This window comes from Pelecanus crispus, chromosome 20 (genome assembly GCF_030463565.1).
Source record: "Pelecanus crispus isolate bPelCri1 chromosome 20, bPelCri1.pri, whole genome shotgun sequence".
NCBI classification, from domain to species: Eukaryota; Metazoa; Chordata; class Aves; order Pelecaniformes; family Pelecanidae; genus Pelecanus; species Pelecanus crispus.
In genome coordinates, this window is record NC_134662.1 from 5,652,131 (window position 1) to 5,870,327 (window position 218,197).

Below are 218,197 nucleotides of genomic sequence, written 5' to 3' on the forward strand. Positions count from 1 at the left end.
CATTCAGGAGCTGCTCTGACTTAATCTCTAAGCAAACAAACCAATCCCTAGGATTTTTTTTTTTTTTTTTTTTTAATTCTTTAAGCAGAATTCAAGGTTTCATCTCACCAAGGGGCAGGCAGCTCATCTCCCGTCCCAGCACTGCAAAGCCTCTGCGGCCGGGATGCCCGGCAGACCCTCAGGTAGAAAAATCTCCCTTGCAGCTGGGGAATTTTTGCTTTTCCTCCCTAAGAAAGGCTTTTGGGGTTCTTCCCCGCCAACCATCGCTGGCACAGGCATCCCAGCTGTGCCCGTGCAGCGGGGAAGGGGCTGCAGGGACCGCAGCTGGACAGATGGCCACTGGCCACAGCTGGGCTCGGCTTGTTTTGAAAGTCACGGGTATTTCAGCGCCGACATTTCGCAACCGTAAGGGTGTCACAACAACAACAACAACTGCAGTTTTACTTTGCAAACAGGGCCCGTGGCCGCCCAGCACCCCCAGCTCTTTCCTGCTCGCGTCAGGCTGAGCTCGCCTGCTGCAACAGCTTCACCGGGGCGAGTGTTATTTCCAAACCCAAGAATGGAAAATGTCTCGAAGCAACATCAAAATTGAATAGTGAATGTTTTTTCCCCACCGAGAGGGGCTCAGAGCTGCCCCATCCCCTGCGGGGCTGCGTTTGGTGCTCAGACCACTGCAAAATCCCACCGGGATGCTGCAAGCCCCAGTGCGCGAGCCGGGAGCAGCAGTTAGAAACCATCTTCTCCTTCTGCCACGCGGGAAACACCCGGGTGATGGCAGGAAATATTTTCTTTCAGTTTTAATGTTTTCGGATGGCTGCTCTCAGGGCCGGCAGCCCCAGGGGCAGCTCAGCCTCTGGCAGGGCAGAAGCTTTCCAGGCTTTGGCAGCAGCCTGGTGCAGCAAAGCCACAGCTATTGAATTCCCACCCCCCCAACCAAAATCTTATTATTATAGTAAAAGAAATCATAAACCAAGGGCATCGGGAGCCAGGCAGCCACCCCCCTGGGCTTCCCCGGCTATCGGGTGATCTGGAAGGCGAGGACGCGGCGCCCTTATCAGCACACGTGTTCCACCGCCCGCTTGGCAGCGGAGCCGTCCAGAGGTTTGCAGCATAAACATATTTTGCTCGAGCAGGCGGCTGGGGTTGAACTAAGGATAGCTAGCTTGGCAGGAACCAGAGAGCCCCATTTCCCAAAATAATCCCATTTTTGCAGCAAACCCCCATCCATGCACACAGGGAAAGGGCCGATCCCGGAGCAAGCAACCAGCCAAGCAATAAATACAGGTCCAAGAGCAATCCCGCCCACCCCGATCCGCTCTCCCGGTGTTTACCAGCTCTTTTCAAGCAGATTGACTCTCCCTTATTTTTTCACACACAAAACTGCCAGGAAAGCGGAGCGAACTGGCTTGGGACCGTCTGGTGGAGCCGTGGCCGCCCTCCCCACCGGCGCTGCCCGCCGCAGCCACCTCCAACCAGCTGGGAACCCCCCAGGCTATCACCGCCTTCATCACCGTGCTGGGATATGGTGGCATTTACACAGCTGCCAGGCAGGAAAATCCCTCTCCCTGCTCCACATAAACCCGTGCATTTAAAAGTAATTGGGTGCAGGCTTGCTAATGAGGTCAGTAAATGGGGAGGGGGTTTCATTGCAAGCACCTGGTGAGGCGTGGGCATCCCTACAAGCTGGCTCAGTCTTCCCCTCCTCCAAACTGGGCTTGGCTCAAGGTTTTTTCGTGAAACCAGCTCAGAATTGCTGCTTCTGGCAGGAGTGGGGGGGGGAAAGGGGAAGAAAAAAAGGAGCACAACCCTATTTCTGGAGACTTTGAGACTGGGGAGCAGATGGGGGGATTGGAGCGGTGGGGTTTGCCAGGGTCGCCCCATCGCAGGAGCCACGCTGGGAGCGGGGCCGAGGTGGCGGGCGACAGGGAGCAGCAGGGATGACGGCTCCTTGCCTCTCAGCCGGGGACGGCTGCGTCCCCACGGGCACCGGAGCAGCCCGCCAGCAAGGGCAGCGGTGACGGCTCCTCGCCTCTCAGCTGGGGACGGCTGCGTCCCCACCGGCACCAGGGCAGCCCGCCAGCAGGGCAGTGGTGCCGCTCGCATCCTCCCTGGTGCCAAATGCCCCGCGCGAGCAAGGTTTTAGCCGCAGGGAGATGCGGTGGTCGGGGCACGGGGTGCCGCTGCGCCGCATCCCCCGAGACGTGGCAGGGGACGGGCACCCCACGGCAGATGGGGGTTTCTGCACAACTCGCGGAGCAGCGCCCGGGAGTGACGGCAAACATGGCCGGGGTGGGGAGCGGCGCCGGGAGCAAAGTCCCATCGTGCCGTGTCAGCCGCAGATCCCATCCCGTCCCCGCGTGCTGGCGTGGGAGCTGTGCCGCGTCCCCAGCCGGGCCAGCGCCATCCCCACGCGCCCTGTTTGTGTGCCAACACATCACATGCTGCCGGCGGATGACTCGGGTGGGGGGATTTTTTTTTTTTTTTTTTTTTATTTTAGTGGTGGTGTTTTTTTGAACAAAGCCAAAATATTTGCATCCCTGCGGGGACGGCTCTGGGACACTGCGCTGGGGTCGCAGTGGGAGGGGGGACACCCGGCTCGGTGGGGTGGGTCCCCGCCAGCACTCGGCGCCGGCGGCGCCAGCCCCCCCGCCATGGTCCCCGCTGTTTATACATAGACATGTTTGTGCCCGGCGCCCGGTCCCTTCCTCTCTCCCAAACAACTGGATAAAAGTCAAAAAGTCATAAAAATTTTCCATTGCCCGAGGGTCAGAGCAGTGACCGCGCGAAGGGGCGGGCAGCCCCACAGTGATGGACCCCAAATGGGGGGGGGTGGCCCCAAAGAAACAAGGGGTTGGGTTCCATGTAGTGAATAAAGGCAGCGGTTTGCTCCCGGCAGCCCACGGCACCAGCCGGCCCTGCGGTAAATGCTGCACCGGTAGCACCTGCCGCCATCGGGGCTTGCGGGGTGCCTCGGTGAGCACCGCGATGCCTGCTGGCACCGGCACGATGCTCCCAGCACACATGGCCCATGCAACGCATCCATCCGGCTGCTCCACACCCTGGTTTTCGGCATAAAACCAGCCCCGGTTTCGCCGCAGCTTTCGCCTGCACCCGGAGGCCCTTGCTGCCCGCGCCAGCTCGGCCACCGCGCTGGGGAAAAGCTGCAATTCCTGTCAAGCCGGCGGGGAAAGCCCCGGCGCAGGGATATGGGGACTTTGCCTGTGGTTTTCGTGGGTGGGAGCGGCTCCGGCAAACAGGCGGCTGAGTCAGCGGGCGGAGTACGGCCGCGATGCTGCCCTGGCATGTCAGGGTGCATGGCTGCTTCCCGGCGCCCCGGCAGAGCTCTGCCACCGCCATGCGACGGGGGACCCCGGAGACGCTGCCGGGGCCAAGCTGTGCCGTTCGCAGCACCGGGGGTTGGAGCAAACCCAAAGCAAGGCCCAGCGCTGCTGGGGACCGTGTGCGTGTCCCCGAGGTGCTCAGGGACCCGCTGGCACAGCATGGGTCCCGTAACCCGGGGACGAGCAGGTCCCCGTGCTCCTGAGCACCCATCAGCGCTGACTCGCTGCTCCCCAGGGTGCGAGCCCAGCGGCCCCCCGGCTGCAACGATGCTGAATTTGGGCAGCGCGTCGTCCCCATGTGCAGTGCGAGGACGGAGCAGGGCATCCCCATTCGGACAGAATCCATATTGATCACCACCGACCACCCCCCCGCAGACAGCCCAGCCCCCCGTGCCCCCATGGCGGGTGTTTTGGGGCGAGCTGCACCCCGCAGGGCTCAGCCCAGCTGGGCTGGGGGAAGGCGGCGCTTGTTTTGGGAGCTGGATGGACGCCCGGGCTGGGAGGCAGGAGCCGCGCAGCTAATCCCCGGCCCTCGCAAGGCTGTGCCGGCACCGGCACATTCTGTCCCTGCCAGCGCTGGGACGGCCGCGAGCTTCGCGTGTCACTGTCCCCGCAGCACGGCTGCACTGGCCCCCTGCCACTGACCCTGCGCCGGAGGACAACAGCCTCGAGCGAAGACCACGGCCACCGTGCCGGGACCGAGCATCCTCCGGGGATGGGGAGAGCTGGGGGGGAAGGAGCAGCCCCCCGACACGCTGCAGAAAGGGGCTGCAGGGCCGGCAGCTGCAGGGGAGGGTGTCCCAGCACCCTGCAGAGCCATGAGCCGCAGCGGAGCGGGGGTTCCTGGCACCCCAGTGCCCGGGGCAGAGGGGTCCCGCAGGTTTTTGGGACTGAAGGGCAAAAAGCAAAAGAAAGAGGAGCAGAGCTGGGGCGGGGGGGAGTTTCCATGCCCCTCATGAGGAGCAGATTTTGCTGGGTGGTCTGGGAAGCATTTTCCAACACGCGGGGCCAAGAGCTATAAATACCCCCGGCACTGTAATCGTGTAACGCACCTCCTGCCCGGCATCGGGTCTCGGTGCCGCGGCCGGCACCGCCGCGCGTGGCCCGGGGCTGTCCTGGCTCAGCAGACCCCCAGGCAGCCCCCGCGTGCCCCGAGCCCCCCCGTGCCAACCAAGAGGGGAGCAGGCTGTGCTGTTCGACGAGGACTTTGGAGCTGGGGAAGGTAAACAACAGCAGGTTGGAGAGAGCACCAGCGGCACAGCCAGCAGTTGTGAAAGTGCTGCCGGGAGGGGGTCCGTGCCTCACCCCGGCTCCGGGGCAGCTCCGAATATCCAGACAGGGTATTTTTAGCCCCTTCAGGATTCAGGAGCGCAGCCCTTTTACTGGCACGAGACCCAGACGGGCTCTGCCCCCGCTGCCTTGCTGCGCTACTGTCCGGCTTTACAAGAAAAACCTGGAGGCATTTGCAAGAATTCCTGCTGGAAAGATCCCTCCCACGTGGGGACCGGGAGCAGTGCCCACCGGCGTTGGGTTCCCCAGCCCGGCACGGCCTGTCCCCGTGACTGTCACCGTCACGGCGTGCCGTGCTTTCCCAGCAAGGCGCAGCGGCACGGACGGGTGCTTGGCGGCTCTCCTCCCCCTCGGGCCCTGGGAATAAGCATCCCCTTGTGTGGCCAGGGCAGATGATCGGGGTCTGACCCGCAGCCCCCTGCCGTCTCTGCCGCTTGGCGTTTGCCGGCAGAGAATGGCTCCCTTGTGCCATGCCCCGGCGTGGCGGAGATTGGCTGCACGCCGGCCCCGGCGGGGCTGATCACAGGGTTTCCTTCAGAGGCATCTTTATCCCGGGGGGTTGCGGCGCTGCGGTTTGTGCCCTTTGATGTCACCGACGTGCCCCTGCGTGGCCTCGTGGCTCGGCCACGCAGCACCGGCCACCGCTACCGTGAGCGGCAGATCCAGGCATGCATCGCCCCAAACGAGGATGCAAACAAATTCACTGCGAGGCCGGTTAATCCTCTTCCGAGGCAGATTGCTTGGTGCGGCCAGGGATGCCAAATAAAAACCAGATTTGAATAAAGGTTGCACACGCACCAGGCTCTCGCAGGCAAACACGGCGTAAGTTATCTCGCTGGGCCGCAGCTGAGCGCCTGGCCCGCTGTGGGAGGACGTGCTCCGACGCAGCCGCGGCGCTGAGCAGCTCGGCAAACAACAACAAAAAAGAAGAAGTGGGGGGGGAATCACATTCCAGCAGCAATATTTATAAACAGCACGGTCTGTGGAAGACATAACTAAACCCGACCCAAGCCCTGTTTTGCACGTGCCAAGATTTGCTGTGCTCAGCAGAGATGCAGAGCACAGACATGCTGTTAAAAACCAAATCTCAACACAAGGAAGCAGGTGGAGGAGCCCCTCTGCTCTTCCAACACAGCAGCGGCCATTCCCAGCCGGCATCCAACCCTCCTCGGAACAGCCGAGCTGCTGCGGGAGCATCCCGGCTCCTCCATGCCAGTGGGAGCTGCTGGGTCCCCGCTGGGCTCTCGGGGTGGAGGAGAGTGCATCTGTCCTCCGGCAGCCCGGATACACAGGAAGCGAGCATGGAAAATTGAACAGGAGCGCTCGCAGCCCCGCTAAGCCAGCGACAGGAAAAAGGGCAAACCTGCATGGAGGCGGAGGGGCTGGAGGCACGGCGCGGAGCATCGCTCAGTGCTCGCTGTGGGAGCCCAGCATCTGGGCAGGGGAGCTGCGAGCGCGGGGGACCAATCCTGCTGGGGAGCAGAGCTGGCTGAGTGACCCAGTTAATCCCAGTGCAGAGTGGGACTGGGCGCAGGGTGGAGCTGGGTGCCCGCAGGGTGATGAAGCGAGGGGAGGGAGCGCTCCCGCTCCGCCATCCCGACAGCCACGTGAGCTGCGTGGCTCCGGGCAACGGGAAGTGTGGGCAGAGCTGGTGAGCAGATCCAGCAGAAAGAGACCAACAGAAAAATATCCAGGCAACATCTGCGTTAAGGAATTTATTTCAAACAAAAAGTCATACAAAAAGAATGATCAGAGGCAAGAGTGGTCGTTACAAAAGTATTCACAGATATAAAAGTCATCTGAACAATCCCCAGCGAGCAGAGCGCGGCCCCCAGCACGGAGGCTAAGGCACGCTTGGCTTTGGTTACGCGCGGGGAAGCGAGCGGCCCCGCAGGCAGGATTGTCTCAGTGAGGGAATGCAAAGGTCCTCAGCACCCAAACTCCGCTCAGGTCATGCCGGAGCGAGTGGGGTCAGCCCCGGCACGCACACTCGAGTGGTCTTTGCTAGGACACCCGGCTCACCGGTTCCCGCGCTGGTGAGCACACGTTGCTGTGTCCTCGCCGTGCCGGGGCCACCGACCCCTCTACGGGCGCAGGATCAAGCCCGTTCTGAGCAGGACTCCTGGCCCTGAAGGACTCATTTCAACTCCACATCTCCCACCAGCATTTGTGGCTGCCACCAGCCTCGGACCAGGCTTCCTCCTCTTTTCCTTGTGCACCAGGGAGATGCCAGAGCCACAGCTCCAACACCCCCGAGGTGGTACCGCAAGTTTGGGGGTTGGTTTTCAGCCCCATCATGGGGGAGCATCAGCACATTGTGCAGGTTTGGTGCCGACACACATTTCCTGTTCTTGGTAAACGGCACCAAAACGCTGCCACAGATCACAAATTTGTCCCCCGCGTCCTCTGCCCTGGTAACAGCCCATGGAAGCCTTTACAGGTTCAGTACACTAGCTCAAACCATTCCCCCTGCAGGCATCACCAGGCTCGTGGCAAAAATTATCAGCAGCAGACGAAGACTCTGCTTCATCTGGCCAGAAAAAGACACGTTACTTTTTTAGGGAACTGCAGTCCTGGTGAGTTACAGCAAAAGGGTTGCACCTGCGTCACCACGGGACTCAAACCCGAGCAAGATTAAAATATTCTCTAGTAATCCTGAGAAATACCTCCAAGCTCCTGTTTTCCATGACAGGAGTTGCCAGAGCACGGCCACTGCAGGCAAGGGGAGAGCAACTATCCCCCCCTTGGAACCCCAAAATCCTGGGGTGGTTATTAACCCTCCGCGTCCGGCCCAACCACACACGGAGCCACTCTGCACCGCGGAGTCTCACGTGTTCTCCTACCATGTGCAAGTCCACGACACCACGCTTGGTGTCGGTCCGCAGGACAGTCACAGCAAGAACAGTTGAGGGCAGCGAGCGGAGCCGGGGTCTCGGCGCTGCGGGAGCTCTGGTCTCACGGCCGCCACGTCCCCATTTCCAGACCGAAGTGCTGCGAGGGTACAAGCTTTCATCCCAAGGGATCACCACGCTGTCAACTGCATCCGATGTGCTTCTCTCAACAGGTCATGCAGCGCGGACGGATGTTGTCTGAAGGGGGGTTTGGATCAATCTGCAAAGCCAAGTTTAGAGTCAAAAACCTCGGCAGCAGGCGCATCCCAGCCATCTGCACCAGCTCTCCCAGCCCAGGGGGATTTGTTACCTCTGAATACAGCGGAGGTGGTCGGAAGCGAAACTCCTGGATGTAGGCGAAGAAGGGACCTTCCAGGATGCCGCCGAGTTCGCTGCGGCATGGCGGAGCCAGGCTCTGCTCGGCCTCCGGGCTGGACACAACCGTCGAGTATTCCGGGGGAGCTGAAGAGAGAAGAGAACCCTCAGGGAACAGGAAACACTCTCCATTAATGGGAGACATGCAGGTAAAAGGCTTGAAATGCACCATTTCCCAAACCCTCCCAGTTCCCTGGGGAAAGAACCCAGGAGATGCAGCACCACAGCCGAAAAGTTAAGTGAAAAAGCAAAAGCTGGTCCTGGAGCAAGAGACAAGGTTGGGAACTTGCTCCGACCGTTGCTATCCACAGCGGGCTGACCAGGGGGGTTTGCAGCACCCAGACAGATCCCGGGGAGAGGGAGACGCTCACCCTCCGGCTGCTCCGGGATGGAGCTCAGCCAGTCCAGGTTGACGCTGTACTGGCTGCTGACGCTGGAGGTGCGGCTCCCGAACGGGTGCAGCGGGATGGTTCCGATGACAAGCGGCAGTTCAAGGAGCAGCTTGGACGTCCCAGGAATATCCACACAAACCTTCAGAGACAGAAGACGGCAGGGAAGCTGTTGGTGTTTTCCCAGTCTGGCGGGGCAGATATCTCCCCAGAGCACTGGCTCGAGCTGGCCGAGAGGGAATTCTTGCAGCGGGATGCAAAGGGAGATGCAAATGCTCCTGCACGAGCCCTCGTGCCGTGCACGGGCGGCAACGGGGAGAGCAGCCACAGCTGCGCAGGGGGAACCCAAGACCTTATACAAATCATCAGCCCCAAAATCTCTGCAGCGGCCCAAAGCGGGCGCAACGAGCACACAGCTCCAGTGAGAAGGGGAAAACGCTCAACACTGAGCTGAGCCGCCCGCAACGCTCCCCGGGAGGCCCCTCACCTTCAGGGAGTATTCCACCTGGATGATGCGGCACTGGAGGATGGACGGACCCACCGGCGGGATCTTCAGCGCCCGCCCGTGCCACACTTCCCGCTTCCCCGCTGCAATGGAGTCGCCGACGATGCTGGTCACCACCAGCTTCTTCTGCTTCTTGGTGCCCCGAGCGATGAAGGTCTGAGTCTGGATGATGGCCGCCTTGGGCACCACCGCTCGGCTGGTGCAGTTGTCAATCTCAGCAAAGATAGGGATGACCTCACCTACCACAACAGACGCACATGTTGGAGGAGGGGAGATGGAGCCCAGTCCTGCCCCAAGAATTCCTGCATAGGCTGACCGAGGGTTGCGCATGCTATCCTGCACCGCAGGCACAAGGTTTAAGCTAGCAGGAGCCCGTCCCGAGGAGGCTGCCCGCATCAGGTGCGCACACTAAAGCTCTCTGGCTGATTTCGTGCCAGAAGTCAAGAGCCCAGCTCACAGTGACCCCAGATCCCCTCCCGCTGGAGTCTACCCCAGGCCCACAGAGGTTCAAGGGCACCAGCATGTCGCCTCACCTGGGGTGTAGCCTTTTCGGTCAATCTTGGCAGTCACAGAAACCTGGCCACGATTGCAGTACCAGGCACGAGCAAGTTTCTCCTTAGCACCTGCCTGGGGAGCCTGGAGAAAAGGAAATATTTAAGCTATTTAGTAAGAAAGGATGAAACTCAAAGCAAGCACCTCCCTGGTACTGGGAACCTGCCGGGGAGCATCAGCAACTTCTTAGGTATCTGATGCAAGGTGCTGTCGCAATGCATTAAAGTTTCCAGAAACTAAGAGACACAGGTAACCTCTGCCCAGTCCAGGTAACACTGGAGGGCACAAGTTACAGGGGGTAAATATTCCCTCTGGAAATCAGGCCCGCACTGTAATGCCGGAGGGGAGGCAGATGCCTTCCCCGTGGGCTTCCCAGGGAAGTTCTGGATGCCGCTGCCCCGAGGCAGAGTGGGGGGAACTCACCAGCAGCGCAGGCGTGTTGATGTCGATGGGTTCAATCACGGTGAACTCCTTCTTCACCTTCTTCACTGTCGACCAGGGTCTGTGCAGTTTGGCTTTCACCCAGTAGCGAACGCTGCCGTGCTTTCCCTCGAAGGAGGTAGCCAGGGTCCTGTGTGTAAGTAATGAGCAATTCAGAAGGGCTTTGCTGAAAGAATCTCATTTTCGAGGTGCCCCAGGACCTGTGTCACAGACCAAGCGGCTCCTCTCCCCCTTTGCATTAAGGCAACAAAAAAAGTCAACTTACTCAGGGAGCTGGAAGGTGAAGGGGAACTCATGCCTTCCTGCCTGCAAGACGGTGACCTCACCATTGTCTGTGGGCAAAACAGATTTAAGACGATTATCTCCCTCCTGCAGAACTTCCTCCCTGGGCAAACTGGTGGCAGAGATACACAGCACACAGCAAAAGAGCAGCACAGTGGCACAGGAATACTTCTGCCAGGATTAAACCGCAGCAGCGGTCACACAGCTGCAACATGAGAGCTGGGCACGTCCCGCGGGTGCCGGGCACTCTCTGCTTTCCACGTGTCTCCAGGCACACATGACCCAGGGGCACCTCCTCCGAGAGCCGGGCAGCTTCCCCGGGTGGGCTCTGCTTCGTCCTGCGGCCACCCTGCACGGCGGCTCGGGAGCCAGAGCCCCGAGATGCCCTCCGGGAGGGTGGCCAGCCCGTTCCCGGGGGCAGCCAAGCCCCCCAGGGCCCCCAGATTTTGCACCCCCATGCTGCCTGCATTGCTCAGAGCGGCTGGCGTTGGAAGGGACCTCTGGGGATCATTTAGTCCAACCGCCCCTGCTCAAAGCAAGCTCTGAAACCTCCACAGGAGTTTTCCAATGCTGCTTCCCTGCCAGGGAGCACCCACAGCAAAGAGGGAGCCTTGGGTGGGGCCAGTCCCTAACCAGGGTGCCCTGGAGAGCAGCAGGGTCTGGCTGTGCCCCCCAGGGTGCACTCAGCATTGGGGGGGCATGAAGGGGACCTTTTCCCCCAGTCCCCAGAGTGCTCAGCCCATATGGCTGTGCCAGGCACCCAGATTTCAGCACGTTGGGGTCTCCGGAGCACCCAGCAGCCCAGGTGTCCCAGGCACCCAGATTTCAGCTGGCCAGGGTGTCTGGAGCACCCAGCAGCCACCCAGATTTCAGCAGGTTGGGGTCTCCGGAGCACCCAGCAGCCGGGGCGTCGCCCCATGCATGCAGATTTCAGTCGGTTGCGGTGTCATGCACCCAGCAGCCAGGGTGTCCCATGCACCCAGATTTCAGTGGGTTGGGGTCTCCGGAGCACCCAGCAGCCAGGGTGTCCCAGGCACCCAGATTTCAGCACGTTGGGGTGTTGCGTACCCAGCAGCCAGGGTGTTCCAGGCACCCAGATTTCAGTGGGTTGGGGTCTCCGGAGCACCCAGCAGCCAGGGTGTCCCAAGCACCCAGATTTCAGCTGGCTGGGGTGTTGTGCACCCAGCAGCTGGGGTGTCCCAAGCACCCAGATTTCAGTGGGTTGGGGTCTCCGGAGCACCCAGCAGCCAGGGTGACCCAGGCACCCAAATTTCAGTGGGTTGGGGTCTCTGGAGCACCCAGCAGCCAGGGTGTCCCAGGCACCCAAATTTCAGCTGGCTGGGGCGTTGTGTGCCCAGCAGCCAGGGTGTCCCAAGCACCCAGATTTCAGTGGGTTGGGGTCTCTGGAGCACCCAGCAGCCAGGGTGTCCCAGGCACCCAGATTTCAGCAGGCTGGGGTGTTGTGCACCCAGCAGCTGGGGTGTCCCAAGCACCCAGATTTCAGCAGGCTGGGGTCTCCAGAGCACCCAGCAGCCAGGGTGTCCCAAGCACCCAGATTTCAGCAGGCTGGGGTCTCCAGAGCACCCAGCAGCTGGGGTGTTCCAAGCACCCAGATTTCAGCAGGCTGGGGTCTCCAGAGCACCCAGCAGCCGGGGTGTCCCAAGCACCCAGATTGCAGCAGGCTGGGGTCTCCGGAGCGTCCCAGGCCGCCCCACGCACCCGTTATTTCAGCCCCTGGGGTCTCCGGTGCACCCACACCCCCGCCCTGCGAGCCCCCCCGGGGGGGTGGGCGCCGTACCTGGGGGTGCCAGCAGCGTGTCGCGGTGGCTGAGGAACTCCACCTGGTCGCTGTAGCTCTGCGTGTAGGCGGTGCTGGAGCCGGCGCTGCGGGACTCGGTCCAGTGGACGCGGGCAGCGCCCATCGCCCGCAGCCTCAGGGCTCCGAGCCGCGCCGCCGCCGCCAGCTCCAGCACCACCCGGCCCGACACCGCCTGCCCGGGGCTGAAGGCGACCGGCGCGTCCCTCTCCGCACCCTCCAGCACGATCAAGAAGCGTTTGAGGCGATCGAAGATCATGGCGAGAGCCCTGCCCGTGCCGCAGCCCGGCCCCGCCGCCGCCCGCACCGCTTTAAGCGCCCGGCGCGGCCGGGGGCGGCCCCGGCGGGGCGGGACGGGACGGGGCGGCCCCGCCGGGCCCTGCAAAACAAGGCAGGGAGCATGTGCGGGCGGCCCGCCCCCTCCTTCCCGGCCCCGTGGGCCTGCCGGGGGGGTTTGGGCCGTGGGGGTGCGTGTCCCACCCCAGCGCCGCTGCCCCGCGCCGCTCCCGTCCCCACGGGTGTCCTGCAGCGCGGCAGCCCACGGGAACGCGCCCGGGAGCCGGAGGGTTCCTCAGTGCCCCCCAAAACCCCCCCGGAGGGTTCCCGGGGCTGAGCGCTGCCCGCCCTGCCGTGGGTAACCCCCCTCGTCCGCTGCGGTGCTGCTCGGTGCCCCCCAAAACCCCCCCGGAGGGTTCCCGGGGCTGAGCGCTGCCCGCCCTGCCGTGGGTAACCCCCCTCGTCCGCTGCGGTGCTGCTCGGTGCCCCCCAAAACCCCCCTGCAGCCCCCATCCTGCCGTCCCGTCCCACCCTCGGCGCCGTCCCAGGGTCACAGCCAGCGGCTGCGACGGGGGGGATTTCCCACTCGGAACGACAGTCCCTTGGTTCCACTTTCCGCACGCGAGGGCCACGCCGCATGCGGATCCACGGATCCACGTCGTTCCTTTCCCAGGAGCCGTTCCCAGGGGTCGGAACAGGCTGCAGCTGGATCTGGGCTCCTCGCGTGGCGTGGCCCGGCCAACTGGCGACGAAGGGAAAACTGGTCTGGGACATGGCTCTGCTTATTTCTAAGAAATCAAGAACTGGCTCCCGTTCAGCTTGTGCAATTACAGAGTGAGCAATACATCTTCCCTGTGCTTTTTAACCAGGCGAGCGCTGGTTTTCTACCAGCTCGTACTGGAGTTTGGGTGGTGCCGCTCCACAACCCAGCGACAAATTACCCCTCGCGTGGGCAGGCACGGCGTGGGGACTCGCTCTGTCCGCAGCATCTGCTGCTGCCGGTGCTCAGCTGGGGTAAAGGCATGAAAACTAAGAACCGGTGAGTCTCAGTGCGGGCATCGCCATTAGCAGCGCCCCGAGATGTTGCCAAAGGGAGGAGAAAGGGGTCTACGCCCACCCCAAAAGGGTTAATACAGCTTTAGAAACTTCCATGTTAATCATGACTGTCACGTTTGCAGAGCACCAGAGCTCTCCACCCCAGGCACGGGCTGGGGATAAGACAAAACAGGCATTAAAAATGTTAGTCAGCATTTGGCCGCCAAAGTTTTGAGGATTTTCGAGTTGCTCCCAGCCATGCTGGGCAGGACCTGCTGTGCTGAATTGGGTTGATCTCAGCCACCGAAAATGAGCTGGGCTGAAGCCTTGCAAAGCTTTAGCTGTCTCCAAAGGCTAACTGGAATTGTCTGTCTCTCTCCCCAAGGGAAGGGGACCGTGGTTTACTTTATGCGCACAACCATTTGCTGCCACAAGCAAACATGAATCATAGCAACTGCTGTAAAGGGAGCCCGGCAGCAACGGGAGAGGGAAAGAAGGAAGGAAGGCACGTCGCAGCATGAATTAACGGGTGATGCCAGCTCTGGGAAGGTGCCTGGTGTCCCTGCCGCGACGCACGGCGACATTAGGGGTGGTGGGGCTCTCGAGAGGGGCCGGAGCCTGGGCCAGGCTGAGGCAGCTCCATCCCGCGCTTGGCATCTTCCTCCTCCCGCCTGTCGGCACGCACCCCTCAGCCCGTGACTCAGCCTTCGCCCACGGGATGAGAATCTCCGCAAACCTCCCTCCCGTGTCAGCCGCACGAGATGCCCATGGCTACCCCTCGCTGCCTCCTCGTGGGGTGGGAAGCCCCTCTCTGCCCTCTTTGGGACCCCGGCGCCGGGAGACGGTCTCTCCTCTCTCCCGGGATCTCCAGGTGCAGGGGCTGTGGGACCACGGCCAAGGGCTTTCCATTCAGGAACGCTCCTGGGTGCCCAAACCCAACTAAAACCCAGGCCAGGCTGGGTGCAGGAAAGATCTCCAACTCTTCAGCCCCACCTAGAGTCTGGCCAGGCTTAAGCCCGTCCCAAGAGGAGCTGACACCCAGCCCAGCTCAGAAGGGGCTTCTCCTTCCCCGACCCGCTGCTGGGACCCGCTGCCTTCTCCCCACTGAGCCTGGAGCCGCACAAGGGTCCCTGGAAAGCCTGAGAGAGGGGGATGCAGCAGGTCAAAAGGCGAGTCAGCAGCTCTGCCCCAACCCAATGTGGGGACAAGACGGGGCAACACGGAGCCTTGCACAAGCGCGCGCTCCCGGCTTGAGGAATAAGCTCCGTCCCTGCCGGATTTGTGAGTGTTGCGCATGCACCAGGATTAAGGTGCTGATGGAGGGGCCGCCCTGCAAACGGAACAGGAGCCCTGACACGCTCTTAGTCCGTGCACCATAACTCTCCTGGATGCCTCCATGAAAATAAAATGGCTTCTAGATGTTTGCCTCTCACCAGGGCAGGACCTACACCTCCGGGAAGTGCTGCGGGATCTTTGGACAGAAAAGATCACTGCACAAAAAGCATTTATGTTTCCTAGGGCTCTCTCACATCACAGGCAGAAGAGTCCAGGGCCTTCCTTGCCTTGCCTTTGCCCATTAAACCCCTGTCTTTTCCTCTCTTCCTGCTCCCTAAGATGATTACACAATATACGTTTAATGGCCCTGCCACGCAGCCTGAACATCCTTCTTTCACCCTTTTTCTTGTCTCACAGCGCAGCACCCCGGTGCCAGCGCTCACCACCCTGCCAGGAAACTGCAGTTAAACTCAGCTCAGGGGAGAGCAGAAGGGAGGGCTCTTGCCTCTGCCTGGCTTCCCTCCTCCGCACTGCCTTGTTACCATGACAAAACCTGCATTTTTTTTAAACACCATGTGGACGCGGCTGATCTCATCGAGAAGCAACAAGAAGGGAGCAGTCACAGGGACTTTTGGATGATGGCACGTTTTCAGCAGCCTCTTGCTAGCTGACATGAGGAAGGTCCTCACACTGCTGTTGGGGACAGCGGGACGGAGCAGGGCGCAGCGGGATCCGAAGGAAGCGATTTTGGCTGCGGAACAGCACTTCTCCGCAGCCCACAGCTTTCACTCCCCTAAAACACTCCTGTGATCACGCGCCCGTGTCCCCCTCACAAAGCAGAAAAGGAATCCGCATATGGACAGAGACAATAAAATCCCAGCCCACAAGTTCTGGCGAGGCTCTCTGCTCCCCAAGGAGCGCAGTTCAACTCTCCCTGTGCGGTGGGCGAGGGCCAGAACCCATCAGCTCCAAGCTACAGGAGTGCAGGGTGCTGGCGAGGCCGAGCAGCTCGTGCAATTCCTCCAGCCCCTGGCCCTTCTCCAGACGGCTCCAAGAGCTTCTATCGTACACAATCCCAGCAGCAAAATCCAAACACGCCTACAGCAGCTTGTGGCTTCCCTACAGACATTCACTGCAGGGATAATGGGGAATAAAACTCACCCTGTAACCTTACAGCTAATGCGGCCGCCATCCAAACACGGCAGTGACCAAGGGCTCAGGACCTTCTCTGCTGGAGTTCAGGGCAAGGGCTTCTCCCACGTCCTTAGCTGTAATCAGGACACTTAGCACAGCTGCAGCTGCAAAGGGGCCAGCCTTAGGCACAGCACGGAAGAGCCACTGCCAAAAGAGGGAAACTCCAGAGCCGTGCAGGTGTTTGGAGCGGATGGCAAGGTACGGTCATCCAGAAACAGCGAATACGACCCTCCAGTGCCGTCCAGAGGCAGGAACACCTCCAGGAAGGCAGCTCATGTCCTCACTCCATCACTCCAGTTTCCTCCTCCAACCTCTACATTTGCCAGCTAGGGCTGGCACGACTTTCTGGGTTGCGCTCGGCCACTGACAGAATTAAATGCCCTCAGCATGAGTGAAGTGCCACGGCCATCTCTGGGGCTGGGCGGCACATAGTGCTGTGTCACAGGGAATAACAAGGCCGTCAAAAGCAGGGAAAGGGGGGGAAAAGGCCACAGAGCCATGACAGTAAACTGTCATTGGGGGGAAAGGATAAAAGAGATGTACTTTCACAAGAAAAGACGGAGTTAACGAGTGGAGGGACAGCTCAGGTGCCCCGTATCCCTCGGCTCTGGATCATTTCATCCCGACCACACAAAGAATTCAAGTGGCTTGTCCTCTCGCAGTAGATCTAAGCAACATACCAGCTGGGCATGAGGTCCCAGCATCAGGAAACCAAAACCAAATATTTACTGAACTACTAAGTGCTCTTTCCACACTCGCGAACAGAGACTTCTATTTGCACTTCCCTGTGCAAACAGAACAAAAGCCACAACCCTGTTGTGCTCACCAGCCCCGAGTTTGCAGGCAGCCTCCTAGAAACCAGCAGCAGAGAAACCCTCGGCAAAGGCGAGAAGAGGGTGTCCAAGAGGGACAACCCTGCTTGGGTTGGTAAGCGCCCACGGGGGCAGAGGTCCTCTTGGAGGGGAGGCCTGCAGCCCGAGGGGGTCCCAACCCAAATTCCCCGGAGCAGAGAAGCACCCCTGTGCACCAGCCTTACCGGGGATGAGCTGGCAGCGGCGGTGCAGGAAGGTCTGGTAGGCTGTGTAGTCATGGTAGATGACACTGAGCCCCGTGCTGTAGCTCTCCACCCAGCGCACGCTGGCGCGTCCGTGAGCGTACACCTCCAGCGCCCGCAGCCGCAGCGCGCCACGGAGCTGCAGCTGCACCCGGCCGTGCAGCAGCTCCCCGCTGCCGTAGGCGCCCCACGCTCGCCCGTTCTCCAGCTCCACCACCAAGCTCTGCACACACCACAGGGGCTGCATCGCTGCTGGCCCCGCTTATCCGGCAGCTGCAGGAAGCTGCTCCCCACCTGGGCTGAGGCGAGCGGGACAGGCAGCTGTGCAGCCCTCCAGGGAAGGGAGGAAAAAGCAAAGGCGACGCCGAGATCCCCTAACTTACCCCTGCCCCTAACTGGCCCAACCCTGCAGGCCTGATCTTCCCCGGGGTTGGACTGAGACCCTGTTTTGCAGGGAAGCTTTAGCATTGACCTCACGTGCGTGAGGCTGATGCCGTGCCAAGGATGGGGTTGCGGAGACGAGTGACGTTGTTTTCAAACTGATCGAGAAATAACATGACTTCATCTTATCTCTGAGTCACAGACACCGTCGACGTGCGACGGGTACGTGCTGATGGCTCTGGCAGCAGGGAGGGGCGTCACGCACCACCAGCTGTGCTGGCAGATTTCACGTAGCTGGGGGAATCAAAGAAACGCTGTTTGGCCTTCCCGCTTCAGGGATTCCTGGGGTGTTGCTGGAAGGGGTGCGATGGGAGTTTAGAAAACAAAGACCCTTACCCCCAAAGCCAGTTTTACTTTCTGTGTCTGAAGTTGCATCAAAATCGACATGGAAAAGACAGTGAATAACCCCAGGGTCTTCCCAGCAACAGCTCCCCAGCCAGCTGGTTCCACCAAAAGGGTAACGTTCACCATTTATGCCCAGTGAACCGTGGCTGTTTCTGTGGTAGCACAGGTAGCAATGTCACCTCAGGGTGACATAAAAGTAATGGGGCAGACCGGTAGCAGATGCAAGTCCCCATTACTACACCAAATGATACAATCTAGGTGTTTGAATCGAGGTGTTTGCAACATACTGACGTCGAGATACAGATGTGAGGTGCCTGCGTGCACTCGCAAGACTTGAGTACGCAGCTTCTTTGAAGTGCGCGTGGAGCAAAGACTGTCCCTTTCCTGAGGGATGTAGAGTCAAATCCCAAGAGGAAAGCACAGAGGGATCGTGGGCCCAGCCACTGCTCGCACACAGACGGAAGCAATTGGAAGTGGTTTTAGTAACCCAGGCTCAAATCCTTTGGTGCTGGCTCACAGCACATGTGAATCAAGCCCATCTGCATCAAAAGGCCGAGGAGAGCTTGTGAAGGGCGGCTGTGGGAAGGCAGCAGCTGACCCCGCTCACTCGGCCTCCCAAGGGAGGGGGCTGGCCGGCCAGCCCACGCTGCTCCCTCTTTAAAATACCTGTAACCCAAACAGAGTTAGTGCAAGCTCAGCATCCAGGAAACCCGTGTGAGTTATCAACACAACAAAAATACATGGCTGACCTCTAGGAAAACAGCCCACTCATCATAAGCTGGGGAGGGCTACCTCGCTGCCCTACTGTTCACTGACCTTTGGTTTCAGGCCTTGACACCAAAATCCAAACACAAAATAAGGGAATATTCCAGCCCACACACAGTCCTGACAGTGCCTCTGATTTTGCTTCTGATCTATTGCCCTTTCTCTGAGCTCCCCCCTACCCCATCTGCTTCCTCCTGCCAAGAGGCTCTCGGTGGGTCTTGCAATCCACAGAGATGTCACCCATGTCTTTGGGATAATCTCCCCGTGTTTTATTCTTGCTGTCACAACACCTTCTTGTGTCCTCGTTCAACTTGTGAAATAAATGTTCCCTGTAATAACGCACAGACAGGCCAAGAGCAGGGCACCAGGATGGCTAACAGGTAACGCGACGTGTGGGCAGTCCACAGCACAGCAAGTTCTGGGCGGTCACCGAAGAAGGGAGAACATCACGGTGCGAAGAGCACCTTCCTCTGGGGACAGTATCCTTTCAGGGTCCCCAGCGGGACGCAGCTCACTTGGGAGTTTGCCTTTCGGATTTCTGCTGGGCTGCGGGACTTGGGCGTGAACTCATCTTTCTGCTCAGTCCTGAAGAGGTCCTGCGCCCTCCAGGGTAGCCCCAGGTGTGAGCATCTGATCTGAGGAGAGAGAAAAGCTTTCAGCACATGGGGACGGGGGTGGGGAGGAGGCTGGTGGTAACGTGGAACCTGGCAGCTCCTACATCCGAGCCCCGTGTTGCTACCTGAAGGGTCACCCCCCTGGGCAGCTGCAGTCTCTGCCCACATCCTCTCTCTCTGGCGATGCACAGCCTTCTTTGCTGGTGGTGCAAAGAGAAGTTAACCCTGGCTGGACGCCTCTAGCCATGCCAATTTTCCTCCTCTCATCCTCTGTGGGGGACCAGAATCACCTTCCTCCTCCCTCCAACGTTCCTTGGCTTAGGGACTTGGTTGCCTATCCCTCTCCCTTCAAAGATTTTTCTCAGCTACGACTCTGCTCCCCACAGAGCGTTTAGTTGAGACCGGAGGCAGACAGGATTTGATGCGTGGCTGTCCCATCTCAAGTGGCTCAAGAGCACACACCAAATCCGATGACGTAAATGGGGAGGCTACAGCTTCACTTGATATAATCCCGCTTCTCCAAGCTGCCCCGTAGTAAATCCAAGCCTATTAAGGCTGTACCTGCTGTAGCACGTCTGTGGAGAGTTGTTGTTTCTGCTGTCTGTGTGGGACCAGCATGGCCTGCGTGGTTGTGACAGAGCTTTCATCTGCTGACAGATGGAATTGAAATAAAAAGTAAATTCAAGCCAGTAAATTAGGAGGCAATATCAGAAAAGCTTTGCAGTTTGACTTGCAGTCACAGATCTGTATGCATCTCCATTAATGAGAGGAAAAGACAGGCTTTGCTGTCAGCACTTTGCTGAAAACCTTTGCCCAGGCAGAAAACAGTTCTCAGGGTGAGGAGGTAAAGGAAGAGATTCACATGAAAGTTACAGGAATATCACTCCATATGCTAGTTATGGAGCTGCTCCAGAGGTCTGGGGCCAAGGAGAAGATCAATTCAACTGTGATCTGTTCCACATTTAATAAAAGAAATGGCTTAAAACCAGATACATGGCATGAAGGGAACTCCCTCTCAGCTGCACAGTACTGGCCATCAGAAACAGGAGGCAACGTCAGAGGAGGATTTTGTTAATGCCTTCCATGACCAGCTCTAACCACATCCCTTCCTGAGGTTGCGTAAGTACAGCTTTTGATCAAAATCTTCTCCTTCCTCCCAAACATAAATGCAAAGCAACTTCTAAAAACAAATGTAGCAAGGGAGAAAGATCAAGCGTCTGGTTCGTGTCCCAGAAATCATTTCTGTCACCTGAACATGCTAAACATTGCTGTACGATGGCAGTGAATGCCTATGGCTGGCACAGGCATCAAGGTGGCTGATGAGTGAGATGTCACCTGGGGAGGTGAAAGTGCCCAAGATTAGCAGTCGCTGTGAGAACCAGCAGCAGCAGGCATGGGGCTGAGCTGTCCTGCCTGGTTTTGGGGTAACAGTCTCATTTTACTCAAAACATGATCCTGCACCAGTGCCTTCCTGCCATCTCCAACCCAAGATGCCTGGGCTGCCTCCTTTCCCAGGGCACCAGGCATCGCTGTCCCTTGCACAGAGCTAGGAGAACCTCGGCAGGCTTCATCTGCCACCACGACAGTCTGAGCGACGGGGCCTTACTGTGGTAGTTGAAGGGGATGTGGCTCTCGCGGTGGCTCTTGCTGTCTGCCATCACCCTCTGGCTCTGGCAGGGCGGCCGATAGTCTGACTGCTGCGTTGTGCCGAAGAAACGGGAGCCTGAACGCTCATCTCCCAAGCAGACGTTGCTTTGATGCTTCTGCAGTAGCAAGTCAGGCTTTGGTGCGAGGTTCCACCTGTCAGCCTGGAGAACACAAGAGCTGCTTTAACAGAAACAGGCTGTAGCTGGGAAAGGCGCCCTAACGCACCTTACACCTGCACAGCCCAGAGCGGGGAGGGGAGAAGGGACAACAGCATCGGCGTTAGGTGCCAGAGTAGAGTACATAAAAGAAGAGAAGGTCTCCACCAGAGAAACACCCATGCAGCAAAGCTGGGAACAGACCTCTGGGTGGAAGAGCTGCGTAGTAGTAGTTCTTGCCAACGCTTGATTTCTCTCAGGGTCCTCATCGCCTCTGGGGATGGATGAGGCATATTTGTTTGGACGGGCAATAGCTACAGGCTCTGGCAAAAGCGAGAGTGAAGGATGTCAGAGAACTCTGGCCTCTGAAGAATTTAGAGCTACAGCAGCTTCTCCTCACGCAATAAAGCATGGGAATGAATACAGCTATTTAACCTGCCAGGAAAGTGGAGTGAGGATGAAAGTGAGCCTCACAGTGACACACTGATGCTGAGTACATAAAAACTATAAAAAATTAAAAATATAAAATTATATACATATTATATGAATGCATTATATCTTTATCTATAATTGTATCATTAAAACCAAGTGATAAAGCCTACTGTTCAGCTTGTGGTCTGTACACGTTGCCCACAGACCTGCCCTACCTAGACTGCGTACTGGGAAGAGCTCTGATGTCGAGGTGGAGAACCTGGTGCGACCATCGCCCAGCTGCAGGTTCGTGCGGTGAATCTGGGAGGCAGCACGCTCCTTGTCATAGGCTCTGCAAGATACCAGATATGAGCTGCTTAACTAGCAATGTTCATCAGAAAGGGCAGCTCCTGGGGATGCCCATCAGGTTCTCCTGCTCATACCTGCGTGTCCTCTTGTCTGGGGCACTGTAGGCATGTTTCTGCTCGCTCGTAGATCCACCGCTTCTGGGATCCCCAAATTTAATAGGAGACACGTGCTGAAGGGAAGCCAAGAGAGCTACAGAACAGCCACTTAAAGCACAATCCCTTTGTTTCCCCTCTCTGTCTTTCCATCCATCTGGTTTTCACTTGCACAGATCCCACCCCTTTCAGGACAGAATTCAACATGGGAACGTGCTGCCCTTTAACTGTGGCTTGGTCCTCCCCAAAATCATGCTGTTACCTTTTCACTTGGCTTTGCAGGTGGACTCCATTCACCCTTAAACTGTGCTTGATAAGAAGTGCTGTAATAGGACTGCCCATCCCCTTTAATCGTGGGAACACATCCTGCCAAGCAGCCAGAGGAGAAAATGAACGGTGTTATTTCTAAAAAATGCTCTATTTACCCTTGTAAGGAAATATTAATGATATCGAAGCTGCAATCTCGAGGCAGCTGCTCTTTTAGCATTTTAGTACTACTGAATCTATTTCGTATCATGAAATGGCAAAGCAACGGACACCAGGTTGAGGGTAAGGCGAGCCACAACGCTGCAGAACACGGATGTGGTGCATCAGAAGCGACGCAGCTCTGCTGTGAAAACTGCAGCATCCGAGGATACAGCGAGCGCGGGCGACAGCTGGAAAGGCTGCGCAGCAAAAGCTTGGCTGGCGAGTGGCTCCAGTTAGTGCTATTAACCCGGTTTATGAGCATTAGATTGATTTACTCGGCTATAAAAAGAGAAGGCAGAATATCCAAATGGTTCTAACAGCTTTAATTGCTCGCGGCGTGACTCTGAGCCAAGCCACGGAACCCCCTGGTGCCCAGGAAGTCTGCGCAGCACCAGGGACGGCAGGGAAGGTCTGCTGGGGCCAGAGCGGTCTGTAAAATGGCTCACCCGGGGGCGAGGGCCGTGGCCTGGCCGCCGGCTGGGTGTCGCGCGCTGGGTACGAGAAGGTGTAGACGGAGGGAGGGAGCCTTATTTTCTCTGCATCTCCCCAAGGAATGCTATCCTTCCATTTCTCGGCCTTGGGCGGGGGGGGTCTCTGAGGAGGGGTGTGGGGATAGGGGAAGCTCTCCCTCGTCGCTGAGGCGAGGACGCAGATGCGAGGATCCGCGTGCATGCAGATGCGTGACTCCGGCGGAACAACCGGGGCCACCGGCTGCAGGGGCCTCTCTGGAAACGCCAGGCGAGTTTCCGAGCACGTTATTTCCCCGCCGCCACCCCCGGCCGGGCTCAGCACCCGCCCGCTGCGGGGCGGCGGGGCCGGCGCCGGCCGGTGAACCCCCCAGAACGGGGGGAACTGGCTGTGAGAAAATGGCTGACGGGCGCCGCCCGGCGCCCGGCGCCCAGCGCCCAGCCGGACATGGGACGCCTTCAGGAAGGGGAGGCCCGTGAGGGGGGCCGGGATCGCCGGCACCGCGCCGGCCGCCATCGCCGGGGAGGCGGGAGGCCGCGGCCGGGCCTCGGCCGCCACCGGGCCGCGTCGCCATGGCGACGGGTTCCACCACCTTCCCGGCGAGCCCCGCGCCAGCTGCGGGCGGGCCCCCGCCCCCGCCGCGTGACGTCACTTCCCGAAAGCGTTGCTATGGCGGCGGGCGCGCTCAGCGGCCTGGTCGCCGCGCTGGAGACCTACCGGGGCCGCGACCGGGCGGTGAGTGGCGGCAGCGGCCCGGCGGGGCCCTGGTGCTCCCGGCCCGGCCGGGCCCTCACCGGGCTGTGCCTCCGCAGGTCCGTGCGCTCAGCTATGGCTGTCAGCTGGCGGGCGGGGCGCTGGCCGGGCCGCAGGCCCCGCCATCCGGGCTGCCCGGGAGCCTCCTGGCCGTGTCGGCCCAGCTGAGCGCCTGCCGCACGGCCCTGCGCCTCTTCGACGACTTCGCCATGCTCAGCTACAGCTGCGGCTACGGGCTGGGCCCCAAGGTGAGCGTGGGGTGCGGGGCGCGGCAGCGGCCTCCCCAGCCACGCCGCGGGTGCCAAGGCGTGTCCCCCCGTGCTCCCCGCAGGACGAGGACGGCCTGGTGCGGGGGCTGTCGGTGCTCTGCAACCTGGCCAACCAGCTCTACTACCCCTGCGAGCACATCGCGTGGGCGGCCGACGCCGGCATCGTCCGCGTCGGCTCTCAGAAGTGGTGGACTCTGAGCACGGCGCTCTGGGCCTTCTCCCTGCTGCTGGGCATCCTGCGGTAAGGCCGGCTAGGGTGCTGCAGTCCGTGGTGTGAAGGAGACGGAGGGGAATGAACTGTGTTCCCTGTGATCAGGCTAAAACGAAGGACCCCCTCAGCTGCAGAAGGGTGCTCTTCCTCACAGATGCAGTTAATGCTGGGGATAAACCCCTCCCCTTTGATGCTATACGAGAAATAACTCTGTTGTCTGGCTCTCAGATCCCTGAGAATCTTGTTCCAGTTAAGAAGAAAGTTGAGGCAGCACAAGTGGTATGATTTCCCTCCTTGGCTACACAGCTGATTTAACCCAAATATATCTGCTCTCATTTGTGAGCTATCACTAATTATTATTACATTGTGGGCTATCACTGATGTTACTTTTGCTTCCAACAGTACATCTTCGCCTCTGAGTCGGAAGAAAACGCAAGCCCAAGTGAAGGCTGAAGTTTTGAGCATCCTCACGGACATGGCCGATCTCTCCAACGCAATCCACTGGCTGCCTCCGGGATTCCTTTGGGCAGGGCGCTTTCCTCCATGGTTAGTAGGTCTCCTGGGGACCATATCCTCCCTGATTGGCATCTACCAAGCATCTAGAGGAGGAAGTTCTGAAGCTGTATAAACCATCGCTAAGCATCAGAAGCCCCATTTTTACATGGTAAAAATGCCTTTAGTGAGGCAGGGTGTATTTTAACTTGCCTGGATGTCAATGACTGTAATTCTGAGCATCCTGTAATCGGGACTGAATTCAAGATGTCTGCTAGAGAGAGGATTGTTTGTGGTTAACAATTTTTATCACTCTTCATCAGAGAAATCTTTCAGATGAATCCTCTGAAAAAATCAAGGTGTCTCCTAGGATTGATAAGATAGAGGGGGAAAAAAAGTCACTTCCTTCCTTCCTTCCTGTGTCCCAAAAGACAAATGCAACCCTCCAGTCTTCGCTGTCGCTTAAAAGAGCACAAAGTCAGCGTTAGGCGGAGAAACGGCCACAGTTCTGTCACACACAGCTTGTAAGGGACGGATCCCGCGAGTTCGAGCTCCAGGCTCAGCGCTTGGTGCCTCATCAGGTGACCCCTCTCGTGGAAGTTTCTCCATCAGATGTTTTGGTGAGCCCAGAGCGATGCTGCAAGCGCCAACGGGAGCAAGTGGTTGTTTTGTTTGTGATGGCTGTGTTTCTTTAGAAAGAAATAGCAACTGTAAGCGGTGCCTTGCCCGGCTTTCTTCTAGTTCCTGTTACTCATTTAAGGAAAAATCGTGGAACTTGAGACTTCCCAGTTAAACCAGGAGCCGCGCTGGGCCTCCAGCTGTGCCTTTACCAAGTGCCGCCGGGTGGAGCTCTTCCACCAGGCTCTGGCAGCAGCCAGCACATTTTTTTTTTTTTTTTTTAAAAAAAAAGGTAGCAAATTTATTAATCACCTTCAAAGGACCAATAAAACCAATGCCAAGCTGAGTCTTACAGTTATATTTCTAGGCGGTGCCAATAATAAACGAGATGAAAGCTTCAAAGGTGGCCTTGAGTGATCAGTCCTTCTGATAACCAGGCAAATGTTCTTTATCTGGTTCTAGAAAGCTCCAAAGAGCGCCTGGGTGACAGAAAATGTTTGTGCTGTGTTGGCTGCAGCTCCCTCTCTGTTACCAGCGTTCCGTCTCCCAAAATAATTCAGAGCACCTGACTGTCATCGAGAGGCATCTTTTGAAAACTGTTCCGCTTAGTCTGCGCAGTGCTTGTGCTCCCTGCAACACGCTACAGCACAGACCGCGTTTCCAGGAGGTTTGACGTCTTTTTTTTGTTGTTGTTTTTGCATGGACATGGGAAGCTATCTCCTGCCGGTGTTCAAAGAGCAGAGCGAGGTCTTGATGCTCTTTATCCTTTGCCCTGTCCTTGCTCTTTATCCAGACCTTCACCCTGCAGAGTGCCAGCTCTGCCACAGAGGACGCCTTCCTGTCTGGGCTCAGAATTTGCTGTCAGATTACAGGTTTTGGTACAGTTGGGAGTGTGGGCAAGCGTTATCTGGAAGAGACTCTTGGTTTTTCTCCAGGCACGTTGCAGGCCTGCTGCCCAAACAGGTGGAGCACCCAGGTCCTGTCACCAGCTGCGATGGCTCCTGCTGCAGCTTTGTGTTTTTCAAATAAGAAATCAGATTCTATCTCTTCATATTCTTATGCTTGTTAAACCATTCCTTCAGAACACGCTCTCCTGCTTAGCATGGGACAAGGGGAGCTATAGCAATTAAAAAAAAAAAAAAAAAGAAAAAAAACCCCAAACCAACAAAAGACCCCCCACCAAATACACACAGCTCTGGTGCCAAATTAGTAAAACTCTAAACCACGCTTTTAATTTTAACTTAGAGAAAGGATGCTGTAACCTGGTCTAAGGGCATTTGCTTCCCCCCACTTCCTCATCGAGCGATATTTAAATTGCAGCTGGTGAAGCGCAGGACAAACCGTGCAAAGATAAAGTGAAATCCGGTCCTTCAGAACTTCTCAAATTCCTATTTTCTGCAGAGCGCTTTTAGCCCTCAGTGACACGCAGTATTTAAGCACCTACAGTGGCTGCTGCTGACCGTCCAGGGCAGCACTCGCTCTTTTTTTTCCTTTTAGCCCAAGACCTTGCGCGGGCAGACCCGACCCTCCCAAAACCTGGTTTTTTTTTTTTGGGGGGGGGGGGTGGGGGGGTGGTATTTCCCTCTTTTCTGCCGCGGCATCAGCCCAACTCAGCCCCTGCTTTGCCGCATGCAGGAGACATTTGCTGAGCAGGGGGGTTTGTTCCGGCCGCGACCCCCCCCGCCCGCCAGCACCCCCGGCAGAGCAGCGCCCGGCCCCGGCGCGGCCCCCACGGCCCCGCAGGGCAGGGGGACGCCGCAGCCGGGCTTCGGGAGCCTCAGGGCTGCCCTCCCGCCCCCTTTTCGGCTGCGCAAGCCTTGCTGCGGCGGGGAGCGGTGCTGCGGCGCCGGGGGTGGGGGGGCACGGCGGCGCCGGGCCGGGCGGGAAGGGGTTAAGGGCGGCGCATGCGCAGGCCCGGCGCCGGCTCCCATTCACAAAGCGCGAGCGGAGGGCGCTGCGGCCGCTGATTGGCCGCGCCGGCCGGGGCGGGGGCGTGGCCGGGGGCGGGGCCGGCGGCAGGGCGGCCACGCGGCGGCGGGGCGCGGCGGCAGAGCGAGCGGCGATCGCGGCGGCCCCGGAGCGAGCCCCGGCGGGGTGCGGGACCCGCGGCGGCACCGGCAGCGCACATCGCCCCCCACCACACCCCGCTACTACGCGGCGCCCGGCGGGGCCGCGCCCTGCACCGGCGGTTCGGTCCGGGAGCGCCCGGTGCCCCGCTTCGCTCCGCCTGGGCGAGCCCCGCCGCCGCGGGACGCCCGCTCCGAGCTCCCCTTCCCCGCGCCGCGCTCCCGCCGGTCCCGGGCACCGCTGACCGGGCTTACCCTGCCGACTCCGGTTCTCCCTTGCAGAGCAGCTTCGCCACCATGTCCGTCAGCAGCCACGAGAACCGGAAATCCCGCTCGAGCTCCGGCTCCATGAACATCCACCTTTTCCACAAACCGGGCCACGCCGACAGCCTCCTCACCCACCTCAACCTGCTCCGCAAGCGGCACCTCTTCACCGACGTGGTGCTGCGGGCGGGGAACCAGGCCTTCCACTGCCACCGGGCCGTGCTGGCCTCCTGCAGCCGCTACTTCGACGCCATGTTCAGCGGGGGGCTGAAGGAGAGCAGGGACGCCGAAGTCAACTTCCACGACTCCCTCCACCCCGAGGTGCTGGAGCTGCTGCTGGACTACGCCTACTCGGCCCGGGTGCTGATTAACGAGGAGAACGCGGAGTCCTTGCTGGAGGCCGGGGACATGTTGCAGTTTCAGGATATCCGGGATGCTTCGGCCGACTTCCTGGAGAAGAATCTCTACCCCGGGAATTGCTTGAACATGCTGCTGCTGTCCGATGCCCACTGCTGCGAGCGGCTGCTGGAGCTGTCCTGGAGGATGGCGTTGGCCAACTTCACCTCGCTCTGCAAGACTGAAGACTTCCTCCGACTGCCCAAGGACAAGCTGCTGGAGCTGGTGGAGAGCGAAGAGCTGGAGGTAGAGGACGAGACGCTGGTCTACGAAGCTGTTATAGGTTGGATCCGGTACGATTTGCCCCAGCGCCATGAAGTTCTGCCGGAGCTGCTGCGCTCCGTCCGCCTGGCCCTTCTGCCCGAGTCCTACCTGCGGAAGCAAGTGGCCTGCGAGAAGCTGGTGACCAGCCACAAGCTGGGGGAGGAGATCGTGGCCGACGCCGTACGATGCAAAATGAAGATCCTGCAAAACGATGGCCTTGTGACAGGGTGCTGTGCCCGACCCCGCAAGGTCAGCCAGGCCCTGCTGCTGCTCGGCGGCCAGACCTTCATGTGCGACAAGATTTACATGCTGGATCACAAAACCAGGGAGATCATTCCTCGTGCCGACATCCCGAGCCCTCGTAAAGAGTGCAGTGCCTGCGCCATCGGGTGCAAAGTGTACATCACTGGCGGCAAAGGCTCCGAGAACGGCGCTTCCAAAGACGTCTGGGTTTACGACACCCTCCACGACGAGTGGGCGAAAGCGGCTCCCATGCTGGTGGCGCGGTTTGGCCACGGCTCCGCCGAGCTGGACCACTGTCTGTACGTGGTGGGGGGCCACACAGCAGTGAGCGGTGCCTTCCCGGCCTCTCCCTCCGTCTCTCTCAAGCAAGTCGAACACTACGACCCGCAGCTGGACAAATGGTCCTTGGTGGCCCCTCTCCGAGAAGGCGTAAGCAACGCCGCCGTGGTGGGAGCCAAGATGAAGCTGTTTGTTTTCGGCGGCACCAGCGCCAACCAGGAGAAGCTGCCCAAGGTGCAGTGCTTCGACCCCTGCCAGAACCGCTGGACGGTGCCCGCCAGCTGCCCCCAGCCCTGGAGGTACACGGCCGCTGCCGTGGTGGGCAGCCACATCATCGTCATCGGGGGGGACACGGAGTTCTCCGCCAGCTCCGCTTACCGCTTCCACAGCGACACCTACCAGTGGTCCAAATTTGGGGACGTCACCGCCAAGCGCATCAGCTGCCGCGCCGTTACGTCGGGTAACAGACTGTACGTGGTGGGGGGCTACTGCGGGGCTCAGCGCTGCAAAACGCTGGACTGTTACGACCCATCATCCGACACCTGGAGCAGCGTCACGACAGTGCCTTACTCCCTCATCCCCACCGCCTTCGTCAGCACCTGGAAGTACCTGTCCGCCTGAGTCACGGTGCGGCGAAGAATCTGGAAGGTAAATAGTTGCGGATCAACCCAGAGCTCCTCTGTATAACTTTGCGCTGCACAAGGGTTAAACCCTGAGGGGCAGACGCATGTGGATCCGGACTGGAGTCGTCCTAGAGAACAGCCTTGTGCGAGCATCAGCTCCAGAAACATGCTTCCTGGCTGGTAGTTTGGGATCTAAAACCCTGCAGGAGAGAGAGAAAAAAACCCATCTCTTTAGGTGCTGAAATGCTGCGGGGAGAAGATTAGTATAAATAACAAGACACTTAACCTGGCATCCTAGCCCTTCCCCTGAGTCTTGGCCTATGCAAAGATTTTGGGGAATGCTCTCTGCGAGGAGGATTGGGTGTCGCCCCCGGTTCGGAAAGCTCGTCGAGGCGATAATTGTGTTACCAGGCAGGCTGTCTGCAGGAGCTGGGGGAGACCGCACGGTGCCATGGGGGACCGGCTGCTGCTTTTAGCACGGCCTCCTCCTCCTGGTGCCACGGTTAATCTGCTCGTGGCACCCAAATGTCTTGTGGGACGTGAGGGCTGTGAGCTGGTGCCAGAACAAGATTATAGCTGGGATTTAGTCCCAGAATGGTTGGTAATTGCATTTGTAAGACAAACCCTGTCTACATATAAACACAGGGTTTCTCCTCTTCTAATTATTCTCTGGTGTCCCTTTCATGCCATTTCTTTCCTGCTACACCGCGATTAAGTTTTTAAAAATTTGCAACTGGAATTAAACCTTTCTAAAGGCTCTTGGCAGAAAAGATGCCAGTAAATCACAGCTCTCTGCAGGTTTTCTATCTTTTCCCCTTGAGAGATGTACTACCCAGATGAACTTGTAATGAAGTACCCTGCGATACCTATAGACAATTCCTGGATGTAGAGGGAAATAAGCCGCCGTCACTCCACGATAGGAGCATTTGAGGTTTTGAGGCCTGGGGAGCATTGGCGGGTTTGCTGCACGCTGCTCTCGCAATACTTCCTTCTGCACTACGAGGCTTCACGCCTGATTTTGCCAGTGTCTTGCTTCACCGAGGATCCGGACAGAAGACCCGGGCAGAAGGAATGCCTCCTCCTACCTAGCAAATCTGTGACCTGCCCCGGACGCCAGCCCTTGCGTGGCTCTGGCAGCATCAGCAGGGCTCACGGCAGCACGGCTCTGCCTTGGAACCGCTGCTGTAAATCCCCTTCCTTCAGGCCGGGGAGGGGACGGGCACCGAGGGACCTCCTTGGGCTGGCAGCTTGCGCCATTCCCAAGTTTTCTCCTAACTCATGTGATCTCAGAGCAGGAACCAGAAGAGTATTTTTTACTTCTTTCATTTACTATCTTGTTTTAAGTGATATTTACTGGAAAGGACAAAGGAAGCTCTTAAGTAACTGGCAGCAGGCTCTGGACTGCCCTGCTGTGACTTGGAATGCGGGCAGCACCAGAGGCAGTTGCCTGAAATGCCTTAACACATGACAATACTTTGCCCATGGGCTGGTTCTGTACATTTTTTTTTTTTTTTTTTTAATATACAGCAGTTGTGTGTGTTTATTACTCAGCCTGGAGCTGCTTCAATAAATCTGAATAAAATCCACTGTGTCCCTTGCCTGGTCTGTACGCTTAAGCTGCAAGTTTTCCCAGCCCACACTTGAGATAATGTTTAGCAAAAGTAGCAAAGAGCATTCCCTGCTTGAGAGTCCAAAGCTTCGTCGGCCGGAGAGGGCTCAGGTCCTCCTGTACCTTTGTAACACAGGACTCGGGAAAGCTCAGGTCCTGTACTGCTTTCCAGCTTTGAAGGACGCACAAATCTGTTTAGAACTGCAACGATTAAGCTATTCTGGTCGTCCTCCGCAGAGCTGGGTTTCCTCACTGCCAAAAAGAATGGAGGAAAGCGCTGCCGCTTCTCTCCCCGCGGGCTGCGTGCTGCGGGCGATGGTGGGGGCCGTGGGTGGAAGGAAAAGCTCTGCTGGGGTGGGAGGTGTGAGACGGGAACCAGCACGGTCAGAGGCAACGGGCACCAAAGGTGCAACTGGCTGTCTCACCACGGAAGCATGGTTTGGGCGTGATCCATTATTCAATTTCAGAGTTAAATAAATCAATGTCACAACCCTTCCTAGCTGCTAGTATAGGCAAGAACTGGCAAGACTGGAAGGAAGCAAGCTGCCCTGCTGCCGGTGGCTGAAGCAGATAAACTGACTTCACTTCCACCCTGTTTTCTGCCATTTTCAGCCCCCAGGCTGGGCCTTGTTTCATTTACCCTCGCTGTGCTGCCTCTCCATCGCTTCCCAAGCCCGAGGGGAGGCTTGTGCACCAGGCTGCAGGGAGACGAGCCCACAGCCTGCCCTGCAAACCCAGCCCAGAGCACCCCAGGGACCTGCAAACCCAGCCCGGAGCATCCCGGGAGCCCCCCAAACCCAGCCCGGAGCACCCCAGGGCCCTGCAAACCTGGCCCGGAGCACCCAAACCCAGCCCGGAGCATCCTGGGAGCCCCCCAAACCCGGCCCGGAGCACCCCAGGGCCCCCCAAACCCAGCCTGGAGCATCCCGGGGCCCCCCAAACCCGGCCCGGAGCATCCTGGGGCCCCCCAAACCCGGCCCGGAGCACCCCGGGCAGCAGCATAGAATCAGAGAATCATTTAGGTTGGAAAAGACCTTTAAGATCATCGCATCCAACCATCCAGCAGTTGGAGCGTGGGGCAACTCCCAGCTTGGCCGTGCCTCGCACACGCAAGCGCGGGCAGGCACGCGAGCTTGCAGCCCAGGAGAAAGTCCCAGCGCAGGACACGGCTGGGACTGGAAGCCAGCAGGAAGCATCTCCATCCCTGTTAGCAGGGACCCGCTTCACCTTTAGCATATCTGCAGCAATTCCTGAGGGTCGGACAAAGTCCGACTTTGCTCAGCAAGTCAGAGGAGTGGAGGTTTCATTCATGGCCATTTGAGCAGCAGCTGTTTTATTTCTGCTGCCAAGCAATAAACGTTGGCTCCCGGCCACATCCGCCGTTTGCACCGGGGATGAAGTTGCTTCTAGCAGCGTGGGTCTCTGTCTGCCTCTGCTCCTGGCGCTGGGATGGCATCTGAGCCACGCTCACGGCATTTTCAGCCAGGGGAGCGAGCGGCCCTGCTGCTGAAGCCTTTGCAAGCGTCTGGGAATTGTTTCCTCATTTCAAACTATACTTACAGCTAACTGCCTCTCAGGGAAAACCGGCACTTCAAGCACACCTGGGCTTGGCCGCTCTGCAGCGGCTCCACGCTGCTGGCAGCAAAGCCGGAGCTGCATTTCGTTGCCTTCATCCTCCTTCATCTGGCAGAAAGCCCCGCGCTGTCCCTCCGCTCCACCTCCTCCTGGCAGGAACCCGCTCCCAGCACAGGGAGCACCCCTGGGGAAAACGAGACACCATTTTCTCCTGCATGCTTGATGTCCTCCCAGCAGACCTGTTTTCCCAGTTTGTCATTTCCATGCATCGATCCAACCACTACTTCAGTTCCCGGGGCCGGCGGATTTAGGCTGCAGGGGAATTTCATTTAGGGGTTAATTTGATTACTGGGCCAGAAATCCTCCTGAATTAATAGAAATCGTTTAGAATCTCACCATAGCTCAAACCTAGGCCTCTCCTCCTAGCCCAGGACCCCGCTTCGTGGCTGCACCCCTCCAGCTGCAGGAGCAAGACCCCAGCCCACAGTCATATCTGGAAGAGGCAACGCACACGGGCATCACCAGGCCCAAAGCCGAAACAACCCAAGCGTGACATCGCTCTCCCGTGGGATGTTCGTCTTCTCACACAAAGCCTGCAAGCCACCATAGCCCGAGAAACGCAGCATCAGACCGACCCGCCTCCCTCCCGGCCACAAGACGGAGGGGCCAGCGCTGATTTTCAGTGAAATGTACGGCTTCTCGCGGTCGTGGCTGCATTCTGCTCGGCAGCCCCTGCTGCCGGAGTGCCAAGGCAGCGCACAGCCTTTCTCCCTTCTCCACTGCAATTAACAGCGCTGGCCATCCGCAAAAAACCAGCACAGCAGGAACTGAGAAATGCCCTTTTTCTGGCTAAGAGCGGGCGGATCATTCGGATGCTCTGCAGTGCCCCCACCACACATCTAGCAAGGAGCTGGAGTACACGCTGCTGTTACGACGACAATCCATGGCAGCCCAGGGAAAACAAAGCGCTCACTACACACAGCATGATTTTGTCCATGACTTCAACGTTCTAGAAGGGACAAAGGACATTACACATCTACCTGGCTGAAATCCCCTGAAAAATGTCCGTATCGCACACAGTCCCCTGGGATAACTTCAGGCCTAGCAACACACCGTGCCCCGTGCAGCGAAAAGGCACCAGCTGCCGCTCCGACACGGGAAAGGCACGTCTACGTCGTGCTGCAAAACGAGGGTTTTTCACGCTCCTGCGTACATGGAGCCCCGTAACAAAGCGATCCCTGCCGTGTTCGAGCCTCCTGTGCGTGCGAGGCTGTGCCAGAGCCAGGGACCGTGCGTCGCACGCTCCAACGCTACCAGCTCCAAGAGGGTTTGGCTTTTATCCTCTGCCAGATCCCACGGGCCCAGAAGCAGCGAACAACGTAGGCACCGCACGAGGCAGACCCCACAGCCCTTGTCTGTTGAGCCTTGGGCTGGCCCCGTCACTGGGATGAGAGATTCAAACCGGATTTGAGTCACAGGAGCGAGGAAAGGGAAAGGCAGAAAACAGCACATTCCCACTGTCGGAGCACCCTACGGAGCCAATATCCTCTGTGCATGTTTGTCCTCAAGCATCTGGCTTGCCGATGAATCTCAGACGCATGTATGGGAACCATCAGCTGTGTCTCACCCACATGAAAGAGGAAGCATTAGCATAAAGCTGGTCATTGCCTATGGCCTCAGAATGATTCATCCGAATAGAAAGAATGTGGTTTGGGTTTCGGGTTAATTAGCTACAGATCTTCAAGAGAGACAAGGCAGGGCGGAGCTGCTGAATACCGGTATGAGCAAGTTAACAGCTCTGAAGGCACCGCCATCCGTCCCGAAATCACAGCCTCTCCTGAAATCACACCCTCCTTGTGAAAAACGGAGAACGCGTCTCATAGATGAGCGACAGCATTATCGATGATACTGTCAGTCAAGGTGTTTGCAATCACCAAAGGAACGTCTGCCCCGCCGCTGCGGCAAGAACTGAAGCGTAACACAGAAACGCCCACACTCGTTTGAGCACCGATGGCTGCAGCAGCACCAAACTTCTAACAGATGCAAATTCTGCCTGAGATTTCAACTTGCCCCTGCGGAGCTCTGGGCTGCTGCGGCCGGGCAGTTCCCAGCGGGAACCGGTGCTGCAGGGATCCCTCCGGGCCACGCTAACCCTGGATCCAGGCTCTTGGCTTTCCAGAAACAGTTCTGGTCTGACACACGATTACGGCTGCAGGAGAGTACAGTGCAATTAGAAAAATAAAAATTAAACCCACTGCTCTGGAAGCAGCTCCTCGTAACTTCTGGCCTAGACTGTCCCTCTCAGCTGCCCCCCATGAAATCGCTTTGATTTCATATCTTGCTGCTGAAAAATATTTAGACATGGACATGAAGTTACACGCCTTGCTCCAGCGACAGCGAGGTGCGAAGGCGCAGAGGCAGTGACCTCCAGCGGCCACTGCGGCTCAGCTCCCTGGAAGCCGAACAAAGCAGAAGCAGATGTAAGAAATTTCCTCGTAAAGGAAGTGCAAGCAAAAGCCTACACACACACACACTTGAAAATTTCATTTGCTAACACATCAGTCTGTTGCTTCCCATAAAGATCAAGTCATATTTTAAACACTGGTGTGCCTAGAAGGTTTTGATCATTTACATACATTGGAAAAGTAGAAAAACTCATGTTTTTCCAATCAAGTTCTGGTTTGTGCCACAACCCAGATGTCAACCGCGCTTCAGAGACTGAAAAACGCAGACTGTATTCCACCAACGCCTGTACCCAAAGAATCCGGTCCTCCAAAGATGCTCTGATACACACAAAGACTTGTCGCTGCGCAAAGGGATTCCCAGGCTGTCCCGCTGGCACCGTCACATCCAAAACCGGCCGAGGGTCTTCCTCAACGCTGGCTACAGCGCAGGATTCCGATAATAAAAATCATCTCTCTTCCTCTGAGAGCACCGCTCTAAGTCCCAGTTCTCCCCCTCTCTCCCCAGTTCTGCCTCTGTTCTAATCTCTAGAAATTATGCGAGGTTACAGCCTTTGGCGAGCGTGCCGGTACGCCACACGTGGGGATTTTACCAGGAAACGCAACTTGCTGACTCTGGAGCTGGGAAGCACTGCACCAGCCAGAGGCTATGGGATGGTGCTGGGAGCGGGGGCTGCCAAATTGGCACAAGCACTAGGCAGAAAGTTTCTATTTTTGTTATACTTGTTCCAAATGGGAACCGATACTGCCTGGGACAGAGCCAGGCATGTCTCAGACTAGCACCATGCAAAGTACCTACATGCTAATATAAGCAATTTTAAGTGCACTCTCTCACTAGTATGCTGGGTTCAGACATTTTGAGACCAGCTGATTTTTTTCCTAGGGTGCTCACCTCGCTGGCAAGGTCTGCAGCTATTAGCATCCTCCACTTAATGCCTCCTACGCTCCGTCCTCTCCTTTGGAAAACCGTCAGTTTTGTTCCTATGGCACGTTATTTCTGTCCAGGGTAGAAAGTGAGAAGCATGTGAGAAGCGGCTGCTGCTTTGATCTTTAGTTCAAATAGAACATAATTTTTTTTTTTTATATATATATATATATATATATAAAGGCAGTCAGTTTTTAAATGCTTTTTTTTTATTGCTAGAAGTTGGTTTCAGTCCTATTGCAGCTCTGAAATCCTTCAGTGGAGAAACATTGCAATCATCGTAAAAATAATCATTTGGTGTGCTAAGATCAAGTTTACAATTAATCAAGAGTGCACAATTCAACAGAATATTAACATTTAACCATCCACTTTACAAATAAAATAAGGACTACAAAGATGTCGCTACTGCAGTATCAACAGTAAAGGAATTATTTACAATGTTTACACCCTAGCAAAAAAAAAAAAAAAAAAAACCAAACAAACGCTTCCCCAACAAAATGGTCAATTTAACCATGGACCATGATTATTTATTAAATCTTTACAGTGCAAGGTGGGCCTAGAAACCAGACCTAAGACTAAAGAGCATCAAGAGAGTTCACAGCTCTGAGCGACATGCACGCAGTTACGCCAACAGGATCTACTGCCATGAGAGATTTCCTTCCAGGTACACACAGAAATGGAATTTGAAATAAAAGTGCTCCAATTTCTTTCAGTACAAAAATATAAAAAATTGATTTATAAACATGGCACAAGTGGTACGGACCAGAGCTCACACAAATGGTATTTGGTGAAGAACATGCTGATGGTGAATGATAAAGAGCCGCCAGTGGTTACAGAGACGTCGGGTCTGGCCTCGAAAGAGAGGGCAGGGGAAGAGGCTTTTCTTTGACCTGTTCAGCAAGAAGGTCAGGCAAGGATAGCACATGCATAACCTGGAGTCAAGATTTTTTTCTTGTAAATGCGAGAAGTGCTGAGGAAGACAACAAAACACTCCCGATTCCCTTGCACAGGGGCACAGCACACAGGGACTCCACTGAGCAGCACTGGGGAGCCTTAGCTCCTGCTCCGCAGAGTTGAAAGTAGAAGCGAAACAAAATACGTATTTTTAACCCCTTCCTAGTTTAAGTTTGAACTTTCATTGTAAATGCAAATGACAAACACCAAGTTCCATGTACGCAGGATCATCGGACTATTTCTGACTCAGAAAGACCTGTCCACAAATTATGTAGAATTACTCCTACCTTTGCAGGAATGCTATTACCTTGATGAGCAAGCACCTCTAGAAATACCAATTCTTCTGCCTCACATTGGGAAATGATTGGCGATCTCAATTTGTGGGACATGCCACAGCTACAATCCACAGATAGCACAGTTAAAAACTAGGAAAGCATCGGCAACACACGCGGGGCAGATGCGCTCGGTACTAGTGAATACGGAGGGATCTTCAGTCTGAAATACAAAATGACCGTAGTCCGAATGGGAACGAGGAAGCATCCTTTACACCAGAGTTAAAAGTGAAAATGAGAACCACAGAAACAGCACCTACGTTGCCACATCACAATCTTAAAGACAAACATGACAATAAATTTAAGGCTGCGACACAAAGCAAAGGAGGCGGCAGTTCAAAGCCCGTGCTGTCATTTCCTCCACACCCCAGCTCAGAAGCCAGAAGGCACCTGGGAGGCACAGAGTTTTGAACTGGCTAACCCTCAGATATCGCTTAAAAGGAAGCTTTTATCTGAAGTAATCAAAAAGTCAAATGGAAAGGGTATTACTCAGAATCAATAGCAGGTTACTTAGCGCAGGACACAGCAGTGTTTTGCAATCTAATTTGCCTAGAAGAGTTATTTTTCTAGGAAGAAGTAAAGAGTCCAAAACTAGTTCACTCAGACTGGAGTGATAACAATTTCACAGATTCAGTTTTGCAGAAGTGAAGAGATGACCCGTTATTCATTTAAAGAAAATCTTTCACTTGCTTCCCTCAGCCTTCTACAAATAATGCTACCATACTCTGGTATGGTAAACTCTGCACTAGCAATGAGGTACCACAGCGTTTGCTAATTCTAAAACCTTCTCCCCGCTGGGTATGGTACTGAACAGGACGCCACACGAATACCTACTATGGCACTTGCATGATTTTGACCCAGGTGACAGGAGATGCAGTCTCTGTTCAAGGTGAAAACAGTTTTCATAAAGCTAGCTGCAGCCAGAGGTGTGCCGAGGACAGGTAACGACTTGCAAGGTGATTTCTCAGTTACAGACTGAAGACCCATATTCCGAGGAGCTTTTGGGGAGCTGAACCAACAGCCTGGCCTGTAACAGTGCTGTGTCCATTTGCTAACAGCCAGAACTTATTCGAAGCACTGCTGACACTGAGCATTAAACCAGTTATGTTTAAGTTAAAACAGAAGAAATAAGACCTCACTGCAGACTTTATTTTCCAGATGTCACTGTTCTATATCTGAGTTCATTCATTGCACAGAAGAAGAAAGCAGACAAATAAACCCTTCAGTCCATAGAACACTCTCTCCCATATTTTAGGACACGCACAAAATTAAACCAAATAAATGTTTCCAAAAATTGTTTTCAAATACCCAGAGACATCCCTCTTTGGTTGAGGTGGTTTATTCCCCTGATGCAACTTAGCTTTAGGCTAAAACTCCTAAAAACCTGGTAATTTAAGGCAATAGGGGCATAGAGTTTTCACTAGGAGTGGCCCAAACCACAGCACGAAGGAGAGAACATGCTGTGCATTCTCGGAGCTTCACTGTGTGTTTACAGGAGAAATTACACGGGTATCGAGATGACTGGAGTCTCCACATCAGCTGACTGAAAAAAATCAGTCCTATAGAGCTGCTGGATCTCACATGCTGGCCTGATCAGAACTTACATTAATTTTAAGAAGAATTCCCCTCCATTCAAACCTAGCTTTTAGGAATGCGAAAAATGAATATAGGGTAGAACTATGTTCTAATCATCATCATCATCCCCCCACAACAATGCAAAAATCACTATGTTCCCCATACTGTTTTCTGCAAATCCAGCCACTGATAATCTGTGTAAATTCTGTGAGGCTGACAATTTACCAAGCAGTCCTTTGGTATTATAGCGAAGTGTGTCCAATTTCATAGTAATAATCTGTTGGGGGGTGGGGGAGTATCACCAGTCTGGTAACAAGCCAGGTGGTTTGGCGTTTCCTCTCACTGAACTCGGTGCCATTGCTTTAGGCTTATACCAGTACCACTTAGCAAAAAAGACCTTAAATCCAAGAAGTGTTACAGCAAGGAGTGCTTCCTCCCTAAGACCAATTCAGTATTTTGTAGCTTATCTTCTCCCTCTCACGCTGACCAGTAGATTTGGGTTTTTACAACTTCTTGTCTGAAGACAATAACCCAAATTACCACCACTTGAAAATAAACTCCGTATTTTCTGCTGGAAATTTATACAGTTTCTTGCACTGTAACTACTCAATTTTAAAACTTTCAAGCAAAGTGAAGTTACAGCTTTGAACAACATTATTAACGTCACACGGGGCCTAACCACTGAGCATCAATGACTTGAAGAGACTGACAAATTGCCATTTGATGCCATTGCCATGCGACTGGATGGAGCACTGACCAGGCACTCCATCCATTGGTGCTAAAAATCACTTTAAACCAGGGTTAAAGGTATGAAAAAAACCTATTATCAATCACGTTCTGAAAGATATTAACCCAAGTTTTTAAGCTCCGAGATACTGATTTCTTTAATTCTGTAATAATACCCTCTAAACAATCTCTCCTGTGCACAATACATCTGACCGGTCACATTCAACACATATTGGAATACACATCCTTAGGTGATGCGTGTAATAAAGAACTGACATACAGAGTGAAGTAATAGAATACGACAAAATGACTGTGCAAATTACTACAAAGGGGAATAATGCCTTCTGAGCAGAACACAATGTCATCACCATTCCATGATTAAGAACTGACCCGTTTAACAAGAGGTATCAAAGCTGGTTTAGCTGTGAGCAGCTAAATCAACACAGGTTTAGCTAAGAGGTGGTTTGGGGTTTTTTGTGTGGGGTTTTTTTGTGGTTTTTTTTTTTTTTTTTTTTAAATTTTAAAACCAAACAGTTCTTATTCCCTTCATTCCTAACACAGTGCTGCAGAGAAGTCTCTGCAGTAACAGCAGCTTTGATATCTTCTGGTACTTGTAGAGCAAAGTCCCAACAAGTTAGCAGACAAACAAGAGATGCAGAAAACTTAGGATTAAACAAGACAATAAATTACTGCATTCAAATGCTTCTTATACATGTCTTCAGCAACGAACAAAATCCAAGTCTCTAACTTCATTCTGAACCAACTCACGAGTTTTGCTTGGGAACCTGTACCGCTCTCACGAACACGGAGAGCTACCCAGCGTCTCCAAGGAGACAGGTATCCCAGTGCAAGCTGACGGCCTATGAAATGTGCATTTAGTCCAACTCTTCGTTACCGTTGTATATTCTCACATGTCCAACCGTTCTCATCCACAAGCAGGTGGAGCTCCTGACCCATGAAGACTCTGTTAAGAAGCTTACCTTCTCTCTTCCGCTGTACCTGGCCACCGAGCATGTGCTCCACTGAATTCACTAAAGAAACAGAGACGCTAGTCTGGCTCCTCTGAGCGGGTATCGATGTCTGTCATGCCTGGCTGTAAGGAGACTGGCTTGCTAGTCAGCTAGTTATCAACACACTGTTAGCATAATCCATTACTGACCACATACCTGTGAAAACGGGTTTAAAAATTCGCAGCCATTTTGGGGCCTACTACTAAAACTTTTCACATAAAAATCTGGGCGGTTCAACATCAACTATAACAATTTACAAGATGGTGCCCACAAAGAGTGTACATTCTCCAAAAAGAGCACATTACAATAAGTGGCAGCATTTTAATATGCTCTGAATTTATATACCCATGCCATGTGTCAATACATTTCCACATTTGGAGAATTTAAAAGCAAATTATTACTACTGTGCCCTCATTCTAAGCTGCTGGCCGAGAAGCCAACAAAGTAGAACAGTAATCCTGGTCTGGTCCTTGCTAGTAGTAACGGGACAGGGACGAAGAGACATCCATGTCAGGTCTCTGTCACGTTGCACGCTGGGGCCCAAGTTCTTGAAACAGTATGTCAGAAGATTAATCTTCAAATGGAAGTAATTAGAAGAAAATTACATCTTCTTTGCTGGTATCATCTTGCACATTTAACAGACTTGGCTGAGAGGCCACCAGGGTCTGAACGTGAACGTTATTGGGCTTGAATAGGCTTGCTGAGGCAGATGAAAGTGCTTCCGGCTGAGCATCTGTAGGGCCATACAATTCTATAGAAAAAAATGGAAGAAGACATATTCATGACACTGCACAGAGAGCCTGATGCATTTCCGTGGACATGCAAGTTGGTCAAGACATACCTGGCTGGAGTGCAGCGGTCTGGCTGCTTGGGAGGACTGGACTTGCTGATCGTCTGCCTCTCAGGACACCCTCCTCTCGTCCAACGAGCCTTGGGGGAAGCAGCTGCTTCTGATCAGCAGATGCTACAGAAAATATTTTACAAATTAGTATTTGAGGCTACCAGTACTTCACAAATTTCATTTTCTCATGCTGGGGCCCGCTGTACTGACACCTTTGCATATCCAAGGAAGCTGCTATACCACAAATTGCTGGTGCAAGTTACTTAAATTTTCTCTTCAGCTGTTTAGACCATGAATACTTTCTCCTCTTCCTTGAGGACATCTAATTCAGTTACTAGCAGCCCCTGACACCAACAGATTTAAAAATCTAGAATTATAAAGCACAGTAGAGGGTAAAAAAAAAAAAAAATCTTCATCCTTAGCATTCAAATAGCAATGGCTATTTGTGCTACTTTTAACAGGCAGAACTATGATGAACTTTTGCTCTGCTCTCCATCTGTCTCACAGCTGCTCAGCAGCAGAGTACATCGATTCTGGTGTCATGGTCTGCCAGTTTCTTAATTTCAACAATAAAAGCAATTCATGAAACGGCTACTCTGCATCCAAAGAACTCCTCTCAGTGCACATTCCTTACACGTCACAAAAACCAAATTCAATACACAGTATTTTGCCTCTGGTACAGAAAGTCTTGTTCCATTTTATTCTAAGATCCACATATGCAGATAACAAGCATGCATCCCACTAATGCTCATGAGAGAATAGAGACCAATATATTTGCGTTTTATACCTTTCATATAAATTCCAGAAAAACGCCATTAAGTACATTTCCACTGCAGAGATCATTATGTAAGAGCTATTAAAAAAAATAAAGTTGAGGAGATGTGGTATTACAGCTTTATTTTCCCATTTACCAGCATTTGGTATTCAGGGTAAGAGGATATTAGGCTTCATTTAAGTGCAAAAACATAAGCCAGTTTGTAATTGTACTAAACTTTGGGTACGACAGAGACAGATGTTTCTACAATGCACAAAAGACTTTCCCCCTCCTCTCCCTAGACAGCTTTGGCCCTCAGTCTGCTACCGTAGTGTAGGCCCAAGTGACGGGTAAGCTTGCCAAGTCTGAATCCTATACAAAGCTAAAAAGATAATTTTGTAACTTAAAATTATAGGCCATTCTCCTAAGCTGGCAGTAAGGCTATTTTAAGCGGTAGAGAAAAAGTGGTTTTTACTGCGCCTGTCATTGGCAAAGATCATGACTTTAGTACCTAGCAGTTAGCAGCAGAAATTACACTGTGACAGGGTGACTGTATTTTTACTTGCTTCTATTTCTGACAAAATTAGCCTCTTTCAACTCTACAACACACACAGCATCTCAATTCTGGCCTGGAAATCTGTATTTAATGACTGACCGGTGCTAAGAAAGGCATTGCATTCAATGTCATTACAACTCTAGACAGATAGTAAGAAAAGGTTAAGCCAGCCTCAAAACATTCCACTCATGCAGAACAAGCAAAACATTTGCTATTTTCCTTTAACACTACAGTTAGGTAAGAAGATTTTACATCCGTGTTTACAAACTCTTACCATCGCTCTGTCCTGCTGGATTACAGAACTCCATTTTCAACATTATCCCTTTGGGCTATATTTCCAATTTAAATAGTATACGCATGTAACTCCTAACTTAAGGATTTTAAGAGCCTACTAACTGCAGTAAGCATGCTAACAATTTGTAGCATATTAATTTCTGGGTTCCACATAGGTAGCCAGAGGTTTCAACTACAGTGTTCTGTCTCCCTGTGATGCTGGCAGAGATCAGAAATGCATTTAAATACTTACCTGAACTGTCTGTCCTATGAGATGCTTTGTTCTTCCCACCTTTCTCTTTGCTTCCTTTTGTGAATGTGGCCAGCTTCGTAGGAATCTGCTGCTGGACTGCAGCTGGTTTCTGTATCTGATTAGTTGCACTCAGGAGATGTATTGGCACTTCGTTCTTCAATGCAAGAACCGGACGATTCTCCAGGGTGGTACTGTCCCTACGAACCAAGTCTGGCCGTTCCAGGTAATCCATCCCAGGGATGCTCACTCTCACAGAGGTTTTCAAGACGGGTAGAGATGGTTCCACCCCTTCTCCGTTGAAGCTAACAGAATGACTTAGCATCTGGTTCTACATGAGGAAAAAGGCATTCTAAGTCAAACAGGTATTTTCACCCTCTTGGATACAACCAGGAGAGACCACCCTCAGCCCTGAGAGCACAAAGCACTTTCTAGTGAAAAATATAACAGGTTAGACGAAGCCTAAAGCATGCTGGCAAACAGAAGGAAGAGCAAGACTGTAAGTTCTTGAACACTGAAAAGAACCTCAGTGGCTCCAGACTGCTTAATATTGCGCCTAGCAAAGGAATGCAAGAGCAGACCGCGCTAGGTGATAGGATGGAGGGAAAGCAGGACTTTCAGACAGTAACAAATGAGCCAATTTAGTCAGACTCCAAAATTCACATTTTGAAACAGAAGAAATGTTTTTAGAAATCAACTGTACAAAATGCTGCCAAAATGTAGCACACCTCCTGCAATCATGTGCCCGCAATAAGGCAGTTCCTGTATTAAAAAAAAATCCTTAGCCACGTTCAAAAATAACTTATTCTCCATTTCTATCTTTTTAAAAAATATTCTCATTACCAAATGTCTAGGTGGAATTTCACAGACACTGGGGAACTAGCAAGCTCTGATCTCTCTTACAGTAGCCATCACCAGCTATTTCAGATGATGGTTCAAGGAGCCTGGTAAAAAGTGAATATGGGTTAGTGCTGCAAAAAGGGCAACCTTCCATCAGAGGCAAGCAAGTTAGCAGAAATGAAACTCCAAGAAAAATTCCTCACCTGTCCCATTTCTGGGGAGAACGTGCCTGACACTGTGTTCTGCTTCTTCAGCTTCCTTAGCTGGTCTACACGCTCCTTCTCTTTCTCAACTGCTCTCTGAGCTTCCCGCAGCCTCTCTAGGTCATGCTGATAGGCCTCTCGCTGCCTCTCAAGTTCTTCCCTGTCCTGATTCAACTTCTCTCTCAGCTGCCGAGTCTCCTCTTCACGCTCCTGCAGCCGGGCTTCTGTGCTTTCAAATTCCCTCTGTTGCCGACTCCTCTCCCGTTCTAGGCGTTGCTGCTCCAGCTTCAGCTGGCTCTGAAGTTTCTGTACATTCATCAGTTCTTCTCTCTGTTTTTCAAAGTTCCGTTGTTTCTCCTGCTCTAGCAGCAGATTGCCTCGTGTAGACTGCAGCCGGTATTGCTTCTCCCGGTCTACCACGGTGGCTCGTTGCATCTCAATGTAGCTGTCTTGCTGAGATATCACTGCCTGGAGGGGAAATAAGAAGTTCAGCATAAGGCACATGGGTTCAAAAAACACATGCGCAGCTAAACAGAAGACAACAGCATCTACCAGATTAGATCACAGAGACTTTTGTCTTCAAGAGCAGATCTAACCTCCAGCTTGTACAGCTCATCGTGACTGACATGATACTAAAGATGGGCTAAGCAAGTAAGTTATGCTTACACATCAAAATTAACATTTCTTGCACCTAGAATTATTACTCTGAATCCAATCAGTCAAAATACTGCTGATTACAAGGTCACAGTAAAAACAAATAATACATACACACGTGTGTATCTACAACAATTTTAAGAAGAAATGAGCACAGAGAGCAGACGGAGCTCAAAGTAGCAAAAGAACTGCATTTAAGTGAGCAGGAAAAAGGAAACAATTCCTTAAGACAACAGATCTAACACTTCCTTCAAAATACCAGATACAGTGTTTGTTTCCTTGAGTCTCAGGTCTTAAATTCTGCACTTCACTCCAGCTTTAGGGGATATTTTCAAGGTAGCTCCTCTCCACACTTGCATAAATTTTATTACATTTAATGCCTTACAAACCTTTTGGATAGTGAATAGTGGTTTACCTGAAGACTGAAGAGCAACTGTAACAGTGTTTGTATCCTTTGGACAAGCTGAAGAAAAGGGGAGGAAAAAAGGCATTAGACACTTGAACAGAGCTCTGTTTTGATGCATTAGACTTTTTTTTAAATGGTATCTGTACAAAACCCCACACAATGGAAGCCCAGCTACAAGAGTACTCTAACACAGTAGCAACCAATAGAGCAATATGCGGGCATGATGAATTTCAGTTTATTAGTCCTTGCACAGATGTAAATCAGCGCTCAGCAAATCTCACAGGGATTCCAGGGAGCAATCTTCATCACCAGTTTTCTTCACATGAGCTATTTAATGACCACTTCCTCCCACGCTCCAGCACCGAATCACTGCCCAGGTATAGCACTCACAGGAGATTTGGAGCCAAGTTTTGTCAGTGAGCTGAGAACATGCAATCCCGCCAAAGGTGCAGGAAAAGTTGTTAGCCAGCTCTTTGAAACGTGTGTCTACATAACCAGAACTCATCTTTGCTTTCTAACGGGACTTTTATCTCTGCATTCATAATACGTTAAAGTCATAAGGTATAGGCTGTTAATGTGCTTGTGGTTCCACAGACATTAAAAATACTGAGTTTTTTGGTGGGGTCTGTTGGTTGGTTTGTTTTGGTTTTGCATGCTATTATTATAATATGGCTATTTGCTACTAGGTTTCCTAATAGCAGAAAACATACCTGAGACTCTATGGTGGGCTGAAAACCACTGCTGTCATCCAGCCTTGTTACATCGCTCTGTAAAAAAGACAAAAACGACATCTGCGCTAGGGACACTTGTTAGGCATCGGTAGTGCTGCCAGCACAAGTTGGGAGGGTTCATCTCATTAGGGAACAGCATTTGCCACTGGAGCAGAGATTGCTCCCATGCACTGAAGGACACATATCAAAAATACTTAAATCAGAGGCCAGGCTGAAACAGACGCATGGTGATTAAAGCTAGCGTTAATGGTACAGCATCAAATGAATAAATATGAAACCAAATTATTGTGCTTCTCAAGTGCTAAGCTATCAACTCGCCCCACAAAACATCCTTAATAGAGTCTAGTAATTTGACAGACAGAACTCTGTCACAGTCTAGCCCTACCAGCTGTATGACTTTTAACTTGATGAGATTTGTTCTGCACCACCATTATGAAGAGGAACACGAGGAAATGCATTTAAATCATGCATAAGCTCAACATACTGTTTGAGATCCTTCTTCTGCATCAGAAGGGAGGTCGTGGAGCTGCACATCTGAGCTTACTGCAGGGCCTCTCGAGTCCCACTGTCTCTGGTCACCACCACTGTTCTTCCTAAAACTACCACCTGAAAGAAGAGTGGAGCGTGAGTAGCTCACACCAGCACAGGGCCTGTGAAAACTTATTGCATAACACAGCAAGCAGAAAAAAAAAGTGAATTTGAAGTTAGAACCAATATGCAACTGCACAGCTCATCCATGCTGATTCAAAATGGAAGAGCAGACAAAAATGACAAGTAGGACTGCTCAAAAAAGTATGAAAACTTGAGGAGAGTGGGTTAAGATAAACAGGGAGAGCAAGTTCAAATTACGTTATACTATTTTAGGTGAAGCAACCACAACGTATGCATGAAAATGATCATCTGTGGCTACCACAATTGCAAGCTCATAACATGGAATACTTATTAGTAGAGAAATTCTATCTGAAGCAGCACCACTGTAAGCATGGAATGACACAGGGGGAGATCGAAACCACACTGTATAAAGCACCTACAGTATGACAGACTTTCATAGTATGATAGCCTTTCATAGACAACAGAAAAAGAATTCTAGAAATTAACAACCAGTGAAATAAAGACCATTTTATTTTTCAATAAATGCATGAAGCAAAAATAGAGATAAATAATATCTAGTATTTCCACTCATTTCATTAACTAACTGATAAAGCATCTGTGCCAAAAGGACAATTTATATTATCTAAGGATTCAGCAATCCTTTAGTGACTGTGCAGATACAAAAGGAAGTGGAAAAAGCTTTAATAATTCAATAATAAAAGCAGGCAGCTGAATTAAAATTTCCTAGGTTTTTAGGTCAAGCTTATTTTTTTCAAGAAAATTAAAATTCTGTGTGGAATTGTGATAATTAGAAAGTATGGGTTAAGGTAATGCCCTTAGCGTAACACCGAGAGCCCTACTCTGCTCTCTAGTGTTGGTATCAGAAGCAAAAGGTACAACATGATAATACCACATGCTAGAAATTTGCTCTTCTCCTCCTCTTAGAGCCTGGTGAAGCTTCCTTATATCAAAGCCTCACTTAATTCATTGTTCTTATCTTATCTCTCTGTACAGAGAAACACAGTAAAGTGCTAAGCAGCTCAGAAGAATGCTGAATGGTCCCTTTCTTACTTTTATTTGAAAGTGAGGGACTACTGTCATATCCTCCAAAGGTCTCTGCTCTCCTGAGGAGTCCTGACCCAGAGCCATCCTCAGGCTGACAGGATCCATTGCCTAAGTGAGTGAAGATAAGGTTCTGGAGATTTTCAGCTAGGAAAGAGGAGAACAGGTCATGTAAACAGCCATGTCTATGCAGCGAGACAAGTGCATCATGCTAACAAATTTAAAAAAAAAATTGCAACCATCAAGTACATTAAAAGATCGGGCAGTTTGAGAGATTTCCAGCAGTACAGAGGAATTTTCCTTCATGACTAGCTCTTTACCAGCTCTTTTATGTATTGCACATATAAAGATGACCTCTTCCTTGATTGCAAGTTAGATTATCAAGCACCGAGTGGGATTTTTTTGTTTGTTTGGTGGGGTGTTTTTACCGAAAATAAAAGTTATGCCTGTGCTTATTTTCTTTCTAAATATACTATCTTTAGATGGGCTATTTTAATCTATATCCCTCATGTAATATTATATTTCAGGATTAGTGTATTATTCGAGCACTCAGTTACCCACTCGAATAGACTCAACCTAAGACTCCACTGGTTGATCCTTAAAAATAAAAAAATCCAAGCTGTGAGAAGGTCCTCTACCTAAAAACACAGGTGCACTTCACCTACGTTGCAGATTGATTCTGAGAATAAGGAAGTCTGAACAGTGTTACATAAAAGTATTATGTTATTACAGGATGATTTTCAGGATCTGTATTTAGATCTTATGTGCTTATCCCCACCCCTGCATTTGAGTGAATGTGTACACATTCCCACACTGCATTTACCTTCTGTCACTGCAGACTTCAAAATAACCTCTCCTTGCAGATTTTCTGAGATATCCCCCCGAAGAAGTAGCCTAGATCGGGATCCTTGGGAATGGTCTTCAAACCCATTCATTTCAGACATTTCCAGATAAATCTGTTGCTTCTCAGTTAGACTTTGCATAATCAGGTCATCTTTCATGTTCAAACGCTCTAAAGGAAGAAACAAACTCAGTTCTGTCTTCCTAATCGCTGTCAGAGTACAATGTTCAAGTTGGAAGATTCATTTTATGGTCAGAGCATCAAATGCAGAGATATAATTAACAATTAAGGGGAAAACTCACGGAGCATACAAAGCTTCTTAGACTTATTTAACTTAACTATTTCTATATAATCTTGCAATATCTTGAAAGACTTATGAAGGAGAAACTTGATCATGTGATAAAAGACTAAGACAGTCAAAAAATCACAAATGATGCCAAGAAGCAGTTCGTGGAATATATAACCAAGTCATTACCTTGAAAATCTTTTAACTTAGCAGCTCTTGCTTCAGCCAGCCTCCTCTCTGCTTCAGGTTCATTAAATGTTCCTCCTTCTTCATCAGGACAGCTGTACAAAGGAGGAGAAAGATCTATGTTTGATTTGTGCATTAGATAACTTAAAACCATCTCAGGATTCAGCCTGAAGCTTTTGCCTAGGATGTGGTTTATCTTGCATGTCAATCTTCCTCCCTTATCCAAAGCCCTGTCGCATTTGACATCAGCGAACCACATTTTTTGTTTATTTTTAGAAAAAGCAGAATAAAGTCTTTGGCTGGTTTTTATTGCATCTTTATGAGTGGCTTCTACCCAACGAACACAATTTGCCCGCTTCAGTGTTACAAAGAAAGTTGACAGATAGTCAAGTGTATTTTTACAATACATTTACACCTATGAGTCCTGCAAAGAGAAGACTGATGAGCAAGAAAACAAGCCCTCCAGCTTTCACTCATAATTTACCTTTCTACAGCTCTGCGGATATGTGCCATCCAGGAATTCCTCTCCTCTTTTGAGCTTGTGTGAATTTCATACATTTCTGGTCCTTTTAAGGAAGCGCTAATTAAGAACATTGCCTTTTCCTCATTAGCTACCTCTCTAACAATCAACTTTTGCAATGAGATAACTGGTGGTTTAGAGTCCTGTAAAACAAAATATAATTTATTGCACTACATTATATACGTTCTTCAGGGTTTGTGCTTCCTAGCTCCCCCGTTTTGCTACTTATATAGGGCCACCATGAGCCATAACATCGCAACACTAACTTTACTCCTATGGCCTCTTCGCATGACATTTCTGACATTGTAATTTTTTACTCATCAACCATAGATCAAAACATGGAATGAAGAATGTACATTTCAAAAACAAGAGGTCTTGGTACCTGATTGACTATTAAAGCATGCATCAATTTAAACACCTGAGGATTCCCACTGGGTCCCAGAAGTCAAGAACAGGCTCAAAAATTTTGCTCAAAAAGAGGCAAAACCAAAATTTGAAAAAGGAAACAAAAACCTTAATGACACACGTGAAGTGAAAGAAGAGAAGGAAGTGTTAGAAGTTCTAAGTTGGCAAGTTAGCTACAGAAGAAATAAAAACAACGCAGAGGTGTTACAGTATGCCATCAGGCCCTGTGAATAATAAAACAAGGTGACAGATAGTATATTGTATAACTAAGGATTAACCGGATTAGCTGTCAGTCTTTGCAATGAAAACAAGTTTACAGGAGGGATATTAGTTACTAAAAACCTATCTATGCTTCACACAGCACAGGTCCAATATATGTAGCCTAGAAAGATCCTTCCCAGAAGAAAACAGCTCTTCGTAACTACTGAACCTTCACAGCATAATCTAGAGCGACAGTAAGAAAACTGAACGCTGAAACAGACATCAGGAACACTAGGTTTTGCCAACTTCTCTGAGCAGCTGTGCTGCAATTCAAGCCATGAACAGAGGTCACTGGAAAAACAGAATCACTGAGCAGATCCATTTGCTCCTCTCACTCGCTTGATTTATCTATGGCAAAGTGGTATCTGAATTTCAAATGAACTGTATATGTACCAAGATGCAAAAAATTGGAAAGTCCATAACTGTAGAGCACATTACTGGAGGGCAAAAACCCCACCATGTAGCAGAGATCAGCTTTTGGGGACTGTCACAAGCAGCCGTGTGATACGTGCTCACAGAAAAGTTACTAGGGGACACAGAAACCAGGGCGTGACCTTGCAGTGGAACAGCTACAGTGACCAAGAACATATATGCATGCTCTTATTTCTTGGGGACAACGCTTTAGCCTTGATGTAAGCTACTCACATGTCTCAAAGCAACAGCAGTCATATGGAAAACTGCTGCAACAGTCGAGACACTGTACATTAACATGTATGTTCTTCCCCTCTATGAACTTGCTCTTCTGCTCATAGCTCAGATGTGTTTTGGAAACCAGGGCAGAATTAGTCTATCAGAGTCAATGTCATAAAATTAACTTCTGTTCAAAGATTCACCAAATGCTGTTCAGGAGGAAACGCTTCCAGCCATCCTGATTTGTGAAAGTATCCCCATTCTGTGCATTAGAAGGTGGTTAATGTGCAAAGCAGTTGCTTTTGCAGCCCTGAGATCATCAAAACAGCATTTGCCATTAGAATTCAGCTCTAATGTTAATGTCTTGAAAAAATACATCCGAGAAAACAATTACATAAAATAGTTTCTCTGCTACTGGTTCTATTACAGCCATAACTGAACTGTCTCAGGACAAAATGTACACAATTAACTGCTCTGAGGATACCTGTGGAAATGCCCTAGAAAAGCAAGCAAATCCACTGAGTGTTCGAGAGTGCCACAGTAATTACATTTGCATTTAGTGCTTACTACGTTTACTTCAGGAAAGTTCTCTGCCCCCAGTGAATCTTAGGGACATGGTAACCATGGTCAGAGTAGCCTAACTGAAATGGAAGAATCTTTCCCTTCGCATTAAGAAACAGAAGCAGACCCTACTTGCAAGTGCCTTTCAAAGCACAGTTCTAGCATGTTTAACATATATGACTTGTATAAAACAGCAGCCTAACGAAGTTCAGTGAAAGGGAAAGTCACAGCACAAGAAGAGCAGCAGTGAGCCTCAGAACACGCTCAGGGCATCAGAAAACCACAGGAGATGTGGCAGCTAGAACTGGCTGATGCAAGGGAACGCTGTTTTGCACTAAGAGACAGCGGGAAGGATTCAACAAGTACCAAAACAGCTTCAGAAAAAGTGATTCTATAATAGCAGGCTGGTTTATTAACTCAATTTTCCTTCCGAACCTACCATAACAAGTATCTAACATCTCTAACTGTATTTCTTCTGTAGTTACCGTCACTTTCATAAATACTCTAAGTTAATATATTAAATAAGGAGAACAATACCTACCACAGATGCAAATGTATATTTTTGGTCCTTTTCTTGCAAGAGCAACAGTACATCGGTTAACAGGACTGCCAGAATATCTACAGTAACAAGAGAGAAGAAGGGAAAGAAAAAAAAAAAAAACCCAATAAAACCAAAACAGATTTTAAAAGCAGAAAGACTGCTCCAGACTCAAAATCACTTAAATTTCCTGTGGGTCAGGGAATAGCACATCAACATTTGCAATATTGGGTCTGCTACTGCCTTCCACTTGGGTTGTCCACAAACAGCTTGCAGTCGTGCAGAACCAGCACAATACAAATACAGCTGATTTAAAGCCTGAACACACCTGCGCAGGCATCCTACACATCGACTCCAACACTCACGAGGGAACGTGTCTCCCTCAACGGCAGATTCTTCTGGAACTGCAGACATTCACAGTACCACCTATTCTTGGCTGCATTTTATGTGCCACTGAAGCTTCTCCTTGAATACTTCAGCAATGAAGCTGTTAAAATATTCACTGATGGACACCGTTTTGATTTTCTGGCAAAACAGACATCGTGCAGAATGAAGGTGTCATGAGGTTGACACGACACAATTTTTCAAAGTGTGAACCAGAGCTCGCACAAGATAATACCTTTCCACAGGAGACTAAGTCAGTATGACTCAAAGCTTTGTCGTCTGTCTAAAGACCTCCCTCTTGAATCGGAAAGCAGATCAGAGCGATAATAAGCAAACAGCGTAAGGAACTTATCATGCACTATTACAGAGATGCTTATTGGACAAGCCAAGAATAGAACAAGTGTTCTTTCCTCCAATATCCTATTAAACAAGCAGGTTATTGTTATCTTATTTTATACTCAATCGATCAGTAATAAAAAGTTACTAAAAAAAATATATATATTTCTTCTTTCCTAGTTGTACTTTCCTCCTTCCTGGTCCTTTACCTTTGAGTCGCCCTGATGCAGCTTTCCAGTACAGCATCCCATCCAGCAGAAGCCGCCTCTGTCCCATGTCATCCTTCCGGAAGAAAAGCCCATTCTTGCATTTCCCAGATGATTTTAGCTCCATTTTATGCATAATCTCTTTAAGGCGCTGCCCCTTCTCGCACTCATTTACCATGGCATCTACGTGAGTGATTGTGTCCTTAATTAAACTAAGGGCCTGGGTCAGCTCTTCGTAATCTCTAGTTCCAGCTAAGAGCAAAGAGTAGCAGTCAGTCACACTTCCAACTCTGGAATGCAAGATACAACCCACCCAAACATATTTTAACATGAAGGTTCCATACTGAACATCTAACCGTATTTCCTAAGAGCTTAAGTTTAAAAATAAAATAAAATATCCTAAAGCTCTAAATCTCTAATGAACTGACAGGCTTAACTACTACGGTTTTGTGGTTGCAGACTTGAAACTGAACACTGCTCTTGACCCTCTGATGAGGTGAGACTGATCTGGATCTGCATCTAGAATGGCATCTTCAGCTAGCAAAGAAGTGAGAAAGCAGGTGTAAGGCAGCACCAGCCTGCCCCTCCTTGTCTGAGGAAAGAACATGCAAAACACGGGAGAAAAAGGATCAGCAGACAACTGTGAGGCTTCTAGGAAAGATTAAACAACCTACCTTCTGTGTTCTGAATAATACGTTCCACCAAGACTGGGTATTTGGTGATGCGCTGCGTAACTAGAAGGATACACTCCTGAACACCAAGTCTCCTCACAATGGAACAGTTGCCGATTTTCTAGAAAACAAGACAGACTCCTCACGTCCATTGTACATATTGCTCTTCTAACTCCCTCGCCTCTCCATTCACACATTTTTTGTCTCAAAACATTTTTGTACAATTAGGCATAGCCCCACTAAATCACCTGCACTCTTTTACTAAAGCAAAACTCCTGATAACATTAAAAAAAAAAAAAGGCTTTTATTACTGGAAAATATTTTAGGTATTATTTTCAACTACTGTCTGAAGCCAAGCAGAGAAAGTTCCAATCTGAACTGTTTGACTGCCTATTTGCTAACTGATTGCCTTTTATAATAGGATCAGTCCTTAAATACATAGAAAAGTACTATGACCCAGCAACCTAACAGCCAAATCAGGTCAATAACGAATAAACTAAGTGTTTATTTTACCACTGTATGTTCACCAGTAGGCTGATCTACAGAAACACATTTCTGTTTAGAAAGGGAAGACTGTAAAGCATCAGAATCCCACTGGTTAGTCTGACTGCAGGTACAGAACAATCCTGACAGCAGAACAGAGTACCAAGATCTTTCTTTACAAGGACTATGTATTTTAAAACTCTGGGCACTTATTTAGTTCCTTGAAAGTAAAGGGATTCTCACTTTTAAAGACACCAAATTAAGAGGAGCTATAAGTATAGAGCTATGTTGGAAAGTTCACACAGTATCACTTACTGATGACTGGAAAATGAGAATATTTAGGACTGTGCAATGCCAGCTGAGATTTAGGTTACAGGCTTCCACTTTGGCCGTGCCTCTTCAGCCCTTCCTATTAATTGCACATTACAGTGTATAGCAGATAAACAAACCACCCTGGAGCCAATCTTCGGGTTTTGGAAAGATGACGTAGTGGGCAAAACTTGACTTAGGGTACCTGCTTTTTCTATAGTAGTTCATCAACAGCGTTCATCATTGATTTAATTTATTATCAAGCCAGTTTACAGAGATGGCCGCATAGCAGGGCAGTCAGTGATAGTATTCCCCAGTCCTATGTGCTCTCAAGAGCCTGCCTCAAATTTAACACCTGCTAATTGTGGCTTCGTGTCCAAACAGCTCAAAAGATCTAAAATACAAGAAGCTAACAACCCATCAAATAACGAGAATATGCCTCTAACCCTGCTCATTCAAATTTAAGAGATCTTCAACAACAAAATAAAACCTAAAGTGGTCAAGTATATTTTGCACAGTCAGAATGGGAGACTTCTGGTTGTTGTTTACCTTTATTAAGTTTTGGAACTTCTTATTGCTTTGGAGCAGGTCTTTATAGTGACTAACAGCTTCATTGTGTCCACAACAGAACACACCGTATTTTTCTTTCATTCTCTCCCCATTTTCACCTGAAAACTAATTGGAAATATAAGAATGAAAGACAAGAATCATTAAGAGTAAACCTACCTCCGCTACAAGACCCAGGTTTAACATGGTTTTATGGTAACTGATTTCTGAGACATTTCTTCAATATTTCAATTTCTTCTGTACCAGAAATGAGAGATTTATGCAGTGTGACATCTGAGAGCTTGGAATACCACAAGATAACCATATATTAAATTATAGTTATCATTATGAGAATTTTAAGAAGGATTTCTGGGCCTCTGCACTTAAAAAGACTGAGGACTGTAAAAGGTGAAGGGCAAAAAATGGTCATGAAATATGAAAGAAATTGTTGGATCCACTCCATACCAGAATGGGTGCTAAAGCAGTAACGAGTTCAAAGGATCTTTACTGCATTTTTAAAAGGTCAGAACCCAGAAGCTCAGCATTAAATGCACAAGAGCCATGTTTGGGATGGACACCAGGAAGATGTTACTTTACTTTTGGAACAGATGAAAAATAGAACCAAACCATCTGCAGTTGCATATCCCACAACATGCATATGCACATGCCCAAAGAACATTTAACGAACATTTCATATTATTTGTGACCAGATATGTTCCTGGGAGCCATGCTCACACATTATACTGGGAAGATAATCTTAAACCCAGTATTAAATCAATCTTTACATTACATAACTTTAACCTTACAGTTAGCTTTTTAGAAATTTAACAGTGTCAACAACACTGGTAGAATTTAATTCACACCTGTTTTACCAAGAGGTCTCCAATGTTCTGGATTATGTAATTTCGGTCACTGCCTTCTTCCAAGGATTCCTTTCGTCGCTCCTTTAACTGGAGCAGAAATTGCCCATGCATCTCCAGCAGCTCATCCACACAGGGGAAGAGCTTATTGATGACTGCATTGGGGAACTGCAGTTCCTCTCTCATGGCTTTGGAGTATACCTTCAGCATTATTTTCAGTGTCCTAACATGGTGCATTTCAGTCTGCATTAGTTCTGGGCAAGGGGAAATAAAAAAAAAAAAAAAAAAAAAAAAAATCAAAAGTCATCTATATGCTGTGCAGTGACTAGTGAGATATAAAAGAACAGGCTCTGAAAGCCATCATCTTCTGCACCACCTTCTTCAAATCACTGATGTGAAGTGCCTAAACTTGCCCTGTTTAATCTTCCAACCAAACAGTGACTGACCCTACTTATTTAATGACACCTCCCAGTTGCAGTTGAGCTGTTCCCTAATTGTACAGCTGGGCTTTGCTGCTTACACAGGCATACTGAGAACTATGGGTTGCTTAAAATCATTAATAGGAAGACTTATGCACACTAAGACACATAACAGACTTGAAAATCTTCACACAATTTTCCTTTTCAAGCACAAGTCAAAATGGGAGCCAATAAAAATTTCTGCTTTGTTTCAAAACAGTGGCACTATGAAATAGAAGAAGTTATAAGAATAACAAATAGTCTTACCATAAATGACATCTTGCCTTTTTATTATGTCTTTCTTTTGCCTTTTTGCATAAGACTGTTCCACTGCAACACTCCAAGACTCTGCCTCAAACTCATGAGTGTCTGTTTCTGTTTCACTTCGGAGGGATACAGAATATGCATCTAGACCAAAAGCACATTAAATTTCAATTATTATTAAATTGTTTTCCACCATATCCCTCATTACCATCACTAACAACAAGAATAAAAACATCTCATTGCTGCTTTAAGACTGTGTAAGAAATTGCACAAAAAGTCCTGAAAAGCACAGAAATTCCATACCTTCCAGAAAAATGGAGTCTGCTGTTGAAGGTGCAAGCGAGACAACATCATCTGAAGTCTGCTTAAATTTTATAAAGCCTGAATCCCCTTCATCCATGTCTCCTGAAATTAGTCTAAATGTCCAAAGAAATTAAATAAGGGACCAAAACAGAACATTAACATTTTTTTAAGTTGCTTGACAAAAAAAAAATCCAACTACTTTAACAAGCATCCTTCCTAAACTATAGTGCAATTAACTTTAAATAAATATATAAAAACTATTGTTGCACTCCAACTTTAAATAGTCAAATCAATTTAGCAACTCTATCACCAAAATATTACAGTTTTAATTAGAGCAGCATGAGCAAGTTTGCAACTCCTGGTATGACATTTTAAAAGGCATCACCTGGTGACAAGCCACAGCCAGTTCAGAGTACAAAGGGCACTTTCACTGAGAAGGGAGCGTAACTGTGGCACATAAAAAGTAAACAACTACTTAGAACAGCAGATAGCTTTGAGTTTTACCATTTTAATCACGGTATCCTGCAATTTAAAACACTGCTGTCTCCTACACTAGTCAGAACTAGCACAACCTAGAATAACTGAACTCAGAAGAGATTACCGAATTTCAGCAAGTCTGAAGACAAATACATCCATGAAAACCATAATCTAGACAGAGATATTCAGATACTGCCCTATTTTACATGACATCTTTTGTGACATAGTACAGAGGGACTAAAGACAAGGTGATTTAAACAAACAAACAAAAAAGGCTTACGGTTCAGGGAAATGAATTTCAGCATGAAAATAAATCTGTTTTGAGCTTGAAAACCAGTGTGAGTTCTTGCTTTAGTTCTGTAATTGTTTTTCTTTTCACCCTGCGGGGGGAAGGGGAGGGCAGCAGCAGCTAGTGAATTACAAGAGAAGCAGTCTACTTACCCAAATTTATTAACAGCTCCAGCAGTATTCAGTGAAGACTGAGAATTTCCTCTTTGGGCGATAGTCATACCGAGATTCCGTGATAGTACTGGGGTGCCATCCGGTCCCAGAAGAAGACTTCGGGGCTGCTCCTTCAAAGAAGCGGCTAGAGAGGCAAAAATTGAATTGGTACTCAGAAAATGAGGTGTGCACTGCAGATCGCCTGCTCTCAAACCTCTCTCTGAGTGCGGACGGAGAACAGACAGGATTTTGGATGTCAAGAGCTCGTTGTCCAAAAAAACATTCTCATTCCATTTTCTTGAAAAGGAACCACAAAAAGACAGCTCAGGATGAGCTGGAATTGTATTGCTTCTGCCGCTGCTTTTTGAATTTGTATTCCCCATGCTCACTACTGGCTGCCCTCAGACTTGGCACAGTAAAGTGGCCCCAGAGATGCACTGTTTTTATACTACCTGTGATCCTTCTAGAAATGTAAAGCTGCCACTTAACTTACTGTATTGGCTAAATCAGCAGGTCTGAAGTGCAGGAAATTGGTCCCTACTGTGCCCATTTAGTGTGGAAATTGCAAAGTATCTTCTCCTTTAGTAAAACACCAGAACCTACACACAATTATTCACACCCTACCATATAAGGGCACAGAACATTTCATGGCAAACAAGAAAAATCTGAGATCACACAAAACCCACAAGTTCTTTGCAATGCTTATTGCTACACAGTGATTTATATCTGCATGCACACACACTGAACGTAATAGATACCAGAGCTATAATTAATTTTAATACTGCAGCTTTTTAATGCTTTTTAAATCTAGCCAGACTGTGAACTGGAAAGATATTTAAAACTTTAATCACTATTACACAATACATGGAAGCCTGTAATAGGCTTATAAAAAATGGATACAATTATTTAGCACTAATGTCTGTAACGAATGATAAGGAACAGGAGACAAAATACATCCTTTTAAAAAAGGAACTTCAGGGAAGTCAAAGATGAAGAATCGGCCAGACAATCTTTAAAACTCATCACTGACAAGGTCTGCAGCTGCCCCTTTTTCAAAGTGCTTTTAAGGACATGGGAGTGGAAGAGATCTCATGGATCCTTGAACCCAGGACTCTGCCACTGCAAGGAAGCTTTGTCTTACACCCAGACCAAAATCCTCTTCCAGTACTGTGTCTGGGAGGCTGCTTCAGGACCGTGCTGTTGTAGCCGTTCAAGAGGGTCTCCAGTTCCCAGCCCAGGTTTATGCATCGCCAATTGACAGCTTTTCTTGTAAAAACACTGGTGTCTACCCATCCCCAAAAGTTCCCCTTTCTCAGTCTGCACTCCTCGGTGTACCTCTGCTAACAATCATCTCTCCCTCCACTTCTGCCTTACTCAACCAAACACAGCTAAATCAAGGTACTCATGTTTCTTCTCATAAAACAGGTTTTTCCACATTTCTTGATATCCCATACTCTGTATCTGCTTGTCTCTCATTTCATCTTCCTTGAAACAGTTGACTAGAATTGTATTAGGGCTGCAGGGGAAGTTTCATCAATGACATTTAATAGGAATTATATCACTGCATCTTTTCCTGCTGTAAATACCTTTCCCAATAGCTGTTTGGGTTTGAAATCTCTCGGCTACACACACAGCACATTCTCAGCCTACAACGAACTGGGTAAACTGAGTCCTCTTCCACCATCTCCCAGTGGTGAGCTCCAAGCCCACTGTCCCGAAAGAGGAGACTAAGCAGGTATCAGCAAGATTTGTAAAGGTGGATTTCTGAAACAAAGGCTTAATAATAAATGCCCTCCCGTTTCCATTTGGGGAAGTACTGAAATCATCAGCCATCAAGTTCTCTTTCTGTGCTCCACAAGCCAAGAACATAAAGTTCTGTCTCACAATGGTAGGCCAAACCTAAAAATCTCCAGAGGCAAAACATGGGGAGAGGGATGGGGGGGACACAACCAACACAGTTTGTACCTTTCTTAAAATGTACTTCTGTTATGTTGATACAATACCTTTGGCTTTTTTTGCCGGGCACTGCAGTCGGCAGTGTTATGCTGTGGGTAAAGACATACAATGCCCATGCTATTAGTGGTTCCTTTAACTTCCAGCTTCTGCTTTTGACTATGGAAAATAAGTACTGGCTGCCTAGCAGAGTCTGCACCAACAAAAAGCCATTTTCTGAGTTCAATTAGCACTGTCTGCACACTGCTGAGAGTCTGTATCGATCGTTGTTAACCTATCACACCAGACCAGACTGTATACCACAGAGCTGTTTCAACGACAAGCCCTACAGCCAACTTTTCCTATTTTCATTATTCCTTATTGTTTCCTATTTTAGCCGCTGCACTTTCCCCTAAATGCACGCAATACGCAAACAGACATTTATCTTCTTATAACAATTATTCCCTTTGCGCTACCTCTTGATAAGAATCATTTCATAAAAAAGTACACCTTGCAATGCAAGTCAAATGATACCCAACAGAAACAGATGAAACACACATAGTAATACTCAGACATTCACGTCAACCGCGTTTCTTACAGCCATCAAAGCAACCGAATGGACCAACTGCAAGGCAGAAGATAATTCTGCTCTAGTCACGGTCAATCATCTCAGAGCCAAAAAGCCTGTTCTGTTAATGCAGACCTCGTAACATCTACAAATTAAAATGCCATTTAAATCATACACCTGTGGCCGCAGTGGTCTTTTCCAGTAGCAAAAAGCTATTTCAAAGCCTACGCTGCAATAAGAGCTGTTCTTTCTTTTTGTTTTTTTTTCTCCCAGATCCCTTTTCCCACTTCGTTTCAAAGATTTATGTTCAGACCATTAGTGCTAGCTTGTCTTAGAGATTTCTAGCAACCACTAGCTGCAGGCAAGTTTTAAATAGACAATTATGAAAATCTGATGTAAAACAAAGTTCACAGTTCTAGTCTTTTCAGAGGCCAGAGAATAGACAATCAATGAAAAACTAGCTTATTGATCCCTTTTCACCATGATATTTTGAGGTTACACAGCAAGAAGGTATAAAGAAAAATAAAAAGATAAAAAGATAAAAACACACAGGAGATTGCTAGGAGCCTCTAAGCCATTCCCAGTAGAAAAAAAAATGAAGCCATCTTATTAAAAGAGACCTTTTCTATACTTCAATAACACACTGTGTATAGCCTTTAAAACATATTAAAGAAAAAAAATACAATCGAACAGATAAGCCTTGAGCACAGAAATCATTCTTTAGTACAAACCTGGGGAAATGCACTGGGGCGAACTTTGTGGAGATCCAGAAGGTCTGTGCTGCAAATCTTTCTGCTATAGGAAAAAATACAATATTCTTACACATACAGACCAAACTTTCAGTCCAAAAAGAATCATATTTTTCCTATCATACAGCACTAAGTGTAAGTGGAGCTGTATACTGAAAGTGTAAAAGATTTGACACAGTAACAGTTTTGATTTTCTCACATTCCAGAAGAATGGCATACAGACATTAAGACCTTGTATAAAAACCCCATCAAGTATAAACCAGACTGAAATAGAGCCAAAACCAAAGTTACAGCTGAATTAAAGCTATGATCATAAATAATCTATTAAATGAAAGCAAACCCTTATGTAGACAGTCTTCACCTACACTTTGTTGCCATTTAGTTTACAGCAATACTAACTAACCTAGCCCAGCCAGTTTCAACCAAAATTTACACTGCCCATTTAAAATTGCACCTTTGGTAACCTGTACACCTTTCTCGATCTTACAACACTAGGATATTACAATTCATTGAGACACAATTTATCTAAGACGCAAAGAAGTTAAGTAATACAGTCAGTAACAGATGGCTTTTCGGGAGTCTCACTTCACTTTGAGGATCTCATTTCTGACTTCATTCCTCATACCATTTTGTGCTACCACTCCCTCTTTGCTCTCTTCAGGAGTGGTTTGTAAGGGCTCATTTGACCCTGAAAGTTTGGGAGACGGTAAAGAGTGGAAATGAAAGCACCAGAGCAAGTGAATTTGTAGGTTTAAAAGGAAAATGCACAATGCCTCGAGAAGTTTAAAAGTATATATATCAAAAACCCCACAAGAACATTTCTGCCCTCAAAAGAGTTACATTCTAAATCACTGTTGGCTGAAAGCACTTCCTCTAACCTCTAATTGCCCAGGTTTGAGCTGTTTTGCTCTCTTTTCCCCCCTCATAGTACTCCCTAATCTGCCATTAGTCTCTGAAATCATCAACACTTGCAGGTTAAAACAAACTAAAACTCCCTCAAGTATAATTAGTTATAAGGAGGAGGAAATGATTTTCAAAACCAATACCAGAATAAAAAACCTGAGAGATAGACAGCTATCTGAAACCAACCTGTGCCCTTACATGCAATCACAGGCACCATGGTGACACAGATAAAAAATGAACAGCTTAGCAAGACATGAAGTTCATCACAGTTCAAAAATGAGATAACTTATTCTGCATTGCTCAGCTTATAAATAATATGCAACTGTTATAACCAAATCCCCCTCCACCCCTCACACTCTTCCATCAGCTTTGAGATGGTACAACCTGTTAAAATACAGCAGCACAAAATTCAGAGGTACCATATAATTCAATTATGTTCCCCCAAAAAGCGATGGGTTTGAGCATTCTTATCGGGGTTAGTCACATTTCTGACAGACACAAGCAATGGTAAGTAATTTTCAGCACAGCAATAAAACATTTCACTTCATTTTCCCTACATAAGTTGTCATAAATTACTATAACGACAAGTTAATAACTATTCGATGTCTTGAAGATGTAGGGCAAGATTCTGTACTGATGTAAATTAAAACACTCGCACTAAATTAAACTTACTATGTCAAGCACTGTCATTATAAAAGAAGAACAAATTTTAAAACCCACCTTGGGTCTGACGCTGCTGCATTCAGCCAGTAAACTCTTGCAGTTCTTATGGACATTCACTGCACAATCTGAAACACACACACAAAAACACCAGTTTTCAAATTATTCTCGTCATTCCCCATCTAGGGAAAGGAAGAGTGACACACAAAAGATCTTAACTTTGGAAGAGTTGCAGAGCAAGCTCAGGTGTTTCAGCGAGCATCCTTGTTGTGCATGTCCTGTTCGCGATTTTACACCAAATACTCAAGCTTTTTCAATAAGACTCAGAATCACTGATAATGCAATTCACACATGCAAGCACAAAGACGCACTACTCAATGCACTAACAGTATTCTGCCTAATCTCCACTCAACCAGAGCACTGCTGCTGTCCTCATATTTGCAAAGGTTATTTCTGTGTCTCACAATTCAAAACTGATGCCATTCAAGGCGGCAGCGATTTATTTGGCTCCATAGGAATAGCTGCCTTTCTGCGCAGTGTTAGCAGGAGCTGGAGTAACTACAGTAAAGTTCAAAACGCACCACGGAATCATCAGAGTATTACCACCATCAGAGCATTACTACTTTTCTAGCTTCACAAAGGAACTGTTTCCAGGTAAAGGAACTAAAGCAGCCCTGCCAAAAGGCATAAACCCATTCATAGTACAGTAAAATCCAATCTCTTTTTTTGCTTATAATAACTACCGCTTGAGAAAACAGGGTGACAACTGGTAGCGTCAAATATTTTCTGCAGTCTTTCTGCACATCTATAAAATATGATCCTTCATCAAAAGCAGGACACCAGCAACTCAGACAGTAAAGGAAACCAGGATTTGTTTCTTCCCATATATTTCAGGCATGCCTGTTAAAAGAGAAATAGAACAAAACTGGGAAGATTAACACCATATCTGCTAGAGAAAATCCTGTTTATGTTTAAAGCACAGAGAAAAAACTATTTAAGGTCTCTTCATCCAAACAGAACCATCACCCGCGCCTGGCGCCAAGACTGGTGATCTGCTTTAAGGCTCCTGGCTAACGTAGATGCTCACTTTTAAATGTTTTCCATAATTACAGTAAAACTCTGAGAACAAGAGCAAAATGCTTACTTGGCCTTAAACACAAATAAATTAAGATAGATATAAAAACAAGACTGAGAGAAAGACGCTTACACATTACGCATCTTCCACAAGCGTGGGAAGGAAGAGCGGAACGCTGCACTTGAGGTGCCTGCCACGCAAATTTCCACAAAAACAATCACCTCCCACAACTTCTCTTATCTGTGATATTTCTACCAATACCGTGCCCCAGCCACAAAACAAAAGGCACTATATCAATTGCAAGTGCAGGTGCCTCTGCAAATGTATGATAAAAATGTACCATTATTCACTTGCTAAAACCAGGCAGAGGACAACAAATGCATCAGCTATTCCAGCACTGTAAGGCCTCCGCCCACCACCAGAAAATGAGGAGCTTGTTAGAAGACACGCCACAACAACAAACAACTAGTTGACAATGGAAATCCCTTTCCTCCCAAGACAAAGGAGCAAACTGTAGGACAAAAATCACCACACAAAAGGAAATAGAAAAAAAATCTCCATGACGTCAGGCGGGGCTGGATTGAGCCTAGCTTACAGGCGGGTTCCCTTCAGGGCAGAAGAGGCACACGGATGGAGGGAAGCGTTCATACGGCTGCTGCCCTGCCCCACGGCATCGCCTCTCCTCTTGAAATCCACTTCATTCATCTAGAATTGTGTAACAGAGTCATCTAGAAACATATTCCCAAACTTTAACTAGACATTTACACATCTTCAGTGATTACATTCGATAATTATCTTCCTCTTAAAGATCAGTCGGACCAATTCTACTTCAAAAACTTGGGTACCTTATTAAGCTCACTGTAAAAGGGATATCAACTTTAAATATATTTCGATTTTAAAACCACATACTTGCTCTGTTAAAGATAACAGCTTATATCGCTCTCGGTAGATATTTTTCACTTAATCAGTTGATGTATCTAGTAGTGCTGTGCATTAGTTTCCTATGCTGCTGAAACACTCTTTACCCAACAGGAGAGAATATACTAGAAAACAGGGAAATGCTACAGAAAAGCCTCAGAAAACTGCAGGTGAATCCAAGGACTTGATCCTCTAAGAGACTGTTTGAAATGCAATTAACTTAATGATTTCCAAACGGCATTATTTTTCCCATGTAACAGAAGAGAATTTTGAAAACTGACAGAAGAATCAGACTATTTTATAAGCGTCCTTAATTTTATAAAATACGCTCCAGCTTTCTCTGTTCAACACACTTTTGCAGACAGTGCTGAACCAAGTACACTCCAATTAAGGATGAGAACAAACATTCGAATACTAGGGAATTTTATTTCCTTTTTCTGCATGTAAGATCTCTTTGCATTCTTTATTCTTCTGGACAGCCTCTCTGAACAGGGTATTAGAGAACTGAAAACAGCAAAGAGAAGAATGAGGGACAGAGGACAGTGAAGAAGTGACTGGAACCTGCACAAACTGAGATGGGTATTTAAGAGCAGAGATAAGTATGAAAGGTCATTATAGGTGTATAGAAATATTAGATATCTAACCTTAGAAAACACAGACAGGAGGATTTTTTTCCTTTTATGATAAGAAGGGAAAAAAACCCCAACCCACCACAGAGACCAGCCAAAGAAAAGGAGCTTTGGTAAATTCAAAACTCACAAAGAAAAATATTTTTGCATGTACCATCACTACAGTACTGGTGCCATTCGGTCTTATTCAGATCAAGAATTTGGGAAGGTACAAAAATGAAGCAGACAGTTCTGTTGGCAAGCTCTGCTCAAACTGGAGGGGCACAGAAGGTATTCCTGAAGGACAGAGCTAAAAACTCAAGAGGACTGCCACCCAGGCTCTTCCCTTCCTCTTCCCCATCTTCTCCCTCCCTCCCTCCCCGGAACTGCAAGAAGATGAATTTGGCAGGGAAAAACAGACCCTCAAAGGATTTCATTTCGACACAGACCATGCAGAAGGGCCGCAGCTCTGGCTAGCGCTGAGAATACCAGTTAAAGTGCCTACAGACCTGGAAGGTGCAAGGATTTGGGTTACCTCCACTGGACGGGGACAGGACCACCACTGCTAGAGCTAAAGGTACAACAGCAATCGATACCACACAGAGCATGGAAACTAAGCAAACCCACCGTGGTTGTTTCTGGGCTTAAATCAACAGTTTTGGTATTAAGACTGAGAATTTTGGGAGCATGACATTATCCCACATCTGCTTACTAGAGGGACTGTCACTGCCTCTGAAGCATTTTGCATGGGCTAGTGCCAGCGATGACCTATTGCTCATTGACAGGCCAGCTGAAACAGGGGCCTCATCCAGCAAAGAAATATTTAAGGCCAAGAGGCTCACAAACATCATAAAAGATCCTGTTCACAATTGAGGATAATGCAATTAATATCCAATATAATAAAAACCCCTTCCCTTATTAATGAGATGCTTTCCCAAAGGCTCACAGAAACCAATTTGCAACTGAAGGGCAGTTTACTGGACAACGCATTACAATGCCCAAAGCATAACCCCGGTTCACAGTATGCAAGAAGGCAATGAACCTCGCTGACAAAGGGCTGGCGAATACATTTTCTCCCCCAGCTGCAATACCTGCCAGTGGATCAGACACTGGCAATGTCCTATAAATGTCTCCCAGAATTGGATTCCAGGACAAATCTATGACTCACCAGATATTATGAGTATTATGACTCTGACCTTTGGTCTGCGATGGTACTGCCCAGTAAAATAACTCTTAAAAGGCCATTTGCAAACAACTACAACTAACAGTCAGACACGCTGTGATTAACCAAAAATTGAACTCTTGACTTCCTTTTCCCCTCAAGCACGTGGCTTTTTGGCATTTTTTTTAAATGGCAGATTAAAAAAAAAAAAAAAACACAAACCAAACACCACAACTTCAAAAAACAGCTAAGTTCAGACAGGGACACCTTTTAACAGTGATTATAATGATACAAGGAGTTCAAGCGCTATTTTAATGCAAAGGATTTATCCACCATTGTTAAATCCAACCAGCAGAAGAGAGCTGTGGACAAAATAGTTTTCTTGTAAAATTAATGATTTTTCTGTTTTCAAATGTCCCATGCTTCACAGATCAAGGAGAATCTCCTCCCTCCTTCCTCAACCTTACACCATGCAAGGTAATTCCTCTCTCTTGAGCCGACAATCAAAACGTCTGGTTCTGAACAACTTGCGTATGAATAACTAATATAGAATATGCCTGAATTTATACATAAGGATACATAACGTAACCACTGAGAAACATTTCAAACAACTACAGCATTCCAGAAAAAGCAGAGTGCCTTTGTGATTAATCTCCTCAGGAAAGAGGAGGAGTTTCACTGGAACATGAAGAAGTTTCTGTATTCGGTAAATCCAGGTCAGGTATCTTCAGGAACTCAGAAGAGATTTAACTTTGCCCTACTGGCTTTGGTGACCAGTGTTTACTTGTTTGCCTCTATGCAATTAGGCGAGTTAGTAAGAAACCAAAAACTGGAAGGGTGCAGGGTGATGAGATACTTCGCATTCTGAAATAGAGACAGTCCACGCGAGAGAGCAACAACACTAAATTATCAAGTTTCAGCTTCCCTGTTAAAGCATTCCTCCTTGTCTCCAAAAACAACCTATAATTACTTTCTCCCTGCATCTGGTTTTATTGTCAAAATATCAGACAGACAGATGGGGGGTGGGGTTGTGTCATTCCCAACACTGCAAGTTCTGGTGGGCTTGGGCTTTTCTTTAAACACAGAAACCCAAAACAGAACAAACGAACAACTGATGTTTCTTTTTTTAAACAATGCAAAGTAAAATTAGCATATTATCCTAAGAGAAATATGAGTAGCATTTCAATTCTCTCATGCTGAACCCTTACCCCGTTCTACACGAACGCTACAGGACTGAAGCAGCAACTATGACAATCATAAAAGGTATTTAAAATATTTCATAGGTAAACATTAGGTGGAACTACAACACACAATGTTTGATGGCTTCTGTTTGAGAGCCATGTTTCACGGGTTTGTTTTTCTTACCATACGAAAGAGAAACTATTACCTTACAGCTTTATAAACTTAAAAAAGAAAGTGCCAAATCAAAAAGCCACCTACAGAACTCCCTCTGAAGAGAGGAGAGAGAAGGAACTGAGAAGCAGCCATTTCTTCTCTTGGTTTTCCATAGAAGACACACAGATACCGCAGTAACAAAACCACAGCACAAAATCTTCAAACAGTATTCAGAAATTTTGTGTATTTATTCGAGCAGCAAAACCAAGCACGGTACCAGAAACATTCAGAAAGCTACTTCTGTTCGAATCACTCCCTGTTTCCCCCGGCCTCCTCCAAAACCTGTCACCACTCCTGCCAGGGTTTCCTTTCCAGCACAGACAAGCTACGCCTACAATCTGATAGCATCTCCCGCTCCTCTCCCTAAGATGCCAGGGCTGGGGAATATTTAAAATGGGTCAGTCATCACAACTGGGGATAACGAGAAGGTTTCACTATTATTTTTTTTTTCCCCCCTGACACATTTAAGGTCTTTGTCTGTCCCTGCCGGACTTTCCTCACGGCTGCAGCCCCGCGCTAGTGCCACGCGTGTCAGCAAGCGGGGCGGCGCAGATTTCCTTCGCGCTGGGCTCCTGGGGCTCCAGCCGGGGCTCGCCCCGAACCAGCCGCGCAGGGGGCTACAGCGGCTCCCCGCCCTCACGGAGCTGCCTCATCTCCCCCTTCACCCCGCTACAAGACAACGGCTGCGTCCCCACGGCAGCGTCCCGGCCCCCACATTGGGCCTCGAGCTGCCAGCGCCGGGGGGGCCGTGAGCCCCGCAGCATCCGCCACGGAGGGGGCACAGACCGGCCAAACCCCGCACCCCCCCGCCTGCCGCAGGAGCCCGGCTTCGCGGAACCGCCGGCGGCGGGGCCTCGCTGGGCGGCAGCGGGCGGGCAGGCTCCCCCCCTCAGCGAGGGCCCGGCGGCAGCGGGGACCGGGGCGGGGCGGGCGCTCACCGGGCCGCGGCCGCCCCTTGCCCCGGGGAGGGGGCTCCCGGTGCCGGCGGGGCTCGCTAAGGCCGGGGGGGCGTGGGGGGGGGTGGCACCGCGGGGAGCCGAGGGTCGGGGCGCCGGCGGGCGCGCTGACACCCCGCTCTCTTACCGGACTCCCCGGGGAGCCGCCGGTTGCGCTCTCGGTCCCGGGAGCCGCCGCCACAGCAACAGGAAACGCCCCCGTGTCCCGGAAGCAAAAGGGCGACGAGGGCGCGCGCCTGCGCGCTGCGGCCCGCCCAGGGGAGGGCCCCGGTCCCTGGGGGGGGGGGGGCCGGTCCCGCGGGGGAGGACCCCGGTCCCTCAGGGGGGGTCCGGTCCCTCAGGGGAGGGCCCCGGTCCCTCGGGGGGGGGGGGGGGCCCGGTCCCTCAGGGGAGGACCCCGGTCCCTCGGGGGGGGGGGGGGCGGTCCCCTCAGGGGGGGGCCGGTCCCTCAGGGGAGGGCCCCGTCCCCTCGGGGGGGGCCGGTCCCTCAGGGGAGGGCCCCGGTCCCTCGGGGGGGGGGGTGGTCCCCTCAGGGGGGGTCCGGTCCCTCAGGGGAGGGCCCCGGTCCCTCGGGGGGGGGGGGGGGCGGTCCCCTCAGGGGGGGGCCGGTCCCTCAGGGGAGGGCCCCGGTCCCTCGGGGGAGGGCCCCCGTCCCCTCGGGGGGGGCACCACCACCCCCGGCCCCCGCTTTCCCCCGCTTGCCGCTCCCGGCGCGGGGCAGGCGGGCGGAGTCGAAGCCCCCAGGCCTCTCCCTGACGGGGGTCCCAGGCCGCCCGCCCCGAGCCCGAGCGCCGCTCCGGCCTCTCCCTGCCCCAGCCGCGGCTGTAAGCGTCCCGCAGGGCGGGGGGGCTCCGGGGAGGCTGCCGTCCATCAGCGCCCGGCTGCGGCGGGAGCACGGAGCCACAGAATCGTTCGGGTTGGAACAGAGCTTCGAGAGCATCCAGTCCAACCATTAACCTACACTACCGTCCACACTAAACCAATCAAGGGCAGAGCAGGGCTTTCATGTTTCCTGGCTTGGTGGCTGGATTATTTTTTAATGAAAGTAAAAACCAGGAATCATTAAGGTTGGAAGGCAAAGACTAAACAGGCCCTTTAACGGGTGGGATGTCGCGTCCCGAGCGACGGCTTTACCGTGGTAGTTCATGCAATCTGCGCAGCGCCCGGGTCTTACTCTGAATACATAATTGGTTACTGAAAGCCTGGTGGGATTCGCCATGCAAAACCTGCCCGAGTGTTTACGGCCGCTCCTGCCAAGGCGAGGTTGGGGCGCCCGGCGCTGGCTTCCTTATCTGCCCCGGGACTGCGAGTGCCTCCCCGGGCCTTCACGAGTGACCCCTGTGCCGACAAACAGCGAAAGCCGAGGGGAATTACCTTCGCTATCAGCATATTCATGTGCCAACCTGGATAACTAAATTGCTTGCTGGAAAAAACACCTTTTCCCTGACAGCAGTAAGGTTTGACCTAGTATAGCACCAGGCCGCTGAAGCGTTCTCTGTGGGGAGGAAAACTTAGAACTCATGACCTAACCTTACCTCCTGACCTGTGATTCACTGCGAGGCTTTACAACACTGATCTCCATCGCAAGTTTGTCATATTTTAAATCGTGCACAGTCAAGTTTCCTGCCGAGCTTGAAAATGCAACGTACACAATTGCAAAACAAACTTCCCTCACAAAATTTGCCCTACAGCTTTCCCACGCTGCTTTGAAAGAACCTGCCGCCCTTTGGGCTGGAAATGTGCTGAAATCCTAGAATATCATGGGACCGATACTGTCTCTCGTTTCCACACTGCGACCTGTTTAATCAATTTTATTCTTTCTCTTCATCTGATAGTTGCGAGCTTTTCAGAAATGTTCTCTTTTGTGCTGCTTCTGTACAGCACTAAGTACAATAAGGTCCCAGTTATTTATCGGGGCCTCTCAGCACTACAGAGAAATAATCATTAAATAAAACGGTTTGGGGGTAAACAGCTGGCTGTCACTTTGTGACAGATTAATCCTTAGACACTTCAAACTTTGTGCTTCGCTATAATATTAAAGTAAAACATTGCCGATTGCCCAACTACAGCTGTCACGGAGAGAACGTGCTGTGCTTTTGTGCGGCTGGCCTCAGGGCATCTCCACAAAATCAGTGCAAAACCTGGCACAGCAGCCAGCTGCACGACTCCGTAGCTTAGAGCTAAGGTTTGGATTACAAAGAAGAGAATAGCACCGATTTTCTAATCCTATCTAATTCTATAACAACAAAAGATTTCTTTCTGAATGAGTTGCAGGTAGATTACCGTCACGCAGCCTTATGCATTTGTCAGGCCGAGTGTACAAGACCCTGCAGTTTTACCAGGGCATGCACGGAGCAGTGCCTTGGAGGTGTTCCAGATGAAGGCAATAGTGCCCAGATATGAAAAGAGAGTGAAAAGCAGAAAAGGAAAAGCACTGACAATAGTATGTTCGTCAGCTTCCTTTTCTAAAACCTCTAGAGCTCGGCAGAGCCAGCTCTGTCAGCAGACTCACAGCTCAGTCATTGTTCCCTCCGAAACCAGCGCTGCAGACCACTTTCACATTTGCTTTAGATCCTGCTTCGTTGGCTTATAACCGCATTAACCCACAGCCTATCGCAGTCGCTCTGGTTTCGCCTGTTTTATTTGGACTCCTGTCAGTAATCATTTATTCCAAGTGGGACTCCCAGTCCATTTATCACTGTCATCATGTTACAGCAGCCAAGCCTCCTTTTTTCCCCCAAAATAGAAGCTTTTTGGCGGCCATGTCTCTCTGCAGAAATGCAGAGTTTCGGGTTGCCTGCTGCTTTTCAGATTTCTCAGGACTCTGTGTGGGCTGTGAGCAGAAATTTCAGGATAGAAAATCATGTAACTCCTCCTTATTACAAGCCAAAACTCTCCTTCCCGTATTAGCTTATTGGTGCTGCACTGGGAATCCTAAAAGCAAAAGCATGCAGGCACAACTGCCAAGCGAGAGGTGAATTTCACACACTGACTTTCAAGTCAAAACCAAGAGCCATTCCGGCCTCATTTCCTTACTGATAAAAAAGCATGGGTGGAGGATGTTTGCCTGACAAACTGCAGAGACGCATGTCCTCCATTTACCCGCAGAACCGTTGCGAGAAAGGAAACAGCTCTCCAAACCTCTTTCACAACATGCCTTAAATAAGTCCCAGAGACTAGTTGTTACAGCAATTTGTTATAAATCAGCCTGTACACCGAAGTGGCCAGCAAGGGTCAGGCTAGGACAGGTGGACAGTCTGGTGTCCAGACAGCCTGTAATTTTGGGGAAGATTCATTAAACTGAGCACCTTCTCTTAAAGAGGAGGAATTTGTCTGAAGCCTACCGAACGCTTTGGCTGCAGCTATAGGTTTTCTTTTGAAGAGGATGATCGATCTGACCTCCCTACGGGCCTAGGGCTCTAGCTTCCCATACAGTAACAGAGGTGTAACTCTCAACTAGAGAAGATGTAGGAGACCCACCGCTACCCCAGTGCTCAAGCTCAAGGTGCTAGGAGGGAAGCAATCCTCCTGCCATCCGTATTCCACGGCATATCCTTGGCTCGCCTCCACGGCACAGCCTGCTTGGAGAGCTCTCCTCCTGTCAGGGCTTTCCTGGGACTCGTCTAACTCCTGTTGCATAAACTCTGGAAGCATGTTTATAAAGAGAGGATTAATTTAGGCGCAGAACCTTCTCCACTGTTGACAGCAAAGGCTCAAAAGGAGCTTTCTCCATTTCCAGGTGAACAGTAAACCTAGAGACTCGCAGCTCAAAGTTTATGTAGCAGCGACGTTTGGGTAGCCACTGTTGTTGAGATCCCAGTGACTGCAAACATTCCCCTTTGTTTTTCATCCCTGCCAGGCTCCTAACGTCACATCTGTGAGACTCTGAAACTGGAGCTGCAGAAACTCTCCTTCATCTCTACTCTCAGCGCACACCACAGCCTCCTTCCCTCCGAGACTCTGTGCTGCACGGTGTCGGGATAGATGGGAGGAATCGGGTGGGAGAGGGAAACAAGTTGCCATGTACAGGGCCACCCGGGCTGCCCACCTTCTTCACAGCTCGCGCGCGCGTTTCTAGCGGAACGCCCATTCCTTGTTCCGAATGAAAAGCAGAATTGCGCCTGCTGTTACTTTCTCTAATAAGAAGAGCTCTCACTTCTCTATTCCATCACAGTCACGGTAGCCACTGGACTTTTTGTGTCCACAGGACAGTGAAAAGGCCTCAGACTCCCTAATCATTTCCCCATCCTTCCTCCCCCTGGCTTCAGCTCATCCCTTTCTTTAACCACCACCTTTTCTTGCCTTGCCCTCCCGCCAGCCTGGTTTGGGTGCTGCCACATGGTGGTGGTGCTGCAGTTAAAAATACCCCGGCGAGAACCCCAACAACCGCACCTGACCGGGGCTGGTCGAGGGCCAAAGCCTGTGGGATGGTGAAGTGCGAGTTCATTAGGAGAAAACAAGAGGAGCAGCCAAATGCCCTCAGATCCTGGCAGCAACCACAGCCCCCGCCTGAGCCCTGCCAGGGCAGTTCGCGCTTCTGAAAAGCAGGCATGCCGCGCTGGCTGCACGGTGGCCCCGAAGCTTGATTTTTCAAGAGCCTTGTCAGCGGACCACGCGCTACTCCTAGCCGCAATAACGGGAGCTAGCGATATCAACTACCGACTCTGCCGCCCAGAAGCGGCTTGCAGAGGTTTCAGCCCAGCATAATCCACATATAGGCATTCCCAGGCTAACAGCTGTCACACAGCAAGTCCCGATCCAGATCTGACCACGCACAGGCCATTAATTTTAATGAACATCTGAGAATCCTGCCCAGTTGTTCCGCCTCAGTTCAAGCCACCACAAAGGGAACACGGAAAAACGAGCTCTGCTGCCCTGCCGCCCATGTTAGCCTGGGCAGCGTATCCCTGAGCAGCCCAGAGAGCCAAAGGAGGTGTCACAGGGTCCCAAACGCATACCAGTTCCTCAGCCACCTTGGAGTTTTTCTCCTGAATGTTAGCAAGACTCAAGAACACAAGATTCCTCAGGGAAGGGCTGAGGAACAGGGTAAAAGTTACTATAACCTGTCACCCCCCGCACATTTATGATGCAAAATGATATGCTGAGCCGCACACCCGTTTCAACAGCTAGCTCCCACCCCTTGCACTCCAGATCACAGATCTGCAAAGCAGTTGTCCAGAAAAGAATCACTCACGCCGGCAACGACCTCAGAGTTCCCGAGCCCGTACAGAGCGTGGCTCCCATCTCTTGGTGCACTGGGCATCAAGGACTGTCTGTATCCTCCTGGGTTCAGATATTTTTTGTAAAGCAGCGTGCAGGACTGCAAACAGAGCCTCTGCCCTCTGCTAGGATGTTCCTCAGACAGGAACGACAAGGCATAACTCTGCCTCCTCTCGTAATATTTGGGTTCTCTCTACACATCCACAAAGCACTTGCTCTTATGCAGCTCGCTGCTTCCTACTTTTTGCTGTGACACCTGAAAAATGTTGACTAACCGCTAGGCCTGTGGTCCTTTTCAATTTCCCTCCAGCTGCCCTGAAGGGAAAATACGCTTCTCACAGCGTATGCCCAAGGGCAGCCGGTTCATTTATGTCCCAGGAAGGTTTTACTGACCTTAAGGGCCTGTGAGAGACCCTTACTGGAGAGCGAGCATTGCTTGAGGTTACAAGGTAGAGAAAGAGAACAATTCTCTCATTTTCAGAAGATTTTCTCTGCCCACAGAACAATCCCTTGGGAATGAAAATGTTCTTCAGTGCCCTGAGTACCTGCCCCAAAGAGGAGGGACAGGTTTTGTCCGTCAGCCAAAGCCATGCAGCAATGCCACAGTGAATGCAGTGGGAGGACAGAGTCCCATGCACGCCAGCAAAGGAGGAGCTGCCATTCCTGTGCACTACTTGCATCTGAAAAGCAACAATCACACCCGTGCAGGCTCTGGAAGGTGCCATTTGGCTGTTGTGTTAGTTAATAAAGTTTTGGATGCTCTAGAAATCCCTGTGCCCGTTCATAGGGCAGATGCTGAGCTGAGACACCACTGCATGTGCGAAAAACAGCCTAAAAGATCCAGTTTCACTCAGGCAGCACGGATGTTTGCTTGGGCAAAGAAGAGTTTTGCAAAAAAAATTATTAAAGGAAAAGTTGACCTAGAACCTTCCTTGGGGGAAAGGGGCAGGAAATGGTCAAGCGGCCAAAGAAAGCGAGGATAACCTATTGCCAGGCAGGATTAGAGACCATTTAGACTATCTGGAGAAACAACCAAGGCAGGCCAAGCAGGGTGGTGGGGTACAGTCAAGCCAGGCAGAAGAGCGAAGCAGTCCAGGAGGCTGATTTAGGCAGAGGAAGGGCCGGAGGGGAGGCTGGGGGAGCGGGTTACGGGCAGGCTGGGTCAGAGCCAGAGCCATACTCACTCAGGCACTGCAGACCACTTTTATTCACAAGAGGTTTGGCACACAGTGAGCAGCTGGTGCAACTGGAGAAAACCCCTGGCACAAGCTGGTGCCTATTGATCTCTTTCCACCTCTCTTTTGGCTCCTTTGTCTCTTTCTCCTTCTCTCTCTCTTTTGGCTGCTCTTTGTTCTTACCCTGGAAGGAGAGAAAAAACACGGCTCCGTTACAGGCCTTGCACTGCCCACACATTCCTTCCCCCCCCCGGTAAAAACGAGCACGCAGAAAGCTGATGTGCAGCAGGTACAGCGGGCACCTTTGTGCCCGAACCTTTGGGATGGCAGTGCTTTTCCCAAACGCCTTCCTGAGGCTCCGGCCAGTCCCTCCAGGCTAGGCTCATGCGTGACGGAGGGCAGGACGCAGCACTGCGGCATGTGTCTGTGCCTCCGCAGGCTCTCCTCCTTGCCACGGTGGGCGATCCAGCAGTCACCCAGCCAAAGCACTCTCTCCTGGTCTGCACAACTCAGGCTAAGACAGCATGAGAGCAGCCAGAACGTGCCCTGGAGCAAGGTGGGCTGAACGTCAGGGATCACTCCGTCCAGTGCGTTACGTTAGGGGTCACAGTGCACCTGCTCACCAACAGAGAGGCCTCAGCCATCCAAAAGCGACCCAGCTAACTGGTCCCTGGGGTCAGATCCCCTTTTCTACTTGAAAAATTCAACAGTCCCTTCCACAAATTCAGCACCTCTCCCTCACCTTATCCTTCTGCCAGGAGCCGGTGACTCGGCTCCGCAGGGAACTCAGACGTCGCATCACCTTCGTGCCTTTCTCTGCTTTATCGCTCTTTCCACTGTCTTCATTTCTGAAACAAGACCAAAACCATCTAAGTTCAGGGAGGTCACTGATGAAGTTCGTCTGAAGCATTACTTTAGGACCCCATCTCTGAGCTTTCCATCTCCTGGAGGATCTGGTTCTGCATCAGTCATGTCTTTTATTAATGGGACACTTGCAGATGAGGAGCTGAACTGTCAAATTATTTGTGCGAGTTCTGGCTGTCTCTGTGCTTTTGTTCAGTGCCACGCACAACGAGGCCCCGATCCTGGCCAAACCACTGCAGATGCCAGTGTCCTGCACACAGCATTAGCAGGGCACTAGACCTTAGATGGAGCGGGGCTCGAAACCAGCCTCACACGAAGTGTGTGGGTTACCGTCTACCTTACTTACTCATTAGACAGGAACTCAAACCAGGTGAGGTTCTGCTGGGAAGAATCGCTGCCTTCTTGCACACAAGCTCTCTGCTTCGCCCTGTACGGGGAGAAGATGTCAGATGCACAGCAAAGAATACCAGAGCAGAACTTTTGGGTCAGTGGAAAGGCTCATCTTTGGAGACGGGGCAGGAACATGTTTAGAGTTATAGAAAAGGCACGTGAAATGCTACTTCTTGCAATTCTACCCTAGTTTCACTGGAATACAGTGATTCTGGTACCCGGGGGATTTGTCCCTCAGGGGACCAAGTGTCATTTGCCAGGGGGGTCCTAGGCAGACCCATGACCTCCCACCCACACCCCTCTCCCAGACACACTTACCCATGATACTGTTTCAGCTCCTGAAGTACCTGCTGGACAATTAGCCTACCAGGGATGGGGCAAAAGAAAAACGAGAGATTAGAAAAGGTCCTTGCAAAGACATTCTGCACCCCACAGAGCATCAGGCGCTGGTTTACGACCAACTGCTCAGCTGTGCCCCAGCATGGAGTGGGATCTCCTTTGCTGCTACATCTCCAGTAGCTCAGACATACTCAAGAATCTCAGCCTTCTCAAAACAGCCAGGACCGACAATACCTACACGTGGTCTGGGGACACGTGGTCCTTCTCCAGCCTCTCCAGAGCAGGGGGTTCAATACCTGGAACACAAAACACTCTCAGCAGAGATCCTGGTTTGCCTTTGCAGAGCACCATGTTGCCAGTTATGCGATTGGACCCCATTAATCTCGCAGGGCTCCCACTCTGCCTTTAATGGGGAGGGAGAAGTGCCGGGAGCAGTTAGGGAGGAAAAGGCTGCACTGCATTTCTGTGAGGGAGAGGAAGGCTACATCACTTTTCTATGTTTCCCCTCCCTTCTCCAGTCTGTATTACATTAACTTCTGAGGATCCTGCTTGCAGCTAGAGGGTAGGAGCTGATACCACCCCAGAGACCCTCCCCATAACAGCCAGCTTCCCCTCCACATCCCAGGCTGTGCTCTTAACAAGTCTCTACATTTTGCCCCGGGGCAGTCCTGACAGGTGGGAGAGGTTAATGGATTCCAGCAGCACAGAGAAGGACAAAATTAAGTTTACAGGAGCTAGGGTGCCTCTGTTTTTCTGAGGCTCTTCGGCTTTCAGTGCAGAAACCAGAACCTGACAGCCTTGTCCCAAAGCCTGCTCCCCTGCCAGCTGTGCATGGTGGGTTAGTTAAGGGCGCTGCTGTCAGAAGGGGCCTGCACACAGGCCATGTTTGCCCCTTTCTTTGGGGTACAGGAGAAAGGGGACATTTAAACCCAGGCAGATGAAGCAGTGCCTTTTGTTCCTAGGATGCCACCTTCACCTTGTGCGAGTAGGGAGTGACCAATGCACCAGCCACAGAGAGGTTGTATGGCAACGTGTCACTGGGGACGGGCATGTCTGCGCCTAGCCTACGCTGTCAGCCAGGATCAGACTCAAAGTCAGCTTGACTTTTTTTTTTAAGGAGCTCCTGGGACCATGTAGAAGGGAAGGGCAGAGGTTGTCTAGGCTTGCAGAGGCTACATCTCCAGTTTTTAATTTTCTTAATCACAAACACCTTGAACTCATTTAATGCCACATATATAGTCTATACCAACCTTCCACGGCTGGAAGAGAGGTGTCAAAACTGCAAGGTATCTGAGGGGCGGCAACCGTCTCGCAGGCTGATGGGACAGACTTTGACCTCAGTCTTTTCCCGTTGCTGCCACATTCCTGGAGAAGTAAAAAGTCATGGACATCTTTGGTCCTTTGTGCACCAAGGGAGCCTCCATTGAGGCACAGTGACAGGGCGAGAGGCAACAGGCCCAGGTTGCAGCAAGGGAAATTCCAGCTAGATGTATGGGAAAAGAGGGCTGTGCGTCAGCCAGCTCCCAGGGCCTTTATCCTGCAAGAAGGGGTTCGTCCCAGAGCAGAGAAAGCCCATCCTTGCTGAGATTTCCGCAGACCTCCTGGCAAACCTGGTTCAACACTGGCATCGAAGGAGTCCAGCCTGCAGCTGACACCTGCGTGTGTCGCCTGCACCCCCAGCTCACCCTGCTGCCAATACGCACACAGCCCTCGCACACTCACCCCCTCCTCCAAGCCAGGGCTGACCGTGAGGTTCGGGCGCAGCGGCTCTATCTCCACTTTGATCACCATGCCACCCCCACCGCTGCTCCAGGTTTCCAGTTCCCCTTTGGGCAGCTGAAGGCACACGCGAGGCTGCGGGCAGGACTGGCTCCCCTTCTCCACATCTTCCTGCTCTGGGTCGCTGCCCATCTCTGTGGCATCCAGGCTGAACCTAATTCGAGGAAGAAGAACAAGGCAGTTTAGCAGGCCCGTCTCATTGTGCCAGGCACGGCACAGTCCCTGCAACATCCTAAGCCTCGGGTGGACAGCCCTAAAGAGCTCATGCAACTGGAACAAGGAAGGTCACCACAGCAAGCACATTGAAAAGGAAATGCCAGGAAGCATCAGCCTGGACACCAAGTCCTGAGCCTGTTAAAAACAGCTTCCCTGGCTGCCATCAGCGAGTCCACGAGCTCCTTGGTCACCCAGGATGTTTAGTGCCGGACGGCTCTCACTGATCTCTTAGCAACCCCTGAGACTGAGCAGCCACCCAGCCAGCAGCCTGCCTCGCCTGCGAGTGAGCTGCTGCCCTGTTAGCTGCGTTTCCAGGAAGGTCCCTCTGGGCATTTGGAAATGGTAGATGTTGTCATTTAGCGAATCATCACTGTGGCATCATGTCACAAATCCTGCTCCCACTGGGGCCCAGCTTCGAGGAAGGAAAAAGAAATCCTCTTCTGGGAAATGAGGGGTGGACCAGCTACCCCAGTGCCCCACGGTTTCCTGAACACCAAGTGCTGTTGCAGTGCCAACAACATAGGAGCAAAATGATGGATAGGGCTCAGCGGAAAATCTTACTGTCTGCATGGGTTCTGTCTGCAGATCACTGTCACTTCATTCCTGCTGCCAGAGACAGGCTTCAGGAAGCATTTGCTTAGGGGACAGCTGGGCATATTCCCCTTCCCTGGCCCCACACTCACACATGCTTAATCACCCAGCGAGGGGACGAACAAGTCCCCGACGCTGACAGCCACCCTGTGCCGCCGTTGCCCGTGTGCCTGTTACGCAGCATAAACTGTGAATGATCCACGGCACATGGAACAACAATAGGGCTGAGAACCAAAGTCTGAGCTTGATAAAGAACTGCCAAGATTTCAGGCTGAGATAATTTTAGGGTACCTTATAAGGAGGAGAGATAAAAATAGTCCCCGCTGGCTTGCACCTAACTCTCAGTCATCCGGGAGATCAATACATTTGCCAGCAGGGAAAGCATGCGTGTAGGAACCTGGAGCCCAAGGCATTCGTGTGGCAGAGCACAGCACGGCAGTAAGCCTGGAAGCTGCTCCCAGCCAGAGCTCAGCGTCACGCCACAAAATACACTCTGCTCTGCAGCCACGTGGAAGACAAAGGGCTGGAGGACACTGCGGCGACTGCAGGCACAGGCCCCACCAAGCTGACTCACAGACAAGAAGAAAAAGGATTTGACAGAGCTCTCTCAATCCCTCCGGGGTGGGCAAAGCTCCCTTTGAGCTAGAGGATGGAGGCCATGAGGGCAGCTGATGCTGTTCAAGGTTCCCTCCAGACAGAAACGAGCTCTCTCCAGATGAGAGATCCTCTTCCCCGCCCTAAGACCAGAAAAAGAGGGTCTTCCTACTGCCAAGGAGATCCTAAAGCCTCTTGCTGCCCTAGCATCTGTTCCTCCACATCCCACCCAACGTGAGCAGTAGGCGTCCAGCTGCTTTGGCAGAAGCTGACAAGGGAGGGAGACCACCCAGCAGCAGCTAGAGCTCAGGGCAGCGCGATCGCTCCAGCCTCACGCAGCATCATCATACCATATATATATCAAATACTATTCACGGTCCTGCTTTACCTGCGCTTGCAGTCCACGGGTGATAAAGGGCTCTCCCAGCTGTGCCTCCGAGAGGTAGACATAGATCTCACCAGCGTGGGGAAGGACTCCTCGGTCTCCGGCAGGTCCAGCTCTTTGTCTGCCTCTGCAGGACACTCAGAAGAGCTGGTACCATCTTCCGGCACTGCTGCACAGGAGCAAACGTGGCCTTTGCTCAGAAAGTGGCAGTCGGCCTCGCCGTAACGTACTGAGCAGGAAATGGGATTGGAAAAAGCAACATCCACAGACATTTTGCTCACAGCCCCTGGTCTCTCTTCCAGTAAGTGAATGGCAGACACAGCCTGGGCTGCTTGTTCCAGCTGCGCTGCCATCTCTGGTGCTGGTTTGGCAACTGGCGGGTTCAGGAGTCCCAGATCTCTGAAATACTCCGTGCCATGGAGAGCAGAGTCTGAGAGGAGATCCTCCATGCTGCTGTGCAAGTCTGCTGCTGGGACATCCAGCTCTGTGGAAGATGAGTCCTCCTGCAAAAGCAGCGACAGCTTAGCCTGAGCGCAGAAATCCCGTCTGAGAGCCTTGCACACACCCTGCGAAGGGGACACCTCCCCTGCAGAGCTGGAGCTGCTTTGCTTTCCTTTCTCACGGCAAACAGCCCACCTGCACGAGCAGGGCCAGGCCTGCAGCTGGGCTTCTCGAAGCAGACCTTCTCACAGTAGCACTCTCCTGCACCTTGCAGCCAGACCTGCCCCAGCCCCAGCAGCTCGGCTTCCTCCATCCCTCTGTGCCTTATTTCCCCTAACGCCAATACGAAGCACAGAGGTATGGTTTTTCCCAGCAGCAGACGCAATATAACCTTGTATTCCTCAATAGTCTGGATCGGTACCCCTCTCCCCCATCCTTATTCCACCACAGCCCCTCTGAATATGGTGCTGACCACCCAGTTTGCTGACCCTGGCTCCTGCCTCGCACGATCGTAGCAGAAGGAAAGAGGACACTTGCCTTTTCTTCAGCCATGCTGGTGCAGAAGGTGTCATCCTCAGCAGTCAGGGATGGGAGGAAGCTTTTGGGGTTGTTATGCTCCAAAGCAGGGGTGCTGTGGTCAGTGAATTCCTGTAAGCATGGCTTGCAGTCGGACCCTGCAAGACAGAGAAGGTCACAGCACGTGAGCAGATGGCCAGGAGGGATGTAAAAATCAGCCACGCAGAGAGAGGTGGCTTTAGGCAGCACTGCAATGCTCCATGCGGCCCTCTGCTCCCTTGCCCCTCGAAGACAGGCACTGCCAGGCGATCTCCGGACCTTGGCAGCCTTGATCCTGTGGGAACCTGGTGTAGGGGTCCCCTAAGAACAGAAACTTCATCACTCGAGCCATGGCACACGCAAGGGCAAAGACCAGGCTTGCACCATCCCAGCCAGACACTCGTAGGACATCCTGTGCTGCAGAGGCTGTTTCCACAGTAAAACAGAAGAGTTAAGCACATTTTGACGGCTGGTATTGAAATTATGGACCTTTAAAGCAGAAATCTATGAATAAAAATACCAACAGTGATTTTATTTTCATCCGTGAGGAATGAAGGATGCCACTGGGAGGCCAAACTGGAGGCACATTAGTGACTCCAGACAACACTGGATACGCAGAGCAATAGCGGGAGCGCGTAATTCTCCCGGTGCCGGCTCACTCGTGGATTTTCCCCACGCAGGAGTGCTAAGCGAGTGTGAACCTGAGCGTGTGTACACCATCTGATAACTCATTGAGAAACAAAAACAAGGTCTGGACCTGTTTCATGGTACAATAGATCGTCCAGCTGACTGAAGCACATTCCTATGTAACGAGACACACTGTAAACGTTAGCCACGATCTCTAAACCATCGCATGACTCACGGAGGCCTTTTATTCCTTCGAGATGCATACAGCTGAGGCGAATGGAAAAAAGCCAGGCTGTTGGCCGAAGCACCGTGGTGGATCTCCGAAGATGCAGAGAACAATAGCAAGAGACTGTAAGCAGCCATATCTATCCGATGGGAAAAAACGGCAAGAAACTGCTAGAAACCCATCATGCTCCAGGAAAGCCAAGTATAAAAAAATCAGTATGAGGAAGATATTGTTAAAACACACACTCTTGGAAACCTTGCATCCTGCTGTGGGTTTTAATGCTACACAGTGCAGCCAGAAATTGTGTGGTGCCCGCTAGAAAAAGGCAGCAAACGTGAGGGAGAGTTTGGAGGTTTGTTCCTTGGATCCTGCTGCACACTGCAGATGCCAGATTTTCTGTTTTAAGGAGCGTTTGGTGTGTTTAAATGTGTGCAGTAATTTCAAGTGAGGGTCTATAAATAATATAGAAAGAAAACACTCTGTGAAGGCACTATTTTAATTAAGGGTTTTCTAACTGTAAGAGCAGGGAAAATTTGAAACAGGCTTTCTAGCCAGGCTGTAGAATTTACTTCACAAGACATTTTTAATTAATAAACAAATTCCTGCCCCAGTTGTCCTTGAGCCACATCTATAATGCTCTTATCTGTAAAACTGGCAGAGGCTCAGTGAGCTACTGAACATCACCTTTCGCTTTCCTCAGGTGCACCTGGGCTGCCTCTAGTCAGCTCGCAATCACAAAATCAGCATTTTGAAGTGAATACAGATTTGACCCAGCGCAGGTCTTGGCGTGAGCTTGTAGGGAACGGAGCAGCCAAAGATGCCAGCGGGCAGTAAAAGCCCCAGAACCCCCAAAACAGGCGGGCATGGAGGCAAGGTAGAACGGACCCGAGGGGAGCAACCACACGGTGGGGAGGGCCCCAGGGGGACGAGGACAAATGGTGCTTCCCCTCATACAAGTCAAAGGAAGGACGAAAAAGGAGATTTCCTTGCCCTCACCATCCCGAGCTCGCCGCAGAGAAAGCAGCAAAGCCCCGAGAGGCGGCAGGGATGCGGCTGCGGAGCTGACGGGCGCCGTGGCCCGACAGAGGCCAGAGCCCTGGCCCGCAGGTTTAGCTCAAACAAAGAGGGTTTCTCCTCCCAAGCAGGGTCCGGCCGTCCTGCCAAGGCTACGCTGGGCCCGCACCAGGCTCCAGGCTGCGGCTCTGAAGTGGATCCCTGGAACAGAGTCAGCTCCTTGGAGGCCTGGAAAATATTCCCTGTGCTCTGCCTGTGCCATGCAGAGCTCGGGAGTTGGCCAAGGCATAGGCTGCAGACAACAGACCCCCTCCAGGCCCACCAAACGACTTATATCCTCCTCGGAGACTTCAGACACTCCCATTCAACACACAATAAATCAGTTTTGCAGCCAGCCTCCGGCGAACTCGGCAGCAGTGGCCGTTAGGCAGCAGCGCGCGGCGCGCACGGGGCTGCAGCGATGGGGAGACCATTTTAGGCAATGTGCGAGCACCAGACGCGACAATTCAGGGCTCCCCGCATCTAACGCCTCAGCCGGTGGATGCTGGGCTGGCACCACGCGCAGAGCCGAGCCGCGCGGACGCGTGGGCAAGGGGGGCTGCTGGAGGGGCTCACGGGGTTAAAACGCTTTCAGGCATCAGGTTCTGGCACGATGAGCAAGGGAAGGCCAGCGTGGAGCACGCGCAGGAGGCAGGCAGGTCTGAGGGGCTGTGGACATCCCTACGTCCACAACTGAGTTGGTCACCCATACATCAGCAAGTCAGGCAAACTCTGGAGCCTCTCGAGTCTCCTGGACTCCGCGCTCGAGCCTGTTTGGAAGGAGCCACGCTCCGACTCGCTGCGGCGTGGTGGTAAGGGGACGGGGCATCCTAAATCCCCAGGCACGGGCAGGCAGCAGCGTTCACCTTCACTCAGCTGAAGCTGGAGGTGGGATGACAAAATGACACTTTCAAGAACATAGGCTGTTTGCTTTAGGGGAACATTAAGCAGATTTGGTATTGCAGTTGCTTAATTCACCTCTGGCTGGGAACCATAAAAGGTTATTGCTGCAGGGAGCAGCTGCATCAGAGGAATTCCCAGGGCAGAGCTGGGGAGGAAGCGTCGCGGCCCGGGCCGGGCAGGTCCCCGCACACGAGCGGGGCTCTGCTGCACTTCGCCAGAGCTTCCCAGCAGGCGACACATGATGGCTGGGCTCCTGCGTGGGGAGGAAGGAAGCAGTGACAGGCATCCACTGCATGTAACACGCTGGGAGAGTCTCGGGGGTTTTGACACCATGGGAACAGTGGGATCAGTCAGCTGAGCTGGTTTGCCTCAAGGAGGAAAACTCCATGCTGCTCTAACTGCGTGCAAGGCCACCGGGAGCCCAACAAATATTTAAATATTTCCTTTTCAGACCTACAGTCGAAACCTCCCTCCTGCGACTGCCTCTGCTGATTTCCCTCGGACGGGCCGGTCGCTGGAGATGCACCCGCCAGCGTCACAGCGGGAGACGGCAGCAGAGCAGCGCGCTGGGACAAGGCCTCCGCTGCGGCCGTGCTCGCCCGCCTGCCCCGCTGCTCGGCGCAGGATGCTGCAGGGCCGCGAGTCGCCCCGGAGCCAGGCTGGCGCTGGCAGGGGAAGCATCAGAGGAAACGTGGACGCGAGGTCTCGCCATGCCGGTCACGTCCTCCGAGCATCAAACGCTCTGCGTTTCCACTGGGGAAAACCACACCAAACGCGGCGGGACAAAGGCACTGGTCAGTTCTGCTACATGAAACAATCCCAGGAGGAAGGAAAGACCAGAGCGTCTGGGCATTTCCCAGAAATCAGGGGTAGAGACTGTTGGGAAACCACAGAGAGCATCACGGACAAGAAACAAAAATTTTTCAGTTTCCTCCTGGCTCCTGCCCTGCTGGCCCCGCACCAGCTGCCCGCTACGTACCGCCCCGCGCCGCATCCGGAGCTATAGGGTAAAACCTCTGTAAAGCAAGTGCTAAACTCGCTGTGCCGAAATCGGATGAAGCGCAGTCCTTCGCCTGGTCTGGGCCCCACATCGTCGGCAGTTGGCAGCGCTGGGGGTTGGCTCCTGCAGCCCAGGCTGGAGGAGGGGAGGAGATAAGCCGTCCAACACTGTAACATACTGTACAGCGAGCTGCGGTCTTATCACTGCCTTTGGGGCCTGGTTTTTGGGCGTGAAGGGCCAGAGGAGCGGGGAGCCAGCGGAGTCCTCAGCTCACTCCCAGCCGAAGGGTCTCGGTGGGGCTGAGAGGATTTGCAGCCCCTCTGATGCTCTCCAAGTCCCAAGAGTCACCGTGCAGCTTCCGCCAGTGACTCTGCCGGGCGCTGAGGGAAGGTCCCGCGCGGAGCGGCGAGTGCCACGGTGCAGAAAGCCAGCGCCAGGAGAGGAGCTGAGCAAGACCCGAATGTTTTGTGCCCGCAGCAGAAGCCCCAGCGGGACAAACTGCTCTGCGAGCCCATGCTGGGGGGAGAGGGCTCTACCGAGACACTCTCCAAAGCAGTCAGTGCTCGCAAGCACCGCGAGGCTGATTTATTTGTTACAGAAATGAGCCCACCTGAGCCTTCCCGGCGAGCCCGTAACGCCGCAGCAGGCACAGTGCGGGTGAGGCTGAGTGGGGTGTCCCAGCCGGGCTCGGGGCTCGCCACGGCTCAGAGCCTGCGTGACCCTGCCTCCTGCTCTGAATTAACCTTCCTTTGACCGTTCAGTTTGGGTCTTGGTCTCCTGCACATCCCCATCGGAAAAGAACTAGGGGTGGGGAATAACGAGGGAGAAAGAGCATCAGGAGCTCTAATGCCGCAGATAAAGGCACCCGAAAGCGTCAGCCTGAGGCAGTGTCTGCAGGCAGGGACAGCAGTGTCCAGCTCCTCCGGGACTGCAAACATCCCGCTTCCCGGGGCTCTCACTTCCCTCTTCCCAAGTCACGGCACTGCGTGCAGGAATGAGGCCAGTTCACACCATTGCTGGCATTTCCCGTCCCTGCTCTCGGACACCGTGAAGCCCAGCTGGTGCCACACAAACCGCCACGGCTCAGACTGTGCTCCGAACACGGGCGCTCTGCTCGTCAGCCCTCTCTGAAAGTCTGGAGGAATCTTCCCCAGCATCTGCTCAAACACCAAACTCTTGACATAAGGCTCAGCCTTCGCCAGGCAGCCGTGCAGAGACAGCTGTCTGCAAACACCAGGACCTCCAGCTCACTGGCAGCAACGAAACAAATTTATTACAAAACCAGAAGGCTGATATTTAACCCATTACCCAGCTCCTAAAAGCATTAATGTGCCTTGAAAAGAAGATGAAACAGGAGGAAAAAGCGTTAACCAGCACTTAAGCAGTGTCCCCTGCAGAGAGGAGCGGGGTGCACCCAACGCCGAGCTCTGCCCCGGGACCCCAACGCTCTCTGCTCCCTGCTCGTCCGGGACAGGCTCTCCCGACCGCCCTGCAGCAGCCCAGCTCCCGACACACGGCTCAGACCGCTCTCCCCGTGCGCAGGCCGTTACCTCGCTTAAAGGACCATCTCTTCCTCCAGCGCTTCGAGAACGACGGCCAGGAGTGATTGAGCAGCGAGTCTGACATTTGGGAGCCCTGCGAGCCCTGCGCAAGGTATAACCCCAAGCAGGAGAGCACAGCACGGAGCACGGCAGAGCTCAGCGCGGTCTAAGGCAGCACTGCAGGCTGCAGCCCAGGGGCTGCCAAGGGGGGAGTGGAGAAGCCAAGTGTTTTGTCAGAAGTATCAGCTGATGGAAGCTGTAGCCAGGGAGTAATTCCTGGTCTCTAGCGTTCCCACCTGTGTGATGGGTCAGTGACTTCCTACAGCGGGGCCCCAGGGATTAGTGGCCCTGGAGCACACGCAGCCCCTGAACGCTGCTCGAGGCTTGCAGATGGAAACAGAAAACAAGCTGTTAACGCACCATAACCCCTTCCCCTCGCTGCCAAAACCTCCCTGCTCCGTTCATGGTGATCAGCTGTCGGCTTGATAAACCATCACCTCTCAGGTGGTTCTGCAGGGGCAGAACCTTTACCTGGGTAACGCAGGGTAAGAATTAAGACCACAGGCTTGATATTTGCACCTTTGGCACCGTTTTCAAGTGCCGTGGCAGAGCCTCTGCAAGGGAAGGTGCGAGACCCTGTCCGTCCACAACATCAGCATCATCTTGCAGCTCGCGGCGAGTCCCCATCCCCACGCACGGACCTTTCTCCAAGCCCTTCTCAGCTCTCCCACACAGGTGGGAGCCATCTCAGCTATCTCCAGACTGCCCCAAGAGACCAAACTCCCCACCCTGAGGTCTCCAAGGCCACTGCTCCCGATTGGCACCAGCCCCACAGCCCAGACTGGCTCCAAACTTTGCTCCCACCCCCTCGATGAGGCTGAAGAACCCGAGTTTTACCCCTGTGCAGCTGCTGGGCTCCTGGGCCAGCCTGAACCTTCTCCCCGCTGTTCAGCTTGCACTTGCGGCCTCGCTGAGCAGAGCCCAGCCAGTTTGGGAATGGCCACAGGCACCTCCACGGCATGGAGCCCACACTGGGCTGGTGTTATGCAAAAGCTGGTGGCGAAAAGCATTTCCCTTGCCTGGCCCCAAACCCCAAAGCGTCATCTGCCCAGCGCAGCCCTCCCCACATGTCCTGTGCTTTGATCTCGACGATAACACAGGTGCCCAGCCCTGGAGCGGGCAGTGTGGAGGGGAATTTGGGGGGCCCAGGCGCGGACCCCTCTTGTGCCCAGCCCAAACCCAGCAGCGGGCAGTGCCAAGGTGTCCTTGCAAACCTTCCGCTGTGGCACAGCAGCAGCAGGAGCCACGAGCAGCACCCGTAGGGTGCTCAGCCAGCCCAGCACTGCCCCAAAGGCAGCCATGGCGACACGCTGCGGGTTGAACCCTGACCTCAGCTTCTCTTCACTCGCAGCAGAGCAAAGCTCCTTGTAGGCTGAGGCTCCCCAGCCCACGTTTTGCCTGCAAGCGTGTGCAAGGGCAAGGCTGAACAAAACCCAGCGCTTGGACTTTTGCCTTCGAGACAAGCTGCTTCCTCTCAAGGCCGTGAGGAAGAAGAGTGACAACGCTGTTGTCGCGGGATGGAGGGTGTACAGAGAGCGACTTACCCTGAGGGCTGGAGGCATCTCTCTGGCGAGTTCCCTGTGCACGCTTTGCACCTGACAACCCCGGCTTCTTCTCCAGCTGCTGGAGCAAAGCGGGAAGCGGAGACTCATCAGGGAAGCGGCAGCCGTGCGGCTGGTTTGCTCACGGGGGCCTCTGGCTCAACCATCTCACCACTTCCCCTTTCCGATGGCACAAACCAACCCGCCTCGCCCATGCTGCAGTTCCTTCGACGGCATCCCCACTGCTGCCCCGGCGCTCGCTCCCACCCTCGCAGGGGTTGGGGCTCTGGGAGGGTCCAGCAGAATCACCTGGGGGGGCACGGACCCCAAAGCACCCGGTGCAGGGGCCCGGAGAGCTGCCGAACCAGCAATGGCTGCGAGGACAGCAATTGCCGCAAACTGCTTCCTGTTCCGTTCAGAGAAAAACCGATCTGTGCGCCGTGAGAGCCCAGCGCACACGGGCTGCGCCCACAGGCTCGTTGCACCATCCCTCGTTAGCCTCCTGCCAGGGGCAGCAAGGCCTCACGCGGGGCTCCTGTTAACGCGTCCTCCGTCTTTGCTGTCATGGGTTGACCTTGGGCCGCAACGGGGACCCCGAAGGCCAGCGGGTCTCAGTCTTACACGGGATGAAGTGATAGCAAAGCACGGAAATGCCTGTGCTGGCCACAGTCCGTGCAGGTGAGAGACGGGCCCCTCAGCTCCCGAAGCGGGTGGGGTGAGGGATGAGGCAGCGGTCCCCCTGCCCTCGCCGTGTGCGGTCCGGCAGGCAGAGCCCCCGGCACAGCCTGGCCTCAGGTTTTTCGGCACGGCCGTTCGCTCCTTCCCAACGAGCCCCGTGGGCTGATGAGCGCACGCTCCTCGTCCCGCTGCCCCGAGCGCACGCCAGCCCCAGCCAAGCCCTAATCAGAACAAGATCCGCTCACACTCCAATTACTCAGAGACCGCAGCTTTGGCAGCGCTTGGAATAGCAATTACCCCGTGCTCCAGGAAACCACAAGAGCAAAGAGGAATTAAGGTTTAATTTCTCTGAAGTCCACAAGAGCTGGATCACTATCAGAGATCGGGGCTGCTCCTAAATACCAGGCAGCCGCCCCAGCTGACGGGATGGTGAGTTGTCCTCAGCTCAAACGAGGACGAGAGCTTCTGCCCCATGCCTGACGTGGTTTGGGGGCTCCCGAAGGGGAGCCGTGGAGGCAGCCTGGAAGAGCGATGAGGGGTGACGGCCCGAGGGCTGGCCGAGCCTCTGCAGCCTCCCCACAGCATCCCAGAGAGCCCAGCAGGCAGCAAACCTCCCGTGACAGCAAGTTCAAGTTCCGTGGCTTTGCTTAATTTTGCATTTTAGGATTCCCCAGAGATCAAGCCTGTGCCAGAAGCAGCAACTCCAAAACATCTTAAAATACCAGTTTGTTTCTCATCACTCTCACGGTAAGAGAGCTCTGACGGGCTTACAGAAGCGCCGAAGCCCAGCTGAGCTCCTTGGCGTGCCCGAAGCGGGGCGGCGGGCAGAGCAGGGCCCGCGCCGCGTGCCTCGTCCAGCCCCACGTGCAGGGGCACGAGGTGGCATCAGCACCGCGCGCTTTCTGCGCAGCCAGCACCGGCACCTCCCGCCAGCCCTGGGCTGAGGAACTTGCTGGAACTTGTCAGGGACAGGGGCGAGGATTCACCTCCACCCCTCCGAAAAAGCAGCGCTTTTTTGCAAAAAGAAAATCACGCTACTCGCTTTTATAACAATTCCTTGTACGAGCGTCAAACCATATCCCGGGGCCCTCCCGGGGGGCGGGTTGGGCACGGTGAGGGGCAGAGCTCCCCGCGGGATCCCAGCAGCCCCAAACCGTTCAGGGCGGGCAGGGAAGGACCGTCGCCGGGGCCGAGGCGTGAGGAGCCAGGGCTACGGCGCAGGCTGTCAGCCAGGGCAAATCATCCGCGGCCGGACAGAGCCGCGGGGAAGGAACTATTGCGCCGAAACTATTCATTCCACCGGCTGCATTGCTGCACCATCGGGCCCGGCCGTCAGCCCCCGCGAGGGGCCCGCATCGGCCGCAGCTCCTGCAGACGCCGGCGGTGGCAATCCCAAGGCTACGAGGAACGACGGCACCACCGAACGGTTTGGCTGAATGCAAGGAAAGCAGGGCGTCTGAAAAATAGCAACAGTAAGTCCCCCACCTTGCTGGCGCAGCTGATCGGGAAGGAAATCTCGCCTCTGGTGAAGCAAAAGAAGATTTAAGAAATTCTTTAGCTTCCAGAGCGGCTGGCTGCAGAGCCGGTGAGACGGTTCCTGGTGCAAAGCCGGTTATGGCTGCTCAGCCGCGGGACCGGGATGAAGCAGATCCCCCGACTTCTATTTTTCAGAACTGCCTGTGCAGGCGCTTGTCCCCTTACGGGGAGGGAAGCCTGGGTCCGTCCATGTGGAAAGAACAGATTTAGATTACAGCGAAGCAGCTCTCGCTGTTTCAGGCAGAAGGAATCCCCTTACCAACGCCCACCCGACGGCATCGGGGAGGACGCAGCCCAGCACGGACGGCCCGGGTCGTCAGGCAGAGGAGCTGAACTGGCTTCAGACCACAACCCTGGAACTGGCAGATCGCTATTTTCTTTTTCTTAACACCATTCATTTTGCAAGCGAAAGTATCGCTTATTCCAAGCTACAGATTTAGTGCTTTCTCTGTGGTAAAGCAGCGTTCAGTGCTGCACAGACAGCAGACACACGAACAGAGTTATTCTTGGATAATTTATTCAGAATTTTAATATAAACAGTTAATTGTTCAATATCCTGACACACAGCAAGATTTGTTTTTTCCTTAATATTCAAAGATATTTTCCGTACATGTCACTGCTTGGCTCATATATGAAAACATTGAAAAAATAAATCAAGGGGGGAAGGTTTTTCTCTTTTTCTTCCTTTTTAAAAAAAAATCATGGCACATTTGATCCTTTATTTCAAACAAGAAGTATCTGCAATACTATTTGTATTCTGCAACCTTAGAGATGCAGATAGTAAAGTGGGAGCAGCAAGATTAAACAGAAAGAAAAAAAAAAAAAGACTTCACAGAACATCACTTAACACGTAACCGAAACCGTCTTCAGTTTATCCAATGGCAAGCAGAAAGCATCTGCTTGTGGCTGTGTTTGATAACGCCGATGTCCAGCACCCCCGCCCATGCAGGTCCTCAAACACAAACCACTGCCTTGACACTCCACGAATAAAATCATTGCCCCAGCTGAAGCAAAGGGCAACGCTTTTCCTTTTTAAATAACATTCCACCATCTCAGCTTTAGAAGGGGCCTTTCTGAAGTTCTCCATCAGCCAGCTGTCATGGGACGCGGCATGGGAGAAGCATTCGGACACTGGGATGGTGGGAGCGTTGCTGGATGCTGCTGGGAGTAACTGGATTCACAGAAGAGCTTTGGTACGGAGCCCAGCTCGGGCATCTCAGGTAACCAGTCCTGAGCTCAAGCCTTACTGGTGACGCTGGGACCTAACAGGGGCTGGGACCCAGCGAAGCGAGAGCCTCCGTGCCCACGTCTGAGCTCCGCCGATGGCTCCTCGTGAGCTGCCAGAACCGTCCCGGGTCCTCCCAGCCGGGAGCCCCGCTCCCACAGGGACTTTCTGGACCGAGAAAAACAAAGTACGTAGCACCATCAGTTAGAACACCGGACTCGGAACAAAACGACTACCAGAACCATAATTTCTTGCCGATTGCAAAGCTGTTGGCAGAAAAAAAAAAAGATAACAACGCTGTAGGAGTTAATACTAACTTTATTATACAATATTTAAAAAGTCATTTCTCTACCTGTCCCCTTAGAGCTTGCATTGTGCTGCAGTTAATTTGCTGAAACCGCAAGAATAAGTGCTTACTTTCGAGAAGGACAAGCAATTTCATTTTAAAAAGAAATACACATTTAATGACAGCAGATTTGCTAAAAACGGTAGCTTTAGAATTGCTTTTGAACAGTCAGGTTCCTCCCAAAGTCAACCGTGCGATTGGCTTCACTCTTGCGATGCTCGACACAAGGCAAGCGGGACCAGAACAGGCTGAACGTGTTAATGCTCCGACACCAAGTCACGCACAGAATCCAAGCAGAGTTAACACAGAGCCAAGCAGAAGGTAATAAAAAGGCCAAATTCAGTTAAGTTCATACAAATACCAAACTAATCTTATTTTGATTTCGTGTATTTCAGAAGTAACTGTTTCTCGATTCCAAGCCATTCAACAGCTCCTTTCCCTGGACCACAGGGAAGTGCGAGGGGCATCGGCGGCTCCGCAGCGGGAGCGGGTCCCGCCGTGGCCGCGCCCGCGTCTCCGCACGGCGCCGGGCAGCGTCGCGGGCGGCTGGGACGCGGCGAGCGTCAGAGGGTTTATCTGCAGTTCCTTGCTCACTCCGGGCTCTGAACCGATCTCACACGGGAGCACCTAGCACAGCCTTGAGTAAGGTTTTTATGGCACAAAGATATTTCACTTTCCGACTTGCAAAACAAGGTTCCAGTCTTGGTATCAGGAATCGCTGCTCGCAGTGAAGGGCCCGCAGTACCTCAGGGTCCGTCTTCGTGTCACAGGGACGTTAAGAGGGAACTCGATGGCCTCCCCCGCTCCCCTAAAACGGAGGCTCAAGAACAACCGACGCAGCACCCTCCCCGCTCCCGTCTCCCTATTTGCCTTCAGCAGTTAGGTCAGTAACGCAGTAAGCGACTTTGAGATTTTTCCAAAGAGATACCAACACTATATGCAACATACTAAAATTAAGCAAAGTGTCCCATCGCTATCATACAAATTTAGGAGGAAAGAGATACACTATCCATAAATTAAGAGCACCCTTTAGCAACCTAGAAGCAGCCTCTTCCATACCGACACAGCTGCTTTACGATCAACAGAAAATATCCTCGTTGCAGCGTGGTCTACTTCCCATCACCTTCCCCAACCCAGCGCTGGCGCGGAGTTTATTAGCTCTTCTACTTTACAACACAATAGAGTATTTACAAGCAGCCAAGAAAGACACGTTTCTAACCCAGCAGCCAAGCTCTGCGATGCTGCGCTGTGCTGCAAGAGAAGTACCAGATTTGCAAGAGGCGTTCCGGAAGTGGCAATTGAATTTAATGTGCAAACGTTTCGGAGAAACCTCTCCAGTCTCGCGCTTCGAACATCTGCTCAGTGAAAACCCAGCGGAGCACAGAAAGCTGTTCCTGCCACCTCCTGCTTCACCAGCGTGAGAGTGAAGTTCTGGCTACTCGGCGGTACCTCCCCGGCCCCGAACCGCGCACAGGAGGCCACGGCTGCCCCCGAACGCGTTGACGAGCCCGTCCTGCTGCCCCGTGCCGCGAGCGGGAATTCCTCTGCCCACCAAGGGCAGGATCCAACCCTCCAATAAATGCTACCGCAAGAAAAGAGCGAGCTTCCCGGCAGCTGGTCACGGCTGCCCTCCTGCAGCCGCTCTTCCTGCCTTCCTGCGCTATCGCTCCGCTCCTCCTTGCCCCTCAGCAGCAGCGACCGCCGCTGCTTCCACCGCAGCTGCGGTATTCTCACCGCGACAGGGGCCGTGCCGGAGCAAACGGCAGCAGCTCCGAGGAAGGCACAGCGCCCGCTTGCACAGCTCAGCTTCCCGGGCAGGAGTCCTCCGCCACGCCACGCCTAGAGCAGGTTTCGTCCAGCACGTGCTACCCCAACTTGTACGCGAGCCCCGGTGTCTCTCAACAGGTACCGGCGAGATCCAAGTCAGGGACTTCGGCACCCCCGGGGCGAGGAGCTTCCAGCAACAGACCAGAGCGTCAGCTGCGGGCTGAGAGTAAGGGCTTTTCCCCAAGTGAGAGCTGGGCTTTACCGCTGAGGTTCATTTGTTCCTCCTAATTCTGCAGCTGGGTGAGCGTAATCTTTAACAGCCCCGAGTGGCACCCGCTAGTGTCATTTTTTTGGTTTTTAAAAAGGGGAAAAACGATCGCCTCACCACTAGTACCATTCCTCACCCTCGGCACAACGCAGAAAGGATGACTGGAATAATCTGCACGCGCAGCGCTGGGTATAAATAACTGCTCGGCGTGGTGCAGAGCGAAGATGACGATACGAGCCATGTGAATGGACTGCCTGTCCGCAAAGCAAACCACGTACTCCCTTGTTCGGTGATCTGAGCGTTGCAAATCACGTGTACTCACAGGGCCAACCAATATCAACTAAATTTCAAAGCCAGACCCAATACAAGGTTCCAATGTCTGTTTATATAAAAGATCTTCTATTCCCACAGTTACGATCACTGCGATTTAAAATGTTAGCAAAACAAGGACGTGCTGGGAAAGGTTTATTTCAGGAGGTCACATCCCACCGGCAGGACTCTGCATTACCTGTGCGCAGCGAGAAGGGCCGTGACCACGGTACCCCGCTCCGACAGGGCCGGTCACGGTCCCGGCTCCATGCTGGCAAATAAATACTGCTCCAGAAGGAAGCGGTCTCCTCCTTTTAGGTCATTAGTTCGCTAAAGTCCAAACATTTAAATGGCTCTTTTTTTTTTTTTTTTTTTTTTTTTTTTTTTTTTTTTTTTTTTAAAAAATCACAACAGAACTAAGAGGATGATATTGGAATATCAGATCCAAATTTGTAAATCGGCTCCTTTGGTCACTACCGCTCGGATTAGCAATAAACAGTGACGAGCCGCTCTCCCACCCATTCCCTTCAGCGAATGGTCCCTAGTATTGGAATCAGCTGATATTGATTTTCCCCGATCCGCAATAGGTCCAGACCAGAATATTTAAACAGGTTTAGAGGTGCGTAGTATTAAAAATATCCTTAAGAAACACTGAGGTAGACTGCACCAGAACAGGACAAAAATAATCCCACCACATCCACTTGCCAAGATTTTACGGACACAAATTTACATGTTCTGTGTGTTTAAGAAAACAAATTGTTTGTTGTGTTTTTTTTTTTTTAAAACAGTGTTTTATATATTAAAATAAATAAAAAAATTCTAATAAGAAAAACTTCTCTTCCTTAGAAAAGTGTGAGAATATGTCTTCTTTCCTGCAGTGTAGCACAGAGCTGCTGAAGTTACTACTTTGTAAAGCAGAAGAAATGTAAACGAGGCCTTTTGAGATCCAAGGCTCTCCCCCACGCCCGACCGCCCGTTCTCCATCCAGCTTTGCGAGCACCCTGCACCCTCCACCTTTGCCCGAACCCACCAGGCCCAGCAGCGCGAAGGGCCGGCAGCTCGCGGCGCTGCGCGGTCCATCGTCCTCCCCGGCCCTCGCACCGGCACCGTCGGCTACAGCGCGGCGGAGCCGAGCGGGCTCGGAGCGGCGCTTCCCTACGCTTCCAGCCCCTTTCCCTCGGTTACAGGGAGAAAGCGGCAGCACCGCCGGGGCTGGAATAAAAACTCACGCGCCAGCTCGGCGTCCCCACTCTCGCCGAGGTGGGAGAAGCTCATTTTCTCCTGGCAGAGAGCACAAACCGGCTCTCGGACTTCTCCAGGAGGAGACGCGGAGGACTGAGCACCTCTCTCCCCTTTCGAACCCGCCTCCCGTATGACAAGGGCCTGCAGCATCGATGATCTCCATTTCTCGCTGCGGCACTTCTCCCTGCCAGCGCACTCCCTCATCACTACGAGACACGTTTAGTTTCACAATTATTTTCTAACGTCTTACGCTGACCAGCTCTGCCTTTCACGCAAACAGCAGCAAAACAAAGCACAGTCCAGAAGGCGAAAGCTGACACGCCGACGAGCTGAAAGCAGGGGCTAACGCACGCGTCCCGGGAAGCGCGTGGGACGCAGCGCGGGTATCTCGGGAAAACATCAAAGGCCCGCAGGCAGCACGAGGCCAGGCGCCCGAGCAGCAGCAGGCAGGCAGCAGGCAGCTAACCACAGTCACGTTCAGCTTCTGCTTCACGTGCAGAGCCAAGAGCCTCGTGCTCTCCTCCCTTCGGATCGGCTTTAGCGTCTCTTTTTCCGGTCAGAGTTCTTGCTCGTCCCCTCTCGCCGGCTGCTTCCGCGGCGCAGCGAGGGACGCGGGGCAAAGGAGTAGCAGGACTCGGGCCCGGGGCGCGCCGGTGTCCTTCAGCCCCCACAGCCAAGCGAAGTCCCAACCACTTTGTCTCAGGGCTTCGACTGGAGCCAGCTGACTGCACAATACATCATGAAACTGTAGGATAAAGCCTTGTCAAGTATAAACTTAACACGTGCTTCATAGCTCCTAAAAGGGTAATTGGCTAAAATTAGTTCGTTCTGAAATCTTTGGACCACTTTAAGACCAAACAATCCCCCAAATTCTCCCCTCCCCGAAAGGATCATAAACAGTCAATAATTTATATGAAGTTAAAATTTAAACTAAAGACATTTTTAAATATGTTACAACAAACAATATATATACTCAATGCTGTAAGGACAGAAAACTCCGTATCTCAGGTCAGGGGACTCCTACTTCGTTTGGTCTTGAAAGTACCCACAAATCTCAGATTTCTGCTCCTTTGGCTCCCAGCACATTTTCCTCATTTGTTAATGAGAGAAAACCTACTCCCAAGAGTCCTTAGTATAAAAATAATCTGTTTAGGATTCAGTCACTCCAGGGAAATGGGGGAAAAAAGATAAGTACACACTTCCAAGAAGAGGAAAGCTTCTGTGAGAACATACAAAACTTATGTACAAAAAAAGAAGTGTATATTTTGCTATACATATACACCCCACATATATATACTGCACACACGCGCACACACACACGCACGCACGCACCCCTGGGATTTAACCCATTTAAAAAGTACGAAAGCAGCAGCTATTGGTCAATCTGAGGATCTGGCGCGTCCGACTGATGTGTTGAATCCTTCAGCTGTAGTGAAGATTATGCCTGAAAGCCTGGAATTCTACTGGAAATGCTTTTGTCCTGCAGAAGTTTTGTTCCGCACCGTTACGCTGTAGCTCAGACACCAGCAAATTTCACGTCTTTTGTTGGCAAACGTGGATGCTCCTCTTTCAGTTTAACTTACACGGTCGCTTCCTGTTTTGAAACCATGGTTACAGAAGGGACAGCAGCCATGGAGACCTCTTCCATTTATGTTCACAGATAAGTCCACTGACAACCAGTCAACTTGGCAGGAAAAAAAAAAAAAAAAGTATTAATCATAAGATGATTAAAAATCTGAAGAGTTTGTAGATGTGTGTCATACACTGTGGCAGCAATAACAAGAGTCCTGAGATTTGTGGAGGGGGAAAAAAGCAGACACAACCCTTGGGCCAAACAGGAAGCGTTAGGAAGGACTTGACCTGGGCATGGAGAGAATCCGGCCATTTTTCTTGCCACCGTTCATGTGAGTGTAAGGTATGTGCTCTTCATAGTTCCCCTTGAGGGCCATGGAGGGCCCGTTGTCCCGTCCCAGGACTTTGTCCCTCTGCGAGTACGAGGAGGGATCGAGGGGAATGCTCTCCATGTTCTCAAAGTCCATCTCGTACTCCTCTGTTTCCAGAGGTTTGTTCTCCTCACTGTAGAAGAACGAGACCTCGTGGAAGCTGGGGTGCAAGTCCTCCTTCAGCATCTCGATGATCTCGATGAAGGTGGGGCGCATTTTAGGGTTGTACTGCCAGCACATCTGCATCAGGCTGTGCCTAGATCAGGACAAACGAGAGTCAGGGGTAGGAAGAAACAACTTCACGTAGGCAGGGCTGGCACAGACCGCGACTGGTATCCGTGTCAGACCACCCACCGCAGACGCTACTCCTCTGACACTCTGAGTTGTTTGTTCTCTTTCCAGTCTCCGTATTTGCCTGTAGATCCTGACACTCCTTTTTCTCTATTTCTGTCTAGATCAAAAATTCCTTCCAATTCCTTCAATTGTTCTTAACTCTGCTTCCGAAGGAAACAGGGCTGCAGTTCACATACTCTGTGTATGCGTGCACGCACTTAGAGCCAGGTCACAATTTTTTAATTCGTTCAATTTTAATTTTAACTCGGCCTGAAAGATAACAAAGCTCCTAAAACTTCAAGGAAAATAGGAGGCTGTGCAGAGGACAGAGGTCCTGTAAACACCCCACCCAAAGAAAGGCTGCGGCAAGAGGTCATATGTTATCAGACACCATGGAGAAAGAACTTACAAGTACAAATAAAGTTTCAAACTGGAGTTTGTAGCTGGCCACAAGAGACAAACATCCAGGACAGCAGGCTTCTTTCATAACGATACTCACAAAACATGTTTATTTTTTGACTCTGGAAGTGCTGTTTTGGCCAGAAGTGGGCTGGGGTAAGAGGTTACCAGGGTGCCCCCAGTGCTGCACGCTGCTTCAGCAGCGGCTCCGACACCCTTCTGTCAAACACCCGAGCTCAGGTTAAACACTTGGTAATGGGATTTCTTTTAATTACTCTGAGAAGCAGCTTAGGGAGCATCTGGGTATGCAGCCGTGCTGGCAGACCTGGGGACGCAGTAACCTCCAGACAGCAAATGTCACGAGCAGCTGCAGAGAATAACCCTTAACCCCGCGCAGAGGAACGTCTGGCTTCAGCTGGTAATCTCTGCGAGGTGTTTTTCACCGTCTTCACGCAGTGCCCTCTTTTCTCCCTCACCTTGCAGGCAGCCTAGCCTTGTACTTTAAGTGGGGCAATGAGTCTGCAACAGAAATGAAAAGGCCTCGGACCTGATAAACACGAGCTCCTGGCTCAGCACAGCATTCTCCTGCCTCTCCCTCCTCATTAGCCATAAATCGGATTTCTGAAAATCAGCAGTAAAAAGCTGTTGTAATTCTCAAGACTATTTACATAGTATAGAGGAGATGAATTACAGAAAACCTCAGCAGACCTGGGATTAACAAGCTGCTCTCCAGCCTCTCCGGCCACGTGGATGCAGACCGTGGCCAGGCTTTGCCACGTGACATAAGCCAACTGCCATCCACTAGTCCGCAGCGGAGGAAGAATGTTTTGTTTGGGCAACTGATAGAGTGCTTATTTGTATTTTAAGCTTTTAAGCTTTTCTTGTGCTCTATATTTCCTTCTCTTGAATCTGTACTCACGATGTAAGGTCCAGGTTGGTTTAATTTCCCTTCTAGTGAAACAGGCTGGCTCAGCTCTTTAATTCCTGGATCACTAAGGATGCACTGGTTGAATTTCTGTGAGTGGTGGCTCACTAAAGTCTGTTTTGTTCCTCCCCAACGGAGAAGGGGTTAAGAAGTGCCACACGTTGGGCCACCTTTGTTGGCCACACTGCAGCTAAAGGGCGCAGCTTGGTCGATTGTCCCCTGCTTTACTACTTACAGCCTCTCCGGGCAGTTGTCCGGCTGATCCAGGTATCCTCCATCCATGACAAACTTTAGCACCTGCTCGTTGGAGAGTCCCTGGTACGGCTGCTCTGCTAAACTGCTTATTTCCCAGAGGACAACACCAAACGACCTAAGAAAGAGAGAAGACTCCCGGTGAGAATAAAACATCCTGGAGATGTACAAACGATGGTCTGATTTTGGAGAACACATACTTTAAAAGAATATGACTATACTTTTAAGAATCCGTCTGGGATTGCAGAGTACAACTTACCACACATCGGAACAAGCAGTGAAAACACCATCCTTTAACGATTCGGGTGCCATCCACCGCACAGGCAGCAGTCCTTTGCCTCCTTTACGGTAATAATCCGTCTCATAGATATCTCTGGTCATGCCAAAGTCTGAGAAAAGCAATTGGGATGCGTTAAACGTCTCTCCTTCTCTGCTGCTTTTACTGTGCAACATCTCCAGATGAACCTTTCCTTCGACACCAGCCTATTTTTGTAACCCTCCTATGGCCCAACTTGCAGTCATTTGTCACCTGGTGATTAACATGCAAAACATTTTCCTTTTCCCTGCATTTTTTCTGCAGAGCTGTGATGGAGACTCCAGAGTTAAAATTTTTACTGACAGCTTCTATACTAAACATTATTTTTATTCACCCCCTTTAAGTAAAACAGAGCTGTCTTTGCCCTGAAATCCCACTGCCTTGGCTTTAAGTCCAACGAGGTCTGAAAAACCACCACGCTGTGGAGTTTTGCTTTATTTTTAAATGTTATATTTACTTATTTCTAAAAGGGCTTGGGTTAAAAACTGGTTCTTGTGGAAGACAAATGACTTTTAAAAGGCACCTGACCTAATGATAGGATTATCAACACTTGGTTTGTTGTACCCAACACTTTCTTTGTCATAATTCTCATGAAAGCAAAGAACAGTGAGATAACCCTAGGCAGCTCAGGCTGGAAAGGCAATAAACTTTTTGGATAGAGGTTTGAGAATAGAGAAGGTGAGAAAAGCTGCTCTGGCTCTAAGGGAGATTATTTTCTTACTAAAGTCCACACAATCCTTTCACAGGGAAGAAAAAGAGGAAAGTTTGCCACATTTGCAAAGGGAGCCAGTGAAAATCACCTGTGTTTGCCACATTGGTCTTGGGCTTCATGTATTTGCCTTTACAACAAATATGACCCACCGAATTATCTTCCGATCGCACACTACGCACCTCCAATTTTCACAGTGAAGTCTTCTGCAACCATACAGTTACGAGCTGCAAGATCCCTGTGAACGAATTTTTTGGCATTCAGATAGGCCATGCCATCAGCGATCTCTGCAGCCATCTGGATCATTTCTCTCAGTGTCGGTGGCGGACGACCCGGGTTATTCTACAATAAATAAGGAAGTATTAAAAAGCAAATCAAGTTAGTCTGTTGCACAACAGACTCCCTCTCTCCTGCCTTTACCTCAGCATCAGGTCTCAAAGAGCGGAGGTAACTTTTCAAATCTCCATGTGCCATTAACTCCATGACCACCAGAGTAGGCTGTCCTTTTGAGACCACGCCGAGGAGGCGAACCTGGAAAATAAGTGAGAAATTCCCTCAAGGTTGTGTCCAAACACACTGGGCAGAGCCCAGCTCTGAAAAGAGGGGGACATAGCAAAGCCAACACCTCCCGAACAAGAGCTCAGAACAGCACCACAAAGCCCTGTCATGATGAGAAGTTTTGAAAGATGCATTTTATAAAATATGAAAGATCCCAGCTCGTTTTGATCGACTGCCTCTGCAGAAGGGCTGCTTCTGTAAGCTGAGCGTCAAGCTTTGGAAGCACCAAAGAACTGTTAGTTATGTGATGGGACTTGCTAATCATCCGAGGCACCCAGTGGGGCTTACCACATGATGGCAGCTGAACCCTTTCATCACAGAAGCTTCATTTAAGAACTCGATGCGCTCGCGGAGGCTGGCTGATTCGTTAACAGTTTTCACAGCTACGCGAGTCTCTGGCTCTCCCTTCACTATGTCCTTGGCGATTCCTTCGTACACCATGCCAAAGGAGCCCTGTCCCAGCTCTCGGAGGAGAGTGATCTTGTCTCGTGGAACCTCCCATTCGTCAGGGACGTAGACTGTTGAGCAAGAGGGAAACGTTTCTGAATTGAGCTAGTATCTTTTGAAAGACATTTCTGCAGCAGCCTTGTGTAGCACTACCACAGGTTACTATGGGTATAAATTTAAAAAAAAAGACTAGAAAAACTCCGTAAAGACAATGTGAATCCCATACTGCTGCACTGCCTGAATGACCATCCAAGAAATAAGGCACTGAAAAAGCCCTCATTGCTCTCACCATCACTGGCGCTGAGATATTCAGGGTTAGAGGATGCGTAGAGTGGTCCAGTTGGTCCTTCGGTTTGTCTGCAAGAGAGACACAAATTCTTCAGCACGTTTGCAGCCTTTGACACATTAGAACTGAAGGCAGTTTGATTAATTCCCAAAGCATGCAGCAAATACAAACTGTCCCAATTTCCAAAGGCACAAACTATTTCCTAAATGAATGTTGCAGTCATTAAGTTAAATTATAAAATAAACATAGGGTTACTTCTAACAAATAAACAAAATCGTTGGGTATGAGTTTTGCTTGTTCTGGTGGAAACAACGTAAAATTGCACTCACCTCTTTTTCACAAGCACGTAAGCAGCTCCAATAATTCCAGCAATTATTATGGCAAAAATAATTGGAACAATTATAACAGCAATATTAGGCTGAGCATTCACTAAGAGAGAAAGAGAGAGTTGGAGGTATTATACAGGTCCAAAATCCGAGTCTTCTCCCAATAAGATCTCCCCCTTGAATAAATTGGAGCAAATATGAAACTAGAGGCTATTTCAGACACAGAATGCAGGGCTGGTCAGAATGAGAACTCAAACTGCTGTTCAACAGCTACATGAAGAACAGTCGCACGTTTCTAAGTAATTTCAGCAGATGCATTGGTAAATATTTTACGATCCCCTACAGCTCCCTGTGCGCTGCTTGCTAAACCCCCATCTTCCAAAAATAACCTGGGCTTCTATCAGGAATTAAATGTTGGGGGAAAAAAAAAAAAAAAAAAAAAGAACTCACAATAATCTGCCACATAAAAATAAGTAGGTTCTGTCCATGAGCCATTTCCAGCCAGCGATGTAGCTCGTATACGGACACTGTAGTTTCCAGGCTGCAGTCCACGGAGTTTACAGCCCTGCTCGCTGGCAAAATGCTTACGGGAAACGCAGTAGTGTGCTTCCTGCGGGAGGAGGGAAGAGGAAGGCTGCGTTACGCTACCTCTGCGACAACCCAGAGCTCTGTAACAGCACACCAGCATTTCTGCCTCACCTCCTCGTCTGGCAAACGTACACGAATAGGGCTGTCACGTGCTCGGGTCTTTTCCAATATAGTGGTTTGTCCTGGATTTGCATTTTACAGTTTAGCAGTTCAGATTACAGAGAGCATATGCCATTTGCTGTACTAGACCTCAGCCCCGAAACCTGACCTGGGCTGGCAAGCCCTCCCACCCACGCGGCACTGGCATCCTGCACGGGCAGCAGGGCTGCCCACAACATCTCTGGCTGCTCAACACTTTCTTCATTTCTCTAAGCAATTTAAATCTAAATGTATGTTTTCTGTCCTCCTGTGAAACAAAATTCCTAAAAAAACTCCACGCAGAAAGCTGGCAGATTAGACAGGCTTACTTGGCAAACAGGCACCATAGAGGCAGATTTTTATTTCTCAGTGTCGCCACAGACAGACCTCCAGAGGACACAAATTCACTCGTAAAGTTTCGTCACACTGGTTCGTCCACAAGAAAACCAGGCAGGAGAGAACACCATATGCACAAGGACTATTAAAGACTAAACTGTCCTGGACTTCCAGGCAGAGCTACTTCTCCAGATGTGCTGTGCTAAGGGACAAGCAGAAATTCTCACCTCTGTCTCCCCAAGACGTCCGTAATTCACTTCGTACAGCACAATAAGACCATTTGGCTCCTTTGGCTCCTGCCACTTCAAATGCACCGTATTTTTTTCAACCAGTTCATGGGTAACTGGACCGACGATATCATCAGCCTTAGCTAGAACCAAGGTCATGATAAATTATAGTCTTATTTCATGTCTCTTGCAAAATTCAAACCTGCCAATAGTTCATCTATCACCCTTTCTTGTCAGGACATAAAGAGAACACCAGTCCCACATGACGTTTCTGTCTTGCAGCTGGCTCCCACAGGAGAAGCAATATTTTGAAAACAGCCATAGACCCAAAACAAAGCTCAGGAAGAGAATTACCTTCTGGCATGGTCCTGGCACTGACGTAAGCTGCAACACTGCATCGGGATTCCTGAGCATCATGGTTACACGCGTGGAGCTCAATGCGATACCCGGTGAAATGCCGCAGGCCTGAGATAACCAATGACTCCTTAGACTTAACTTTTTCAAAAGGTTTCTGTTCCTCTGCGTTCTCAGACGCTGCTGCAGAATTGTTTGGAGAGGACGCGATGGTGGGTATCACCACAGTGGCATTTGCCACAGAGCCAAGGTCTCTTCGTTTTCTTGACGGCCTATTAAATAATACAGGTTACTGTTATTTGTTAGAGTCAATGTAAACACATTCATCTGAAAAGGAAGAGTTAAAATGGGACGGCTCAGAGTGCCACTGAAAACTCAAATTCAAGCCTTCTATTTGCAATGGAACAAAGAAATTCAGGACTTTTTTTTTTTTTAAAAACAAGAAATCTGTCTCACGCCCTGTAACGCACAGAGCTTTTTAAAATTATGTATCCCTGAGACTCCTTCCCTGCACAACTTCATACAAGGGGGAAAAAAAAATTAAGAAATAATCCAAGTCTAAAGTATTTGCTTGAGAATTCAAGTTCTTCTGGATCCTCTCAGCTGAATACAACTTCACTAGGTTGCCTCATGGATGCCTTGTACAGTGTTGCAATGCTTCAGAGTTCATCTCCTACACATTCTAGCAAATGAGGTCATATCGCAGCCCCCAACTCTGATGCCCTTAGATGTTCCACATATTCTAAGTGTCATAAACTTGCATTTATAAAGCGTAAGACCAGTTTCACAGCTCATCGGAACACATCTGCCACTCTGAACCCTAAGGCTGAATCTAGATAGACAGATAATTTTAACCTTTTCCTGAGAGACCAGATCTATTACGTTCTTTTCAACAGATGCATTTAAAACTCACAGATTCAGATTACGTATTAGTTGTGTGGTTTTGTTAACCAAATATTGCCTCTCAAATTATTGCACTTCAGTTTGAAAAACAATTTTTTGCAGTTGTAAAAACAGAACTGGCAGTGTGATCCTGTCAACTCCCCTGTTTGCAATGAGTACTACTAGCCAACCTTAATGTCAGATTTTGTCAGTAAACAAACAGAGTAAGTTCAACAGAATTAAGAACCATTCACAAATTTCATTTTCTCGGGGAAAAAAAGAAAGCAACAAGTACCAAAACAAAACTCCTCGTTCTAACACTTTATGTCCTGCCACACGTTTGCCACGAGGAATTCCAGGTCGGGAACTAACCAACGTGGTGAATCAGTAATAGTATTTAGTTACACAAAAGGAATTAATGCCATTTGAAAACCGGACGGTGTATTCTAAGGGGATGATGATCTTTTTTTGTGTGTGCATGTGTGTGCAGCTATTAAAGGGTACAAAGACTGACCTGAACTGAACCCACACTTGAGGCATCTCCAGTCTCTAAAAATGTAACAGGCTGCTGAAGCAAATCTTTGCTGCTGAACTGAACTTTCCACTGCCACCTTCTGACTACCAGGCAAATGATTGGCCAACCACAGCTACAACGGAGGATTGTGCCGATCAGGTCTTTGCAAACCCCAGCTCCCCTCCCTGGTGTTATTCCTCCTCCAACAGCAAATGCAACCAGCTGGAAAGCAGATTTTCAGATTTCCTCAAACTAAACATCAGGTTGTACGCAACAACGTAAGCACATTCATCCACCTGATGAAAAAACGGGATGCCAAACGGCAGGCTGAGCAAAGCACATTCCAGTTTTTAGTTTTCTCTTTCTCCAATTACTAATTAACTCACTTTGGAGCTGCTGTTATCTCAGCTCGTGCATTGTTCTGAACAGTGTCCCCTAACAATGGGGCAGAGTTCAGAGCCCCAGGTCTGGGTCATGCCACCTCCCTCCTTTGGAAGGATTCTTTACGGTCAACCAGAACCTTGTTTGGACTTAAAAGCAAAGCTACGCGTCACTGTTTACAAAGCGTGGATTCAGCTTTTCCTCATGTTTACGAGAATTTTGTTTTTCACGAGTAAAACAGTAATTTGACCACTGATGCAACAGAGTAAAATGCAAGAACAGTTTCTTCCTTCTCAAGTAACAGAAAGCAAGAAAACCTTTTGAAGCTGTAAACCCCAATCTTCACATATTTATTATCCTAGATTTGCAGCAATTTTCTTGCCAAATTCTCTGTATTTTCAAACATCTGATGTCTTCCCATAGTTGTTCCAGTGCCATTTTTGTTATGGCCATTTCAGTAGCTCCACTGACCTTCCCTGTGAAATACTCGGATTCAGGTGCCTTCTCCTCCTCCTCTCAGAGACTGTCAGCGTGTGCGAAGGCTCTCCGTTGGAAGGAGGGAAGTGACAACCCACCACATGCGTATGGCCTGTGCTGGGGGACTTTAAAAATGCCTTAGCTAGCTTAAGCCAAGTTTTTCCATACACCTGAAACTAGCAGAGGAACAGCTGGCCTGTCTTCCCCGTTGTGCTGGCAAAAGCTTTTATATATTTCTCTGTACAAATTAATTGGATTGAACTAGGAAACCAAGTTCAAGGAAAAAAAAAAAGTTACTTTTAATGTGAGTCATTTCCCAGATCTTGTTCACTCTGTAACCTACTAATATTTGCAATGGCACAAGCGTGTGTGAGAGACAGGGAGAGAGGATAGAGACAGAGAGAAGAGTGAGACTGGTTTTCCTGCAGTAGCCGTGGTGGAGAGTATACATGAAATTACACCCTGAATAGCAGCCATTTAGTTCCCCTCTGCCTCTCAGGACTTTTATTACTTTTGAAATCTTTCCATGCTTTCCACAGAGTCATGGAGCGGTTGAGGTTGGAGGGCACCTCTGGAAATCGTCTAACCCGACGCCCCTGCTCAAAGCACGGGCAGCTAGAGCAGGTTACTCAGGACCGTGCCTGGTCAGGTGCTGAGCATCTCCAAGGATGGAGACTCCACAACCTCCCTGGGCACCCTGTTCCAGCGTGCAATCACCCGTTTGCTCCAATCTGTGCGAAACTCATTCCAATGTAAGAGCAAGTAACACAGGAAAGAAGAAACAAAGCATCAGCTTCTGATGGCCACTTTGTTCAGCTACGAAGGGAGGTTACAAAGCACGTGATGTAAAGATACCCGCTACCTCCAACTGGGAAGGTGGGTATGGCAAGAAGCATTCAGAAACTTCTAGTTTGCCTTGCCAGTGTCCGAGCAAATTAACCCACAAGACTTGTGATACTATCTCCTGGAGTAATCAACCGTGCACATGGGGAAAGAACAGCTTCTATGATTTCCAGAGGGGTTCTCAGCAAGCCAGGCTTGATCAGACCGGGACTAAGGCAGAGCACGGAAGATCTGCGGCAGCGCCTCGTACGGACTGGATACTGCACAGGGATTGGATAGCTGGGAAGAGGACAGGAGGAGAAAAATGGTACATGGAAAACAAGGAGACAAGACGTAGGGGAAGTAGCTTCAACTGCTCTGTCTTCTGCACCCCTGCCATCTCATATTCCCTCGTATCCTCATCTGTGAGATTCCTCCCCCTGAAGAGCAGAAGGCTTCTAACCTCAAGGGGAGTCCACACAGTGCCTGGAGAGAGGTCAGTAAGCTATCAGGAGCCACAGAAAAAGCACCTGAAGTAAAACACACTTCATGTTCAGTTGCCAGGCTCTAGAAAGGCTGCCCTATGAGCAGGCAATAGGCACAGTACTCACAGGAAAATTAATTCTGATTTACGTTGCCACAGCCTGGAGCCTGTCAGAAAAGACAAGCAGGATGCATGTCAGCAGGAAGGTATCTTTACTGCTGACTTATAACAGTAAAAAGGGCTTGTACTAAAAGGATTAGTTTTAATAGTAGGGGAAGTGGAGATTTCTCCTTAGCGGGCTGACAAGGTGGCACATCCTGGTGACTGGTTTCTTCCTAAAGTACATACCCCAGAAACTGGCCTGAGAAGCATCCTGGGCTGGCTGCACAATAAAATTGGGGAAAAAAAAAAAGAAAAAAAGAAAAAGAAATCAGATTGTCAGAATTGTCTGCCTACATAAAGAGGAGTTTGGCTTTTGTATATGGCTTGGTTCTCCTCTGCTTTTGAACATGTTGTGTCCCGGCGTCATTTTGTACACTGAAACTTGTCCTTCTGATCTGCACTAACAGCAAAGAAATAGCAAAAGAAGGGACTCTGCACAAGCTTCCCTGTGACAACTGCAGGCTTGCAGAGAGGAGACACTGTCTAGTAATACACTCGATAATAAAAAATGTTCAGTGCAGTAATGTAGCTTTTGTCAAGCAGCTGCAAATAAATGTTTGTTAGCTAAGGGCAGTAAGCAGAGAATAAATATAGAGCACAAAATACATGACAGTGAAGAGGCTAAATCATTACAGACTCTAACCTGATTCCCAGTGCTTCCTCTGTAAGTTGCATATGAAGTGTGAAGACATTCAATACCACTTAATGTGACACTGCGTGTGCCATTCAAAACAGAACATTCACCACCCGCAGCAGTCGCATTCCTCATGGTATTGGAGGTATTTCCCAGACTAAGTGCAAGGAAGACCGCAAATACCGCGCTAAAGGACAAGGCTGTGGCACGGTAAACTTCCCTTTTTCTTTCCCCTTCTTTTCAATTGGATGAAAAGCTAGACCACAAAATTTTAGGACAGAAAAAAAATAGCTATTTTTGGCATCATACAAGTTGAAACGAGCTGCAGGCATTTAGCTATTTGTTAAGGATTTTCACTTCATTCTCAAGCTGAGACAGGAAATAAGAGCAGGATCTTCCAAATCTGTAGTAACACCAGTTGTAGGTGCTCCGCTCTCCCCAGTCTCTGACACACACGCTCAGCTGGACCAGACAGTCTGATGGACGCCCAGAGAAACTGGCAATATGGCCACGTCCAGCCCAAGTCTTTTGTTTAGGAATCAATTACATTTCCCTACCCCAGACCACCTGCGCAACGCTGTTTGATATTTGTACCTGGGGACAAAGACCTCGTTGTGAAGATAGTTCTCAAATGTCTTGCGGAAAGCAGACTCTTCCTGCTCCTTTTGTATTTGAGAGTCTGTTTTAGGACAGGAACAACATTCTCCACTGACATCCTCGTTTTCGCTTTGATTATACTTCTGAGGGTCTTCAGATTCAAAAGGAGGAGACCACGTCCTTGAGGGCAGCTTTAATCCTGTGGACAAAACAATTTTAGTATCACTCAAGCTTGATATGGCAGAAGCAGATGTTTGATCCTACAAAGATCCAAAACGAGTGCACACAAGATTCATAGCACATTCGGGCATTCTGAGCTTTCATATCCAGGGCTGAGCAGCTTTCCCTCTCTTATGACTGGCCTTTGATTTGAAACTCTGCTATTTTTGAAATGGAGCTCAGATGCTGCTGTAGTCAAACAGAGTTTTACCCCAGTTCTTCTCAGTTTAGGTAACACAGGTCAGAAGGTACGATTCTGGGAGTCCTCAGTGAAACTCTGCATCCTGAAAAAATTCGAAAACAGGTACAGGATGCCTTCAAAAATGAACCTGGCCACTGATCTCCAGAAGCACAGATATTTTCCCTTACTATCTCCATAGCTGGTATTGTTACTCAGTTTAAAAGGAACAAGTGCAGAAGGGAGATCCCCAAAGGAAAAAATATCTGATTACTTTGCAAAAAATGTTTTTGGAGAGCTTCTGCACATAACTTGGCAGTAGCACTTAATGTATAATGTAACTGAACAGTGGGAGAACACAGCTGCATCTCAGCCTGTCTCTTGAACAACATTCTTGAAAACAGCAAAATCAGGCATCCAGAGCACCTCCAAAGTGTGTGAACAATCCCCAGACAATTCTGAGATAGCTTGAAAGGCACAGAGAGAGAACCACACACTCACCTTTTAAGCAGTAATCAAGTTCATAAAGCTCGCTATCTTCTGCCTGCTGCTGCCAGAACACCAGGTAGTGCGTGATGTTTCCATTGGGCTCTGAGGGTGGCTTCCACTTCAGAATGATTTGGGATGAAGAGTTGGAAACAGATATTGGATCTAATGGGACTGACGGAACTGTGTGGGTGGGAAAAGAGACAGAGGTCACTTCCACGGCTCTGCAAGAGCTTGACAGAAGGAGGAACAAACACAGGCAAGTTTCCGTTTCCATGGGAATAACCAGTGGTCTCCACAGCAGGCCCACCGACACCCAACAGTCCTGCAGCAGGACACACCGGTGCGCACGCAAGCTCTTACACGTGGCCACGTCAGCCTGACGGAAGGAGCGCGCGTTGGCACCATCTCCCCACGCAGGGAAGTATTCATTCTTCTATTTGTTTAGGAATACCTTCCTACCAAAGTAGAGCAGCAATGGCAGTGGGAAGTTTCACAGATACAGGACTATCATGACTACCAGGCAGAAGACTATTTAGGTCTATTTTTCTTTTTCACTTGCAAGGCAACATTAATTTAATGATACTGACCAGTAGCGTTGGTCTGGACGTAGATGATTTCACTCTTCGCACCGTATGTTCTTCGTTCATCTGAGAAGGTGACCAGAGTTTTAACAAATACAGCATACTGTGTCCATGGCTTCAAGCCCCTCAGAAGCCAGCCTGGCTGGGCCTGGGCTTTGGGCTCGTTTGACCGCGGGGGTGGGTCAACATCCACAACTGTCCAGCTATTTGACCCACAAGCGTCTTGGCCATCGAACTCTGTCACATTTTGGTATGGACTTTAGAAAAAGAAGAAAAGCCTCAAATTAACAGAATCCTAATTCAAGCTTTTAAAAACAACATTTCCAAAGACATCACTGAAAGTTATAATCCTTTACCCTTTGGAGAACGTATAACCATCTCATTGTATGCATTCTGAAAAGGAAGCACAGGAAGCTTTGCAACCCGGTCTCCTAACAGCACTGCAGATCGGGTACTGCTCCATAGATGATCCCAACAACTAAATCCAGGCTAATATTTTCAGCTTTATGAAAATCAGCTCAGTAACCTTGGTTCTAAAAGAATGTTTCCCACCTCAAAGGGAATAAAACCCTCAACATCCCATGGATAGTCGGGAGATGATAAACTCCATGGTTAGAGTACGTAAGTCTAGAATAGTTGGAACAACTGATGTTTGGATTGCTCTTAAATGAGGAATTTTGACTGTACACTACTCAGGTAAGTCAGGGATCTTAATGAACACTTTTATATAAGGGTAACATTGGAAACTTAAGTGTAGGAGCCAGATAATCACACAGACTAAATAGCTATGCCTACAGCATGTTTAATATCTACTCTTCAATGCCAACTGCCATTTGTGGAAGCCTGGCTATAATGGCTATTATTTTGTAACCTAATGGTGGATCACTTACGCTTCTTTGTAAAAAAGCATAAATCCCAGGAGATCACGGAAATCGGGAGGCCAGTACGGCTCCCACTTCAACAGGATCTTGTCATGAGATGTTCTAATGGAAGAAAATTTCAGCAATTCATTTTCACCTGTAACAAGAGAGACAGTTTTTTTAATGCTAAAAAAGAAAGGTTTCTATTTTTAATTATCTTAGACCTTTTTTTTCCTCCACAGATAAATATGAGAATGTTGGCATTCAGAAGAGCTGCTCATTAAAACCTTATCTTACTTTGACGCTATTCCTGCCTTAAGCCGGGGGTTGGAATAGATGACCTCCTAAGGTTCCTGCCAGCTTTAAGCTTTTCTATGACTTTATGAAAATGACCCTGTAGAAAAGCTGAACTAAATTCTAGTTAAGTGGGACATCTAAAGGCAACATATTTTAAAATTCACGCTAATCTATATAGCTGAACCCAGTAACACGGTTTGCATAGCTTTTGTAGCCTCTGCCTTCGAAGTGCGTGAATTCCCAGCCTTGCCTGGGAGTAGCATGGTCCCTTTGCAAACAGGAGGGAAGGACGACAAACAGTTGCAGGAGGGTGGAGTTTTGAGGCTCAAGGGACGCATTACGATACGGTATGTCCAAGCAGTCCAAGAAGGACAAACTGTGTAGGCTCTGATTGGATTTGCCATTCCTGGAGTAGCTGCACAAGGGAGGAGGGACACTCATTTCACTGGCACCACATCCAGAACAAACAAGGGCTTTTTTTTTTCCTTTTTTTTGGTAAACAGGATGCTGCCAATGTGAAAACTAGACTTGAAATGTAAAAACAAACAAAAAGCCAAACACACTGGCAACCTGTGATTTGAGGTGGGGGGGCGGCACAGAGAACAGCTCAGCAGAGTGGAGTTAAAGCTGGCAAAGAGAAGCGCAACCATCTCCTCCAGTTGCTTTTAAACAAAGCAACCAGCCAGCCCGGGAGCTGCACACAACCACATGACAGAGCTGGATTTGAACCCCAAATCGTTTCATCCCCAAATGTGGGAAGAGCTTGTTCCTGTCTCATGGGACGAGATGACCTTTACAGGCAGCTAATTCCTTGTACCTCCTTCACTCTGCCCAGGCTAGAGCCGTGATAGCCCCCAGGGTGCGGCTCTCTGTAGGTTTTTTCACTGGTACTGCCAGTTTTTAGGCCGGCAATCATTACGTTCCCCTCTCCCCACTGTGCTGGCATGGCTGCATGTGTTGATATGTGGCAAACCAGATCAGGAAACTGATTCAGCTGAAAGATCTTCACTTTCTCAGTCTGTTCACAAATAGCTACAGCAGTGTAACGACGGGGGCAGAATCAGGAAAGGGGCTGTTTAAGCAGCGCTGTCACCAAATGCAGAGAAACAGCGTAGCCACAGGATGACCTAAGCTGCACTGCAAGCTGTGAAAAGAGCAAGGAACTGCAATGCAAGAAACTGAAATCATAGTTCAATTAATGCCGGGTTTTTGGTGGCAATACCTGCTTAAGCATCTCATGTGTTAACCTGTGTGTTCTCCTGTTCCTGCCTTTGTGGGGCTAGGCAATAAATCAGAGCAGAGAGATGACACAAGCTAAAACCAACAAAGCTTGCTATTTTTTACCCCAGGTTATTTCTACAGTCTGGTTCACCATGCAGCCCTGTAAGAGTTCTACTGGCACAAAGAGGGAAAGGGGATTGTGTGTGGCATAGAACGGGGACAAACAGCAGGGCTGGGGGTGCAGAAGGGATGTGCTTGTGGCAGTACTGCTGCCAAAATAAGCATCTGCAAAACTACATCTTCAGTAGCACGACTTTAGTTAGAGCATAAAGCAACCCTGTGCGCTTGCTCCTTAGTCGTGCTGACACAGGCACTGTCTTATCATTGTTCTTGAAGAGAGCTGTTAGTTCAAAAACCTCTGAGAAGCCTAACAAAAATTGTTGCAAAAATTTCTCTGACTGTTGTCATAGCAACTGCCTCACATGGCTCTAGAGATGGGTGGAAATCCTGTTTCTTTACTACGTTTATTCTGCGTGCACGCTGTCGCCTCATGGCATGGGAAAAGATGATTATGAGTATTAAGCAGGTATTCAGCAGCAACACAAAGTCCCAGTCTGGACTGAGGTTATGTTGTGCTCAGCTCTTCAAAAAGACACAACGGTACACTCAACCCTGAAAAACTCACAGCTGAGCACACAAAGAACAAACTTCTGAAGACCAAAGTTGGCAAGGTAGGCTCCTGGCCAGATGTAGAACCCGTAAGTACTTTTACTCATGGCACATTGACAGTGTCGCTGCAGTGCACAAGGACAAGGACAGTCCCTGGAAAAACATCATGGGCTCGGCTGAGAGAAGTAAGAGTATGAGGTCAGCAAGGCACTGGGAAAGGAAAATGATGCAAGCCTCGCTGCCTTCTGAGACTTTCTTACATGAGGCTTGATCACCATTCGTCTTCAGGGCTATGTCATTCCTTTCCTGACGCCCCTTCGTCCCAGAGATCTCCTCCATCTTGTGGATTTCCGACAAACACAGTTTGGGATTATAATGGAAGAAGAGTTTGCCTCGTGCAATAGTGAGGTTGTGTTTGCTCCAGTCCCAGAGCTGGCGAAGATTCTGGTTGTCCAAGGCATAAAATGAGTAATTCCTGAAAGCAGAGAATGAAAATGTGGATTGGGAGGGGATCCACTGAAAACTCTTTTTTCCTCATGCACTAATCCAGACACCAAAGAAAAACGAATGCAGACTATCTTCCCTGGTAGGCCATAGGCCATGGGCAGAGGAACATTTAAAAATAACTTAGGAATTGTTTACCAATACAAATCACCCTGATAGCACTGGCAATCCTTACGCTTCAAAACATTAAAATAAAGTATCTCTTGAAAGAACTCACCCAGCTTCTAGGGTTTCTCCTCTAATCAGATGTAGTTTACGAAAAAAAGAAAGAGAAACCAAGGCATAAGACCGGCGAATTTTTAGGTAACCTGAGATTTCTTCTATCAAGCCAAGATTCGCTTCTAGCTCAGCTGCTATGTTATCTATGGAGAGGAAAACATTGGGTTTAGTTTTCTGATATCACAGAGAAAAACACTGATATGGGAGCCCAGATTATATTAAATAGAACTGCTTTACATTAATTCGTAAGACCTTACAAAAATCAGTTAGCAAAAAACCCCAAATGAACACCACAAGAGCCTTTCCTTGGCCGTTATTTTTCTGAATCACTCCAAGAATCAGAGTGGTCAAAGCAAAAGAGAAATGCCCCAGCTCATGGCCGGTGTCATATTCACTGATCTGACACCCCGTGCTCCCTACCCCCTTACTCATGCAGAACTTACTTCCTCCACGGATATTTATAACTAAGCTTCCATTAACAACTGTGCAGCCACGGAGCTCCTGGGCCGATGTCACTGAATCGATCGTCTTCTCTTTCCCATAGTCGCAAACCTTTGGACAGGGCCCTGCGCAGGGCGTACAGTGCAAGCTGAAAAACAAGAGTCAGGAACGGAGATGTGATGCTTTTGCAGAACGTCGCCTGGGGCGTCCCCCAGCAATTCTCAAAAGCAGAGTAATCAATTCAAAGCAACAGTGTCCTGACAATGTCACGGGATTCACTTGCAGTGCGCAGCACACGGCTCTTAGGAGCTCCAAATAGCTGCTGATAATTCTTTAACTTGTCATTTCCACATTTCGAATGCTAATCGCTCTGTCCCTTCCTACATAACAGAAATCAGAGTGAAGTGATTTTGACTATTTTGAATAGCCCATCCACCACGATGCAGCTCAGTGCTACACACACCAGGGGCTCCGAGATCAAGAAACCCAGGCCCAGTGTCCATCCCAAGATCGTTAACCAGACGTGTACCTGATGAGCGGAGAGCTGGCTGTTCACCTGGGAATCCTCTGATGAAGGACTGTACATAAAGCTGCTTTAAAAAAAGGCACGCAAGCATGTGCTTTGTGCTCTGGGGAGATACTTCTTAAATGGCAGCAAGATGATTGCTTGCCCTGGTCATAACACCACAAGAATGTGTTCCCAACTAGTTCAGGGAAATAAATGCTCTAGGAAAAGCACGGAGTAGTGTTGTGAGGTCCCACTGACAGCAGCCTGGAACAAGCACAGGAGAGAGGCGATGGCTGCTGTTACACACGCAGCGTATCCACTTTGGGGGCTGCTAGTTCCTTCTTTTGAAAAGCAAAACAGGAAATGGAATAAAAAGTCCTGTTAAAGTGAATTCCCTGAAATTATTATGGCAGGAGCAAATACATGCGAGCACAAAGCTACCAATATTCATAGGAAATCTGACTCATCACAATATATAATGTTATTGTGGGACAAACAAGAGACTTTTCAGTGATAAACAGCTCAGCAACATAAATTATTTAATTCCTTTGTCGAAAAACCCTGGGAATAGACAGAATGGCTGTTCCCTGCTTCGATTCAAGCTACACTTGTTTGTTACATTGTCCATTTATGTCTGGCACAGCTTGAACCTGCTCAATGAAAGTAATTACAGGGACGAGGGACAGATATTCTGAGAACGATCCACTCAAAACACGCGATGCTCTTTTCATTAGGCACGACTTTTCCCTATTCTGCTTACTAGCAAGGCTTTCTAGTCTGAGGTCTGCTTTGGAGGGGAAGGGAAGCGGGGCTACTAAAGCCTCTCCACTGCCCATCTCCCTCATCCCACTCGATTACAGAAAGACCCGTCCAACTTCTGCCTTGTCCTCGCTCTCAATCTCCCTTTCCCGCTCTTTCCAAACTTGAGAGGAAACAAGGGAAGCCAAGGGAAGAATAAACTACTGGCACATGGTAGGTAGACCTGTCTGCTTTTAATGGCTTGAATGAGCAAGGTATTAGTTTGCAAATCATATTAAAGTAGACCAGGTAATTGTCACAGCCACTCCAACACTGGAAACTTTTCTTACTCTTGACACAGAACACAAACCCTCTGCCCAAGCGAGAGAAAAGCACAGTACAAAACCTCCAGCACGGCTTCTTTACCTGCAGACACTAGTACTTACTTGCTGGAATTCATGATGTACCCTGACGGGCATTCATGAACGCACTCGTTATTGTGGATAACGTGACACCCCGACTCCCTGGCATTTTTGCACTTGTTGTGCAGTTCCTGGCAGAAGCTGAAGGTCACGCAACGCCACCCCTCAAAGCGATAGTAACCAGGTGGGCAGGTGTCCACGCATTTGCCTTCAAGGTAGAAGTTGCGGCAAGCCACACATTTTTCAGGGTTGTTCGGCTCCGTGCAGTCCCCAAGACATTCGCTGTGACAGCACTGACCATCAGAGGTGCAGCCTTGGGACTTGCAGGCAGGTGGACAAACTGCAAAGAGAAAAGATAAAAGGCAACTGAGTATCACAGGACAACCCGACGATGTATGACCGTGAAAAGCTCATCAGCAACAACACTTCATCCCGCTTGGCCTGGCAAATTTCTTTTCAAAGAGGCATCCATGAAGCGCAGATACCTGCCTCATCTCCACTTTTCAGTGTAAAGTCCCAATTTTAGTAACATTTTTGAAGAGCGTTACCATGCACCCTCACAATTCATTAACGCTCATCTTCAAAAAGAGAAACCCGAGTTTTCCTCTTCTTGGCCCAGTACTATGAGGCTCCCAGGAGTGCTCTTGTGACTCCAACATTATTTCTGAAACCCAGAAGTGAGAGCTTCCCAGCTTCCCAGCCTGGGATAGCCAGTTTCAGCCAGAAGATTCTCATTTCTTAGTTTAAGAAACTAAGCTTCCCCACAGTAATGCTGCAAATAATGCATGTCCAACAAGACTTTTACATAGCCCTCCAGCTTTACCAGGATTTGCTTCCAATCCGTGCACCGACCTGTCTCCGGTTTCCCTGGAGGAAGCCTGCTGCCCTGGCACCCCGTACAAGCTCTTCGGTGACTCTCCCAGCAAGTCCAAGAAGAAGGGCATCCACAAGTGTTATTGCTTGAGGTTTTTATGGTTTGCTTTTTAATTACCCATTACTTAGCACCTCACAATACTTTTAATGAGCGGTTTGGGCTTTGAAATAGAAAGCAAGCAGCAGCATAGCTCGGAGCAAACACCATGACTAATGCTGAGCAAGGAGCTGGAGGGGCGGCTGAGCAAACCCGGAGAAGCTCGGAAGGGCAGGACAGTTGTGCCCCTCGGCACCTTGGCACTCGGTCTGAACGGTTCAAACAAGGCTGAGCCGATTACACCCAACTGCTTCATCCAGAACACGCCACAGAACTTCAAGTCAGAAAAGAGATAACAAAGTTGAAATCACCACTACAAGAGCAAGCACCAAAGCCAAGTATGGCTTTGAAACAGCCATTTAAAACAGCAGGAGGAAGAACTGTAGATGAGGGACGGGGTTCATGGGCCCGGATTTATCCGCACGGGGACATACAGCCTTTGGGCTACAGCTGTGAATTGCCAAGATGCGGCTCAAGACATCGCCGCCTTCTCGCCAAAGAGAGCTCTGTCTGAGGGCACACTGGAATGGCTCCTGACGTCCTGCCCGGGCGCCCGTGGTGAAGGAAGACAGAGAAGGGTCCTGCCGTGACCTGCCACGGCCAGACCAAGTAACCACTGCATTAACACCGCCTGCCTCAACGTTTCCCAAGCTTTCTGTCCAACATTCAGTGCTGAAGCAGGAGGGGCTTTATTTGGGGAGGTCCCAGACACACCGACGGTCAGGGGCTAAAATGGTATTTTTTTAATTTCTGGCTAATGTGCGTGAGCAGACCAATAGTGGAACGTGGTCTAGTTTTACTCAACCAAATGAGCAGCATGTACATAGTACGGCATGCTACCGCTGTTTTGATGATCAAATCCCCAGCTGCGGTTAGGGAGAAAATCCCCCTCTGCCGCGCTCCACCCCGTGTTAAAGGATTGCAGAATTAAGTGTGTTAAAGTGGTTAATGCCATTCTTGGAATAAGCAGCAGTAGCTGCAGCAGACGGGATAGCAATGATGAGCAACCTCTGGTTTGTTCCAGCCTGATAAATCCTTTGAAGAAGTATGAAATGGATAAGGTTGAAATTCTATCACAAGGTCAATTTGATCTCAAATATCTTACTGCTTCCGTGGCACTCATTCACTGCAGGTATTTTCTCTGCGCATCCCTCAAGATTCATCATTAACAAGAAACACAGGAGTGTCTTTTACGCTGACCAACGTTTTGCCCTTCTCTAGCAATGGGTCTTATTTTGTGAACCTGTCACAAATAGTAACTGATCGAAATGCAACAGCCAGATAGAAGCAATTTGTGTTAGGCTCAATACAAGGTGAGAAGCTTTTTTTAAAAGCGTGGTTATACATTCTTTACCAGGCCACAGATGGGGCACGGTCTACCAACAGATGTCATGGCTGTAGTTTATTAGAAATATTGGTAGAAAAACACGAGACAGAAAATTCCGGAATTTAGTCCAAAACACTATCAAACTTTACCAATTCCTGTCTAAAATATCAAGGTTTATGGGGGGAAGGTGGTCTGGGCTATTTCTCGCACACCTCCCCCGGTTCCTAAGCGAGCACTGACACACCGCTGTCTTGCGAGGAGCTCCACACTGCCTAGTACCAGCGCTCGCTGCAGCAACACCTCCCCGAGGTGGGGTTAGCATCCAGCCGGGAATTCAACTGCCACGGCGAAGGCGTGCAGGAACGATTTGTGCAAGCTGGAGGGTGCGTGCTGGCAGCGCAAGTCACAGTGCTCATCGGCGGCACGTCCTCCAAAAGGGTATTTTCCTGGGTCTGCTTCATGCTTACGAACTACAAAGTTTAAAATATTCAGAAGACATCATTTGTTTCTCAAGGAGTCAGTGGAGCAGACAGGTAATTTGGAAAAGTTGGCCCTCATGCAAAACACCCAGTGACACATGGCACCTAGTTAACATTATGCCACACAATATTTTTTTTACATTTGTTATGGAAACTAATCTTCAAAGTCCTATGCTTATTTACACATTTTGAACTCAGCTGCAAATATTCACAGGGCAGAAACTGTTTCAATTCTCAACTCTAAAGCTTTTTAGAAGCTACGATTAAACTATTTTTAAACTGTTCTTAACGTTTTTCTTTTTCCTGTTCTACGAGCTTTTGATGTCTAAAAGACAGCTTGAAGAAAGCAAAGCAGCCAAGGCAACATCTTTTTTTCCCATTAAGCGCTCAAGACCAGAAATTATCAATCACTATTTTGTGCAAATCCTCATTACACGAGATCCCGATGAGATGTCATCTTGACATTAGCAAAGTATGCACGCCAGAAAGCACCTGAAAGTCACGTAGAAACCTCTCCACGTATCTTCACTAGCACTTCTTCTAGCCGTTACCAGGTTATATGACTCCAGATGGGTCAGATGGGGCTTTTTGTTTGTTTTTTTGCTGCCATGTTACGCTTTCACTGCAGGACAACATTGAATGGTTTGTGCTGACTAAGCGCACCTCACTACCCCTTCGGCATCGAGGTCTGCAGACTCCAATAATTGTCGCTGGCCCACGTAGATTCGTCTCTTTGCAATGAAACCGCACTTCTGGGAGCTGTGGCGTGGTGCGGTACGAAGCGCGGCGGCACAGGGCGTGCTCAGACACAGCGTCCACGCAGCCCCAGCCTCCGGTCAACGCTGCTCAACGCTGCGGGACTCCTGGACCGCGCGGTGCCTCCCTCTCGGCACAGGGAAAACGTAAACTCTCCTCATTCCTCACAGGAGAGTAGAAAGTCAAAAGGGAACTTCGTGAATCCTCGTCAGAGACAAGGGAACAGCTATTTTGGGGTAGGGGCAGGAGCTACCACGCCGCACTGCAAAAGCTGCTGCAGGAACTAGCGCTTCGGCGCCGGCACCGGAGCAAGGCCGGTCATCGCGGCCACGGAACATCTTCGCATCAGATCTTTAAGAACGGGACTTTTAAGATCCCTGTCCTAAAGATGACAAACAGCGTTAACGCTTAACTAATCTGCCCCGGATGGGGGAGAAACGGAGCCGACACAGAGGTTCAAACCTGTTGTTCCAGGGGTGAATAAATATTTAACTAGCTAGCTAGAGCGGCTCCACAGACTTAGGAAACAATGCATTTTACAAACCTTTCTGATTATGGATTCAAACTGACATTTCTTCATGCTGCTGAGGCCCAGCTGGGGGGGACAAAAGGCAGCAGAGTCAGCGCAAAGGAATTTCTACCTCTGCGGATCGCTCCCGTCGTTTCACCACTTCCCTGTGCTCCAGGTGGGAACAAACCACACCGATACTGTAAACATATTCCCAAGCCAGCGCAGGTAACCAGGAGATCCATATTCAACAGGCAGGTCAAGCATTAAGCTGTTCAGCTAACAAACACAGTTTGTCGAATACTGAGGTATGAATAAAAGTATTTGTGTTAGCTCTGTTTCTTGCTTTCTGTTAACAAAACATTACCAGTGATTTGTCAGGAAAAGGTAACAAAAAAAGCTAATCACTCAGGGTAGGTGCTGCTGTTCCTTTGGGATCCTCTGCCGCTGGATGGGTTTAAGTAGCAATGTCCTGGGTGAGCCGAGCTGGGCATTCAATGGGATGGTGGTCTGGGTACCCTAAGAGGCATACAGTTCATTAAGAAGAAATTCTAAACTGCACGTATGAACGTCAAGATGCTGCCTATGCGCTGTACAGGGACAGGTGTTCCCACACGGTTTTGGGACGGATTTGTCACGGATCGACACGATCTTTCTGCCGTGCAATGACAAGCCGCCCATGGGAACGTGGGCCAGCAGAGGCAGCCCAGGCCACCACGGGCCCGCTCGGCCGGCCGGGGCCACCAGCCGTGTCCCGTGCAAGCCACTCCTCTTGGCCACCGGACGAGCCCGCGGCAAGGAGCAGACTCGCCCCGCGCCGTCAGGGCCTTTTGCATGAAGCACGCAAGCTGTATTTGGATTGCAGACCAGGCAATTAGGAGGCTCCAGATCCAACGAAGTCCAGGACAGAAAACAACTGCGGCAGGAGAACCGCCCTCAACCTCAGCCAATGCATTTGCTGCCTGCACAGGGAGGCATCCAACCGCTCCTCTATCTGCACAAGGCAAACACGCCTTAACCCCTTGCCCGCCACCCAAAACGGGGCTCCCCAAACGAGCCCTCGCCTCCCACTGCTCGCACGGGAGCCCGCGCCGCCCGCTGCCCACGCTGCCGCAAAACTCCTCAGGCCAACGCAATCTGACCGCCTCTTGCGCGGCCCTGCTCACGGTGAGCATTTAATTCCTGAGGCGTATTTCGAACCAGGAGCAAAACGTCGGAGGAAGCCACTACGAACGCAGCACTGACACAGCTCAAAATGGCTTGTTTTGGCTGCGATGCGTATCGCGCAATGCCAGAGCTTAGCTTAGTGTAATGTTATATGACATACACACGCGTACAATTCAAAGCCAGAGTCCCACAGAAACAGTATCGGAGAGCTCTGCATTTCCCTGTGTTTTTTTTTCTCTTACTGTAAATGGCTGCAGTATCTGTCATAGAAATTTATCCATTAATAGTCTCACACACAGACACACGCAATCATACTCGAGTTACAGTTGCAGGGGGAACTGTAATTTAATTTCCTAACTGTATAGTCGCGATAATGACCTCCACAAAAATGGATTCTTGCGGTTCTAAACAAAAACAAAACCGACAAGGAAAAAAAAAAGGAAACCAAGGACTAATCGCCCATGGCAGTAACTCCTCCGAGTGTGTGTTGCAAGCATGTGATCTTAATTTAGCACTACAGAGTTTGTGCTTGTTTCCTCAATTTCTGCAAGTGCCAAGCAGCATCGCTTCCACTGAAATCCATAGGAGTCTCACCTCCTTATAAAACTATGTATTAAATCACGTTACGTACATAACATTTTGTACTTGATCACTTTTGCTCAAGATTAACTCATTCTCCTCCTGTCAAGAAGACTCCCAATTCGCTAAGTTGTTAAGTATTGTGCTTGTTTCAGAGTTCTATAACTTAATTTTTAGCTGTAAAACCATTTTTAATCTTTTTCACTCACAATCATCTATTTTCTTGTGAGCATTTATTTGATCTGAACATGTCAAGGTGACACCTAATCCGAGTGCATTAGTGTAGCATAAGGTTGAAAAGAGCTATTAAAGATTAAATAAAACCGTGTCCTGTGGAGAGCAGGTATAAAAAACTCCATAGCAGAGTGGGTTGACAGAGAGCTGCTGCAAGAAAAACAGTGTGCTGCCAACCCCTCTGCACCGGGGCTTACGTCCTTCGATCAGTTCTTCATGTCACCGAGACCAGAGAAGCAGAAACCTAAACCCGAAACCCCACCGGCGCGGTCCGTAGGCTGCAGAGAGCAAACCGCTCCCGCGGCACTGCCACGGCAGTAGCGTGCCTGGGAAGAACGTGGTCACAGAGGCCCACTGGACTGCAAAGAGCACAAGGGCTTTTCATTGCCTCCGTGACTAACAGCAGCACCTCCCCCAGATCCCCTCGAATCTACAAAATAAGTGGAGGAACTAGAACAGAAGATAAGAGTTTAACATTCTACAAAGGTCTACAAAAAGACTGCCAGCAACGCCTGATGCTGGCTGTAGTTATCAAGCGAAATTCAGGAAATATCACAATATGTCCAAGTAAACTTTACATCGCTTATTCACGGTGCTCAACTGCTCTAACAACATTTATCCCTCCCTTTTCTCCAACACCAAAGACGTTCAGGGAACAACCCTCCCAAAACGCATCGACTCAAATGCTATTAACCACACACTGGATTTCAGTTCTTCGCACCAGCTCGGGAAGGAGCAAGTGCCAAATAAATGCAAGGTTTTACAATCAGCACTAAAATTAAAGTGTTATTTATAAAATAAGATACTACAGTACATAATGCCATGACCCCACTGAACCGCGAGTTGGGAATGTTAGGAGGTCTGTATTTACACGGATAAAATTAACTGCAGGTGCCTCCCTTCCCATAGACAGTGACTTCCAAAAACAACACACTGTTACTAAAACGTAAAGGAAACTCTTCCCATTGACATTTCTCAGGACGACGTTACAACTCTTATCTCATCTATCAGCAAGGATAAGAAAAAACTTGTTTCACCTCCCAGCCCTTTGCACAAGTTACGTGCTCATTTGGAGCTACGGGGAATGCCTCAAATACTCCGAAACGGGACCGGTGCCATTTGCAAACCCCGTGTATTTGGCTGCTTTCCGCAAGTCATCCTCCTAGCCCAGGACAGCCGCCACAGCTAGAACCGACGGAGATGCTGGTGCTGTTGCGCGGACCTGTTAGGATCAGCAAATGTGAGTTGAGAAAAGATAAAAGGGTTCGGAGTTGTGTGCCACCTTGTCCAGCTGCGATAATGGAGGATATGGAGGTCTGTGAAAGAAGTTGTTGAATGGAGATAGGGGGAAAAGGTTGAGCTCTGCTGTTGATAGAGGAAAAGAGCGGATAAAGGGAGGTCTCTCCAGAAACACAGTCTCTTCCATGCCAACCTTCTGCTGTTTAGACTGTGGAGTAATCCATTATCTTCTGTGCTACAACTACCGGTGGAGTTTTTCTCTGGAAATAGAGAAATTTACTTATATGTGAATTATGCCAAGGAGGAACTCATACATATATGCATACACATGTATATATACATACTTTTATTTATATAATATATAAACCCATATTTCAGTCGTCTTAATATGATGAAGCCTGGAGGAAGTCATTCACCGCAATGGATCGACAACGCTCGCTCTCTCTCTAGGTTCTTAACAAGTTATAACCCTTGCAAACGAGTTTCTCCAGCTGCTACACCAAGGACACAGCGTAGTACTGTGCCCAGGCATACAAAGCCCTGCATAACTTCAGATTCAATGGCTCGGCTCCGTGGCTGGAGTTAGTAAGCCAGTCCAACTATCATCTCTTCTTGTTGGGAACAGGATCTTGGGCTACAAACCCCAGCTATGCAAGTCCCTCACCTTTCCCCAGCAATTCTTCAGGACAGGCTCACAGATCTTCTAGACCTTTCCGTTTCTCTCCCTTGAAGGTTTTCACTCCTCTCCTTTGTCACCTCAACTATTTAAACAGAGAAGCAGATGCCTCCCACTTGGGCATGCCTAATATTGCCCAGATAGAATAAAGATCAAAGAAACATTTTCTTTTCATGCATTTTAAGCAGCGCACGCGGTGTTTACACAACGGCAGCAAGCCCCTCATGACCTGAAGTCACAGAGCAAAGCATCTCTCTCTGATGAGAGCTAGGGGACAAAGCTGGGGGGAAAAAAAAAACAACCCACAACTAAAACTCAAGAGTTGGTCTGTTTTCATTCTCCTAGTACCTTTCAATCAAGCTGATTCCCCAAGCAGGTAAAAACAACTTGCAGAAATCTGGCTAAACCACTGGCAATCAAGCTCAAAATATCAAAACATGGAGTTTGATTCGAAAACACGGCACTGCTGTTAAAGGCGGAACAAGTGTCACAAAGTGCACGCAAGGATGGCGACGAGAAGTTGTAAATACTTTACCTAGCGTCTACAACACTGCTGTTGTGCCATTCTCTGGCAAGCAGGTCAAGCCTGCTCCTTGTACTTTGTGTTCAAGACTAGATGGGAGCTTAGCGCAGCATAAGGGATTGGAAACAACCACCAGCCTCTGCTTGCTTGCTCGCTTGTTTTTCTTTAATATGCAAGCCCCCAAAACGACACCACATCATCAGGCAAAACCCGGAGTCCCCAGCCAGTTACGACTAAATATAATGCCCCTGTGCAAATCAATCCTACCTCCAGGCTTTGCCGCTGTCGGTCCCTGGGGTGGCTTGTAATTGAACTAGATTAAGCAGCCACCACACCCACCCCTATCCCTTGGGTACCTGAGGACTGGCAGGCCAGAAGTTTCTGAGCTTCAATCCTTCTGACAGTAATTTGCTACAGAGCCACTACGTGAAATCCGTCTCCCTATACAAAGGGACAGAAACATTCAGCATAACTAACCTCTGGCCGGACACGGAGATTTGTAATGAGCAATTTTAAAGTAGTTTGGACATCAGCCACCTTATACTGTATTTGATTCTGTACCTCAGAACAGAGGATTTGTAATTTAGACCAAGACCAGAATCTTTAATGTTAATTTGGGGATTTTCTTCTGTAAAGCTTTGCTCATTGTTTTACTCACAGGTACGAGGGTGCTTTTTTGTTGTTATGGTTTGTTAAATTTCAATCCTTATTACGACCGAAGGATTTGTTTTTATCATTCAATGGTTGACACGCCACCTGGGAGCCTCACGAAAGCTTCACGTTAATATTTAACTATATATTACTCTTCCCGATGTACAGCATCTTGCAAACATCCCTGTTCACTTTAACCTACTCCTGACAAACCTGCTCACTCACGTTGCGAACCCAGAAGACCCCAGAGAATCACAGTGAGGTGGTCCAGGCAGCCACAGATGTCCTAAAAATAAGTGTAATTGCATGTAAAGTCTCTGTCCATACTTTACTGTGAATTCAGCTCTCCGAACTAGCCAGGTGACGGTATCAGCACAGTGCTGGGGGCAAGCTCCTCACCAGACCAATTCATTTCTTTAGTGACCGGCAGCATGGAGTGACCAGAATAAGAAGTCAGCAGCTTAGTGCCAAATGAGAGAAGATGCTGCATCAGGACAGGCCATAAAAGATAAGTTTATATCTGGCCTACTGAGAAATGGAGACAGATGAAGATATGCAGAAGCGCTTCAAAGTACAGTGATGGTCTAAGAACAAGGTCTCATCTCATTTTTCCAAATGTAGGTCGAACACAAGCTATTACTTTTACCTACAAACCCTGTCCTGAAAAAGAAGAGCGATACAATCAAAGCTTGAGGCGAAATATATAACCTTTGCTTTCTGCGAAGATAAGAGAGGGATGAGATTACTTTTCTCAAGGCCACAGAGAAGGATGTTGTAGTAAACAAGCCATGAAAGAATGAAAGCTAAGTTGACACATTCAGCTCTGTGGGGATAAGGAAGATTGCATTCTAGGTATGTTATGTGAAAAAACGTGTAAAATGTAACCTGGACACACAAAATAAGAGCAAATCTATACATCTATACCAAAAAGGACATACAGTTTACAGCAAATAGGAAAGCGGAGCTGTCCGTAGCAAGAAAGGTAATGAAACGGGCGGAAGTACAAGATTAACCACAGGGAGATTAAGCTGATAACTAATGATCTACACAGAAATGTCAGACAGAGGTTAAGATTTTAATCTGGACAGGTTTCATGGCATAGTCATGAATTGTAAATATAGACACTGAAGCTGGGTTTGTGTTTGCGGGTGAAGATACTGAAAAGAAGCCAGAGAGAAAGAAGGAACACAGCTTATTCCAGATCCCCCCGTCCCCGCCTCACCTCCCAGCGAGCCACAGAGGATGAGGAGACAGAAAGGTAAAGTATCACCTGAAGGCCATTTGTGCAAAGAAATATTTAGAGGATGAGTTTTCCCGTGAAGCAAAGCTAACTAGCTCTACCAACCACATTTTTTTTTTTTTTCTTAAGCCTTCAAGATGCATAAACTGTTTCAGTGCATGGTCATTTAGCATGCTGCCCAAATCCATGCTAGACGTGGAACGGCTGTGGTGGGAGTCGGATCACAATGCCGGTCTGTGTCCCACTGCAGCCACTCCAAGGGTAAAGGGTTTCCACTCTGTGCCAAGAGAGACTGACTACCGGAGACAGCAGCAGAGGGAAGGCGACTCCGGGTCTCCAGCAGCCTCTACGCAGGCAGCGCCCTTGGAAGCAGCGCTGCTGGTCAGCTGCCTGCTCCCCAGCACAGCCCGAGGCCGGCAGCAGGCAACCTGGCAGGAAGCAAACCAGAGCGCTCATGCCCCGCGAGAGCAGCCAACGCACGGGAGGACTCGCCAAGGGGCTAACGCATACGTCCCTCTGCCACCAGATCTGCTTCCCACATAGGTACATCCAAAACTAAATATTGTAAAGCATGGCTTCCAGTAATTTAATAGGTGTCATGGTTTTCCCTGGACCTACAACAATTTTTTTCAAAATCGTATTTGAACTGTGGAAAGGAGAAATGTATGCAGTATCTCATTACTAGGCAGACTGGTATCAAATGCATAGATTATACACACCCATATAATACTCTCCCAACTACTCTAGTCATTTTGGCCTCATCAGCTCATGCTCACTGATTTATACACCCTTCTCTCTTTGCCCTAAAGCAGTAAGTATGCTCTCCACAGTTTATTTCTAGGTATAAGAATTTACTTAGCAGTACTGAAATAGATACCGTTTGCTTGCAGTCCCAGAGCCAAGCAGTTGAGACCTCTCTATGAAATGTATTTTTATTTACTACTTGCCCTTGTCATCTTCAGCGTACCAGCAAGGCCCATTTTCAAGTAATTCACTGTATGATAACACGTGGCCCCACACAAAGTGTCCAACTCGGCTCTATCCAGGTATATAGCTGCTTAATGGCTTCTGGTTACAAACGTACTGATCCCTACAGCTCTGACCTACAGGACGCGTGCTGTGCCACATCGCTCTGCTTCCCTAATCCAGGTGCCAAAGGAGGAGTGATAAAAACAACCAAAAGCCCCACAAATACAACCCTAAGGAAAAACAAATGGCTACAGATTAGTACAAAAACCATTAACTCCGTTGCACAAGCCACCTTTAGCGGCTATTAATCTATTTCTCCTTGTAAATTATGCAAGAGAAAGTGGTAATCTAAAGGAATTTAATCCCAAACTAGTTGTGCCATCCCAACAAGGAGAGGCCAACAATGAGGGAACTGAATCTTCTGAAGTTACGTTAAACTCGGGGGAGATCTTGGGTTCTCATCTTTCTTCCACAGTAGTTAATGGCTCCAGCTGCCAATTGTCAGAATTGTGAAAATTCTGTTTTATTTCCTGCCTCTGCCATGGTAAGTCTTAAAATAAAACTGACCGTCACTGAAGTCACTTTGTTCAATAATAAGGAAGTACAGCGGTAGCAAAAGTCTCATTATCCGCCCATTAAACTACGCTCGGCCGTCGAGGGCAGCAGGATCTGCCTACACAACACGAACCGCGCGGGCACGCGCCACCATTGCTAAAAAGCTTCAGCTTCACGGGTGTTTCTCAGCACGGGAGCCAAGATACGGTCTAATCACCAGTTTCCATCAGCATTGTCCAATTCGGAGCAATTAAGACTATTCAGAGCTGGTCCAATTGATCCCACAGCGTGAGCCACGACACCTGCCGATCCCGAAATGGGGTAATTACTGGGGGGGGAGCCTATGGAAATAATCTTACAGTGGAGAGAGTCCTCTGAAAAAAAAATTACACAAACCAGCCTCATCTAGACAGAGGAAGAGCTGGGACTCTCCTCTACAAGAAATCTGAAGCCGTATCAGTTTCTGCAGGGACAAAGAGTCTTTTTCTTAAGCAAACTATGGAGGTTTCAAATCTCAGCGCAGAGCTGCTGTCAGTGAAAGCAATCTTCCACTGGAAGGGAGCCGAAGAAGTTTTCGAGATGCCGCCCAGTCCATCCACCTGTCCAAGGCCAGATCAAATACTTTACCTAAGACATTTCTGAGAGTTGTTTGTCTAAACCCATCTGAAATCCTGCCTCGGGGCACTGCCTGCACTCGCCGCCTGGTTTTCTGAGGTCCAGCTGGTCAGCAGGTCGCCCGATCCGCCCCACGGTACCGGCAGCCGGCGCGGCAAGGGGCACGGACCCACCGAGAGCCAAGCGGCGGCGCCCAGAAGAGATCGGTGGTATCAAAGTCCACACCCAGCACGCAACCCTCTGCAAAATACTTAGTACGCAGCGAAACACTTGACTGTTTATTGCCGAGTCCTGCTCGGTCTCCTTCGGTATCGAAGCAAGGCTCGTGTTTGAAACCGTGCCACTTCAAAGGAGGCTTGGGGTGGATGGATGTACTACCGGAACGGATAGCCACTGGCAAATCTGAGCACCGGGAGACCTAAAGCCTGCTTGAAAAACACAATCTGGAGTTCTTTTTCTTATCACAGATTAGAGCATGTGGAAAAACAACACGCTCTTCCCCAGTGCGGATCAACAAGAACCGTCATGCAGCAGCTCCTCCTTTCGCCAACAGAGCCATGCAAAACACGAGGACGTTTTTCTTATCACACCCACCAAATTCACGCACTGTACAGGCTCAGAGCGAACATTTTATACTCCCCAGAACAAACACTGACGCCTGATGCAGATACCTAGCTCTAACAGACTTGTCGACCAGTTCTGTGGACTGGAAACTTGATGTCTAAGCACTGGAAGAGCAGCCAAACACTACACAAATTATTTAGGCAGCCCTGGAGATAAGGTTATTGGAGCGTGGAAGAGAAGCCTAAGGAAAAGGTAATCTACACATCACGTTTGTTTTGCCAATTTAATAATTGTAGAAACCTGCCGATGAGGTGAGAAGTAGTTTCGGATAAAGCACCAGTTTCCACATAACTGCTTTTTTATTGAGTGTCCAGGTAAGACTGCTACCGCACGTTACGCTCTCCGGTCTGCCAGAAACAGAGAGCGTGCAAAGATTCCCCGAGCCTAAAATCCACAGAACTGAATGAACAGAGCAGCAGTTTATTGAGCTTTAAAGGCTTCCCTTCAAACACAGTTTTAAAACAAAAGCCTTATTCCTTTAAGCTGTGTTAAGGCTCCACTGGGCAAGACTTTCAGACAGTCAGACATCAGACTGAGGAGCTCCATTTCCTCTCTGGCTTTTGGGAGCTTTTGAGGGGTACTTACAGGGAACTCTTGGACTCATTCATCCCGAACTGAAGCTGTGTAAACACATCCAGTGCAATCAGTCTAACTTCAGAAAGATGACATTCAGAAAAGACTGAATACCAGAAAAAAACCAAGTCCCATTATTAAATCATTGTTTTAAATAATAAAATAATAAATAAATAAAAAAAAGTTTTATTAAATCATTGCTGTTATGTTTTCACGACCCACAGAATATAACTGGTTTGTCTTTGCAGAAAAGACAAGAAAAAATATTTGTCTGATACTAAATTTTAATGCATATTGCTCATGAAGTATTAAAATCCTTGCAGTGTCGTAATGCAACATGGATGCCTAATGAAGTTTAAAATAGTGACAGAAAAATGCTTAGTTATCCCGTGATGTCTGCTGACTTGCACGTGCCCTATCCCTAGGAAACCCAATACTGGTAGAGCTTCCTGCATCATTCCTAGGATTTTCTAATCGTGTCTTTAACAGTGCAGCAGGGTGCAAGCCCACCTTCAAGTGCAAGTATTCCTTATGTACTTTCTCAATCACAAACAGCTGCCGATGCGGCAGCTTTAGCATGACGGCTAAAGCTTCTGCGTGGGAGATTTCCAGGCGCTCAGTTCAGCGCAATAGCTGGAACTTGATTTTTTTGCCACAGGTTGCTTAGTAAAACCTCAGTTACTATTTTCAGGTATTTCAGAACAACCAACAACGGCATCTCACTCACATTACCGAAAGCAAGGCTGCCAAGTTCAGCAGCTCTCCCGCAGACACCAAGTGATCCTTCCCTCCGACACACAGGATTGGACTCGGCCCTCTTCGCATTTATAGCGGAAAAACCAGCCCGCATACAGGCACCCCATTTCGTGTCGTGCAAGCTGCCTTGCCGTTTTGCCACACAGGCACGCTACCCCTCGGCACTGAACTCTTTCCTCCTGGCAGGAAAAGCATCGCATTGCCGGAACGCCGCGCAGAGCCCAACCTCTGCCTCATCGTACGTGCGGCCCCTCCACCGCGCCTGCTGCCCCTGCCCACAGGCATTAAAGCCTTACGGTGCCACAGTGCTGCGTGCTGTTAATACAACAAAATCCCCACAGCTACAAAACCAGAGGAGATACCAAAAATTGAGTTGGAAATTATGGCTACGCAACTCCGAGCCGTGCCTCTTCCCTTGCCCTACAAACCCTCCCTTCCTTACAATCCTACAGCCCAGCAGGCTTTATTTTGATTAAAAAATTTAGACCAACCTCCTCCCTCCCTGCCCCAGACAATTCACATTTTGAAAAAACACTAAATGAGCCATCACGCTCGGGGGTCAGGCTAAAGCGAGCTGAGGAGCACGAAGAACCTGAAAGCCAGCAACCTCAGACGTTTCTGCTGCTCAGCCTGCAGATGGTACGCAGGTATCTCCTCTGATCTCTGACAAGCTCGCTACCTACGCTGCCTTAACTCCGTGCATTGACTTAAAAACCATCAGTCTTTCCCCGTAAACTGAGCTCAGGCTCAGCTCATCATGTCAGGGCCCTGAAATTCCAGCGCGACCACCACCAGCAGCAGCAATTCTGTAGCAGTCCCAAGAGACCAGCAAGAAGATGCGTACATCTCCAGCAGCCTTCAAATTGCACATAAAACAAAAGACTGGAGTAGTTCCACAAACAGATTAACGAAATTCCCCTTCCCCAACTAAAAAGACCTTGCAAATTTTACACAGTCTTCATCGGACCGATCTTGCTAGACACCCGTCACCCTCGTTGCGCCTGCGTCTGAGCAAGGGTCGTAACAGCTCCACTGCCCGGCACCTCCAGCGACTACAGCGTGGGGGCCCGCAAAAGCTGAAACTGCCTGATTTACAATTGCAACAGAGCGGTATTTCTTGGCATCCTCGAAAAAAGGGCACCTCTAACCTGACACACAAGATTAAAACCACGTTTATTTTTCTGGAGCACGCTGAAGTGATGGCAGCGAAACCACGCGCACCCCGAGTTCTTTAAAAATGCGTAGAAGAAAATGAATCCCAGCGTTCTGTTGAATGCTTTTCTAACCAGACTTTCTTTCCAACTCTTTTGTGGGATTTCCTTCAAAACACCTTCTTCCTCAGAGCCTACAACCTCTCAAGGTGCTGGAGAGGCAGCCTCAGGTAAATTGAAAGCCACTCTCAAATTAAAGAATTCATACTGAGGGTACTGAGCGAGAAGCTCCTTGTTTGTACAGAGCATCCTCTTGCCCTGCCCGTGTCCATCTCCTCGATAGCAATTCTGACCCTATTTTGAAGAAGGGAGAAGGAAATTCCACGTTAGAAAACTTTTGGGACATGAACAGGTGCCAAGTGCCCTGCCCTGTTTTTTCAGTTCATTTAAACACAGATTCACAAGGAAGCCAGACTCAAATGAAAACATTATACTCGCTTAGCCAATATTTAAGCGCTACACAGAGCCAAAGTTAATTCTCTGTTTGTTTTAAATGTCACAAGCCAAAATAAAAGCTACGCTGACGACTCTCAAACAATGTCAGCCCAGCCAGCGCAGTGCCCCCCCGGTACCCTCATCTAAAAAAAATCTAGATAAAGACGATGAACGCACACAGTTGTAATCTACAGTATTTCAGCGACCGAGCCGCAGCGCGCTGGCTCGTACGCTTACGCAATGCCAGCCACAAACTCTGGATCCAAGCAGCAACTGAAATAACTACAGGCACGTACCAAGCAGCTCAGCCCCTGCCAGGCAGCCCAGCCAGCACCCCACCAACTTCCCACTACCCCGCGCTGCCTTCCTTCAGCTAACCAACAGCCCTAATTAAGGAGCATAAACACCCCAGCGAGTTCATTCACATCCCTCCAATAGGAACTTGCACACAATTATAGGATATAATTGGGAAGCATGATCATTGAACTTTTAACCAGCTATTGTTACAGACCGAGAGAAGGGTTAGCGTTGCTTCCTCCAGGACACAGCTGGTTGTTCACCAGCTCCGTCATTAACCAAAAGGTCCTGAAATCCTCAACCTTTCAGCTAGAAACAATCTTTGCACTGGGCACACCTGGGGATTTTTGACCTTTTTTGTGTTTTGTTTTGCGTGTGGGTTTTTTTTAAACACAAAATTTATTTACAGAGGCAATCCCTGTCAAATACAATTCCTGGTAGAGAAAGATGTTTCGGAAAGCTTTGCCAAGTGACATATTTTGGTTGGTCTTCTTACACACACTGAATATACTCCTTTGTATGGACTCAACGGTTCACAATCCTTTCAAAGCCTTTTACAAGAAGGATTTCCAGTTCCTTCATCACAAAATAAAGGAATCTATACCATTGCACCCACCTTAAATTTATTTTGCTCTGGCTGCCTAAATCTGAGGAGGAGCATCAGAATTGCATTTAATTTAGAATACTTTCACAATTAATTAAAATTTTTAAGATTTAATATACAGAATCCTTGTTCTGCCTTCATTAAGGGGGGGTGAAGGGAGAAAAACATACAGGATACATGAACTGGCCAGTTCCCTCTCGTCACTCACGGCACCAAAGCACGCCCAACGTTCAGCAGGATTTGCTCTGAATGAAGCAAGTCTCCTCCTCCCGAGCAAACACAGCACGCCAGGTGAGCCATCTGCAGCTCTCCCATTCAGGCATCACTAACACAGGTTAACCCTGGTGCTCGGTATTAGGTGGGTTTTTTTGTTTTGTTTGGGGTTTGGTTTTTTTTTTTCCATTCCGTGACTTCCTGCTTCTACATCCATGCCCAGACAACAGGATTTTCCAACAAATACGTCTGCCAAGTGTAGTCAGTCTTCTATATTTTGTCTAACAAGGGGCAGTGCAGGTTCCCTTGTTTAAGCAAACAAGGTAACCTGGACCTGTTCTTGAAGTGGGAAAAATAAGTATTCTACCTGAAGTACCCTTGGCACGCCACCCTTGGAAATCACAAGCAGTCGACGTCACCACTGAGGACTGAACGGAGATCTTAAAACATCTTCCAGTAACGTTAGTGCTGAACCACTGCATGGGACGCGTTAAACTCCTCTCAGCCTCCTCAACAGCCCAGGCACTGGCTTAAATAACAAGTGTTCTGGGGAAGGGGCTAAGGATGAAAGAATTAAAATGGCAACTCAGAGCAAACAAGATAAAAACTTTTCCAATTTTCACCGTATCAGCAGCAAAATACCTCATTCTGCTTTTTAACTAATCAAAAACCTTTGCCTTGACAAGACCTCTGTACAGAAATGAAGATAATCTTAACTTTGGGGACAATTCTCTATATTTACTGCTTATTAACTGCTGGATGAGCTAAAAATTAGTTCTTGTTCAAATGCTCTAAAGATGGAATGGATCAGACAGTATTTCCCGTCCAAAGTGCTGGTTGGGAATTGGGGTGGGGGAAGAAAATCTTCAGCCCCCCTGCATTTAAGTAAAGGTGCAGCAGCGAAGAAGCCAAAGAAACATGAGTGTGGTGAGACCATGGGAGCTGCATGCGTGGGGATTTCTCAGCAAGCTGAAACTGTTAAGTACTGAAATCCTACGGTCCTGGGTCACCCCAGGCCGGTGGAGGAAAGCCTAACTAGAAGCTTCTTCACAGCCCCAAGTCTTGTTTGGCGTTTTTAAAGCAAGTAGTATACTCTTAAATAGCCATTTGCATGGAGTGATTGTTTCCGCCCCTTTTCCCCCTACTCTGGGCTGTATCATACCACCAAGCACCATAAATCTCTTAATTACTCTTAATAAGCTGAAGTGAATTAGTTTAGGATGTCTAGCCGTTTGCAAGCACCACAATAGCCCCAACCACAAGCACTACATGCACTCAATAAAGCTGTCGCTTGGCAAGGTTCAGAACAGACGCCCCAGTGAGATTATCGGGTGTCAACTTCCATCTGGCATTTGTCAGAGCTGGGGGGGGGGGGAAAAAGGCAGTTCTTATCAGATCTCCAAATAAAAGGAGCACTTCCACTTCATGTGGTAGCAACTGGAAAAATTTCTTTTGTGTTTGAAGCTTTAAAAATATCTTGCCCTTGAGGTTGGCTAAGTCTGCTCAGTGCTTCGAGACCCCTTTCCCATACAAAGGTAATAAAACTAAGCTTATGGTTACAGAAATTCCCAGCACATAAAAATTACAGGAAGCTGTTGCTAAGTAATATTTCTACCTAAGTAAACATCACAAAACGTTTCCCACACACACCTCTGAACTTTGTTATTCAAACCTGCCTTGAAGATGTTCATAGTTGCAGAATTTCTTCTGGCACCGGTCTTTTTAAAAGCGCTCGGTGCTATTTCACAGCAGCTGAAAGACATTTCAGGCTGAGCAATGTTTTTCCGAGTCCTTTGTTGTGTTGCTTGTACTAGGAAACAAAGCCAGCTACTAAAGCTACTCTGCAGTTCCTTACCTGTCCCCTACCCATCCCAGAATTTTCCCCAGATAAGTAACAGGAAAATTAAAGTGAGATTCTGTTGTATCCCCAGTCTTCAGACCTGCCTCCCCAACATCATAAAAAAAAATCTGGACAAACGTCATTATTTTCATGCGGTACCTTTCTTTAGCAGCTCCTTTGCATGGCAATTACTCCAGACTCTTGTCCCTTCCATCAGCTCCGTTTTACCATCTCCTTCAGTTGGCCCAAATGGTTTCATACACCTTCCATTTTCTTCTAATGAGGTTAATATTTTACAACAAATTCTAGATCGCGCTGATGAGAGACACAACTTTCAGTTTTATCGCATAAAGCAAGACAACAGATTGAAGAAAGAGTCTATCTACAAACCTGAAACAGCCCACACTCTTAATACCTCAAATTTCCTGGTAGCGTGAAGTCCCAAGTTCAAGAAGATAACCGACTCCTACAAACGTTTCATTCAGGATGAAGAGGAGAACGTGAGTTTCATCACATCGTCCAAGGAACGAAGCCCGTATTTCAGATAATTCATCTTTATATTCCAGGAATGTGGCCCTCCAATATTCACCAGGGGACTGTCTGATATTGCAGATCATTTTCCTGTTCATTTTTATTTTGCCATTCCATTCTTCCTTCCTATTACCTTACTCCACCTCCAGATGACCCGATATGCAAGTAAAAGGCTGAACCCGCCTTTATAATTAGACCGTCAAAAACATCAGACGGCTTCAAATTATGTATGGACAGAGAAGACTGACTGCAAAGAGAATTGGCAGGAAATCCTATTTCAGAGGGAATTGTTCCTTCCGCAAGTGGAGTGACAGACATATAGCACTTTCATTACATAAAAAAGCACACGGAAAAAAATGCAAAATATGAAAATCATGTTTGGCAGATCTAGACTGAGGTCTAGGACGTGGCATTTCCAGCATTTTTGTTGTCTGCATTCTTCAGCAAAAATGCTCTCTGCATGAACATGCTGCATCCAACCGAGAACTACGTTTTTACGGTAATAAGAGTAAGTACGTATGTAAAAACAAATCTTTCAAAAATGTGGGCTGAAAAGGTACAAAACCTCCAGAACAGGAACAGCACTTGGCTGCCATAAACAGCATAAGGCTAGACCCAAATTCCAAACAGACTACCTATTTCCCTCCTTTCCTACCCAAAATATAACACGAGTTGGCCTTAACTGAACCGACTTGCTTTTCACACCACCACAAGTCGTTTAGAAAAAAGAAAAGAAAGCTTCCAGGAAACCCACCCCGACCAATCTCAATCTGCGGCATATCCACCTACGCATCTTCGCACCCAGACACAGATTCCTCAATATCGCAACCGTCTTCTCAAGGAGCGCGGCTGCTCCCAAATCATTTCAGTTCCTCCCAAAGAGCTCCATCCACAACCTTAGCTCTAACGTCTGCACGAAGATCCTCTACTTTGTTGTCCTGAACATGTTATCACCAACTGAAAAACATTTCTGGGCTGGAGTTATAGCTGCAAGGATGATTCAGAGACTTGGATGCGTGCCTCAGAGATAATTATACGCTATAGCTGAAAGTTAGTTTTGGAGTTAGCTGGGATATCTGTGCCGATTAAAATAAAGAAACACCGAAGGCCCACCAGCGTGAGATGCGGCAGGGATAACGCGAAGCCAGCCGCCGCGGGAAGGGCAGGGCCGGGGGTGGGAGAGATGGGGGACGCCCAGGGACCCCCCTGCGGCCCCAGCCGCCGCCACCCCCTTGCCACGCGCACGAGACCTTTGTGACGTCTTTCAGCCGTCCCACATGCGCGCTCTCAAACTTCTTGCCCACCTCCGCGTCTCCTCCAGCAAGACCCCAAGCCTAGCAGGCTGGAAAAGCCTGCCAGCTCGGCCTCCTCTCTGCTGGTTCACACGCACGGCAACATCGAAACAATCACTATTTACATCTTCTTTAAGGCTTTTCCTTAGACAAAACAGCAAGCAAAATACCCTGACCCGCAGTCAGGGCAGCAGTGCTATCAGCTTAGACAGCGCCAACTTCCCACCCAGAGATGCAAACCAAAAAATAGCAAACAGGAGATTCTACAGCGAGTCTTGTAAAAAAAAAATAGGGATACAAATAACCCGTGATAAAAGAAACAACACGCAAACCCGAACCTCCCCCAAGAAAGTTACACCGAAACTCCTACATTTCCCTCCAGCATTGGTTAAAAGATAAAAGAGCACAAATAAAAGAGGGGAATACACTCAAAACCAGAGGGACGGGAGACTTCAGCACAGCATTAGCTGCTGAAGATTCCCAGATAAGCTGCAAAAGTGCGGAGGGCAAGATACGGTGACATTAACACCCTCGGTACCGGGAGCTGCTATGAGGCTCCTGGGCTAAGGAAAGCCAAGTACAATTCATACAAGCTTACAATCATCTTGACAAAACAATTACAGACGCTTGGGATACGTTATGCCTGGCACAAGAACAGAGAACACAGCGATTCCATCAACAGGTTCGCTAAATAAATGTCAATTCATCGCCACCGTAGTTACTAGCGCGCATGTGTGTCGAAAGTCTGAAGGCTACTCAAAAAGGTCTAAAAAGTCTAAAAGACTCCCCGAGCTGTTAAAATAACTTCAGGAGCATACAGGCAGGTGTCACAAGGCACAACGTAACACAGACACCAGCTTCTTGTGAACACCAGCTACCAATAAATAAAAGTACAAATCTTAGCATTCAAAACAACGGTAAGCGTGGCTTGTTCAGTGGTTTTGAAAATGCGTACCAGTTACAGCCAAACACACAGGAGCATTGCTTCTCTCTATCTTCTACAAGGAACACAGAAATCCAGATGGGAGCATCTGTATACAATTACTTTTGGAACCATTTTCAAATTCAAATTTCAATTTCAACTTCAAGTCAAATGGACTTACTAGCTTGCTTCCTTGGGTAACTGAGCTAAGCTAGCGTGTGTACCGCATGGGTATCCTCCAACAAACGCAGGTGAATTTGTACGACAGGCTCAAAAGCTGAGATTTCTGCCCCAGTGGTAAAATAGTACATTCCTACAGGTTTAATGGAAATAGGCAGTCATATAAAGGAGAGAAACCATACAGTCCACTCTGCTGTAGCACAGCCCCAGAAAATTCACAGGAATGAGGGACATTATGAACGGTCTAGCCACAGAACAAGTTTCAGTCAGACCTTTAACCTTATGAAATAGCAGAAAACATAAAACATGAATGCATAAGAAACCAGGTTTCAGCGCTGACAGTAACTGTATACCAAAAGAGTTTATGAACTAAAATGCTTTACACCTTATTTTTCATTTTTAAAAAGGAACATACATACACGCTTGCATCTTCGTGCTCACACCCTGTTATTCTGGCGACGAAAAATAACCACGTTCTTTAAAAGGAAGCTAGACAATTTTGGGGTGAGGAGTAGCAGAGGGGAAACCACATTAATTTCATTAGTTTACGCAGGCCGGTAGGAATTCCTTCTCAAATTTGGCACTTAGCACTCAGAGTTGCCCTTTAAAGCCTGGCAAGAAATTCCCTCCAGCCCACAAGTTTCCTAATTTCATCCTAGGACACACTGCTTCATTTGGACGCACTACCTCCAGAAAGACAGACAACTCTGAATGTGTCAGTTTTACCTCAATTCACTTTGCTCCCCGTCAAGTCAGATTTAACACAAATCAAAGTAAATATATAATTAAAACTAAACTTAAGGTCAGTTCCAAGTTTGGAAGAAACAAATCCGTATGAAATTAAAAGCAACCCTAATACAGTTTAAGAACTGGAGTTCAGGGGTTGCAACAGCAGCTAACTTTCTGAACGCACCTCCTCCCCCGAACCAAGACCCCAGGCTCAAAGCCCAGTTACTTCACGCTCCCCAGAATTCCTGCTATGGGCAACCCCCGTCCACGTCCCCTCTCCTCCTCCTCCTCCCTTCAGCTCTGCCTCCGCTTCCAGCTTCTTACCCTGTGCAGACGTTGCTCACTCATCCATGTGTCTTACACCTTTCTATGGCAGGGAGGTTTCAGTAAAAATGTAACTGCACCTTTCTAGAGTCAGGTTTATTCCATAAAGATTTTTCCCCGCTGCTCCGTTTCTGCCTGCTGCAGCCCTTCAGTCAACCTGGGCTTTTCATCCCCTACCCAAGCCCCAACAGAGACACTAATGCCACTAACTACTATACAAAACACCAGGTACACTCACAGTCTGCTCAACTCGTGGGCTCTAGGCAGTCCCTAACTTTCCAGAGAAACCAAACACAACATTTTTGGGTACATTATTCACAGAGGTGAAAGAGCTGCTACAACAGCCCCACCCCAAAGGTTCTCTCTTCACCTGCCTAACATCAATTTTGAGCCTTGCTTTTAGGAACCTGTGCTTAAAGGTAGCGACTAATAGGTACCTATGAGCCCTCCAGCAGATCCGACAGGTTAAAAATTGACAGTAAACCCATAGCTGACACACATCACGCTGCAGACTCACCTCTCTGACAGCGGTCGTGGGTCCAGCAGCGTTCAATGAAAATGCCATTTATCACAGTAGGCGGACAGTTGCTCTTCCCTTTCACAGTTCCTGGACACACGTCTCCACACTCTTCTTTGTCATCCTTGTTGGCCACAATGTAGTTATCTTCTACAGAATCCAAAATCCTCGACCAGTCGATCGTGGACAAGTAACACAATTCGTTGTTCTTCTCAATCCGCACAGCGCCTCGAGTAATGTTCATCAGGTTATAGAGGCCGATCTCTTTCAGGTGAACCATCTCAAAAATGACGAGCGCGTAATTAAAAAACAGATGAGTTCCTCGAATCACAGTGAGGTTAGGGAAAAGTCCCTTTAAACTCTCCAGGCCATACACACGAAAAAGAAGCAAGTAGTCTGTAATCATAGTCAGTTTAGGAAAGCTGAGCTCGCGGAAATCTTCAGGCTTGGTTTTAAACATCAGCAATATTTGCAAGTGGCCCTCAATCACAGTGCAGTTCTCGAGCATGTTCAGCCGGGTCAGATTGTTGCGGATGTCCATGCTTCTGCAAACTGGAAGGCAAAGAACAACGTTACTTCTTTGTTTAAGAAAAGGTGACTGGTTTAGCTTTCCAAACACAGAGTTTTGTCCAACCACACCATAACCTATAGCTACCCTCAGAATTCACGACGAGGTCCTTTCCAGCAAAGCACGCTTCAAGTGTTAAGAAACATAGCGTGGCGAACATTCCCTGGTATATGATTACAAAATAAGACTGAAAGAGTATTTCATAATTTTTTTCTGCCATCTTGAGTTTCTGGATATTGCCTCTATCACGACTGCAGTTGTAACACCAGTCCTTAGACGTCATTTGGCGTTTACAAAAGTAAGAGATGTCTATGCAACCGAGTCTGTTTTCTTTAGATAGCTGCCAGCGACACACCTACCTCATCTCAGATTGTGCAATTAATGCCAGTGGATTAGAGGGAGTAATTAGAATGGTTACAGGGAGGGGAAGATAGAGAAAGAATAATGGCTAGGAAATGGTAGTGCTTCAGAAGAGAGCAGAAAAACCTGGAACTACACACACGCAAGAGCACAGCCGACACTCTTGCCCAGACTTTGCTGACAGGAGTAATTTACTACACTGGTAATTTCTGTCCTAAGCATTCTTTTCAGATTAGGTGTTTGGGCTTTTTTGTTGTTATTTTCTCAAGGCTGCAAATCTCCCTGCCTTGACTCTCTGGACAGCTTATTTAGCAGAACCAGCAACCCAAAGAACTGGCGAAGTGAACAATCGCATGAAGCGTAAATTAGAAGGGAAACAGAATAATACGGATCCAGGCACCAGCAAAAGGTAAAGACGGAAAGCAAAAAGTCTGAATAAGGAAATTTTTTTTCTTTTTAACTCTAAGCACAGGTAAGAAATCAAGAATGAAATTTAGAGCACCATGCCTGTACAGCACAAAAGTCCCAGCGATAACCCTTTTAAAACCAAACTTCATAGAAATACACAGCCAGACCTTAATGTTCAAGGGAGAAGCCTGTGGAAAAGCAGGGCTGCTGGGCAATGCAACGGTGCAAAACCACCGGTTCCCTGTCCTGTCCAGGTGGATTCTTTTTTTTTTTTTTAAAGACTGCATCTACTTTAGGGATTTTCTCTTTTCCTATAGCTGAGACAGCCCCTGGCCCCCGAAGAATTAAAAGCACAGGATTTCTGTCACTGTATGTAAAGCTCACCAACTACAAAATTGCCACATCACAGCTTCAAGAAATCACGCAGCAATAATCAGGCCATACAAAATTGATGTAGAGACAGATGTTTAATAGTTACGATCGTCTGACTCCTCATGGTTTTACACAAACCACTGCTGTGTGGGTTAAAAATAAATTCTATGCAAACATCTTAATGATTATTCAAAAATTTGCTCCACCGCAATAAAAAAAAAAAAAAATCTGGCAACACTAATATAGGATTTGGAGCAATGTTATTGCCCAATGGGATTTTTTGGCACTATATCCAAGTCGTTTCATAAATTGCTTTCTGGAAGAAAAAGCTAATTCACAGAGTGCCTCAAAGATCAAGGATATACTTTTTAGAAGTGGGAAAGGAAATCTGATGACCAACTAGCAGCAACCTCTTTACCCCATGAAAAACTGCAGCCAAACTGGAAGTGAGCCAGTAAGCTGTCTTGCTGCACATCCCGACCGTGGGCTAAAAGAACTAGGAGAGCAACGGATTCAGTCTAAGTACTGTAAATATTTATTTTAAACAATTAAGAAAGGTATTTCCAAGGAAGCAAGCGTGTGACAGGGCGGGCCAGTGGTTTCTTCTTGAAAGGAGAAACAACAGAAGGACAAATAAAACTCGAACGCTGAAATTCAACGTACAAGTCACCAGTGCAGCTAAAACTACCTGCTCAATTCAAAATCCAGCGTCTTGGTTCTTATTTACTGCTTGCTGAGCACAAGGGCAAAATAGAGGAAGCTAAGGTGGTACCCACGACCGGTTGCTGTATCACAGTATGAAGTACTACCTCGAGTAATCTGAACGTATACAGCTGACCTTAAGGAACACAAAAGGTCAATAAATACAGCTGAACTCTACAGACTAAGAGGTACGTTCAAGAGTAAAAGCTCGAGGCTTTTACTGTGGCTCAAGGCTGCAAAATGCATCTATACTCTAAGGATAATTACCCGAGTCTCTCATCGTTTTGGCTAGAATCAGGGAGTCACCAGGAACGGGCCACGAGCCGGCCCCCCGACAAGCCCCTAATCCGCACAGCCAGCCCTGCTCCGAGAGCACGGCTGGGAGAGGCCGGCGGAGCTTGGGAGCGAACGGCGAAGCACTGGCAAGTGATAAATAATCATCTGAACCTACCAGACCTGGAAGTGCACATCCACAGCCCATCAGCTGTTTGCATTTTAGAAATACCTTTGTATTTTTCGCCAGCTCCCATGCAGAACGCGCTATTTGTAATTAGTGCTGCCAGCACAGACCAGACGGGAGATGCCACACAGCCTGGCGAACCAGGACGTGGCCCGAGTTCTTCAAACGCCGCTGCTTTCAAAGCTGAGCAACAGCAATGTAAGGAACCGGCACGTCGTCCGCTGCGCTTCAGGGCTTCCAATACTGGGGGCTTCTGCGCAAGTCCGAACGCCAGGCGACGTCAAACACTGACGTCAGCCTGGTACAGAAACTTAGGAGGAGTTTAAAACAAATTAGAGGTTTGTTTCTGAAATAAACAACTGAATAAAAGGCTAATATAATTGTAAATCTACAAAGATTAAAGGGGTTTATACAGATTTTTTCCACATTTAGAGAAAATTACACTTAAAAACTATTTCTCACGTTCTACTGCAGTTTGGTTTTCAGGTGATAAATACCACCACGGTATCTGAGCTCCTTTTTCTTTTTTTTTTTTTTTTTTACCATCTCAAGGATCAAGAATACTGAGGAGTTAAAGATACCCGAAACAAAATAATGTTTTTTTGATGGAGGGTTCTTGATCTTTTAATGGTTTTGAATTCCGTTCAGCCGTTCGTATCTTCTGTTCATGCAGTAGCTGCTTAAGTCACCCCATAAATTTATTGTTACCAAGACAACAAGAAGCAGTTTTAAGCAAAGCAATAAGTATTTTTCCACAGCTTCTCTTGAGAGTATTTCTTCTGCAGGGACAGGGGAATTAATCGGGGGAATTAATCAACAATTCAGTACGACAGCCAGGCAGGTTTGATCCCAGAAGAAGGAGGGCAAAGTTGAGCAGTCAGTTATAAGACAGACAACCTGGTTTCAAAAAACACATAAATTAGCTTTCAGGAAAATAAAAAACCTCAAATCGATTCTCCAGTAGTAGGCCCAACGCTGTTCCTGTTCAAACTACTGGCAAAACCTCTACTAAACATAAATTCCTGAATTTCGGCAGAAAGAGGCTCCGTGTCCAGCAGCGCAGCATTACGCTGCCAGAGAGGAAACACTCCTCCATCCCTAGTTACCAAGCTATTCAAAGTCACTTAAAAAAAAAAAAACCCAACATCACGATAGACGCGTTTCATCAGACCCCCAAGAACAACGTTGCAAGGCACGCTTTTTAAAAAACAACCAAGCAACCAAATCCCGAGACGCCAAGCCTCTCGAACAAACTGGCTTGGTAACAGCCTTGAGGCACTGAATGAAGAAACTGGATCTGGTGTCCGAGGCTGGTTTTCAGGACAGTCTAACAGGGGAAGAGCTGGAACTTAAGCCTTGTTTATAGTAAACCATGTGGATACCAAACCTTAATGATTCACTGCTGCAGAGCTCTGGCTCTTGAACAATCAAGACCAGGATAACGTGGCATTGCACAGGAAGATCGCAAACCATTTAAAATAACTAGCAGTTAATTCTGCATTTTTATAGTGTTCGCTGCCTACTTGAATAAAGCAATTATTTAAGAAAAATTACGCTCACTTTGGTCAAGTCAAAAGCTTTGCGATTCTATAGAAGGCTGACTTTTAGAAATGGTATTAAGAGACTGGAAAAAGGACTTCTGGGTGTTTCTCAGCAGTTAGCCGAGACAGGAAAACATCCTGCTAAGTGACAGGTGAGGAGAAGGGACTGTCAGGCAGCTTCTACCCTGCTACAGCAGTAGTATAATAAACACAGAAATATCTAATTGCAAAATATTAATTTTTAAACTTCAATTTTCTACCTCAGCCATTTAGATCTGAGCAATGAGACTGAGACACGGACTCAAAAGCGAGCCTGTCCGCAGACCCGTTCCCTTGCACTGCTGAGCTGAGGGCAAACCCGGCACCGAGGTCGCTCGCCTTACTGCCAAAAGCGTACAGAACCTCACGGTCTGCCCTGCAAAGCCTGGTTTGCTACATCATTACGCTCTCCTCATTCAACAAAACAAAAAACGCAACTCATGCTGCTATGCTTCCCATCAAAGGTAGAAGACAGCGACGCGACAGCACCCCAGGACCAGGGGCGATCGCTCGGGCTCACGGGCAGAAGCCAAAGCTAGCAGACCTCAAGATCCTCGTTACTTCGGAGGCAACAGGAACACGTTTTACATGTTGCCAGTATCAACACCATTTATATTCCGCAAGACAGTCACCCCAAAATTGACCTCCAGAAAGCTTGCGGGTTTTACAGATTATTCAGAGAGATGGTGTACTACCTCTCTTTAAAATAGCAAGAGGGCACGCTGGGGCAGCGGACCGACGCGGTTGTTGCCCGGTTTTGATACAGCCCTGCCCTGCCGCACTTACGCTTTCTGCTTTATACTCTTGGGAGCAAAATTGCATTCTAGACCGAGTCTCTCAACATCAAAAATTAACACAGGGTTGAGGTGGAACAAGGGACCAGTTTCTTAATGAGTTTATCAGCACAAAAAAAAAAATCCGTATGAGCCAGAAATAATACTTTAGCAGCAAATTATTTTAAAAGGCTATTACTACAGAAACACAAAGTCAAGTCTGTCCCACCTGATGATTTAGGTAGAGAGATCTCAGCTAGATTTCTAACCCCCACCATCAGCAGTAGGCAATGGAGTACGCACGCAGCACCCAAACGCAGGTGATGAGTTGAGAAGGGGAGGAAGCGTACTCTAAACTCTAGTGACTGTATCGATCACTCTTCTGCTAATCACAAAAGGAGCCCAAAGTAAGTTGCTCAGTCAATAGATGCCTAAAACTAGGTGAGGTAAATCCCACCCTAAATACCACAGCTAATGAACTGACGTGCATGAGTCATGTGTGAGATTTATTTCAAGAAGTTGCATTATGTTTACACAGTGATAAAAAAACTACACAAACCTGTTTTTCTTCACAAAACAAGATATATGTATCTTCATTTTATGCGCAGGTCAGGTCTCCTTTCCTTAACCCTTGCTTCTGTTCCTCTCAGTAACTTCTGAACTCACCAACTAACTTCGGTCACGTGCAGAAGATGAAGAGAGTTCTCACTCCTCTAAGACCCGTGAAAACCGGGGATGGGTTAAGGAGGAAAAACTCAGCGTCTCCATCCAAAGGATGCTTTAAGCGCGAACTCAAACCGTCCACCCAGCCTGCCCGCTGAACCAGCTGCACACATACCGTACGCTGCCTTCCCCCGGCCTCCTACCTGACACCGCCTGAAAGCAGCAAAGGGAGGAGACAGACACGGGGCGCAAGAAAAACTGCGTACGGCTGGGCTCAGAGACGGGGGAATATGGGCGCTGGAGAGCAGCGCTGTCATGGGGCCTGTCTGCAGAGAGCGCAGGTCACAAATCTCCAAGAAAGCAGACTTCATTAGTTCCGTTGCTCAGGGAACAACTCGTTTGCTTATGCAACTACTGTACGTGCGTTTACGCTTCGAGCCACGCTGATGCAGGCCTTCGCGTTAGCGTGCTGCTTCCGACAGCGCCGCAGCGCTGTGTGATCCGCTCGTCCTCAGAAAACGGAGTCAAACATCAAAACCCTTTTGAATGAGGGACCTGATCGTCCAAATTGTCTGCAAAATACTTTGCAAAGTATTTGCGCTGCATGAACGATGTAAAAATATTCCCCCCCCCCCCCCCCGACTTTGCTTTGACACCTTGCGCATCGCTCCCGTTTCTCCGTCCATGAATTGTAGAGCGTATTTTCCTACCACGTAGCAAAGATTACGGAGCTAAGATCACTTGCAACACACTTGCAACCCAAAAAGCAGAATGTGAAGTAAATAAATAAGAAGCTTCAATGCAGTAGTAATAAAAATAATCATTTCAAATTAGGAACCACTGGACCAAATGTATTTATTATTAGTGCTATATGTCAACTACCTTTTCCACTTCTCTGTTGGTAAGGGGCAGGTTTGTACACGCTTGCCAGCTGGAACTTACCCTCCCAAGTTAAAACCGTACCACTCGTCTATTTTAAGGCTTCTAGTGTAAAAAAATGCATGAGGAAGAAAGTGGGGCATTTTTGAAACATATCACTTGTCTGATTGCTGGAAAAAAGAGGCTCTCTTAAGGGTACATCCTGCTTTATTCCCCGAGTATCGTGCAGGGTTCAAAGTGCCTGTCATTGCGTTGTCTGCACTTGAACCGATTCTTTTGCTATCGCCTTTTCTGATGGGAAAGCTAACAGGTAGACTGTGGGACTGCCTACGAGACGGACAACTTACCTATCTGGCTAGCTCTCTTGAAGTACTTCTATTTTATTAAAAAAGCCTCTGTAAACATCATCCAAAATCAAAACCTCTGACTAGAAGACTTTCCGAAGCAAGTTTATTTACTGTAACCCACCAAAACAGCTCGTGAGGCTTAAACTCGTGTCAGCCGGGGATTTATGGAGTTTGTCGCCTCCGACACAACGCCTCTGCACCCCCGTCCCGTGTTTTACAAGCCCTCTTTCTGCACCCCCGTCTGTGCTTTACAAGCCCTCTTCAGACTCCGCTCCCCACCTCCGGGCTTCACCCGCCGGAATGCCCGGGGATGTGAAAGGCCACCTCCGCGTCCTCCCGCGGTTAAAGACAAAAGCTCGCAGCCCCGCGCCTCGCCGCGCTAAACCCTTCTGAAACCGGAGCCGGGTCCGAAACCGGCGGGGGAGCCGCGCCAGGGCGCGCAGCCCGGCCCCGCCAGCAGCCGCCGGGGAGCGGAGCGGAGCGGAGCGGAGCGGGCCGGGCCCGCCCTCGCACCCGGCCCAGGCCGAGCCCGCGGCGGCCGCCCCCTCCCCGGCCCCGGGGCGGCCGGACCCTGCGCGGCCCCGCGCCGCAAAGCCCGCTCGAGCGAGAGCCCCGGAGGGTCCGGTCGCGGGATCCTCAGGCGGAGCGGCGGCAGCCGCAGCCCGGCCCGGCCCCGATCGCGGCCCGCCCTGCCCCACCGCGGCGCGGGGCCGCCGCCGGCCCCCGGGTGAAGGTGACCCGAGCCGCTTCTCCGCGGGCGGGCCCCGGGCCCCGCTCCCCCCCGCCGCAGGCCCCGCCGAGCCGCCACAGCCGCCGGCCCCCGCGGCGCGGCCTGGCGCGGCGGCCGCCCCCGCCTCGCCCCGGGCAGGTACAAAGGGTGAGCGCGGCCGGGCCGCCCGCCTCGCCTCGCCTCGCCCCCCCTCGCCCCCCTCACGGAGCGGGGCCGCCGCCGCCCGCGCCCCGCCGCCCGCCTAGGCCGCGCCCCCGGCCCGCACTCACTCTCGCCGCGGCTCCGGCCGCAGCAGGCCGCCAGCACCACGGCCGCGGCCAGCGCCGCCGCCGCCGCTCTCGGTCCCATGCCCGCGTCGTCGGAGCCGCCGCAGCTCGGCGCGTCCCGGCGGGGGCGAATCAGAGGCCGCGGGGCGGGCGCGGGGGCCGGGCCCGGCTCCGCATCCTCGCTGGGAGACCCGCAGGGCCGCCGCGGGGCCCTTTATAGCGCCCGGCCGCCGGCCCAGGAAGCGGGGCGCCCGGCCCCTCCCTGCCCCTCGGCGTCGGCCGCGGCCCCGGCGGCCCCTTCCAGCGCAGGCCGGGCTGGCGGCTGCCGCCCTGGCCAGTAAACAAGGGGCTGCCCCCGTCAGCTGGGAGCGGGGCGGCGGCAAGAGGCGGCGCGGAGCCGCGCCGGGGACGGGACGGGCCCGGGGAGGGGCGGCGGCATCCGCGGCCACATCCACCTGCCGGGGGCGGCCCCGGGGCGGGGAGCGGCCGGGGAGGCTCCTGCGAGCTCCGGCGCGGGAGCTGCCGGGGGAGCCGGCTGGGGCCTCGGCAGCTGCGAGCGAGGAACGGCGAGGAGCCCGGCCCCAGCCGCTGCCGGCGGCCCGGAGCCCGGAGCCCAGAGCCCGGAGCCCAGAGCCCAGAGCCCAAAGCCCGGAGCCCGGAGCCCGGAGCCCGGAGCCCGGAGCCCAGAGCCCAAAGCCCAGAGCCCAGAGCCCAGAGCCCAGAGCCCAGAGCCCAGAGCCCAGAGCCCAGAGCCCAGAGCCCAGAGCCAGCTCGGCGCGGCGGCTGGGGGTGACCGGCCCGGGGCTCGCTCAGCGCAGCCGGGGCGCAGATGCCGCCTCCGGCACGGTACCAGTTGCGGTACCGAAGGGCCCGGTGCCAACAGCCATCCCAAATTTCTGGTTGTCTTTTTCCAGGGGGATTCGCCATTTTATGCCTTTTTCTCCTTTTTCTAATCGTCTCTGCGTTGTAGTCGTGCTAAGCCGCGACAGTCCGGTTCCTGGCAACTTCCAGTCATGCTATCTGGCGCTCGCCTTCACTCATTTCTGCAAGATACTGAGTTACAGACTGCTGTAATAAAGCTTTTTAAATGCAAAGATACTTGGAAAACAGACATTCTTCTTTCCAGTCTTGCCCCCACCAGCTTCACCCCACAGATCTCACTCTTGTATTTGATTTCGTGCTCAACGGACCGCGAGGCCGGCAGCGGCTGCCGGCAGGCCACTCCGCAGTGGCTCCTTTCTCCAGACACCGAATTGCATGGAGAGAGTTCGCACTACTTGAAATACTTTGTGTTACTTCTCCATTTAAAGAACTGCTGCGGCTGGCAGAGCGATACTGCGTAGTTGTGAACGGGAGGAGGACCGGGCTACGAAATCGCATCTATTTGGGCATGGCTCACTCTTTGAGGTTCCCCAGTCGGATGGGGTAAGGTCGATGGCCTGAGCGTAAGCAGTATTAGCTGCGATGGTACCTGTGGAACAGCAGCTGCATCTTCGCATTTGCAAACCATGTAAATGCTTAGATGAAAGGCTCTGCTTAAGTGGGGCTGCTCTCTCGGTGATTATTCCAGCACCAGAAGATGCGTGCCTGCACACACATCAGCTGTTGATGCAGCCTGTCGGTGCGTCGGAGCTGCCATCACGGGAAGATTTCCCCCCACGTATCTCTTCCTGCTGCCGTTCGCTCAAATGTACGCTACCACGTTCAACTCACAAGCGCAAAAGAGACTCAGAACTTAACTCATTTCTGAATACTTCAGGAAGTAAGGACAGTTAAGGAATGGAAATAAACAACAAAACTATGTGTTCTCTGCTTGCAAATTAACCTGCTTTATGACTACAGACTTTGCATAAAACAGACAGAGCCAGACATCATCTAGACAGCTTGGGCTATGTGGAATTTTTAATGTGACTGTAATAGCAACCTACTTTTGCTTACTCACTTATGTTCTTATTGCCTTTCATGTAATAATGATATCAGCTTACAGATTGGCACAGGAGGATTAAAGGCTACAGATTTATTATCTTTCCCTAAAATACTATTTTTAGTTTCTAATTACTGATTAAGAACATCAGGGTGCAATCTTTCCAGCATCTTTCCCATACACTCACCGCTACATATTCATCACGCCACAGTACACTAGGTTTGCAATCAGATAAACCGACAGTAGCAATGTGGGCGCTAAGAAACTAAGCCAGCACCTGCTTACTCATTTTTTTCCAATAGCTGCACTGCAGGCTCTTCCCTAATTTCTGATTCAAGAAACTACTAAAATCACTACATTGATACATTAAATGGCCCCTTTCTTCGACAGCACATTTCTTTCTCCCCTCCACAGATGTTTCATGGTTTAGTTAAAATAACGTAGAACTAAGCAGTGATGAATGTCTGCTCTGAACTGTGACACAAACTTTTGGGGTTCACTTCTGAATCCTCCTAAGAAAATAAATCCAGAGTCTTGAAACGGAGGGTATCTACCTATTTGACCCCACAAATACTTCTTTTTTGTTTTAGTCACTTCCTTACTCAAATGGATCTCCAGTAACAACTGCCAGGGAAAGCAAGGAAAATGGGTATGGAACTTTGAAATAATATTCTCTTTTCTGACCTTTAACATTTTTTCCTCTTTGATGCAGAAAATTATTATTATTACATACCTGAACAGTGTACACTTGCAGCAGGTAAAGGATATTCTTCATAGCACAAAATTTATAAAAATGTACAAAAAGTATCAGCCAGGCTACTGTTTGTGCCTACAGAATCCTCAATGCATTTGGAAGGCAGTGATCTTTTGCTTTTTAAACTATTTAGAAAATCAGCGTGACAAAATATTGGGTTCCAGCTCTGAAAGTACAATAAAATGGTGATCCCCTGCTGTGGTGTTTTCATGAAAACACATTCAGTTTTTGTCATCTTTGGCATTTCAGCTGAGGTAATACACAGTTAAAGTGCTATATATTATACAGTATGAAAGCAATACATCACAAGATAATGCAGTAAATTTACAGGCCCCATCAAAAGCCTTGTTCCTGCTGAAATCCCAAAAAAGAGCCGTCCCATGGGTTCATCTTTGCTCTACAGTCACTTCACAGCTGCCAAGAATCACAGGACAGACTAAAAGGGTACAAAAAAGCCAGAGAAACAGCAATTTAAAGCTGTATGTCTACTACCTCCTTACAAAAGGTGCATGATGTCTGTAGGGTCAGTGCCCTCCAAACAACGGCCTTCACTGTTTGAAAAAAATAACTAAGTGCAGGCCTTAGATAAGGATCCTTTGTTCATTAATGTAAATCTACAGAAACATAAAGGTTAAAATAGTCTAGGGCTATGGGCATGTTGTTATCATGCCCAGAGCTGTTTCAGATTATGTTCCTTTTACATAGCACATCTGGCGGCATGGCTTTAGATCCTGAAGAAGGGCTTTGACATATATTGGCACAAAAAAAAAAAAAAAAATTGGGGGCCCAAACCTTGTACTTGTTCTTTGCGTTCTACGCGCACTGGTTTATTGTAGCCCACACGGGCTGAAAAATCTTTCTGGAGCTGTGTCCCAAGCTTCCTTTTCTGTGAGACTGGAAACACAGACTCATACTGCTCTGCCCTACAAATGCCTCCATTTGAAACCAACCGAAGCGTACCAACTTCCGAATCAGATCCCAGCTCCTCCACATCAATGGAATCAAAATCCTTGGAAGCCCATTCCTGGCAGCAACATCCCTAGAAGAGGAACCACCTTTACACGAACGAGTAGAGATGACATAGAGATGATAACTGGCGGGACGTTACTCCCTACCTTCTGAGAGGGCTGAAACTGCCAGTTTTATTACCATTTTCACTTAGCTCTCCCCTGCCCAAGTTAACAAAGCTAAGACAGACTGAGCTGTTTAGGCACCAAGAATGCAGTTCTTCAAAGTCCTATCTCCAGGGCCTGCTGTCTAGAGCAGCGCCGTACACCGAACTCAGCGTTTGCACGCGACCCTTGGAGCGCAGTCACATCCTTGGATTGACACAACTGCACGTGGCGAGAGAACACAGCTTGGCTTCCTGACCCCCGAGATACTGCGCCTGCTGCAAGCTTTCGTGTCTTGAAAATGAAATATATCCTTCTCTCACGACATATACACTGGAACCAAACACACATGCAGAAGTCTGTGTTTGGGTGGGTTTGGGGTTGGTTGGGTTTTTTTGTTTGTTTTTTAGCCGTACAAAAGTAAAGTTCCATGCTAATTAATCAGTCCAGGAATATTCAAGGAACAGAAAGCTTTGCACCCAAAAGGAGCTTTAGAGCAGTTGACTGCCCAGGAAGGCAGATCGGTAGTAATTCTGTTTTAAGAACAAACCAGCTGAAAACCAGTTCAGTGAGCCAAAGCCACACAGCAAGCCCTAATTCTCACTTTCTGCTTCATCCACTGTTCAATATGGCCTTTTCTTAACAACAGGTTGCAACTGCCTGGGTAAATAGTTACCCCGTTGCTCAGGTTGCTCTATTTTTATTGATTTGTCAAACATACTTTCCTGCTCACAAGTTTCTCACCATGCAGTACACACATTATTCAGCCTCCTGTCCTTTGAAGATGCAGAAAGAGTTGCTGTTGAAGCCAACAATAGCTAAGTCTCTGCATCATTGGCAGGATGTTGCTGTAAAGGTTACGGAATTGACTTCTCAATGACTAGACCTAAAGCTGAGCTGACCTTGGAAAATTTATCTCATCCTGTTTGGAGTCACACAGAACCATTTGCCAAATCTCTTAATATAAAATATTTCACGTCATAGATTGACCAAGTTCCTTTCTTACCCTTCCTTCCGTCCACACCAAATCCGATAAGTGACTGCTCTCTTCTCGATGGGAGAAAGCTCAGAGGATGAAGATCCGGTCACTTTACGTGCTAAGGACCGAAGCCCCAGTTTTTTACTGTTGCAACAGGTAACACTGTCAGATCCTTCTGGAGAATTCTATTGTTACATTAGCAGATATAACCTTTGCCCAAGGTGAAAACGGCAGAGGGCATCTCTCTGCCGCATGCAGTTCAAAGAAACTGGAGACGAAGGATGCAAAGGAAATCACAGCTCTCCGCAGCCTACTGCAGCACTGCCTCGTTTTATCCTTTTTGGTCTGGTTTCTGGTTTTGCTCAGTTTGACTTTTGGATTTCAGAGAGGCAGATGCAACATTAGACTTACTTTCTATTCCTTGTCAGAATGTTTTTGTTCTAATTCAGCATCAAACTTTTCAACTCGAAAGAACCTAGATTCTTCTCCACTGCTGCAAGAACCACAGGGCAGTCAGCGTTCCCAGCCCGTGCCTAGCACGCGGGGCCCCGCCGCGACACAGCCAGGCACACCCACACCTGGCCTTCGGCTCCCTCCAGCCTCCTCGCCCACCGCTCCTTCCCACAGCTTCTCACAGCACACCGAAGCCAGCCCCACCTCGAGTCTGCACATGCGCTCCACTGCTGCCAGGCGTGCTGCTCTCCAGCAGCAGCCACGTGCGAGTTAGCGGCCGCAGCAGCGTCACTAGCACAGCACGGGCATGCTGCGCTCCGGGCGACGGACTGCCGACGCCAGTGCTAATCTACAGCTCACCACCCCTACCCCCCCTTTTTTTTTGTCTCTTTTGAATTTCTTTACGCTAAAGCACATTTTTGCTGACCCAGACTCAAATTTGGAGGGACAGCCCTCTGGGCAGCGTAGGGATGTTCAGCAAACCGTAACTGTATGCTCCACGCTGCTTTATCTCGCATTTTGCATTTTGGACGACACAGGACTTCTAGCTCCCATTTTGACAGCCAGTTTGTTCTGTAGCTAGGAGACACGCCCTTTCTTTGTAAACATTACAAATCAGGCATATCTAATCCATTATTCACTAGCTGCTGCTGCTTCCCACTTCCATCTCCTATTAGGAGGAGGCTCATGCCAGAAATGTCACGGCAGTGTCATGTGACAGGTGGTATTGATTTAGCTAAGTCGGGTTTTAATGTCACTCTTGTTCAGCGGGAACACACGGTGAGCGCACACCAAGCCTCAGCAACGTGGCAGACCAAGACAAGAGCTACCAGCCAGCCCCTGCGCTGGGCTGCAGGGCTCTGGAACGGCATCGGCACTCTGCTGTAGGCCAAGAAATTTGGTTATTTTGGTTATTTGGTTATTTATTATTATTATTTTCTGCTCCTATCTGCTATATTATTACAGGGGTTTTTTTTCATGCTTGTAACTATTAATCACGACACTGATTCCCAGGCTTCATGTCAGGCTTACAGCAGAGACGAGGAGAATGGAGATGACTTGCCCGGTACCACAAGGTGAACAGTCAGGAGCAGAACCCTGGTCTGTCCACTCCATCGTTTTTCCCCTTTTACAAGATAACCCCTTTTGGCAGAATAGCTGCCACTTTTGGAAAGCTGCTCACAGCCTATACAGTCTGATACACAGAGGCTTTGCAAAGTAAAGCCCGGGGAACACGTGCCCAAAACAAGCTGAGATTGCCCAGCCACAGGAGCCATGGTATACGGCATTCACGCATCCTAACTGACAGCCTGTCTACTGTAAAAATCCTTCCAAAGCATCAAACCTAGCCACGACTGAGGACACCGCTTAAACATTAAGTATTATAAGGAGCCTCTGTCACCAAGGACGTTTGCCAGAAAAGCTTAGACTGACCCATAGTTACTGCTGCTGCCAGGCTTGGAAATGGTGCATTCACTGGCCTGACATGACCCAAGCCTCCAGAAGATTTTTTAATTTTTTTTAACTTGCTGTCTGAAAGTAGGTAGTCTGCCAAGAAGCCAACCAAGGCCCAGCCCCATGCCTGATAAACATCTCTCCATCTGGATTTCCCAAGCTTTTGGGAAAGTTAAGCAATTCTCACTTCACAGTGTTTGCAACTCTCACAGAAAGCTGTTTCTCTATATAACGTTATTCTGTAGAGAGCAGCACATCAGAGCCCCACGCTACGAAATGGAGCTGAGGGCTGAAGTAGCAGATCGTACAACCAGCACCACCATACATTAGTCAAAAATACGAACTGCCACTCCATCTATGAAAAGTCACAAAGGCTTGAGCGACTGTTTATTCTAAATACTACTGGCACCGATCCTCAAAGTGTTTCTGAATGACTATAATTACTAAATAAACTCAAGAAAAAGCAAAGACTGCAACCGCCAATTGACAAAGCAGCCATTGTGTGCAGGGAGACTGCTGGCCACTGAGGCAATTAATCCGGCCCCTTGGTAACGTTCTTCCACCGGGTCAGAGGTAGCCAGAGGCTCGGCGCAGCGCCGGCGGCACCGTGCTCAACGGTCGCGCCAGATAGCACAAAAGGTGTCAGTAGCTACAGGATTCAGTCTCAGTGCTGGCAGTTCATCCTTCAAAATAACACACACCCGTGAAATGTCAGCGGTCAAAAGCTAAATAGCACGTGTTTCTGAACTGATTTCCTGGCAGGCTTCTTCGTAAAGGAATTGCTGTTGACTTGGAGGGGTGGGTATTTTCTTGGGGGCAAGCTATCACTAGTAGTTCCCTTTCTGGTCTTTCCAATTTAACTTCTAATTTGCAAGTGCCAAAAAGTTATAACCAACACGGGGCCGACAGCACGGCCTTAAACTTGTCTGCAATGATGCACCAAGTCTTTTGCAAGCTAGAAAAAAAATTTATTTCAAGTAATAAAGGGGAAAATGTTATAGACAACGAAGAATTAATGCTGTAACATTCCAGTATCTCACACACACAAAACATTCCAGCACTACATTCAACCTCTGCTCTAAGAGAAGAGCTCAGCACTGAAAACGCTTGCAGGGAAAGTAGTAAACAACTAGAATTAAAAAATAATTTGGTGACACAGCATTCACTAATGAAGCACAGCAAAATGTCAAACATTACAGTTGAAGAAAAACTTCTGGGAAAAGTAGAAATGTCCAGAAATGGATTGCTACAATGATAAATTTCTATAAATTTCAAGGTAAGTAACAAGTATGCTCGAACAGAACGAGCATATCACATAGATGAGTAGCTAGAAGATAAAGCCGCACTTCATAGTGTAATCGCTCATTTGATAATCCATAAGTGAACAGCATACTAAGTTGCAAACATCCTGTTAAATGAACAAAGACACTTTATGTAAAAAATGTTAACTGTCTTCATTAACACAGCTGGTTTTGTAAAGAAAAAAGAACAATTCTGAAACAGAGCCTGCCACTCTGGGATGTGTTCAAAGCAGCAGTCGGATTTTCCTAAGAACTCAGCTGTTGTGACAAACAGCTCTTCCCCCACCTCCCTCTGGCCCCGAACACCCCATCCAGGGGCGCACAACAGCAACAGAAGTGGCAAGAGAACACTCGGGCACAGCCGCTGCTCCCCACTTCCTCAACGTGAAGCTGTACGCACCTGACCACCGGCGCTTTCCAGAGGAAGACTCCAGAAACAACAGCACAGATGCAGAATGGTTTGCTTTTGGCTTACCACAAGCACTTAAAAATGGTTCTCACACTGTCACAACAAACCTTGCTTTACTGCAGGCTCTAAATTTTTCTAGCAGTAGCAGCGTTTTGTATTGTAGTGACCTCTTAAGAATACAAGTGAGACACAAACACTCTTGACCAGAATAACTTGTCTCAAAAGGTGAAGGGTGATGGTGATTTTTTTTTTTTAAATTATTATTTCTGTCTTGAAGACACCGGCTTCCTTTGCCCTCATCTTACAGTCAAAAGATGTTTGTGTACAAACAAGGTGGTCTATACCATACGGAGAGTACCGCATGTACAATTCTACGGTGCCAGGGTCACAGTGTTTCCTTGATGCAACAGCATCAACATAACAGACAATGAGTGAGAATGTTTGTGCATACAAAAAGGGACGCAAACATTGCAACAGCAAGCAACTTTAGCCCTTCTATAGCAAGTCTAAACTGAAGAAAATTGCAAAGTCCAAAGTCCCAAATACCCATCTGGGAAAAAGGTGAGCCTGAGAACCGTTTTACCTGTTGATACTCTCTGAATCTGAGCCAGGCAAGCAACTCAATGGCAGCGTTCTCTTCCTACACCCTACAGCTGTGTACGTACATTGTAATTAAATATCCTGTTGGCAGCAAGGTCCTACTTCAGTACAGTCAAGCTGTAAAAGACAGGAGAAATTGTAAGACTTCAACTGTTACTCATATTCGTATTGAGTAAATGCCTTTTGGGAGTTGTAACGTTTGCCACAGCCACGTTAAAAACAGGACTGTATCTATCCACTAAAGAACTTGTTAGCAGCTCAGCGTAAATTGTCATCTTTATCCCAGTTCTCCCCTCATAGGCAACAATATTAATTTAAAAAAAAAAAAAGTATCCAAGTGTAGAAAGCCTTCCCCACGAAACTCTTCACTGAACCCAGTGATTGCACAAGAAGGAGATGCAAGGATAGGCCTTGGACAGCCACTTTAAAGACGTGATAGGTGGCACAGACATTGATTGCTGACAGTCATCATACCAGCTGAGCTTTCCAACTGCACTTCTGGCAGTTTTAAATTTAAAGAAAAAAAAAAAATCACTTTAGTTTGGGGAAAATCCTGATAAAGAGAATCATGCTGATGAATATAAAACAAACTACAATTAACATTATCCATAACAGCCAGTTGACCGATTTCTTTGCATGCTGTTCAAGGCGGTCAGACTCATCCTTGAGCTTCTCCAAGTTCTGGTCTGCCATCCTGAGAGAATGTGACAGCGTCTGGGGAACAAAGAGAACAAATGGTTTTAAACTCAGATCTGAAGTTCTGATCACTATTTCTTCCCACAGAAAAGAAGGTTCAATTGCACTATAGAAGCAGACAGGTATTGCCTCCAAGTCTCCCCACTCTAATCTCACCTCGAATCAAGTTAGAGATGTAGTGTTTAACATATTAGCACTTTAGCCTTCTAGGCTGCAAAACTGAGAGCTTCGCACTTTAACATGCGCTACCTGGTTATCTTGTTTTATCACATTCTGCGCAGCCAGAGTGTTGTTTTTGAGACTCCGAGCCAAACTTAGCATTTCTTCAGCTAACTTCTCCTGCATATCCTGGTGGTGCTGTAACACAGCATCCAGCTCGACTGCTGACTGCTTCTCATCAGATGCAAGGCCTCTGCAAGAAGATAAGGAAAACAAAAATTGGGATTTTTACTTCCTGTGGGTTGATCTCCCAATGTCCCCCCAGACTCCACAACTCTGACAAGACAACAGGAACAGTTAAACCAGCTGAAGTCACTGTATTTAGGTTTCTACCAGCAGGCACTTCACCCAAACAGAGGTACATCCGAGATTTAAAAGTCATTGAGAAAGCAGTTCCCAAAACATCGAGCATCCAAATGAGAAATTTTCACTTACTTCCGCTTCCTTACGTTTAACTCCTCAGAATCTGGAAAAAGAATTACATTTGTGTTTTAGCATGTTATAAATTCCCATGCAACCACAGGCTGAAGAAACAAATTTTCTGTAAGGGATTTTCAGATGTCCAAATCCTACTTGGTCCCCTACCCCAGGGAATATGGATTTCAAATGCCTACCTGCTTTCCACAGGAAAAGACAACACATAACATCAAACGTATGGTGGAGAGAAAAAACAGATGAATCATATTCCCTGAGGGCATAGTTTAAGCCTGTGTGTCTTAGTGTTCTCTTTCAGGACACATTAGATTGGCCTAGCTCCAACCACTGCAACAGTAACTATAGAAACCACAAATTAATTCCTACCACTTCCTTACATGAATAACACGGCTGTATATTTAAGAGGAATTGAACAACGCCTACTCTAAGCACCTGAAATCACATGATTTTCTCAGAGCAGAAGAGAACAGAAGCAACAATAAAGGTAAATTGTCCTAGTTAATTCTGTAACTAGAATGTCTGTTTCTGTACAAATTCTGGAAAAATAGGTTCTTGCAAGTCCCTGCTACCATACCTATAACAACACTTCGGCTTTCATCTATTAGGGTTTTTTGTTTTGTTTGTTTTTTAGATCTGCTATCTTGAGAAGAAGTGAGCCAGTAAATTAAAAGTACACTTTGGCCAATCTCTAGTATCCGACCTTCCTCTTTCTCTCCCTGTAAGACTCAGGTCAACTAAAGTTAGAGAAAACAACGGATTAAACTTACCATCGATAGCCAAGGGATCCTGGGAGGCAGAAAGAGAAACAAAACATAAGATTACAAAGAGCCAGTGATAAAGGACAGTCCTCCAGGCCTACCATAGTGCCCATACCCAGTATTTAAACTATCCAAACCAGAAAAAGGTGACTCCCCACCCAGCCTGGGACACATCTGAGGCACAGCCACCAAAGGCAGCTCAATGCAACAGGAGACAATCCATAAACTAGCAGTAAAGAAGCAGCAGCACCAAAACATACTGTACCAAGCAGCTCACTCCTCATCTTGCCTGTGCAACGAGCCTTTGTCTGCAGATGAACTGTTTTAGTGGCTGGGGTTCTCTCTTTGGTTGTTGTAGGGGTACGTCCAGGGGCCAAGAACTGATTTGCCAGAGCCTTTTCAGTTGATGAAGACTGTGAGTAGGAAGAAGCAATGAAAAGTCATGAATATCGCATTCTGCAGTGAGAGACCACCTGGATGTGTGACCAACAAGGATGCAGAGAGCACTGCCACAGCTGCTTCCCAGGAAACAGCGAAGTCAGTCTGAACACCAGCACCGACTGCACCCGCACTAATTGCGGTACAGCTCGTTGGCATTTCATAGCTCTCCGGATGCACGTGGCACCCCGTTAGGCCAAAGGACAGTACCTGCCCCTGTATCCCACATCAAAGAAGTGAGAAGGATGTAGGCAAGATGTACTTTGCTTTTGAAGAGGAGGAAAGTGGTTTCGGATTTCATACAATACCCCTTTTTAACAAAATACAAAACCACAGTATGTTTATTCATGTTTTTACAAGGACTGCCTGGTAAGGTTTTAAACAGTGTTATTTTGAGACATAAAATAAAGGCACACGTAGGAACCAGGCAATAAGGTGAATACAAGCACAGAACACTTAAATCTTTCCAAGCTGAACTAGCAGATCTTACCAATTTCTCAGCTTCTAAAAGTCCCTTTAGGAAGTCCACTTTGCGAGAGTATTCATTCAGCAGTTCCGGAGCTGGCTTGCTATTGGAATTGAAAGATAGTAATATGAAAACCAGAAGTTATCAGCGTTTTCAGTTGTTCAGGTGACTTTCCAAATAAAATAAAATTAGAAAAACAACACGTAGAAGATGCTTCTTTGAAGACCCAACAGAAGTCGCCTCTAGGCTAGGAACATGCGTGCAAGGCCCTGCAAATCCCCTTCCAAGGCCCTGACAGCTCGGGCACCGCAGGCCGCGGGGGCACGGGCATTGCCCAGGGCCCAGGCCGCCACGCAGGGAAGCGCGGCTCTCCAGGGCTGCGTCCTGGCCGCTCTGCGGGCACCGCTTCTCCCTCACCCTCGGGTATTTCCACAGGGAAGCGTAAGCGCCACGGTGGTGCTGGTGGGCTGCGTCTGCCTCACGGGTAAGAGGCGAACGAAACCCCCGAAGGCACCCGCAGGCCCCAGGGCTTCAGAAGGCGACTCACCCAGACTGCTTCTTCAGCTCTCCCAGCATGTCTTCAAGAGCGGCCACGTACTGAGGAGAAAAAAGCCTTTAAGCGACAGCATTAAGGAAAAATATCCCGTCTGGCAGAGGCTGCTGCACGGCTGGGAGCGAGCTTGGCGCTTTAACACTCCACAGCACTCTCTGCCTCCGCTTATCGAGGAGCCGAACCGCGCCGCTGCGGGGACGGGGCAGGAGCCTCCCGCGCTTTTCCCGGCCGGTCTCCCCCCGCGGAGGGCCGAGCCGCGGGGTCCTCACCTTCTCCAGCCGCCACTCGCCGGGGCCCCGGCGCTCCGCCGCCAGCGCCTCGCACCGGCTCAGCAGCCGCATCAGGTTCAGCTCCAGCCGCGTCGCGGCCATGGCGCGCGGGGGCCGCCGGAAGCCGCTTCAGGGCCACTTCCGGGCGGCGGGCGCCATCTTGGGGCGGGGCGGGGCGCAGGGAGGGGCGGGAGGCGCCGGCGGGGCCGGGCAGCCTCTGCGCTCTGAGCGCCCTTTTGTTTAAAAAAACCCACCCCAAAATCAACCCAAACCCTGCACGTCCGCAGAGGCGGCTGCTGCTCGGGGCTACTGCGGCAGTGCTGTGTGGCATCGCCAGAGCCCCGGAGGCAGCGACAGAGCGCCTGAGCGGTGCTCTTCCTCCGCTCCAACGCAGAGCAGGGCCAAGACCCTTTCAGACCAATTCGGTGAAGGGCTGCTGCTCAGCCTGCCGCTTCAGAACATTTTTATATATGAGCGCACCTCAGCCTCAGGGGTCTCACTTCACAGATGCGAAGCCTGCGGAGGATGAGGCAGCTCCGCGCAGCGCCAGGATCCAGCACTACGGCTCCATGCTGGGCCGTGCGCTTGCTCCAAGAGCACCAAAATGCTCTGACGAGACGCCCCAGGCTTGCCCTTAGTGCTTCCTCTGTGCAGAAAGCTTTCCCAATGCTTTACGAAGTACTGACAAAGGTATGCGATTCCAACTAAAGGCTTCCTTCGGAAGAAATGGTTCATGAGACGAGACATTGATAAACTTAACACAAGTATTTTTTAAAAATGCAATTTATTACTAAACGTTTTTACACATTTTGGTCTCAGAGAAAGGCACGGCAGCAGAATCAGGGGCCTTACACTCAACAGGCGTTCTAATTTTAAATTAAAACCCTGCAAAGAAAGTAAAGTGAAGAATATTTGTTTGAAACAACCTTGCTTAACCCTTACAGTACTGTACATTTTCAGGCTGCCTTCCCGGCAGTCACTTAGAACACGAACAAGTTCACAGCCTTTACTTTAAAGGCTTGAAGCCAAAGCTGCAGTCAACTTCAAAAAAGTTCAGACAGCTTAAGTATTTCACTTCTCTATACAGGGAATCTGAGAGAAAGGGTCCGAGAATCTCCGTTTTACTTTCGCTGTGAGTTCGTATTCATCCAAGAGTTCCTGAGCGTGGGCCATTGCAGACCCTTGTGCAATGTATACAGAGTGGATTTTATCAGTTCGCCTTGCTGGCTGCTCCCTTCGTCTCACCATTATTTGAGACTCTTCGTTAGCTGAAATCCTGCCCTGGGATTCTGTACATCTGAAAATCCCAGGAGGAAGTTTTATATTTGCTGTTGGCATCACTGGAGTTCGACGGGGCACTTTAATCTTGGGCAGTGTTAAAGATGATCTGTGTCTTGAAGCCAGGGATGCAGAGGAAGAATTTGAAGAGGTTTGCAAAACAGAAGGCACTTTGCAAATGTCTTTGGCAGGCATACTGTAGCTCTGAGCACGGCAGTGTAATCCAATAATTGCTTTAAAGAAACAAGATACTTAGATACTGAAAGCATGCATAAAACTGTAACTTGATACAAGCAACTGTGACCAGATAACATCTGGTCAGCTGGCTGTATGCAGTGAAAGATGTAGAATTTAAAAAAAACAAAAAACAACAAAACACACACTACCTTAATACTGACCTTCGGTATCCATCCGTCCTGTTCTATCTTCAAGCAGGCTCTCTGTGCTTGCTGAGGTCTCGGAGTCTACGTTTTCCTCATCAGAGCCTCGCTGATCAAGCTCAGGTAACCGGTAAGTTATATCTTCCCTATATCACAACAGAGATTGTGGCACTCTAGAAACAATGTCTCTGATACGAGCAACTTTATGCATCTGGTATTCAGAGGCAAACCTTCCTGCATGTAGTCATTAAATATTAATTCTCATGGTATTTTCTCTCAGCTAGTCCTTTGCAGTTTCCTTTTCAACTTCATAAAGGCCTACAGCACATAATTAGCTAGATCATTTTGGACAAAAAGTATACTGCTTTACAATCTGCATTACCTCCAACTGCAAAGGGCAAGACCTACAGAGATAAGGGGTTTTCAAAGCTGTGACTTACTTTTCTTCTTTTATTGACTGTATGCGATCAATGAGAATCTCCTTTTCCCGGTTATCAGCTTCAGAAACTTCCTCTTCTTCGTGCAGTGAGTCCAGTTCTGAGTTGCCACTGTCATTTCCTTTGACCTGTGAGCTTTTACTCTGCAAGACAAATTTATGTGTAACACTTCAAGGTCGTAAGAAGCTACGAAAGTCTTGACTGTCTACTAGTTGCAAGGTGGAAGATGAATGAGTAGGCCAAATGAAGGGCTGACAGAATTGATGAAGAGCTGTTAGTTGCTCATATAAATGTTTCAAAAGGTAATAGAAATTTTTCTATTCACCTGATTTCTGGGGTTTTGTTACCTTTTTTGAAGCACAGGAATTCAATTTGCCAGCCTCAGCTTAGTTTTAGTAGTCACTTGTAAGTAGTATTATAACATCCAATACAAGTTACATTCAGAATGTCTCTAAAATACCAGAATCATGACAGAACAGGTCAGCAGCACTGCATGCAGTCTGGGGAGAAAGTTGCACCAATACATGCAGTCTCGATTGTTCAAAAGAGTATTTAAACCCAAGTTACAATATATGTAGTAAGTATTTTAGTCATGCAACAGTACCATGAAAAAAACCCCCATGCACTCTGAACACAGGCAGTGTACATACCAGCATCCCCTCATAAGGGGAAGAAAACCCAAGTTTTACAGGCCAGAGCTAGAGAGAGATGAAGACCAAATTCACTATATGTGGCTTCTGATCAGACAGTTTGGTTTGTTTTAATCAGTACAACAAACACAAAAGAAAAAAGTGTATTTGCCCTAACAGAACACAGCATATTTTTGTCCACCATCCATCTCTGGAGTGAAGGAACTCCTTTGCCATGTAAGAGACACAACGATCTTAGTTCTACTGATTGAATTACATGGGAATAGATTTTGACCACTGCAAGAGCAGATCCCCACCCTTGCACCCTTCATTTATCAAACAGACTCCAGTGCAGCTGTATATTCAGCTCCTACCTACAGCTTTGGGCAAGTACAAATCCCTTTTCTTCTTACCTTGCAATTCATCTTTGACTTACTGAATGGGGTGAACAGGATAAGTAAGTAGCACATCCCTTCCCAAGAAACTGGTGGGATGCTTTCTGCTGGGTGGTGTCATTCTGTGGTTTATTTCAACACTTACCGTATTCTGCCGAAGCAATGAGAGTCGTCGAAAAGCGATGCTCTCAGCTGCTTCCAGCTGATTTATTTCATCCATTTTTATCTTGTACTTCCTTATCTGTTCCTTTATGAGCATCTCTACACACCTGGACAAAAGGGCAAGAGTTTATTGAGCAGCCTCATACTATAAAAGCTCTGGGGACAACCATGGTGGGATGAGATGTCTCTCCTGGCTCGTGGATGTTTCACACACACACACGGCATGCAATCAGAGTCTCCCAAGGCATGCCTTACAAGGGGTAGCACTGCACAGTAACAGGGTGAAGAGTCCAACACCGCAAGCAAAACAGGACAAGACTGTTAAAGGTGATGGCACATGTTCTTCCTGGGATAACCTGAGCCTCTCACACTGACTGTACACAACAATGGTAAGCAAACAGACATTACCATGGCTGCTAACTGCTTCTTCTACCTGTCTTCCCTGTGCTGGAACAGACTGGTAGGTACAGAACGAGCCTGCAACCGCCCTTTTCCACCTCTATGGCCCCATGGGCGAGTAAGAAGTTACAAAAAGCTGTCATTTTTCAAACTCTGTTTTCATTGGAGGCAGATGCAAGGCCAGCCATGCAGTGAGGATGGCGAGGGACATTCAGAGAGCCAGAGCTGCTGGAGGGCGAGGAGAACAAAGAGGATCAAGGACAGAACCTTCTTCAATTCAAGGAACAACACAGAAGAAATTATCAGGCGTTTCCAAGTATGCAGGAGAGTTTAATTCTATATCCTACTGTTTATTATGGCTTGTATCTCGGCAAAATATACACGATTAGTGTACAATCCCCCCAAAAGATTATCTTGATGTAAAATACAAACCTGATATTTAAGACTTCTAAAGTCATCCTACTTTATGCTTTGCAAACTTGAGACAGGTGGAAGGAGTCAGAGAAGGGCATATAAATTGGCAGCACTAGCAGAGCCAGAATTTAGCAACTCTTAACGCTCAGTTTCTCAGCTTGATATGAATAAGGCTGTAACAAATGCAGGTAGTAGTACTGGCCTTCCGTCATATTTCAAAGTACTACTTTGCAGCAGACTGCTAAAACTTACATGGTTGTTTTTGAAACATCCTTCATGCTTGTTAAAGGGTCAGATGTATCAGGACAACGCAAGAGGCATGGAGCAAAAACAATGGCCAAGGCATTGGGTGACATGCGGTTGACATCTTCTATCAAAGCCACTCTGAAATTCAATGTTCAGGGGGCAGAGGGAAAAAAAAAAAAAAAAAAAAAAAAAAAAGATTTTAAACAAACCGTGCTAGAATACAAGCAATCCAATCAAACCTTGCCAGAGTTCCCAAATAACATGTAAGGAGGCCTTACCTCAGTACCCTAGGGGTACTAAGTATAGCAGTTCAAAGAAGTGTTTTAAAATTATTTCACACCTACTAAGTAGACAAAATTTCATGCATTAAAAAAAGGAACAGGAAGCCACCCAGGTTAAGCTAGTTTGGTAGTTTCTCAAAGTATGTCTGGCCTCCTCTTTAACAGTCCCTTTCCCCTGTGTTCAGAGGGCCACTCAGAAAATTCTCAAGTTCCTTGGTTAAGAGCAGCCCCTTTACCAGTACTGTTTATCCCTGCTCCCAAGACTAGCTATGTGCAAGCATTTATAATCCTTATGCAGTCCCTACCAAGCACGCCAACATCCTCAGTTCGCTATGTACCCATCCATATAACTCCTGGTGTTCAGAGACTCACCAAGTCTTTCAGATCTACCTTTCCTTCAAAGTTGTTCTTACCCAATTTGATACAAATACACCAGATGGTAGAAGTAAGCATGTGTCTGTTTTTAAGCACAACTAAGATCTTCAATTCTTTCATTTCTAAAGCAGCAGCTCAATCCCTACACTGACACTCAAGGGGTTTAAGTTTTTAGAAAGCTTCCAAGAGGGACTCAAAAGTCACATGGAGTTTCTCTCCAATTGAAGTAATTAAACTCATTACTTGACCAGATGGAAGATGAGTCGCTCCAAGGTATTATGATTTGCTTGTGGAAGCTGTTCAAGGACACTGTAAATGGCACAGAGTTGTTCCTGTTTTTCTGGTAGTTCTGCACAAGGGGAGAAAGCACAAGATCATAATTGCTGTGCAACACTAATGGAAAGCCGCCAAGCACTTTCTGACATTCTCTCAAACTGTCTGCAACAGATAGAAACTAAATTCTTAGAAGCCACACTGTCATTTCATTTACCAATTGTTATAACTGGATGCTAAAGTAGCCCTCATGGCACTGCGATTTTCCTACTTTTTCAGATGCTGCTGTCGTTAGCAACCATCATGTGATACATCAAGATCTTCAACAATGTTTAGGGTGCCTTACTCCCACTGAAATTAAATGAATCTAAAGATCTGAAATATCTGCCTAGCTAGATCTGGTCCAGAACATCAGGAAGAAGAGAAAAAAAAAAGTATGAAGGGAAACCTATTCACATGCTTGCTGTTTTTAGAAAGGGTGGTTGTATAGTGACATTATGCTACAAAAAAAAAAAGGAATCCTAAAGCAAGGACAAGTAAGCTAGAGGAGAAATTCCCTGAAAAGTGTTTTATATAAAATGTCTAAAATCATTGCTGGAAGGAAGCTGTTTAGCCAACAGGAGCATCTTAGAGTTTCTTTTCCCAAGGACATAGTAAGTTAAAGAAAAACCATTGCTTCAAACATTTCTAAAACCTACCTACAGCTCGGAGGAAATCATTATACTGCGCAGATGTCATTAGTGGATCTGGTAATTCCCGTAGCCATTGCTTAAGGATCCCCGTAATAGTGTGAATAGGGTAATTCTCCAGTTTCACTGAGTTTGGATCTGAAAAGAAGTGTTTTATTTAGAACAGTTCATTCCTTTGATGTACACAATGGGACCCCAAAGAAATAAGATTAGAAACACTCAACTCTCCCATTCACAGCATCCAAGTGGCAATTCAGAAGAAAAAAAAAAAAAAAAGAAAAAAGTCTGCTGATAGTCACTTATATGTACTAAGCCACTTTTTCCAGCCAACAAAAATAATATAGCCTGCATGGCCATCAAAAGGCTGTTTTTAAAACACTAAAAAGTAGCAGATACTTTCAGAGAGAAGAGAATTGCAGGGAAAACTGATATCATGCAAGGAAGTCACAAGGGTGGACAACATTGCCTGACCTGCTTGCAGCAACTGTTTCAGCTCCTTCATACGATTTGCTGATCCCGATTTCCTGTAAATGCCTTCTGTGTAGAGGCCGTGCATCTCCACGTACTCTAGCAACTTCTCCATGACAACGGGGACTGAATTTCTCTCACTGGTCAGGGAACTCACACACACTCCAAAATGACGTCGTTCTGCGTCCTCTTCATTCTGGAATTGATACAGGTCAAGCACTGTGAATACCTGTACCCAAGCTAGAAAATTCCACTGTTTCATGCTACAATTAGCTTATACTTCCAGAAACAAAAGCTGAGTGTTTTATTCTAGCTTGCTACAAGCCTTTGACCATAAGGCAGATTTCCTGAGCTGCAGCAATAAAGAAACTTTATGGTACACATTGAAGGATTTCTTTAACAGTTTGTCCATACATACTCTAAAGGAAGAGTTCCCAAAGTAGCTCAAGTATCACCTTTGAGAGGAACATTCTGTTTCTGCAACTGCAGGGCCTGCCTCTGACTATATGCAGACAGAGAAGGAAACTGTTTAAGCAATTTTTATTCAGTGCCTGGACATCCACTGTTCATTTGCTGAGAAAAAAAAGCCAGCATTCTGCATGCATCACTTACAGTATCACAGACTCATGTCCCAGATCTACAGTTCTTACCTTTTTTCCACAGGATGTACAGCTGCTCTGGATTTTGGACATGCATTTCTTGTGACAAGTCAACTTGCAAGCTAGAGAAAGGAGCAACTGTTACAAGCATTCCAAATCACATTAAAATGCTAAGTATCTTGTCTTATTCACTTACTATATAACCTGCACGTACTGTTCACTAAGCCCCATCTGTACCAGCCACAGTTACAAGCAATCTGCACATATTGTAAACTAAGTGGCAAGAACGAGGTGGTTTTCCTTACCACTGCAGAGACAGGCCTTTTCCATGGGCCAGATGTAGGACGAGCAGTGTTCACACGATTGCCGTATGCTCACTTGGTAGTTTGTGAATACATGGCCATTGTGTTCTTCAATCTGATGGGAGACGGGAAGAAACTAATGGACTACTTTTATTGTTATTATTTTTAATAAAACTATCTACCCTATCTTAGATTTTTCCATTTTTATTTTACAATTACAGCCGATGCCTTTGACCTTGAAACCAAATTTCACCCTATCTTAAGGCAGTTGGGTTTGCTGAGTCATTGCCGCCTTGGTTAAAGTTCATCAGTGCAATACATTAGCTATAGTTTGTTATTAATATTTAGTAGTAGTTTTCCTTTAAACAGTCCCATTGAGAAAGCCATTAGGTTCTAAAAGATGCTGTGGACAAGCAAGGAAATGACAGAGTACCACCTATCCCTGCACAAGCAAGATCTTTGATTTATGGAAAACAGTGTTATATTGTGTCACATCTTCATAAAAGAGGTAAGTGATTTAGCACGCAAATAAAACAGAACTCCAGTACAAAATCAAGCTCTTTCAAGAGTGTTTTTCTCTGTTCTGTGACTGCAGCTGAGAACTTAGATTATTGCAAAAAGAAAAGTACTTACTGCACGATCTTGTTTTCGTTTCTTCTTCTGGGCTTTGGTTTGCTGCAGTGGAGTACAGAACTGGCATTAGTCTTTGCAATTCAGACATTCCATTCCCCCTTTTTTTTTTTCTTCCCCTATTCAGCTTCCCAGACTCTATATCACCTCTAGACATCTGAGACACTATACTGCAGCTTCAGCTTGGTATGAGGGTTGTGAGCTCACACCGCCAACTTCCTAAAAATCAGTTGAGCTCACTACCTCATGACAAAGCAATTCCATCTCTAAAGCCTTCAGAGAACTCCTAAGTTTTCACTAAAGAAAATGTGCAAGCATTTTAAAATTCTGAAAATATTAAGAGCAAGTTAAATAATGAACAGTTCCAAAAAGGTGTATCAGCATTCAGAATTTGTTATACGCATGATTCGTGTATGGAAAGCATTTCCCAAACAATGAAGAATGCTATGGAAAAGCTTTCTGAGGTTACACAGGTTCCTTAACCTACGACAGTAACATTCAATCATCCCATAAGCCAGTAAAAGAGTAAGTTTTATACCTTGGGCTGCTCAGACTCCTCTTTTTTTGTATATCCTCTGATGAATTCATCCAGAAGGGACTGGAAGAGATTCAAAACCAGCTTCACTTCTTCCTCTTCCCTTTTTTTGGCCAGATTTGTAACTAGAAGCTGGTAATTTTCCACCAGATCTTTGTAGCCAACATGGATTTGCCCATTCTAGAGAAGGAACAAATATTGTTCAGAAGACAGTCTTTCTGGATGCAGTTGAGACAGTTTCATATTTTTATGTGTTTAAGTTCAGAGGTGAGAAAGCATGCTCATGATTAAAGTAAAAGATAACAGCCCGTGACAGAAACAAGTTAGCACACTTCCCTACTACACCGTAGAAGGGCACTTGGCTGAGACAAGGCAGTGTCAGAAGAATATTGGAAAAGCTGTTGGCACCTCTCTGGTGTTTAAACACAGCAACATGAAGAGGCTGAAGACAGCAAAATCCATCCATTTCTAAAAATAAGTTACAGCTGAGCGAATGAGAAAAAGGAAACAAAACAGTCTGCTTAAGATTACAGCAGAACTGTAAAACATTATTTTCAAGTCTAACATTCAGCTTTGAATTCTATGCTAAGAATTGCTTTGTTAAAGAGCTGTAGGTCAAGCATTTAAACTGCACATGATCCATTCATTACCGACCAACTTTTCAGTTTATGGAGATTTACTACTTACAGGAGCAGAGTACATGGTCTTGATGTTTCCTCTAAACTTCTCTGTGGCTTCAAAAAACAAACATTCAATACCAGACTTCTGGGAGCGTAAGTCATTGATCTAGAAGGCAAATACATCTGCATCAAATTTCATTCAAATAGGAACATCCAACCAGTGTTAAGTTTCAGTCACTGGGCTTAGTCATCTGTGACCATTCCAGTTATTTATAACATTTCTTAATGCACTGTGATGCATTACAAAAACAGGAGTCAGGTAGTTAGGTTCTAGAGAACTCTATTTCCTTACAACTCATGCTTTATCTTTTTAAGCACGCCCACTTGTTTGTAAACAGATGAAGAACTAACATGAATGCCACCAGGATTTAATGTAATGTAATGCATTCAGAGACTTAAAGAAAGGAATAGAAAGGGCTTTAAAACAGACCTAATTTGGTCAAGCTATCAAATCGATTCCCCTTTGCTTGAAGTCATAACATAAACTTGCACCTAGAAAAGCAGTCTTTAAAATTCCACACAAACAGTGAACACAGGCCTGAATTTTATCATAGTTGAGAGCCTTTTACCTTGTTTAGGAGGAACTCATCGAGATGTTTCAGTTCATTGGCATTTGCAATCTCACGGACAATTGGTGAGCTTCCATGCTGAGACACACTTGAGATCTTGCTGATCTTTATAGTGCGGTTCTTCTTTGTTTTACTGCTCTCTTTCACATGGCGCTCCCCTGCCTGGAGGCGACTTGGCTGCCCAGAAGCAGCTGGGAAATAAATTAATTTGTATATTAAAGCAGGATGACCGAATTCTGCAGTATTTGTTTCCATGCAAAACATTACAGAAAAGATGGATATTAACAAGCTGGGGATTAAGTCACAAACCTTCTGAAACTTTCTGGGTTCCTCCTGTTTCTGGAAAGAGGACACAAGATACAAGGGAGAGGCCATCTCCTTCATCAATCACATCAGGACTCTCCTTTGGAATTTTCTTGTCTGGCTTTTTCCCCAGAAGTCTACGCAAAGGACTTTTAAAAGCAGACCTGAACACAAAAGCAGACACAAGTTCGTCACATTAGTAATGGAAGCTGGCTCTACTACAAGGAAAGGCTCTTTTAACAGTACAGCTAACACCCACAATAGGATTAACCTCTATGTGCATACTTCCTCTAAGGTCAAACCTGCAGAAAAACTGAGCAGTAGAAAAAAGGAAAGACAGTCTGAAAGAACATCTGGACATTCTGGTATTTACTAGATTAGAGCACTACCTTCAACATGCACAGAGACAACACGTCACATATCCAAGACATCATTTCTGGCTCAGGAAGTCCCCGAGTTGCAGCAGAAGCTGGAGGAGCAGGCCAGGGAAAGAGCATTACATGCTTGCTGGGTTCTTAAGCTTTTCTCTTGGTGTCTTATTTCTCAGTCTGGATGACAGTACACTACATGGACCTTTGATCTGAGCCTGTATGGTGGTTCTTAAGTTAAAAAGAACCAGTTCAAAGACAAGTGCTATGCAAGAAGCAGAGAACGTGCTCCTCAGCAGGTTCAGATATCATGCTTACATCAACATGAAGATCAAGTCAATGAGCAACACAGCCACTCATGTAGCTGATGTCAACACGTGTCCCTCCACAATCAGTCTCAAGTGAGAGTACCAGTGGAAAATCTTTTTCTTTTTTTCCTCTTTAAAGGTAGGCCAGTCACACACAGAATACATACTTGGCATCTATTTGCTGACTTGGTGACTGCAGGGAAACGGCTGCATCCGAGGTAGGCAAGAGGTCACTGGGCTTCTTTTGCACAGGATATTTCTTGTTGTCTTTTTCTTCTTCTATCGTATCTGGTGATTGCTACAGCAGAGGAGTCAAAACACTACATGTTGAGTGAAATAGATTCTTTAAATGGTTTTAAAAACTAGAAATGAGGAAAAAAGTTTGCTTCATCAAGATAAAACACTTTACCCAATAGATATTAGCTTAGTAATATAAGGACCAAGTATATTTAATGCTTTGATCAAGGGTCCATTTATTAAAAATTAAGTTTTCAAATTGTTGTATAATATTTGTGAATGAAATTTTTTTACATGGATATCAAGCCAAAAAAAAAATCAACCTGAAATGAACACAGGCATACAGAACACACTAGGCAATTCTTCACAAATCTTTAATATTTGTAAACAATGATTATTAAGTATAAATATGCACAATAGCATCAGTACCTGATTCAAGGCAACAGACTGGGCAAGGGTTGAGAGATCACTTAATGAAGATGAATTCCCCTTCTTTCTGCAATGTTACAAGATTAGTTTCAGATTATGTATTTTATAGAAGTCTGTAGCCTCTTAACATTTATTAACATTGATATGTTGGTTATTTAAAAGGTAGATTTGAGACACTACTTTAACTAAAGCCCTGACTCTCCAATTTTAATTCAGCAAGGCAAGCTTTGTATCTTTTGTTAGCTTCTGAAAACATTCTACCCATACAGATTCAACTGCAGCACTGGGAGCCAAGAAAAAGCAGCAGTTGTTCGTAGCTCTATTTTCCCCCGTAAGACAGCCAGATGTACAGGATATCAGTTCTCCATCTATTTTAAAATATTACAGATATCTGTTTTCTGAAAAAGTAAAAATAATTAGGAAGCTGCCCTTACTGTAGGTGATCCTGAGGAGACTTATCCGCACGTGTTCTTTCATCCAAAGACTGACTCAGCATATCATTCTGACTGGCATCAGACTGTCTCTTTCCTTTCCACTTCTCTCTCTTGTACTTTAGTTTCCCTGGGTCATCCACATATCTCTGGATTGGGGAAGAAGTGGGACTATCCAGATCTTTGGTTGCCTTCTGAACAGGACGCTTAGTTTTATCTGCCCAGCATTCAGCTGGAGTTAGAAAGCTCCTAGTAGCAGACAGCGTATTATGAAGATTCAGTGCAAGATTTGTTGGCCTTTCCGGACAGTTAAAGCTTTGGCTGCCTTTTATCTGGTTATTTTGGTTCCCTTGTGTCTTCATTCTGTCAACTGCCTTATCATCTACTTTTTCCCCTTCTGATACAGGTGGTTGCTCAGAAATAGGACTGCTTTCTTTTATCTTGCTTGACAGTGGCGTGTCTGAAAGAGCTTTTTCTTCACTTGGACTTTTCTCTCCCTCGCTGCTTCCTTGAAGGACAGTATCTTGTGCTGTGGATTTCTTTGGCACTGGAACAGTTTCCAGGGCCTCTTCAGAAGAGGTTTGTTCCTCATGGCACAGTGAAGATGGTCCTTCGAAGGAAAACAGGACATGCTTATTCTGTAACTCGTTATGTTCCAGCCCCCTCTGCCGGCGAGATTCACGTTTCTCCCGGCTGTTTGTTACTTTCTCAGAGCCCTCTGTCACGTTCTTGTGAGGTAAGGTGGCTTTTTCAGATGAGCTCAGGTTTTCAGCTTGCTCATTTGGAGTTTCATCTCTGTCCCCAACAGCTTGATCCAGCTCTGCCTTGTGTTTCACAGGCAACTGATCTGTTGCTGGTTCACTGTGCTCATCTTTCCTCGTATCATTCTCTCCGTCTTGATCTTCCTGCATTTCTCTCTGCTTTTCTTCAGCTTTCTGCCTTTCTATAGCCATTTTCTGAAATCTGTTAAGAATTTGTAAGATGAAAACACAAACATTTAATGCACAGCGGTCAAGAAAAGTACCCAATTGTTTAAATGCAGCCTAAATACCAATACAGACACAAAGTACAAATACACTTACAATCCCAGCATGACTGCATGGACGTCTGCTTATTAGGACTGGCACACATCAGGGCAGCTCAGCTGAATAATGCTCAAGTCCTAAGCTCTCAACCATTTTCCACACACCACCAGCCATTTGGTACTGACTGCAGCATCACATGGTAATGACTATCCATAAGTTGTTTACTAAGTCAACATATCACATGGAAGCCGAGCTTGGCAGGTGAAGCCGAGTAGCTAAGTGGTTAAAATGCACGTTTTCATATCATATTGCTCCTCTTCCTTTACCTCTTACGCTGCAGATGCCCTCTGACCATAGCTTGCAGGAGACAAATTCTCCTCTTCTGCTGAAGGTAGCATTTTCGCTCCCTGTATCTTCGCCATGCTGACTGAATATAAATGGCAGCATTATTCCTCTGCAGTGCCATCCTAACACAACGGGAACGCCAGCAAGCCTAAGAAGGGAGATTTCTAAAGTAAGGGAGGGGTACTTGAAGGTGGGGAGTGTTATTTGAGGGGCTTGCTTTCTTTGTTAGGAAAAGAAGATTGGCAATTCCCAAAGATACCTGTAAAACAATGGCTGCCTGCCTTGTTCTGAGAAAGCGTCTCCTTTCTAAAACCATCCTGAGCCAGCTCTGAAGGAGAATGATTTTCCTCTTCACTTCTTTGTATAGTGTATCCTGTAGTATCTGCCGTTCAGCCTCTTTCATAAAAACCTGCTCAGTTAAAGAAAAGTTCATCAATAAACAGTTAATAGGCACCTTTCAGCCCCCACTGGAGGCATCTCCACAAGCTAAAAAATGAGAATGGTAATACTTATTACTGAACCAAACCTTATCAGCTGACAGCAATTAGCACACCCAAAAAGTAAAAGTCCTCTTGTTTTACCAAATCTCAGTGTTTAGATTCTCAAACATACAACTACACTTACAACCTTCAAATCATAGAACCCTTCTGAAATGAAAACATTGACAAATGCCAATAGCAACAATTTCCCAGAAGTAATATCCATACAGTACAGAATTGTACTGTATTGCAAGACGACAGGTTGGCATCAAAAACAATGAGGCAACTACTAATGTCTGTATCAACAGTTACAGGAGTTAAAATAGCTAATTTAAATACAAAATGCAGAAAAAAGCAACACCTGTAAATGAATCGTGCTAAATTTTGCAGCATACATCAGTATTTCTTATTGGCTTATGGAAAGTTTCACAGACCTTGGTCATCCCTATTTGATAGTAGTTTTCATCCAGTTCTAGTTTATTCAAATAAATACAAATGTCTTCCTTAGAGGCTTTGGCATTTTTGGGCAGTAACACCCGAAAGTGGTCTATGAATTCCTGTGAAAAGCAGAGACAGCAAGAGATCAAAGTTAGAAGGCAGTTCACAAGTTTAGAGTTTTAACTAGATTTCTACAATTAAGCTAAGATATCTGAGCTACAGGGGTTTGAAAATACTTATTTCTCACTCTGAATTTAGCTATTTTTTTCCTACTCTGTAAAATGCAGGCTTCATTCAGTCTCCAATTAACAGTAAATATCCCCTATATGTGATCTATAAAGCTACACGCACAGAGTGTTTTATAGAAAACAATTCACATATGGAGACAGAAATGTGCAGCACTGATTCCTCATACAGCACTCAGAATGCTTTCCTTCATGCAACAAGTAGAACAACTTACTGGTAGATGACTCGCACAATAGTTTAGACCACAACTTGTTACCATGCAGGCCCTATCAAAACTACAATGAATTTTTACAGTTCATGCCAAGTGGTCACGAGCTTCATATGAGGAGAGACACAAAAGAGTCCAAGGCAACGCGTGTTTTTCTAAGAGCAGGTATTTCTGAAAGCATAATCCACTTCCAGTTCCTCACGTACCTGGAATGTGTATTTGACACTGTAGCCAGACCTTCTGATTCGCACAGTTTCTAGCATGCCAGTGTATCTTAACTGTTGAAGCACCAAGCCTTCATCAAAAAGCATCTCTTTCTGAAAAAGATCAGCAGTCAACAGCTAGTAATTGCCTGGAGAGTCCTATTTCTGTCCAGTAGAGAAAGCACATTCTGTTTTCACACCCTAGTTACTTTTTATCTTCATACAGAATGACAGTGAACAAGTCAAAAGAGATATTTTACAGGGCTAGAAGACTTACATCCTCAGCAGTCACATCTGCTCAGCTCTTAGGGCAGTCTTACCTTCTCAGCATTGGAGCGGATGCAACGGATGAAGAACGGCTCAGCTTTACCCAGTGTCTCCAGCAACTTATTAAGTGAAGTCTGAAATGAAATATTCAGAAACATTTTTTTCTTCAGGTACCAGCATTTGGAGTTGCATTTGACAGCAGTACAGCTTCTTCCTCAGAAATGAGGTTCTTTCAGGTCTGATGGCTATACAAAATCCTGTTTCATCCAATATGGAGGTTCTCCCGTACTGCACAGCAAATCCCTTATTTGTTTTTACCTTTTCTCGGGATAATGAAAAGTGGGCTTTGCACATGCTGTTACAGTAGCACTAAATCTGCATGCAAGGATGAGGCTGATTGTACAGAGAACTAACACATTTCAAAGCATAAGGGTAGTAGTCCCTAAATGTAGTCTAACATTAATCAAGTAATAAACCCTACTTCAAACAAATCCCCAGAATAAAACCCTTTTTTTTTTTTTTCAAGCAAGATCAGCCTAGATCAGACCACAAAGGTCTGTTCCTATGAGGTCAGGGTACACCCAGATGCACATACCACCACATCAGTCACCTACCTGGAACTGTGCGCTTATGCTAGGGGGTTTCTTCTTTTTGTGTAAGTGCAAGAGGGATTTTGTAGTTCGATCGTGCAGAGTCATGCTTACGATGAGCTTCAGAGATTTGGAATCCAGCAAGTTCTAGAAGAAAGTTTTCATAATCAACAAAGTACAAGTCTCTTAACTAGGGAAATATTTCCATCTGCATCAAAATGAGTAAGAATGAAAACAACTACCTAGAGCTCCACATTCAATGCCATGTTACACTTCATGCCTATTTTTATTTTGGACCAAAGCATCTTCTTAAGAGTGAAACTTTTCCATTGCCCCATCCCAAGAGCGTATGGTGAACAAGATGAATTACATAATCACTGTGTTTGCCTTCAATGACTTGATTAGAAATGGCTTTATGTATTTATGGCATCTCTAGTCTAAACAGATGCCAATTCACAATTTTTTCCTGCTCAGCAACTCTTATAAAGATGAACATTTACCTATCCTTTAGATTGTCAAAAAGGAAGTTTTAGAGGATGACACAACTTCCCTACACTATGAAACAGTATTTTCTGAAGTGAGTTCTGTCAATCAAGATTAACATTCACAGTAAAAAAACCAAACCAAACCAAAACAAACCCCACCCACAAACCCAACAACAAACCCAGAAAACAAACAATAAACCAAGAGAAATCTACATTTACCGAATAACTTTACCTTGGGAATGATCTGCTTTTGTTTGATACCTCTATTTTTCCTGTTAAAATATTAAAGATCATTTAAGAAAAAAATACACATGATTTTTAGTTATTTCAGCAAGCCATAAGTTGGTGCAATTTATGAGGCAAGGTGAAGGACAGAAGAAAATTAGCACAACAGCAACAGGGTGTGTTCATGCACGTCTCTTACAAGTGATCAATGCAAGAAATGCAAACTGCTTCACAACAAGTTTTTGTTTGTTTGGTTTTTTTAATAAATTCCATAGGTATTGGGAGCTTTCAAAAGTGAAACACTGTTTGTAAAGTTAAAGCTATTAAGAACTGCACTGTTGCATAGACTGTTTTTGTGCAAGTTATTCTATTTATCTAACTGTACAGTCATTGAACTCTCGTCATAATACTAAGGCACTATCAAATCGAAATATTTGATTCAGAAGTTATTGCTGCTTGCACCAGAACCCCTGTGAAAGTACTTAACTGCTCACAAAAGGACAACACATGCGCCAGCGCTCCACTTACAAATTCTGATACGTCTGAGATCATCCCCAGGACTTCCTGGGGCACTACACAAACCTCAGGCGCAGCTCTCATCCACACACAGACAGTGAACAAGAAGCGGAAGCTCTCAGAAACAAGGCTGTAGTTCACATCCTCCTAATTCTAAGCATGTTAACTCTGTGATGTAAGGCATGTTCCAACTCCATGCCACCCAGTTTACATTTACTTGTTGTACAACGGACCACAGATCGATTTTCTTACACGTGCATAGGTGTGCACACGTAAAGAGTCTTGACCCAGGAATATACATAGCATTGGCATCCTGAATTTGAGGAAAGCATTAGCTGTAACTTGTGAGAGATTTCATTGTTGAACATTTTGCAGCAACAAGCTTGTACTACATACCTGGGTTTTAAAGCAAGTTTACGTGAAAAGTAGGTTTAGCTTTCAGCTACTGCAATGAAGAAACAAAGCATTCTCTATAGACTTTATATTTTTTAGAAGGAATTATTTTGTTCTTAATTGTCTTGTTTACTTTTTTGCAGAAGACAAACTCGGGACAAGTATATTTTCCATGGACTAGAGTAACTGCTTGGTTATTGTTGCACTTTCAAAGCAATACCTAGAGCACCAGAACTCACATGAAGTGGGAGCGGTGTTGAAGTCGACTGAGTGACCGAAGCAGCTTACAGGGATCATCACCCTGCCATGGAAGTCCTTTTATACTTGCGATGATTTGTTCATGCATGTCTCTAAAATGACTCACAGCAAAACAAAGATGGCACACAAAGATACACAGCCATAAGAGAGGGGAAAAAAGGAGTTAAAAACCCAAGAGATCCCATCACCAAGTGTGCTCCAAACAGTAGCAGGTCAATCCCAGACTACTTTTTCCTAAGCATGAATGATTCTGATGTCAAATCAGCACTTTCTACTGTTAGTGCCCTAAAATTTAATTACCAGTGTCTCCTACTAAACTTACTCTCTAATTTTACCTTTTCATGTAAATTCTTGAGCCATCAATTCAGAAAATAGAGGGAAATTTAGCAAAATGTACTTCATGTGCAAGGAACCTTTTTGTTAAACAAAGTAGCCTTTTCAGATATATATAAGCTTCTTTATAATCAAGCAGTAATTTTTTTTTTTTTTTATATAGATCTGACTACTAAAATGAGGCTGCTTAAGCAGACTTACATCAGAAAAGTAAGTTAAAAACTAGCTATTACAGGACTACTTGATGAAATTTTGTTTTTCATTTCCATCTCAAACTTATTCACACATTTAGCTTTTCAAAGTAAGCCTGGGATGGTCCCTAATTTGTGGCAGATTCCATTATTTCAAGCATGCAGCGTGCTTGTGAAGTGTTGTGTCTTGGCACAGAACTTACCTTCTTTATTCTCCAGAGAGGCACAAACCAAAAATAACAGAAGCGTAAGAATCACTTCTGGCTGTTAGATGCTATCACCATTCTGAGCTGCTCACTGAGGCAGCAACGTTATTACAGACAGTTGCTTGCTTCCCTTAGTACCTCTGAACATTTTTGAATATCAAGATTTTGTTTTAAGATATCACAAGGAAGCAGGTATGTTACGCTACGACCAATCCTTTCACCCGAATTGTATCTTTAGTTCTTAGTTGCCACAAGTGACAGAGACTGTCCAAGATGAAGCAATTACGAAGCACCATGCAGTCACTACTTTAATGTGTGCTTCATGGCTTCACTTTTACACAGAGCACGCTCAGAAGGTCAGTCTGTCCAGGAATGTGCCTCCCTGGCCTTTAAGTGCAGGCCTATTTCTACTTACTTTTTGTTTTCATAAAAAGAAATGATGTCTTCAAAAGCATTTATATCGAAATCCTCAGAACAATCAAATGAGAAATCAAGCATTGAGCAGCTGCAAAAGGAACATGTATAAAACCTAAATACTCATAGAAAGGCAAATGCGCCTATACAGAGCAATGTGTGGAGGCAGTTCTGTAGGACTTGCCCTGCCTCCTAATCACGTCATAAGGCTGCAAAAAACAGGAGTGCTCCTAGGAATCCTCCAGTGACACAGGCTGGCTGCAGAGGAACACACAATGCTAAAAGCAACATATACACAGTACAGACAGACAACTCAAAAACCCAGTGGTAAATGGAACTGAGGCTACGTCACCAACATTTGGGAGTACTGGGTCTTACATAAAGTAAGCTAGAATATTGTTTTGATAGTATTAAAAAGGCCAAACAAAACAAGGCAGAAGAAATAAAGCTTGCTATCCTTGTGGAAATATCTAGTTGATATTTGATATATGAAAATGCAACTCAGCAATTCAGGTCTTTTCCCTGATATGGGTTAAGTACATGTTTCTCACCGATAAACTTTTTCTACTGGTGTATTTGATCTCTGGAGTTCTCCAAGGGGAACTCTGGGTCCTTGACGTACCACTCCTGTTATGAAATAATCAACAAGTTTAATTTTGACAAAGATACGAACATAACAGGCAAAAAAAACCCCAAACCAAACCCAAACCCCACCAACTGTAACAAGCAAAATATCTATCGAAGGGCTTGGAGTTTTTGTCTAGTACTTTAGCTATCAAGCTAGACCACTTTGTTTCTCAAACTCCTACTACTAGAAAGTAAACTGCAGCTGCTCAGAAAAGCTTTTCAAAATCAGTATTTAATCCCAGATATTCATTTGAAACTTCAGTGAGGTCTGGGAAGATCAAAACCAGCGATAAGACAAGTACACTAGAACTAGTAATATCTTCCCCAACTTTTACAAATAGGACTTCAAATTTGGCACAGCCTGCTGGAAATGGTGCACTTATTGGAGGAGGAAGTCCGAATGCTCTCAGTGACAATTCTTTGGTGTATGAATGTTAAGCCATTTTCACAAGTCAGTTTTGTCCTTGGGTACCAAACCAAGATCACATCTGGATGATAACATTTTGCTGTCAACAAGCACTAACCAATTGTACAGTATTCAAAAGCGTTTCGAGAGCGTTTTTTCATACCATACCTGCAGTCTTCTGAGCTCTCTGGCGTCCCGCTTCTGCAAAGACAGCCATTGCTCGAATAGCTGCCCGCAGAACTGCCCAACGGAACACAGCTACAGGGTCCATTCCTATCAGCTCCCGAACATAAGCACTGTCACTGCTTCGTAGTAAAGCAACAATATCTGGTCTCATGTAATCCATATTTTTCTCTCTGAAATCCTGCAAAACAGGAACATTGAAACACAAGCTCTCAGGAAAGCTGTGTTTTGACCCAAGATATAATTGCTGTTCAGAATAATTCATTATTCTAAATAATTCTCACTATAGTGAGCATTATTCTCCAGTCTACAACCACAAAAAAAAAAAAAGAAACCCAACCCTAAAGTACATCTGAGGACACATCTGATCCAGCCCATTCCCAGTAAATTTTCTACACCCTGACAAAACACTGTCAGAAATGCAAGGAATTCTTCTTTGTGGCCATCAGATCTATCACCTACTTTTATCTGGTATTTAACTTTCCCAGCAAAATGTCGAATAATAAAAGCAGGCTCCATCACTGGGGTTCCAACAAAAAACTTGTTCTCCTCATGCTGCTGTTTGAATTTTGCAAGTAGAGTTTTGTTGGTGGCATGTGGAAAACTAGGAACACAAAACAAAAGAGGTCAGATATTTTCCCAATATAGGTACGTTTATTGTGGTGCAAGGTGACAGACTGAAGAACGCCTATTGATCCTTGTGGAAACTATTTTATTGTCCAAGATCTCTATGCTTTCATTGAGACTTACACACCTGCTTTGAATATTAGAGATGGGCTTAATTTCTGGACCAAAACCAAACAGCTCCACGCATAGCAGAATATTCTGAGGTTTCAAGTGTATGTCAATGCTTCCTCCCACCTCACCAGCCAAGTTTAGTTAGCACCACATTAACTATTTACCACATTTGCTCCTTAATGTTCCAAAGACTGACTTACATGCATTTTACTTTAATTGTAATTCCATGGTAAAACACAAAAGTCAAAGTTTCTAAGTCTGCTTAAGCCAAAGTTCAATTTTAGCATCAATTTATATCACTACCATATTGGAGTCATTAGAAGCAAACTAGAGTGTAGATCATAGACATAAGATGACCCTTTGCTTCCCACAACATCCCTCTCCTTTTTAAAGTGCTGTATTTCTGTTCCCTTGCACAGTCCTTCCCTCCTCCCTGCCACACATTTTTTTTCAGAAGCCGTTTGCTGCTTACTTGCTTTCTTCATCCAGAAGATAGAAGAGGCCAGTGGGCTTCTTGCTGATTAAGTGAATGCAGGCCACATTATCAGTATAGTCAATATTGTGCCAAGCGATCCCTTCACTCTTATACTCCTCCTGTGTAGCTCAAGAAAATTCCCTCATTAGTACAGTACCCTGACCTTTGATGTCCTGTGGTCTAAGTGCTCAAAAGACATCCTTGAACAGCTATGGCAAGTTGAGTTTGTTAGTTCAGGCAGCAGAAAAAAATAAGGAAAATTTATATATAAGAACAGAACAGTAGGCATATTGAATCAGATCAAAGGTCCACCTAGGCAAGTCACTCAACAGCGGATGCTTGGGGTAAAACTATTTAAAAAACAAAACAGTGAAAAGAATGTTTTGCTGTGCCTTGCCAGAAATCAGCAGTCTACGAACTTGCAGTTAGACATTACATCTACATCATTACACTAAAACCCTAGGTAGACATATATTGGAGGAATTTAAGTCTATTTTTCTCTTCCATAGTTCTTGTATTATGAGAAATGACAAATATTTGATATCAAGTTCCAGAATTTCCAAATCGCACTGTCAGGCGAAGTTTCAAAAACAGGCAGTTAAGCCCTACACAACGTCAACACCAGAACTTCCCTAAGGAAGCAATGTATATTGATAAGGTTCAGAAAATTTGGACCTCCCCGACAAGAGAATATGAAGCTCTTCTGCTGAAATGTCAATGCATCAAATGCTTGACAGGACAAGCTTCTCCTTAAGATATGGAACCAAAATATGAGTTTTTCTTAATGCTGTAAATGCCCACAGAAAAAGCAAATGATAAGGTACTAATGTAAAAAAAAAAAAATCCCACAGAAAATTAACTAAAGTTTTATGTTTAAGAAGAGACAAAGAGCACCTCTCACTGTTCTATATGACGATGATAAGAAATGGATTATTTTAAGTAGGTAGAATTCAGTCTGCCTAACGACAGGCTGCTCAGTGTACATGCCACATTACAGAACTGAAATGCCATTTTCCACAGACAAAAAAGCCTTTCTTTAGAAAGATATAGAGATCCCCCCGAGGGCCCTCATGCTGCAAGAGATACAGGAAATGGGTCATTCAAGGATTAAGCTTATTTGGAAAAATGGCATTAAAAAAAGAAAACAATGTAACTATTTACTCTAGTTCGCCTGGATAGCCACTTCTGTCCTAAGTTACAAAACAGGGACCTCAACATGATGTTTACGTATGAAGTTGGTATATTTGGTAATTTTCTTCTCCTTAAAACACTTGTTTAAAGTTATCTACATATTGTTGACAAAATACCACATACTACAGAATGACTTCTTTCTTTCAGCAGAGTGACCCGAGAATAACGTTTTAGCACAAACCAGAAAAAAATCCAAGTCTAGAGCACAAAATCCCCCGAACCTCAGTCTAGAAACAGGGTATGTTAGCTCTTGCAGCACTCAAAGCACTCTCGAAGAAGATTATACCATCTGCGAACAAGTAAATCAACATATGCCACTAATATCAGGATTTCAGAACTACTGCTAATATCAACATACAGTTGCATCCCCTAGATGCAGTCAGGTGGAAGAAGCAACAACAACTGGTTATTAAATATTTGCAAACTGTCAAAAATAAGAGAAACTGTGTCCCAACCATAAAAAACCAAACAACCAACCAACCTTGAAACAAACCTCACCTACCATTAAAAAAAAAAAAAAAAGCAAAAAGCCAAACCCACACACACCCCCAAAAAAACCCTGAAAAAAACACCTCACCTATAGACTTTCAATCTCAAGGTTTCCTCTGGCTTCTGTCTTGGGTTCCCTGAATGTCTTTTTTGTTTCTTACAGTCAAGCAGAAACTTAATGCTAGCCCTCTGAAGACAGACCCCACTGTCATTAGTATATATAGAGCACTAAATATAAGCAAAGCTGCAACTGTCAAACAAGACCATAATAAGCAATAATAAAAGAAGTTGTTAAAAAATAAGACTTTTGAAAATATATTCAAGCAATTATAAAAATTATGCCATGGGGTTTTGCAGAATAGTGGCTAAGTTTGCATAATATATGAGCACTTGATAAAAACAAGTTTTTATTTCAGCAACTCTAATTTCTTACCTGTTCCAATTTGAAAATATGCTGATTGAAATAATACTGAAGCTGCTCATTTGCGTAATTTATGCAGAACTGTTCAAAACTGTTGGTTTCAAAGTCTTCAAATCCAAAAATATCAAGTACACCAATGGACAAACACTAAAAGAAGATGTGGAAATCCAGTTAAGCAATCCGTCATACAGTGACTTAACCCACAACAGCTAACCATTACAAAAAGCACTGTAGAGTATGCTGCTAATAGATTTTGAACAGTTAACAGTTATGTCTATTGTGAAAACAGAGATGATTAAATATTACCAAGAAATTTATCATGGACTTCAGAAGAAAAATTTATCCCAGCTATCTGAACATGCCATCTATAGCATTCTCTGATAGCTCTAAATACACAACTGTCTACAAAGACTTCTTTTTGTGAGAAACTTACTGTAACAGATTCCTCCATGTCCTTCTTATTAAGGAGTGCATGATTAATTCGCAGAACAATCCAATCAAACAGAGCACTGTATAAAGACTTTGCCATTGAATCACGAGCTGTTATTGCCTGCAGATGAAACAATGTTCATAACTGTTTAAAAAAAAGCATTTCTATTTCAGACCAGTGTCACTCAAAGGTTACAATCCTAGCAGAGACAAATAAAAACAAAATTTTCCTTTAATGCTAACTTCAAATGTTCCAGACATCCCTCACTAGATGCGAAAGTGTACCTTATTAGCTTTTTTGTAGCCAGAAAAGCAAGTTTAATTCTTTAAAGTAATTCTGCTAGTGTTCTTTCACTCACCTCATTGAGACTATATGGCAAAATAAGCTTATCATTAGCAGTCACAGTTTTTCTTTTTGTTAGCACTTCTACTAGAATTTCTCGTTTAACCTTCAAAACAAGAAAGAACAAGAGTTACTGTCACCCTCAAGCTCCCCAATAAGTAAACTGATGGCAACAGTGGACATCACCATTTCCTCAGAGAAGCCCAAGCTCTTTCACAACAGCTACAGTTACCATTCATCAATAGCTTTACAAGTTCTTCAACTTCTTTAAGTTTTTCTCATCCTAGATTCATTCAGATGTTTCCCTATGGTGGCAAAGAATGCATCTCCACTAAATTTATTCCTGCTCAGCTCTATGATTACTGTGTAAACAAATTCTACTTCTATGCTATGGGCTATATTCCATCCCTAATCCCAATAATTTCACCAGTTTTATCCATTTCCCCTCCCATAAGATAAGTGTTGTGGAAGTATCACAAACCAAATCTAGATATAGCAAACTGGCCAACAAGATGTTCAAGTAAAATGCTGAGGTAGAGCATGACAAAAAGATCTGTCAAATGTTAGAGGTAAAGAGAAATACTCTACTTTCAAAAGTTGGGAAAGGATGTCCAATACTTCAGGAGGTCCTACTTCCAACCCTTCATCACGACCTGTAGCTTTCTTCTTGTACGTAACGTTGCCCAAATAAAGAATAGCTGAAAGTACTGAAAAAATCCTAAGGAAGAAAAGTTGAATTTTACAAGAATTTTTCTTACAAGTTCATTATAACAGGTTAGCAGACTTAGTTCTACTTCAAGAATTTGTCTGTAAGCCCTCAAATACTCAGCTCTCCTTTCTTTCTACTGGACTAAATGTGATCCCAACACACATACAGTTTATTGCAATTCACAAACATTAACTAGCTATCGGGAACAAAAGCTTAAAGGGTTCTACTTACTGTTTTCTTGTTGCTGAAAGGAAGCCAACCATCTCCATGGCTTGTTTTAATCTTTCAAAGTCATGTCGGAGATCTTCACCATCTTCAATTTTCAAGTTATGCTGTGAAGAGAGATCCATAATTAAAGGCAAAGAACGAAGCCCAAACATCACAAGAAAACAACTGTATAATCTGTTCTGCTTCCTTTCATATTTAACACAACAGACACACAGCATTTATTAATGCATTGCTAAATCCCTGTCACAGATTACCTGATTGAGGTAGAAATAATCTTCAGGTTGCTTGAGGTGAAATTCTTTAGACTCTTCCTCATTGACTCCAAGTAGCAAATAATAAAAGACATGGTAGTTCCTACAAAGTCAATACAATTCTCTTTCATTAAAATGTAATGATTTTTCTTTTACTCTAGATACTTTAAATGCTCTTAAACTCTTGCATTGATTATGATTGTGTTAGTAAACTGTACTAATCTCTTACCTTTCATCTTTTTCTTGAGAAACAAGACGAGATTTTTCAAGCAGGTATTTTTCAACAACAGCCCTGAAGAGCCATAAAAAAAATGAAAAAAGCATGAGGGCAAAAGAAAAGACCTCACAAAACATCAGAGAGCGACTGCCAAGAGAGTTCAAATAATTAAATCTGCACTAGAATATACAAGAGAATAGCTTAGTCACTATCTCAAACCCAAAACAAAAAATTCAGTATGCACTATATTGTAATTGGAACAAAGAGAAACACCTATCTTTACTGCTTGGTTTTAGTAGACATAACTGGAAAAAGGCAGACGAAGCTAGAAAAGTGCTGATGAAAAATTGTAAGAAGAAACATGATATGCAGAGTGCTAACAATCTGTTATCTACTCCGAGATTAAGAGTTATCTGACAAGGAATGCCAAGACTACAAGACCCCAAAAATATACTGGATACCTGTCCAATTCTCAATCTAACAAATTTGCTAGATTTTTATAATGGTATACACATCAGACTAAAATCTAAGCCAGACAGACAGAAAAACCCTTACAGTTTGACAAAATAATCTCCTAAATAATAATCTCAACTCCTTGACATGGGATACAATGAATGAGGCCAAAGTTTATGCTGAAGACAAAACAAATGTATTCAAATTGTACCAATCTCCTGAGCTAGTGCGACTTCATCTGAAAAGATGCCAATTTCTTTCAGAATAACGCTCAAAGCAAATGCGGTACAGTTTCCAGTCATTTAAATTATTGCCATTTTGTAAACTGCAACCACGAAAAAGACCCAAAAGAAAGACACACTAGAACACCAAAGTCAGTGACAGCTACTGCCATCCCATAGTGCAGCAAGCTTCAGGCTGAATTCCATACCGATATTATGTATTACGGCATTGCACCCAAACTAGCACAGGTACATCTTGACAGCATCTGTGACATACTGCTGTAAATTTTGCAGATACAAGCGTTAAAAATTTAAGATGCTTTTTACAAAGCCAGATCTGAAAGAAATGATTTTATGGCATGATGTTAGTAACTACACAAGTATTTGCACACAAATTACTAACATCACAGAAAATTTTTGGACAAAATTCTTCACTTGAAGTGAAAGTGCCCACTACCAAAGAAGAGCAAAGCATAATCTTTGATTAATATTGAGGGACTACAGTAATGTGACATTATAGCATCTACTACAGGGTGAAAAATATAAATAGAATTCTAAGACTCAGGTGTGACTATCATATATTAAAAAAATAAATGTAGGTATAGAATATTTCACATTTGACCTTCCAATAGAAGCACACTATTTCAAGTAAGTAAAATCATAATTTTATAGTTGTCTTTATAACTGGTTAAACTGTTTCTTTAAAATGGCTTCCTCAAATCTATTTCACTTCTCGCCAACTCCTCTTAAAAATTCAGATCTTCTGGTTTTAATTGCAAAATGGAGAGGACAATAGGTGTTATGAAAAAAGCCTTTACTTAGCATGAAGGTAAAGATGCAGCAGCAGTCAAATCTTAAACTGATATGATTGTACAGCAAAGTGGGAATATTATCTGTCACCTGATTATTCCACAAAGCTCAGTTAGAGAGTCTCGAAAACTCCACAGCAGCAAGCTATTCTCACATGACAAGAGTCTCAATAAGGCAGCATTTTTATACAACAGTCTTCAATTCCTAAAAGCACAGAGATCAACCCCGGAAGAACCTCATACTGTACTTACCCTCGGACAATACCATTCTCTAAATAGTTGACTTGAATAAACTTTCCAAAACGACTGGAGTTATTGTTATGCGCTGTTTTTGCATTTCCAAATGCCTGTAACACAGCAAAATGAGTTAATTTTCAATTAAACGAAATATGCCAACACACAGCTTTTCAAGCTCTTCTGTTCATTGTTCAGCCTCCTGTTAGCTTGCAGTACAAACTTGAATTACTGCAGAAACGGCAGCACACAAACACCAAAAAGGCAGCTTAGGAAGCCTCCGCTGTTCCTCACGGATCTATATATGTTTATTATTTGCCCCATGCAATAATATTTGAGGGGCCAAGGAAGGGGAATGATGCATTTAGATATTTCTAAGAGTACAGGAAAGGTAATCATGGCTAGAGAGTGCAAATCGGCCTCAAGGACTAACAATTACAAGCTTAGAGAGCACGTTCAGTAGGAAGATGACAACACAATTACCATGAAATTGCCTCTCCCATAGAAAAACCAAACACTATGTCCTGTTCCCTAATGCATCGCTCCCCCTCAAAAATTTCACAATAAACACACAAACTGCAGTTTACAGAACCACGTCATACTCATTGGCCAGCTAAGTCTGCTACGCAACACCGAAAAAAAGTAGTTTCACTACGAGGTGTTAGGAGAGGGGAAAAACCAGGTATGGCACAAACTTGTGCTTCTTTAATACTTCTGCCTGTATCATGAGCCCTCTGATAGCCGATACTACACACAGAACACAAAATATCCCCTGCACGAGCCACACTTAAGAACTATAACTTATTACATCTAAAAGTCCAGTAGAATTAGTTACTGGGAATGTCCTTAACTTTATCAACTCTTACCTATGCATACTTAGGTTAAGAGAAACTTGTCATCCTTCTAACGTGCAGGAGGCAATCCAGCATATAGAGAAGAAACCCTGTGTAAAATGCAATTGTTTGGAAAAATCCACGGCTCGGTGTAGATTATCACCAGCAATTCCTGCCACAGATACTTCCTCTTAAAGTTCCAAGCAATTAAGGCCTCCATTAGGAAATCCGCCTCCCCTAATATAGAACATTTGTGGAATGATTTCACAAAAATGCCACCCTCTTCCTCCGCACACACATCCGGAGAACGATGGACATGTGAATACTGTACACAACACAGGACTAAACTGTTCATACATAAACCAGCCCAATTTTGGTTTACGTCCTGGGGGAGTACCGTTTTCATGACAGTCATATTGTCTGTATATTGAAACTCTTCCCCTCTCATTTTTTTTGTTTTTGTTTTATTTCAAGCTACCTTAAGGGTTGCAGCTGCACTGTAATGTGACACATAGATCACTATTTCCAAAATAGCTTCTCACAGCTCTCACAAGTAGATTTCTACTTGCCAGCTGCCTAGCATTCAGAGAGTCCAAGAAACTTCTTATGAACTGGGAGAACGTCCATAATTCTTCAGACAACCATTACTTCTGACCTAACGGAATAAGCTAAAGGGGCTTTTCCTGTGCACGGTGAAAACCCACAGGGTGATTCTCCTGCAACTTCAGAAAAGTCAACGGCTTTCTCAAGAGAGAGGATTTGTGCCCAGCAGCGCTTATCGGTGACCGAGGCTGAGTTCATCCGTCTAATTTCTAGAGGCCATGCTACACGTGCTGTAACGCAAACAGCACCCCTACGGATGGATGTTTCAGAGCAAGCATTGACCACAGTCATCAATATCTTTTTGTAGCTACTATCCAACAAGTTACGGACACTTTTTTTTTTTTAGAGTCCATTTTGCATACACACGCATATTAATGCACGCATAAAATCCAGGTCAACTCCTTACAGTTACCAAACACCACCAAACCAAAAGTGGAAGTCCAGTAACACCAGCACAGCAAATTGTCTGCTTCTGCAAATTGATTCCGGAAAAACTTCTTTTTAGAAAGTTTTCTAACTTATGCCACCAGTTAACTATCAGTTTACTAGATATAGTAAAGAAACCAAAACACAGTATAGCTAAATTTTCCACATTATTTTTAAATAATAAATATTTTGGCATTATAGAGTTAAGAAATCCCATAACCCAGGCTTCCTGAAAAACTTTTCTTAGTGATTACTCATGTAAGCAATGAATACAGTTTAAAACTAAAGGCCCTTATGATCTCATGTGTCTGGTATTTAGTCAAAGCATACAGCAAATTCTTAAAAGCTGATCTAATATTACCAGTTTTTAGGAAAGTTTTCACATACTGAATGGTTTCCTCATAAGAGCCTTTAACATCTACAACTTTTTAAAGAACATTCCAAGTCGCTTAACTTTTTGGGTGGGGAATTTTTTTTGGGTAACATTTAACTTTAAACTCTAATCACTGCTACCATATTCTTCAATACACTTTCACGAGTTAACTGTGTAAGAAGTGACATTCCTGCCTAAAATCAGAAAGGTGCAAAAATTTGAAATGTTAAATATTTTGGTATTTAGCAGTTAGATAGCTTTAACCTACGCTAGCTTTATCCTACAAAGAAAGGATTACAGCTAAGAATTAAGCTCCTGTATTACCTAGCCACTGCTCTGCATGGAAAGCATCTTTCATAGGTAATTCTAGCCAGGTACTCTATACATAGCTCAAATTCAACTGAAGTGGCTCCCCGGTTTGCCTTTACAGAGAGCCACCTACGCCTCTACAAAATAAATTCAGAAGGTGTGAGGGGACAAGAGACAATTTCCGCTAAAGAGAAATAATCATTTATATAACCAAACCCATTTACTGTTTTCCCTTGTGAGTACATGAGGGGACAGATAAAACCAAAAAACTAAAACTAAATCTCTCCAATGCAGAACACTAGCTATATAAAAAGCATGTGAGTCAAAAATACCCAACCAAGGCCAGCAGGAATCAGAGCTGGGATAGCCTATTCTGGGAGTCAGGAAGTCATCCAACCCATCCTCTTACCTTGGAATGCAAGAGGCGAACACTGGAGTCTGCTACTCAAAACTCCTACAACAGTGGCAGCTTTAGAAGTATCCGGAAAAAAGCCAAATTCTCCTTTTATTTGCTGGAAAAAGAAACCCCTAAACCACACACATGCTCTTATCATCTACCTCAGGAACACAACTAAGAATCTCACTTAATTCTTTCATAAGAATTGCCAAAACCTGAAAAAGCTATCAGAGTTTCTATGCAAACCACTCTAATCCATGGCAGAACCACCACTGCACAGACCAATCTTTTAATGTGCCAAATGACATCAAAGACTCAAATTACACACCCTGGAAGAGGAAATGACTGCTTCAGAGTTGAACTCAGCTTAGTAGTGGTCTTCACAAAAGTGCTGCAAAATATCCAGTCATTAACACAGAAGTTGCAGGGTAATTTTGCAATTCTGCATGCTGTATAATGTCCTGGGGAAGTTTTAGCAAACCACAGAAGACTGTGTAAAGGACAAGGCGATTTTTCCCCAAGAGATCTGTACAGCAGGGAAAAGTATGCAACAACACATTTCCACCAAAAAAAACCTAGTAACATCCAACCAAGGGGAAAAAGGAAGTTCCATTCCTCCTCTGATTATGATTCTTAAAACAAACACATGCAGATAATAGCCTCAAAACAACTACTTTCCCTTAAATAGAACAGACTACACCCACTAAATTTATATGCAGACTTTTATGGCAAATAAAAATGAAAACCAGAGTTGAAGCACCACTCAGCTTAAGTCCATCTTATACCAAAACCACAAGCACAATGGGACTGTAATAAAGAAAACAGAGCTGACAGCAAATTGCTTTACTCTGTTTTCCACAGAATGGTAAAGCATAAGGGTTTACTTTCTACAGTGAAATTTAACAAGCCTTTTAACATGCTGAGTTCTAGAAAATCTCATCCCCCCACCCACCTGACTCTGCTGTCAATATTAATTAATTCATAGCTACAACTGCCTTCTAAAGAAGACCACTTTATGAATGCTTCCTGTTGGACTTTCCATTTTATTTGGGCCTTGATTCTTTTCAAAGAACGGTTCAGTGCCATCAAAAAATCTTCAAGAACATATCCAAATCGAAATAAGCAATGCTTTTCAAAATAATACATGAAAAAGTTATGACAACCCCAGTATTTCCACCTGTCCCGCCATGCCTCAGCTTCCATTTCAGAGGGAAATGAACCTTCAGCACACTAAGAAAATAATTTCTGTAATAAACCCAAGATACTAAGGGTTAGAATTTAACAACGGACAGCAAGCCAAGGGAGCTTTGCTGCCAGAAGAGGAAGCTCCAATTCCCTTTACGTCCCTCGCCACATGCTCCCATCCCCTCGCTCAATTTTCTGCCACTTTACTAAATTAATTGGCTCAAAGAATCTGATTTTGGAGACCTAAAGCTAACTTAAAGTTCAAAGTCTTAGCTTGCACACTGTGCATTTTATATCTGAAACATGCGTTTGAAAACATTTTTCCCCGATGAAGGGAAAATACAAATTTCTTGGAAACTTAAGTGAATATGGAAAGGTTTAATTATCTTGTTTGAGACTCTATAAAATAAACAAAGGTTTGATTCACTATTCCCAATTTGACCCAAATAATACTTCCCAAATGTAAATTCCTTCTTAGGACTTCAAGCGTAAGTAAACTGAACTTAACGGTCAATACAAGAAGGCAAAAAACTCCAAGTCAGGGAACTATAATCACTAAATTTAGAAGAGAATGAAAAAGTCAGGAGTATCTTAAAACAGAGCCTGTCTTTATCTTCCTACCAGTTTTAAGGAGACTGCTCTTCACTATAGATGATCTGTTAGCCTGGAGAAACGATTAAAAAAATCAGACCCGAGAGCAATTCCTATAGAGCTAAGGCAGCTATACGTCTCATGACCTGTTAAAAACCAGCACAAAACACAGCTTTAGGCTGAGCTGAAGCATCACTGTCCCAGGGAAGCAGCCAGCCTTTCAGATTCTTTTTCTCTACAAAGCTGCAAGCAGTGCCAAAGATAATCAGAAGTAGTGCTAGTTACCTCTGCTTATTAGATCCCCTACAAGGAATCCTATAAACAGCTCAGACTGGTGCTGAGATTGAGCAAAAAGCATCTGAGGATCCGAGACTAACCCATGACCAGCCTTCCCCTCGCTAGCGCACGTGACAGCAACTGTGCTAGTACCATATTTAATTTTTAACTACACTGTCTCGGTATCATGCATTTCATTTCTCAGATGTTTGAGAAGGTAGTATCAAGCTATAACTCCAACCTTCCAAGTCTAGAAATTGTGAGCAAGGAGCTAAATTATTAACAATAGTTTTTCTTCAAATTAGACATTTGAACAGCGATTAGTTAGCCAACACAGAAACGGGATTCTGTAAGAAACATGTTTCCAAGTTCACTAAGGATGCAATAATAAAACTATAAATCCACCTCCGTAACACTAACAGTGCTTACCTCTCTCTGCTAGAAATGTTTGATTTAACTACTTGAACTTTTACAAAAGGTCAACCTATAAACAGACACATTTTACTTAGGTGCCAGTAAAATAAGAGGTCACTGAAAAGGGGAAGTTCTGAGCCAAAATGCAACCAACTTCTACATCATAAAAACCAGGGAAACAGACTTCAGTCAAGAGTACATTTCCATCTTTCATGAAGACTCAAAATAAAACTTCAAAATTAAACAGAACATGCTCAAATAGTTTAGGCACACTACAAAACTGTTCATGCAAAAAATCCCCTGAAACATCCATTTAAGAAAAATTCCCTTTCACCGCTTCAGTTCCCTTAAGTAAAAACCCAGCTGAGTCACCACAGTTGGATTTAGAAGTGACCAACTAACAGAAGAGTTTGTCGTCAGTTTAACTTCCACAAAGCAAAGTGAGCTTCTGTACATTCCTCTCCGAGCCCAAGATTCGACTTGTTTTTTTTAAAGTTATGCTTAGTGACTGGAATTGCACACTAGCATCCATATTGGGAAACATGGAAGCTTCGCTGTCCACTGAATCCACTCTGCAGTACCCAAAGTAGGACAGTTTGATTTTACTTCTCTATATTCTAAACCTACCACAGCATCACTTTTTGATGCGCACTGAAGTTATGTGAACAGAGAAGGGTATTTCTACCACCTTAAACAGAGTTGTGCCAAAAGCACAGGTATCCCAGGGATTTATTTCAGCCTGGGCAAATCTCAGCCTCTCCAAGTTTCAAAAAGGTTTCTTTCTCCATACTTCAAAGTCAATGAATAATAATTTTAATACAGAATGTATATTCACTTCTGAAAGACATTTTAGGATTCAGATGTTCCTACATTTTTATATTTAGTTGTCACAAACCCCTTTATCTTTTGCAATATTTGGGAGGACAAGTTTACACTGAATCAATTTGTGACTGACAAACACCCTCAAAGGAGTGAGAAATTTCTCTGAAAATTTCAGAAAAGAGACAACATATACTCCAACAGTCATGTTAGAATCCATCTGGCAAGTCTGCAAGCTAATCTTTCAATTGGTCCATCATATTGCTAGCTAGCAAGACTGTCTTCTCATGCAATGCATTACTAAACGCTCAGTGGAAGTCTGAAGAAGCTGCAGTACTTACGACAACAAATCTTACTATAGAAAATCACAAATGACTCTTCACGAACATGCCCAGACATATACAACAGTTACCTTTGACAACAGCAAAATTATTAATTTTGAATCTAGGGATACGTGCATTTCTCATTCGATGGACAAACCGCAACACAAAATTTTACATCTCTACCTGGTTTGCCACAGCTGCATCACATCTGGTAGACTAGGGTCTGAAACAGTTAATTTTATCAAAGGCAGAAAGATCAGCTGATCAACCAGTGCTTTCCACAGTGACCCCTTCCTGTTTTCTGTTTAGAACTGCAAACTTTAACTCCAGCAACCAAAAAACCTCAAACAATTTTACTTCTTCTTTCAAGTAGCAGAAAGCAAGGCAAAAAAGAACTTGCATATATTCCTCATTCTTTACAGAAAAGCTTTCAAATCATATTTATAAATGTAACACATTTTAAAGTTTAACTTCATTGCTTTTCCACATTTTACCTAAAAGCTTAATTTTTAATGAAAGTGTTGTTACATTTGAGAATATTTAAACCTAAAAATTACAATGCGTTCAATCTCCTTGCTGTTGAAGATTTTATTACGCGTGACCATTACATCCATCAAAGCTTTCAGAGTTTTTCCTTTTAGATGAGAGAGTAAAAGGGAAAGGCTGAAGTCTAAAAGATTGTCCTGCCATTACCTAACGCAAGGCAAGCTGTACCCCTTCCTTCTCACGTGTTTAGTTTTGCTTTCTGTTGGAAATGCTGTAGTAATTAAAGCCAAAACCGATTCATACTTTCTCCCCAACTAACAATGTTGCTCTCTTCAAAACAAACTACTGTAGAAAGGAAATAACTCCCTCAAAAAGTGAGTTCATAAAAATGCTGCAGGACATGCTTACACACAAAGGCGTGATTACACTAAGCAGTTAATGTTTCAGTGGAACAATCTTTTTATGAAAACATTTACTTATGATTTGATTCAAATGTCATCAAAACTTTAAGATGGAAAACACAGGTAACCTCTGTCCCAGAATATTAGTGTTTAGTGGTGGAAAGTTAAGTCAAATATAAATTAAAAGCAACAGGAAGTCAACTGAACGGAAGGATGAATTAAGGAAAATCAATTAGAGACAGTCGAGCAACACAGCCAAACACTAATGCAGCCCAGTGATATTTAAAGCCTAAACCAAGTAGGTGACTCTCAAAAGTAGTATTCAACAGCAGTTATTGGAAGTTTTCAAGAAACAATTTTCACACAAGGCAATTTTAGCATAAATTTACCTCCAGAACCGGTCCAGCTCCTAGGATAGTTCTCTCCACACCACTTGCGTACCCTTTCTGGCTCAGTGCCGTGAGGCAGTGAATTAAGAAGTTTGTGCTTTGAGTTTTCCCAGACCCACTTTCACCTGATATAACTATGCACTGATTAACATGTTTTTTAAGCATTGTGTGATAAGCCACATCAGCAATGGCAAAAATATGAGGCTCCAGCTTCCCAAGCTGATGATTCTCATACATCTTGACATATTTAGGATTATAAATGGGCAGGAACTTGAAGGGGTTAATTGCAATCAGAATACTTCCTGCGTAAGTATAAATTTTGTGTTTCAGAAAGCGGCATTTGAGATTCTCTAGGAGCGTTGTCTCCGTTAAGTTGGGGAGATTGCACAAGTCATCAAAGTCCTCCTGATGCCACGGAAGAAAACCCCTTTCAACCAATCGCCGAGCATCTGTCTCCTTGGAAAGCAATTGCATGTGGACATATTTGATGGTCCCATCAGTGTTCCTTTCTTGCAAAAGAAAGTAGTACCCATCCTTTTGCGGATGCTCGTCCTGAGCACGACGAGGCCAAAGTAAAACTCTATGAACAGGAGAATCATTTATATCAAGTACCCATTCTTCACCACCCGATTCTTTCACTTCCACAAGCACGTAATGTTTTGAGACATCCAAGTTTAAGATATTAATCACATCCTTGATGACATCTGAAGACGTGCTATCCTTGGTTGCTGTCACTTTGCAGCAGGGAGCACTTTCTGTTGAGAGTTGGGGGTAAATATGAAGATTATAGACCTGGCAAACTGCACTGTCAGCATCTTTCAAACTCATTCTGTCCCCAAATGGGCTTCAGTCTTCCACTCCTGCTTAATATGCAGTGCCCATCATCTATTAAAAAAAAAAAAAAAAAAAGTCAGGTGTTAAAAAACTGTGTACAAGAGGTATTAGGGCAAGGTATTATTTTCTGGAGGATGAGAATAAAGGTACTAAATAGTCAAATTATTAAAGAACAAATGCACTATTTATGCACATCAGTGATATTTCAAACAGTCTGCTTAGCCTATCCCATGGAGCGGATAGCTGCCACAACATCTATCCTCTTTTCATTTTTCCTTCTATTCCCATGCCATCCCTCCCTCCCTGTTACGGCATTCAAGCATTCATACAGCCATAAAACGAACTGAATGGGGATAAATGTCCAAATTAAAACTTATGTGTTTCCTCAGGTTAGTTTTAACCCAGATCATTTCCCTGACCTGGTTCACTATATGGCTACACAAACATTTATTCATCCTCCACATAAACCCTCCCTTAAAGCTGCACAGGCACCTTGAGGTAGAAGCAGGGTTTGATGGCGTCTTAAATCAGCAGTGACCGCTTAGAGCGGCCATGAACTACGGCAGAAGGAGCAGTGCGTATCTGCAAGGAGGAAGACAGTTCTGGCACTGAGATCCATGCTTTTTTTTTTTTTTTTTTCTTCATTTCCCCCAGCTGACCTCTTTTCATGAAAGGTACAAGACAGGCACAGTATTTACCCCCACTCAACTTTAAGGAAACAGTGCCTATAGGTGACCAGTACAAATACTGCTGTCAACTCCTGACCCTGCACACCGTAATGATTTCTTGAACATGCATAATTTACCCAGACAACAGACTGCTAATGTCACTTGACTGAACCACATCCTTGCTACAGAAAGGTTTGAACATGCTTTTTATCTTCCATTTTAGGCAACAAAGTAAAATTAGTCTTATTGCAACTCCTTTTCAGTTCGGCTAACAAGATCCCAAATAACCCACTTCCTTCACAAGCCTTTGTATCTATCACATCAACTCTTTCCTCTGCTGGGTTTCAGGAACCTCATGCGTGAGTCTCCAAAAACCATTTGTTCAGATTGCTTTTTCCTCCTTTCATCCCTGATGCAGGCCAGCAATCTAACTTCAACCTAACATCAACCTCACAGAAGTCAACCTCCTCCTTATTGCCACATCTAAAAGTCTTTAGACTTAGTAACATTCTGTGCCCTTGCTGGTGATTTTTCTCTCAACTGCAGTTCTGTATACCCAGATCACCAGGACTAGGTTTGCTTACACTGCTTTAGTTCAACAGTTTATTAGCTTATCAACGGGTAGTAAAAGAAAGATAATGAAGTACCCCCTTTGTTTTAACAGTCTGTAGAACTTCATACCCAGAATATCAGTTCAATTTCTGTTTCAAGAACAAAGTGTTCTAATTACACACTTACATGCTGAATATATTAAAAAAAAAAAAAAGGGCAGAGAAATGCCAAGGAAGTTGGTTTTTGCCACTAAACAACTGCACAGGAACTTGCACAAGGCCACAGAGAGCAATCATTTAAAATTAAAATCAGTAGAGTTGGAAGCATTTGACTGCCACTTCCACTGCAAGTAATGAATCACTTCACAGAAACACATGACATAGTTCTGCCTCATGAACAGCCTCAGAGTAGAGAGCTGTGCTTTAAGGGAACTCTGAATAGTAAGCTTACAGAAGACATTGTTATGCAAGCTGGATCATTTTAGTGGCTACTCATCAAAAGGAAGGCTGAGCAAGCCACAGATGGCAAGGCAAACCACAGCACATATCTGGTCAAGCTGTATGATCCCTCCAAGAATGTTTTTTTTGCCCCATTAAATTTCATTCTTCATTAAGAGGAGCTTATTGCAAGAACCTGATCATACAGAAGGATGGACCAGTGAGCTCAAAGTCCCCTTCCATTTCCTGTAATTATCACTGACCAGTAGCTAATAAGTCTTAAGTACCTTTGAAGTAATTATGCAAGTGTAAAGCATTCTTAATCTATAGAAGCTCAAACACCTTAACATACAGTAGAATCGACAGTAGACTGCTACTCATGGGGAAGATTAATCTGGAGCACACACAGAAAAGAGAACAGCGGCGACCATTTTCCTCTCAAGTTAGCCAGCCAGTTCAAGGGAGACAGTCTTGTGCAAACTTCCTTTTTTTTCCCCCCCTAGCAATTAGTTTCAGACACACAGTCTGGTGTGATAGAGGAAGTCCCCTCAGTAAGCATTTTCACCAAACCAGCACCCTAAGAAATGCGGCACCAACTTTTTGGCCACACAAAAGAGCTGAACCTAGGCGCCGACCTCTGCCTTTACTGACAGACATTTCCTAACCCCATCTCATGTCAGCTACCAATACATATCTGGTACGTTGCTCAAGACTCCCATATCGCTCTTTCCAAAGAGGAAACCAGAACACAGACGGCCTCTTCTCTACTGGTGAAAAACCCAGGCCAATTACAGCAAGCAGCAATGCAATAGCTGGTAGTGTCTGCTCAGGTGTGTATGACTGAAAAACTAGAAAGACCTCTCATCCTGAAGACAACAGATTTCTGACAACACAACATGCAGACATCAACCTTAATGTATTTATGCTACATACAGACTTCTACATTATGCAGTCATCATAATACTTGGAAGTTCAAGCAGGCATCCATCACTCCATAGGAATGATTTGGAAGATAATCTACAGTAGAAAGGACTTGCTGAAACATGATTTCAATGCACAGTCACATCAGCAGTAAACAAGACAGACAGTCAGCATAACACTGCCCCATTTTAACCAGATATGAAATCCAGACACTACCTACTTGTTTTCAACAGCTTTGAGCTTTAAGACTGCTCTTTCACTTAAGAACTTAAAACAGATATGCTACTTTGAATCACTTAATACTGATTACGAGGCTTTAAGAAGAAAAAAAAAATTATATTCCAGAAGTCAGTTAAGGAAAGGTAGCACCCAATTACTGTTAATTCCTTTTAACCAATTCTGCTTTTGTTACCTCAGCTTATTTACCTGAAAATGTACTACATGAGTTCCAGAAGAAATAACATAATGCTTAAATTCTCTGTGAGAATCAGAATGAGAAAATCTAGTCATTACAAATAGCAGTCTGAGGAAAACCCACTGCTCTCCAACTACTTGTGAATTTTCTTAGAAAGGATATCAAATTCATTTGATGCTAATGCTGCTCTAAAAGAGAGACTTTGGTATACCTCTGACTTCACACTAAACAATATTTCAAGCAACAAATTAGAATATAAAAGCAAAAGAACATACACTGAACAGATTATAAGTTGGTTACCTAATGAGTCCCAGTATTCAACTAAGGACAGGGTATCATCAAGCAACTGGATGATTAGATTCTAGTGAAGCTGGATTCCTGGCATCAAAGTAAACATTTTCATGATGGTTCTAAAAGAAAGAAAAGAGTTACTGATAAAAATGTATCACAGAGAGATTGAGAAGGCAGCAAGCAATCAAAAAGCTAGATCAATTATATAGTTCAGTCGTATAGGAGCAAGAAAAGAAATGCTAACAAATTTCAGCTCAGTTCAAATTTATCCAAGAAGCAATCCATACCAGAGGGACTGAACAGGAGCTACCCTGAAATAGGCTTGAAAACCATAGCGGGTAATCATTTAAACATGGTACTCTAATGTAACACCACAAACACAGTGAATGTAATTCCCAGATATACATCAAATTAATATTTAGTTAGGCAGCCATGTTACCCTTGTACTCAGAAGGTACGTGGCCAATACTGCAGCTAGAATATATCCGAAATTCAGTTAAGAAGCTGAGATAAGAACAGCAACAACAACAAAATCTGTTAGAAAATAATCCCTTACAGCAAAATACTCTAGAAGCTTTGTCTATGAGAAACACGGAGGAGACTGATATCAGTTTAAGTCCTTGCACGGGGAACTAGAGTTTGGTAACAATCACCAGGCTGGAGGACAAAGCTGTAACACAAGCCAGCGGCTGGAATTCAAAGCTTGACCAGCTCAGGCTAACAGAAGGCATAAATGTCACCAGAACGCTACCCTACACTGCAAAAACCTAACTGACACTAACCATGAGGCCTGATTGCTGAAGTTCTTTTTAGAAAAATCAGCCAGTCCCTAGTTACAGATGTGCCTCTTAATTAGAAAAGTTAATTAGGTACCACCCTCTCATTTATGTCAAGAGTGGGCTGACCAGATGATCACAATGACTCCTTCTAATTTTATGATCTGTAATTATCAAGAAAAACTTTTAAGCAATTGAAATATTTATTCATTGTAATTTGGCTCATGAAGGAAGCACAAGCCTGAATTCAGGTGCAGAGAATACTGGAAGAAAAAGGAGAAATACAACAGTAGAAGGTAATAATGAAACCATACTGGTCAGCATGCAAAACGGCAAACTCAGGAAAAGAGCAGCCTAACCACTACTGGTGAGTTCTTTCTGCAGATGGAAATTCTGCAAAGTTACCTCGATTTTTTTCAATACCCTTCTAATAGGAAGCCCCTTCCCAATGCATGGGAGAAAACACAGCTGTGTGTTGGAGAATTTAATAAGTTGGAGACAGAAGCTGGCACTAGGTGCACATCAACTAATTTTAGACTTCACATTCAGACTCCTTCCTGTTTTCCTTAAAATGTTTGACTTTGCACAAGCCTTTCGTAGCACAAGTATACAGTACTTAAAATTTACTAAGGACAGTCATCAGCATCTACAAAAGACAGCAAAGCATTATTTTTCACCGTAGTCCTCTTTTACAGATGCAAACACAGAGTTAGGCAAGCTGGGCAGGACAAAAAAGTTAGACATGCAAAACTTTTGATTCTAACCTTTTATTCAAAACCTTAGACTGTATTAATTCTGCGGGCATGAGTGGGGCAACAGCTGCATGGGATTAGTGCGTTAAAGGATATAGTGATATACGATTTGCACCCTTGAGACAGTGCTTTCATTGTGCCAGTATAACATACACAATTTAATGGTACTTATTTCAAGTGAGATTGAAGAGAAGTAAATCTGGAACAGTGCTAGACAAATTTAAATATAAGCTACCAGTTATGGCCACCTTTACTCAACTACCCTAGAAGGATAATTCCAACAGGTCTAGAAAAATGGACGCAAGTCTAACCAATCTAAAATCTCTTTTCAGAATTTTGTTACTTTCCCCTACCCCATCCTTTGCAAGTTCTACAGTGTACCTGTTAACAGCACTAACATAACAAGCTTACAAGGCAACAGTCTAATGCCCTATTTATCTTTATATTACCTATCAATTAGTACTTTCATTTGCTTATAAAAAAAAATAAAAACCCACTGGGAGTACCAAACAATAATCTAAGTAAACATGGGGCTGCACTATTTAGTCCATCACTGGAGGATTGATTATACTTGCCACTTAAATCACTGAGTAGGGCAACATTTCAGGTAACGACTTCAATACTTTGTAGAAGAAATGCAGCAGGCTACATAATTTATCATCAATCTGTAATTTTACTTTTTGCTCAGACAATGTTCATAGAAATAGAAAACCAAAAATTCCAATTCTATATGGTAATTTTGATGGTATTTTCAAGTCTCCATTAAGCCAATTAATTTTTTAATATGCATTAAAGCAAACATTGTCCACTTAATAATGTAGTAAAATTCTAGAAGAGAACTTCGCCCCAATCAGCGTGGGGTATCTGTTTAGTTTAAGTAAGGCCATAATTTGAAGCCACATATTTAGTCAATGAATCATAGCGAAGCTAAAAAGGGAAAGCTACCATTACAGCAAAATTGTTGAGGATGAACTTTAAAATATTCCAGTTCTTCACATTTTCATGCACGCTTCCAGTGCTGCATTCCTTAAACTGAAAGCTTCAAGCTTCTCCCGTTCTTCATCAAGTAATTTTCAACACAAAAGTAGAAACGTATCACGAGTACTCAACGTCTAATATTCTTGAATACCAGAATCACCAATGACCATCCCCAAAAGAGACCCCTCTGTCTGATCAAATTGAAAACATTTGGCAATTTCAAAAATACTCAGCTATTACTTATCCTTGATTTCCAAAGCAAGGAATTTCCAGCAAAACGGGCTACAGAGACACCCTGAAGTTTCCAAAATTCACTGTGTATTACAGGTAAGGCAAAGGCCTCAACCCTTGTCCTACCTCATGTCATAAGGACATGCTGTTAGTTGAGCACAAGTATTTTTTTTTTCCAGTATTCCAGGCATTTGTAGATTACCTGAAAATTGCTTAGCATTCTAGTAACACTTCAGTATTTTTCTGGGTCTTAAAAAATTCTGCTGGACTAAACAACTTTAGATCCTTGGTTTTCTTTGACTAAAAGCTCTTAGCTTTTCCTACTCCAAAAGAAGTAGTTCTGAATGGAGCACACAAATTTACAACACATTTGCTACTACTCTTAGTAATCAACCCTGCCAGGGAAGTTATCACCACAGACTGCCTAACAAAGGAGAAGCTGGACTGCAATGCAAGTAATGCAACGTAATACAGGAAAAAGTCAAAGAAATTACCTTAATTACAGGCAGTTCCTCCTCAGTTACCTTCTCTCCACTCCCGATGGCCCTTGAGACCCTGATCCTAATCTACACCCTCAAACCACCTAGGATGCAGACCTCTGCTTCCTCTTAATGACTCAGATGTACAATTTAACCTCAAGACAAGGATACCTTATCAGGCTTACAGTGACATTAAAGGCCCGTAACATGTTACTACCTCACAAAAGGGGGGTTGGGCTCAATGATCTCTCAAGGTCCCTTCCAACCTAAAGCATTCTATGATTCTATGAAGACAAAAAAAAGTGTGATGTCAGAGTTACACGTGTATGCTTGAGTATAATTCAGAGAAAATGAAAATGTGGCCCTGTTGAGAAAACAAGGAACGAGGGCAAAACAACCAAGAGTGTTAGAGGCAAAGAATGTAAGCCAAAAGAACCTTGGAGACTATTCTACCACCTTTTGTAGTTTTCTTAATTTTACCCTTAATAGCATTACAGCTGTCAACACAGGAAGTAAAAATTTCACTGGTCTAAAGCTGCATTTACACTGATAAGAAATTTCCTTAAGAAACTTCAGGTTGAACTTTTGTGTGAATTAGAAGGAAAAAAAAGGGGGGGGGGAGGTTCATCAGCAGAACGTACACATGTCAAAAATACCTTTAAAAACACTTTTATTGTTAAACGTTCATCTTTAAAGGAAGAGCGTATTTTTCCAGGATCTGCATTAAGTTTCATTTTGTAATCAGATACAAACACAATAAAGCCTAGATAAAAGCAACTCTGCAAGCCACACTTAAGTTACTTGATACATCAAGAAAACATGATATACTAGAGGCAAAACCTCTGAATTTTCATTTTCTGAAATAAAGTCACTCCTAGTCCTTTCAGAAGGCAGATAATCTATTAAAATAGCCATCTATTGACAAAAATAAATCCTTATCAGCATCTTAGGCTTTACTTCTTCTTGACATTAGAACAAGTAAGTCTTGTTTTTTACAAATGTGATTAAACACCTTCAAGCCTTCAAATTCACAAAAAAGTACTGAACCATAAACTTTTTGTTGAATCCTAATTTTTCACTCTTTTCCTTGACTGTTGAGATAGCTAACACTGTTGCATCTTCTAGGAATTTTTCCTTTTTAAATGCCTAAGATATGCGAATCGTGGTATTTGACCATCTAGCTAAGGAAAGGCCATATTTAGCCTAAGTAATATTGAACTACATGCATATGAGTCAAACAGTTATTCATACATAGGATTATTCAAGAGGTCTAATGTTTGAATCATTATTTGTCAGAAAGCTCAGTCTGTATAAAGCATTACTTTCTAGGTGAACCACATTTAATTTGTTCATCAGCTGCATTTACTCTTCCTAAATTACTCAGTTCTATAAGCATTTTAGGTTCCACAGAAAAACACAAACCTGTGAGTCTTCCCACTCTGATTAGACTACACAGTTCCACAGACAGCTGCCCTGTCACTACAGAAACTACAACATTCAACTATTGAAAAAGGGTTTTGTTGAGACAAACATTCAAGCAGGGTGCCAAAAAAAAAACCCCAAACAACCCAAATTGTACAGTTCTACAAAAACAGTTCGGTCACATTACTGCAGTAATTCCTGAGTTTTATGCTAATAAGTAAACACTAACGATTAAGGAAAAGACCTTAGATGCATCATCCTGAAAAGCACAGACAACGTTACAGGACTTTAAATGTAGAGCAGGTAGAGAATCTCATTGATAGTTCAAAGACAAAAATAATCAAGATTAACTCTTGATTGAGCCACAATGAATCTTGAAGCTCATATGAATATATATAAGTGTTAGAAGTTCCCCATATTGCTTCCCCTGCATTAAATGGATTTGTTCCCGACATGATTCCGAGTTAAAGACACCAAAGACTTACTAAAACTTGATGGGTGGGACACCAATATACTAAAGTGGAATGCAGAGTTACCTCACACTGTTACTTTAGGGCAAGTACTTCAGCCATGTATTCCAGCTAACAGGCCTGAAATCAGAGAGCTTCTAATTACCCATGACAAACTCTTATTTGCAAACAGCTAAGCAGACAAACCGATACCAATCTACCTCTAGCAGTAACGTGGGAGGATGCTGATGACACCTTTGAAAGGCTAATTGCATTTGCCAGAAGCCTGAGATCATCTCCAACCCTTTGCTACGCTGCCACCCATTTCCAGAAGGGGAAATCAAAGAATACTGAACTCATTTGCATCCAAAGCACTTCTCACTTTTCACAAAGAGGACTTGCAAATATAGCCAGGTAAGAATTTTGCCAAAATACTTACGGAGTAACAGGAAACAAGGCTAAAAATTATACTGGGAAGTCATCTTACATTAGGATCACACATGCCTACATCAACTGTGCGGCCCGATAGTCAGGAATCAGGACAGTACTCTACTGATTTTAGTCTGCAAACACGTAACAAAGAGATGTTCCCAGTTTGCAAAAGTTTTACTTTCCAGAGATCACAAAACCAAACTTACCAAAAAGACACAGCATTGCCAAGACACAACCAGCTGGAGGCATCTATGAATTGGGCAATGATGGTCACCACGATAAAGCACGACCTCAGTGCAGTAGCAGCACTGATACTGTCAAGAGCTGCCCAAAAGTAAAACAAAGAAACAAAAGAACCCAGAGCGTTTTGACGAATTTTTTGAAAGCTGCCGAGGTATTTGTAGGAGAGCTTACGGGCTGTTCATACCGAGAGTTAGAGGCACCATGTGAAAAAGCAGAACGCTGCGTAGCTACACGATCAGCAAGCAGGAGATGGAAGCACCGACCTTCCCCCTGAAACCGCCCGGGAGGCGGGGGCGCGGAGGGGCGGCGGGGCCCGTTCCGTGCCCCCGGGCATGTCCGGCTCCTCGAGCACATCAGATGCAGCACGAGCCAGCAGCAACACCCCCGCCGTGCCGCCCGTTAGGAGCCCACGCAGCCGCCCGGGAGCCCGGCACGCCGCAGCTCCGGCCCGCGCCTCACCCCGGCCCCGGGCAGCGCACGGCTCCCGCGCCCCGCGGCACGGCTCCCGGCGCCCAGGCTCCCAGGGAAGCGGCGGAGCCCCGCGGCTCCCGCCCGCCAGACCGCCCCCCCCGCGCATACACAGGCAGAGAACTGCCCCGCCCGCCCCACAGCGCTCCGCCGCACCGGCCCCGGGGCTCGGCGGGCAGCACCGGCCCGGCCCGCTGAGACCCGCTCCCTCCGAGACGCCTCCAGCACGGAGCTCGGTCGCCCACAGAGGCGGAACGGGAGGGGAGAAAAGGAAGGGGAGAGGGAGAGCGAGCGAACGAGCACCCACCGGCGGCGCAGGGCCGCGCCCGGCCGCCGCTTACCTCAGCCGGAGGGCGAAGCGCTGGCGCTGGCCCCCGCCCCGCCGCCCGCCACAGGCCCCGCTCGCCACTTCCGGGTAGGGCAGGCAGGGCGGCGCCCATTCAGCGCCGCGCGCGCACTGCGCATGCGCCCGCCGCCTCCACCCCCGCGGCGGGCCCGGGCGGCGAGACGTGACGTACCGTGACGTAACGCGGCGGGGCGGGAGGCGGCGCGCGGGGTTTGCGGACCGCGGTCCGGCCCGGCCCCGCCTGCGGCTCGGGAGCGGGCGCTCGTCGGGAGCCCGGTGCTCGCTGGCGGGGCCCTGCGGCGAGAGGCGGGAGCGGGCGGGCTGCCGGCAGAGCCAGGGGGCCCCGGTGCCGTGCTCGGCTGGGAGCGCCGCCGCCCGGCGCTGTGAGGGCTCCTGCGGAGGCGGCGGTGTTGCTGGCGCTCCCTGCCTCCCTCCGGCCATTTGTCAGGGCGCCGGGGCGGAGGGGCCGTGGCGCAGCCTTCCTGAGGTTCCCCAGCTGAAGCCGCAGAGCGGCCGCCTCCCGCCAGCGGCGCGGGGGAAACAGCGCTGGGGTCAGTCGCGCTGCGGGCGGTGCCAGGCCCTCGCTTCGTGCTGCGGGCGGTGCCAGGCCCTCGTTTCGCGCTTCCCCCTGGCGCGGAGGGGAGCGTTGCGGTGCCCCCCGGCGCGGGTGGCGGGGTCCCCCTGCGCGCGGCCCGTGGGGCGGGGCCGCTGCCTGGGCGGTGACGGCTTGTTTCGTTCCTCCGCGCCGGCAGGGGGCGCGCGGGCTCCCCGTCCCCTGGCGGGCGGGAGCGGCGCTGCGCCTGCGCGGCGTTCGAACGGGATGGCGGCTGAGGCGGCGGGCGCGTGAGGGGCGGGGCGCGAGCGTCTCCGCGCCGGTCTCCTGGCCCGGTTGTCATCTCCCGCTCTGTTTGCAGGATGTCCGCGCTGGTGAGCGACTCCAGCACTACGGCGGCGGGCGGAGAAGTGTCTAAGCAGAAAGGTAGCCGTGGGGCGAGGGGGGAGCGCGCTGCGGCTGAGGCGCGGCGGGTCGCCGAGGCGGGAAGCGCGGCGGCGGGCCCGGCTGAGCTCTCTTTGCTCCTTCTTCAGAAGGAAGAATCGTGAAGTCTCGCTACCTGCAGTACGATAAGACAGACGCCGAGAAGGTACTTGGACGCCTCGCTGCTGGGCTCAAGAGTCGCTCAGCAAGGGATAGAAACGGTGTGAGGGGCGGCGCGGGCTTGTGGAAACGGGACCTAAAAAATGACACTGCTGGGGTTATGAGGGAGTCATAGAATCATAGAATAGTTTAGGTTGGAAAAGCCCTTTAAGATCATCCAGTCCAACCATTAACCTACACTACCAAGCCCACACTAAACCAGTCAAGGGTAGGCCAGACTGAACCATGTCCCCAGTGCCACCTCTGCCCGGTTTTTGAACGCTTCCAGGGATGGGGACTCCCCCACCTCTCTGGGCAGCCTATTCCAATGCTTGACCACCCTTTCCGTAAAGAAATTTTTCCTAATTTCCAACCTAAACCTCCCCTGGCACAGCTTGAGCCCATTTCCTCTCATCCTATCGCTAACTACGTGGGAGAAGAGCCCAACACCCACCCCACTACACCCTCCTGTCAGGCAGTTGTAGAGAGCGATGAGGTCTCCCCTCAGCCTCCTTCTCCAGGCTGAACACCCCCAGCTCCCTCAGCCGCTCCTCATAAGGCCTGTATAAGTCGTGGTGTAGGACCAGATGCAGACCGGGATGGGAACTTGGGACTGTGCTCAGGTGACTTGCAAAGCACCGAGACGCCCTGGAGTTGTAGCTGTTTGTTGTCAGTATTCAAGTCGGAGGTAAGATATATTCCTGATTGCAGTTGCTGCTTACGTTCAGCCTTTTCTGTTTCTTGATTGTCAGGATACTTCAACAAATTCCTTTTCGACATCTACTGCTAAACCATCTTCTGCAACTACACTAAGATCAGGTCTTCCTCAGAAATGTAAAACTAATGGTAGGTTTTAACAGAATTTAAAAGCTCTTTTGTGAATTTGTATTTCCAACCTGTGGAATGACTCTAAAATGTTGTTAAGAGATGATCTTTTGTATTACTTATATTCACTGCCAGTTATTATCTGTATAGAAAGGGAATTAAGAAACTTGATGTGGGATTGAGAGCTGTAAACTGAAGTGCATTAAACTTTTGTCTGGACATACTGATAGAGAACTAATCTGGAATTGAGTAGTTGGGTTGTCTGAAATAAGCATATCTCTTGCCTTCTGCACAAGGCTTTGAACTACTCTTTTGCTATGCCCTCGCTATTGCCCTGCTTTTTCATTTAATCTTTTTAAAAAACCCAGTGTAAGTGACTGAAAATCCCTGTCTGCAAAACAGTCCATTTTTCATTTGTTTTGCAAGAATTGCAAAAGAATTTTCTGGTAAGCCCTTAACTTGACTTGAAAATCCTGAGGAAACAGCATTATTCCCTTTTCACATCTGAGTGTTGTTGTTTAACTGTGAAATGTTTAAGAGGATAACATTCTGAACTATCTTATCTCTAGGTAAATTAGGGAGCATACAAATGGTGTATAGAAAGTAAATGTGTAAAAGTTTGTGTAAGGTTGCCACATGTTAGTGAAAGCATATATAATTTTGAATGTGTGCAGAATCTGTTCTTTTAGTTTGATAATAACTTCTTTCTACAGGTGTTGCCTCTAGCTCATTACATCAGAGTATTTTTGAGAAAGGGGCCTTGCAGTCCACTTTAGTAGATGAAGATGAAATCAGTCGACCGGACCTTGATCTTTCAGCTATTAATGGTAAGCTTCCACTCATACTCAATTTCTTGCTTTATTATTTTTAATGTATGCATTGTAACTTGATGATAAGTAACTCCTGTATTCTTCTATCTGCACAAAAAGATTTTGTTAAATAATGTGAATGTTATTTTAAGTGTCTTTAAGCAGAGGTGTTAAGACCTTTGGGATTTAAATTAACCTGTTGATTTTAGTATATTTTGGGTGCTCTGTTCTTTTTGTTTAAGACCAAATGTTAAAGAACAAAGTACTCTCAAGTCTTTGTTCCTGTAACGGATGGTTGTTAGATTATCAGCCCTTCTGAAAATTGTATCACATCTATCTGTAACTGTCACTTAGAGCTAATGCTCACATGATCCACATCTTCTCGTGAGTATCATCAGAGCCAGAAATAGAGCACAAGTCATCTTTACTGATATACATAATAATTTCAGAATTATCTTTGCCTTTGAAGAACCTGATGGTATGTTGACCCACCCTATATGCTTCGGTAGAAGAGAGCAATAACTTTTCTGTTGTGTTACAGATAAAACTGTCCGCAAAAAGACTCCTGGTTCAAACTCTACTTGCCAAGGAGATACAGACACAAGTCAAAATACCGAAGAAGAGGTGAGTCTCACTGCTTCCGTTGTTAAGTGTATTTATTTTGAAATGTGTGAAATGAAGATTTTCTGTTTATCTTTAATCTTTATAACAACTTTGAGGTCCTGAGATGATCTAAAGCCTTCTGGCAGAAGTCAGAGGATAAGTCTGTTCTACTGCTAGTGATGCTTGTTTTGTTTATCAGATGTCTCAACAGTGGCTGAAGCTTTGCTTCTGTTTCTTGTGGTAAAGAATCTGCTCCAATTGTAGCATCTCCTCAAGTCGATTCTTTTTGTATTCCTGTCCATAATTTCTAATTATATCACGTTATCTTTAGATGTTTTCTGACTTTTTTTCTCAGAAAACTAACATTGATTTAACCTAATTTGAAGGCTTTATATAGGAATCTCATTCAACGTAGCACTGAAACTTCAAGTTCTCTACCAGTATTACGAAAATCTGCTGAAAATGTTATAAAAAGTGGTGGAACAAAGAGGTATACTTAATTAAGATGCATTGTTTAAAAACCCAAACTTTTTTCATCGAGCTGACTGCTGCTGCTGATTCCAGGCACAAATTGGACTTTCAGTAATTTATTTGAACATTGGAAAAATAATTGTTTAAATACCAAAATTGATGTAGTATTTTCTTTTCTTTTCTGAAGGAAGATGATTCTGATGATCCGATGGAAGAGCTGGAATCTCAGACACTGCTTTTAACTTACCTAAGAGTAAAGGTGAGAGTCAGTCAGGTATTTGGTGTTTAAGATAGAACAACTTCATATTGAGGAATTGTTTAATTTTTTGCCTATGCTTTCTGATCCATAAAAGTTAGATTTTTTGTAACTTTGTGTTTATGGCTGTAAAACTGTATGACTTGCTTTGAAAACTTTTAGAGTGAATTCAGTGCCAATTTATGAAGCTGGTGCTGGTGCCTCATGAAGTAGGGGTGTATAGAAGTTTTGGGAAAACCATGAGTGAGGGTGTTTGGAATTCAAGGCTGTAGCAGTGACTTTGTTCTTGGTTCACTGAGTACTGTATATGCATACTTTCCCTTTACAAAAAATATTAGCGGAAGTGGGGGAAGAAGATGGAGGGGGGTTTAACTATAATGTACTGTGCTTATTGCGTGAGGTCTCCGATTCGTTAATTGAAGCTCTTTGACCTGGTCTGATGGTTATGTTTGTTTATTCAGAATATGCTAATTGCTTAGATGTAGCATTACTTCAGTGTGAATATTTTTTGGATGTAATAGGCAGGAAAAAATCTTGCTGCGCTGGAGAAAAAAGCAGAAGAAAACTTGTTAAAGTTATGCGAAGAAAAGGCGAGACAACAGGAGAAGCTCTGTAAGTTGAAGCGTGAAATCCTACTCAAAGAGAGAGAGCAGAAACTTGATGATGCATTAGACAAACAGGTAGGCTTTATTACAATTTGTGCTTCTCCTATATTCAAACAAGCTCTCCTATGAAGTAGTCCTTTATCCAGAGAAGAGTCTTCTGCTTCTGTGACCTGCTGGGGTACAATTTTGTGCATCTTAAAATAAATATATTCTTCCTGTTGTGGCATGCTATGCTCTCTAGTAGCCTAAGCAAATGCCTTTGTCCCTTTTGTTGTTGTCCCTTGTGGATAGGCAGGAAGGAGAAGTTAGAGCTATTTAGCAAGGGGCAGCAATAGCGCACTGGTTGCCAGAGCAGTTTACAGTTGATGTACAGGAGATGCAAGTACCTTAAAACCACGTGACCATCCTGCAGTTGTGCAATCACAGTTATGGCTACAGCTGAGATGCTAGCCTTAAAATGAGAAGTGAACACCTTCTGTTCTTTATTTGTCTTATGTTTATATGCTAGACAGCAATAGTTCTGGCCTGGTTGTAAGAAGGCAAGTTTCTAATGAATAATTACTTTTTTAATAATTAATTTTCAAAACTGAACCTATGTTTGCTTTTAACAAGTATGCACTGCAAGAATTAAACAAGACTTCTGTCTTTTGGAGAATACACTGTTAACCACAGTCAAAGTATCAAATATAAACCCCTTTGCCTGCTATGTTGCTAATACTGCTGAGCTGCAGTAACAAGGAAACTGGTATTGACCTAGGAATTTTGAGGTGGTAGAGGAATACCTGTTAAACAGCATGGTAGGAGTATCATACCACAAACTTCTTGAATTCCTCTGTCAACAAGCATTTCAGAGTGGTATTTGGGTTTTTTTGTAAATTATCCTTCTGTATTGAGCCAGGTCCGTAGTAACAAAATGTCTGCTTTTGAAGAAGTGTTGGTTCATCATGTGTCTTTTTCAGATGGAAGTACTTTCTCCCCTCGTTCCTGTTTGCAAACAGTTTAAAGAGCAATATAAAAGTTTTGCAGCTTCCCTGGATGCCACTAGACATGAATTACCCATAAAGAATATTCACATAGAAGGAGATATGCTAACATACCTTGGTATGAAAATTTGATTCATCAAATTTATTTGAAGAAATAGAGTTTTTTTGGTATGCTAAAATTCTTACATTGTTATTGCTAGATCTATCTGTGGCTACTGGAGGAATTTTGTGTGCTCTTAGAGCTTGTATGGACCCTGGGCTGCAATATTAGTCACATGTTTTGCTATGAATAATTCTTGTCTTCATTTAACCACTAAACCGCGCTTGAACAAGTTTTTTGTCCTGCAGCAGGAAACAAATTAACTTTCTAAACTAGGGCAGTCTTCATATACACTTTCTTTAGCAAGTTTCTGTATCTTTTAACTGTATTCCTGGCATTCTTCCTTCTTCCTTGTTAATGGATAAGTTGTAGCGTTGTAGAAATACCGTGATCTCTTCTTGTTTCTGTGTTTGAGGGATGAAGTCACATGGGTAGGCTTGCTCATGTTTCCGGTACGACTAGAGCTTGAATATATTGTGTGATGTCTTGAATCAGAATGTTTGTTTAATAAATTAGTACTTGTGTTTTGTATTGAAGTCTGGACAAAAAGTTACATTTTTTTAAACTGCTGGTCTGGAAGAAATGAGATTCTTAAACCATTTATGATAATCTTAATTGCACTTTAAAACAAATGGGAAAGGTTTATTGAAGAACTTAGAATTCTTGTAAGAAGGCCTGAAAGGAAATAAATATGTATTTTTGGTTTGTGAACACTAAAAGAAGGGACTGGTTAAATTTCATGTTGGGGGTCCGTGCCAATAGTGATATATGTAACTGGCCAGGGAATTTTGGATGTTTAAAATTTCTTTCTCTTGCGTTTGTCTTGTAAAAGTCTTGGACATACTCTAAATGAGAGCTTGATTAGCAATTTTAATAGCCTGTTGCTGGTGTTAGTCTTCATAGTGAAAAATAATTTAGCTTTCACCGTTTTCTCATGGTGTGTTTGTGAAAGCTGAACAAACAGCAGTTTTCCATCATCTAGTTCACCTGTCTCTGTGGTTACCCCACCTGTTAAGTAATCTTGTATTAACTGATGCCACTGCATGCTTTTTAGAATAATATTTTCATATCTCATATTGTAGATGAACTGCGAAAGCAGCTAACTGTCACACAGGAACTTCTGGCAGAAGTTATGCCAAGCTACTCAGAAGAAAGTGCGAAAGCATTTAGTGTACTGAAGGAGCTTAAAGAAGTGTCGCAGAAACTGGATAAAGAGCTTCAAAGGTATTTACAACAATCAGGTGAAAAGACTTGTTGGCTAAATATTGAGAGGAAAATCTATAGATCTTGCCAGAATATATCCAGAATGTATATTGGAGGAGGATTAATTGAGGGGATAGTAGCACTAAGTTCAATTACATTTGTAGCAGGCATCTGTATTTCTGTCCCTACCCTACCTACAGTCAGAGTAAATATGCTTGAGGTTTTCTGTTTGTGTATTCTAAGTGAACTACTTTAGCGTGCCATTCGCTGACACTTTAGGTGAGAATTTCACTGATCAAGAACAGCCCTGGTAGAGTGCAAATATGTAGGAGAGTGGAGAACTCCAGGAGACAGACAAGTGAACTGGAAGTGCTATGTCTTAAATAATAACCATACAAATATATAATCCTTTAGGAGGTACAAGGGGCACAGAAAAGTTTGGGTTTTTTTTTTTTTTTCCCTCAAGTGTTGTCTCAACAAATACAAAGTATCACTGAGAGCATGAGGAAGAGAGAAAACATGATAAATTTCCTTCCCATTTCCCCAGAAGAGATTACAGCTAAAATCCTTGAAGATTGATAGACCATAAAGGCATGCATCTCCCCCTCCTGCAAACTGCCCCTCCTCTCCTCCAAATTCTAGCCTTTGGGAAGAAAGTTCACTTTTTTTTTTTTTTTTTTTTTTTCTTCTTCTTGTGGTGGCTGCATGGTAGGAGAATGATAACGAAAGTCCAGGCGCGTAGCCTTTGGGGTTAAGCAGAAGTTGTTATCCTCCAGAGTAACTGATTTAGCTTGCTTAATTTGTTCCAGGAGCTTCAAACAAGTGCAGAACCTGTCATTTGAAGTTAGTAAAGAAGTTTCTCTGCATAACCAAAGAATATGCGAAGAGAATCATGGACTAGATGTTGTGAAACACTGGTATTTTGACTAAGGTTGTGTATTGTTTTACTAACGGGTGGATACTGAATCAGTGCCAGCAGACTTGTTATCTTCTTACTTCTTGTATGAACATACAACTTGTCCAAATTTTCAGTTATACCAGAATATGAAACCAGCAGCACGTATGCTCACTAATATAAGAAATGGAGTTTTCTTCTACATGCTGTCCTGTAAGGAGACACCTTTTTTTTTTTTTAAACGTGAATTTCTGTGACACCTTACTCATCACTTTCTGCCTTGACAATACTGAAAGGTAAATAATAAGAAATGTTATTCTTAGCAAATATGACCTACGTATTCTTAAACTTCTTGGTTTACTTTCTTGGAACTGACTTCAAGTAGACTGATTTGCATCTCTTTCCAAAGTAGTGTTCCTTAGAGGGCAACATATCAGAATATAGATGTGGAATTGTGTATGTGGTGCTGTGCCCTTGCTGTTCTCATCAGGAGGATCTGTAGGAATGTAGAGCAGCATCATTGGTCACTCAGTGAACAACTTCTGGAGGAACTCTTAATTGTCCCTTATTTGTGGATTTGCTGAGAGGAAAAGCTATGTGTGTAGCAAGTAACGAGGCTGATGATCGGAAGGAGCCTGGTCACTTGTAACAAGTGAAAAGTTTTGGTAACTTGCCTAATTGTCTTGGAAACAAATTATTAAAATCATAACGGCTTTTGTATTAACCTGACACCTTCTCTTTAAGGACTTTATTTATTTATTTTTAATAATAAAGACTATTATCTACTGCTATATCAATAGCCTTCATGTTTGAATATCTTCACTGATCTCCTACAGGAGCTTTTGTTTCGATCTGGGCTTACATAGGGCTAATGCTACACAATATATGCAGTGATGGGCTTATAGGCACTAACCAGTTCCAGTGGCAAGGCACAACCTACTGGCACCCAAAGTGCTGAGGCCAGAAGAGTGTGAATGTGGAGAGAGACCTCCAACTGCACTGCTGAGTAAGTGCCTGAGAAAGAGGGTGCTCTGTTATGAACATACATGCCAGATGTGGCAGGTTTTTTCAACGTACTTTCCATTTTTGTACATGGAGTGTATTTCTCTCTGAAAGACGTGCTGTATCCTGTATTTTTTTTACCTGTGGAACTTCTTTCTGTGATGGTTTTTCAAAAGCTTTGCTTTGCATTGTCTCCTTAGGGTTACATTTCTGGCTTAAGCTGTATCTATAAAGCTTTTTGGCCTGCTCAAAAAATACTTGGAGCATTCTCCTTGCACTCCTTAAAGTGCTATTCAGGCTTTCTTCCTGGTATTACTAAGGGTCTAACTAGATTCTTGTCTCCTTTTATTAAAAATGGGAGTAAATTAAGCTGTAGTAACTGCATCAGCAAGATGTGCAGTGCCCTGGGTGAAAAGTCAATATGTAACTAACTATTAAGACTGTCCTTGTATATAATCTCTCATTTTTTTTCACAGCAACTTATCCATGAGCCAGTAGGAGAGCAAGGAGTGGTTTTAAGATATTAATCTGTTATTTCTTCTTCCTCAAACACGTTAGATGAACTGCACCTGATAGTTCACCCGTGCGTGCTGCCATTCAGTCCATGAGTCGTAGGTGCTGCACGCAGCAGGATCATGCTCTGGGCCGGGAACATGAGCGGCACCTACGAAGTCGGCCACTGGAGGGGGAACTTCGCTAAGCAGTCAAGTCATAGGTTAGCTGTTAATTAGTCGTCTGTTTATTTTTGGTGGAGGGAGATCTTGGTAAAAAGGCTCCTGTGTGATGAAACTGCTGGTCAAGCAACTTTTTCCTAGGTTTGGATAATTGCTAGGATGTGTGTCCTCGTGTCTTTAACCTGCTTATTGTAAGTGTGTCGCTCTGAGACTCGGAAAGTTAAGAGGCATCTTCTTAAATATGAGGGGGGAGGGATGAAATGAAAATCAAGTTTATAGTGTTTTGATAATTCTGTCTCTGCACAGGTGCAAGTCAGAATGTCTTTCCTAGAATTTCTTGATGGTAGACCCCATTGCTGGTCTAAAAAAAATTTTTTTTTTTTAAGAAATACTTTTAAATTAAACCCATTGTCTTCAGTCAAGTGACTTTCTACCATTGAGATACTATTGTGTATGTATATGTATACACCCAAATGTTATTTAAGCAACAAACAGTAATACAAATTTTCACTATAAATTGAAGTGGAATGCTATTAGTTCTCTTCCCTGAAGAAGGGTGGCAGAGGAAGGTTCTGCTTGCTGTGATCGTGATTAAAGGCTCAGAAACTTTTGGGGCAGTAGTTCATCCTTGCTGCTGCAGGTGGCAGTCATTGGCTATACGAGAAGCCTAAGGCAAAGGGGGAGTCCTGGAGCTAAAGGCCAACTGCATGTACAAAACAATAAAGTGCTTGGGGATGTGCACTCATTGTTTCAGAAGAATCACAGGCATTGATTTGAGCATTCTGGCCATTCTTTTCCTTAAATTGAACACTTGTGTAATTCTTTGTACAAATGGTAGAACAAGTGTTAGATAAAGCAGCTCAGCCTCTCCAGGAAAGGGTTTTAAACTATTTTGAACCAAGACTTTTCCATCTTGATTTTCCTGAATATTCTTTCTAAGTGGTTCTGTTTTGGCTCTTTGCAGAAGTGTTTTAGGGTCCTCCACCTTGAAATAGCCACAGACATTAGATTCTGTCATATTTAACGCTGTACAAACAACAACAACAAAGAACGGCAGAATCACTGGAGCAGGAGCTAAACAGATGTGACACCACTTATTTTGTATTTTCCACTTATTTTCTGACAACGTCACATGCTCTGAATCTCCTTAGAGTCCTAAACAACTTAAGGGCTCTTTTTATTCAGGTTATCAATCTCTTCTTGGTTTTTTTGTTTTCTTTTTAACCTACAATGAGTAGCGTTCTCCCTTCTGTAACTTGGATCAATGTAGATTTATGTTCTGTCTGAACTTGTGCAGTACTTATTACCTATGTATTCATCTTTTAGGCCATAAGTTCTTATTGACCAATTGTTAACATTCATGTATCCTAAGGTGCTTGGGGGGGGAGGAAGCTTTTTTTCTCTTCCAAAACCTGAAGGCAATTGTGAAATGAGCCAGCTAGGTCTGGGAGCCTCGGTGGGAAGTGGGGAGTGCAGAAATGTAAGTACTCGTCCCCTGCAAAATTCTCTTAATTGTCTAAAAAGCAATTGGTGAAGATAATTTTAAGCTAGGTTTGCACTGCACAGATTTCCCTGCCTGGATTCTGGTATTTCTTGGGGACCTCTGACCACATTCTCTTTCGTTACACTGGTGTTGCCTGAGTGTTTTGACCGCCAGCTCAGGAGGGCTGAGTTAAAGCATTTTTTGCTGTAATTCCTGTGCTCTCTGCCACAGGGTCACCAGGGGTCAACATAAGGGAGCATCCCGCTTTGCCTGTGGTGCGCTACAGTGGAGCTGCAGCCTAGGAGATAATCGAGGCCCATTTGTCTCTTCACCACCACCCCTGCCCCAACCCCACAATTCTTTGTTCACACTAGCTTCAAATGGAGCTGATTCTTTGCTCATCAACAGCAAGTACGCAGCTTGTGACCCCAGCAGATGTTTCTGCATTTTAGGCTAATGAGAACTTATTGGATTACTGCAGTCTTCCCTGCCTCGGAGTAAATACCACTTTGTTGGAGATCCGGAAATTCATACTGAATATGATAAACAAACTGCTGGCTGGACTGTGATTGCCAGGACATGAAAAGAGTTCCACAGCGGCAGAGGATCTAACAGCTCTGAAATGCACCACTGAGCCACACCAATTAAGAGCATTTCCAGTGATTATGTGAGCATTCCTGTTCAACTCATAGAAATTATTGTAGGTTGTTTCTTCCGCTGCATTTGTGTGTGGTCTGTAAAGCAAGCACAGGGATGGAGGACTAGGTTTGCAGAGTAGTCTCAAATGCCTCTGATCAGTTTCTTTTAAAAAGGTTCTGTGATAATGTGTATGCAAGACCTATTGAGTTTCCTGCTATTTCAGGATCTTAAATTTAATATGTTAGGGAAGCAAACACAATTTGCCTCTTAAGACATAACTAATTTTTTTGTTTATATAGATAACGTGTGCTTGGACGTGGCCCGTAGGATCTCAAAACTTAATTCCTTGTTTTAATATTGACTGCATGTGGGGCTGGGAAGTTAAACAGCTTGAACAGTAGAGTTTTTCAGGACTACTACCCAAAAAGATATTCTGTCTGTGGCACTTAAACTGTTAGCACTCAGCCTTTGTTGTGTATTTCTTCAGAACTTTATTTAGACAGTATTTCAGTAGCTGAAATGGTAAACAAGTAACTATAGGAGTGCAGCACTGATCCCCAGCTAAACCAGGATGAAGCTTACTAGCTTGACTATAGAGCCATGCTGGGACATTTATAGAACTTCAGTATTGTGGAGAAGGCAAGTACAGTATCTGTATAGGCAGTACCCAGAGATGTTGAGAGCCCTTAACTCTTTTGCTACCTTTTTTTGTCCCGAGAAATTTGTCTCTGCCTAATTGAACAAAAATCTAATTTCTCAATGTGATTTGTATGATAAAAGGACACCTACCCATTCCTAGTTATAAAGGCATCCAGCTGAATTTTGTAGAACTCTTAAGTGTGGAGACTTCACAACCTCTGTAGATCCCTTATTTATGTATAAAACTTCCACCAAACACTAGACTATGCACAAAGTTCTATTGCATCAGTCATCCATAGAGGCTGAGTAGAAAACTGGGAAGTAATTTCTT

At 46.9% G+C, this 218,197-nt stretch overlaps 9 protein-coding genes across 21 annotated transcripts; 3 read left to right on the forward strand and 6 right to left on the reverse strand.

The window, feature by feature from the left end:
• Window positions 1-6,320: 6,320 nt before the first annotated feature.
• ARRDC2 (arrestin domain containing 2) lies at window positions 6,321-17,398 on the reverse strand. 4 transcript variants are annotated; one of them, XM_075723880.1, is made up of 8 exons: window positions 17,100-17,398; window positions 10,050-10,116; window positions 9,767-9,914; window positions 9,325-9,427; window positions 8,774-9,030; window positions 8,269-8,428; window positions 7,833-7,984; window positions 6,321-7,742 (listed from the first exon to the last, which is right to left on the reverse strand). In XM_075723880.1, exons 1-8 carry the CDS (start codon window positions 17,182-17,184, stop codon window positions 7,689-7,691), a joined length of 1,026 nt encoding a protein of 341 aa, XP_075579995.1. In that variant the 5' UTR covers window positions 17,185-17,398; the 3' UTR covers window positions 6,321-7,688. The 4 variants fall into 4 exon arrangements, with proteins under 4 accessions (XP_075579995.1, XP_075579993.1, XP_075579994.1 ...); XM_075723878.1 differs by having other exon boundaries at window positions 16,699-17,136; XM_075723879.1 differs by lacking the exon at window positions 17,100-17,398 and adding an exon at window positions 11,895-12,141 and having other exon boundaries at window positions 10,050-10,146.
• Window positions 17,399-18,082: 684 nt separating this feature from the next.
• On the reverse strand, window positions 18,083-23,022 carry SAXO5 (stabilizer of axonemal microtubules 5). Its single transcript, XM_075723881.1, has 8 exons — window positions 22,470-23,022; window positions 21,818-21,921; window positions 21,538-21,632; window positions 21,331-21,446; window positions 20,888-21,006; window positions 20,488-20,689; window positions 19,443-19,531; window positions 18,083-18,902 (listed from the first exon to the last, which is right to left on the reverse strand). Exons 1-8 carry the CDS (start codon window positions 23,005-23,007, stop codon window positions 18,714-18,716), a joined length of 1,452 nt encoding a protein of 483 aa, XP_075579996.1. The 5' UTR covers window positions 23,008-23,022; the 3' UTR covers window positions 18,083-18,713.
• Window positions 23,023-23,160: 138 nt separating this feature from the next.
• PEX11G (peroxisomal biogenesis factor 11 gamma) lies at window positions 23,161-26,265 on the forward strand. 2 transcript variants are annotated; one of them, XM_075723612.1, is made up of 5 exons: window positions 23,161-23,226; window positions 23,304-23,492; window positions 23,576-23,754; window positions 23,953-24,003; window positions 24,127-26,265. In XM_075723612.1, exons 1-5 carry the CDS (start codon window positions 23,161-23,163, stop codon window positions 24,350-24,352), a joined length of 711 nt encoding a protein of 236 aa, XP_075579727.1. In that variant the 3' UTR covers window positions 24,353-26,265. The 2 variants fall into 2 exon arrangements, with proteins under 2 accessions (XP_075579727.1, XP_075579729.1); XM_075723614.1 differs by having other exon boundaries at window positions 23,953-24,000.
• An 891-nt stretch (window positions 26,266-27,156) lies between these two features.
• LOC104029586 (ectoderm-neural cortex protein 1) lies at window positions 27,157-30,520 on the forward strand. Its single transcript, XM_075723787.1, has one exon. It carries the CDS (start codon window positions 27,198-27,200, stop codon window positions 28,965-28,967), a length of 1,770 nt encoding a protein of 589 aa, XP_075579902.1. The 5' UTR covers window positions 27,157-27,197; the 3' UTR covers window positions 28,968-30,520.
• A 7,986-nt stretch (window positions 30,521-38,506) lies between these two features.
• ARHGEF18 (Rho/Rac guanine nucleotide exchange factor 18) lies at window positions 38,507-86,174 on the reverse strand. Of its 4 annotated transcripts, XM_075723608.1 has the most exons (32): window positions 86,099-86,174; window positions 80,722-80,858; window positions 79,911-80,246; window positions 79,747-79,880; window positions 77,901-78,111; window positions 77,429-77,543; window positions 76,417-76,474; window positions 76,158-76,202; window positions 75,796-75,876; window positions 75,328-75,433; window positions 74,595-74,769; window positions 62,137-62,204; window positions 60,496-60,559; window positions 57,265-57,409; window positions 56,347-56,459; window positions 56,047-56,187; window positions 55,325-55,575; window positions 54,465-54,590; window positions 53,127-53,244; window positions 52,456-52,704; window positions 51,530-51,606; window positions 49,096-49,274; window positions 48,615-48,706; window positions 48,122-48,310; window positions 47,308-47,445; window positions 46,130-46,251; window positions 45,625-45,681; window positions 44,924-44,971; window positions 43,855-44,322; window positions 42,815-43,142; window positions 40,979-41,101; window positions 38,507-40,888 (listed from the first exon to the last, which is right to left on the reverse strand). In XM_075723608.1, the coding sequence occupies exons 1-32, from the start codon at window positions 86,172-86,174 to the stop codon at window positions 40,728-40,730; spliced, it is 4,731 nt and encodes a 1,576-aa protein (XP_075579723.1). In that variant the 3' UTR covers window positions 38,507-40,727. The 4 variants fall into 4 exon arrangements, with proteins under 4 accessions (XP_075579723.1, XP_075579722.1, XP_075579724.1 ...); XM_075723607.1 differs by having other exon boundaries at window positions 79,747-80,246; XM_075723609.1 differs by lacking the exons at window positions 45,625-45,681; window positions 79,911-80,246; window positions 80,722-80,858; window positions 86,099-86,174 and having other exon boundaries at window positions 79,747-79,808.
• Window positions 86,175-95,856: 9,682 nt separating this feature from the next.
• On the reverse strand, window positions 95,857-147,223 carry INSR (insulin receptor). The gene is made up of 21 exons (XM_075723482.1): window positions 147,145-147,223; window positions 139,034-139,585; window positions 115,522-115,837; window positions 113,832-113,977; window positions 113,387-113,531; window positions 112,926-113,140; window positions 110,509-110,635; window positions 109,625-109,875; window positions 109,050-109,217; window positions 108,149-108,350; window positions 103,199-103,470; window positions 102,845-102,987; window positions 102,006-102,165; window positions 101,559-101,658; window positions 101,233-101,300; window positions 100,785-101,014; window positions 100,359-100,469; window positions 100,121-100,280; window positions 99,173-99,302; window positions 98,897-99,031; window positions 95,857-97,260 (listed from the first exon to the last, which is right to left on the reverse strand). Exons 1-21 carry the CDS (start codon window positions 147,221-147,223, stop codon window positions 96,906-96,908), a joined length of 4,065 nt encoding a protein of 1,354 aa, XP_075579597.1. The 3' UTR covers window positions 95,857-96,905.
• Window positions 147,224-154,944: 7,721 nt separating this feature from the next.
• On the reverse strand, window positions 154,945-160,064 carry USE1 (unconventional SNARE in the ER 1). 4 transcript variants are annotated; one of them, XR_012831767.1, is made up of 9 exons: window positions 159,963-160,064; window positions 159,688-159,737; window positions 159,165-159,243; window positions 158,497-158,649; window positions 158,246-158,264; window positions 157,479-157,509; window positions 157,074-157,236; window positions 156,112-156,842; window positions 154,945-155,226 (listed from the first exon to the last, which is right to left on the reverse strand). XR_012831767.1 is itself a non-coding variant. In XM_075723503.1 (8 exons), exons 1-8 carry the CDS (start codon window positions 160,062-160,064, stop codon window positions 156,660-156,662), a joined length of 780 nt encoding a protein of 259 aa, XP_075579618.1. In that variant the 3' UTR covers window positions 154,945-156,659. The 4 variants fall into 4 exon arrangements, 3 of the variants coding, with proteins under 3 accessions (XP_075579618.1, XP_075579619.1, XP_075579620.1); XM_075723503.1 differs by having other exon boundaries at window positions 154,945-156,842; XM_075723504.1 differs by lacking the exon at window positions 158,246-158,264 and having other exon boundaries at window positions 154,945-156,842; window positions 158,502-158,649.
• Window positions 160,065-160,764: 700 nt separating this feature from the next.
• On the reverse strand, window positions 160,765-205,575 carry MYO9B (myosin IXB). Its single transcript, XM_075723825.1, is given in 41 exon segments — window positions 160,765-161,473; window positions 161,618-161,766; window positions 162,061-162,200; window positions 163,227-163,350; window positions 164,309-164,440; window positions 165,202-165,307; window positions 165,930-166,058; window positions 166,392-166,584; window positions 167,039-167,109; window positions 167,293-167,404; window positions 167,923-167,964; window positions 168,458-168,634; window positions 169,142-169,240; window positions 169,704-169,894; window positions 170,013-170,170; window positions 170,850-170,980; window positions 171,349-171,415; window positions 171,783-172,742; window positions 173,131-173,297; window positions 173,409-173,558; window positions 174,063-174,185; window positions 174,727-174,837; window positions 175,044-175,124; window positions 175,605-175,727; window positions 176,298-176,337; window positions 177,439-177,549; window positions 179,153-179,228; window positions 179,803-179,998; window positions 180,280-180,421; window positions 181,028-181,149; window positions 183,144-183,278; window positions 183,565-183,681; window positions 183,920-184,009; window positions 184,492-184,621; window positions 184,844-184,944; window positions 185,095-185,194; window positions 185,321-185,383; window positions 187,044-187,138; window positions 194,851-195,735; window positions 198,978-199,087; window positions 205,540-205,575. Coding segments are annotated over 39 exon segments (6,522 nt in total). The 5' UTR covers window positions 195,679-195,735; window positions 198,978-199,087; window positions 205,540-205,575; the 3' UTR covers window positions 160,765-161,033.
• Window positions 205,576-206,364: 789 nt separating this feature from the next.
• On the forward strand, window positions 206,365-214,220 carry HAUS8 (HAUS augmin like complex subunit 8). 3 transcript variants are annotated; one of them, XM_075723466.1, is made up of 12 exons: window positions 206,365-206,387; window positions 206,459-206,529; window positions 206,631-206,686; window positions 207,432-207,525; window positions 208,218-208,331; window positions 208,855-208,937; window positions 209,575-209,646; window positions 210,165-210,323; window positions 211,208-211,349; window positions 212,414-212,555; window positions 213,344-213,465; window positions 213,567-213,591. In XM_075723466.1, the coding sequence occupies exons 1-11, from the start codon at window positions 206,365-206,367 to the stop codon at window positions 213,462-213,464; spliced, it is 1,077 nt and encodes a 358-aa protein (XP_075579581.1). In that variant the 3' UTR covers window position 213,465; window positions 213,567-213,591. The 3 variants fall into 3 exon arrangements, with proteins under 3 accessions (XP_075579581.1, XP_075579580.1, XP_075579582.1); XM_075723465.1 differs by having other exon boundaries at window positions 213,344-214,220; XM_075723467.1 differs by lacking the exon at window positions 213,567-213,591 and having other exon boundaries at window positions 208,855-208,941; window positions 209,579-209,646.
• The last annotated feature ends 3,977 nt before the right edge of the window (window positions 214,221-218,197 follow it).

Excerpts from the sequence above, each read along its gene's own strand:
- ARRDC2 (XM_075723879.1), bottom strand. The coding sequence starts at position 12,141 with ATGATCTTCGATCGCCTCAAACGCTTCTTGATCGTGCTGGAGGGTGCG. Across the intron at positions 9,915-10,049 it reads TTCACCTTCCAGCTCCCTGA|GACCCTGGCTACCTCCTTCG; the intron begins GTAAGTTGACTT and ends ACTTACACACAG. Across the intron at positions 8,429-8,773 it reads AGGTGGAATACTCCCTGAAG|GTTTGTGTGGATATTCCTGG; the intron begins GTGAGGGGCCTC and ends CTGTCTCTGAAG.
- SAXO5 (XM_075723881.1), bottom strand. The coding sequence starts at position 23,007 with ATGGCGGCCGGCGCGGTGCCGGCGATCCCGGCCCCCCTCACGGGCCTC. Across the intron at positions 21,633-21,817 it reads CTGCAAAGCCAAGTGAAAAG|CACGTGTCTCCTATTAAATT; the intron begins GTAACAGCATGA and ends GCTTCCCTTCAG. Across the intron at positions 18,903-19,442 it reads CCACAGACGTGCTACAGCAG|ATCAGATGCTCACACCTGGG; the intron begins GTACAGCCTTAA and ends CTCTCTCCTCAG.
- PEX11G (XM_075723612.1), top strand. The coding sequence starts at position 23,161 with ATGGCGGCGGGCGCGCTCAGCGGCCTGGTCGCCGCGCTGGAGACCTAC. Across the intron at positions 23,493-23,575 it reads GCTACGGGCTGGGCCCCAAG|GACGAGGACGGCCTGGTGCG; the intron begins GTGAGCGTGGGG and ends TGCTCCCCGCAG. Across the intron at positions 24,004-24,126 it reads AAGTTGAGGCAGCACAAGTG|TACATCTTCGCCTCTGAGTC; the intron begins GTATGATTTCCC and ends TGCTTCCAACAG.
- LOC104029586 (XM_075723787.1), top strand. The coding sequence starts at position 27,198 with ATGTCCGTCAGCAGCCACGAGAACCGGAAATCCCGCTCGAGCTCCGGC.
- ARHGEF18 (XM_075723607.1), bottom strand. The coding sequence starts at position 86,174 with ATGTCAGACTCGCTGCTCAATCACTCCTGGCCGTCGTTCTCGAAGCGC. Across the intron at positions 78,112-79,746 it reads CCCGTGGACTGCAAGCGCAG|GTTCAGCCTGGATGCCACAG; the intron begins GTAAAGCAGGAC and ends TCCTCGAATTAG. Across the intron at positions 55,576-56,046 it reads AAGGCAAGATGTCATTTATG|AACTAATGCAGACTGAAATG; the intron begins GTAAGACTATTT and ends CCCCTTGCCCAG.
- INSR (XM_075723482.1), bottom strand. The coding sequence starts at position 147,223 with ATGGGACCGAGAGCGGCGGCGGCGGCGCTGGCCGCGGCCGTGGTGCTG. Across the intron at positions 113,532-113,831 it reads TATAAATATCCGTGGAGGAA|ATAACATAGCAGCTGAGCTA; the intron begins GTAAGTTCTGCA and ends TCCTCTCCATAG. Across the intron at positions 103,471-108,148 it reads AACGAGGTCTTTGTCCCCAG|GCCGTCAAGAAAACGAAGAG; the intron begins GTACAAATATCA and ends ATTATTTAATAG.
- USE1 (XM_075723503.1), bottom strand. The coding sequence starts at position 160,064 with ATGGCCGCGACGCGGCTGGAGCTGAACCTGATGCGGCTGCTGAGCCGG. Across the intron at positions 157,237-157,478 it reads TTAAACGTAAGGAAGCGGAA|AGGCCTTGCATCTGATGAGA; the intron begins GTAAGTGAAAAT and ends ATCTTCTTGCAG. Across the intron at positions 156,843-157,073 it reads TGATAAAACAAGATAACCAG|ACGCTGTCACATTCTCTCAG; the intron begins GTAGCGCATGTT and ends TTTGTTCCCCAG.
- HAUS8 (XM_075723465.1), top strand. The coding sequence starts at position 206,365 with ATGGCGGCTGAGGCGGCGGGCGC. Across the intron at positions 206,388-206,458 it reads GCGGCTGAGGCGGCGGGCGC|GATGTCCGCGCTGGTGAGCG; the intron begins GTGAGGGGCGGG and ends CTCTGTTTGCAG. Across the intron at positions 212,556-213,343 it reads CTGGATAAAGAGCTTCAAAG|GAGCTTCAAACAAGTGCAGA; the intron begins GTATTTACAACA and ends AATTTGTTCCAG.